The 263,528-nt window shown below is 43.7% G+C and overlaps 3 protein-coding genes across 7 annotated transcripts; 1 reads left to right on the forward strand and 2 right to left on the reverse strand.

Moving 5' to 3' along the window:
* Positions 1 to 23,934: 23,934 nt before the first annotated feature.
* ZNF365 (zinc finger protein 365) lies at positions 23,935 to 44,482 on the reverse strand. Of its 3 annotated transcripts, none has more exons than XM_087767816.1 (5): positions 44,352 to 44,482; positions 43,298 to 44,032; positions 32,329 to 32,509; positions 30,262 to 30,299; positions 23,935 to 26,427 (listed from the first exon to the last, which is right to left on the reverse strand). In XM_087767816.1, exons 2-5 carry the CDS (start codon positions 44,017 to 44,019, stop codon positions 26,181 to 26,183), a joined length of 1,188 nt encoding a protein of 395 aa, XP_087623942.1. In that variant the 5' UTR covers positions 44,020 to 44,032; positions 44,352 to 44,482; the 3' UTR covers positions 23,935 to 26,180. The 3 variants fall into 3 exon arrangements, with proteins under 3 accessions (XP_087623942.1, XP_087623943.1, XP_009464248.2); XM_087767817.1 differs by having other exon boundaries at positions 44,357 to 44,469; XM_009465973.2 differs by lacking the exon at positions 44,352 to 44,482 and having other exon boundaries at positions 43,298 to 44,345.
* A 15,168-nt stretch (positions 44,483 to 59,650) lies between these two features.
* Positions 59,651 to 96,920, forward strand: RTKN2 (rhotekin 2). The gene is made up of 12 exons (XM_087767814.1): positions 59,651 to 59,692; positions 63,796 to 63,995; positions 66,055 to 66,113; positions 70,278 to 70,331; positions 71,262 to 71,379; positions 73,000 to 73,200; positions 77,962 to 78,056; positions 79,624 to 79,730; positions 80,751 to 80,882; positions 87,613 to 87,778; positions 89,686 to 89,793; positions 91,297 to 96,920. Exons 1-12 carry the CDS (start codon positions 59,651 to 59,653, stop codon positions 91,848 to 91,850), a joined length of 1,836 nt encoding a protein of 611 aa, XP_087623940.1. The 3' UTR covers positions 91,851 to 96,920.
* A 21,462-nt stretch (positions 96,921 to 118,382) lies between these two features.
* On the reverse strand, positions 118,383 to 243,027 carry ARID5B (AT-rich interaction domain 5B). 3 transcript variants are annotated; one of them, XM_087766923.1, is made up of 10 exons: positions 242,895 to 243,027; positions 242,419 to 242,679; positions 228,801 to 229,023; positions 193,321 to 193,551; positions 157,786 to 157,898; positions 151,108 to 151,312; positions 148,696 to 148,748; positions 140,969 to 141,066; positions 128,219 to 128,417; positions 118,383 to 124,255 (listed from the first exon to the last, which is right to left on the reverse strand). In XM_087766923.1, exons 1-10 carry the CDS (start codon positions 242,913 to 242,915, stop codon positions 122,105 to 122,107), a joined length of 3,555 nt encoding a protein of 1,184 aa, XP_087623049.1. In that variant the 5' UTR covers positions 242,916 to 243,027; the 3' UTR covers positions 118,383 to 122,104. The 3 variants fall into 3 exon arrangements, with proteins under 3 accessions (XP_087623049.1, XP_087623048.1, XP_087623050.1); XM_087766922.1 differs by lacking the exon at positions 242,895 to 243,027 and having other exon boundaries at positions 242,419 to 242,755; XM_087766924.1 differs by lacking the exons at positions 193,321 to 193,551; positions 228,801 to 229,023; positions 242,419 to 242,679; positions 242,895 to 243,027 and adding an exon at positions 159,365 to 159,592.
* Positions 243,028 to 263,528: the final 20,501 nt, after the last annotated feature.

A 263,528-nucleotide genomic window follows, 5' to 3' on the forward strand; every position in this document is an offset into this window, starting at 1 on the left:
TATAGACTGTGAAATAAGATAATAGCTGTGTCTTTCTGTTCCCGATGGCCTTTAGCTGATTGGCACTTGAGTGTGCACGGATGGCAAGGTGCACTCTTTTACCTTTTTCTTTACATTTCATCCAACTGTGCTTTGTAGGAAGACAGTTATCAGCGTCAGTAGGAGTTGGAAGCAGCAGGGAATAACATAGTGCAGCGTGCTTCTGCTTCAAGAGGGTGCTGTTGAATCACTACCTAGCAATCCAGAGGCCTGCTGCATCACCAATATTTAACATGTCCAATTACTGCAATCTTTGTATTTTATTATAGGATATTATTCATCAGTAATGCACCTGAAATTAGAGGGACAACAAAGAAAGCAGTGAAGAGCTCTGTAGCTCTCATTTTTGCTAATGAAAGGGATTTTCTGTGCATGACAGATTGTACACCTGATAGAAATTGCAACAAGCAAAATCCAGATCTGTTGCTTGCAGTAAATCTTTGTTAATAGCATACATACACCAAGGCACAAATCTCTATGGAAAGTTTTCGGTGTTAAGAAGAAATTCCTGCAGCAATGTTTATTTTTGCCTTGTGATAGTCCCACACACCGACTTATATAGACATTCCAGACATGAAATTATCTGAAATTGGACAAATGTCTATGCAAAATGAACATTCAGAATGTACAGAAAGAGAAAAAGTTTAGGAAGTATTCAGTCTGCAGCAGTCAGCCCTGAAAATGACAGAGCAGGGGTTGGAAAACATACCTCAAGTTAATAGCTTCTGAATTGTAGGCTTCATAGCAGCGCAGGCTCTTCTTTTTGAAAGGGCTGAAGAGGAGTCAGTTCTCCTTGTGCACCCTCTTATGCAACTTATGCCGTTGCATAAGTGCCACAACAAGCTGCACTTGTTCAGCTATTTTACAAGTGGGCCATATTTGCAGAGCACATTCGCAAGAAGGTGGCAGTGAGACGGAATTTCATTCAGATGTTCCTCCTAACACAGTCGCACGCCCTGCTTTGCTGCGCCATGCAGCCCTTTTTTGGTGAATGCAGAGACCAGAATTAATCAGGGAAGTGGGCTGATTTTTTTTACTTTGCATTCATTTTGGTCACTTTACTCTTCATTCTTTGTTGTCTCTTTTCTTTTTCCTTCTCCCTGTCTTCCCCCTTGCCCTTCTCATACCTGCAGGTGAAAAAGTGCTAGAGGGAGAGCTGGGTGTGCCCTGTGCCCGCAGGCTGGAGCCAGCCCCTACAGGCAGCAGAGCCTCTCCCGTGGCTACGGCAGGCGCCCCACAGTCCTTGCTGTGCCCCTGCATGATGCCTCTTTCCGTGCCTCTCGCCGTGGGGTGGTGCACACAACATCAGGCACGCATCCTGCTCCTCTGATGCCTACCAGAGCTGGAGCCAGGAGGGTGGGCAATCATGTTCCAAGTGTGGGAATGGCTTGCTCCTTTTTCCACCCCCGTGCCCGGGAGGAGGGTGTGTGAGGAAATGGCGAGTGAAATATCGCAACTCAGAACTGAGCCGGTGAGCCCCACGCGCCGGCTGGTGTGCTGGGCTGAGGGGTACATTTGAGGCTGCTGAAACAGGTATCTGCAAAATAGGCTCCCACTTTTTACCTTTCCTAATAATTCATCTATTTCTTTATTCTTGTAGTTTTAGTTAATAATGATATATGTGAGTATAACAAAGTCATGTCAAATGCAAGCATGCAAGTGAGATGACCGCAGGTCCAGCCTGCAAGAAGGCTCTCTGTGCCTCTGGAGCAGATGTGCAGAAAGGAAATTGCTGCAGTAGCTTCTGTGAGGTACTCGGCTTTCCTTTGTCTATGAGCTGACACACAATGCGCAAAAGCAATCTCCAAAGTGCCCACGTGTGAAAATATAAACTCAGTTTGGCAGCTCTTGGGATTTGAAATTCACTTGGCCAAGTTTATCCAAGTTTCTTGGTGATTCACATGGTGCTAGTAGAGAAACAGCGAAGAGCACGAGACTGGTATGAAGCTGCTCTGTTAGCTGGTGGGTGGCCTCCACAGTGAGCAGCGTGGTGTTGTGAGACTCGAGGCATCGCTCCTCCAGGCAGAGATGGCCCTTAGTTTGATGCTAAATCCTTAGTAACAATTAAGCAAAGAGGTGATGAAATGAAATGCCTTGCAGAAGGGTTCATGTGAAAAGTTTGACCAGTGTTTTTGAGAAAGGGAATCGTGTGAATAGGAAGCGTTTGTAAGCCATTTGAGATTTTTTTTACACTGCTTAGCTTGTGGTCTCAGTGTCCTCAGTGCATGTTACTGTGAGTGCTGTGCCAGAGTAGCATGTGAGCGCTGTTAGAAAGAGAGATGCATCATACATCATGTTCAAAATTGACTTCTCGTCTTCTACTAGCTTGGCGTGAATACACAGACCTGCTAATTTTACTGTAAATACTGAGATACACCAAAACAACCAACCAAGTCAGCCACGAACCAGTTTAAAGAGCTTAGATATGAAGTATTTTATGGCATAGGCTTCAAATGCACACACCCCGTTGTCCATCAGCCTGGCTAGAGGGTCACTGAGATGTTCCACATGACTATAAAGAGTACACAATACCATGGCATAAATAAAGGCAGTCAAATAATGATACCTGGATGTCTGAGGAGAGAAAGCCTCTTAAGACTACTGGGGAGCCTTTTTGGTATACTAACCTGTATCCAGGATCCCCAGGGATGTTATATGTTTGGCAAATGTGAGCGCAGAAATTCAGTACTTTGTGTGCAGCTACGAAGCGGAAGTGCCATCTGGGCAAAAAGCAATTACATGCAATACCTGAAAGAGCAGGGAGCCAAGGACTGTTAACTGTGCGAACTGTGTTTCAGGCAGGATTTATGCCATATCATCCAGCGTCAGGAGGGATGAAAGCCGGGGAAATTCAGGAAGGCTCGTTTCAGAGGTAGGCACGGTCTCCAGCACACCGTAGTTTGAGAGAATGTGTACCATTTTTGCATAAGGCAAGAAAATACTTGAATTTGGGGATGGCATTAAGAATTGAGCTGCTTTACTAGAGACTTGAGCATGGCCAGGTAGCTGCTGTCTGAAGGGAGCTGCTGGCATGCAGAGCAGTGGCCTCTCCTGCCACTGGATGGTAGGACATGTGTGACATGGAGTGAAAATCAAAGCCACCTTTTAGTCATATTTCCTTTAGCCTTTTTTCTAACTACTAGGTGTATTATCAGTGCAGTACTGATGCATGCAAGGTTTGTGCTGTGTTGATGGTTTGGAAGTTACCCATGAAGTTATTTCTGCACACACCAGGGCACTGACTCAGCCCATTCACAGAAAAATGCTCAAAGATGAAACTAAGTATTTGTGAAATTTGGGATGAAAAAGCACCTTGCACCCCTCCCCCTCCTGGCTTTCATCTATCACTATTTTTAAACTATATAAATGAGTTGTAATGCCAGTCGTTTCAGCAACACAGATGTTTGCAATAAGCATGCAGTTGGGAAGTGTAAAGTAAAGATGAATGTATCATTATTATGCATAAGTAAACTTTTGTGGCCCATTTGTCAGATCAAGCTGAATTGCGTCCTGTCTTTCCAGATTACAAATGGCTTGCATTAAAGCAACAGCTTTTTAAGAAGGCTGGGAAAATGTCCTACTCTGATTGCTCATTGTAAATACTTTAGTGCAGAAACTTTGCCCAGCCTCTTCTCTCTCGGCTTTGGAAATAAAAGCTTAGGTAAAAGCACTATTATTTCCAGTCCGAGACCCTGTTCTGTGAGAGGATGCCAGATCCTTTCCTGTCAAGGAGAGGTCCTAGCAGCTATCAAGTACTGCATCTATGACAAGATGCTCAAGTGATATATAGATGCGTTCCTCCATTTGTTTTTAAGTTGCTCTTAAACACATTTTCTTTGGAGCAATGTTTCAGCCAAACAAGACAGGAAGGTAGATTTTTTTTTTTTTTGCCTTTAAACTAGTGAACATTTTTAAAAGTGAGCTATGCTTCAGTGTTTTTTGGCACACGGAATCCATCTTAATGTGGAGTACATGACAAAAAGTGCCATGCTTTCTATAAAGATCTTAAGGAGAATGACTGAGCCCCAGTACCACACTGTAAATTAACTATTGTCCTTTGTCAGCATCAAGTGTGCCCCGTCATGTCAAATAACCACAGTTGGCATCCTGTCTATGAGCATGGCCCCATTCATTCCATCCACTCAGCAGTGAATAATTCATATAGCAAGTTTTACCCTGGGCAAAATACACTGACATCAAGAGTCACTAAACTATAGTCATTCACGGAACAAAATAGTTATTCATGCTTTCAATGTGAACCATTAAATCTTGCCAGTTAAATTTAAGAATGAATCAAATTAATTCATTTAACATCTTCTGAGCTCACAATAACGTTGTTGCACACTTGCTGTGCTTTGCTTTACTTTCCCCCTTTTATCCAAACTGTTTGTACCTGGAAACTGAAGTGCTGTGCCAAGCAAGTTTTAATAAGCCCTGTAAAGGGAGACCTCGGGAAAGAAGATAATTCCTAAACCATTACGCAGTGCCCTCAGCTTACAGAGTTTCTTGCATTACACATCATCAGTTATTAAATGGTAACGTGATTATTGGTAGCATTTAATGCAGCTAAGTGAGCAATGATTGCTCCTAAACACCAGGACCTGCCTCCCGGTGTGCACCAGGGCAGGGTGCATTGCCGGCTGAGGGGCTGTGCCTCGGTTTCCCCTCGCTCCTCCTGCTCTGCCTTCAGCGGGACCTTGCCTTTCCCCTCCGTGGCGGCTGCTGTGTCCCTCAGGGCTGGGAGAAGAGATGGGCCTGCACTGGAGACAGGAGAGAACGGGCAGGCTGTGAGACCCTGCCTGGCACATTGCTTCTGGGTAATAAATAGATAATAGAGCTGCTCAGATGGCAGAGAAGCATATGCAAGCGAAGGGGAGCAGATGAGATAGGAGGGGATTACATGAAGAGTCTTGTTACCAGCAACTCAGGCTTCTTATTTGTTGTTTCCTTGCAAGAAAGAAAATGGCTCTTGTGTGCTGGTGGTGGCTCTTTGTGGTGGTCACCACGTAACCGCCAGTATGAGGGACGGCGTGAGCCCTTGCAGATGCTTCCTGTGCTGGCGGGCATAGGCAGGGGTCTCTCAGGGCTGTCACAAAGGCCTAGGCAGGGATTTGTGGGTGTTTTCTCAAAATGCTGTCACTTACAGGAAAAAAATGTTTTCGTTGGAGTTTTATCGCAAGATGGTAAACAGGGGAAGTGAGTTTTCATCTGCCATGACCAAAAGAGCCGGTGGATGGGTGGTGTTGGTATGGTCCCGCTTAGTCATGTGGCGAGGAGATTGCATTGTTAAACCTCCACGCGTGGTGGCTCCGTCCTTTCAAAGCCTGGTAACACCGAGAGGTGGGATGGGAGTGGCACCTAATTAGGAGGAGTTAATAATTTACTCTTTTGTGACTGTTGTGCTAACGATATTTGCACTGCAGGCTCTCTCCCCTTTCAGTGTAACCGCTTTAACCTGTTGTGTGCTGGTCATTTCAGGCGTGACAGGCATCCGTGGCCTAATAAATGGAGCATCTTCTGGTTGTGAAGGGATTGATGTGTGTTCTTCAGCTCTGTGGCTCTATGCCCACATGCATCCCCTGGCTGTTTCAGCTAGTCTTGAACAGCTATTTCGTTTATACTGTGCAAGGTCCCTCACATTTTCTGTTTAGTTGCTTTTTCTTCCCAGATGTGTTTAAGTTGCTTTGCTTGGAAAACAGCCATGGAAAGATGCAAGAAAAAAAGTAAGTGTGGTTTACCGCACGTTAGCTACAAGTGAAGCTGTAGCCCTGGTATAGGGATTCATCTGAGGCAGGTTGGATCCCTTGCTGCCACCACCCATCCTGCCCTATGATCACTGTCAAGCCTAAAATTTGGTGTAAAGTTCCGAGCGTCTTCCAAGCTGACAAGTCCTCTTTGGAGATGATTTCCTTATGGTTTGGTGAAAAATAATTAGCTGAAAAGTATTTATCACATCCTCCTGGAAAAATAGATCATATTCCAAAACACCTGCTTCCCTCTTTGAAATCACAGCTTCTCATCTGTGTAACATAACGCTGACAAATCCAGGTCACTGCTTTTATTGTGATTAGGGATGTATGTGCTGCGTTGTTTCAGCCTCTGCTCAAGGCCTGCTCCCGGTGTGCAAGCAAGTGGGGTGGAGAGAGTCAGATTTGGTGCTGGACACCATGTGGCAGGGTCATGCAGAGACAGGCCACCACTGTCGCAGGCTGTGGTGGCTTCATTGCCTCGGCACGGTACAGCAAAATTAGCCTGTATCAGCGTTTGATCCCCTGGACAGGTTGTCTCGCCTTAGTAGAAGTGTGCTTTCAGCTATATGAGCCCTCGTGCCTTGATGTGAACTACAGCCACATTTACTGCAAGAATTTGATTGTGCAGGTCTAGGTTATCTAATGAGCATGACTAATCCGTCGTGGTTTACTTTGGATCACAGTTCACCCGGAAAAGCTCCCCCAGGGGTTGGAGGGAGCAAGGGGACATGTGTGCCTGTGTCCAAGCTTCCCCATGTCCCCTCCCACCTCTCATCCCTGCTGCCAGTGCCGGTCAGCGGGAGGTGATGGTCCTTCGGTGCCGCCTCCCTGATGGGATTCAGGCAGAGGAGCTCTCTGGGGGCTTCCCCAGCGCTAGCAGAGACAGCAGCTTCTCGCTGGGCACTCACCAAATTTTAATATGCACAGCCTGTTGGCTGTCCATAAAACAGAACAGAAAACGACTCCCTCTCCTCCAGTGATCTACTTGCAAGGGGGATTATGTGCCTATATGGGAAACTCTAGGGAAAGCGCAGTTTTGTGGGGGTTATCTGAGGGCATGGGCTGTGCATAGTCTTCTTTTCAGGTACTTTTTTTCTAAGGGTGAGGGGTATACAAGATGTGGATTATTCTTATTTTAAAAAAGGAAAATTTCTACTGGGGGGTCTCATTTGCGTTTTAATAAACTGGCTTTCTGACCCTGTTTCCTTGAAATTGCTATGGTGTCCCTCCAAAAATCGTGCTGGTAGAGAGAAGAGCCCTTGCCCTCTCTGACGGCAGGCTCTGCTTCAGCCCGAGGGGCAGAGGCTGAGGGACTGCTGGGGCTGGCAAAGAAAGGGCCACCTGTGGCAGTTGTCTCTACCCAGACAAACCTCTTTGGTTTGCTCTGAATTCATTTATACCTTAATCCTCTGGCAGTTTTAGGACCAAATAATTTATTTCTGATAGTTGGTGATTTTTTTAACCTGGCAGAAGGCAGCACAAGAAAAGTGAGTGAATAAACATTAAAGCTAGACAAATTCAGGCTCAGAAGAAGGCGCGCATTTTTCACAGCAGGCATAGTTAACCATCAGAGCAACTTGTGTAGGGATTCAGTGGATTTTCCATCACTTGAAGGCTTTAATTCGAGCCTGCATGTAATATAATATGCTTTAAGCAGAACTTGCAGACTTGATTCAGAGTTGCCTGGGTGAGATTTTTTGGTCTGTTTTGTGCAGCTGGACAGAGCAGATGGTCAGAAAAGCTATGAAAATAACTCCCCCTAAGAGATCTGTGTCTAAATAAGCAAACAAACAAACCCCTTGAAAATGATATCCACACATACAAATGGATGAAAATTACAAGTCCTTAGCAATACTGGAAAAGGAAATGTTTATGCCTGCTGTAACTGACCATTTTTGGTACTCCAGACACAGGGTAATTTGCAGGAAAGCACAGTAAACTGCTCGTGCTGAGAAGGAAAGGGTTAAGATGTAGCACTTGTTGGGGGGATGACCCCCACACCCTGCAGCCCCATGGTGTTGACAGGAGCAGACCCCGCATGGTGTGTCCCTGCTCCCTGACTTTTGGCATCCCACCCATCCCTGAGTGAGGTTCTTCGGGTCTCTGAGCACCCAGCACCTGGAGGGGTGCAGAGCAAGGCTGTCCCCCAGCTGGGCAGCACACAGGGAGACTGACCTCCTCTTTAAACCCAGCTGCCCGACCTGGGTCAGTCTGTACAGCCCTCTGAGCGCTTGAAGCAGGCCCCTCTCCACTGACAGCCAGCATCGGAAGGCACCAGCACTCCCGGAGAATGTCAATGAACAGTCGGAGCTCTTCATTAGAGAGAACCTAATTAGACGTTTATTATTTATGTGATTTTACATTAATGGCCTGGCAACAAGATTTATTTCTCAACTTATTTGTTTCACAATGTGGTTTCTTCAGCAATCAATTGATATTTGGTTAGCTTAATAACTATCTTGTTAAAATTAAATTAAATGCTACCCTGGTTTAACTGTATTAAAATAAATGTTGTCATTGTTAATGAAATGCAAATAACTATTTAAATTGTGGCAGTGCTTCACTGAGTTGCCACCGTTGGGTGAAAGGATGTTGAAGAACGTGCCAGTGAGGCGAGGGATGGCAGGAGGTGCTGAGAGCTGGGACCCCCAGCCAGCACCAGCGAGGCGAACGGGAGCTTCCCTCTGTCTCCAGCAGGTCCTGGTCGATAACTGCAACAGCATATGAAAGCAAAGTTTTTCTGTTTCAGTAGGAAATCTGTTCTTTAACTTTCATTCTCTGATACACCTACTAGGCTAGAAACAAAAACCGAGTCTGGCTACAAGCATCTAAGAGCAGATGCAGGTCCTCTGTGGCCGAATAGAGGTTTTACAGACAATGAGTTAAAATGAGGGATCCTCCAGCTTTCCCTGCAGTGTGGGACAAAGCCAGACAGAAAGATGGTCCCCATGCTTATTCGTTTCCTGGCACCGTGACGTCCCACGCGCAGAGGCCTGAGCCCCTCACCTCGGCAGACATGGATGGAGGCAGCGGTAGTGAGACGACTCTTCTGTAGGTTCCTGCTATGCCTCTCCCTCCTGCCTCCCCATCACGCCCCATTCCTCATAGCCAGCACGGACACGGAAAAAGTCTTCAGTGAGTTTGGACTGGAAATAAGGATTCGCGAGCAGACAAGTAGCTCATTTGCCATAGACTTCTGCTGCTCCTTAGGTCCGAGGAGGAATTCCTGGGTGCAGGCAGTGGGTTACCAAACACCAGCAAACTCAGCTTCTTCAGCGAACCAGGCAGGGGTAAGGGAAGGCTGTGGATCTCTGCAGATCTTTCCATCTCTGCAGATGGAAAGAGCAATGTCCATACAAAAGTCAAAATGCTTTACCAAAGCTTTCCACTGATATGGATGCCTACATGAAATAGTAGAAACAGCAGCTGGAGGCATTCAGGAAAGAAGTCCTGACATGTTGCCAAAGCTTTATGCTGAAACTATGCAATCTAAAATGCGTGGCGTGTAGAGTTGATCTAGCTTCCTTTGTAGTCAGCACTGATACCACTTGTGACTGCAGCAGGAGCCGGGGCAGGGCTGCCCTTGTGGGAGAGAGAGAAGGCGAATGCAAAGCTCGATCTTTGTAACTAGAGTCAGTCGTAGGTCCCTGCATTCAGAGGTCTGCGCATTTCCCAAAACAGCTGAGGAAATGAAGACATGGTGCTGCACAAGTGACTGGTTTTGTCTTTTTTTTTTAATGTGCAGATAAATTGTTCATTTGTATCCTCAGTGGCCAAATTTGTATGCACAAGTCCTTGTTACTGAGTTACAAGCACTGCAAGGACTGTCGTGTGTACAAAGTTGGAGCAATGCCCACAGAGAAATCCTTGAAATAACTAACTGCAAAAAGGATCGGTCACAGGGTGAGTTCCCAGTCCTTCTCTCCAAAAGCATGAGCACATCCAGGCGTTTAATAGTCACACAAACTGTTAACCACCAGTGGTGCAGCAAAGAACAAACTCCTAACAGAAACCGTGCTGCAGTTTGGAACGCTTTTATTTTTACCCACGTGTATTACCAGTTATTGACAAAAGTGCAAGGAGCACACGTGCATAATATAGGGAGTTGTTGTTCAAGATGAAGTACAGTACTGGATCTGCATTCCCTCCACAGTCCAAACACAGGCATTTCATCACATATGTGTGGGGTTTTTTTTGCATTTCCGGATATAATGATGCAACAGATCTAAGCCTGGGTGATATAATAGATAGGATGAAGAATCAGAAAAAAAAAAAAAGAGTGAAGTTCAGCTCAGCATGAAATGTCCAAAGATTTAAACTTGGTGTGGTTTTTAATAAAGTTAGATGAACAACATATGATGCTTTGTGCTATATTAATGTTCCAGCGCTTGATGCTTCACGTGATTTTCCAGCAGCTTTCATTTATTGAATTTCCTGCTTAGATTTTTAGTGAAAAGCAAGGAAGATTATGAAACATCCCCTTTTTAATTCTAATTTAATTGCATACAATTAGCTAAATACATCATTTGCTACAACTCCAGTTAATACATTGTTAAATATTATTTTTACAATAGTGTGTGCCAAATGACATATTAATAATATTTGGTGTCATTAGCACTAGATTACAAAAATATTTGCATACTGCTTATTAGGATGTGATATGATGCGTTTCCGCATTGGTTGACTATGTAGGTGACTAAGGATTGTGAAATAGTTCTCAGCCCATATCCTGGATTTTAAAGCTTCCAGATTTGTTTGTTTATTTTAAAAAAGAATTAAAGTCAAGTTCCTGACACTGTTTTTGTGGCATGGTTTACTAGAATAAGCGCATTCAGCCTTATTCCTGGTCAGACTATGCTTTTGTAGTTATACTTAGCCTGCCCCAATTCCCTGAAGTTTGGTCTCTTTATTCTTCTCTATTTCTTAGTCTGCCAAGAATGATGAGGGGAAAATTGATCCTGCCTTGGGGGTGAGAGACCGGAGTAAATGACCTCTGTGGGGCCTTTCCAACCCTATTTTTCTTCAGTCCTGCGTAGTCTGGAGCTGTCATGCATCCAACCGGCTCACAGTAGAGTGGAGGCAAACTGGTGTCCATGCTTGGCTGCGGCTTCTGTACTGAGAAAAAGAGAGCAGTGCAGCTCCAGTCATCACTCGGTAGTTTTGTCACTGTTGTGCTGGTGAGACCAGGAGATGCAGGGCTCCCTCCTGGGTTGGATGTCCTCTTGTTACTGCCGCTGCCCTGAGGGATATAGTATTGGGTTGATCCCCCCGCTTCCAGGCTTCTTGTTCAGCCCTGGGATGCTGGCTGCCTCCTGGCTGGAGGGGGCTGCCGTGGTGCCTGACTGTGCCAAAGGCCCTTCGCTACAGGGCCTGGGACACATGGTATTTGACAGTAACGCATCGTGCTGCAATTGCAGAAAAACTGAAGGTGTTGCCTGATGTTGTGCAGCACAGAAAACCTGCGGCAGCTTGTGCCGAGGTGTGCCAGCCAGCGGCCTGCTGGAAACAACAGGATAATGCGAGAGGGACTTGAGGTGCCAGATTTGATCCTGTGTTTGAACTTTGTCTCTCCTAACCCTAGGGACAGCTCACTCCAGGGCTTTGGTCTGGCCCAAAAGTGTTGACAGGAAGCATTTGCAAACTTGAAATGACATTTGGCTTTCCAGGGCCACCCAGTATTTGGGCTTGCCTTTCCAGGGCTACAAGTACTTCCAGGTGTTTGGGGCAGAGCCATATGTAAAAACATCCTTTTCAAGAGCAATAGTGCTCTGCCATTTGTGCTGTCTGCAGCATGGAAGCAACAACAAACAGGAAACCTTAGGGATAAGCGTCAGACAGAAATATAGGTTCTAGCAACTAATTGGAAACATTGAAGATTAATGATTAATTTAGAAAAACAAAAGTGAGGTGCTACTTTAGTTGTCGTGCCAAGTTCTGGGCTGATCGGCCTGGAGGCTGGAGCTCCTAAGTGCCCTGAGCAGATACTGCAGCTGCAGCGAAGCAGTAGCGCTCCATATTTACGCAATCATCTGACATTTGTGATTTGGTTTGAAAAGAAATACAAGTAGCTGCAACTCAAGAAATGCACAAGCTCTACCCCAGAGCTGCCTTTACTCTTCTCAGGGGTCACCTCCGGCAAGAGGGGAGTTTAATCTAGTTTTTCCTGCAGTCCTTGGGCTGGATACCTGTATCTGTACTGGTGGTAACCCCAGGCAGGCAGCAAGGCTGCGAAGGCTATTTGACGGCTGTGGGGTGTAATGATGAGCTCACAGAGGAAGAACGATTGCTTTGGCTTTTATTGTGTCCTTCTGGATTTTTGTTCAAAAATAAAATTCCAGGATGCTGGTGGAGGGTTTATTTCTTTCCTTGTTTCTTTCTCTTAGCGTCTTGAGACAAAAGTGTTTAACAACAGACCTTAATAGAGTGGAAAGTAAGTAACAGCAAAGAACGAGCAGAGAGAGGTGAAGTGAACATGAACTAGTTTCCGCAGCCTTTGACAGCTCATCTGGTGGGAATAATGAGTAATTTATGTAGCATTCCCCACTTCAGATTATTGAGTGGCTAGACTGAAGCTGGGAAACACTCCAGGTCCAAATCAGATACAACAAAGGGGATATTTGTAGTCCTTTGTGTATTCCTTTATTGTATTCATTTTTATTAATTTCCTGATACTGAAAGTATTTGGGGTGGGGAAGACAAGGCTTCACATCCCACACTCTGTCCTTGTGGTAGTCGCTCAGGGTGCTGGGGTCAGCACATCCGCAGCAGGTCTGTGAGGCTGCGCTGTTCGGATGAGATCCCCGTGGAGGGTACTCTGCCCGGCCCTGCCGTGTAATCCTTCACGTCCCTTTTTCTGCAGTCTCAGCCCGTACAGCAGCTCCTCCTCAGCTGTGTGTCTGGTGAACAGCCTGAATTTGTGACCTAGTTGCCATACATACAGTCCCAGTCTCACTCATATAGTCAGCATCGCTATGAGTGCCTTGTCCTGCCTTAGGGAAGGATGAAGGTCAGAGAAGCGCTTGGGCAGGGGTATGGCTTCTCCCAGCTGGGCAGGGCCTGCTGAAGACAAGTTCTCACTTTGTGGCAGTTCAAGGAAAGTCAATTAAATCTCAGTAAATTCAGAAAGCAGTATTTATCTTTAAAAGCCCCAGAAAGATGCTGAGGGAGAGAGTAGTCCAGATGACTGGAGATGCTGACCCCATCAGCTGCTGCCTCTGAGCTGGTCATCCCAGCCCCATCCCTGCTCCTGGCACAGCTCCTCTGTCTAACAGAGATGCTTACGTGGGGCAAGATGATGCTCTGTGGCCTGAACGTGCCAGGGGAGCTGGGGTGACCTGCTCAGACACCCGAGTCCTGTGCCTGCCCATGTCCTGCCTGCTCTCCTCGCCTTCTGGGAGGGTTCATGCAGCTGGGTTTTGGTGGGGAGAAACTGCAAGATGGTTGGCCTCCTGGCACCGTTGACTTCTTCAGAAAGCATGTGAAGAAGGGCTCTGCTGATGGAGAGCATATGGGGGCTCAGGGGGACTCTGTGCAGCGCTTACAGCTACTGCGAGCTTTTGGGTTGTTTTTTTGGTAACATTTGTAATTACTCCATTAATTGTGAATGTCCTTTTGTGCTTTTGCCTAAAGAGAAATGATACACAGTAGACTAGGAAATGTCTCCTGTTCTATAAAAACAAACAAAAAGAACAAACAAAATCCAAATAAACCCCTTAGAGGCCTTTTTCTACTGCAACTATTCCAGTATAAGGGCTAAGGAGAGCTTTTGTTAGAGGAGGAAGAAAGGGATTTCAGCTTGCAATATATTTTGCCTGTTTTGCTGCTAATGAAATCATATGCTACCCATAACACTTAGGGGCATATTACTTTACAGATTGCAAATAACCTGTTTGGGTAACTATTAACCAAATTTAAATGTGTCCTAATTACATTTATTCACAGCAGCTAAGATTATTGGAAGTAATGTTACTTTTCCATTGGAAATCTTTATAGCCAATTTAACATTTCCATTCATTTCCAAACATACATGTCCTCGAAAAAACTGCACCAACAATTCCTCTGAGCCCGATGCTTTCCAGCTGCAATCCCTTTACACCATTGCATCCATCTTTTGTAGACAACATTCCTCACTCTGGTTTTATACCAGTGCAGCTAGAAATAGAATTAGGTTTTCTACCTCCAGTCAACATTATTCGGTGTTAATCCTCTTTGGCAGAGGCGGCAGCCAGCTCGCTGCCAGCTGTTGGCAGGTCGCTGCGAAGCACTGGAGTTTATGTCAGTTTTAGAAGTTGAAAATGCACATGGTGTTTAATGGAGAAGTATTATAAATGTCTTTAAAATGAGTGAGCGCACTTAAAATTTAAGGCAGCTGTGAGGATGGGCCCTCTGTACTCCCATGAGCATTTGGTAGCTGCTAAGGGAGGAAACTGAAAATGAATCATCTATTTTTTCCATTCTCATGCCAATTTACTGTATTAGCATCTCAATATCTCAGTTTGTCTGTAAAATGAACAAATTGCTCACCTGGACACTCTGCCACAGAGCAGTGGGGCTTACCTAATATCCTGCAATAGTAATGTTGTAATTGTAGCAACCTCCATCAAAAGGGCTGAAAGTGTTCAAAAGAGTAATCGTTATTCTCATTTTATAAGTGGGGAAAGTGAAACAGAGAACCGCGGTGACCTGTCAGAGGGGGCGAGTGGTAGGAGCTGGGCTTCTCAACACTCCTTACCTCTCCCTTGGGGTATTCAGGTATGAACTCGGGGCAAGCAGCAGGGACACTGCCGTAAGACAGGAGTCTTCGTGTACATCATGAAATACTGTGGGTCTGTACGCAGCATACAGCTTTAAGATATCGGCTTGCCTGTGTGCAGGGGTAGCTCCTGCAGAGCCTTCTTGGGGGGGTTTCAGGTGAGATCAACCCTATTCTCCTTGCAAGATCGGGGCTGGTTCTATCTGTTGTCGTAAGAAGCGAAATATCCATAGTTCTCCCCTCCAGTATATGGTATTAAGAATTTCATAATGCAGTTGCTTATGTACTCTTCCTCGCCTTGTTCTCCTTCTATCAATATAAATCTACATTTTCTCTCCTTTTAAGCAGAAGGCTAGTATTTCTTTCCATCCCACACAAACTAAACCTAGAATACCTGCAGTTAGCTTAAACACCACTCACAAAACCTCTGTGTTTTGCAAAGAGTTGGAGGCAAGATGATGTAAAGTGACTCATGGTTTATATACAAGTATATGAAAGCCAAACTAGCCTTTGGATAGCTATGGATAATTCTTTCCGTCCCATAAAAGACTGGTAGTTCATACTGTTTTTCATATTTTAGTTGCTGGGATTTCATACCGATTATGGTATTTATTTAAAATAACAACCTATGTGAGCCTGTCCAATTCCCAAGAACCCCATTGCCACTGTTCATTACGAGCTACGATTAGTGACAGGATTACATTGTTCATGTCCACAGGTATTCTGAATATTAGACCTGTCTCTTGTATGCAGTTCTCCGTTCTGGTTACCTGGGAGTTGTCTGCTTGTATTCCTTCACCTGAAATCTTTACCAACCAGAAATTATACACTTGTAAAACAGGCGTGCTGTTCTGTTACAGTGAATCAATGGCTTTGCTCTCAGTCCTCTTTTTGTGTGTTATTAAAAATAAAAGTTTTTCTACATACAGCACGAGTGCTGTTGCTGATTAAAAGTTTGTGTTAGATTTTGAATTGAATCCTCAGCACAAGGGTGAAGGTTAAGTTTGCTGATGGCTTGTGGCTCCAAGGTGAGTTTCTTTGAAGCTGGAGGTGAGAGAGGAGGACGCAGTGATGGGTCTTGGTATCCATCTAGAAAAGGATTGGGTGGTGGACTGGAGTTTGGTCTCCATTTGGTCTCTGGAAGACTGAGTTTTATTTGCTAGTGCAAGCTGGTGTTGGCTTAGACCATGTTCAGGTGCTCAGTTGCATTTTTGGCCAACTTGTGATGTAAATCTACCATTCCAATTCATCTGTAACATCCCTAGAATATAACTTAATTTTCCTATTAGCCTGTACTTTCATTAAAAAGCCTCATATATTTAAACGGGGGGTACAGCCAAAACTTATGGCTCCAGTTTCAAATTCTGCAAGGAGAAGCCGGCAATAGCCAGTTTTGCTGCGGCTCCTTGAAAGTGTAAGACAGCTCATACAACCACGCAACAGCCGCAAAGGCTTGTTAAACAGCAAGGACTTGTGGTCCCAGAGATTTGGTAGGTTAATTCAGATTAGAAACACTTCGGGGTTTTAGTTATAAGATGCGTATATCCTAGCATGGAGTGGTTACCTTTCTCCTTAATGCAATCTTCAGAAATTTGTGCACTGCCCCATACGTACCTGCACAGTGTGATGGCTAGAACGGTCTCTTAGTGGAGCCCTGTGTTACTGGTTTTGGAGTATGGTAGCAAGGAAAGCAGCACTTGCCACAGTCATAGTACAGTACTCAAAGGACAGGTTCAAGCTGTGTCTGTCACCAGAATTTACTTCCATGGGAAACCAAACTGCAGATAAGCTAAATAGAACACTCGCAGAAGATTTTAGTATATTGCTGCAAGAACAAGACAGCCTGAGTTAAAGTGGAAAGAAGCCCTCATTCCGAGTCCTGTATTAAGATGTTTTTCATTTCTTTCTTTCCAAGTTGACCACAGTGAAACCAATCTGCCTCAAATTTCATAGTCAAGATTTTGTGCCAAGATTATATATAAAGTGGGTCAGCTATTCAGAGCTGGTAATTTATGTGAATACGGGATTTGTACTGATCTGTTGTTATAATCTAAAATGACTAATGTTTCATAAAAACAAATTTCTGCTTGTGGATTGCTCTCAGAGTGGCAAATACTGCATTTGTACTAGCATGTCACTCTCTGGGGCTGCTCATGGGCGACTGGTCGCTTCAGCCAGGCAGGCCTGTCTCCGTCCTTGGACACTGGTGGTCAAGGTGCAGGAAGGTAGGGCGACTCTTGAAACACTCCAGTAAAGAGCGAGAGTCATTTCTGGAGTGAAGGAGGAGCTATGCCAGCTGGATTAAAACATTTTTAGGACACCTAATGCTGTTTGGAAAAAAACCTTAATCTTTTTAATATATATTTGCAACCGTACAGCCCCCTGAAACTTTCTCAGGACAGGAAACAGCTTGATCGTCAGGCTTGTACACATGTTGAACTCATCAGTGTAATAACGATGGGTGTAATGCGTACATTGTATTCATCGTTAATACCTCACCTAGGTGAGAGCCACCATAGCTTTGGTCATCTTGCATGGCCCCGGCATTGGGCTGAGACCTGAGCAGGAGCCTGCCAGGCACAAGACTGCAGGGAACGTCCCCCTGCCATGGTTCCCACCCATGTGTGGTCCATCCTCTCTCCCTCTCCCTTCCTTCACCCATGCCTTTCCACCCCAGCAGCAAAGCCCTTTGCTCCGGGGCAGGCTGCAGGGTGAAGGTGTCTCCCTGCAGAGGGGACGGGTCCCCTGCAGCCTCTATTTTAGAAGTACCCTTACCAGCTGGGATGATCTTCAGTACACTCCAATATGCAGGCTGTGGCAGAGCATCAAGAAGCAGATGGGTGCACACTAAAAGCAAAGGGCCATTTGGCATGTAGTCATTAGCCGTTGCCGAGTGCATTAGTCCTCTTATGTCTTTCAGAAAGTAATCATTTTATAACGGAAAATTGCTATTTTGTTCCAAGTAGACTTGATTTCTATAATAAGAATAAAACCCCTTAATTAGGGTTAGGAAGAAGCAGAATATCATGTGCTTAATAGGAAGGGCAGTAGCTGCTAAGCTCACAAAAGGGGATGGGAAGGGGCGCTGGGACCGGCTGTGGCGTGGTGCAGAATATGGCCCTGCACCAGGGTGACTGCATGGGTGCCTCACAGCCCAAGGGCTTTGTGGCCGGGCAGTTGCTGCCCGGTGCTGCTGAGACGGCTGGGGAGAGTGTGCTCAGCCTCTTCTGGCTGCAATGCTTTCACCTTCATGTGCTGAAATCCCTGCGCTTTACCCCCGTGCCTGCCCCGTGCCTCAGCCTGCAGCCGCTGTTCCAGAAAACTCTGCTTTTTGCCAGTGGACTGTGGTGGATATTGTGCAGATTTGGCTCTGTCAGAAAAAGAAATTTTGATCATTTATGTTCAGTTTGTGTGATTTTGGGATTGGCTTAGCTATTGATATTACCTTTATTGCTAGCATCCTGTTGCAAGTGACCACCAGTAGCATGTCATTTGTTGGTCTCCATTCATCATCTCTAGTTAATTAAATGACACTTTTTTGTATTTGGTAAAGTCGTCTAATGAACGTATAACTCAAGCGGAGGTCAGATGGAGTGGGCTGTCTCTGGTAACAGCAGAAGGCGTTGAAGTGGGACACACACAGCCCCCGAGGGGACGTGGACGGCGAGGAGGGTGTGAACTGCTCAGGTGCGGTGGGACAGGGGCGGAGAACGTGCTGCACCAATTCATTATCAGCCATCACCACCTAGTGGCAAAAAGCCTCCGTCTGGATTCATCTGCCAACTTACACGTCTCTTTCAAGGTTTTTTCCCCTAAAAAACAAGTTTTCAGTCGGGGTTCACATTTGCAGTGTTGATTCTGGACTCACATCAGCTTTTATGACAATGTGAAGTTTCCTTCCATGCAGGGAACCACTTCTGCTTCATGCAAACTGACATCCGAACTGACTCATACGTGTTGCCTCTTAGACACCTTGACTGCGTACATGGATAAAATGGAAATGTTTTAGCTTTTGCCCAGGAAGCGAACAGACCTTTTACACCACCCAGACTCACACGTAATATAACCCCAATCCTGAAATCCATGGAGAATGGGGATCTATGACATAGATTTTCCTCTACTTAGAACAAAAGGAATAGAAGCCCTTGGCCCTGAAATAAAAAATAATCCGGTTCTTATAAATCTTTTAATGGCATACCCTAGAAAACAGGCATAGGAATACTATATGGGATGGAGGTGGAACAGGCACCTCCACTTCCTTGTTAACAAATGCTTAACAAAACTAAGAAGTTACTGAAGCCCACTAAAAGAATAGATGGGAATAGAAACTATATTGCTGTCCTGGTCCCTTCTTTAGCACATAACCTGGTTATCTGTTTTGACTGCATCAGTTCCATCTTCCTTTTCATTCGCCCCCCCCAACGCTTCTGGAAACTTAAACTTCTGCCTTCCCCTGGCAAACGTTCGTCCTGGTTCACTTGGACCCAGGTTTTTGCCTTCTGCCTATTGCCCTCAGCTGCCCCCCTTGGAGGGGAGTCTGCAGGTGAAATCCAGATAACATCTGGTAACAGCATTTTCTTCAGACAGAGAAAGACTCTGCAGTAAAACTTATTCTCGACAGTTCAGTGGACTCACCATGGCAATTAAATTGACAAAGGAGATACGGCTCCTTCATTATAGTTGTGATTATGCTTTTAATTTCATGATTTGCTAAAGGATAAAACATTTGACGCCCTTAAGAATACATCGGCAAGGTGTTTGCTGGCAGACCGGGCTCCCTCTGTTCTTTGAGCTGGGTGGCTCTCAGTGTGGCTGAAATACCTCCTCTGCCTCTGGGGGACCAGAGAAGGGCAGGATGAGCCTGTGTGTGCTCACAGTTTGTGCCCTTTGAGGTGGTCCCTCAGTGCCTTTAAACCCTGTTTTCAAAGCTGCTGTGTGCAATAGAGTTTTTCAACATATTCCCACACTTCCCATTACCCCAAATCTTTTGTAGGGTTGGTGGAGAGCCTAGGCAGGCTGGGGAAGCGCAAAGCCATGCTGGGAGCCACAGGCACGCCGAGAGGCAAGAGAGTTGTGGCTCTTGGTGCAGAAATGGGTTCAGTTCCTATAAATCCAAATTGCTTCAGCTGCCGTCGCCAGGCTTTGAGTCATGCGTGATCCATCCCTTGGTACCTCGGGCTAATCCCCATGAAGGGCCTCTGCCTGGGGGTGGCCCCGGCATAGCTTGGCATGAACACCATGGCATACCCTGGCAGCACGCAAAACCGGTGACTTTCACGTGCTCCTCTTAAACAGGTGCTTGCACAAAGCTTCAGAGGGTGGGATAATTAAATTTTTAGGAGGTCACCTCTATGGCTTGGACCTCGGGATGGTTGGTAGGCCAAGCAGTCTGACACAGAAACAATTAAAGGCTCACTGGTGGGCTGCTGTAAGCCCCATGGATGTGGGATGATGCTGGTCCATGATAAAACATTTTCCATTTTTTTGGCTGTTTTTTCTTCCATGTAAGAAAAAATTAAAAAATATCTCCGGAGCCTACTATTTTCTGCAAGGGGGAAAAATTTCTGAAAAATTGCTTCAGATGAATATGTTCTGTGACGTTGAAAGTCATTTTCAGTGGAAGGTGTATATACAATTAATGGACTAGCATGGTAGTTTTCTTTTGAAAAGTTTGTGTTTGGGCTATATCTAATAGTGATATATAATCTCAATGAAGAATAAAATCAGAACAAACCCAACCTTCTTTCGGTCCTTGTCTTGACCCCAGTGCACACACCTGAGCTGTAGTTTGCACGTATGCGTGTTGTTCAAATGACCAACATTCAGCCTTCCCTCTCTTACAAAAAAACCCCAACAGTGCTGACTGGTGGGAGATCAGAAATCCCTTTGGGAGCAGAGGTCTGTGACACCTGCCCAATCTGTACTTCAGTGAAGGGCAATAACCATATGTATAATATTCTTGTGAAAATACATCCGAAGTGTAGGATGCTCAGCCAAGGTTACCCTCATTCTCCAGCTGAGGGGCGATGGGCTGCAGGTGTCTTCTCAGAAGCACACAGCTTCGGCCTTTCCTTGTTGGTCCACCGTCAGTTTGCAAACGGGCATGAAAAGCATGAATGGCGACAGGCAGGCTGGCCGCCTGAGCGGTGTGAAGCCAGCAGAACCAGTGGGATGCCATGCCAGGAGCAAAGGCCTGAGCAGCCATCCGGTCCAGAGAGGCGGCTGCAGTGGAGAACACCAGAGCACCAACTCTGCGCACCTGTAAAAGACAGGGCCTTATTTATCCCAGCATATCCAGCTTGTGTGTGAGGCTTCGAGTTATCATTCAGGTAGTTGAAGCCAACTGTGCTGTCCCGTAAGGTCGGGATCTCTTACACTGTGCACAGCTGTATATTTACACAATGCCTTTGTCTGTACAGCCAAAATGTGCATTTAATCTGAATACAAGACTGTTGCCTGGCCCTCTGCTCCCCAGACTGGCTTGAAAGTATGTGCAGGGGTAGTCATGGCTGGAGTAGACAGGTTGAGCTTTTCTGGGGTGTGGGTAAATGCCAATATTGTTTGTGTCCAGTGTAATACGTAATGCTTCATCTCCTCTGCCCACCTGGTGAAGGGCAAGTGAAGGAGCTGTGCTGCACACAGCTGAATAATCTGCTATCTTACTGCAGCAGTTGCCGCTGGCCCGCCAAAGAAAGCATTTTGAAAGTGTCCCCGATGCGATGCAGTGACTTATTGGCAGGCTGAGTCCAGGAAAGGTGCTTGCTGCATGAGAGAAGCTGTTGAAAATACTGAGTTGGCAGAAAGCAGAGGGAGGGAGCTTGGGAAGCAGACAGAAAAATCAGCAAAGTAATGTAAAGGAAAGCAGTGCTGTGGGAACCGGCTGACAGTCAGCCCGGTCACTGAGCGGAGATGGGAGAGAGCAAGTACCGAATGTGCACAGAAATCCCCCCTGCTGACAAGCCCCCTTAGCACAGTTACCCACTGTAAGCCAATAAACTATGGTTTGAACAAATACTGTGGGTAGAGTTTGCAGAATTTCTTGGAAGCCCTGGTCCTGAAGTCTATTACTTTGAAATTAATAATTAGGCTTCAAAACATGTGTCTAAAGCAGGATTTATGGAGTGAATGTGTCAGGCCATATATATTCTCATGTGCTGTAGGTCAAAGCCTCTAAGAAACAGCAGGCAGTAACACATCCCCCATCCTTTCATCGCTGCCTTACGCATAACTCTGGTTTTCCCTCATCTCACACCAGCACGTGGTAAATTCCTCCAACCCATCACATTTATCTTTGAAAGTGACTTCTCAGGCAAGCAGAGGATCTCTCCTCCTCTCTCTCTCACTCTCAGCTCAGAAGAGCCTCTTCCTCTTTCATAACATTATCATGAACCCGAAATCTGTTGTATCTATATTTTCCACCATTTTATGAAAAATTCGAGCCACCTTTTACCTGCCTGCAGTGTGCGATGCTAGGACAGAGACAGCGAGGGGGAAAAAGCTTGTCAAGCCAATGACTGCATTTAACTTATGTTGCTTATTTCTCCCTCTCTTGGAGAGGCGTACAAATGAAAATTCAAGAGACCAGAATAAAATACACGTGGCTAGATAGAGGGTGGCATTAGCAACAAAATGGGAAAGGACATTTTGTTCGTGTCACAACAGGATCTATTTTAAGAGCTTGTTGGATGTTTCATGTCATAAAATCACTTCTGGGGTTATTTTTTCTAAAAAAAAAAAATAATGCCCATGCCCACTGCAGAGAGCACTAAAATAGTCCACTCCAACCACTTCAGACAGGATGTATGGAAACAATCAGCAGTAGCTTGAGGTAAGAACAAATAGAGGCAACTATCCGGTGACGCAGAATAAAGAGAGAGAACAGAGGGATTTTGCTCAAGTAGATTGAAAAAGCCGGTGGCACTGGAAGGATTATTAGGGATGATAGAAGTGGTAATTTGTCTGACCTAGTAACTGCACTAATTGGTGGCCATCCCTTTGAATACGAATATCCCGTTGAATATTTCCAGTGACTCTCCTGGAAACAAAACAAACGTGTTCAGATCTCCTCTGGGCGGGAGGAGACTGCTTTTACTGCTGTGATAGAGTGGGGGATCAGATGCCATCAAGTGCTTTAAAAACACGCTCTCTCTTCAACTGGCAGGAGCATCTCGAAATGATTGTGTTGTTTCTATGTACAGCCCTAATTAAAGGTCTAGGTTTCAATTAGTCTCTTGTTTTCCTGGCCTATAGCATTACATGTTGGTCAGAACATTTTGTTTTAAGCAGAAAGCTCACCTGTAAGGGCCCAGCCAGTATACATACTGCTCTGAGATGGCTTTAGTTATAGAGATGTTATAAGAGATGTGATTTTAAAAATGTATATAGGAATGAGGCATCCAGGTCCTACTGAATTTCACTTTGATGTAAGCATAAAACCCACCTAGATGTCTTCAAAGTGTCTTGAAGGGCAAAACTCCAATTCTTCTTCAAATTCATTTTCAAAGATGAGTGGTCAACTTTGTCAGAACACTTTCAGATTTTAGGTTTAAAAATATTTTGAAATTGACATTTTCCGATTCCAGTGTTACCCCCTCCCAACGTCCCCTCAAGCTAACACCAGTTACATTCAGCCTAGTGCATGTATGGATCCTTCTTCAGTGTTCCACCTCTGTTAACGGGACATGAAGTGTAGATGTGATACACATATCCAGCAGTCAAGTTCTGCTGATGACCAGACATTAACTTTAAAAATGAGCTAGTAAGTTGTGTAAACATGATTGGGAAGGAGCCTTTTTTCCTGATGAACATTATGCAGGCTCTTGGGTGTCAGAGGGACCTTATCTCCTCGTCCAGCCGTCTACAGCATCTCTCCCATGGGCTATCATCTCGACAGGAACCTGGTTCCCCTCCATGGGAAAACTTCTCTTTCCAAGTGTAACCAGGGAGATACCTGAGGAAATGATGGCTCAGCAACTGGCAATGTGTGAGGTAGACTTCATCACCTACATTCCTCAGGAGCCCCTCTGCCCTTAATTTCCTTCACCTGACCCTTCCCTCTACTCCCCCCGCCTCTGCTTTGGGCAGGTTATCTGACCATGTGGGTTATCTCAGGAATAATTTTCAAGCATCGTTACAGTAGGAGAGGGGCAGGTGACATGAAGTGCAAGCTATGTGGGCAAGATGCTGTTAGCTGTCTTTCAGGTTAATTTTTAATGCTTTGGAAAATGACAGCCCAACTTCACTGACGTGATGTTTCATCTGAGTAATAAACAAAGTCCAAGCAGGGCTGCTGTTTCTTGTCTTTTCCTCTGCTGTTGGGTAGGCTTTTGTAAGAAACATTGTATTTTCACAGTCTTAAATGACACAGTAACTGAGAAATATATCTTTATTATTAGAATGTTTATATTCTAAAAACTTTTATCTGGGGTTACAGTACCATCCAATTTCTTTCTAATTAACTAACCTGGCATTTGTTCAGCAAGTAACTGTAACTTAGGATTTGAAAAGTTTAAGAACATGCAACTTCTTTTACTCTCTTTTTTTCTTCCTCCCCCAAAAGAACAACTTACAGTCAAGATTTTGGTGCGATAAATAATAAAATAAACATCTCATTTGAGAACTAGTAGTTGCACTTAACTTTGGTGACTAACAGACTAGATAGGCATTTAAAAATAAAAATATTCTTTCAGTGTCAAGTGGATAAAGGAACGGATGAATATATTTTACTTTATTATCTTTCTAAAGTTCACCTTTATTATCTTCAAAAAGGGTCATTTTATCAGGTTTGTAAAAGGATGTGGGAAGCAGTAGAAAAAAATAAAGGATGTTTCTATTTTGTGGCTTGCCTAAGAAAGTTGTGTTAACATACAATCTGACCCAAACCCATGCAACACAATTAACAACTCCTTTTCACCACACACAATGCCTAGCATAAGGCCAAGTGTGGCCTTGTGATGTGGTTAAATAAATATTAAAATGTCATTACAACCTAAATACCTGAATTGGTTTTACACTGTGACTTTCTACTGAAACAGTGTTGAGAAACTTTAAACATATATCTGACTGTTTCATATACACTATTTAAAATAAAAGTGAGGAATAATACTCTCTTTCTTCACTCTGCTACTTTCTGGGAGCTCTGTACACTGAAAAATGTATGACATCTGTAGTTGCCTGATCCTAGCTGACTGATCGGTCATCTTCTGCTTTAAAAATATTGCAACTCAGGTGCTTATTGCAGCAGTAATCATAGTGATACACTGTCTGTTAATACTCAGTTCTGCTTACAGTCGTAGTTATAAAAAATGAAAAACATTTTTCACAAATCTTTGTACACATACTGTAAAAATCACCTTCGACAAAAACAATTTACATCTGTTATGAGCATTTAAAAAATAAATTACACAGGCTTGTCTCACCTATCCTTTCTTTTTCTTGAGAAAACAAATCTCATCAGTAACATCAACAGGATGTTTATATCTGTAAACATGGCATGAGGATTCATGTTACCAAAAAACTGTACACACAAAAAATCATCTTGATAAATACTCTGATAAATAAGGATCCTTTTAATTGGCACAAACCAGTGTAAACATGCGCATTCCCATCCTGAAATCATCTCTAACTTCCTTGCTCTTGGGTTTTTAGTTGAAATTCAAGGATCTCTCAGCCCTGTAAAGATTTTTCAGAGATAAAAATGTGAAAGGTTTCGGTTATGATCATAGGCATTTTAGGCCTCTCGCCTAAAACCAAGCACAGGCATTGAACACGGTGCCATGCAATGTAACACGTTGCTTTAGCCTTTCGCTTGCTGCGCCACTGCTGGTAACAGCCCGCTGCTGGCACTTGGTACTGAAATTTCTCCTCTGGCTCAATGCGGGCCGTGCTTGTCAGGGCTGCGGGACCAGCTTCTGGTCTCCTCGCTGAGTGACACCAGAGGCTGGTACGTATAGCAAAACCATAAAGCTTCTGGAATTTGAAAGCTGTGCTTGAGACACCAGAGCAGCCCAAACTTCTACCAACAGACAATGTGGCTGCTGGCAGGATTGAGCAGTTTATTGTATGTAATGAAATGTGCCCAACTGGGCATATGGCAGAAAATCCAGGGTAGCAATCTACTGCTGTAAATAGCCTTCAAGCAACTCAAGCAGACCTTTTGCATCTAAGTATGTCTGTGCAGGTAACAGTTAATCATTGATCTTATACCTACCTAAGCTGAAAGATTGAGTAGTTAGGTGCCGATTAAATGGATTCTTCTGAACTTCAGCAACAGCACAGATAGAAAATAAAGTACCAGGCCACATGCTGCCACTAAAATAATTAAACATACAGCCACAGTACTGCCCAGCAAGATAAATGCAGTCATTTAAAGTCAGCTCAATGAATAAATAAATAAATAAATAAATAAATAGAAAAACCTCCAAGTAAACTGAATAAAATGTCACTTTTCTTATAGCGCCCAAAGAGGGAATGGCATTACTAAATAATATAAATCTTCCATACTGCATATATTTCTATATATTATATCTGGTATGTTTTGGCATGGCCAGATGGATAGGAAAAAGTAGGATGATTAAATTCGTTCAATATTTGTTCTGTTGAAGCCAAGCTCCTGCGTTACTATATATTGCTAACCATTCCTATAGCGGTTTGGCCTTTTTACCCATCTTGGATTTTGCGCTCACTTTCCTGGCAGAGCAGACTGGTTCACCTTTCTTTTGTGCTCTCCATATTTCTCTTGAGCAATCAACAGGTTCATAGAAGCATTTCACTGGCTGCAAGCAGGTTTTCTCATCCTTTGCTTTTTTCAACAAGATTCTTCCTTTTTGAAAGGAATGAGGCTTTGCATCAGGGATGTTATATGAAGCATGTTGACTTCCTCGGCTCCTGAAATTAATAATAGTGATTATTAATAACTATTATTCAATCTTGCGAAGTTAAAGGTCCCCAAAATGTCCCAAACCCATATATTTTTTGAAGACAGAAATAGCCTTGTTTCACAGGACCAGGCTGAAAGTTAAAAACAGAGTTGCAAGATGAATTATATTTCTCAATACTCAAAAGCATCCCTCACTATAAGAATCCCTACATGTGTTACTGGTGGACTTTTCATGCATGTTCATCTACACTTTTATTCAGACAGCATTCTGCTGATTTTGGAGTGCTGAGACTTTACTGAGGTCTATATTCTCGTAACTTGGTGATCTACAGGGATTTTAAAGATGCACATGTTCACGGCAACCTTCTGCAAAGAATGAACATCCCATGGTCTTTGGAAGACCACACAGCACCAGTAACAGTAGAAAGCAGGTGCAGGAACTGTAGGAACTTCTTGGTGGGATGTCAGTGCTGCCCTGGACTGCGGCTGCTGCTAACGGCCAATAGCTCAGGAAACTCCATGCTCTGCCTTTGTGCTGGCCACCCATCTAGGGAAACTTTAGCTTTGATTTTAGGCTTTGATTTGAAACACAAGAGGAAAGGGGAATACAGAAATTGGTGGGAAGAAGGGTACGAAAGCTTAAAGGCCAAAGTAAGCTGAATTCTTTGTTCTCTCTGTGATGGTTCAGGCCCAGCAGGATTTGCTGAAATTGGTGAGCTCAGGTGGAGTGACAGAACGGTGACTGGTGCTGCAAAGGCTGAACCATGCCCTCTGCTCCGAAATTTTACGTTGAAACTGCAGTTCCACAGTTTAGCTAAGTAAGATCATTACAGTCCCTTTTAACATAATCTTGACATGTTTTACAGCAGATACATATAGTGTAACGGCAGCACTATGATGTAAGGCACCAGCTCGTTTCTGCCCAGCTACTGTGACTGAAGTGAAGAACAGATGTGCTGATGTACAAGTCGATCTCTTAAGGGTTCCCATAAGGCTATTTTCCATAGGTCGTTATTTCTGGAAACCACGTACTGTAGTATTACCTCTTCAAGTGCGTACAGTGCAAGCCCTCTCCTGCTCTTTAAAAGACCAAAAGGGTGTTGCGAAAGCCTCTCTATCTGCTGGTGGGAGGCAGTGAGAGCCAGTCAACAGCACAGGAACTAAGCCTTACCTACAGAACAGTTTTACCTGGTTGGCAGCTTTGCCAACCAGACTTTACTATGGGAAAGTTTTTGGGGGAAAATGCCATGCAGATCCAAGCTGGAGCTTGCAGGTGCTATGCCATGCTGGCCTGGTGCAGGCCTGGGCTCTGATCACTTGCTAGGGGTTAGAAATGACTTGTGTAAATGCACAAGTGTTGGCCAATCCAGTTTACGATCACTTCTTGGGCACTGTTCTTACAGTCCATTACTTAGTTGTTGTTAAAAGATTTAGTGCTTTTTTTTTTCTCAAATGTTGTTATGGTGAAAAAGTTACATCATTTATTCCCAAAGCACATGCAGGCATTACTGCAGCTGATGTTAGTCACTCCTCTGCTGCACTGAATGATGCTATTAAAACCAGAAGGTGGTCAAGGTTAATATGATCAGAGGGGATTGCCTAAAAGATCTAAACTGTATTTAAATTGAATGAGTTTATGGTAGAGAAGATGGACGTCTGTCTGTAATTCATAGTCAGGGTAAAAAGGTATCTAAGACGAATGAAGATGCAGGTCATTGCGCGTGAAATGCAATGCTACCAGCTCCAGAGGCGGGAAGTGTTTTTTTCACTGAAAGCGGTAGCTCTTCGATACAAGTGACCATGAGAGTCTGAACTTCTACTCAAACACATTCCTAATCTGTCGCATTACGGAGAAATACTGAAATGATGTGACTAAATGCACCCCACTGCCACAGGCACTTAAGAACAATCCTGTTCTTGCTGCATTTCACAAACATCAGGTATTTTTCAAGACAGATCTCATAATTTTGAGAGACCTAATTCTTAGCTTCTTCACAATAGGAGCTGGCGTTTAAAGTTGATTTAGGCACAGATGTGCCAGCAAGTCTCAGTGCCTTTGAGAAATGGCTAGTGAGCATCAGCAAAGGTCTGCCATGCCCTCAGTGGGGCATTTCCTGAAAATAGCCAGCAGAAACTGGAGAAGGGGAACTGGGAAGCAAGGCAGAGGCCTTGGAGCAAGAGGGATTGCAAGTCCAGCCACTGATCCCAAACAATGTAAGCCATCAGCAGTCCCAGCCCCTCTCAGATTACACTGAATTTTCTGGACAGGTAATAACACTTCTCAATTTTTTTAACTGGTACATATCATTAAAACCTCATTTTATGTACTGAGCTGAGTTAGAGCTCCTAAAAAAGCTGGTGGGGTGAATGCAAATGCTCGATTCATCCACAGAACAGGCAGAGCAAAATAAAACTTTCCTACCCCTCTGAGCACCTTCTCCCCTATCCTCCCTGCTTCATAGGACAAGTTGGGATATTTTTAATCTGGTAACTCCAAATAAAGACTACGACTAAATTCTAGTTTTGACAGTGTCTTTTCAAAGGAGAAGTATACCAGTAGTTAAACAGAAACCTCCAAACAATTTCATATATGCCTTTGAACTGCCACTATTCGTCAGCAATTAATGGGTTTTACCAAACTGCGTTATATTTAGACCAAAGACTTGTCAGTGGAAGGACTCATCTCACCAAGTCATTGAATTCACTGGTTATATTTTAATTCTATTTTCCTTGATCCCAATCATATTAAGACATCTAGAAGCCTGCAAAGTCTATACACAGTCAACTCAAAGTCTACTTTGGACAATCAAGTTTTTCCAGAATCTCAAATCAGTAGGGGGAAAAAAAAGCTATAAAAGCTATGAAAATAAAAAGCAGAAAAAAACAAAGCTAAAGCCCCATGCTGTTAATTATTAATGCAAACACCGCGTATCAGCAAAAGGGTACTTGGCCAGTTGCCTGCTAGGATTAAGATATATGAAAACCGAAAACAACATGAGGAGCAAAAAGCACCCCCCCCAACCCAGTACGCTATACGTTGTATTTTTAGTTTATTTTCCAGCCCATCCATCTGTTCATGTGCCTCTCAGTCTTCCAGCAATTCTTGAACCCATTGGTCAAACACAAACAGATCTGGCAGGGACGCAGAAGTCCCAGACCTGTGGTGATGCAACAGGTTTCATGCCAATGGAAAAAAGACCCAAACTCATGTCCCCACTAAGAAAGGTTGCCCTAGGAAGGGTGCACTGCCTGATCATCGCTTGGCCACGCAGCATACGTGATGCCCCGAACCAGCCGCTGGGACTTATGACCAAGTCACAGAGACATGGGAAACCAGCCACAATTAGTTCTGCTGCTCCCAGGACAGCTGCTTGAGTAACCTGAGATGATGTTAGTGCCCGTGCTTTGTCAGTGCACTTGTTTGCTTACACGTGATTTTTAAGTCGACAGTGTTACTGTCAGTTAGGAAATGACAACTGTCTCTCTCCTACCTACAGAATGTTACAGATATTTTCAGCTGAAACTTGGCCTGTGTTTGCTGAAGAGATTCAACTACTGTCGCTTTGCAATAGGCTATTATAGTCAGCAGGAAGGAGTCATTCATTTAACAGAAAATTATTCTTTTTTTTTTTTCTTTACAGAATATCTGATTCTAGCTTTAATTTAGCAGAAATCTGTTTTTGCTCTATTACATGACATAAACATAGATCATACTCAGGTATAGAACCTGATCCAAACCCAACCTGATTCAGGCTTTTGGATAAGGTGACATGCAAAAGCAGAAATGTAAGCATCTCAAGTTAGTATCTTTAAGTAAGAGAAAAATAAAAGGATATACATACAGGCATCTGGGTTTCTTATTTAATGAAATGTCTGTAAACTGCAAAGAAAAGAGAAACAGGTTATTAATATTAATATTACATTATCAAGTAATTAAAGTACAGGGATAAAATATATGCAGTCTTCAAAATCATATTTCCATTCTCACCTGCTGTTAAAACTAGAATAATATTCATCAAAGAAACGGAAAAAAAACCCAACCCTTTTACAGATTATTACTCCTCCAATTTATTACATCTGTTTTTAAAATTCATAACGTGTGAGTTGTTAGTGGTTGGATTTTTTTCCCCATTATTTTTATCATAACTATAATCAAAGTAAATTGCTAAAGAAGTGTGGGCTGAACAGAGATCTTTCACATTAGATTAAACAGTACGGATACAATGAGAAGTAATTATTGTGTTCAAGATAATTAATAAGGGACAGTGCCTGAATAAGCTGTATTAAATTAACTTCCTCTCAGAGCCTTTAATTTTGCAGTGATGCATTTCCTTTACACAAGCGGCTAGGAAACTCCAGCTACGAGCCCTTGGCTCTGCCTGCAGCGGCACGGAAGGGTGGAGGGCGAGAATGCAAGGATTTCTCTCCCTTCCCACCCCAAATCCTGAGACCAGCTAGGGAAGCATAGCCTCAGTGCCAGCACAACTTCGCATGACTTCATTTTTTACAACAGTTTGGTTCACAGCATGGAAATGCTTTGTCTAGTCCCTGTTTTAGTGGGGGTCAGGAAAGGAGGTGTTTAATGCCAGCTCAGCCTAAATTGGTCTGGGTACTAAATCAGTTCTTTGTACTGATCTCCCCTCAGTGCTACTAGACTGAGCCTTTGAATATCATTTCATGAAGTCACTGAGCCAAGCAAGTCAGATCTGGCATCTGAAAATGATTATGTTCTCGTAAATGTTCCCTCTGTCCCTGGTATTGTCCACACTTTGCAGATGGATTTTTGCCCAGCCTAACTTTGCTTGTCATCTGTCTTGGATGGAGTCTGGAGCCATCTCATGGTGTGCTTCTCTGTAATTACCTCCTGAAGGTCAGGCTGGTCAATATTTGGATGGATGACCGTAGAGGAATGCTGAAGTCACTCAGAAAGCAGGGCAGCTGCCTCAAAAATTAGTGCCTTCCCCAAGGGACACTGCTGAGCCAGGGATCCCGGTAAACACATCAAGAGCAGGGAAGATGATTTAGTACTGAAGCCCATCTTTACAGTCCCCCTCAGTGTTCTCCCAGACACTGTTTGAGATGTCCGGCACTAGATTTCAGCACATCTACATTTATTCAGGTCTTGCCTAAAGTCCTTTGTCTTCCAAGTGGCTATGGGAACCTTTGCTTTCCACCATTACATACCTGTTCAGTGCTGTGCATGATCAAATCCCTTTCCTCTCACCTCCCAGGATGAGCAGTTACTTAGCACAGGCAGCATGGGGTATTCATTTAAACTGAAATGTTCTTTGGAAGTCGTGGATAAAACTTGCCATATAAATGTAATGCTGAAAATACTGAGTTTACGTATTAATGATGAGGGCTCTTAAAGAAATCATGTATTTTAAAAAACAATGTTCAGACAGCTTTGGTTTCTAATCTGTGGGGGATAGGCCTGCGGGAATCCATTCACCATTTCTAAGAGTCCTAGGACAGGTAACTACACAAAGCAAGCTGATTTGCCAGCAGGCTGACATGTCTTCTGTAGGGATCCACAACTTTCCTGAAAATCTTTAGACATCTCCAAAAAACTGCCAAGTCACTAAGTGACACAAAGGAAGTGTTTGTTGCAAAGGTAACAGCAGCAATAGCCAAAGCTGGAAAAAAAAATTCAGTATCTGGCAAAGATTTCATTATTCCCTGCTCTCCCTTTGCCATCTTTGGCTATTGCTGCTCTTACACTCTGCTCCTTCACTCATGTGAACTGGCAGTTTAAAATATAAATAAACCACATCTAAATAAACATTTTACAAATCCAGATCTGCTGGGAGTAGCAATTAGCCTGACCCACTGATCCCACCTGTATTTAAACTCAAGTACTTTCTCTCCGGTGGTGGGTGACAATGAAGGGAAGGACTTTGCTGGCTTACCATGTGCTCACTGATGTCGGTGTGGTTGCACACCATCTGCTGATTTTGGTAATACTCTAGCTGCCTTTCTGCCAGATCCACGCGCTGCAACAGGTTCTCAATGAAGTGCTGGAGCCTGGCTTTTCCCCGCACTTCTTTTTCCGCTGCTTCTTCCAGGAAGTGGTTGAAGGTAACAACTTCTCTGCAAGACAGAAATATTGCAAAGAGGCCACGTTTAAATAATGCGAAGGGCCCTGATCTCGCTGCTGTCAAAAAATTACTGATGCTTCTCCTGTTTTTCATGGCGATAGCCTATGGTGGCTGATTACTGTCCTTCATCTCTATTAACAGATTTCAACCTTTTTGTGGACACTTAGTGAAGATCTGGAACCCTGAATGCTGAATTTAAGTTTATGGGCAGTGGGTTTGGGCTTTTTAGTCACATCATTAGGTCTCTTGGAAATAGTCCTTAGTGGTCCACAGGGTAGAAATGTATTAAGCATCACCTCTCGAGCCATCTGGAGATAGCTACAGCCTCCTTATCTTTTTTTTACTTACCCATGTGAATATCAGCCCTGAAACATGAAGAGAAGTTGATGAACCCCCAAATTCATCATCCCAGTTTACTGTGATCTTACAGTGGTAGTTAAATGTTGCTACTGGGGTGGTTCCTAACTTAAAACAGCTACTGTGGCCATAAAACTTCATTTTGGCTGCAATCCTGCAAATACATCAAAGTGCAGTGTTACGATCTGGACCTAGTGGGAGCACGGAAGATTAACAGATAATCTACACATTATAGACCAAGGAGTACGTGCGTGGGAAGAGCAAGTTTTAGGTCAGGACTTTAGAAATGTTTCTTGTCTGGTAAGATCATTGGAAGAAACAAGTAGCAACGCTGACTGTCAAAGGTCCCAGCTCTGTACTGAGACATGGCTCATTTTAAGTGCTCTGCATACTATCAGTTTACTATCAGTAATCAGGCCACCACTTGGACCTCTGATATCAGGAGTTTCTGGGTGGGAGAACTTTGGTTACAGAGTGAAGCACGTATTACAAAAAATGGCAAATCTGAGCATGTAGGACTTCCCCAGTTAAAGAACGCCTGGATAAACAGTTCTTGCGCTGCCAATTAAACCATGTTAATTTTTGCTTTGTACAAAACTGAAGGGGTGGGAGTTGGGGGAACCAGTGCTTGCCAAATGAAAAAGGCATGATTACTTGGTAGAAATACATCACCTGAGGAAAAAGCATTTTAAGCAGAAACTAGGAAACAGTTTGTAGCAATAAGAGCCTTTCAAAGCTTAGCTTATTTATAAAAAACCCAAAGTTTCTCTGCATTTCATTGTTTTAACTCAGTATAGTTGTAGATAATTGGTTTAACCCAGTATAGTTGTTTTAACAGCGAGCTCATTTGTGCTAAGAAGAGTGAGGCACAAGCGGTCAGCTATGGAAATTCACCATCTAGGATTCAGGCTGGGTCTGCCTGCTGTTAACCACAGTAGAGTGCAGCAAGAGGCTGTTTGCCCAGCTGATCTAATGGTAGGAATGAGGTATAAACAAGCATGTACTGTTTGGACGAAGAACATCAATGAATATTAGTTCATACTAACTTACGCACAAAATCTGGCCTAAGAAACAGAGAGGTACCTTGTTTGTTAAGCTCAGCTAATCCATTCCATTTCAAGGCTCTGCACAGTTTCTGTGATTATTAGCTTGCCCACAGCAACCTGGTAGGGAAGAAGCCAATCTAAACTCATTAAGGACAATTTTAGGGCTTTATTCTCACTGCCCTTACAGCATTGTAACTTTGATTTCATGAAACCACTCTGTATTTGTGTTGGCGTAGGAGCAACCTGAAGCCCTTGGCACTCTGGCAGGTTCTTCTTTTACAGTGGACAGGAAGCTCAAAAGGACAGAAACCGAGCAGGTCAGCTCCAAATCCCTTACTCTTTGGGTAAGGAAGGAGAACTGCGCGTGGCCCGCCAGGCCACTGGCCCTCCTGCAGGAAGGCTAGGGCAGAGCGGGGAGCCGCCAGCCTGGGACACCAGGAGGATGATACCTTCCAGGGCCACCGTTGGCTTGTGCATTTCGCTGCAGTGGGAGGCCACAAGCATCAAGGACTTGCCATTTATTTTTAAAATGGTGATAGTTTCATGAATGCTAACTTTTGTAATTGTGTCACCAAAGGTAATTCAAAAGCATTCATTAATCACCTGCTCCATGGCACGAATAAATCGCCCAATTTTCCTTTCCTACAAATATCTCTTTAGTGAGCTGTGCTATAGGGAGGGCAAGGGGAAGCAGCGTATTTTCTGGAAGACTTCAATCACTATCAGGAGGAGAACAGACACATAGTGCCAATAAGTTCCCTACTATTTTCCTTGCTTTCTAGACTACTTAAGATAACTTGGCATCCTACGTGCAATTATTTGTAGGAACTAGCAGCAGTAGTAGCACTTCCATTATTTTTTTCTGTTTGTTTAGCTGCCTCTATAGAGGCTATGAACCTGCCTTTAGTAACTTTTATCTAGAAATTTTCCTTTCAGCTGAAATGGTACCAGCACTCTGTAAATTCCCTTTATAAAGACAGGAGCCAGAATATACCCACCCACTAGGTCTTGGTCACATGCCTTGTCCTGATAAGCAGCAGTTCAGCTACTTTCTTTGTTTCCACTTCATTCTCATCTCTCAGAAGAACATTAAGCCCCAAGGAGTGACTGCTAATAAGTGTCTCTACTTGCTCCAACACCTCTTCCTCAGAGAGCTCGCTCCATGCCACGGCTGTGCCTTGGTTACCTGAAGGGAGTTCCCAGAAGAATTTTTACCCTCCTCCCACCATGAACAATAGGGAAACAGTTCAAAGAACTCATGTAGCTTCCTGCAGCCACTGTTTATCTGTTTAATGCCTTTCTTGTCTCTTGTAGTTTGCTCAGACTTTTTCTTAGCCATACTGGTGACCTTCTCCCTTCAATTCTATTTCTAGATAGCTATGATGATTTTTTGCTTATGTTCTTTATTTTATGTTCAATTTATTTCTCCAGGCCTCTGCCAATTTTTTGGGGATTATGTGATACGATTTCTGTCTTTTACTCTCTGCTCTTATGCTTGTGGAAAGATGGATGTTCACAGAGGTCAGATGCTGCTCCTCATGAAGTCGGGGGAAGCTGAGCCCGTGAATATGGTGGGACCCAGTTGGTAGGCACAACAAGAGCACAGCAACACAGGCCTGCTGGGCTCTGTGTCTTGACAGAACAGCCTTGTCAGCAGCGCTCACCTGAAACAGGAATCATTTGTTAAAGCCTGGCTCAGACCTGAAGCGTTGCCCTTTCTAATGAGAGGTCTCTGCTACCCTGCGCAGACTATTCTACATCTGGAGCACCGCTGCTATATTAAGAAAAGGTTATGTAGAGTTATTAGCTCCCCTTGAACTCCTCTGCTCTCAACATCATCTCTTTCCCACTCTGCTCTGCTCCTCCATTTGCTCTCTGCCCCTCAGCCTGCAGACTCCTGCCCCTTTCTGCTCAGCTGCACCCTGGCACTTGCTGTAGCACCGTAAGCTCTGGATCCTGCCACTAAATTTTCTGAGTAGAGCAGATGATGCTCAGTGCAGCTCTGTAAATTTCTGTAATGGACAGCAGAGTGATCTCATCTGTTTGCTCACAGTTTACTATACTAATATTAAGGTATGTTATATAGCAAAATGTTTTGTTAAAGGGCTGTGACTGGGCAACAGGGAGAAAGGTGGGTTTCTTGCTTTGTCTTGGGTGCTTTTGTCAGACAAAGCCTTTCAGGAGGCAGTATCGCTGCTGCTGCCTAAAGAGCAGAGGGCACATAGAACTGCCAGCGGCTTGTGGCAACAGGGTGAGGCAAGCAAGAGGGAAAGACAAAGCAGAGAAGGGTGATGCAACCTGAGCACCCAAGAGGAGCAGGAGGTGCCTGTACTGCCAGAGGAGAGCTCTTCCCAGCGCCAGAGGAGTCTGGGAGGAATTTATTGCAGTGCAGCAGGCAACTCAGAGGTGCTCAGCTGAAAGAACAAGTGCAGAGGGAAGAACTCACTGTAGGCAAGAAAGACTTGCTGCCAAAGCTTTTATTTTAAAATGACTCTGCCAGGGAGTTAACCTGTTACAGTTAATAGGACTTAACTAGTTTGGCAGTTTGCATTCCAACTGCAGCCTAGCTGCCCTCACGGAAAAACTGCAGATAGCCTGCCTTGAAACTTTTCCTGAAACCTTCTTTATGGAGGCTGTTGTCATGAAACAGCATGAACTGTGGTAAATAGTTATAGATCATAGACTGACTAGGTGACATTTATTAGTGGCCTTTACCACTAGATTACACAGTGCTCCTTGGAGGACTAGCGAGCTGCAGTTCTTGTTTACCGGAGCAGCTGCTGGCATGTGGACCCTGCAGCTACCCTTAGTATTTGTATGGCTTTCAGCAGTTAAGCATATGATACACAGAGTAGATTCAGAGGTTGGGACAGCTCCAGCTCCCTAACAACTGACAAGAAGGGCTAATGATTTCTCACATTGCGACCAAGCCCTCCTACAGACGCATAATACTGGTCTCAGGACTATTTACAGCAACTTCAACACCTGCAACTGCTCTGTAGGTGGAGACAAGCATGAGGCTCTATGCAGATTCTGCATCCAAGTATCAAATCCCTTTAGAGAATTGTGTTTGGAATAACTCTGCCTAAAATCAACAGAAAACCAAACACTTATTTTACCTGAAGATGGGAAAATTTCACAACTTATTTACTTGTGAAAATATTTAAAATATGTACATTCATTAAGTATTAATGCCACTAACCTCATCCATAATCCCATTGGTGTTATTGCCTGAAGGCTGTTATCTGTTGTTCATTAGGTTGTGGTTTCACATTCCTGCATCACTATCTGCACATTTGATTTAAGAGGTTCACACCTCCTCCCCTCAGAAAGTTACTGTCCTACCAGTTGCACCCATTCAGTGGGCTGTGCTCTAGATCTGAGCCCTGAACTTACTGGGGTGACACTGTGAAGATTAAAATGCTTTATTTCACAGAGCCATTCTGTGGGATAGTCATGCTACATGTGAACCAATGCAGCTGGGGGGGGGGGGGGGGGGCGAGTAATCTCTCTAGTGGGAAGATAAAAGGAAATGGGGAAGAGGGAGTGGGACCACCTGAAACTGAGGGTGGAAGAACACGGTGTAGTTGTGGTCGTATTCTACTTAGAGCAAAATCAAAACTGTTTTGTTCTACAACTGAAATTTGTATTTTAAGGAAAGCTGTTGTTTTAAAGCATATGTTGCAGTGATCTCTAAGAGTCAACTCTTAATCCCATTGTAGAGATGTTACTTGCACAGATAGTTTCATTAATTGCAAATTTCAGGTGAAGCCACTGGCAAGAACTACTACTCCCCACCACAGCTATTCTGCAATAGCCCTTGCATTCCAGGCTATACCAGTGCAGAGGCATGACCAGACAGTCTTGAAACAAATGTATTCAACTGATTAAAGAAATGACTGTCAGAGATATGGCAACATACTACATTAATGCTTTTACCTTATAATTAGGAGACAAAGTGAAATTGTTTAAGTCACCATTGAAGGTAGCTTCCATTTGAGGATGATAACTTCAAATGCTTACCCTGTTCAGACTTACTGAAAATCAAACTCTACCAGTTTCATTTTCTTACATAACTTCCAGAAACAAGCCTCTCAGTGTCCTCTAGAAGTTCAGTTCATAGCTGGCTTTAGTTTCAGTGGTTTTCTTGATATCTTATTCAACACAGTCTCATTCCCTTTGGGCAGGCTTCTGTGTTATCTTTAAGATCACAGTTCTCACTCCGAGTTGCATTCTCCTTCATCAAACATTGAATAATCCCTTTCAGGGCACATTTTCTAATTAAACCATTCCTTTGCTCAGCAGCTCTGCTGCAAGCTTGACCCTGTAGCCATCATTCATCAAAACTGTCCAGGACCCAACTGAGGCAGGTTGGTGATCTGGGACCTGTCTTTGGTAGCTGTTCCTGCTTCTCTAGAACATCCAGTTTTCTTTTTTTTTTTTTTTCCCCAAATAATAATAAAAAAAAGCTTTGGCCTTTTGACTTTCTAAATAGGAGAATAAGTGACTGCTGTAAGACTTCTCTGTGCTTAGAGTAATACTACTTCAACTACATATTAGTATAGTCAGCGTGGTACCTCCCGCTGTCCTACCCCTCAACACAGTTCATCTCCATGAGGGCACTAGTATAACAGCATGTACCCGTGTGCGTATTAGCACAGCCATTTTTGTAAGGGAACAGAAATAAAATTTAACTAAAAAGATATCTTCACTTTATCATTGCCGTTGGACTGCTATAGGCTTTATTTAAACCAAACAAAGAATAATTAACTGACAAGTCTGAAGAAATAACCTTACCGATCCTACAAACTCTTCAAATGGGCAGCCCTGTGCCTGCTGGTGGCCTAAACCAACACTCCTCCCTCTCATCGGAATGAGAGGTCAACAGTAAAACCTCATAGTGCTGTCATTTGAAATGAGTGCTTTGATTAGCAACAACAACATAACTCTGAGAAGAATTTACTCCCTATAGAGTTATGAAGTTTACAGACTTGCTGCTTGCTTTGGGGAACACATCAGAAAAAACAGCTTCTGACGATGCAGCCACTTGGTAGATCACAGTTTTTATATATCTGTCTCACATGCTTGGTCCAGGCAAAGGCTCAGGACATATGGGCTTCTACAGGTAGAACAGAGAGGTAGAAACAAAACTCCATCAAGTCAAAGTGACCTCAGGTCTACTGCCTCTGCTGAGGACTGCCACAGTCACAGCAGTGCAATGTCTGCCTTCGCTAGGCTGGGCAAAAAGGAAAGATGCGAGGCCTAGAAGAGCTCCATCTCCTTATTCAGGAAACCCAGATGATTAAACAAAGAATTTAGATCTCTCCTCCCTAAGCCTTCTTGGGGGCTTCATAATCAAATTATGCTTGCTAACGCGCATTTTTCCTTTCCCTTAGCTTTCCTATTTGACTTCACAATTAGATCCAAAAATCAGAGCCACTACCCAAAGTGCAATTGTACTGTTATTTTATGTCATCTTGTATACCCTTCTAAAGAGGAAGTTTTTTAAATCCCAACTTCCCCCCCCCGCCCCCCCCAGCCAATTTATAGATCAGGAGTGATTGTTAAACCTGGAAATACATCCTATTCTACCTTCCATATCTGGTTAATTCTTTCATTCTTACATGTAGGAGCAGGTCTAGTCTAACAGCCCAGATAGGTCCCTGGCTTACTAGGCACATTTTATAAAGATGAAAATATACTGGATTGTTAAATTCAGTATTATGGAGTAATCTGATCACTGATAGCATTTGTCCATTCATATAAGATACTGACAGAGCAGGTGGACATGGAGGAATACTCAAATATAGGCCCAGTATAAACATCTATTAACTTCTTTATCAGAACATTGTTATTTTTCAAGAGTTACTTGAAGGGATCCTCATAAAAGTTTCCAGCTTCTTCTCTAGAAAAAGAGTTCTCCAAAGACGACTTTTAGTGACCTTATCTAAGATTTGGACTAGAATTTTTTTTTCCTCTTTTGGATAATTTGTGGGGGGAGGTCGGTTTTTTTGGTTGTTACCCTCAGACTGATGTAGAGTAGCCATACCTCAGTCTCTTTGAGACCTAGAAGTGCATATTGATTATACACCCTTTCTCGCCTTCACATGCACCATATTCCATGATCTCTGGTAGTAGGGACAGCCATTCAGAGACCAAGGGAAGACTGGTTTCCTTTAGTCCCTTAGAAATGAGATAAGGAGGTGTTTCAGGGAAGAAGGTATTTTCTTTTTTCCTCCTACAAAGAAGAAACACGAACAAATTTTCAGCTACCATGGCTCAATATCAATGCTAGTTTTGGGAAAAGTTACCCATATTCACAAGATTGCTTATGGAAAAAAAAAAATCCCAAGAAACTGATGAAAGCATTCATTTCTGAAGGTCAGCAAGTATCAAAGCAGTCCCTAAGGGCTGCCTTTGACTTTCCACAATCTGCAGTGAGAACTCCTGCTTCTGCAATTTCCATTAAGCAGTTTTGTTTGGCTTTCTAATCATCTGGACTTCTTCCAGAAATCAAAGCCAAAGTTGAGATCCTCCTTCTTTTGAAGGAGAAAGTCATTTCAGCACACCAAATAAGTAAGTTTTTGAACACACAAAGAAACGAACGTGTAGACAGGTCTCAGAATTTACCAACAGTCCATAAGAAAACCAGACAAGTGACACTTGTTACCAGAGTCACAAACACCCTTTCTTCTCCCTTCTACCAGAGCATACCATCCAGTGCCTCCTGGTTACTGGTGCAAAGCTAGATGTCCCAGATGTTTTTAGAGGTTCAGGTCTGAAAAGCTGTTCCTATAAGTACTAGTCCTGCTTTTACAAAGCATTATTTATAGCTACCTTCCTTCTCAATTTGCTAAATATACAACGGTGTTTTAATTGGGAAGCCATACTGTGCATTCTTCTATGGCACTCTCTCTTGTTATCCTCCAAGATGGGAAATGCAGGAACCATTTGAACAAGAAAAAAAAAAAACAAAACACCCAACAACATATTTTCAGTTTTTCCTAGGTGAACTCTACCTATTCTTATACCCTGCCTACCTTCCCAGCCTCCTCAGCATACCTTCATAGTGACTTCTAAGAGGCAACACTATGGGGCTAGGCACGGGCACATGCAAGAACATACTACTACTCCCCTCTTTCCCCCTCAGTACTCTGGGCTGATATGCTTTCATCCTATCCACTAGCAAGCATTAGGCTCATTTACCTTTAGAAATTAACACGACACTGTGTAATAGCTATTCACTCATTCCTATTGATGCTTTTGCTTCCAAGTTTTTTATCTTCTTTATTTAAAGCTGAAGCAAGCTAGCGGTAATCCTAGAAGAGCAATACCCTGGGTACTCAGGTGATGTCTCTTGTGCAACTGCCTCTTTTGGTTAGTGTTTCTTGCTAGTCAAATAACCTTCAGTCTTCCCTGTAACACCAACTTAGGAGCCACCTCCTCATCTGCTTATGCATTCACCCTCCTCCTTTAGAGATGGCTAGAATTATAACAGCAAGCATCTGAGCTCCTGACCCTTTCCCAAGCCCGGCAATGTCCTAGTTTGAAGGACGGTGTTTCCCCACTTCTCTCATTCCGTGTTCAGTCTTTTCTGACTGCAGAACCACAGCCTGCCACTGCTGCTAGCAAGCAGTCTGCCAAGGGGGCAAGCGGCCTCTTCCTCATGCCTTTTCCTAATATAGTTAGGAATCACAACTTTTGCTGCCTTGTTCTTTTCACAGATCAGTGTCCTTTGCCATCCTCCCCCTATCATACCCATTCTTTCTACCCAGATAACTCTACTCCCCCCTTCCTCTTTTTCCATGAGCTCTTTTCTTCTGCAGCACTGCAGAACTCTGGTTTTGCTCCACTGAATGGTTTCTGCTTTCTCCTGACAGTCACGTGTTTCCTGTGGATTTCAAGCCTTGAATTTTAAAACCGCATCCTGTGTTTAGTTTGGGGTAAGATTCATACCACTTAACTTTAGATATCTGAAGTTCAGCATCTAGCCTAAGACGGCTGCTTACCTGAGGTCCCCCTCTCATCTGTAGAGGGAGGGAGGGAGGACCTCCGCAGGGCAATCCCTCCCCCTCTAAGATACTTTTCTAGAACAAGTAGGATGAATCACGCTGTGAAAGAGCCCATAAGGGGAGCGTGGCTAGATGGGAATACCAAAACTGCTTCAAACTGCAAGTTATCTTCATGGCCTCCTTCCAGCACACTTTCAAATCTGTCTCAGTTCCACTATTATCTTTAGCTTCATCTTGAGTCCTTCAGTCTTCTCTTCCATGAGGATCACCTGATATTTCAAAAATCAGGAGGTGCTGTTGAATATCCCTTCAAGGAAAAATACACACCCCAGAGGCTCAATTCCCACCACCTTTGCTGTTCCCTCTTCTGGGAAATCTACAGCACTGCCTCAAGAACCTGTCCTACTGATAGAGGAGCCATCATCATCTTTTCTTTCTAGTCCTTAGACTACAGGAAGGAACGATGAAAGCTCTCCAGACTTCCTACACTGAACTCCTACACCACCTTCCTTAGTTCTCAGATCAGCGTCATGGCAACTAGCACTTCTCATCTTCCTTTTGTAAGATGATGAATTGGTTTAGAAGCACTTCATTACCAAGGCTCTTTATCTGCATTTCTCTAAAATAAGTTGAGTTGCTCCGAATAGCCTGAAAGGTTTCAGCAAGTGCTGAATAAATTAAGTAGTTCACGTATAAATAATATATCAGCTATCACTACATTTTTAATGGGTGCATCATGAACATATTTTTAGATGGCCTAGGTTAGTCAGAACAACTCTGGCACCTGTTTCCCGTTCCCATATAAGCGATTCCAGTCTCACAGTTCTGCGTCCACCTAAAACACCTAGCTGGATGTGGCCTTTTCGGCACTGTCTCCTGTACAGCTTCGCTGCTGCACGGGAGCCCATCCCACTCCACAGGCAGCCTACTGACCATGGTGGGATGACTTCAGGGAAAAGGTGCTATTCGGTGTTCTTACATACTTCCTCCAGCACTTATCCACCCATCTCTTCTTAAAAAGGTATCAGATCAGAGGTGTCAGTGTAAATCAGATTACATGCTGATGATAGCTGCTACTTGTCCCTACCCCCATGAAACCAGGGACACACCACAGGCATTAGAGTGTGTAAGAGTTAGTCACTGGGGAGTCAAGCATGAAAGCCACCTGCTTGGGGACCTGTCCCCTGCCTTGCAGGGGACACGATCACATGGGCTACAGCTCTAGAAATACAGTGATCAGAAGCTGGTGAGCACCAGGCCCGTTCATAATCAGCAAGCATCCCCTCTCTTCTCCCCCAAAGGCTTTCACCGGCACAGGTGCTGGCCAGCCCGCGCAAAGCCATCAGCTCTCGCCTCCCCACTTACTCCTCTTTCCGGTGAAGCTCCTCCTCGGACTCGGTGAGGCGCTGCTTCAAGGCAGCGATCATCTCCACCGCCACATCCACCTGCCTGCTCAGGGCCCGCTCCCGGCGCTGCACCTCCTGCTTCTTCTGGGACAGCTGCACAAAAGCCGCCCGCACCTCCAGCAGCTCCGCCGTCTTCTGGGCCAGCTCTTTGGTAAGCTTGTCGATCCGCTTCTCAATCGTTTTGTCCACGGCCTCCACCATCCTGTTAAACTTTTCTCTGACGTGTGCCTCGAAGGAGGCTTTGGAGTCAGCGGCCGGGAGGCCGGGTTTAGAAATCTGCTCGCTGGGAGAGTCAGCCGACACATAGTTTGCAACGTAGGAGACGGGCCGCTCAGCTTCCACCTCCAGCGGCTGCCCGCGCTTTGCGCTCTCGCAGGACGCATCGCAAAAATTCAGGTAGGACCCTTTTTGCTGGACCGGGCTCCCCAGGCTGCCCGGGGTGGCGGACTCCGGCGGGGAGAGCAGCTCCGCCTCCTTCAGGGGCGCGAAGAGGCTGCTCTTGGTCAGCAGGCTTCTCTCCTCGTAGCTGTGGCTGTACTCCAGGTGCGCCCGCAGGGAGGAGAGGCTCCGGAACCTGCTGTGGTCGCCGCATCGCGGGCAGCGGAAGGGGAGGCAGACGCTGACGCTCCCGAGCGGCTCCTGCCAGGGCTGCCTGCCTTCATCCCGGGCCGTCTGTTGCATTCCTCGCCGGGCCCTGGGTGGGAAAGAAGAGCCCGCGTTCACGCCCGCCCGGGGCCGGGGCAGGGGCCGGGGCGGCCCGGCGGGCCCGCCAGGAAACTTGGGAAACTTTCCCGGTGATTTCTCAGGGGCGTCGCGCCATCTCCGCCCGGCGCCCGGGAAGGCACCCGCCCGGCACGGCCAGCCGCAGGGCCCCGGCGCCGCGACGCGGCTCCGCTCGCCTCGGCCGCCGCCGCCGCCGCCCGGGCCTTGCCGGGACGGAGCGGGGCCGGGCCCCGGCTCGACGCGGGCCTCAGCCGGCCGCAAGGTCGCCGCCCCCGCGCCGCCGCACTCACCCGACCTGTTGCTGGTGGCGGTGCCGCTGGCGGTGCGGCGGCGGGGCAGCCGTTTTCAGCAGAGCCGTAAATCAGGCCGAGCGCGGCGCCGGCGCCACACGCTGTCGCCGCCCGGCCGCCGCCGCGGGGCGGGGCGGGGCGGGGCGGGGCGGGGCCGGGAGCGGAGCGGAGCGGCGTGGCGCGGAGCGGAGCGGGCGGGCTGACAGCGGGGCTCTGGCCACCGGCTGCGAGTGGGTGCTGGGGTGGGCAGCAGGACCGGGCCGGGAGGCACCACAGGCTCAGGCCCGGCCGAGGCCAAACGGGGCTGGGAGCCGGAGCCGTTCCCCCCCCGGGGAGCCGTCTGCGGCCCCCGGCTTGGCCTTGGGCACCTGGTAGTTGGGATTTGCGGGGTTTTGCGGGGGTCCTGTTAGCGGTCGTAAAAAAGCAGTGAGCTGTGGGGGGTGCGCTGGGGAGGTGCTGGAGGATAAGACAATTAAAATTGTTTAACCAGCAGTGCAAGACTGACACGTGCAAATAGGTATAACCTGCCCTTGGCTTTCTGGGAATATAATTGTGAGTGGTTTTTTAAAGCTATACTTAGTAGCCAGAAAGATTTTTTTTTTTTTTTTTTAAATCTGACCCTAATTTAGCCTCAGGATTTAGGGAGGGGGAGTCAGGTAGTAATGGGATTTCTATTTTGAGTATGAGGAGCGGATGTTATTGGTGTTAGAGCATGCTGCCAATGGGTCCCCTCAATAGGGGAATATGATTCTAAGGTTTTTTTTTTTATACTGCAGATGTGTGGCTATTTTTACAAATTTTTGGAAACACAAACAAGGCTGACGGTAGAGTAGCAGCCTTTTTGAGGTAATAGTGAAATACTGCTCTTCTAAAATCTAGTGCTTGAGGCCATAGTGGTAATATGCTGCAGATTTTTTTTATTACAGTGGGAGAAAGCACTGCGGCAAAGTTTAATTCTGTACAAATATATCTGTTCCTTGAATGCAATATACAGGCAGAGTCCTAAACACTGAGAAAATCCGTGTGCATTGACAGATGCCTTTGATGTGAATCAGACATTCCCAGTAAGTGATTCGCCAGATGGCACATCAAAGGAAGTTACTCAAATTGCATTTCAGGGCTTCAGCTAATCTCTAAAGCGTGTGGGCTACCATCCAGGCTGTAACATTTTGCATGAGTTAGTTGTCCTGTATTACCTTGTCTAAATGTGGTTATTTTCTCTTCCTTTGTCATCAAGCAGTACCAAAAAACAGGATGGAGGTCAGGAGGGAATAGTTTTGAACTGTGCTTGCCTCCAAATTTGGGGGTCCTGACTATTTCTTTGAAGAAGGCCAATGTTGGCAGGACCAGATGTATGGGCGTGACCCTGTTTTGGTCCCCATTTTCTTTGCTGTTGTCCTCTGTTGTCCATTATCTCTCTCTGTTGTGCCCATTGCCTTCCTACCTTCTTCACAGCAGGGGAAGGTACTCGGTGCTGATGCTCAAAGATGCAGATGAATGCTATACAAGTGAGGTAAACTTAACCTGGTGCGATGATGCTACCTGAGGCTCCATCCACATTTAGAAAAGCTGACACCCACCCGCTCCCTCCAGTTGATGGTAATGAGAGCCTTCATGGTCTTGGGAGCAGAAAATGTTGATGGCTTTGAAGGAGCCCGTTCATCTGCAGCCTAAGCTACATGGTTTTGGTCAGTTAGATCTGAAATCCAGCATCTATCTAGTCCCAACAATTCTTCTTTCAAGATTTCTCAGGGTTTACTTGCACTCTAAATATTTGTTTTGCTGGATTGGGATCCAGCTCCTCATTTCTTCAGTTATCTATTCCTGATGCTCCCATTTGGATGTGCAGTTCAGTCATTCTCTCAGCATTCGGAGAAGAATAGTCTCCCTTTGGTATATCAGTAAGTGCATTTTATAGTGGAGGACGTACATTAGCCATTACATGTCTGAGCTTCATCTCCTGTGATTTAAACCTGGAGTGGGTAGAATCTAACATTATCACTTACACGAAGCCCAAATTTACACAGCCATAATGTATGACTAATCTCTGAAATTTTGCCAAGTGCTGGGGAGGCATTATCCAGTTTATTTGTATGCACCTCTCTCTTTCAAGATCTCTTTAAACACTTCACAATAAGATTTCCAGAAGGATAAAAGTTACTTAAATGAAACCAGCATGTACCAACCTGCCTGTTGCTGCAAGGAAGGTGGAATATTCAGAATATTCAGCTTTTTTTCAGGTAGTGATCTGTATCTGCTGTACTGGGTCCCATAGTTGCTGATTTTGGGTGGAGACTGATTATCTGATCTCTTCCTATTTTGAGGGGTCCTACAAGCTTAAAAATCATATTTCAAAAGTGAAGTACATTTTGTTTGGCTGATAATTCTGCTTTACGGAAGGTGGATAGAAAAGGGAGTTTTATAAAATCAGTTTGCTTTTCAAGAGTTACCCTAGTTGTTTATCTTCTGATTTTTTTTTTTCCTCATCCTAGACAAGGAAAATAGCTGAGCCAGTTTTGTTTTTACTTGCAGCCACTTTCCCCTTCAGGCTTGCGATGCTGGCATGTTTGTGGGGGCCTTTTTCATGTGGCGTAGAACTGAATTTACTACAATCACTTTGGCTGCATTCAGCAGCCTCTGATTTCCCTTGTTTGTTTACTGGTTTGCTTTGAAAAGGGGCATCAGAAATTTTTGTCTCTCCCCTTCATGCCCGCACTCCCCACCCAGGTCTTCATTGTGTGATCTAGCTGGTTTATAGGAGACATGAATCTGCACAGTTTCTGTTGGGGAAGTTTTACTAAACTATATATGGGTATATAAAGATAGATGCACAAAACTGCACATCCGTTACCACTGCATACAGATGGGATTGTGAGTTTGGCTCTGGCAAGTAGCACAGTGTCGTCCCCCCCCCTTCTTCTGTGCCTGAAATAGGTATGCCTATTCAGCTCAGTTAATTTGTATGCTGGGAAGTGCCGTGTTTTTCTTGGTGTTTGAGCGTGAACCACAAATGCACATGATAATTTGAGTTCCTGAAACTTACCTGCATTTAATACTTAACCATCTCCTCTCTCTGTTTATTGAGAGGAAGTAACAAGCAAGTAGTAAAATCTAAGGAGGCCTTAGAAACTTGAAAGAAGTATTTTAGTGACTCACACTGGTGGCCTCTTGAAATCTTCCACAGTGTAGCAGCACCTCTGGCAACAGCACTGGGACCTTGAGGTCTGGCACTCACGGCCAAGTAACAGCAGCTGAACATCACTGTTGGCAGCGAGGGACAAACCTAGCATGGCTGTCCAACTGGGACGGGATGTTTTATATGGTTGCAAAAAACTAGCCTGGCGTAAGCCGGCCCTGCGCAGCACGTGAGTTCCCGTTCAGGTATTAATGGTGGGATTAGCTACCAGATTTATGCACTGAAAGAAGACAGAACAGAGCAGAAAGGTGTACAGCAACTCCTGTTCCTAGAGCTCTTCCGAAATGGGACGCAATCTGCAGCAGAAAGGGGGTCATTTGTTTTTGGGAGAAGCTGCCCCACTCAAAAAAAGAGACTGAAAGACAGCAAAAAACATGTCAGAATATCTTTAAAGAAAGATTTCTCCCTACAGCAAAGCCTTTTCCTCATTGGGACTTATTAAAATATAGACATTTTCTCCAAAGGAAAGAAAAGTACAAAGCACACCATCAAAGCAGAATTTCAAGCTATTTCATTCTGATAACATTCTTTTTGGAACGGACACCGGATGGTAAGGAACATTGCTTTTAAAAGTTCATACTACATGCCTCCCATGTTTGAGGAATTACGTGTGAAATAAATCACACTGATTTCCCAACTGAAAAAAGTGCCCAAAAAGGCCATAAACGGACTGAGAATTGCCGTCTATAACTAATTAGCTGCTTTGGTGCCTAATCCTATGTGCTAGGGTTTTAAAAGTTTTTAATTTACATAAGCAGAGACATAAAAAGAACAGTGTTAAGCTGTGGTGGCAAATTCAGTCCTCTGCCATATCCAAGCATGTGGGAGAGCAGTCCCAAGCCCTGCGGGAAGCAGTGGGGCTGTGCTTCCCCTTCCCCTCTTCTGCCACATCCGTGACGTCTGTGCCGGGGGCAGAGGGGACTCTGCTTTTGGCAGTAATATCTTTTGTCAAGGAGGTGAGAGCCGGTTGCCTTTAAAGCAAAGGTATTCCCTTCTCCTGGAGTTTGCACTTGGCTTTGAATAGATGTTATCAGCGTCATAGGGAATGCACAGCAAGTGGCCATGTTCAGGGGTGGATCACTTTTCACCCCTGTTTAAAGATCCCTTGTGTGATGGAAAACAATGTCAGGGTGTATTTATCTGCTTGCAAATACCAAGTAGAGAATTTTCCTCTCGGGTGGGAATGTTATGCTGGTGCTTCTGTATCAAAGATGTACCCTTGTTATAAGGAACATGCTGAGGAAGAGAGAATTGCATTTCTACAGAAGGGATAAAGCATGGCAGAAGTATGTTTCACCTCTTTTATGGGCAAAATATCCACTAAAGGCCATGTGATAGCAGCTCACATGAGAGTTGTCAGGAATCTGCCTTTAAAGTATAGCCTAACTCAACAAAACGTGAAAACAAAGCAGAACGAACCAAACAGGCAAAGCCTCCACCGGTTCCTGCTAGGGCAGACACCAGATATCACACAAGAACACAGAAGACAGTGCAGACCTATGTCTTTAATGGCATCTGAAAGTATATTGATTTTATTGGATGTTTAGGGACAATTTGCTTCTATTCCTTCATGCTCTCTCCTCTTTCCTCCTCTTTTCTGATATTCACACGAGCAGTTAATTTTCTAGTTTGCATTACGTGTAAAGGTCTGGAGGATCAGCTATTGCTGTCCTGGGAGAATGACTGGTAGGCTGGAGGTTCCTGCAACTCGGCAGGACACTGAATGGGAGGAATTAATGGGGCTTTCAGAGTAACTGGAGAGGGGTTTACTTAAACCAACAGGCTTCCTGTATGATGAAGAGAAGGAGGACGTGGTCTACACTAAAGGGATGGACTTAGAAGGAAAGTACAGAGCACTTATTAGTTCCTAAGCGCTAGTGAGATGAAAGAGCCTGGTTCTCTCCTGGTGTTTTTAGCTTTGCTGGCAATGTTCAGTATTCACGTCGAGCAACAGCTCAAACTGGGCAAGAAAAGCAACATGGCTGCACAGCCGTTCTGAAGTCCTGTGCCTCTTCCACAACAGGTTGTATGTGTCAAGGACAGCAATTTTTTAGACGCAGAGGGTGAAATTCACCTGAGCACATGGGGCCAGCATGAAGGCAAGGCATCGTTTGTCCCTTGTTGCAGCCCTACTCTTGTCTAAATGGTACTTATTGTGAGAGTGTTAGGGGCTAGCTTGCTGCAGAAATAGGCCTTTATTTACACCTGGTGCAAAATGGCCTATGTTATAACAATGTCTTCTGTAGTGCTAAATGAGGCATGAGTACATTGTCCTGCAAAGGCCAATTTTATTTTTGTTGTTATAATGAATTTGCAGTTGCTAAATCTGCAGTGCTCAGAGCAAGGTGATGGATCATCTTTACTATTTACCACTTTGAAGGCACTGAGTGTGAGCACGTGAGCAGATTCAGCTAATGGTTTTACGCACAAAGCAGATTCTTTTCAAAAGAAGGCTCTGACGTCAATGACATGTTCTCATTCGCAGGGGCTAAAAAGTGCAATGAACTAAAGATATATATGCAGGTAGCAAACAAATAGACAACACCATGATCCAGCTAATTTTAACAAATATCTATCCTTGGAAAAATTAAATAAGAGGCGCAGTCCTTGGGAAATATCGTGCTCCTGCCACTGCCACATCTGCAAAGAAAGCATAGGAACACTTACAATTTGAAAGATAAGTAACAGCTGATATGTAAAAAGATTCTCAAAACAGATGTTTTCACATACACGTCTGTCTTTGAGGCAGTAGGTCTTGAAGGCTGTGTGAGTAGACACGTCCAGCTCCGTATGAGGCTGGAAACTGGAAGAACGTGTCTTCACCAAAGTAAAAAGAAGTATTGTGGCATAGTGCTTTCTATCTTTTCCTCAAATTTCTTGCCCTCAGATGGCTGTTAACTTTATATAATTTGCAGCCAAGGATCCTCCCACAGGGAGCAGGAACAGAGCCCAAACTGATCCCATTGAAATGGGGTTTGCTTCCATCTCCAGACTGACTGATTCCTATGTTAAACTCAGGTGAGCCTTCCCGGTATGTGAAATTTCCTCTGCAGTTTCTCCCCAAAGCTTACATGAAAGCTCCCGTGCTACCTGAGATTCGAGTTAGGGCACGTTGTCAGCTTCCCATTCTCTGTTGAAACATTTTATCCTAAACTAAAGCTATTTGGTTAGATCAGTAAATTTAGTTGAGAAATGTCTGGAGGTGAAACCATTAGCAACAAGAGAATGATTCATCCCTTACAAAAATGTGAGCCCTCAGAGACGTAGCCTGGAGAAGCCTGTTTTCTATGGATGACTTTCTAGCCAACTATCGAGATGACTGCCAGTAAAATTCAGTTGGTGGCACGTAAACCAATATGGTGCCAGTTATGTATGAAAGTTATTACCCCTAAAATGGTTAAAGATGTAGTTGTTCTTCACCAACTTAGCGATGCCACGTAGTAAGGTAACTTAGAAGGAATGCCTAAAAATTTGTGTGACTGGGGTGATGATGAGAAAAACCTGTTCAGATTAGTAATGTGTGTACTGCCTGCATGAAAGCTGCCAACGAAGTTCTGGGTGCTTCAGTGCCTGTGGGTGCCAATCGCCTGTTTAAATCAATTCAGCAAGAGCGCGTACTTGTCTGTGTAGCAGGCAGATGTAACAACACACATATGTGTGTGAAAGAACATGTTCCTAACTAAAAGTGTGGAGAGAGATGTATGTTTGGGGAGAGACTTTGAGCGAGACAAAGGGCAGCTGAGGAGTGACAACTCACTCGTGCCTTTCAAAGCTCCCTCCTGGGCTGGTATTTTAAAGATGGAAGTTGATACAGGTCTGGAAGAGACTGTATGACAGAGCAGGGGTATTTTTAAAAAATTAAGACTGCAGTGTGAGTGTCCATACAATGAAACAAATGAAGTAAAAATGGCCTTCATGTTAGGTAGTGGCTTGCTTTTGCTTGCATTTTCCCTCACAAAATCTAATGCCTATATATGCAAATAGGATGACTCAGTGTTGCAGAGATTGTTGATGGACAGGGTCAGGCAAGACATTCCCGAATAGGGAAAAAATAAGAGAAAGCAGGATTTTAACTTGTTGGTTAAAACTGCCTATTGCGGGCCTTAGTGCACAGACACCGTTTGCACAAAGTTATTTGGGAATTATCATAAAAACGTGAGCCTCTGTGTCCCAGATCAGACTTGGGTAACTTCCCCTCTGGGTCCGAGTTAGCTGCTTAAAGAACCTGTTATGAAAAATTTACTTGCTGTTTCTTGCATTTTCTTTAAACAGCCTCATTACATTTTGATGGCACTGTACAAACATGCGGTTAGAATCAAGTGCTAGAAATAGCTTCCTAGAACTCAAATTGGTTTTTAAAATAATCGAGTAAATATGTGCATGTGTGTCAGTCATGCATGCATCCAGGCAGAACTAGTTATTTTTATTCTTCCAGATGAAATTGTCTGTAAAAACATGAGTTGTTATTTATTGTTACCATTATTTATAATTTAAAATGCTAACAGTAACATGAAGTGTTGTCTCAGCTCATTTAACAGGCCGTGAAATGGTCAGAGGGATGATAGAAATCTCTGACAAACCAACCTCAGGTAAGATGTAGTTACTCATATTTGTTACTCAACCCCTGCTTTTTCATAATGGTAAGTAAAAATGGGTCGTCTTATTAGGCAAAAAATACTATCATTATCATGAAATGTTTCTATCTCACATTGAGGAGAAAATAGATATAGCCCAATGTCATCCCTTCCCCATGGTTTGACTTCAAGGGGAACTGGAGTAACAGGAAAAAACAGCTGGACTGGCTTCCCACAGTGAAACCATGGTGAGCTTGAAGAAGGTACGCTGCCTGTTGCCTCGGCTGTGGGGCGTTCACAGGGCATAGTGTCCTTTGTAGCACGTTTCTCTCCTTACATCCTTCTACCTTAGGAAAGAGATATTTTAGTCCCTCTTACATGTGAATGGACAATTTTGATCCAACACTGGAGTGATTCAGCAAAAAATGATCACCTGTATAAAAGACATAGTCTCTGACACTGGGCTTATGCCCAGGAACAGCCTTACGTCCCTGAGTGGGGCCCCAGAATCAGCCGTGCCATGGCAAATACTTTTTGTTGCGTTATGGCTCTTTTGAAGTTTCGTGGAGGCAAGTTATTTCACAGTGCTGTTGCAATCTGAGGGGGAGAGGGAAGGGCACTGCCTTGCCTCTGGTCACTGCTGGCAGGAGAAAACCACAGCTGAGTTTGGATTTACGGGGAAGTTTCTTGGAGACACAGGTACTAGGGATGCTCGGAATCGAAAATTAACTGGCAGTTCTAAAAATTTAAATCCTTTTATCCCTATGGATGTATTTCTTTAATCTAAGCACTTGAGCATATGAACTGCTCAATAGTTTTTTGGTATCTGTTTCTGTGAGAAACAGGACATAATTGCAAGCCAGGTTTTCCCTCAGGACCGGAGGCTTAAAACCTCCGATAGAGATTTCCAACCACATATGGTTATTATGTTGCTTTTAAAAAGCATATTGATAGTAATGAGATATTCTTTGGTTTTTACTGTGTTATTTTCATGAAATAACATTTGCCTTAATCCTTCTTGTTTTAGCGCTCTCTCTTTCTTGGCCTGATCTGTATGACAAATGCCTGTTTATGCAGCTGGTACCCAACTCAGGACTTAGAAAAATGCAGAAAAAACATATCTTTGTGACAAGGCAGGAGGAACTACAGAGCTATAGATGGTTACAGCCCTAAGTGTAACTGGGAAAACTATTGGGACAAGCCAATTGCTTACTGATGAGAAACATTTCTTAGGGCAAAGCGAGAGTTTGCAGTGAACTATAGAGTCCTATCCATGCCCCTTTGAATATCCTCCCTGGGACAGGATCAAAACAATCCAAAAAGTGTGTGAAATGCAAATAAATACTGTTTGATTCACTAGCCCTACCAGACATGGGCTATTGTGCCTCAGTTATTTGGGACAACAGCTGTCACCTCAAAATGTGCCTTAGTAAGGGACAGTCGCTATTTACTTCCTTAGCAATGCTGCAGTGCAGGGGGAACTTGAACGCCTGTGGCTGCCCAGAGGGCGGCTTAATTTGCTTGACTTTGAGACCACATTGCTGTGCCTTTTTTCTCTCTCCCTAGATGCCTACACTCCAGTACTTGGAAAAAAACAGCCCAGGCTATAAACTCACTTCAGGCAGAGACCATTTGCCAAGTATTGTATTCTGCAGAGATATTCTAAATCACAGGGGAAAAAAAGGAGACCATCTGCAAATACTCAGCCTGTATCCACCTTCAGACAAAAAATCTGATGCTGATCCCAAGAGCTAACTGGAGAATCTCTCCTTTTTCCTGGGACATTGCTGTCAGAAGTGGGCTTACATCTGCTTTCCCAGCAATAGATGGTAGTCCTCTGGCTGTCAAAAGAAAGGTGATTTTCTGTCATTATTTTCTCATATAGGAGTTTATCTTTGGATTTGTGATATTCTCAGTGCACTTACTCCCTGTTTCAAAGTTAAAATGACAATCCATTTAAATAATCCAGTGACTTTTCACTTGCCTGTGCAAGATCAGTTAGGAAAAATCATAAGAGATCTGACCCTAAAACCGGAACATATAGTGCCCAGTTAGATTCTCCCATGACACAAAATGGTGACTTCAACCAGCAGGCTGCCCAGCAAACATTTGGATGCAACTGTCTCAGATGGATATTTTATACACCAAACGCCACCTGCAGTAAATGCACAGGAAATCAAAGCAGGACTGTATAGGAATTGAAAAGAATTAAAGATCATTTCGTTCCCTCAACTGCTGTGGAGATAGGAAGTCACATAGAAAAGAGAGACTATATACATTTCTAAACTTAAGGAAAGCCTGCAAAACTTATGCTTTGTTAGACGCTGTGTGTCCACATTAAGTGTCTTGTCAGCTGAAGGAAGGCTTCTAGTGAAGCTGTCAATCACCTGTGAGGATCCTTGTCCAACAGGATACTTCTGATGGGGTTGACTCTGTACTTATGTGGGGACCACATGTGAATTGGCTTCAAAACCAATGCCCTTGGTCTCCCAAGCAGAAACAGAGGAATACATGTGACTGGTCTACCTCAGTTAACCACACTTCATAACTTGTCTTGTGCATGAGCAACTTTAAGACATATAGGATCATCAAACTTCAGTTTAAAGTCATGCAGTGTTTAATTTCATTTTTAAGGTTTTCAGGTTTGATCTCAGAAATGGTTTTCCAAATTTAACATGGGGATGGATTTTTTGTAACTTATTTCTGTTATGAAATGTATTTTGAGTGCATTTATCTCATATATGGTGATTTGAAGAGGCTACAGTAATTTAATCTGGAGGCACTTCAAGATGGGATTGACATCAGGAATACTGGGAGGAGCCAGTTTCTGGACTCTTACCTGGAAAAAGGAAAAACAATTCCTTGTGCTTTTTCAGCCTTTTACAGTTTCTTTTAGAAATCCTACAGGAATACAAAATGATCAACAAAATAGTTCATTGAAGCACCTGGTATCAATGTTTTGTTGATGGCATCACAGAGAGACATGGCCCCAGTGCCATTTGGAGCACTAGAGCAGTTGAAGGAGGACTGCAGAATATTAAAAAACCTTGAAGAAGGTTGGAGGAGTTGAAGGAGGACTGCAGAAGATGAGCAAGCTCTCAGGGTAAAATTAATCTGAGAACACCTGGAATTTAAAAAAAAAAAAAGAAAAAAAAAAGTTAAAGCTATTCTGGCCTCTGTGTCTAATTATCAGAGAAAGGTAAGGATGATGCATCCTAGCTAATTTAGGCACCTGTATGTTTTAGGATGACATCTTCAATGACTGACTCCATGACTACCTTAAAGAAGATACCTACTTCACACTGCTCAGTTAGATAAAACAGAGCCTACAAACTTTTCTCTTACATTGCTTTCACCTTGATAGGGTTAGGCTTTAGCTCATTGTCGTTGGCCAGATGATTAATTTTCACCTTATCCAATCAAAACTGAAGCAGAAGTGCATGACAGGAAGGTAGTTACCCATATTTAATTTGTTTTGTAGGACTACATGTTGACCTTCTGCCCAGCTAAGCAAATGGAAAGACTTCAACTGATCTCAGCAGGCTGAAATGAAGAAATGAGTTACCGAGGCTAATAATTTTGACTTTTAACTTAGCCCTGGCTTCAGTAAGCATTCAGGTAAACACGCTAAATTCCACAGTCTCTGCCCATTTAACCAATCTATAATGGTCATATGTCATGGTAATCAAAGCCAGTGACAATCAATAGCAACAGTTTGCTTTTCAGTTTAAAATTAAGTAGAAGTCAGTTATAAAAAGCCTTGCAAATTCTTTTCCAAGCGTCCAGTACACATCTTCATATATTTCCATTTAGGATAAATCTGAATAGGCATTGAATAGATTTCTACTGGCACACTCTGATGATATTCAAGGAGTAGGTGTAGCAAGCTGTGGGAACTAAGAAATTAAGAAAAATATTGCAGTGCTGTCAAGAGTAGGTGTAGACATTTTGTACCTGCTAAACCAAAATGATGGGCCTAACATTTAAAATAATATGCTGATGTAACACTCGAGCAGAAGAGTGATTTAGATAGACAATGATCTTTCCTCTGCTATCCAGTTTCCCTAATACTAGAAGGAAGCCAAATGCTTTGCAATGCAAATAGGGTGGCAAATAAAAGGATGGTGTGAAGGTGTGATTCATCTGAAAAAATGTTTCACTTAAGAAACCCCAGAAGGCAGGATATAGATCCCTTATTTAATTCACCCTACCCCCTTCTGGCTTCCCTGCACTAGTGCAGCAGTGACCGCGCAGGACTGTCCTTGTTTTGTAGGTTGTGCCTTGGATTTCTTTGCCCTTCAGTGGAGGCTTGTCTGGAGAAGAAAACATGGTTACAAGTGTTGCTGTCTGCTGGGATTACTCTTAAATTAGGGAGCAGAATAGTTGCTAGCTGAATCCCAAATCTCTGGATAATATAGATGGCATAAAGCCTTCTTCATTTCAAGTTAATATGTGTGCTGCAACAGCAGGACAGCGTAGCTGGAGGTAGGCTTGGAGTACGGAGAGAACACCTCGCCTCGTACAACACCTGCAGAAATGCTGTTTAAAGCCTCAGTCTCATGTTCCCTTAAGAGAAAGGACTAGAAGTTCGGTGAAATGTTTCATTTTTTAATTAAGCATCTGACAGATCAACTGAATTATGAAGCTTGATTTTATGAAGAAAAAAACAAACGTAAGGAAAAAACGAATGCAAAGGAGGACCAAAGCAGAAGCAGGTGCGAGAGCATGAAAAGCCAGACTTTGCAGCAACATGTTTCTAATGTAGTGGAAAACTGGGTGTTTGAACCAGCTCAAGAGCAGATATGCACTGAGCTTGAGAAGATACTATTCATGTTAATTAGGGCTGAGTCCTACACATTTAACTCCCACTGATTTCTTAAGGGTTCCAATTCAAGTCAATGTCAGTAGGAACGTGTAAGGGCTGCAGGCACGGGCTCTTTACACTATTAGTAGTCACATTCTGGGACTTATTAAGACTAGGATTTGCTGAACAGACTGTACTGCAAAACCATGCTAATTAGCATCTAAAATTCTTGGAAAGCTGCCACAGATTCCTGGGAGCTGTCTACACCACCAGCAAAAGTGGCTCTAGAGACGCTGATTGCCTGAAATAGGTGGGGCATAACTTGTCCTTTTGCAGTGATTTTTAATGCATCCATGTAGCCACCCTGGCTTTTGACGAAACCCTTTTTGGTGCACACCTGAGACAGCTGTTCTTGGGAGTCTCGCAGGGAGCATTTCCGGAAAACTTGAACCAGTGGGTTTGTTCTAGAGTCTAACCTGGAGTGCTGAACTGCTTGGGACGATGCTGGGTGGAAAGTGTTTCAGTGTGTCTTTTTTACGTCGTATTAGTTTTCTGTGGTAGCGCACTATCGTGTGAGTTGGTGAAATGAATTTTGGTAAGGCAGAATTACAGTGATTCTTTCCTTATTTGTTTATCTCTACGGTAAGGCTATCATTTCCAGCTGCTCCCATAGTTTACATAAAACTCATCAAAGGGTTTCAGCCACTGATATCTGTTGAGACTGGAGCTCCTCCGCACTTACTTTGGGCAAGCATCGATTCAACAATAATGCAGTTAAGTTAACTTGAGAGACTTTCACTTGTTTGGTTTCAGTTCCAGGAATGGTCTCTCCATGACGTGTTCCTGTTATAGTTTTCCTCTGTAGCCCAGAAAATTACTTGGAGATTTTTGAGGCTCAAATCCAATCCCTGACTGATTCAGGAGAGGCCAGACCACACCTTAAGAGATATGCTTACTGTGAGGCAAAAGGGCACTCTGATTTGGCATCTCGTGTTCTCCCCTCTTTTGATGGGTCTCTCGTGATGTGTCTGAAATCCTGAACTCTGTAGCAGAGACGGGAACGCGAGGCTCCTGCTGGGATGCATGAAGACCCAGGATTACATGGAGACTTTCCTTTTGATCTCCCTCAAGCCCACTCAAGTATCTTGGCTGTCTGTACGCAGCTTGTAAGGATCATACCTTGATTAAGCAAAAGCCTTTTGGCTGCCTGATGGGATTTCTCCACTGGATGTAGTGGAGAAAGACTTCTTTTGAGAAAGTCTCAGTAGCTAAAGAACAGGGGGGAGTATCTAAAAATGGGAAAAAACCTAGTGTCTATAAATACATAACGTAGGGTAGGGCTTCCCAGTTGTGGCATGCGTGCTGCCAATGGTAGCAGAAGACTTCAGGATGATATGAAGGTATTTCATGAATATCAGAGTGCCTCCTTACCCTCAGGAACGTGGCCCAAGATGGAGACGGGAACTGCTGAACAGCTGCCGCTGCCGTCTCTGCCTCGAGGTGACACTCGAACACTTCGGAGGGAAGCAGAGCTCCCTGTCCTCTGCCTTCCACCAAGGAATACATACCTTTCGTCCAGAAGTTCATGAGTTTCCTTGAAGGCTTAGCCCCCTGCATTTGTGCCCTGGTTCTACGTGGCAGGGGGCAAACAGAGCCACCAAGCACCTATGTGAAATCCTGATGAAGCAACGAGGCTTTTCAAATTTTCCCTTCTAACTGCATTTTCTTATATTTTAAATAAGCATATGTTAGCCAGGAGACTTCTGTCTTCGGTAGAAAGCTGTTACCAACACTGTATATCTCACTCATTCCAGCACATTTTACTTCTCGCAAATGTTGACAAGCATGTGCGAAGCAATGAGGATCCGTGCTTGTGACCATCACCCGCCGAGGAGGAATTCGGAGAGGAAAGCCAAGAAATCGGGGACGAGGGATGGATGGGAGACACTATTTTGGCTCGTTTGTGGCATCTGCTGAAGAAAACCAGAGCTGCAAAACTGGCGGCAGAAGAGAGAGATGGCTCCCATTCCTCTCCAGTCAATCCAATGAATAATTAATGCACTTTTAATATATAATACTGTAGTATACTTTTCACAATGCACGCTACTGGTACAGCTATTGAAGTACCATCATATTAAAGATGCATAATTAAATGAACTGCAGAAAACCAAGAACGCGGTTAAAAATTCACGGCTCGCCTCAGCGCGGCGGTGGCTGCGCACCGAGCGGCCGCGGGGGAAGCGGCCGTCAGCCTCTCCTTCCCGCTCGTTTAAAGAGCGTTAACCAGAAAGAAGCGGCATCGACCTCTTTCAGAAAAGTGAACGAGGGAGGAAGGAAGACACGGGGAGCCACGAAAGGCATCTCCTCTTGAGCGCGGTTACTCAGCGCTCGCTACGCTGGCTCAGTAACGTGGGGGCTGCTACCGCCGTCAGTAACCGTGAAGAGCGCGCCGCTGCAAGTTTATCTGCAGGGGCAAAGGGACGACGTTAGCGCCGCTGGCCGCGGCGTGGCTAACGGCCCGGCGCCACAGCTGGGCCAGGGGCCGCGCTGTCGCCGTATCGCGCTGCTGTCGCCGTGTCGCGCTGCTGTCGCGCGTGGGCGGCCGCGGCCCGCGGGCGCCGCAAAACGCGGACGTCCCCGCGCAGCCGGAGGGGCGGGCGGTGGGCGGGGCCGCGGCGGCCGTTGCGGGGGGCGGGAGTTTTGAACGGCGGCGCTCTTGAGGAAGATGAGGCGGCGGTGGCTGCCGGGCGCCGGTGGCGAGGAGGCGGTGAGCCGCGGGCGGGCAGGCAGGCAGGCAGGCGGCCTGGGACGGGGGTTGCGGCGATCCGCAGCTGCTCGGGGAGGGCGGTGTGCCGGGGGCCGCCCGGGAGCCTGCGCTGTCCCCCGGCTCGGTGCGTCCGTTCCGGCTGTGGGCTGCCCGTGGGGCTGGAGGACGGCCCCCGCCGCAGCCTGCTTTACGTGACCGAGCCGGGCCCCGCTGGGGCCGGGTAGCGGCCCGGGTGGACGCGGCGAAGCAGCCCTGCGGCGGGGGTGCGCTGGGGCCGGGGGGCAGGCGGTTTAGCTGCCCGGGCGAGGGTGGCCCTGCTCCGGTGGGCTGAGCGCCCCGCTCGCCCTCTTCAGGGTCGCGGATCGTGGAGCTGATCCTTTCTAGCTCTTTAATCTTTTACCCTCTGGTTTTCCTATTAACGAGTTGTTTTTTTTTTTTAAACCTCGAATCGCGTAAATACCTGAATTAGTTGAACTCGGCTGTGTCTGTAAAGCTATTGCTGTCAATTGCAACAAATGGTTGTCCCTGTATCTAGCTGTAAAAGTCCCCAAGCTAGTGTCTTGACTTCACAGCCTCTGTTTTAGAAGATTACTCGCTACCTGACTACTTGCTGATTTTAAATAAATAGAGCAGACCTATGGGGTTTAGATTTAAGCCTTTGTGGTAATAAATCAAAAGTGTACCTTGGAATAAGACTCTGAAAGCCTCCGTTTAAGAAATCAATTAAATAAAACTTCAATTTGTCCTGCCTGCAGCAGTATCCCTATCACTTTTCTTGCTGTTGTTGGATTTGTTTGTTTGTTTGTTTTGTGACCTATGTAAAACTAGAAATCCTTTAAAATTTCTTATATTCTAGGTATACTTAGGTGGGGAATACTCTCTCTGAAAGTATTGCTTAGGCAGTTCCTGAGTATGGGGCTGAAAACCTCAACAGCTGTTAGTAATCTCGTCTGGGTTATACTGCCACTGGTGGGGGAAGGATGGAGACCACAAGGGAAACAGTGCATTAGTAGACAGCATATGGCAAAACAGTGCTGTGTCATTCCTCCAAGTCCAGATGGTGTGCTTGTATTTTTAGAAGGAACTGAAGGAAAAAAAAAAAGCTGACCAATTTTTTTTTTGGTAGACACGAAGAACTTCATACATTCCAAATCAGGCTGCTAAGTCATTCCTTCACGTGAGATTTATCTGGTACCATTATTTAAACTATGGTACAACAACCATTTAATGTTAGTCCAGAATACTTTATTTGAGCCTGGCTGAGATGTAGCATGGACTAAATCCTTTGTGTAGTTCTGAAAGTCTCGGTGCTGGTACATGCAGGTGCCCCAAACTAGGAGTTTATTTGATCACCATAGTTACGCACCAGGTGATAGACCTGGAGAGGAGCTGCGGTCTGTGTTGTGACAGTGCAGAGGCCTGTTACCCTGGGAAATGTTAGATGGAAGTACTATTTCACTCTTCTGAGATCAAATTCAGCTTTGTAACAGCTGATGTATTAGTTTAGGCTCCAAGAACGAATAATTATTTCTTAGGGGCAGCTGTGGGCCTTGCTTAGCTTTTCATAGCTGTGTAAAATTTGACTCAAAATAAAAGAAGATTGATGAAAGCTGTTTGCTTCTCCCTTCCTTCTGGGATGAGAGCTGAGAAATAGCGTGGATAGGGAAGGAGGTGCTGGGGACGCGGAGGTGTTGGTACACTGCTTTATCCTGTGCTGGCTGGGGTTGAGAATTTGGATAGCAAATCCATGAGGGGGGAAACTGGGGTAGTCTATTGGTGCCATACTGGGTCCCAGGCCTTTCTATATTGACTGTAGGGAATACCAGCAGAACTTCTGTGGAAAACATCTCTGATGTGAGCTTTGGGAGCTAGTCACCATGGAACAACTCGGTGCCAGAGGGCTGGTGTCATAGTAACCTGTGTATGCCCTAGATGTTTCTCATGAGGTCTCGGACTGAGAGGTCTTAGTTTCTGGAGAGTCCTCTGTACTTTATTAGTGTCCTCCTTCATGGTGGTGTCTAGTCATCATCTGTGTTCTTACCATGTGACTTAATTGTTTTAAACACTGACAAATTCAGTAGAACATGTATTTGTCCTGCTTTGCCTGATTACACAAGCCTGGGGTCTTTATCATCTTGGGGGGGAACCCACCTCCTTTGTTACCTGAGGAAATGAGAAACTGTGTACGTGGATTTAGTGACCTGCTGGCTCTTGACTTAGGGCAGAAGAAGCTTCTGTATGGCTCTAGGTCCCATTTCAACAAGAATGAAGTTGCTGTCTGTAACTGAAGAGGTGGGAAACAGAACGAGAGGCTTATAGCACTGAAGGGATCTGATAGCCTCTGGGTTTTTATAACAGTGTTCTGAGGTGGCTGGGGATCAGCTGTCTTTCAGATGCCGTGTAGTCAAAAATTACAACTTGAGCATGTTGCTGTGCTGGTGCTATGTGTGGCTTATGTATCGGAGCTACTTTTCCTTTAGGGTAACAAAGGGGGGTGGTTTGGAAGGAGAAACGCTCTGTGAGCAGATGGAACAGCAGCTGAAACGTTATGTATCTTTACATTATGGCATCAGGCCTCCAAAAACAGTAAAACCCACTCCTGCAAAGCTGGGAGGGAATGGGTGGTGACTGTGTAGTGAGCTTCCACCTGCCTCTTGTGACTGCTATAAAGGGTCACCTTCTCATGTCAAAGGTAGCTAATGACAGAGTGAGTCCCAAGTAAAGAAGAATATTGTCCCCATTACCCCTTTCACGGGTTCTGGATTTCTCAGGTACTTGAGTTGTGGGGAAATTAGCTCCCTCTTATTTCTGTCCTGATTAGGAGCTTGAGGCAGAGCAGTTGCCGGTACTTTTCTGCTAGCTGAAATACTGAATTTGTAAATTCATATTATCGTACCATGAGTTGCAGTCAATTGCTTATAGCTCCATCCCCAAAGCACTTGTTTTGAGTTCAGATGCACTATAAAACTGAAAACTGACACAGTGCTTTTAATTCCAGAGGTAGTTGGGACACTCTCGCTCAGCATTGAAAAAGCTTCGCTCATCACTGACTTAGGATGTGTTTGCAATGCAACCCTGCAATACAGTGAAAACACTGGTTTTTATTTGTCAGAACTATTTGGTTTGGCCAGGGATCGTCACATAACAAGAAAATGTGTATCAGTGTCATCAGCAGCATGTAGCGCACCTTTGGGAGACAGCAAAATGTCTGTGGTCCTTCACCTTAGTTATCTGCTGGCTTGGCGTGGATTGATGTCTTTGAAGTGGCAAGCGAGGAATAATGCGCATTTATGAATGTTTGTTTTCTCTAAAAGTAGGTAGGAAAAAGTTGACTTCCCAGAAGTTTTTATAACACTTTATAACACCCCACTCCTTTAAAAAAACAGTGATGCAAAATTCTAGTGACTTGCCCGACAAGTCTATCTTATTTCATACTTCTGAGTGAAAAGTGTGCATGGCTGTGCCATCAGGCAAGGCATGGTCCTTGTGTAGCGTTGAAGCTATCACAGCTGTCTGACTTTCAGTTCACAGCCTGGAGCAGTCAAGTATTGGGATATTGTCCTTTTTTCGCTTGTGATGTTACCTGAATTTTATGTCAACCCTAAGTGAAAAAAACACATTTGTTAACCCTTTTCAAGATGGCCAAAGAAGTAATGAGATTGAATTTCTGATTTAAAATATTTCAGATATTTTCCTGAGTTTAGAGTTTGTTTTAGTAGGGATCACTGTAAAAAGTGGAATGTTAATTTATAAGCTTTATTCAGTTAGGCCTCTCAATGACCATATGTTACTGTCTTATGAATGACACATTGAGGCACATACGTTTTTAGTAACTTTCAGATGCTACAGTGAGTTCATGTTACTACCTGCTTTGGACTTTGCGTGTATAATGGGTGTAGTGAATCTGTTACATCCTGTGTTTTACTCTTTTGCTCCTGAAGAGAGAACCATCGTTTTACATTTAGTAACCATCGTAATGGCTGCGTATAATTAAAACCTACTGTTTTCTATCCCAACTGTGAAATAAGTAGAGTTTGTTAAAAATTCAGGATATTGTTAGTTGGATTTTTGTTTAGTTCTTTGTTTGTTTTTTGCGTATCTAGGAATACGACATCCAAGAGAAGATTAACTTTGAAATCCGCATGCGAGAAGGCATCTGTAAGCTACTCGCAGTGAGCACACAAAAAGACCAACTCTTGCAGGCGGTTAAAAACCTGATGGTTTGCAATGCTCGTATACTTGCATACAGGACAGAGCTACAGCACCAAAAAGAAGAGCCGGTCTTGTGCAGAACTGAAGAACGGTGAGTAGCAGCTCAAATTCAAATGGAGCATTGTGAAGCAGGCTTTTGCTTACGGGAATTCTTAGCAGCCTGTCTAGAAAAGTGGATTTAAACCCTTCCTTCTGTTTTCCCTCATACAAACGTACATTACTGCTCCTTAAAACATTACTTTATAAGACCATTCCAGTAGCTTCTTTTTACTTTAAGAAATTAAATACAAGTCTCATTTTTCTGGGTAGATTTTATTATTGACATTAAACTAGAATTCAGCATCTGAATATGAGGTAACATAATAGATATATTTTCTGGATTACCTTTAGCATATGAAAAGGTACCTCATCAAGTCTGAAGGAACCAGTAGTATCCAAGTTAGAATACACCTATTTCTACTTTTCATTCTCTCTGTTGTTATTAAGGTCCCTTTAATGATGGAATCATCATGGTTAATTGATACCCTCTGCTGGCCACTTTTGTTAACTACAGCAAAGTAAAAAAAAACCCCAACAATAAATGTGAAGAAAAATCAGTTTAGTTGAAAATATTCTCAAATTATAACTCTTGAATGAGCTAAAGTATATGTGGTTTATTTGAATAATGTTATAATTTTTTGCCTAATGGAATATATTTTGGGTGCAATCTTGAGAATTGTGGTGTAGAGACACGATTGCTCTCAGGTTATTACTTTAATGAAATACTATATTTCAATTTAGCATAGAAACTCTTTGAGTACATGCTTAGCTCCAGTTACTTTTTGCTTTCAGAAATGTGGTCTTATAGGAGAAATTTATTGAAGGAAAGAATTGCATTTTCTGACTACATCAACTAGTATCAAGAAAGCTGATTTTGAAAGCTAGCACTTATAACTTGTGCTATTCTGTAATTATTGCAGTTGTATTGCTTTTTCCTACTGAGATGAAGACTTCTATAGTGATTCATTTTATTTTTATTTATGTTTTTAATGATGGAATAATGCCAAGTATGTATATGTGCTGATGTTCTCAGCTCCTGGTCTTTGATGTCAGTGACCACAGAATGGTGATGGCACGTGTCCAGACCAGGGCAGAGATACTTGGAGATATATCTGAACATCTGTATTGTTTTCTTACAGTCATAGTCAGCTGTTTACTCGATTCGTGTCTGTCATGCATTGCTTAGAGTTCCGTCTAACTCCTCAAGGGGTCCTTTGAATTGTCAGTGGAGGTCATTAGAAGAGATGCATGCTATAGAGTTATTTCTCTACCATTTTGATAATGTCTTTGGTAGTTGTTATAGTGCATTTGTAGTTTTTTCAGTATTTGCTCAAGACTGGAATTTGGTTAAAGCGTAATCCACGTAAGATGATGATGGCTGAGAGAGAAAATTCTAGTGTTTTCAAGTGAATTTTGTCCCTGTTTCTTGTTATGTGGATCTGTAATCTGTGAGTTCTGAAGATGATATAACTGCCTCTGGAAGTCAGGATGTTGGTAGCAGCTAGAAATTTTCATTTCACCGCATTTGGTGAGGAGTTAGGAACAGTGGCAGATATAAGGAGAACACTCTATTGTTACTCATTATCTACAGATTGTTTTGATTCAATTTAAGTTTGACCTTGAGATCTATACTCTGGCTACTTAGCAAGCTGTCTGCCTGCATGTAAAATCGCAATATTAACAATGCAACATTTTGTAATTGGTCTCTATTAATAGAGGAGGAGGCAATTCTCTAACCAATAATAGAGCTGATAAATTAAGTTGCTTATTCGTTAATGTGTACAGAAGGGGAACGCATTTGGTTCTGTTGGAGCTGGAAAAGACAAGGAAGATGAATCTACTTCTCTTTTAATATGCAGGTTAAATAAGCTTTGGAGTAAAATCTTCTAAGGAATTAAGAAAATTGATGGTGTACCTTCCTTCCAGATTATCCTCAGGAATCTAATGACTCATGTCTTAAACCAGAGATACCAAATTTAACTTTAAAGAAAAGCATTTGAAATGAGCGATAATATGAAAACCCTGACACTTTTTAATGTTCAAAGGGTTGAGTTTTAGAAGTCTAAATGCACACATCTCAAACCTCATTTTTCTTTTCTTCTTTTTGGCAGGTCTTCAGAAAATGGGACGAAAGACCGAGTGGCGTGCAGAGCAAAGGTTGCTATATCAGGTAAGTGGCTGGGCGGTCACTTAATTACAGGAGTAATTGGCTGGGCAGTAACTTGTAATACAAATTATACAAACAAGATGGTATTTTTCAAGTGTGTATGTCGTTCATAAATCCTCTTGTGCTTCAAGGGGACTTGTGCTTTTAAGTTGCACACGTGCTTTTGAAGATCCTACCTAGTATTTTCATTTTACTTTCAGGGACTTTCACAGTGCGAAATACTTTTTTTTTTTTTTTTTTTTTTTTTTTGTCACTAATCACTGAATACATTTCAAAGCTAAATAAGCGTAAATGTGCTGATAACTTTTCTCCCCGCAAAGACAAACTTTGATGTGATTATATGGGGTACGTCTAACAAATTGAGGGCAGAATTATAACTAGTATGCAAATGTTATTTAGTTAACACAGGTTACGTTACTACAGTGAAGGTATAGTGGTATGGCTTCAGTGCAACCTAGTAACAAGAATATTTAACAGTGATTTCCTGTAGACTGGTACACTGTTTCCTAGCCTGTTCTCAAACTTCAGTACTATGACTTTATCGGTTTTTTGTTTGCCTATGCCAATAGTGGATGTTACTATGTTCAGCATTCCTTTAGTTGTTCATTGTGGCTGTTCTGCTAGCTTTGCTAACAGATAGGTTTGTACTCCCTGACCTGTTTCATTAAAAATAAAATAGTGTAGAAGGGCTCACTACTTAAGCTGTTTAAGTTAATTCTGCATATTTTGACATATCTTTAAATGAGGTAACTTCTAGTAGAAGAAGAGTGATGAGCACATGGTTCAATAATGTTTTCTGCCAGCACAGCTGTTTGCAGAATGTGTATCTGTCTTTCCTCCTTATGGTAGTTGGATGAAAGCATCTGTTTGCCTGTCTGTGCTGTGGTTGCACCTTTCATCGGATTTATAGTTATCTGTAGTGAAGACTTTAGGATCATATAATACACTTTTGTTATCTTTAGAAAATCAGAATTGTGTAAGGACTCTATTTTTAGTATGAAAAATTTGTTTAGAATATGAAACTTTTAGCTAGTTTCTTTTGATGGGACAAGAGAATAGAAGGGTGAAATATACCACTTCCTATTATGTGTCATCTCCTTAATGATTTTGCCCTGTTACTAGCATAGTGGTTCTCAAACTGGACATTGTGATCCTCAGAGGTATGGCATAGATCGAGGCGAAGAAGAGAAAGAGGCATCGACTACCTCTTTGTGAACTCAAAGTCTGTGAGTGCTGGGATGCTGCCGTGCCTCACCTCTCTTCAGACACTTGTGTCAGGAAGCCTAGCCAGGTCCAGCTTACAGCAGGAAAGCCTAAATGTTCTTCTTGGCCTCTGCTGAGAGATTTATGCTTTCTATAGATCATCCGTTATTAACTCCTTATTTTCGACTGTGTGTGCTTGAGAAGTAGAGAACTGGGGTACATGAGAAGTAATTGTGGGGACAGGCTTGTTTATGCTTGGCAAGGGCAGAAGCCTCTGGGCAAGATACATGATTGGGAGATCCTGAGATGACATTAATACATGCCTCCCTGGTTCCTCCTTGTGTTGTCCTCTGACCCATTACCCTGTGTCCATTTAGCATGCCAAATCAGGTCCTGTCTGCTTCCACAGCTGCAGTATGTTCACATCTGTAATGTCCCATTATTCTTTCCCTGTCTTTCCCAGTCCTTGTGTAGCACATTGTAGCACTTCTCTCTTGTATGCCGACCTTCAGTGGATTTGCAACTAGAGTTGCCCTGCACGTTTGGAAGGCGCACGTGCATGTGCCTGCCTTGTTGAGAATGCGGTTGTGCATACAAGCAGCGTGAACCAGGATATGTCGTGCTTGAATTGTCTGGGAGAGGCTGGGAAAGAGGAGTGGATATAGAATGGATTTTTTAGGGGAAAGTAATCCAACCGCTTATAAATATATTAGCGTATCATATGGTTAGTACATGCCAGAAGCTTAGACTATTACCAAAAAAAAATGCGATCATGTGGCCAACACCAAAAGTTCAGGAACAGCTATGCAGGAGTACTGAGGAGTGTACTCCTACAGAAAGCAACTGTATGTCAGATACTGTGTGGGGAGTGCATTCCCTAATCCACACATTTTCACACTTCTATTATTTTTACTTATTTATCCCCCACGTGTGTGAATAAATTATCTAATTTATGTTATCTTACTAATCAATTATTTTGTCAGAAGACAATACATTAAATGTTGATCAAAAAGCACAATCGTAATTTAAAGTAATTTTATAAAGGAATCATTGGCTTTAAATCTGATTAATTGTAGTGCTTGAATGTATCCAATTTGAATCCACATGGATTTACAGCTAATGGTAACTGAAATTAAGGTGTGTGAAAATTGATCTTTGTTTTTGATAAATGACGGCTCTTTCAATCCAAGAATGAATTGAAAACTGATTTACAAGTATCATGTTAAACTTGTTCAAGCCATTGACTGTCTATATCTTGATGATTTTCTGACTAAGGTGTAAATTTTTCAGCTAGCATGATATTGAAAGTGGCATACAGAAGTAATCTTTAATCTAATACTCTAATTGTTAACAAGACCTATTGAGCGCATTAAAATTGTCATTTAGAGTTTGCTATGATTAAAGATGAAAAAAGGCTTTTATTGTAACTCTATTTTCACATATTTATGTAAATCTAAGACCTTTGTCTTTTAGGAAAGAAACATTCTGTGCTTTATCTCTGACAGATTTATTTTTTTTTTAAGTTTGAGACAGACTTCTGTAACTGTTTTAATGAAACTATTTCTGTTTCCTTACTTTAAAAAACTAACTATTTTTAGAAATGCTTACTATGCAAATGCATCTTCAGTAGTGAAAGGCAGTTTCAGAACGTGGTGACGTATTGATTTTTAGGAAGTTGTGGCAGTCTAAAGCTGTACACTGGCAGTTCACTGCTGAAAATTCATTAGTTTTCATGAACACTTAAAAATAGATGAATTTGCAAGTTTCAAAATTGAAATAGCATGTATAATAAGAAGTCCCATAATATAATCATAGTTAAATTTAAATTTTTCATTTAATATAACTTCTGAAACAGAGTGACTATATGCAGTTTCACTTAAACCAAGAAGTTTTGTGGGTAAAACCCTGTAGGAATACATGACAATCTGTTGCCAAAATACCACTACTATTTTGCATCTTAGCATACTATATGTGTTTTTTCCCATCAGCCTCATATGAAGATCAACACTGGAGCCAGCAATGCTCCTTTATAACAATATTGAAGATTTTTATCAAGACGATTGAGCTAGTGCTGTTCACTGCTGCCATCATGTGTCACTTAATATATTGCATATACTTTTAAACAACACTGTGTTGTACTTAAGAAACCGACTTTGGATTTACAAAGGCCCCGCTGCATTTGTCTTTTAACAAGGGACTGATAAGAAACATTACGTCTAAACATGAGTCCTCGAAACTGGAGGAGAATGTCACTCAGTACGGTGTTGGATTGAGTAGATAAATTGGAAAATTTGTTGAAGAAAATACTCTCCTAATATTAAAATGTCAGGCATGACTTAAAATAATGGTTCTGTAATTGCCTCTCTACTATGGTTCTGATGTAGAAGGATATTTTTGAGTTTAAAAAAAAAAAAAAAAAGATTTCTAAACTCTTTTTAAGCCAACTAAGACAATTCTAAGTGGGAATGTGATTACAAGTGATATTTTCTCTGTGGTTAGCAAAACAAGACTTGAGTGTTTGCAGTATAAGTATCCCAGTCATTTCCATTAAAACAGGAAGTTTTTCTTCTTGCAGTTGGATGAGTGGTTTCCAGCACAAGGCAAGCAGAGTTTCAGTTTACTTCTGTGCATAATAATGGGCTCAGAACCTCTGAGTTCTGAGAATACCTCTCAGAACTATGTTACACAGCCACTCTGAAATGTTATTTCAGGTACTTGCAAATGAGATTTAAAATATGTTTTATCCTAGTATAGTTTATAAAAGAAAATGGCACTTCAAATTGAACTAATTGCTGAATTTTCTTTTCACATGGATAATAAAATTGAAATAGTTATGCTGTTGGGTAGAAGGTCCCGTTACCTCCAGAACATCAGGAAAAGAAATAATCTTTTTGTAATTTGTTTTGGTCACAGATCTACAGTATTGATTGTAACTTATTTTCCTTACTTTTTTCTTCCCTTTAGATATTCGAATACCATTAATGTGGAAAGGCTCTGATCACTTCAGCAATAAAGAAAGTATGTAAGATGTAATGAACTACTGTGATAAGCAATTGCTTATGCCTGTAAATTTAAACTGGATGGGGAAGTCCATACTCATTTCAACCCCTTCTTTGACCTTTCAGTCGATCCATATTTTACTCTTTCTTGCGTAGTTGCTTTTAACTTGAAGTTGTTGGTTGTAGGAAGCTGAGTTAGTTCAAAGTACCCTAGTTCTGTATGTTTAAACCCTAGTCTCTAAGAAGTCCTTCTGAGGAGAAATTCCAGAGGTAGTAACAGAAAAGTGTTGTTATTAAATGGATAGCTGAGAAACTTCTGATTAAACATGTTGTACTATGTCTTGTCTACACTTGTGTGAGAGTATATTGGAGGCTGTTTCCAGTGAGAAATTTAAATGAAAGTTGTCTGTTGGTGTTGAGTGGATTATTGGATAGTCTTCAAGTACATGCATTTTGCTGTGTCATGGAGATTAACCCTAAATCTATTCCAGCTGTCACCTGGCATTTATTTCACTTTGATTTTCAATAGGGTCAGAGGGGCTAAGCGTGGCAAAATAGTCTAATCCTATATAGTACATTCATAAAGTGAGACAGGCTTTGGATCAAATATTTGGGGTTTTTGCTTAAAATCAGTTTTATTAAACAAAATTGCATTTCTACTAACATTTCTGAAGTTGTTAGCACAAACTACCCCTGATTATCAGAAGAAAAAAAAAAAGTTGAGCAGAGGTAGGCATTTTTCCTTCTGTGGATGTTGTTCTACCTATACACAGCACCTTTGATAGTTCAATTATCATAAAATCCTATGATATAAAATTTATGGTGGGAAGAGTTTGAGGGCAATTCCTTAGAGGTCCGAATTACCATTTCTTCTACTTTTGTTTACTGGAAGCATTTAGTATTGTGATGTGTAATATGGCTAATAAAACATTTCTTTGGCTCTCTCCAGAATCACAGCGCTATGCAGTTTTTTGTTTGTTCAGAATGGGAGCTGAGGTTTTTGATACAGAGGTGGCTATTGTGGATAAAGCGATAACGGATATCTGTTTTGAAAATGTAACCGTATTGTGAGTATCATTTATTTCTGTTGAATGAAGTACAAATACTGCTGCTTTCTTTTGAAAGTTTATGATTATCAATAAGATTGGCTGAGATCCACTAAGTTTTCTGTGGGCAACGGAATTGGTCGTTAATTTCAGTGGATGGTGGATCCTCACCTCTGGAAGGTTGTTTTTTATGTACAAAATGATGCTGGTTGTAGATGTGCTATTTGAACTGTACTTCTTTTCATTTTTGCCATGCTGAAGCATTTTTCTTTTTATACAAACAAACTTGTCCCTCAAGGACAGAATGAACTGAAATACTAAAACCTGAAAGTATAGGCATGAATGTTGCACCCAGTGTTTTAAATATTATTCTGTACAGCAGGCTACGGTCTCTTTTGATGTTCCTCTAAGTCACAGCTCTCTTAAAACCAGACCTTCTTTTCCACACCTCATGTTCTGTTACACCTATATGAGCACATGCTATAGCCACAGTCCTAATAGTTGAAGAATACTACACAGGAAATTATTCACTTATCTTTAAAAGTAACCTGGAAAAGAGTAGAAAGGTGTTCTCCTCTACTTTTTTTGTTGCTTTATAATTTTTAAGAGAGTCCTGAGAGACACCTTTTTTTTTTTTTTTTTTTTTTTTTTTTTTCCTCTCTCCCCTCCCCTGCTTTATTTTTTGTATTAGCAATTTAGATTCAGTCTCCTGAGGAAGACTGACTGGAAAGCTAGAACTACTAAAAACTTTAGATCAAGCTCCTGAAAACTGAGTGGTTGAGAGAGAATGGATCTTTAAATCAGATTTTAAACTCACTTAAACACCTGTTCAAATTAAAAGTGGGGACAAAGATTTAAATCTGCTTCTTCAAAGATATGAGACTTGACCATTATAATTTTCTGTGAAATACTGCAGCAAAAGCAGAAAAGGCACTCTAATTTGCCTTGTGTCCCCCAAGATAAAGAAAGACTTTTTATAAAAGCCTTTGGGACGATTTCATTATGGACATGTGTGTAATGACATGATTTGCACCTGAAAGATGAGGTTAGGCTTCTGGTTTGATGACTAAGCTTGAGAACATGAAAAACAGTAGAACTGAAAACAGAGAAAGCATAGGCTGCGGACAGAACGCAGCAGTAGGTAGTTAAGCTATGAATGGCAAATTTTGTTGGTTGTAAGTGACAGAGGTTTTTTTCAGTAATGTGAAGGAGATGGGGTGCGACTAGGATATCTTTAATACAGTTCCATCTGATTTAGGACCATAGGCATGGATAGGTTTTCAATCATGTGATTTTTTGCGTAACAGTAGAGGGCAGATTTAAGTGTGTTTGAATGTCCTGCCTGTGTATTTCCATAACGTGTTTTTTTTTTTTTCAGTTTTTAACCTAAACGTTGAATTTCCTGTTTGCAATTGTTTATGGTTAATTATAACATCCATCCCATGACTTCAACACTAAGTTACTGCTGTGTACTCTAGTCTTTAATTCCATAGTAATGTGTGTCTTCACCTGAATCTGATGGCATTCCTTCCCTTGATTAGAAAGATATGTTATTTAATATATATAGTAGCAGCAGCATTCCTTGGCTGCATACTCAGTTCATTAACAAATGCTCCAAAATTTTCTCCTCCTCCCCTTCAGTGATGAAGCAAGACCAGATTTCCAGGTGAAGGTTGAAGTGTATAGTTGCTGTACAGAGGAGTCTTTATGTGTAACAAACACTCCTAAGAAACTAGCAAAGAAGCTTAAAACATCCCTCAGCAAAGCTACAGGGAAGAAACTCAAAGCTGCACTGGAAGAAGACAGCACTGAATCCCTTTTGCCCACTGACCCAGTCATCCAGTAAGCTATATGTATTGATAATCTGGTTTTATCATTTTGAAAATAGAAATAAGCCAAATATATTGTAAACTTTTGGAAAATTGCCAAGAAAGTGATTATTTCTGTACTTACCCGAGTGAAAAAAAATTTACATTTTAAATAGGAAATGAGAAAGTAGGTGTGAATTCCAACCATGTCACTCAGCCGTGGGGCCTGGTTCTGATCTTGAAACACATGAGTAGGCTTTATCTTTCTGCTGTACAGCTAGCTAGTAAATCCACTGCTATTTGCAAACTCTGTAATATTTTTAGTTTGATCTCTGGAGGAAATCAAGCTCGGGTGATCAGTCTGTCTGTCCTTCTGTCCATCTACCTCTTCTTCTCCCCTTTCCCATTTACTCCCTCCCCCATATTATTTTTGCACCTAGCCAGTTTTGCTCATACTTGCCAGACAGGTAGACGTGTCTAAAATTTACAAGTTGTGTGAAATAAAGAAGTGTGGTATATAGACAGGAGAAACCTCTCTTGTACCTGCTCCCCGATGAAGCTGACCGAGGTGTTCGTTATGCCTGGGGTACATGCTGTGCACATGGGGGCCGTTCCGCTTGCTGGTTTTTCAGTAAAACTGTGGACTGTCAAAGGCACTTTACAGTTTCAAGCTGCTTAACAGGAGTTCTCTTAATTGACTTTAGCACAGAACATTTTAAAATGACTTACTGTTTTTTAGTGTTCATAGAAATAAGTGCTGTTCCCAGTAATTTACCTGTTTCCTTTTAAAAACGATCTTAAGTCTTTCATGCATTTTTTTAATGAAGTTAACAGCCTACTAATATTTCCCAGCTACTTTAATTTCATTGATATTTAAAGCAGGACAAGTACCTAAATTGTAAATACTATTTTTTTTTTTTTAGAAAGCAATTTTTTCAAGGAATTACTTTTTTTTTTTTTTGGTGGCTGAACAGTAAAGAATCAAGGCCTAAATCTTGCCAGGTGTTGAGTGTAGTTTAAGTCTAGCTTCATATATTTATTTGCCTGGATTTTAACAGGAAATTCTATCTTTGTCAAATTGATATTGCCGTATACTGATATTACTGTTTCAATCAAAAATACACAACCAAGAGATCTTACCCACAGAGCAAAGCAAATTTTATCACTAACTTTCCAGTGTGTTCCACCTAATGACAATGTTCTTTCAATCTGCATCATCTCAGGTGGCTGGGCTTTCCACAAGCTCCAGTTGGAAAACACACACTGTCATTAGATACAGTTTGCTTCAGATATAACCACTAGCTTGCTGGCCATACTCGCTTGAATATAGATTGCCTGTCTTTTAAGGAAGAAGCTTTGGTAGACAATCTAAACAACTGCCTCCTCCCTTGGGTTTTGCTTTTGGTTTCTCAATTGTATTTAGCTTTCGTCCATCTTAGTTTGTTGTTTCTACTCTAAATAATCATCTCACAGTGACTGTTACTTTCTTAACAGGGTTAAATGAACAATAATGTGTTTAATGATGGCTTTGCTAGGTGACTAAAAAAATTCTTGGAGAGAAATCGGTTATTATAGGCATAAAACAAGTTGTCAAGTTTTTTTTTTATAGGCTTCCCTTAGGATTTATATTAGTAAGACCTGGATATATTACTCTTTAGATTAGTAAGACCCCCCCCCCCCCCTTATGGAGGGGAAGAGATTGCAAGATTATAAGAGATCTTTCAAGTATTCCCAGATAATTTTACCAGTCCAGCAGGTGAAATTAAACTGCAACAAAAAAGGGAACTTTCTGTATTATATGAACACTTTTTCTCTGTAGATTTCATTTGTACAGGCCTTTTTCTTTTCAGAGCACACATGGGACAAAGCTCTCCATTTTCCAAAAACTCTGTGATCCCTCTGTGTCAAACTTCTTGGCTTAGAAATCTCCCTGGTTAGTGAGGAAACTGTCAGCCTTGTAACTTCTTGCAAAAGCTTAGTGACAAAGTGCTTTGAATGGTTGCTTGGGTTCAGTTATACTATCAGTATAACTTCAGTTATACTGATATTCTATCTACTCTTAATTCTCTCTCTTTTCATTTCTATAAAGTCTTTTGCCTTCTTAATTTTTCTATTCTAGCTTTTTTTTTTTTGCATTTTACATTTGTCATGGAAGGAAAATGTTTAGTGCAGTTATACTATTGAATTCCAGAGTAACTAGGTTGCTTTTTGAATAAATCATTGGAGAGACCCCCTGAAGTGCATGTTTATTCACTTGAAGAACTGGCCTACACATGGACTTGTTATTGCCTTTTATGTATTGTCCTCCACTGGGCTGGAGGAACAGCTTCGGTGTCCTGTGTTTGAACTGGCAAATTCATGGTGGTATTTTGCTGGAAGTACATAGTCTAATCTCACTTTTGCGGTTGGATTCTTTTTAGTACCTGAAGGTTATATTTGTTTTTACCTTCTATTATTTAAGATCTGTTTGAAAGATGAGCATATTCGATTTCTATTTTTTTTTTTTAAATTCACAAATCCTCCACTCTATATAATCTGGATGAGTGAACTAAGATTGGGATTAATATTCAAGAACAGATTCTGGAATCTGAGATGTATTCATTAGTATGCATTGATAGAAAGGACGATATAGTTGCACCTTCCCACGCCAGTGTCTGTGTGGCAACTTTGGTGTCTCTGTCTCTTGATCAGTAAACAGATTTAACAACCAGGCTTTGCCACAGGCATGTTGTGGAGATGAGCTGATTTTTTTTTTTTTTTTTAATAAAGTTATTACATGGAAAAATACTATAGATATGCAAAGTACTGAATGAGATGCAGCAGGCAGATTATTCTTTGTTACACAAAGAAACTGCCATTTAAGGCTATTAGCTAATGCTGTGAAATGTAGAGGCAAAACGTAGTCAACAATCCTGATTGGCCAGTTAAATTTGAAAAATATTTGCAGATAAAACTTTTCTAAATTATATTGCAGCTGGCTGAAAGGAATGACTGTTATATTTTAGAACGAAAATGTTGCTGTGAAGCATATTTTAAAAGTGAAGTAGCTATTTTTTTTGGCAAGGTTGTTGTGGTAATTAGTCATGCTTTAGAAAAAAGTAACTTTAAAATCAGCACGGAAGTTTTATCTGTGAGAAGAAACTGAACTTTTTGGTGCAGTTTAAATAGAATCATAATGTATTGCTCAACTGCATGGCAAAACATAATCAGTGGAGAATCTTGTGTTAAGGAACAGTCTAGCAGGGAATATATACAAATGCTGATGAGTTTGTTTTTTGTTTTTTGGGTTTTTTTTTTGTTCAGATTGCCCTCTTGAAATGTTACACAGCAGTGGTTCTTTGCCCAGAATGTTATATCGTATTTAATTTTCTCTTTTTTCCCTTGAGATAGATACGTAACAGACCTCCCTGCTAACAAACTTGCTACCTTTCCTCTTTCATTAGGGTTAGGGCTAGGTAGGCATCTGCCTTGTTCCTCTGCAGAACCAAAGATTTTAAAACTGTATGTTCCCACTGTGTTATTAGGAAAAACAACATTTGAGAAATATTATGATAGAAGACTATTTTTAGTGGTGTTAGTTCAGTAGTGTCTTCTTACCTTTTACACCACTAAGCTATCTTATACTGTACTGAAGATATTTTAAGGATCTTATGCTAGATCCTGTTAGGGAGAGTAGTTAGTGATTTTGAAGGGTTTGTTTTCTTGTGAACTTTGTTTAAACTGCCATTAGCTAGGTGGAATTCTTACTGCATTGCTGGACTGTAAATCTGTTACTCGGTCTGAAGAGTATTTGGGGGAAAAGGTTAAACATGTACCAAATTTATACTAGTTTATTCCAAGAATTGCATTCCACATGCACTGTGCTGAATTGTAAATGTGATTTTTTTTTTTCCCTAGGCAAAATCTAAAACAAAGATATAACATTCTGAAACCTGTAAGCACAATGAGTGAAAGAGTCCTTTATGCTACAAAACTGACTGTAGTATTTCTGCCCAGATTTCTACATGTGAAGAATCAAGCTATTGGATACTACTAAAAAATGCATATATAAACAACTGTGTTATAAAGTGTAGTCTACACAGGCAAAGCAAAAGAATAGAGCAACATGGAGGAGCAGTATAAAGCCTTTTATTTTTTAACCTGTATTTTCAGATAAAGTTTATGTCATCAGTTGTTCTATTAACTATAGCAATTTTTGAACATATTACCAAATCTAATTGATTTAGGCCTAGGAATAAAAGCTGTAAAACTATTAAAAGTTACTTGGTGTCTGACTAGAGGAGAGAGATGCTTTTAGCATCCTCAGGGTGGAGAGAGGTTGGAAAGCACAGCCTTTACACCTGGGCTTGGCAGCTGCTGGCTCAGGAGTAAGCTTGAGCCCAGCTCGTAGGCAGTGGCCGCACGAGGTCTCCTGGCTGGCAGGTCCAAGAGAGGTGGCTATGGTAAAGACCACCTGATGGGGCCTCGTGGTGTTGGCCTGGACAGCAGGGCCTGGAAGTTGTGGGGTGGGAGGGAACTGGAGGTACTGCAATGGGTCAAGGCAGGAGGTAAGGATATAGGAAGCAGATGAAGAGACTGCGGGACCGTGCTGGTTTACACGGAAAACCAGAGATATGGGAATTCTGTGGGAGGAGGTTGGGGGGTGGCAGTCTGGTCATGGACAGGTGCTGCTTTGCACCTTGGTGTTCTCTTGTACCCAAATGTGGTATCTCAGGCATGTCTAGACTCCCTTTAATTACTGCCTGAGCAACGTGAAGCAGAAATGTCTGAAACATGCCTTTTCTTTCACATTTAGTGGAGCAAAGTACAGTTTGCTAGCATATACCACTTTGGGGCTGGAGAGTGCTGAGGACAATTTCAGGACCCACAACCTTACCATTACAGGAAATGGTAAGTACATATGGTACCAATTTAAGGAAATAAAAAACCAGTAACATTTTGCATTTCTCTCTCTTGTAAACTAAAGAGCTTAAAGAGATTATTTTTCTTGATACTTAATATGGAACAACTTTAATAAAATATTTAACGGCTCTAAAACAGGCATCTGTACACAGCTGAATAGACTATAAGTTGAGTAAAATTTCAAGTCCAGATGAAAATTTAATTCTTTTGGGAGTTTCTTCTGTCATTTGCATCTCAGTCTTATGTGAGTTGTAGCTATATACAAATTACTTCCCCTTCCTCACAACCAAGGAAAGGTATCAGAATGAAGAACAGCTTTTTCCTCTGTAGTCAGAAGGAAAGTAGAAAAATAGCTTCAGTTCAGCTAGGTTGTTTCAGGCCCAGATTTAACACAGGACGTAAGCATGCGTGCTTGCAATTTACGTTGGTCGCTGTACTTCAGCTTTGGGACAGCACAAGTTGGCAGCAGTCAGCCTAGATGCTAACACAGGGACTATGATTATGTTGCAACTGAAGGGAATGTTTTAAGTAGCAGGAGTACGGTTTTTGATACTTCATCCATTATTTTCTGAAAAGATAACCCCTCCCATAAGCCACCCTCTAATTGTTAACTTAAGACATGGGACTTTCACTGTATTTCACTGTAGCTTCTGGGAACTTTATCTTTTACTTAGGTAAACTTGACCTCAAAGAGAATTTCACTCTTTACACTTCATTAATCCTGAATAAGTACAGATTTGAAGATTTATGGGGCATTTGTTTCTTGAGGGTTGGATGAATAATTCTGAGTATCTTTGATATTTGTAAGCCTTTCTTTATTAGTACTTTATACTCTTTCTTCTTCAAATTCCTTTTTCTGTCATTAATTTACATAACTTAGTCTGGTGAGAAATGACCTACCTGGATATTTTGTTCATTACAAGCATTTCTAAAACATGACCAAAGAGAGAGTCATGTCAATGGAACGTTGTATTACCTGCTTCTAATTACAGAACAGAGAGCCTATTACATAGCAGAGCTGAGTGAGGAGGGATGTTGCAATTCATTAGAAAGTCCTTGGAATCCTAAAATGCTCTTCTAATGCTGAAGACAGAAGTAGATACAAATCCTAAGCCTTAATAAAACAATCTGAAGCAAAGTGCTCATGTGTAAATGTAGCTGTGCGCCACAATGGGATGGGCTCAGGCATCCCACTTAGATGAGATGGCCAGTGTACTTATCTTTCAAAATGTTTCTAGCTGTGAAATGAGATTTAGTGCTATATTTTATGTAAGAACAACTTGTTCTTACAGAACAATATCTCCATTTTTACTTGAAATTCTTTTGAAAAATCTTTTTTTTCTTTCTTTTTTTTTTGTTAATTAAAAAAACTTACTGAAGACTAAAAATCTGTTTTAGTTTAATCCTACAGGATGAGATCTCTTTCTTAAAATATGAAAAATGCCTATTTACATTCACGATCATAATGTAAAAATGGACGTAGAAAGTTAAGCTATATATTTAAGGCAAATATTGGGAACTAAGCGTCTTTATTTTGCTTGGTCTTTTCCCCCAGAGGAATCCTCTTTTTGGCTTCCCCTGTATGGAAACATGTGTTGCCGTTTAGTTGCTCAGCCTTCCTGCATGTCTAGGGATATGATGGCAGGATTTCTTAATCAGCAGGTAAGAAGATCTTGCTTGTGTTTACATCCTCTTCTGTTAATAGCTGTCACTAAGAGTCAATTGTTAAAACATTTGTTTTTTTCCTGAAGTGATTTCTTGAGGACTGTTATTTTTTTACCTGTTCTACCTAGAGCAAGGGGGAAAATTCTATCTCACAGCTGCATTTACAAACAGTGTCTTCAGTTGCTAAGTGTCAAGCAATAAATGTTTCCTTGGCATGCTTAGCAATAAAATTATTTAGGCTGTTACATAAAGATCAAGTATAGTTGTTGTTTCAGAATCGGTTTAGGCTGGTACTCGATGGCAGCAGTCCTAATAATGCTGTGGCTCTCATCCTTGTACATACCTCTCGTTGTGCTAGCACAAGAGTTCATATCACAGCATGGTGAACTGAGCCATATTTAAACTCATCCCTTCGAAAATGATTCATGTGAACTCAGTTTACTTCTCTATTTTGGTTCATTGCACAACCAAATGAGGAGGTGATGGTGGAGGGCCAGAGGGGCTGGGTCATTTGTCATGAGTGCTGAATTACAGGCTTTAAACTCATTGTGAAACTATAATGCATTTATGAAAGCTGTTCAGAAAATTTGTTTGAGAAAGTGGAAATTCTAAACAAATGTCTTTGCTTGACATTTTTTGAATGTACCATGTATTTCCAAAGTGAGATACTCTATATTTCTCTTATTGTGTAATTACTGTAGCAATAAAGGTGGTTTCTTTCTTACAGTGGACACCAGTTCTAGATTTCCTTCTGTTTGTGCGAACCAGCAGATTCTGTATTGCGAGTGTCACAAGACAATAAATCCGAAAAAACTATAAAACACCAAAAGACATTTAAAGCATTGCTAACATTTCAAAAATCAGTGACTCTGAAATGTTCTGCCGCAGAAAGTCTTTGTTTTAGGAAAGAATTCAGTGTGGCTAAGTTTTAATCGCGCAGGGCTGATCTGTGTATACCTTGTAATATGCTCTTAATTTGTAGTTTGTTTGCAATTTCTGACTGTTTCTTCCCTTTAGCAAATGATAGGAAGTCTAACTAGCTGGAGAAGGCTGTATTGCATACTAAGAGGTGGCAAACTCTTTTGTTATTACTCTCCAGAAGAAATTGAGGCTAAACTGGAGCCAGCATTGACAGTTTCCATCAACAAGGTAAAATTGGTTGTAGGGATTTTTTTTTTGTTTGAGTTTTTTGTTTATTCTGGGGGAGGTTGTTTTTGTTTTCAGACATACCTACAGTCATTTGGGCTCTAAGCTGCTGGTATGCAGAATGCTTTATAGGTAGCATGTGGGTGGGATATGCTTCAGTGAAATTTGCAGTCACTGAATTTCTTAGCAAGGACATTACATTTCTTAGCTGTGGACGTACGTTCCTTCTATTGCATTAGACTGGTTAACATAGAGGTAAAAAGGAGGATGTTTTTCTTTAGGAAAAGTGATAACTTGTTATATGACAGTTCCATAAGACAGCCCTTGGAAATGTATTGCTTACAGTCCCTTAGCAATGCTCTGGTAGACTTTTGTCCTCAGCAAGGTGAAATTTTAACAAAAGCTTTTTTGTTGGTGTGTGTTATTTGGCCACAGTCCTAATTAGAAGGAGAGCTGGGCAATTGTTCAAAATATTTTAGTGCCTTAAAATAAGCTGCTTTTCTTAAAACTGGTTTTGTACAGGGCACAATACCTTTGGAAGTTCTGTTTTCTAGGATGACATTATTGCTGCTTTTCATACCCTGATTCGAAAGGCTGGGTTTAAAACTTAAAATTAAAATGTTGCTTGCTACTTGGCTAAAGAAACATTAAATATTTAATTTGAAGTAAGTATCTAAGTGTTTAATTTAGGAATGTTATTGGAAGGACCTTCTAGAATGGCGAGCATTGGAGTGAAGAGATGCTTTCAAAAACTGTTTTTGGTGCAGTCATCAAGAGTTAATATCATGTAAGGCTGAGCAGAGGAATTTAATGTTATTTGCAATTGACGTAGCTAGATTCACCTTACATAAGTAAATAGTAAACTGTGTTAAGCACAGGTCAATCTGGATTCTGCTGCTGTACTACTTGAATGCTTGATGCCAACACTAATTCTGAAAGAAGCATTCCTCCTGTCCAGTTGCTTGTTCTGGCTGCTGTGCTGCTTTATGCCAGGGCAGGCATTAGGGCAGCTGACTGATGAATTGGACAAGGGAACTGATGTGGGTTAAAATTAGCTCATTTTGGGGGAAGGAGGAGGTTTGGCTTCAACTGTGGTTCCCTTTAATAAATTTTCTTATCCAGTTCACTACATGGCTACACAAATGCTTGTGTGGTACAAGGAAAGGGCTGGGCTATGATTGGGAATGTGTAGGGACATGGAGTAATAAAGAACTGCTGCTTACAACAGCAATATCAGCTTTTGGTGGCTTTAAAGTTTCTGGAAAACGTGACTGCATTCTTACCCAGAGTGTGACTTGTATATAAACAAGCATTTAAACGAGGGATAACAATGTGACCTCTTCTTTTTTAATGTGCTAAGATTTAAATTGATTCCTTAATTAAAAACACCTTTCTGCTAGTGCCGTAGCTTTTAACAAAGCCATTTTTTCTTCCAATTGTTCAAGCATTTACATTAAATAAATGTTTCAACTGTGATATATATTTAAGCAGGTTTACTTGCTTACCTCTTCAGTCCCTTTTAATTGCACTAGTCAGCCTTTGCCATAATTCTGCTTTCCAGCTGTTCACAATGTCAGTTAAGAAATGGTCAACTTTAGTAAATTATAGAATGACTAAATCCGTATTCTAAAATGTGACAGTAATATTTTTGAAAATTATCTGTCAGGCTATCTCAAATCTTTCCTTGGAGGTCTCTGTTTGTGTCTGTATCCTAGTTTTCCGTTTCCTTTTAAAATAACAATACTTAGGTATTTTGCTCCTCCAAGTTACCAATACACTTAGAACCTAAAATCCAACTTAATAAGCCTTTGCTGGAAGACTGTCCGTACGTTTGCAGAGTATCCTTAAAGCTAACATGTATTTATTCAATTTAAATTAAAACAAGAAAAAAATTACAATTTAAAATTTTAAAACGTATTTGGATACTTTGCTACTTAAACAGTTTCTCTTCAAAATAACTTAACGCCTGCAGATATTTTTTGATTCCTTTGATATTAAATTTCTCTTACAGTTTAAATGAAATCAAACTAATCATATGGGCTTGTCTGCTACATGTTGTTATAGAAACAGCAATTTCAAAATGAAAGTTGAGATTGAACATCAACTCTAGATGTTCTAACTAAAATGTCTTCTGGTTGCATATGTGGCATTTTCATTTGTAATGTGAAGCGGATCCTTTACATGTAATTGAAAGATACTTTCTGAAAAGTAATGAAAGCATCTGGATTTATGAGAAACTCTCTGGCAAATATTCACACTGATAGCCTTATTTCTCATTCCCTCTGAATCGAGACTTGAAGAAGCCATTAAGACCAGCAAAGTCATTACTTCAACTTCAGATGACTTCACTGCTACTGCTGTTGAGCAAGAATGGTTCTGCAGTTCCTATTATGCAAGTGCTACTATTATTGTTCCAGCTAAATGTGATTATAACATATTATACTGCACAACTAACTAAGTAGGAAAAGAGGAATTATGTTTTCTGTAGCAAAGTAAATTTGCCGGAATCCAATTTGAACAAGAAATATTCGTTATGGGCCAGTTCCTGAAATTTTTTCAAGTTTTCTTTAGTTTGAAATGAATAATAAAGGCCTTGCCTACACCTGATAGCTTAGCAAATCGGTGCATGTGCCAGCAGTTCACGTTAGTTGCTCAGCATTTGGAATACGTATCCTGTTGTGTCCTGGTCATAGATTATAAAACTTGTTTTGTGCCACGTGTGCCTGAAGATTGAGGAATCCTGGGATGTCTCTTTGAATTAACATAGGCCCGTGATTTCCCTCCTGGCATATTTTGCCAGTGCAATCTTTGATCTGGTGCCATGCACTCGTGCTTATCGTTGAGGTGAACAGGATGAGGAACAACAAGTGTTTGCAGCCATGGGCTCAGGCTTCGTAGATTGGTTGCTGAACAGTGTAGCAGGAGAGAAAGGACAAAATCAAGCTGGCATTTCTGCAAACTGTTACCTTGAACGACAGTTCTTGTTGGAACATCTGTTCTGGGCTAGGTCAGGTAGAGAAATTCGTTGGAAGATGTAGTGATGGCTGTAGCAGCATGACTTCAGGGGAACCATGCAGTATTTCTAGGGAACCAGGGAGTTCACCCTTGGACTGGATGTCAGTACGAGTTCTTGACAATGTGAACATTCAGGGAGCCAGCAATATGAGCAATATTCTCTGCATCAGGGAACTCCAGCAGTGGTGAAACAAGAGCAGCCCTGAAAACATCTATGTTCTCTGTAGTAAGGTCTTTGTCCCGCTGGTTGGCTTAGACAAGCCCTTGTACATGTGAAAATATTTTGGAAAAGCACAGACTAGTTAAATGCTTCCAAATATCTGGTATCTCATGTCGCGCTGCTCAGTTTAGTCCTGCAATTGCTTGAAAGAGATTGTGGATGTGGGCTGGAGAAGCAGATATAATTCCCAGATCCCACACGGTGGACCTTATAACACACATGTTCAAATTGAGTGGTTTGGAAACTATGCTTTATGGCTCCCTGGTGCTCCACAGAATGCTGGCTGGTCATATAATGCCATCTCCGTCTCCTGGTTTTTAGCTGCTGCATTGCACTGAAGGTAGCTAAAATGGCATAGAAATCCTAATATTGCTCTTCCATATTATGCTTGCACATTATACTTACCATCCAGTGGCCACATGGATGTTATGTTAATACAAGTTCACAAAACAATGAAGATGAAAGGAGAAAATATTTGTAGCTGATCTGGTGAGTTCGGTCTTGTGCATTAATGTGTTTGAAAGCCATAATTTTAAATTTAACCATATTTCCCTGCTTGCCTAAAACAAACCCCATAGAAATTGTTAACATTACAGCAGAAACCAGCACATGAACAGATTACATTTTGTTTCCAGGTTGTTGTTATTTCTTGGTTTATTTTTTTGTTACTAAAAACATGAAGGAAGTTTGTTATATGTGATTTGGTTTGTTTAATCTCAAAATAGACACACAGAACTGGATCTTAGGCTATTCAATATTTTTCTCAAGAACTGTAATTTGTTTTGATGTCTTGAAATGATCTTTATAACCAGTGCTCCTCAGTGTGTCGGGATTGGCTTAGCAGGAAAGTATTGCACCTCAGCAATAAAAAAAGTTCTCTCTCTCTCTCTTCTTTTTGTTGCTTGTTTTTTGTTTGCTTGCCTTTTTTTTTTTTTTTTTTTAAACTTAAAAGATGAGCTTTCCACAGAAGTATTATCAGGCAAAGAGATCTTTTGATTTGGGGGGGAGAAGTATAGAGGAAGGTTTGTATTTACATTGTATTTAAAAAAAAAAAAACCCAACCAACCAAACAAAACCCCAAAAAGCCAAAAACAAACAAACAAAAAACAAACAACAACAAAAAAACCAAAACCAAACCCAACCCCCTATCATTTTCTGCTTTAGTCTTTCCCCACCTTCAAAAAAATAATCTTTTGCATATAGAATGTAAGACTGGCTTCAGCTTCCCCAAAAGGATTATTTGAGTTCAAGATTCAACTCAGGCTTTTCCTAATCTGATCCACTGATTGTTTTGGTCTTTACAATACCTGTAGCAGAGTTGGTTCAGTTGTCTATAAAACCGCAAAAGGTTGAGCATTACTATAACTTGGTACCTTAGACACTTTCTTGTTGTTGTTTTTTTGGGGTTTTTTTATTATTTTTTTGTTAAGTGGAACTGGGCTTGTAGCGTAATTCACCCAAGCTTGGTAAATTCATCAGCCCATTACTGTATGGCATGTTGTATCGCTCCTTAAATATTCAAGCATCAGATATAGATTGTTGCTTGAGGATTTATCTCCTTTGAATAATACCATAGTTGTGGGATAAAACCTGCAGCAAACATTATTAAATAAACTTGTGTGTATGGTATGCTTGAAGTTCTTACCTGTCAAATGTTAATCTGTTTGATTTAATTTTTTTGCTGGTATCTATGGTTACCTGAGTTAATGGGATATAGAGCGCTTATGGATGAATTACTTCATCTCCTATTTTTAGACAGAAGAATTTAAATGAGCATATCCATCAGATATGCTACAAGCAGCTGTTGGTATTTCAAATGGTTACTTCAGTAATGCATTTAAAATCTGGGGAATGTTCTGGAGAATACTTTTTGTTTTTCTGAGTATCAGAACTAGGCTTATCCTCATGGGATCCCATGTGTAAACTTAATTTCTGTAGGTGTATATTTGACATATTTAGCAGATGTTTGACATTTGTTTGAATTGCGTAAAAAGGAACACGGTTGATCTGCCCCCACTGTATTTTGAGGAATGCTCTGAGCCCACCTTTGTGGTCAGATTCACTGTCCATCCAGAGAGGAGATGTTCAAACACAAGTCTGGCTGCGGTTGTTGGCTTCCTTCAAAACCTGGGGCGTTCCCCATGCCAGGGGACAGCCTTGTTAGGCAGGAGGGCACTGCATGGTCTTAATGTGTGTTAGGCAGCCTCGTGTCCTGCCAGGCTCCGCGGCCAGCCACCAGCTGGTTCCCTGGTGCCAAAACTCGTCATTTGGGATTATGCTGCTCTCCTGGATGTGCCGGAAATCCTTTTAAGAGCAGTATTTTAACAGGCCATTGCTTGTTCAGTCAGGTTGAATTGTATATGCAAAGATATTTCTGGGGTTTCTGCTTTTAATTCTGTAAATAAAGTAATGTTAATTATTTTAATTTGCTCATCATGTTGTGATGAGCAGCAATGTTGACTGGTTGAGTTCTGGAAATTTTTTCAGTTGTGTTTTATCAGACTTTAACTAAAATCTTTCAGTGTTTTACACATGAATTTTTTTTTTCCACTCAGTTAGGGGTAAGTGCTTTTTTTTTTTATTGTAGTAATGCCATAACAAAGAAACTAGATACTATGAAAATACCACCGCATCTAGCCTAGATAAAAAAAAAAATCAATTGAACTACGTCCCCGAACAGAAGGGGAAACCTTGGCTCTAACAGTGCTGCTGCTGTGTAATCCAAGAGCCTTTCTAACATTAGCTGAAGAAATTTGATAGACTTGTGATATTCTTCTCATATATATTTTTAATTGTTTCTATGCAGCTCTCCCTAACTAAGACAAAACTAAAATGTCTATTTAGAAATGACAAATCGGATTTTTTATATTAGAGTGAAATGTTTTATCATGTTGGAAATTTGTTCTAGCAGAACTGTATGAGTAACTGCTACAAATGCTGCTTTAAATGTGGACTAGATAAGTTTCCTGTCACTGTAGTATTAGCGCTGAATGTCCTGGTTCACTAAGATGGACATAAAATAGATACAAGTTTAGAATATGTCGCATAAACAATGACCCACACGAGTACTGTAGGAGACCTAAATAGTAGCTGTAACAATGTGGTTGTCCAGCTGAAGAGCTCAGAGAAAAGGAGCTGCTTGCTGTTATTGTAGATTATTCACTAAACTACTGTGGAGAAGGATGAGCTGTGTGAGAAGAGCTGGTGAAGGCACAGGGAGGGGAACCATAGAATGTACGTTCTATAATTCAGAATTAAACTGCAGTAATTCTGCTCCATTCCCTTATTTTTCATAGTTTATGCTATTTTAATAGTTTTATGAGAAAATATTTTTATAAGCGGTTCTTGACATTAGTTCCTTTTTTTTTTTTTATTGGAAATTAATCTGGATTAGATAAAAAAAGCCAAATGATACCACCCTCACACTGTCATTGGCCATAAGCTGATGCCAGTGTGGAGCTGAAGCAATAACTCATTACTATAGTTTGTCGTTCCTAGGAAACCAGAATTCGAGCTGTGGATAAGGACTCCAAGAGAAGAACTAATAACTTCTCTGTTATCAACCCCGTGTCTGGAGAGGCTGTGATGCAACTTTTTGCTACTGACAGTAGGGAAGAACTTCATAAGTGGATGGAGGCTTTCTGGCAGCACTTTTATGATCTGAGTAAGTAAGCAGGCAGTGCTGGCAGCATGCCCGCCAAGCGGGGTGTTATGTAACATCAAAGGGATCTTTGAACAATTTGAATTGGAATTGCCTCAGAAGCCTTTGTTTGCAACGATGAGAAGAAAAATGTTCTTTGGGATAATGTTGGGTGGCGGTCTAAACCGTTGGAAGGCAAATATTTGACTAAACCAAAGTCCACGTGTTCAGTCTGGGTTTTTGCAGGAAACCAGAAGCGGAATATGTCCATCAATCTCAAAAGAACTTCGTCTCTTTTAGCAGTGTTCTAGATAATTTTTTTAAGGACTGCTATTCTCACCATCTCGTCCTCCACTGTAGCAGGAAGAGTCCACCTCTGCCTAGGCATCCTACCAGTGGTGTGTTGGTTTTGTGAGATTCTGCAAGTATGAAACCTTTGGGTGTGGAAGCCTTAGTGGGAAGTGGTGAGGATGCTGGATTCATCTGGGCCCTTGACTAGGATGCAGATTCAGCCAGCCCTTGCAAGTAGGCACATGTATGTGGGATTTCCTTGCTTAGCAGTATTATGGATGAATTAAATTGCAATTTATTGCAATAGGGATTCTGTTGGTAATTCTAAGGTTTTGCTACTCCTTGTCACGTGGGAGTATGCTCACCTAGCCACACTCCAATCCAGTCACGCAAATACACGCTGCTTACTTGAACCTGATAAAAGCTGTACCTGAGACTTTGTAACGCATGATACAAATGAGATGATAAATTGATGCCCTGATCCTTTGGCTAACCACTGGAACAACGCTGTTCTTACATGAGAGAAGAAACTCATTTATTGGTGTAAAACAGTGAAGCGGTATTGAACTAGTATACTATGTTACTTGTTTAACACCAAATATTTATTTTAAGAACTATATAGATTAATTTGTCTTTTTCCTCTGCTTTAGTGGTTTGACTCACGGGTTTATTAAGAGTAGAGAAAAACTGTCAGTTATTATGCTGTCATTGACAAGGTATAGTTGGTTCCTGATAGTCATTTTTATCAGGTCAGAAAATTTAGTCAGAGGGCACACCAATAAATCAGTGAATTGAGGTTGTGGAAACTCGGTATTGTAGTTTGTATTTCTAGTCCTTTCTAACTCTGATTTACAATGAGAAAAGGGTCTATCAATTAAAGAAACACACCAAGTAAAAACTAGGGCATCCTCTTTAAATTAGCCATAGAGTGGGGTAAAAGAACTACTTCTTATTCATTATAGATAGAATACCCATGGATTTTTGAGACATTTTCCTTAGGTTCGGAAAAAATGGGTCACTTGGCATTTAAATGCCTTTTTTCGTCCCTGGTTCTAAAATTCTCTTAAAATTAATGTGCTCAGAAAACTTGGAATGATTGGTATGAACAGAGTAATTTTACTGTGTCTTGTTTTCCTTAAGGTCAAAGTCTATTAATAGAAAAAGAGTTTTCCTTGTCCCCTAACGGATAAAAGGCAAGTTATCCTCTATTAAAGACAGAACATTCCTTTACTGTAACATTGTAACATAGTTGTATAACATCCAGCTTGCAATATATTGGAGGATGTCCCCTATAACTTCATGAAGCTTCCCTAACCTTAAATTATTATTTTTTAGTTTTTTTTTTTTCTCATTAATTTATACTGTGTTTGGGGATTTGAAGGCAAATTACGATATTTAACCTTTCTAGTATAACTGTACTGCTGGGATCCTTAAAGGTAGTAGCTTATGACCTTTTGTACTAAGAGTACGAGTACAGAGTTGAAAATACAAATGCACCCTGAGCATTCCTGTTTAAACAACAGTAAATGCTTACTGTTTAGCATTGCTTTGGAGATAGTTTCCTAACACAACCTAATAACTTCAATTTTTTTCAAGCAGAAGTGTTTAAGTTCCAGTCATTGTTCTCTTTTCTCTCTCAGGCCAGTGGAAACATTGTTGTGAAGAACTTATGAAAATTGAGATTATGTCACCACGGAAACCACCTTTGTTCTTGACAAAAGAAGCGACCTCCGTCTACCATGATATGAGTAAGTGGGATTTGTCTTTTCAAGTTGCAGGGTAACAGAAACAACGTTGTCTGTACTCAGATGGCTTCTGGTGTTGCTGTTGAAATGCTGAGTTCTTCAAGGACAATTCAGACAATGAAAGAGCAACATAATTGCATACCAAGGAGTTCATATTAAATCTGAATTTGTAATAGCACAAATAATGAATACATTTTTATACTTTGAGACAAAAAATCTGCAATCTGAACTGTAACTAGGGAGCCCTGAACACATCCAAAAAAGCTGTCACTAGAAATAAACACTCATAGTAAGAGTAGTATAAAGCTCAGGGAAAAAAAAGTCCAGTCTGCAAACCGATAATGTCTTTAACTAGTTGCATGAAATTAATTTGCTGTTCTTAAAGCTATTTAAAGACTTACCTGACATAACTTACCTAATTGTTTGGTCTTTGGTAATGATGTTGAAAAATATGCTTGGAAAATCTAGCTAGCATGTATTTGAGACTTGTATTTTTACAGAGCAAAATGGTATGCGGCAGGATTATTTTAATAGTTTCATTACAGAAATAATATTTACAGACTAGAAAAAGTAGGTCACTTCGTTTTAATGGATCCGATGCAGTATTGGCTGAGAAACACTGTACAACTATAAATGCCTGACTGCTTGCTGCTCGAGATTGGAACTGTGAAGATGCTCAGAATGCCATGTGGGTCATTGAGTTACCGTGCATCAGAGCACTGAACAGTCAAGAGAGTCCCAACTAAGCTATGAATGCAGAGCAGAAAGGCAGTAAATCAACTATATAGAAGTTTTACGAAGGTAACACGGTAGCGTAATTCTACTGATAGGCAAACACATCAGTGAGGAGCAGAACACAAACTCTGTTTCACTCTTAATATACCAGTTTTTTTTCCTGCTTATTTATAGTATTCATAGGTAAAATCCTGTGTTGAAAATCATTAACGTGTGGCTTGCAATAGAAAAGATATTGCTGCTGTTTGAGGCTAGTATTACTGCAGTATACATAGAAAACTCAATATGAGGGATAAGAAATGGGGCAAGACAGTCTGAAAGCGCATAAAGAAAAATGATACATGTAAAGATGTCCCATTTCCTGCAGCCTGGAAGCACAAGAATATTTAGTCATAGACTTTTTCATGGGCCTTCTGTGAAACAAAATTTTCAAAGCACTATACAACAAAATATGTTTAATATCTAATACATATAGGTTTCCTAGTAGTACATTATTTTTTCTACTTTTATGTGGAAAGAAATATCAATGCCTGCTCTGTTGCCTCAATGCCAGCTGTCACGAAAACAGTTCCCTCCTGTCACCTCAGTTCTCTCTTTGAAAGCACATGTAATCTTTTCCATTTCATCCATTCATACTCTTAATAGTAGTCCAGACTTCATGAGACACAGTTAATACAGTTTTGTATTCTGAATAGTAATAACAAAATAGGTAGCAGTAAAATCATTGGTAGTGTTTTAATACGAGTTAATTACTGTCCCTTAAAATTACAGGCATTGATTCTCCAGTGAAACATGAGGGCTTAGCTGATATCATACAAAGAAAAATCGAAGAGAGTGATGGTGAGTTCCTGCTTGGCCAGCAAAAAGAGTCTGCATCTTCCGTATGGGCTTCACTCTTTGATGGATCGCATGAGATGGTTGTTCAGAAAAACACGCATCTGGGCCCAAGAAGAGATACTACAAGTCCTAATGATAGCAGAGGAAAGAAAAGAAGAGCTCCACCTCCACCCTCCGACAAGGCACCGTACAGTGCAAAAGCACAGATGAACACAGAGCAATTGGACAAGGAAAACCGGGAGAAGTCTGACCACACATCTGCTGGCAGTTCTTCATTTGATTCAAAGTTATCTACAAAAATGCAGCAGTTGCAGACACCCATTGCTGCTCCTCGCAAAATTGGTCCTTGCAGAAAAAGCAGCTTAGCTGACCATGGGAATCCTATTTCATTGGTTAACAAGACCAAGTCTGAAACCAAACCAGTACCAACCCCTAGACAGAAATGCATCACAGAAATGCTAGACCCTAGATCATGGTTGCAGCCATAAACATTATGATTAGCTTAGAAATGTCCCTGGAATTTTAAGTTTCTCAGCCTTCTACTATAACTATTGAGTCAAAATAGATTTTAGCATATAGCTTATAAGTATTGAGGCTAAAGTTGTTTTTTCTAGCCGGGTCATTACTACTAGCTGCAGTCTCAGCTGTACTTGTTATCGCTAACATCTAAATAATTGCACTAGTAACAGGGGGAGTTATCTCTATCTGAAATAACGGTGCTACTTCTCAGAAAAGTGGTTCAGCACTTTCCCCTTGAAAAACCGGCAGTGTTCAGGGTAACTCAGTGTCCCTGCAGCAGGGATGCTACCATTGCCTTCTACCAGTCCCTCAACTTAGCCCAACTGCAGCTCTTCCAACTAGTTCAAGCGGGAATTTCACACACATTCAGCACAGATCTTGCAAAGCTGATTTTCTTGGGTTCCATGCTTGGCTTCATCCAAAATAGTCTTATCTCTCTCTCACTGTTTGGGAACCACTGCTTATAAGATAACGTACTATGAAAAGTTATTGTGCTCTTCTTGAACGGCTCTGTAACTCCGTATGAATTTCTGAAGCGGTTCTATCAATTTAGTGTGGGATCTCCTAAGTTCTTGCTGGTACATGTACTGTCCGAATGGATCAGGATTATCTGTGTATGAGCAAGAATGCGATCCATCACTGCTGCTTATTTCGGACTAACATGAATGGTTAAAAGCAGTACTGTGTATGAACACCTATTCAGGAATTCATTTTTCTGGTTGTTTTTTCTGATGAATGGGGCTCTGCAGCATAGCTTCTCCTTTGTGGAGCCTCTCAGCTGTTCCTGGTAGGTAGCTGGTTTGTAAACACAGCAGTGTTACTCGTAAACAAATAGGGGGTTTTCACCACTCATTCTTTCTGAAATAGCAGAGAATAAGTACTTCAGGTGAAAATACTGAACTTTGATATTCTTCTGTCAGACTGTTCAGCATTTTCGTAAGAAGCCTGGGTTATTAGGGTTCCTGTGGCACCTGCAAAACATCTGTTGCATATGGGAAAGATTCTGTTTTCCTGGGTCCACACCTTAAATATCCAGCCCTTTCTTTGGTTGATGCATTTATCTCAGATGATGGAACTTATCGAAGAGCAAAGGTCTGCTTGCAGATCTCCCTCTAGAGCCTTGGTATTCAGATCTGTGTTGAGACAGTCATAGCAGCAACTGTATACATACAGTTCTTTTTTTTTTTTTTCTTTTTTTTTTTTCTGAAGCGCGGATGGCTTTGGGAGCTCTACCATTTCTTCAGAAGATATTGTGTGCATGGTTGGTTTGTTTTATCTATTTTTTGTTCTTCTGCTAAGCTCTTCGCTGCACAGCTGTAAAGGTATCTGAATGCCCTCAGTAGTTCATTGGGTATTTGGGATGGGGCTTGAGAGGCAGGTTTCATTTACAAATCGTTTCGCAGGATTAGAGCCCTTCGTTTCTAGAATGTCCTTGTTCATTCTTCATTTAATCACATTCCATTTTCCCTCTGAAACAACCATAATCATTCTTACAATAAATCATGCTGTTACTTAAGTAGATGGTTTGTGAATGGTTTATAAATAGGAACAGAAAAACTGAAGAATAACTACATGATTATGTAAATCAGACACAGTCGACTAAGTGGACTGCGCAACTCTGAACAAGAAATAGGAAAAATAAACAGGGGGAAAAAAAGTGTATTTTCCAAAATGCAGCTGCAGTTTATTTAGCTTTAAATCTAGCTTTAAATGTACCATGCTCTGGAAAGAAAGAATACCTTTTTCTTGGTAACCCCCTTCCATTTAGTTGTTATATTTCAAAATAAATCTCTTAAATACATAAGGCAAGAAGGCACCATAATGAGGATTTATTTTTGAATTCAACAGGCCATTGAATTTCAACGAGCAGTTTCTCTATTAAATTCAGTGGCTTTGTTTTGAACTGAACATACATATTTTAGGAAGGCATTTAATATTAATTTAAAGTCTTCAAGTGATGAGAATTCACTCATACCTCCTGTTGCAATAGTTAATTACCCAGGTACATTTTTCACTTGATTTTCTATTTGCATTTCTAGCTCCACCTTAAGTTATTTTGGTCTTTTTATGCATTTGATTGCTTATATTGATCTCTGTAGTATCAGCTTTTCTAATTGCTTGTGTGTAGTTATAAATCATGATTATGTCCCTTTTAACCTTTTCTCTGATGAGATGTACTGAATTCCTTAACTTTCTTATGGCAATGAATGTTATCCAAGACTAATTAATCTTCACATTCTTCTCTGTACTTCTTATGTATTGAAATATTTCAAAGTGTGATATCTGAATTAGATGCCACATGTCAATAGTGATCCATCAGGACTATATAGAGACGTAATGTGATCCTCTTACTCTGATTAATATCTCCCTCCCCTCTCTCCTCAAAAATCATATTGCCCTTTTTTTGTGGAAGCATTGCCTTGGATGCTGTCTTTTATGGCTCAAGTCCTCTTCAGAGTCTTTTTCAAGAATGCGGTACATCATCATCTTATTATCCTACCTTATTTTTTCTTAGAAACATACACCGTATTTTACCAGCGTTAAAATACGGCTCATGAAGTGATCCAGATTCCTCTGTATAAGTGACCTGTCCTCATTCTTTACTACTCCAGCAGTCTGCATGTCCTTTGCAAATTTATTGCAAGTGATTTTTACAGTTTCTTCCAGATCATTGATTTTTAAAATTGAATGCAAGGCAAGGTTTGTAGAGAGAGGTGATAAGTTTTTATTACATCAGTGACATGGGTAGGGGGGTGGGGAAAAGCAAACAGACAGGCCATTGAGTTCGTGTACCCTTTTTCCTCAGAGACTTTAAAAAATTTAATAAGATGGAAAACAACTATACTTCTTGCTGATTCCCTATTAATACTGCATTTTGAAATTAGTTTTCTGTCTTCAACATAACATTCTATATTGATTTGATCTAGTACTGGTATTTTAAAGAAAATGACATGTTCCTCTGGTTTTCAGGAGGTGACTTAGGCTTCTTACGGGTAACACCTCAGTGCAGGTGTCTTTGCAAGCCGAGCTTACTGTGTCAAAGAGTAAAATGCAACCTGTTGTTCAAGAACTATCCTCCATGAAGCTGTGTTGATTGACATTTTATATCTATCCTTAAATTAGACTCGTGAGAGCCAGTTCACTATATTGCCCTGATCACCCCTAAGCAAACTAGGCCGTTAATTACCCTGATCATCCTGCTTCAGAACAAGTGTTGTTCTTACAGTCCTGTGAAATGTCATGGCAGTGTTGAGACTTGTTTAACTAATTGCACATTTAGGCTGCTGCAGCTGGAAAGGCTTCTGCTACTGAATGTAGTTTCTGTTATTTTAAACAATCGCTTTATAATCCCTATTATGAAGCATCAGTCGACTTCAGGTTTTAGTATTTATTGTTACTGATTTAGCCATTTAGTCTTTTTTTTTTTTCCTTTCTGTATCGCCATTTATTATTGCCTTTCCATCTTCTGTTAAGCTAGTTTGGTTTAACTGATAAAAACTGCAGGCTGCCAGCAAACGTTGATCTTAACTATACAGTAAAGTCGCTTGTAGGAAATACATTGGTACTCAGCTTTTGTCTACACAAGAGAACATAAATATTAGTAATAAAAACAGAGCACAATTTTAGGAGTATAATTAGAAGATATATCTGTGAGGAAATTTGACATTTTTTGGCTTTCCTATATAGTGACAAATTGTAATGCTTTATTACTGATACTGGTCCCTTAGCATTGCATAGGCTTGTTCAGAAATTAGAACTCTTCCTTTTTTTTTTTTCTTCCTCAAGTTTTCCTGACTATAATGAGGATGAATATTCAAAACAGGAATTAAGACCAATAAATTGCTTGTACCCAAGCACTCCAATAGGAGGAAGCCAGCTATGTCGCAGTGTGGTACAGTGATGTTTTAGACTTTGCGCTGATTCACTTCCCAGGCTGTGTGGTTTTAAGGACGTGGCCAAAGGCGGTTGCTGAAGCCCGTCTATTGGTAGTGCATGGGGCTGGGGAGCTGTTAGCTTTCATCCTTCAAAGTGGAGGTGATGGGGAGTCTAGAGGCAGAGAGGTAGAAGGCAGCCTGTTCCTTATGGAACATGGTGGAAACGGTTTGACTGCTGCTTCTGGGCACTAAAAGAGAATGTATCCATTAAGCCATCTTACCAGTTGCATTCAATCATGAGGGGGCTTTAATTGCATGACTCAAAATATCAGTGACCAAAAACCAGAAGTCATTTGATTAGCATCTATAAACAATGCCGAGGTAGGAAATATTTCACAAAGGCACAAGTGACATTAGCCAGCCTCCTGCTGGGACAAGGCTTGGAAGACAGCAGGAGGCCTGTGGCTTCTCCCACCCCTTGCATCCCATTGCCCCACGTTCACATTTGTGCAGGCAAGTCGGTGTGCTGCTGCCTGGCAGTGGAGTCCATGGAAAAACGGTATTTGTTCAGAGACGCTGCACCCAGAATGAACGGCTCAAACTACCGAGTGTGGCACCGTGAAGACATGGCTGGCATCTGCTACTGCTGAACTACACGTAATTAGGTACTTTTCTGAGGAATATGTCAGGCCTGCTCTGAAAATTGTACCTGCTTGTTTGCTGCTGGAATGAATTAATTGCTGCTTAAAAGCAGAATTAAGAAGCGGGATTGCCGTCTTGAAGTCGGGCAGAGACAATAGTCAACCTGAACTCTTCCTTTAAGAATTACAACTTGAAAGAAATTGCTAGTCCAAACTTGAATATAAATTTCACAGAACATGAACAACTTTTGAAATGGTGACTGAACAAAGACTTAATTTAGTAACTTTTTATATTATACCTAATGTCTTCAGCTGTTCACTTGGTCTTGGAATGGTAGACGGTACCTTTTGCGATTTTAAAGACATTAGCTTAAAATGTTTACATTTTTACTAATATTGTGATTTCATTTTTTTTTTCTACGGTAATTATATTAATAGTTATTTTTACGGTACTTTGTACATATTTGTCCTATATTCAGAGTTGATTTGCAATTAACGTAGATTGCCTTAATGGAAAAACGCAGATTTGGACACTAATGTATTGTGAAATGTTAGAACAGAAATCTTTTTTTGCTGCTAACATATTGCATTTCTGTTAAAATATGCAAGTGAAATTAAAAATGTTTCTAGAGTAAAAGGGTTTCGGTGTAATTTTCTTCAGTCTAGAACTACATTAAGCTTTAGTCCAGTTTATAAACCATGGGTGATGGCTGCTGTAAAATTGGAGAACTTATGGGTAGCCACTTTTTTACTGGGCCTGCTGACTGTACCCCTCTAGGCTCGTACTGACAATAGCAAACAGTATTGGCCTCAGTTTTCTAAACTGGAGGAAGGGAGAAAAAAACCCATTTGGCAGCTAGCACTGATTACTCAACTAGTTGTCCAAGGTATCCAATAGCTCTCTGTGAATATGTAAAGTTAGAAACGTTATCCGAGATGCACCTTGTTTCCACAACATGCCTAAACGTTTTGTTTTATGTGCTATCTTACTTCTCTCATAGTCTTGCAAGAAAACGTGTCCTGAAGCAGATTTACATCATTCCGTCTGCTTTGTAAGGCGATTTCATAAATGAGCCACTGACACTACTAATACCATCCATTGATTTTTTTTTTTTTTTTTTAATTTATTTTCTCCCCCTCTTCTTTCTGAGGCAGCCTTGTGCTGAAGGGGAGCTCCCGTTCGCCTCACCGGCTAGAGCTCGGTGTAGCGCTGCTAATTTAAAGTTAACTGTGCCACTCAAGTAAAGGGTTCTTTTGGCCCAATTATCGTAAAAGAACTGTAATAAATGTGGAGGGAATTGTTAGACACTTTAATTTTAGAATATTTGACTTATTTAAGAGTCCATGAAAAAAACAAAGTGGGATTGATAATTGCGAGGCAAGCCAATGCAGCTGAGTGATTTAACGAAAAGCACGCTGCAGCTAAAGTTGCTGCAGTTTGCTTTAAGGGATCATAGTAAAGTAAGATATGATGATGTCTTCGTATAACCATTACCAAATGGTTATACTGTATTCTTTCCATATATGTATTATATATTCACAGAAAAATCTGTTTGTGAGACATCAAAATAAATTGCTTTTCATGGGGAAAACCACAATCTTTCGAGATTTTTATATCAAGATAGCTTTCTAAACGTTCTTTATGTACATCCCCAAAGGGAGAAAAATTATAGTAACTAGTGAAGTGCCTTTTATTCTGTTAAGGCTTTTCTTCACATTTCTACAACTTTCTTCCAAAATAGTTCTAAAAGAATATAATTTATACTATACATTGTCTCACCTGAGGGTTTGGTTTTTTTTTTTGGATATTGCCCCGTGTCACCTGTGTCAGAAGGCTCTACAGGAATACCTGCCGAAGGAAGTTGTGGAGCTGCGTTTCATACGCGGGCAGCTTCTTCCTAGCCCTTAGTAATTACAGCCTCTTTTCTACGCAGACGTGGGAAGCCTTTCATCGTATCAAAGTTTCACTGCATGGCTGTGTCTGGACATGAACTCATAGCGGCAGTTAAAAGTAAAAAATGCTATTTTTAAATTTACTTCAATTTTGGCGTCACTGTTGCCTCGTAGAACATGCAGTTTGATGACATGCCACAAGAGTTCTCTTTCCAAACTTCGAAATTTGCATATTTTCTTTTGCTAAGAGGGAAAAAGTCAGTAACTGTCCATCACCTTCCTCTTTTTTTTTTTTTTTTATCACTGGCTATAAAGGTGGTACCAAAACACAAATATCTTTGCTTAAGTTTTTTCACCCTGAAGGCAAACGGTCCCAGTCTTTTCCATCTTTCTTTGGATTATATTTTCCATTTTCTAATTAGTGTCTATTTCAAAATCCCACGTGTAGTTTGACGATATCTTTCTTGAGCTGAACACACGCTTCTAGCTCAGGGGTACTCTTGATTTCAAAGAACAGTATAGGTTCATTAGTATTGCCTTCATTTTAGCTGCTCATTCTGCATTAGCGAAAAACAAACAAAAATGTTTCCATTTTCCATTTCCATTTCTCTCTGGCTGGAATGGTCTGTGCTTAAATAAAGACGGACCTTAGGAAAGAGAAGAAGATCCTAGCGCTGTTATGGTGAGCTTAACATCTGACTTACAAATTTCTCAATAGCAGGAATAATGTTACAGATGCGTAGCTGGCACAAGTAAGCTGCTTTGTCCACACAACATTTGTTTCTCAGATGGCAGCAGCTGCTTTACTTCCTTTGGTTTTGAGTGATCATTACTCTTCAGTCCCTCACGCCTGTACGCAAGGGTTGAGAGCTTTTAAAATAAACCCAGAGCAATTTAACCGCCCTTCTCGTGATGTGGATGTATCAGCTGGAGTCACAACTGTCGGAGCACTGAGCTGCCAGACTCTTAGCCCGCGTATTTGCCTTGTGGGAAAATCAAGGGCCCATGGCAACTTTGCCTTTCTTTCTCCTGAATCCAGACTCACTGACTGAACGCAGAGGACAAGGCTGCTCTTCGCACCAACGCAGCTGTATCTCGCGGCATGGGCTGTTTGAAACGACGTGGGGCAGACGAGCTCTTCAAACGCGGAAGAAACTTTGCTCAAAGTTAGGAGAGTCTCACTTGAATTTTCTAATTTTTTAAATGGAAAGCTTTTTATTAAGAACAAATCCCAATAATGGTGTTCCACACACAGCTCCTGGTCAAATTGGTTTTACTATACCATGCTGTTAATATATCCAAATTTTTTATTATTTTAAGAAGAGTTCATTTGTGTGTCTAATAATACATCACATTTTACTCATGAGCTCATTAGAAAGTTTCTTAAATATTTGCTTGATCATTATCCTTCAGTGCAGAATGGTCTGCTGCCTTGGGACTAACTCGGGTTTATCCCAGCTCATGCAATAGCCAGTTAAGCCTACAGACCAATGCACGCTTTTCCATTTAAAATAATTGTATAATTCCTTGGCAAGTAAAGTGAGTGATTTCCAAGCCTTAATGCATAATCCGCTATTTACATTTTTCATAAGGGTAAACCAGAATATATCAGTCTTCTGCTACTCTACAGCTTGCTAGAGTGATTAATACAAACTTCAGCAACAATTTGTTTACTTGCCTTTTTCTACATATTTCCTTCGGCAGGGCAAATTCTGTCAACCATACCTGCAAAAAAAAAAGGAAAAGATAGAGCCAATTATTTAGTTCAGCTCCATCTGTCTCTTACTGAAGCATTAAAGAGAGCCAAGGGGTTACTGCAGAAACAATTATTTGAATCAGGGTACATAGTTACGAGCGTATAAATTCAATTCAGGCTCTCGCCTATATTAAACAAGAGCCAACGCAAGGGCCGCGGCTTCACGGCTCCTCACCTATAAATATGGACAGTAGGGACAGTAGTTTCCGTCACACTTTTTGAGGCATTAATCCTTAGTGGTGCTGGATTTGGCAAAACAGTGCAACGTGTCATGACTGTGACCTAAATACCACCGTCCTCACAGACTTCTGAACTGGGGGCATGCAGGAAAGGGAAAAGAATTCAAGTTCCCATTTCTAGAGAGATGATACTAACAAAGACTTTCTTCATGTAAGACCAGGGCAGTTCTGAAAAGCTGTGTGAGGAGTTTCTTGTGACCCACAGAAGCTCAATCAGGGTGTCATCTGCAAAGGCGCCTGACGTTATCGCTACCTTTCAGCTTACCGGGCAACTTTTTCAGCTTTTTATAGTGACATAATATTCAGAGATTACATTGTTTAGTCCTCATATTTAACTTTTGAAGCCCCTTACAACAGAGGGTTTTGAACCTTTAAGCTCTCCTTCCCTTTCAGTGTCACTGTCGGAATTAGTCTTATCTGGCAGGAACATATTTCATCTCAGCTGGCTTGCCAAGCGCGTGAGGTACAGCAGCTGAAAGAAGGAAGCGTGGCCTTGCGTGTGGCCAGTGCGTTGCAGGCTGTGACTTGTCCGTGGAGCAGCGTTTGGGTGAATGCCCCACGGACAAAGGACCTGAAGAGAAGTCAGAAACTCCTTTCTGATCGTTGTCTTCAGTACCTGCATCAAGCTTCAGCAGCGATCCCACTATTTTCCACAACGCTCTAGTGCCAGCCAAGCGCTGGCTTGCGCTCGAGATGCAAACGCTCCTGACGCCGCCCTGGACCCGTGGCAGAGCGGGAACGGCGCCGGCACCGCTGCCTTTCCCCAGCGCCCGGCTCCCAGCACCCAGCGCACCGAGACGCTTCTGCCCAACCAGGCCCAGGGCCGAGACTCCCGCGTGCCTTGCTCTGCTTTTTATCCCACCCCAGTGCCATTGCAGCAGCTCCCTCTGGGAAAAAGTCTTAAAGTGCTTTATAATCATTAAGCTTCATAATACCCTCTGAGTTAATTATTGGTATGGCAGGAGAAGTCAGCCACAGAGGTTACATGTATGAAATACCCCTGTGTCAGCCTTTATAGACCTGATCGTGCTCAGGTTTGTTTGCCCTTTTAGCAGCATCCTGATCCTATAATCAAGTTCTGTGTATAAGTTCTGGTTTTGATAAACTAAAACTTAAAAGAACAAACAAGCAAATGAGCTTTTCCACGGCCGCCGCCTCTGTTGCAGTCCGGCGTTTCAAGGTGCGGTCCTCATCGAGGGCTCCCTGGAGCAGGGCTGCAGCTTACCGAGCCGGCGTCCCTTCTGCTGCTCTCATTCGTGCATTCCGTCAAACAACATTTTCTTTGATTTTTATCAAGACCTTCTCGACTGAGATCTTCAAAGCAATTAATTCAGTGCTCCATGATTGCAGCTGCTGAATAATTGTTTGTTGGAGTATTTTCTTTCCCAGGCAAGAGATGTAAAATAGTTGCTCCCCTCAATAAACAAGTTGTCAAATGTGATTAGTTAATGGACCTGTAATCATGCAATAGCATAAAGGTAAGGATTTGGTAAGTGCGATGTGAAAATGCGTACTTAAATTAAAGCTATAGGGGAAGATTTTCCCACAGGAAATCTTGCTATCAATGCTGAAATAGACTATTTACAATTCGTAATGATTAACTGTAGATCATTAATTAAAGAAACAAGAGATTAGTCATCAAGCACTTCAAATTAAAGATCCATTGATTGTTCGAGTTACTTTTAGGTCTGGCTGGGAGATCAGGTTTGTGCCCGGGTCCCCGTGCCTGAGCCAGCCTTCCCGTGTAAACTGATATGCAGAAGTAAAAGCCTGTTAAAATTAAGGTTAAAAAATTTCCTGGCCAATATTAAGCTCCAAGAGCCTGAAATGTGATCCTGTGCTCCTAGTCACCAGCCCTGTAATTCTCCGTACTGTTCTTGGTCAGACGCGTGCTAAGGAGCAGAAAGGGAGCGCTCAGGCGCGTCGGTTCGTGGGGCAAAGGGAAGGTCTCGGTTTTGGCAAGTGAATGCTGAACTCCAAGCTAAATGCAGTTACAGCGAACATGTATTATGGCTCAAAAAGCTAATTAGCTTGTTCTCATCTCTAAATAATAAATCTACCTTTCTGCCTGCTCTTTAGAAGAAACCTCAGACAACCCTGCAGTGGCATCTGTGGAAAACTGGACCCCTGTGCAAAGGAACCTTGCAAGGCTGGGTTTTTTTTTTTTTCCCCCTCTCGCTTGGGAAATGTACATTTGACGGTACGAGTTCCTAAAAGAGTTTTCCTTGCCAGAAAAAGAAAATACTTTTTTTTGTTGTTGTTAAAATTGTATCTATTATAGAAATTTAATTCTCCATTTGGGAATTACAAGCAGTCATACAATAATAATAGTTGTTGGTTACCACATGCTAATTTCAAACTATTCCAGGCAGCTGCCTTCTGCTTTCTATGCAATCTCTCAGCATTAGGCTCCAATATAAAATCAAATTACCCTAAACTGTCTGTCAAATTTGACTATTCTTTTAAAATCATGTAGCTGTTACTTACATTATGTAATAGCAACTGGGGTAATTTAATTACTAAGTCATGTATGAAAAATAAGACTTCAGCTTGCAACTTTCAGGTAATTAACCACCTCACTACTATTAAAAATAAAATAATCAGGGCACATAATGCTGGGCAACGGACATGTCAAAGCCACTTCACCGGTGACGCACTGCGCGGTCAGAGGCTGCAGGGTCGTTGCTGCTTACAGCCCCAAACCTGCTCTTCTTTTTGTTTTTCTTTTTGGAGAGCAGGGGGGGGCAAAGCTTTCATGAGCTCGGCGGGGACCATCTCCCCTGACGCTGCCAGGATGAGACCCCTTCCCGCTCCCAGTCCTCACATCCCTGAGGCACACGTACCCTGAAGGCAGTCGTTCAGGAGCGGGCTGACACGCTCCTGGCCTCGAAAGCCATGGTGGACGGGGGGTACCAGGGTCCTTGCCCTGGTGGCCAGGACCCAAGGCTGGCCACTGGGTGTGGGGTCCCTTGCAGCCCTGCTCCCACCCTTGGGGGTGCCCTGCTGGCGCAAGGGACGACGGCGCTGGTTTTTGGCAGAACTCAAGTTTGATGCGCCGTTTTTCACGACACGAGCGTTTGACCAGGACTACAGGCTACCAGGTATGCGCTAGTAAAATAGATTTATAAGTACAACTCTTTGCTAAGAATATTCTTCTTTGCGAACCCCGGATCCTAACATGGAGGCAGTTGGCTTTAAAAAAGTCACGGAATATTATTTGTATTGATATTTTGGCTATTCAGCCTAGTAGGTCACACTGCAGGGGCTTTTCTCCTCCAAGGCTATTTTATAATGAAACTTGGGATTCATGACTATGGTGTTTTTAGACACAACCCCACAAATTACCTGTTTGTTTAAAGCAAAAGCACTGGCACACTTACAGCTTTACTTCACGGTTTTGCTCCAGTGTCCCTCCAGCCCCATCTCCTCTGTAGCTTACTTCAGGGCCTCTCCCACCCATCATCTCCCTCCTGGCCGGCTCCCAGTGTCCCAACGGGATACTCCGATTCCCCTTTCCTCCCACCCCCACCTCTGCTTTTCCTGGTGCGGTATCTAAGAACAGTGGTTACCTAAGAGAGTGTTTCAAGGTACTGGACCTTTTAAAAGGGAGCAGGTCAGCCAAAGGGTAGATCATACACATAAAAATACAGTTAATTGCAGGACTCCAGCAGCTGGAGCATGATGTAGAGGGACAAATGTCATGATGCTTGCAATGGTATCCCCCAAGCTGGTGAGACTGAGGTTAGCACCAGGTTACTCCTTTGGATAGCAGCACTGCTCACAAAGAGCATCCAGGTTTTCCTTGGAGGCTACGTGCTGGATCGAGTGGCTGCATCCCTTCTTTGCCCACACGTTGCTCGAGAGCCGTCCTTGTGCTCGTTAGTATGCAGCTGGTGCGGTTCGCCGACTCTGCCAAGCAGAGCTTTTTAATTCTCCCTTGCTGGAGAGAGGAAACTTCTGAACAAGAGAATGATTAATGGGAGGGAAAAAAAAAGCGCAAACAAAATTAAAAAAGGAATAATAAAAACCCTCAATGAAAGTGAAACGATCAAGATTTATGAGGATTCTATGAATTCCTCACGCTTGTTCAAAGCAGGATTGCGTAAGTTGCAGCACACCGCACATCTATTAATGAGAATAGCCGTGTTTATGCTTTCATTTACACCGCCTTCATGCCCGGAGGCTCTGTGCGCGAGGCCTGTTCACACACGTAAGGAAAAAACAGAAAGCCAGGCCTGAGCCGCTCAGGGCCAGCTGGAAGGGTTTTGGCTGCGAAGGGTGGGTGCCGCCTGCAGCGCGGCTTGGAGGGGCCGTGCAGGACAGCAGCTCCCGGCGCGGGGACAGCCGGGGAGGGGGGCTCACGTCGCGGGGCACTACAGTGAAATTTGTTTTTTCACGGCTTCACGAAGCATGGTATTTGGCTAAATCCAAGTTTCCCTGGGAAGGCTCGCCAGCTCCATTCAGCAGTGTTCACCAGAGCCCTGGAGAGGTTTGTCAGGTGCTTGTTTTCCTTCCATCCCCTTCACAGGTTTGATGGAAGTAAATGAAATGTTGCCGGTCAGTTTTCTCACCATGGCTGTGGACACGCAGTCTTCCCATGCTCCTACACAAGCCAAACTGCATTAAGGGTGCCTCCAAGCTGCTTGAAATTAGAAATCCTTGGAGCACATATACTTAAGCAGGTCGTCTTTTCTGGTGAGAGTCCAGCAGAGGAGAAGTGCCCGGCTCAGCTGTGAGACATTTGCAATGAATTGTCTTGATACGAAATACTGAACTTGAATAATATCCCTCCACTTCCCATGACAGTAGTAGGTGGTGTTTGAGCATTTTTCGTCTAATAGCTTGGCTTTGTTCTTCACCCCTCACGCTTCCCTCCGCCATCAAACTCCCTCTATGACTGTGGGTGGCTAGGGGTGTTAAGAGCAGGCTAACCTGGCTAGTACAAGCCAGCAGAAGTCAGGTCGTTACAAAGCACGACTCTTGCATGATTATCTTTGCAGGCAGCACACGCTCACGTTTGTTCAGGGTGGGTCACAGCAGCTCTCCCTTGAGACGTTGCAGGACGACTGATAGAAGCACCGGGGATGGTAGATAGAGATGGGCAGATATGATACCTGAGCACAGAGACACATCAGCCCTTGCAGACAGAGGTCACACCTGAAACTCCTCTGAAGAGCTGAGGTTTGCAGCATGGTCGCTCCTCAGTGCAGTGATCCAAAGCCCAGACTGCAAACATTTCTGGACAGGTTTGAAAGCCAGATCAAAATGTTGCAGATTAGTACGACCTACACCAGAGTGGTTAAGAAGTGGCCACTCCAGAATGTAATTCAGGGGCTGTGAAGAGGAGGGACGGAGGACCAGAGACTGCATCCCTATGTATTCCAGATAAAAATCGTACCATTAACTTGAGGTTGAAATTTTAAAGTCTTTGTGCTAGCAGTTGTGTGCACACATGTGTGTGCATGTGTAAGTTCTAGCGCTGTCCGCAGCCGGTTAAGATGGGCACCCTGGGAGCCCGGACAGCCAGGGCTCGTGGGGTGCAGGCTGCCCTGCAGCACAGTCCCAGCGCTTGTAAAATGTGACACCCAACTTCTGCATCTGCCTGTTGTTTCTCAGCTAGGTGGATCCAAGAAGTGATGTGTCAATTCTTTCCCCTTTTCCCATTTTCTCAATTGGATAAGGAGAATTAAATAAAACAAAATAAAATGGCATGAGCAGAATTTTTCCAATTCTTATGATCAATGTCAAAACTCAGGGCTGCTCACCTGGTGAAGAGCCACGTCGATGAAGCAATTCTCACTTGGCCGTAGGCCATTGTTGCTGGTTTGCTGGTGGCATTTTCTGTGCTGGCCGAGGTGAGGCTACATCCACGCGCTGCGGCAGGGTGCCGTGCAGCGGCGCCCAGTTCAGCTCTGGATGTTCTGGCACACAGCGATGGGTACGGCCCTGCAGAGCAACCAGCCTGGGCAGGAGAAGCAGCGTAGCCATCACAGCATCGTATATTACGTCGCTCCAGCAAATATAGCTTGCTTTCAGAAGGCCTAACAGGCCAAGCAGGAGCTCCACTGCCTAGTTAATGCAGTTGATCCAGAGTTATGCTGTGCAGCTCGGTTACCCAAGGGGATCTTACAGAAAGGGCTCAGTGCTGGACCCCAGGGAAGGGGCCTGGGTGTGGGTGCACCCCTGCCCTGCAGAGCGAGCAGCACACAGCCCTTGGCCCTGGCTGCGCCCGCTGGGCAAAGCTGCTCCGGGCACTCTCAGAGCAACAGGTACTGGTCTGTCTGCTCCGAGGAGAGATGTTCGTCTGCAAAAACTGACAAACCTTCCTTTGATGGGAAATAAGAAGTGAGATTAAAACAAAAAGTGATACGGCACGCAAGAAAAAAAAAATAGAGAGAAAAAGGAAGCCCTCAGAAAGGGGAAGACTGGAGAGTATGTATTTTTTGGTGGACATGAAGATCAGCCTCTGGTCCCTCCAAAAAAGACCAGGGGAAGAGTGGCTCCAGCTACAAAACTGCTAGGCAGTGCCCATTTCTACTGGGCATTAAAGCTGGGGGTGTGCATGTCTGCCGGGGGTGGCGCGGAGCGTACAAGGAAAGCATCGCTGCTGATGGCGCCTGGCCAAGTTATTTTCCATTGCTGAAGTATTTCACCACAATTTATTATTTTGACCTTGCTGCCTGTACTCTCGGTTCCCCGCCTTTTTGCCAACATCTAGAGGCTACTGGTGGTTCATTATGCCTGCTTAGGACATGGGTATCTCTGGGGAAGCTTTTGGTCATCCTACCCGCCTCTGGAGCTCACGCACGGCCGTACCACCCTGCCTAACACACAGTCGCTGTGTAGTGAGGCAGCAAAGCAACTGCGCATACAGCAATGCAGCGGAATTTTTAAAAAAAAGTTGTTTTTTGGAAAGAATAATAAGAATGAAAATTAATAACGTATACCAACCCTCCTTCTCCAGAGGGACGAGCGGCACTGAAGAGCGGGGCTGGCACCGCGGCGGGGGCTGGTGCTGGGAGGGCGCAGCAGGAGTGCACAGCCCCCAGCCAGCCCACCGGAGATGGAGGGGCCGCAGGATTTCTCGTCCAAGTAGCCTTGTTGCTTTGTTTGAAGTATCCAGTGTGCAGCTGTAACTCCTTTGCGTCTGATCCATATGGAGATGTAGCCTAATTCTAATAGCGTGCAGCTCCTTTGCCCTTTCTGGACTTTTCATTACATAACCTTGTAAGGGCCCATCCAAAAAGCTGAAGCCAGACAGATTTGGGAACCACAGTTCCCTGCCATGCTGATTTCAATTCCTTGATCCATTTATTTCCTCTGAACGGAGGAGGACCGATAAGAGACAGGTGCTACAGGCAAGCTGTTTAGTGGGACTCCCTCTGAACTTGGATAAATCAGTTGACCTTCTGCCTCCATCAATCCTGTCGCAAAAGTAGCTTAACATTGGCTCTAAATGAAGAACAGATGCTCCTTCTGAGCAGAGCTATCATGCACCGGTGGGGAGAGAGGAGGATAAACAAACACACACACTCTCCAACTGCAGCCAGTGGAGAATATAACCGGTGGCTCCGCTCTGGGAGTTGCTCCTCCACCTCCATTAGCAGCTGAAAGCAGAAGATGCAGGGGGCGATGGAGGGACTGTCGGGGTAATGGCTGCTTTCTCAGAGCTCCCTGGCAGCCTTGGAGATCCTGCAGCTGAAGGCGTGGTGGATGGAGAGTAAGGGGGTTCAGGGTCTGCCCCTGCAAGGGGCGGCGGTACTCTGCCGGGTGAAACCTGAAGGCATTTCACGCCACATTTTAAGCTACCGGAAGAAAAGTCCCCTTCCCATTGACATACGTAACACCTTAATGAATTAACACCCCTACCTTCCCATTCCTGCTTCAGAGGCCGGTCCCTTCACCGCAGCAGTTCAGACCCTTCTCATCTGCCTTTTACAGATATTTTTGTACAAGTTTGGAAAAGAGTCACATCAGCAGCAGCCTTATAGGAGCTCTGGTTCGGGTTGGCAACCTGTCCACACCTCTCATAATGGTGGCGGGTTGTTGTCAGGCTTTATTTATTTCAAGTTTATGTTCTGTCAGTTATTGGGTAGTGTTTGGTTGGGCTGCAACATAGCTCCAGGTGGGAAAATGTAATCCACTCTCCTCCATCCCTTGATGGAGTAGTGCCGGCTTCTCGCTTTCATTTCAGACAAAATTGCAGCTGAATTAATGATCTGCTTTGCCTAATTCAAAAGCTACCGTAAACGAAAAAAGACCCGTACAGCAGTTTTTACCATACACCCCCATCCTGCTCTTCAGCAGGGGACAGAATTTTATTGTGCAATTATCACATCCCGAGACAAAGACGTCCATGATGGCAAAGCAGATGGATGCTCAGCCGCAGCACGCTTCGGCAGCCTTTTCTGGTTTTGCTGATGGGGGATGCTTTTTGTAAATATTAAAAGATGAAGTGTTCGACAAAACATTTCACAAAGTCTTTCTCCAAAGGGCCTCTCACGCTTGTTGAAGGCAGGCTGCTGGATGGTCTACGAGGCCACCTGGCTCCCAGGTCACCCTCAGGCCAGGGCGAGGGCTCCAGGTGCTCCCGCGGGAGGGTCCGCGCAGCCTGCCGGGGAACCCACTTGCTTTGGCAGCTGCTGGAGGGCACTGCCCGCGCTTCGTGTCCTCCCGGGACTGGCGGCTGTCACCTGCTGCTCTGCGCACAAGTTGCCTTGGCCCACTGCTGCTTCAGGCGCATGTTGCACCCGAGTGTTATCTGCTCCTTTGCGGGCACCTTACTCAGCTCAAAAGCCTGTGTAGGGTTTTTTTCTCTATTTAAGCTTCATTCGGAGTATTAAATGCTGTAAGATAAAAGAGCAATACACAAGCACAGGAGGTGATCTAAACCAAACTGGGCTCCTAGGAATGGAGATGATACCCAACATTTACTTATGAAAATGAACATCTCCAATCTAGCTGAGGCAGAAGCTCAGGAACCATCTAGCAAGCTTTGGCAAGGCTCGGGGACCCACTGGAAAGCTTCAGCCAGGACGGCTGGCTGCAGCAGAGTGCCTGGCTGCTTACTGCCCTTAGACCAAGGCCTTCACAGACAATGCTAAAACAACTTTTTAGAACAACTGTGGAAAGAGGAACACACTTTTAATGTGAGGCAATCAAGCCCAGCCTTCTAGGAGCCCATCTAGGCATTAGAAATATTTGGGAGATTCTGATGAAAATCTGGGCATGATGGGATTTAGGAAATTCTGATGAAAACAAACACTAACGGTACGTGAAATGCCTTACTCACCACAAAGCAGATACTAATGGTACAGAAAAACAGGCTAGAGTTGGAAAGCTGGAGTCATTGTATATTAGTTAATAACCTAAAGTTAAAGCCCAAATGCTCTGCATTCTACAGAGAAGCGGGTATAAAACCACCCACCCCTCGCACTCTTGCAAGCCCCCCCTAACCCCAGCTATGGAGGGGTTATATGGGCAGGATTGGTGCCGCCAAAGACCAAGCACCAGAGTGAGATATCAGCTTCAAGCACGTCCCTGATGGGACAAAGGTGTTTGGTTTGCAGCAACAGAGCAGGACTGCCGCCGCTCACAGGTGGGTGTGCGCCTCCGAAGCATCGGTGTCCGATCCCACAGCCCTGCAAACGCAGGAGCTGGGCTCTGCCGACTGCTGCCCCACACGGGAACCCACCTCTCCCCAGCCCTCCTCCTCCCCACTTGCTTTTTCCCAACCCTCGCCCTGCTAAAATTGTACTGAAAGATCAGGAAAAATAGAGCTGAATTCTTAATTTCTCGATAATATCACCGCAAGAAACCATCACTAGCTCCTCATGGAAAGCCACTCCGGTGCAAAAATACCAGTGGTCCTCTTAACCTCATTGCCCTCGTGGCACATGCTGAGTCCTCAGTGTTTTAGAGGTTAACAGAAATCCTCTTTTCGGCATTATTTTGTATTGGTCTCACTTCTTTGCTTATGAGACATTCAGAAAATGATTTGTCCCTCACATCCAGCTGGTGTGAGCCAAGGACGGCAGCCCCTGCCACCCCGGCAGGGACTCGGTCTCGGAGACATGCGGTAGCCACACTGAGCACACATGCACTCTCTCTGTATACGTTAGCATTGTATATAAATCAATATTTTCCACTGCTTATTGACTGTTTTCTCCATCAGAAATTCAGGTCCCATCTAGCCACAGTTCCTGAAACGCCGCAGGCGGCAGGGGGGGAAATCCAGACGGGATGGTGGCAGTGCCCCGACAGCCAAGCCCAGCGGCTGCAGGAAAAGGCAAATACATTGCAGCGCTTGGGCATCCTCACTTTGTAAGCTTGAGCGCCTACAGCCACGCTGCTTATGCAGTCGTGGTGTGTTTCTGTGTGTGCCGGTGTACTTCGATTTTTCTGTCAGTTTCTTCCAAATAAATTTTGAAACTAACAGCAACCAAATAACCTGTTAAACAATCCTGACCACCAGGGACAGAGGAGCAGCAGTTTCGGCGGTAATTATATATTTAATGATATATTTATATAATGAAAGCTTATGTATTTTTATCTAGATAAATATATATTTAATATATTTCATTATATATTTTTGTAATTATATGTTTCATAATTCCCACAGGCATTATGGAATCCCACAGGTGGCTGGAGGGGCGAGACAGCTGGGACCCCCACCCCAGGGCGAGCTGAAGCGCAGGACCAGCCCTCACGGGCGCTGGGGACGCCCGAGGGGAAGAACCACCGTCAGGGAGCCGCAGAAGCAGCCCTCCATGAGGAGCCACCATCACAGGCCACCTCCCCAGTCCTGCTGCAGCCTGCGCTGCCTGTTGCTGCCTTTGCTCACGTGGTCAAACCTCTGGTGCCCAGTCAAGTGAAGAGGAAAAAAAAAATCTCTCCCCGCTAAAAATTCACTGTCTTACTGTTTCAGGTGAGCACTGAGAAAACCGTCCACATTATGCCCTCCAAGGAAGCCACCCAGCTAAACCAGAGAACATCAGCCTGGATATTTGCAGTCCCAGCAGAAATCAATCCTCTGCTCTCCTTCATTCATTTTTGGGGGAGAGGATGGGGAGGGGAAGCAGACAGGGATGATGACAGTGGGACTAGGTGGCACTTGGGCTGGAGCCATTTCGCATTCACTTTCTCCTGCATCACAAGGAATCAGAAGTGGCACAGATTATTTTTGTCCCTTTTTTTTGTAGGTCACCTTTAATAGAAATGTTAATAATGCTTGCTATCTGTATATCTGAAATTTTATATGGTAGCTCTGTAATTCACTGTCTTTATCAGCCTTCTTTAATGTATAATTTAATGCTTGTATAACTATTTTGTTTGGGTATGACTCTCAGAATTACGACTAAGAAAAAATCTTTATGCTAGTTAACTACTTTTTATGGAAAGTATTTCTTTCATGTTATTTTAAAACCATGGAGCCGGGGGAAGTATTTTATGGACCACAGAACCTCGCAGGGTAGTTAATTTCTGTTTGAGCTGGTTTCTCTGCTATTTTAAAGAGTGCCATCAAGATCCTTGCTATTTCTCTTGGTCGGGAGCCAGCTGACTCTTCTGCAGTTGCGACATATCCTTGCGCTGTTATTAAAGCTGGGGAAAATAGTAAACATGGGAGCTGGATGCTGCGTCATCCCGTGCCGATGGGAGGGAGGAAGGAAGGAGGGTCTGCCTCGCTGTCCCGGGCACCCCAGGGCAGCCACTGCTTGAAATTAAGCACCGAGGATGCTGCATCCGTCTTCTGATGGACAGAAACTATTGCAGCCTGGGAATATGGGGAAAAAATAAAAAGATGATGACAACTCACGTACCCCCTGCCACCGGGCCCCGTCCCAGCCGCCTGGGTGCTGGGGCCAGGCGAGCCGGTGCGGTCCCATGAAAGGCGCTTTCTTCCCACAGGCAGCAAACGGGCCTGGGTCACGTGCGTGCCGTGGGCTCGATGGAGCACGTGGGCCTTCGCCGCGCGCGTGTTAGCTCGGCGTAAGCGCTCTCCGCTTTAAAAGCAGTAATTGGGTGGTTAGCTGAGCCCTAGGCAAGCTGGAGTTATGCACTAAATATTCTGCCTTTTGTTTCATAATGAATTATTTTGTGTATCTAAGCAAAGGGGTTTTTTTTGGTCTTTTCTCTGCAGTTTGTTCCTAGCCTACTTGTGGGTGTGTTGAAATCTTTGCCTTTTGCTTACGAGGTCAAGTGCTTTAATCAGGAGCAAAAAAATTTGCGTGCTTTAGTCCTAAATTCTCTGAGCCGCTGCCAAATATAATTAGAAACAAATGGCTTTGTTCCTCATTTGAGAGCTCTACAGACATTGGGGGGGCAGCGGGGCGACAGTTTGCTTTGCCCAGCTGTTTTTTGGGGAGCTTGCAAACAAAAACACTGCCAGGAAAACCTGAGGAAACCCCGCGCGAGGAGGAGAGTGCCTTGCGCTCTCTGCAGAGGACAGGGGGTTTGAGCAGCGGCGCAGGGAGCTGTGCGTGGGGGGACGTGGCACCCCCTGTGCACCTGCTTTGCGAGCGGCTCAATATTTTCCCCCCATTGCTACCGGAGAGCAGAGGGGGCCAGAGCAGGGCACCGGTCCAGGAAAGCTGCACAGCCATCGCCCACCCATCCAACCACAGACGCCGCTCATGCCGAGGTCCCAGACTTCTCAGCAGGAGCCAGGGTGGGGTTTAGACCCCCATGTGAAGGACAGTCGAGGGGTTTAGGACTCCCCTCCCCAGATCACCAGTAGGCAAACCCCAACCAGATGCACACATAATGTATAAATTACAAGAGCTGAAGTCTGCTCCAAGCAATATCAGTCAGCGCCACTCATTGCAGATACCCACTTCATCTCTGCTTAAACACATCTGGACAGACTGTAAATTCAATTAAATTGTATTTAGGTGTATCCACAAACCATCCGCAGTCTGAGAGTGACACAGTAGTTTCATCCTCCTGACGCGGGATCCCACTGTGTCCATTACGCCTACCTTAGTACTTTGGGTATGTGCTGAGAGCGCAGCAAGGCTGCCCTCCGCCTTTGCCCCCCGCTCCCCCCCCCGCCAGGCAAACCGCTCCCCTCCCCGGGGTACTTACACAGCTCAGCCCCGCCATGGCGCCTGGCTCGTGGCGTCCTCATGTGAAGGACAGAACATCCAGCCTGGGGGACACGGTGTTGCCCGCTGGCACCGCAGCTCCCAAGCCCTGGTACGGTGGGCCCTAAACAAACAGGGGCCGTTGCTTATCCCTCTGGTGTCTCCCAGCATGAAGGGGCGTTTGCTGCGTGTACAAGCGCTTGGAGGTCACAAACCGCCTGTTTCAACAAACAGTTTTGGCGCCAAAATGGCTAAAGAGCTTACTGGCTTGTACAAGATGTGAAGTTTTGCAGTGTTGCATCACGGCCTGGCATTGCTTCATGGCATGGCGTTGCCTCACAGCATCACCTCACAGCATGGCATCACCTCACGGTATCACCTCATGGCATGGCATCTCCTAACAGCGTGGCACCGCCTCACAGCATTGTCTCATGGCATCATCTTACGGCATCACCTCACGGCATGGCATTGCCTCACGGCATGGCATCACCTCATGGCATCACGTCACCTCTCAGCGTCACCTCACGGCACGGTGTTGCCTTGTGGCATGGCCTGCGGCAGAGGAGGGGCGCTGAGGGGAGATGGGGAGCCCACCACCACCGCCCCATGGCCACACATATGCTCCAGAGGATGGGACTGCCTCAGACGTTGGTGGGGGACTTTTTTTCCTTTCCTCAGTAAATTTCAGAGCAAACTGAATAAAATCTGCCAAGTTCTGTGTTTTTTGCCTCCCTTTCTTCCTTTCTTGATGAAGACCTCCACACGCTGGGCACCCTCAGCTGCCTCCTTTCCCGGGAGAGCCGCCCCCCAGGGTGGGCTCGGGGGGCACCCAGGATGTGGGCGGGCGAGGTTGGCACCCTGGCTGCGGGGCAGCGTGGCCAGGCGCTGGTGCCCCCAGCACCCCATGGGACCAGGCGCAGGGCTGGGAGTCACGGTGATTGCCGTGAGGCAACGAATTGGCTCATCAGCAATTTGTTAAATGTTTTTATGCTCATCACCAAAAAAAAGCAGCTGTTGAGCAGCTCTGTCTCCAGGAGCAGCAGGAGGAGGGGGGACCTACCAGGATTTTTGTGCCCCTGTGTTATGGTGGGGGAGATGAGGTGCAGGGTGCAGCACCCAAGGACAAGGCGCACATGCCGGCCCCACGGTGAGCACGGGGAGGCCCTCGCAGCTGTCACCGCTCAGGACTTTCGGGTCTCCTGGCTGCAGCACTCGTACCTGAGCTGTCGGTTTTCAGCAGCCACAAAAATCTTCATGAATTTGTCTAATCCAGTTTTGAACATATTTGTCCCCAGCGCCCCAGCCTGCCGTCCCTCATGGTACTGGCGCTGCAGGGAAGAAGGGTCCAGTCCCCGAAGCAGTGACCCCAGGACAGGGGACACCCCATCCCAGGCTTCACCGTGACACTGGGGGCTCATTCCCCAGGTGAGACACTAGATGGAGCATCTCACATCAGAAATACTTTTTTTTTTTTTTTTTAATCCCATAAAGGATAAATCGAAAAGCTAAATGAAAACACAGATTAAGTTGTATGCAGCAGCCCTCGCGTCCCTGTCTGCTCGCTGGACATGCGCTGCCTCAGAAGCAGGCGCCTGTGCGGAGGGAGGCATTGCCTGCACCCCAGCCACAGCCACAGCTTTCTCCTGCAGAAATGCAAACCTCAAGTGGTCACGGGTCCAGGTGCACAGGAGGGAGACAGGGGATGCTTTGGTGGCCACTCCTTTTGCTTTCCTTGAGGCCATCCAGCCCTCCCAGGTTCCTCTTCAGCTGGGGAGGCAATATGCTCTGATAGCACCTCAGTTGTGAGCCTACCCAGACTGGGGAAGGCAAAGATACGGGCTCCAGTTTTCTTGCTCTGGGAAGAGCCGAAGGTGTCTGATATTCCTGGAAAGCCTGTGGGCGAGCGCTGCATTTCCCAGAGCAATTACGGTGCCAGTGAGGATTACCGGTGATGTCTGTGCGTGAGCTGCTCCTCTCAGCAGCAGAAACTTTCCTAAAAACGTTCCTGAAAACTTCTGCAAGGAGCAGAGACACTGCTGGTGCGGCAGAGGCAGGAGAGGAAGGGCCCTGTTCCTAACAGGTTGGCGTCACCCGGGGTTAGGGTCAGCCCTGAGAGGCTGTCGGGAAATGCAGCTGCTGGCCGAGCATCTGCAACCAGCCACACGCCCTGGGATCCATCCAGGGCAGGGAGAACCTGCCCCAGGACCTCCATCTGCTTCCAGCCTCCCGTGCCCTGGCTGCTGGCGAAAGGCTTGCGAAGGTCCTGCGAGGTATCAGGAGGAGGCGTGCGCAGCAGGCGTGCAGGCTGCCGTGGCCCAGAAACCAGGGGAAACCAGGAGCACTGCCCCCGGTCCTTCTCGCGCTTTGGTCACGACTGCAAGGAGCACGGCACGGGGCATTGCTGTGTGATTGCAGAGAGGCAAGACAGCAAAAGACAGAACCAAGAGCCTTCAGCCAGGAGAACTAAACAGCATTCAGCATCACCACCTTTTGCATCTCTGCTTTGCTTCAGACCCCCAAAACCGTTCATTTCCCGCTGCTGGCAGCTGAATTAAAAAAATGGTGTGACAAGGTGACAAACCCTTTGGCCGCAGCAAGCCAGTGGCACAGCATCCCTCACCTCTGCTCAGACCAACAGGAGATTTTGGTTTCAAAACCAGAAGTGGTTGTGAGTCACTATACGGTAACAAACTTTTCCCAGGTGCAGCTCTGACCTCCTGCAGACCTCACCACCCCATGGCGGGGTCCGCTGAGCCCTGAGGAGGTGCCCGTGTTCCTCTGCAAGCCCTGCAAGCCCTTTGGGTGATGTTAGCACAGACTCCTCCGCTCCATCGCTTCCACGTGCGTGGGGGTGCGCCGACACCCAAGCGACCCCGACAAACCCACTGGGATGTGCCCAGCCCAGCCAAGGGAGGAGGCTGCGACCCCTCGGTGCCACTCACAGCCCAGGCTGGCCTGGGTGCAAAAAGCTCCAGCGTGCTGCTCTCCGGGGTCTTCCTCCTGGCCGTGCTCTGTGGCGTGGGTAGGGCAGCCCAACACACACCCCAGCACAGCAGGAACATGCAGCGTTGGCTTATGTTAATCCACAAACTAGGAAAGGCTAAAAAAAAAGGAAGGACGCAAGCATGGTGCTGGAAACCAAGTTGCGTTGGCCACCTCTGCAGCTACTGCAAAGGCCAGCATCCCTTCACGTCCGCGTTTCCCCCACCTCCTTCATGTGTTCACCGGTGGGCAATATTTTCAATATAAGAATAAAATGCCTCAGCTTGGCAAAGACCGAAGTGGATGGGGGAAGAGGTTTGCTAAAGGGTCCCATCTTCTCCCATAGCTTCACAGCTGGTGTGGGGATGGCACATATGGCGTGATTATTTACCGTTTCTCACAATACAAGAACGAACAAACACCAAAGGAAATTATCAGGAAGCAGACTAAACTAGAGGAAGGTTTATTCTGTCCGCTCATACACAGTGCATACTGAAACCATGGAAAACCTTGCACAGCCCACTCTGAAGAGCAAATGATTGAAGGAGGACTCAGACGTCAAAAGAGAAGAGAGCTTGTTGAGGGCAATTAAGTGCAGCGGTGACCCCCTCGCTGGCTCAGGCAGCGCCTCGCTGGGCGCCGCGCCGGTGGGCCACACCACGAGTGCCTGTCCTGCCCTCACGCCTGCTCCCGCACCGTCCCCACTGGCGAGGCGGCACAGGGCTGCACGGAGCCGCTCAGCTCAGCCATGTGCGGGGACTGGGCAGGCGTCACCCTGCCGTCCCCCGGCGCGCCCAGCCTGTGCATCGACGCAGCCCCACGGCGCTCAGCGGCACTGCCCCGCTTCACATCTGCCCAACGGCCGCCTCTTCGCCCGAGCTGGTGTTTCCCCTCATCTCCCAGCACACACAAGAAATACTTTTTTTTGAGACTTTCCCTGAATGGCAGCGTGTATCTGGAAGCCTCATCTAACAGTGACATCGGCCTGGCCTGCGCTCACCCAGCTGCAGCGCGGGTAGGGGAGCAGCTTCCCCGCTGCATGCCGTGCTCCCGTACTTCCCCGCCAGCCAGGGGTTACGTCGCCGGACCGTAACTGCACCCCAGCCTCGGCCCGTGGCTTGCGCTGCCCTCGGAGCCACAGAGCAGGAGAGAGCTCCCTGGGCGCTGGGGAACGCTAGCGCTGCAACCAGCCTCAGCCACGCGTGGTGCAGGGCAGGTGCATGAAGCAGCAGCCGCCTTGCACTGGCGCGGGCTCACGGCTTCAGCTCCTGGACTCCCACGGATGGGGAAGGTTCCCCCCTGCACGCTCCCCCCAGGACCATGTTGTCAAGCCACGATCCGGGACTGCAGCGCGGTCCCAGCCCCCGGGGCACGCCTGCCCCGCGGCCGAGATGTGCCAGGCGAGGCCGCTACCCAGTCCTGACCTACAGCACGTAAATGGTTTTTCTCAGCTACCGAGACCAGGAGCACAACAGCGCCCTGACAGCGCTTGCTGTGGGAACAGCTTCTCCAAGGGCCGCCCTGCTTAGGGGGGCTTTTTGGACCCACGAAGGAAGAGAGTACAAATTAATTTTACTTGGTGGTTGTTTACTGTCGTCAGTAAAATTACTAGTTAGCATCCGACTCCAAAATCTTACTCGTGGTCGTGCTGGGAAGAACAGGGGGCAATTTTCAGATCCCAGCTCAGTCCTGCAGTACTGGCGGACAAAAATCCTGCTCTGGAGCAAATTCGCTACTGGAGCCACTGGCTATGCATGGATGTTATCCCTCAAAAGCTATTCCTACAGTCAGCCTGACCACAGCCAGACTTTAATGCGAGCACACTGCAAGATGCGAGAGGGGCACTGACTGAAGATCTTGTCTCTTCCTCCTTTAGGAAATTGCAAACTTCCATTTCTTTAATCTAATCATTTGCAGGAGGAGATATTTTCTCTAGAAAAGCCAATATAAGAGGGCTGAAAGGTCGGATGGGATAATATGTAATCCATTGCGATAAGGGCTGTTTACAGAATTATTAATCAAACACAAAAGGGAACAGATAGTAACATTTTTTATTAAATATTACAGTGGATCAAAAAGTACAAAATATCTTTTGCCTGCTATGTGATTGGGAAACTATTGGCACATAATACAGTATCAAAAGCATTAATAAGTACAATTTGGAAAACATACAAAAATTGAGTGTTTATAGTTGGCTCAGCTTTATTTCTGGTAGTGTTTAAACTAACGCAAAGGTTACTCAATAACCTTTTAAATGGGAAACTATATAATATTACTGGGCCATTTTTATATATACAAATCATCACCTTACAGAGCATATAGGCTACATAACTTGAATCACAAAAAGTATACAATATTTACAACAAAAGAAAGTTAAAAAAGTATAAACAGCTAGTAGATTATGCTGCCATTATTAGAACATATTTAAAACTGCGGGGCTGGGGGGAGAGGGGAGGAGGAGGAGGAAGAGAACGAGTGAAATATCAACCACGCGTACAGCAAACACCGCAGGAAGCGCCGGCGGCCGCGCTGCCAATGCCGCCCGCCTCACACCAGCCCAACAAGTCCCATTGCTCATTAAAATCACGACAATTGCAACACCGGGCCAGATGTGACCTTGCCGAGCACCGCCAGGGAAGGGACCAGGCAGGGGAGCGGCGAGGAGACCCCAGCGGTGGTCTCCGGAGGCGGCAGCCCCCTGAACGGGGCAGAGGTGCTGAGGGAGGCAGGCGCAGTGCTCGCCTCCTGCCCCAGCACCGGGGGCTGCCAAGCCAGCTTCTCTGCAGCTGGGACAAACTATTTCCTAGGCACCGACGCACCGGGCAAAGTCTCGCATCAGGGCAGCACGCAGCCAAGACAGACCTGCGGCAAAACACCGGCTTGCTCCTGTCCAGCCCTGCTAGGGGTACGGATTTTACTGGGAGTCAGACCCTACTTCCCACGCGTTTCGCGAAGTCCGGCTCAGCGTGCGGCCAGAAGCTACACGCGAGCTGTTTGCTGCCGGGCCTTTTCCTTTGAACCTCGCAACCTTTAGCATCCCTAATGAATCCTGGACATAGTGCGTTTGAATTGCAACATTTCTTGGAACTGGCTCCTGGTAAATAGATTTATGACTCTATTGCCAATTAGATTCCACAGTTTCCTTTACAAACCTACCAATAACAATGGTTTGATTGCACAAAGAAAGGCTTGTGCAATTTCATTCAATAATAAGGCCCCTCGAACTCAAACAATGCAAACAAAGCCCCATTTAAGACATTAAAAACAAAAAAGACTTCAGCCAATGGAGAATTCAATAGCCTTTTGAAAGATGTCCAAGATTTCTGTTAAGAGTTTTTAAACAAATAATGCACCGCTTCTGTTGGGGGTTTATGCTACCACTTCTTTTCCTTCGCCCTGACGTTTTGCCCAGTATATTACGAGCTTCCCCAGCCAGCAGCGGCCCGTCTCCTCGCGGGGCAAGCAAGGAGCCTTCCTCCCCTCTCCCCGTCCCCCAGCCCTGTGCTGCCTCAGCGCGGCCCCGAAAAGGCTACCATCAGACTCCAACGGGACGTAACCGAAAGGGAAATCGGACACTTCGCGTAAACAAATGCACGACTCCAGGACACACAACTTAACCGAAACAAGAAAGAGAAGCGCTTGCTTCACCAAACACGCGACAAGCTTCTGTTTGCGTTTGCGGCAGATTTGTATGTTCTCTCCCCTTGCCCCCCGCCCTCCTCCCCCCCATCCCCAAGCCCCTGATTCTCACGTGATTCAGATCTAGTGCAACTTTGCTAGAGGTGTCCTCCACACTGCGGCCTCTGCCCGGCTGAGCCTGCCGTTCCGTTTCCTGCACGATTTGTGGAGCAGCAGGATGCTCTGCACTGGCACATCCATGTTCTATGTTCTACTAGTCTGTTTATCGATCAATTAAATATAGTTTTACCACAGGAATATAAAGTATTTAATTGAAGAAGCTGGATCTTTAACAGTAGACGAGTATATTATTCTGGTTTCCACCTTTGGATATTAAGTATGATACATTATATATTGTATTTGGCTTCATATCACGGGAAAATTTAATGACATGCCTAGCATGCAAAGTGTTTCTTAGTAGTTTCCATTTTTCTTTTCGTATCGATTACGCTGTCTTTGAACAGTAACTGAGATGGTTTGAATCACAACCAATTTTCACATTGTAAAAAGCCTCCAAGTCACACTTCGCTTTATTGATGTCTATGCTCAGCTGCGTGGTGGTGACGTCCTTCAAAGTGAATATACATCCACAGGGAAGCTCTTTCATCAGGAAAACCCAGCCCCTCCACACCCGGGCTTTCCCCCTGCGAAAGGATGCCCAGGGAGAGGCCGAGATCCCCACAGGGGCGGAAGGACCGTCCCGACCACCGCGCGCAACCCCCTGCCCGTCCGACCGAGCCCGGCCGCTTGTGTGGCACGGGCCCCGTAAGCCTCTGATCCAAATCAGCATTGGCGCCTGTCCTAATTTCTGAAATTCTCGACGTTCTCGCAAACCACAAATGTGTTTTCTGGACTCCTTTGCCATCCAGCAGCTTGCGCCAGGGAGGTTATGTTTTCTAGACCGTTTCTCTGGTAGGCAGGAAGGTTTCACAGCCTAAGTAAGCTTAAATACAACGCTCGACAAATCCACGGACCACGATACGGGAAAGCAAAGCTCGGTGGGAGGGGAGAAGCGGCGTAGGAGCCATCCCAACAACAGGAGGAGGGCGAGAGGTGCTCAGCACCTCGCAGGGGCGGACCGTGGGGAAAGGAACCTTGTTTGCATCCTTGCACCATAACATCACCTACAGTATGTTTATAACTGTTAAGATTAATCTGAACCAGTTGCTTCAGTTTGTAAACAGTAAACGTTACCACAAAAACGAAACAAAAATGCTGCTCAAAAGTATAAAGAAACTGGAAAAATTACAAACACATAAAAAAAAAAATTAGGACAGCCACAGCCTTTAAAAAAAGTTGCAGATAAAATGATATTGTTTAATTTAAAAAAAAAGAAACCCAAAACAAAAAAACAAACATAAAGAGCACAGAATATACTGGACAAACAAAACTATATAAATTATTGTGACCAAATGTGACACTGGTAGTTTACGAAGTGGATATGTACAGTCAAATTAAACAGTGTTTACGCTTCTCTTCTAATAGTGTTAAAATGAAAAATCTATTGCCGTTTTACTATACATTGCATTGATTGAATCTTTAGAAGTCAGGAAAAGTTACCCAAAAAAGCACATCCACTGATTGTACGGATTCTCGGCCCGCTTCTCCTTTCCAGGTTCATCTCGAGTCCTTGACTCATTTGCAACAACGCATGGCCTCTGGTCCTTGGCTCAGTGAAAGGCAAATGCAGCCCTCACCTGGGATTTCAGTGAGCTCCGGACTGGGCCTGCATTTCCATGGCTCCCTTTGAACATCTGCTCTTACCATATGCAAGTCCCTTCAGAAAACACATATGTAAAATCCAATGATTTTTTTTCTTTCTTTTTTTTTTGTTTTTTTTTTTTTGTTTGTTTCTTTTTTGCAGGGGCAGGGATAAGGGGCGAGGGGGCTGATGTGGGACCCAGAATTAAAGAAGCAGTCCTGTCTCCAAACTCTGAAGCGCTCCGCTGGGCGGGATACGACTGCGTCCTGGTTGACAACGATACAGATCGCTAAATCTGCGAGACATCGTCGCAGGTGGAGGAATGTTGCTAACTTAACTTTTCTCCTCAGACCTTTTTTTTGTGAGCGAGGGGGTTTACAGTTTTGTGCTGGGATGTACAGAGGACAGCTGGGAAGGTGGGAATGTGGCTTGAGGGTTTATAGCAGCTAAAGGATAAATGCTGTTATGCAAAAGGTCACCGTAGGAACTTCCTACAGGTGTTGCTGCAGCTAAGTGTCTGTACAGTTGCTGAGAGTTTGCAGGGGACGTGAGGAATTGTCTCTGCACCATGAAGGAGTGAAGAGCCAAAGGCTGCATTAGTGGGGAGAGCACGGTCTGATTTTTCAAGTACTGCAGGGGATGAGAATACCCAGGTGGGAGGCGATTGTTCAGCCCTGTACACAGGCTTCCCGGATACAAGCCTGGGAAGATGGGGGCTGAGAGGGGAAATTTGTGGCTTTCCAGCATGCTGCCAGAGTGGAGGCCGTGCACCGGCTTGCTGCCTTCCCCCTCTGGGTCGGGAACCTTGTCTTTCACCGGGGTCTCCTTTGGTAAGTGCAGAGGAGAGACAGCTCGGATTTTTTTTTCAGAAATGACTTTGTCCAAATCCTCCAGGCTCCGTTTCAAAGGCCGGGCAGCCCCTACGTTTTGAGGGCTCGTTCTGCGGCTGATGATAGGATGCACCATCCCCTCCATCTTCCTCAGATTCTCCAGCCTCTGGGCCTGCTGCTTCCCAGACCTGTGGAGCAACTCGCTGTGTTTTTTTGGGGCTGTCATGGCCATGGGGGACACGCGGCAAGCTTTGGGGTTACAGTCTAGGCTCACCGCCTGGCTGCTCGCAGCCTGGAACGGGGAGATACCTTTGCCTTCTTGTTGGGCCATGGATGAATGAGGGAGGCTGGAGCCCGGAGCCTTTGCAGTCTGTTTGTGTATGCTCTTTGGAAGACTCAAATCTGTTGGCTGATCATCTGAAGAGGCCTCCACTGATGCCTTTTTTTCTTGCTGATGCAAAGATGGGCGATAATTTAAATTTAGTTTTTCTTGGTGTTTGTGTTGAGTAAAAGTAGAAATATTTTCAGACTCTCTGAACATGTCCCGGGGGAGGTACTTTGATGTCTGTTCATTATTAAGGTGGTGTTCTGTGTGCCTATAAAGGCTGTGCAGATGAGGTGATGAATAAAAATCTGCCAAGAAAGTGGGCACATGGGAGTGCTGCAGTGCCCTTTTCTCACTCATTTTATCTTTACAGTCCTGGATATCTGTCTTCGGTACGTACGACTCGGCAAGAGAACTGAGGTGATGTTTTGAAAAATCACAGCGCTGAGGATCCGGTTTACTTAGCATGTCATGTTTAAAAACGTCATTGATGGATTTCCTTTCTTCCTTGGTTTTAAAACTCTGTACGTGTTGTATGACTGAGGGCCTATTAATTGCTACAGGATCAGAATTAGGGGCGTGGGGACCTTGTGATATGCTTGAGGACAGCTCATCTCTGCCGTTCAGTTTCTTTTTGCTGATCAAAGGTGGAGGAGAACCATAAGGATAGCTACACGACAGGGCTGCCCCACTGACCTGCGACAGCAGCTTCTTCTTTGCCAGGGGTGACATGATGCCTGGATTACCCTTTGAGTAGAGCAGCGGCGTGTAACCAAAAGTGGAGTCATCGTTCATGGACCCGGGCAGCTCCTTTTCCTTGAACATGTCGAAGTTCTGGACCACCAGCACTTTGGGCGTTTGCTTTAGTGCATTGTGGATATCTTCGTTTCCCAGCTGGTCCACTTTCACTGTGCAGTTTGCAATGTAATCGGCCATCTCTGGCAATTTGTCATCTTCCATGTCGCTCTGAGTGGGCAACTGGACAGGGAAAGCCGTGAAGGGCATTTCTGAAGGTTCGCTTTCTAAGCTGTCAGTAAAAGCTTTGTGTAGTCTTTGTTCAGGCTTTGTGTCTTCCAGGGCATCTGCTGGGGGATGTAATCGTTTTGTGACCGTGGCATCCAGCATGGTGTCTTCTTCTGGGGGCACAGATATACTTGAGAAAGAGGATGACTGCTGAACCTCCTCCTTGGCTTTCTCACTGTTCGTGCTGTTTTCTGTCAGGTCTGTCTTTTCCAGAGGCAGTGGCCGAGCTGTCTCTGGTAAAAGAGATGGAGGGCCTTGCACGGGTTGTTTCATCTCTCCCGCTGTAGGATGTTCAGGGAAATTTTTCTGGTCTGCTGATTCTTGATCCTTCTCTTGTTCGGATGAAATCTAATAAAATGATTCAACAGACAGTAATAAGAACACGGTGCATTTCGGCAGACTGTTCATCAGATCATACACAGTACCCCGTTGGCTACTTTTAGAGAAGTACTTGTCAATCACCGCGCTGGAACGTGAAGGCTCTAACGCCAGGTATCGGACTCAAACAAAGAAAAATACCTCCTGGAAATATTAAGAAATACACCATCCCTGCCAGGGTCACAACAACGCATTTCAAAACAGCAGATGTTTGTAACCTGACAAGAGACACCAGTAGCTTGACCAGATAGCTAAACGCTGAGGTTACACTCTTTTAAAATTAATTAGGCAAATGCAGGAGAGCAGATTTCATAACACAAATGATAAGGCTATAGAAATTTCTCCTGCTAGACAACTTTACCTACGAAAACGACACGATGATTCCCATGTTTTTTCTTACATAAAGTCTCTCCAGCATAGCTATCTTAAAATTCAGTGATCACAGAGGAGATCATTCACATCCAGTTCTGCATTAAAGTGTGAAAATGACAGAAATGGCATACTAGGAATCCCTATTGTAGGCAGCAAATCACTGCCACAGCTTAACTAGGACACACATTTTTTTATTAACGGATTAAAATGAAGTTGTCAACATTCAGTAAGTGTGTGTGCCTGCTATTACAAACATGGCTTTTATACGTTATCGTCAATGGGACCGCAGCTCTTTCTGCTCCCCCATTAATAAAGCTTGTGTGCACAATTCACACTATTCATCCCATTATGTAGCCGGCTGAACTGTGACCCGCAGAGGTCACCAGAGCGTCCCATCTGCGATCCAGCTGACTGACAGCCCTTTTCAAAACTGCTGTCACTCTCCTCTGACATGTCGTGGTAGAAGACAGTCATAAAACAGCAGCATTGTGTGAGCCCTTTATTATTATTGTTTTCTTTCTTTCTTCATTGTAAAGATAAGACGCATCGAGAAAGTTATTATCTAAATGCGCTTTATGGTCTGTCGTAGGAGCAGGGGATTGGAGAAGGGTCCTAACGAATCTAACCCTCTCAGAGATTTATTTCTTCACAGCTGCTTTTAAATATTCCTGTCTGTTTGGTTGGCCTATTAGTTACAGTGTCTGTTAGTCATCCTAACTTCTTTTTAAACTCATAGCTGCCTTTTGCAGCCAAATACCATCATTAGGTCCTTTACAAAGTACCATCGCTAGTCTCTTGAGCTTATAAAATTACAGGAAAATACCAGACAGATGAGCAAAGCAAGGAGGGGAAAAAAAGAGAGAAATCATATTTAATAACTGTACATTCTGCTCTTTGTTTCTGTTAAGCAACATTTTGATTGAAGTTTCAGCTATTGTGAGGAAATGTGCAGTCTAAGGCTAATAGCATTTTGTCTGGTATCTTGTTACATCGACAATGTCATTGCGATGGCAGAAAAACAGCGAAGAGTACAAAAGCAAATGCAACCCTAATAAATTAAAGTTATATTCTCTCCCTGCATACTTCTTATGGTGTATGAGTTGAACATGCAATTGAGAGGACCGCACATTTGTAACTTGATTAAGCTTTTACAGCTCGCAGCTACGGCCAGCTTCCAGGCCACATGCAGAAATGGCTGAAGTGGTGGCTTGGTTGGGGCCATGCCTACACATCTACGTGTGTGGCTGTAGAGGCTCCCTGGGAGCAGCACACCACCACTGCTGTGCCTGGATGAGGACTGCACCCAAATGTGGAGCCTGGCACGTGGCTCCACTGCTGGGGGATAGCTGGAGAGAGAGGGACATGCAACCTTCGCCTGGCTCCAGCAGACTTGGATTTCGCTCCACCCAAAGGAGCTGGATACCTCCTTTCTGGTGGCCCCGTAAGGGCCACATCCTCAGCACAGGGCCCTCCCTATGGCAGAGCATGGCTGAGCTCTGCAGCTCTGCACCCACCCAGGGTGGAAGCGTCCACCCCTGCAGGCCCCTTCCCTGCTTGGGCTTCGTGTGACCACCTGCCCGTACGGTGACCTGCATGAAGGCTGAGGTCCTTAATCGCCCACCCTGATCAAACGGGGGCAGGACACATCTTCCATCCCAGTCAGGGAGGAGACATTAATTCTGCTATAAAAGGTACCATTTTACAATGGGAAACTGCCGTAATTGTACATTTTTATTGTCTCGTCTAGGCTCCCTACATTTCCGATAAGTGCAGCTTAAGAACTCTTCCTGCAAACCACACAAAAATAACTGCAGTTTAAGTAGCAGGAAGTTTGAGACAGGGAACAACAAAAGCAAGGAAATTCAAAGTGAAGGCTGACGCTCTGTTGCTGAAGTGTGTTGTGCTTAGTGGTGGCGGTATGGCTAGTGTGTAACGTATCTTGCTGATCCAAGACCCCCTCAATAAATAACCAGGCACAAAGGAATGACGGGAAGGGAGCACAAGCCTTCACTTTGCATCTCCTTGCTTTACGCAATTTGTGTTGCAGCCTCCCAGTGACTGAAACAGGTTTGCGCGCACTCTCCTCTCTACGTATTTTTCATCAGAAACGGAGGGGTTTTCCCCCAACAGGGTTCCCTGCTTTAAAATTACAGTGTTAGAGAAAACAAAAAAACCTCCCCTCTCTATGGAATGATCTTACATTAGATATTAAAGGTACTGTCGATCAAGGCAATTTAAAAGACAAATTCTGGTTTGGATGGGAGATGAAATTGTCTTTGTAAGCACAACTTAAAGAGGTAGTGGGACATGAAAATCAAAATTTTCTGTTCTCAAAACTGGGTACACAAAGTCTCAGAGGCATCCATGTTTACTGCTCCTGCATTGTTTTTTTTAAGCAGTGAGGAGGAGGATTGTTGGTACCTGACTCAATATCAATTTCCAAGCTGGTTTAGAAACAGGACTTATGTACCTTATGTACCTGCCAGACGGCAATGAAGTCAAAGGAGCAGTCGTAGTCTGCCGGACATATCATGTGTTTCGACATTCTTTAAATACTTACTTTCACTGCAATGCCTTGAAGGCTGCTGTGATCTGGCAGACCGAGACAGGAAAAGCAATGTCTTGTGTAGGGGTTGTGTGTGAGGAGCTTCACCGCCTCGTTCATACAGGGTGCAAGCAGGGCACAGGAGAGAGTGGGCAGGATGTGCAAAAGAAAGTGCTTAAGTGACACCGGAGCAAAAACCCCATTGATTTTATATTACCTAACAACACGTGAAACTTACTCTTATTTGCAGACAAATATGAATTCTACTGATCTATCTTACCCCAGGCTGTGAACATAAAATCTGTTCCACAAGGGCTGTCCTATGACTGCAGGTAACGCAGCTCTATGTGGAAACGGGGCCTGCCCATGTGAAGCAGGTGACAGAATAGGAATCTATCTCAGCTGAAAACCATCTGTGGCATGTGAGAGGGAAGTCAGTCTCAGTCAGGGCTTGGAAGGTGTTTCCCTCAAAATCTGATCTTTTAATCCAAAGAGAAATTGAGTATAACACGATAAAAATCCTGAGGAGTGATCTGTTTTTTGACAGACGTTGCATACATCTGTGAGCATGGAAGGGCTGATCCAGAAGTTACCATTATAAAAATCAGCTGTGTCCAAGAGTTACCACAGTATTATCAACAGTATTAGAGGTTCCCGCACCCTATACTTAGATTAGGAAATAACTGTGGTAGCTGTGTGGTTTCCTTTTGGCAGCTGCTGATCTTTTAGTGGTGACCACTGTATAATACAATGAGCAGAAATGGTACTTGTTACATCCAGCGCTTGGTCTTCTGCCACCAGCGCTATGCAATATGGAGCTAACTGGTTGCGGCTTGTAGCCTAGCAAAATCCCAACACAGACAGTACCACAACAACTGAATTTCCATTGCCGAGCAAATGCAAAGGCCAACTGGTTGGAATTCTCCAGTTTAAATTATGTATTTTATCACTGGATTTCACATGATTAAAGCTGTACATTTTTAATTGAAAAGTTGAAAAGCAGGAAAGCAACCAACCTCAGATGCATCTTGGGGTTTCTGTGCATTATCTTTTTCCTTCTTGCTCTTTTGGTTTTCATTTTTGATGCGTTTTGTTCCAGACACTTTTGTTTTTGCTTCACCCTCCTGGGAACTGTTATCCTGTTTTCGAGGTTTCACTGGAGGCAGTGGCTTATCTTCCTCTCCTTTAATAAATCTTTCATACGGCAGGATTAATCTGGGGGATTAAGGAACAAATAATTGATCAGATTTTGCCATTCTAGCAAAGAACAAAATGTATCTACTACGAGCAGTTTACTACTTAAATCCATTTTCTTCCATGCCATAAAAGCAACAGTGTAAACTCTACATCTACAAATCCAAGTATGATATATCAATTTATTTAGCAAGATTAAAGTGTGGCATAAATTCAGAGGAGTTGGTATGGATCAGTTGTCAGTAATGCTGCAGTGGTTTGTGTGGCTACACCAATTTGTACCAGATGAGGATATGAGCCGCTACGTTTTAGACTGATTTAAAAAAAAAAAAAAAAATCCACCATTTGTTTTTGTTTTCTCTCCCTACCCTTAAAAGCATGCAGCAAACCCCAGGAAAACACCTACGACGCCACAGCCAACTTGACAACAGCTACACAATTTCCAGGCTGGTGGCTCCCTGGTGTGCAAGGGTGGGCTCCAGGAACCCGGCAGACGACGAGAGAGCAAGGCTGCAGGAAACCTACAGCGGCGGGCACAGCACCCGGCACGCTGCCCTCGGCACCAGCCCACCGCCACCCTTGCAACGCACCCGTACGGCGAGAGCCACCACGCTCCCTGCCTTCGCCAGTGAGGCTTGTCTTTTTTAGGAAAGAAGGAGAGAGGAAAAGAGTTAAAAGCAAAGGAATTTTTCACTGTGGAACTGTGCTCCACAAAGTGCACGAAATTGCTTTAAAAAAGCAAGGAAGAAAGACAAACAAAAAATACCCTCCCCCGAAAGCATCAAACACACTGAGTTTTAATCTATCTGTTTTCCCTTTGCAATTCTTGATCTGAAAGGAAAAATAACTGATATAATTAAAAGGGATGGATTGCATTACAATCTCAGTTTCAACTTCAGTGATTAAAGTTTTTATAATGCATTTGGTATGATTAATGACTCACTGTGGGATTAATACAAGACTCAGACTTTAAAAATATGAACTTTAATACAGCAAACATAATTTGTTTTAAAAAAAAAAAGACAAGTTGACTCTATGAAGAAAATGTACTTTGCTTATAAACAACATAAATCTGTTCAAATACCAGGAATCCTTAATTATCTTTAATCTAAGACTCCAAGGCAGAAACCTCTTTGGTTCAGATATTCGTTTGTTATCCTAGAATCAGTTTCTAAGCATGCAATTTTGATTTACATACTTAGATGTTCAAACACAGTTTGGGCTTAAGAGAGCAGAAATTAGATTGCTCGTGATCATAATATTTTACATTTTAATAAAATACAACATAAATTATGTTAAAATATAAACCTAATTTATGCTATATTAGAAACAAAATTCATTAACTGAGCATGCTCTGACATGGTATGTGCAAAGAGGCGTGAATAATACTTTCTAGCCCTGAATTTGGCAGGGCTCCAGTAATGAAGCTAAGCAGAGCCCACAGGGAATATTCATCTTCAGATCCCATTACAAACTGAGTTTAAACATGTTACAGCTGCTAAAACTGGAAACTGCTCCCTCTATGCAAACTTAGCAAAATAATACATAGTTGCCAAATACCTGCTTCCCACTGTAATATTACAGTTAATGTTTATATAATAAAAAGCATAACTAAGCAGAATAAGAAAAAAATAATCTTGTTCATACTTGAGGCTGCTACATCTCATTCGCAAAGCGCAAATATTGGTGAAAACACCGAATTCCTCCCTGTGCTGCACAAAGGGCTTTGGACTTCACTAGGGGCAAGGTTGGGTTTCACACAGGGCAACGTCGAGGCCGCTCCGCCATGTGTTAAATATTTAAAATCGCTTTTAATAAAAACACATTTTATTACAATAATTGTTAGCACTGCGAGGGGAGTGTTTGACTTTGTTTTGTTTCCATGGGAACGCGTCGCCCATTAAAAACCTACATATTCCAACTGTAAAGGTTTCCGACGCTGTCCCGCGCCCCACAGGAGAGGGAGACGCTCCCGGCCCCCGAGCACCTTTCCGTGAAAGATGCCACGCGATTAACCCCGTGGCTACGGCCGAGATGGGAGCAAGGCCCGGGCCGAGACGATTAATCACCGCTCGCGTGCTCTCCACCGAGCCTTGTAGGGTAACGCGGGACGCAAACTCCTCCTCCTCCTGCTGCACCTCACCAGAACTCATTAGCTTTGGCGCTAATTAGTAACCGTGGCTTAAATTTCCTTTTCTCATCTTAAGGGTTCATGTGGGAGTACAAGGTTTTCATTTTAGTTATTTTTCACTGAGCTCAGCAGTTGGCAGGCCGACAGCAGTAAAAATACATTTCACATAGCCGGTCAAAGGCCCGGAGCCAGCGGCAGGAAATCTGGAATTAAATGTTTCGTGTATCGGGGAGGCGGCATGACTAAGGTAAAACGGAATCAAAACACAAGGATGGCTTGTTCTAGGATTTTCCCCTCCTCATTTGAAACGAAGGCCGGCAGGCTGCTGTTCCCTGCCGCCGCCGAGATGGGTTTTGGGGGCCATGGGGGGCAGCTGGAGAGGAGCCGGGCAGGAACGCGGGCTGCGAGACCCTGGGGAGCAGCACCGAGCCGAGCAACGCCAACAATTGCCGCTTCACGTAGAGATTTCCGTCGGTTGCAATTTTCACTGAATGTTTTTTCAGTTATCCTGTCATGGTACAACACAATTACCCACAGGATATGATCTTATCATTTGATTATTAGAAGTTTTTATGGCGCAGGAGTAATAAAGCTAATACAGCTCTCAGAACATGTAAGCAGCCGGCTCACACGCCATGAAAGCAGCCGGCTTAGCCAATTTAAGGTCAATATTGCCCAACACAGGAAGAATGCGATCTGCTGTTAGCCAAATAGTTTAGCAGAATGTGACATGTCTGAAACCAACACAACAGAATTTTTTTTTTTTGGTCAAATATTTGCAGCGCAGGTAAGATTTAATCAATCTTTGCGCAAGGAGAGGTAAAGACGATGTCCAAAAAAACCAGAGCCGGATACCTCGAATGTATCGCACTTTGGAAACAACCACCACGTTTTCAGCCACTTTGACCTGTGGCTGTATTTCGGGGGGGGGGGGGGGGGGGGGGGAGTATCAAAGTATTCATAAAAAAGGAAAAGGGGGGGAATATTTTGTGGTCTAAAGAATATTTACTTGTAAAGCCTGCAAGGAGACCAAATAAAAGGGTCTTTATCATGATCAAGATTCCAATATTAAGATTAATAAAATGTATTATTTATAAGTCAATTAACATAAATAGAATATGTAAGCACTAGTGTATTAAAAAATCTTTCCACAGGCAGCAGATTTTTAGCAGCATGAGCGTTTTTTGGTTTTTTTTGTTTTTTTTTTTTTCTTTCCTGGAATAATACAAGAATAACATTTTCCAGCCAAGAGCAGAAACAGTAGGGGAGTCTTTGCTATCACAGGGCTTCTTATTAAATTCAGTCACTGTGAAAAGCCAGTCCTTTTTTTTTTTTTCTTTTTAAATAAAGACAACTTAAAATCAATACAAGTTAGATTAACAAATCAGTACTATACTAATCCTGATTTATTACAATCGGCAATATTAAGTTTAATCACATATAAACTGCTACTCAAAAAAAGATTTTGCTTTACTAAGTCCTGAATTAAATAATGGTGCAGAGTGTACTGAGTTTTTAGATCTGCATCATCTGATATTATGAAAAATTCAATGTACTTCTCTGCAGCAGATGTCAGAGGTCAGCAAATCTATTACAGTAATGTAAGTAATCTGGCTTTCTGCCAACATTTTTTTAAAAAACACTGAAGCAGATAATTTTATATTTACAAATTCTAAAATCCTCCAGGGACTGAATCTCTTTCCCAACAAAAAGCAGAAACTTCACATTAGAGAAATGTATTTCACAGTATATCAAACATGTCTTCATCATTAGCATTTCATAAAAAGAAAAAAAAAAGCCCTTAATCTTTATTAGTCAACATTTTTTTCCCAGCTACAGAACTAACAATACAAGATCTCATCTGAGCCAGTAACCACTACATTTTCATGTATTGATTATGCGGAATGAATGACTTTTTTGGCCCGACTCTGCTTCACGGGACACATGAGAGCGCATCTATTTATAGACATGATAAAAAAAGTAGCTACAATAATGCAAAGGATCTGACCAGCCCAGAAAGAGGAAGGAAATTAAATGTTAAGGCTGCCAGTTTCCTCTTTAATTCTCCCCACTGTGTCTGGATATGACGGGGCTCTCGGGCCGGGGAGGAACCATATGCCCAGGACACACAGGGTGAAGGAGGGAAGGAGGCAGTTCAGCACAACCCCTACAATATTTTTTTATATCACTGGTTTCAATGTTTATTTTTGTTTTCTTTCTGGCAGAATAAAATATTCCAGCACGTCTCCCATTGACATCATCTTGCTTTCTCAAGGGCTCCAAGCCCAACACAAAACAGTGCGCAATGGAGCCTCTCAGCCACAACAATAATCGTGGAAGGACTTAAAATACCGAAGCCCATTCCTTGGGAGATGCTGCCCCTTTCCCATGCTTGGCCAGAAGGTTAAGGAGGTTGATCGCAACGGGAATGGAAAAAGATTTAAATCTGCTCCACCAAATGAATACAGCAACCGGTTAACCCATGGAACTCACTGCCAATGGATATCTTGGGGCCAAGGGATTAGTGAGATTATGCAAGGATTAGATGCTAATGTAAATCATGAGAACATTAAGCTCTTAGAGTTTCAAAAACACTGAAAAGGGACAGGCAATAAATCTCTTTACTGGTAGGAGTTTGGAAAACACTTCCCTCCTGGGCACATTATGCTATAGTGGCTGTTGCTCCTTCCCCTGAAGGTAGTGCCAGAGCTGGGGGACGAGATGGCCGGTCTGCCTGGTTCAACAGGGCAACCATCCCTCAGGTCCTCACAGCAGCCCCCACGCCCTGCAGGCAGAGGGTCTGAGCGCAGGGCTGGGACAAGCAGCCGCTGAGCTGGGGCAGCTCGGGGCGGCACCGTCAACAGCCCCCGCAGTGCAAAGGGGCCCCTATCGATAACCTTAGTGAGAAAAACCCGGTTCTTGTTCCCTAGAAACTCAGTGGCAAAACATTCCGTTGTTTTAAGGGACCAGCAGGAATGCCCAAGCTCTGATCCCAAGAGAAGTCTTGTCTTTTTTACCCTGATGCTCTTTAAAAGGGATAAATTTTGGAGCAATGCTGTCAGTGTAAGCAGGGGAAACAAGCCACTTTCAACAGCAATGAGCTGGTGAGGACGGCCAGGAGCAGGAGGCAGCTCTCCTGGGCACCAACGACAAATTCCCAGCAGAGGACAGGGGAGAGGAAGAACCCAGACTCTAAGGTCTCAGTCTGGTTTCTGAAATGGGAATATAAAATACATTGAGGAAATCCAGCAGAGTGCTCCTCAAGCCTGATTTCCCTGGACCGCATTGTACAATGCGGGGGTTACAAAAGCAAGCCTCGCCTGCTTTTGTGCAGAACACAATAGCAATAGCATTATTTGCATTTGTCTGAAGTACAAAACTGGCATGTATTTTATCAGCAAAGACAAAATATGTTTGAGTTCAATTTTCTTCCCAAAGAACTTTCTTTCCTTAAAGAAATGGCTCTTTCATCCTTTCATCAACAACTTTCCTCACAGCCCACTGGGAGTGCTGGTGGGTAATGAGAATGGCTCACTGCTGAAAGGTGGGAACTGCACTGCTGTAAGAGAATTCAAAGACACTTTGTTTTAAGTAAACTGGAAATTAGTGACATTACAAACACAGCTGTTGATTTAGCTGCACAGCCAGGCGAGGGAAGCTCAGGCACTCTCCATCCTATGGCTCAGCAGGGGGAGATGAACAACCCGTCTTTGCCTTCAGTGCAGATTTACTGCACGGGAAAGATTCAAAGGAAGGGGGACAGGCACAGAGAAGCTTCCTCAGGCCACTCTACCAAAACTGCTACAAGCCTCTGTTTTGGCTGCAGTCAGCATTTCTGCATCTAAAGGCAGTCATGCCTTTTGCCCGATAGGTCCATACAGTCTCTGCGATGCTCAGCTCCTATGCCCAAGATAAGCTTACAGACGCCATTTTGCATTGCCTATGGGGTGCAGGTCTCCTGGAGGGACTCCAAAATCCTGCTGACCCTGCCTGGGAGCTCTGAGCCACATCTCCACTGCACAAAGTTGAACAAAGTAGGGGCAACCCCTGCCATGTTAGCAAAGTGCTGCAGTAAAGGACAAGATGGAGATTCCCAGCGGACCTGGGGAACCTGAGGGTAAAGATCCCTAGTACCTGGTGCATTCCTGGCATGTGTCCCATCGTGCAGCACCCTCCTGGGGCAACTCAGCTCTCAGCAAGGAAAAGGGGCTTGTCCTCGTGTGTAGAGTCTGTTCCTACTCCTGGTTGTCAAGAAATGGGGTCACCATGCGAGAGACACGCTGCCTAATGTTGACCAAGCACGAGCAACCAGCTCAGCTGCTAGCAGTGCCAGAACCCCAAGAGCACTGGGCACGCTGCACAGCCTCAGCACCCGGCAGGCGTCCACACACATGTGTACTGCGGGCATGCCTGGGAAGTTCCCCTCTGCTTGGGCGACAACCCAACCAGGAGCACTGGGTAGCACACGGCATTCCCCAATTCTGCTGGGACAAGCTCCTGGCTGGAAAGAAGGACGTGGCTGGGAAAACAATTCCCCACGAGGAGAGAGATCATCTGTTTCCAGGCGCTGGAAAGCAGTGCCTGACTGTCCAGCACTCTTGCACCCAAGGACTTCTGCTGACTCCAGTGCTGGCCAGTAAGTCTCCGAGGCTGAAAACCCAGAAATTTTGAAAAAAACTGTGTGTTCTCAGATGTTTTGAATGGACAGCTAAGGATCTGTTTTAATGGTAAACAATTACATTCCTCTGTCATCTGATACTTTTTAAATTTTGGGGAGGGGGGAAGCTTTCTGAATTTTCAATAGTTCCTTTGTTAAAGCATCTGTTACTCACATAATTGAAAAGATGTTTGTTCAGTGGTATGCTTGAGAGTACAGTTATTTAATCTTAATGATAAAGCCCTGAGGGCAGAAAATCATAAGTAGAAACCTCTTGTTATTTATCAAAAAGAAAAAACACCAAACCAAAAAACTAGGAAAAGAAAGAGAGGACTCAGACACCTCATCTATCTTCAGGCTTAAATTCGTGCTTGATGGAAAACTATTGAGACAATTTGCCACTTGCGAAGTTTTCTGGGAGTCTGGGACTAGCTGAAGTGGGAGGGGGGCAGGAAAGTGGGGTGAAGACAAAAATAAAACAACTAAGTTAGTACGACAAGAAAAAACTGCTGCTTGGCAAGTTTTTTTTGGGTCAAACAAAGAGCTAGCTGTAGTTTACAGCATGACATAACACTTGATTAATTTTTGCCTGAGGATGTTTTCACATCACAGTGTAAATCAAAACCTTCTATTAATTACAATGTGAATTAAAAGATAACCATAAGCATTTTCATGTAGATGCTATACTAGCCTCCTATTTTTTTGTTCCCTCTAAAAGATTGGCTGCTCTTTCCTACAAAACTCCACTGAAATGCTTGCACGTTACCAAAGTTATCCAAATGCTTTAACAAAACCAAACAGCATTTGCACGGAACGCGGGGCTCTCTTGCATATTGAATTACTGCACAATATCCTTAGGGTAGAGAGACTTTACGGCTGTTAAAGGGAAACCATGTAAGGGACTTATTTTGACCCGCCTTGTGTTTCTGATAATATATAATATTTATGTGAGCGATTTAGACAGAAAAATGGCAGAACAGGCTCTGAACTGTACAAAACACTCTATCTCCTGGGGTTTAGTCCCCTGGAAAGGGACAGATGTGCAGGGTCCTCTGCTGGTGCCCAGGGGCCACACTCACAATCAGAATAAAACCCTCCATGGGTCTGTGTCCAAAGCGCGGGCACAGCCACTCTGCTGGATTGTGAAGAACCGCTCCCCGCTGCAGGGACCCATCTCACCTATCTGCTCCTCATCAAGTCCCAGGTGGCTGTGGCTCTGCAGAACACTTTCCCACTCAGCTGCCTGAATTTGATGAGACCATGAAGCCTAATAAATCCCCCTCCAGCAGGGTTTGACCAGGACAGTCTGGTTTTCAAGGCACTAGTGACTCCTGAGGGTCAGGGTACAAGTTACACTGTTGAAGAGCCAGGGCATGGCCCGTGGGAGGCTCTGGGTCCATCCCTGCTGGAGACCCCAGTGGAACCAGGCTCCCCGCAGCACCTGAAGAGGCCAGGAGGGCTACTGCTCTACAGGACCATCCAGCTGCCTGCCACGACACCTTCGAACACCGACATGTCTGTCCGGCAAAGCAGCCGAGGAGTGTTACACACGCAGTTGCACACCACAATTCCCCGGCCCGTGCGTGTTTGTGCGCAGCTTGTGCACAAGGCTTGCTTTGGAGGAAACCAAGATGAATCACAGCCAGACTTGGAGGCAGAAAAAGGCCCCAACAGGCAATTGCTCGTATTTTTGTTTTGTTCAATGCATTTTACTGGGAACTTTATATACCTATATTTATATATAGCAGGTTGGGGTTTTTGGGGTTTTTGTTTTGCTTTGTTTTGTTTTTTTTTTAAGGGGGCTGTGGTGGTGTAATATTTATGAAAAGTCCCTACCAACAACGTCACCAGCACTGCAGAAACACAGCCCATCATTCACGCCGGAAAATTAAAGCTGCCGATCATGTGTTTTGTGTAAAAGCGAAAGAAACCTCAAACCCTGCATGTGAAAACCACATCTGCATTATTAGGGGAAGGCAGCATGGAGAAGAGTGCTTCGCAGAAAAGTAGCCGTTTCTGAGGGTTTCTTGATAAGAGAGAGAGAGAGATGTAGGGTGCTGACAAGGGCTGTTAAGAGTTTCACAGGAAAGGTTCAGGCTGAATCAGCTAATACCAAGCACACATGCCTCTAGCTTTCTGTGATCATGCAAGGTAAATGCATTAGAGGAGCACAAATGAAGAAAGTAACAACCAAAACAACAACAACTCCTAAGCCCTGTACGGTCAGAGTCGTGCACAGAGCAACAGCCCCACGATAGGAAAACATTAATGCTTTTTATATTGGTAATCATCTGTAACATGAGCAATTAAGTACAGTACTAATGGACTATAGCCAAGAGCCTGGTACTAATATTAAAAACTGACAGAGATGAATAGGTTTGGAAGGAAAACTAGGCTGACAAAGACATTTTTATGAAGTGCTTGGGCCTATTTGGAATAATCCAATCAGAGGCAGGTTCAGACCAGCCATGCCTACAGTGACAATAACGCATTCATTGGCATTATACGATGCCTGCTATGCTTTAAATAAAAACACCCATTGCTTCTACTCAGCAACCTGCACTTTCATTATTATACTCATTAATAAAACAAAAGTTCTCTAACTAATATACAAATAACACTTACTGAAACACTGGCAGCCTCGCCTTGTTTTAAAATGAAACCAGTTACTGGAAACACAAACCGTACTACATGAAAAATGAATCAGTTGATAATGCACACGAAATCTTTCTTTCCCTTTTACCAGGGAAACAAAGCAAACTCCGCACTGACCGAAGCACTCTGCCTACCTATAGCACAGTGGCAGCAACCACCACAACCCCCTGCTCCAAACAGGGGCGGGCGTGGAGAGGGGAGCAAAGCATTCCCTACAGTCTTCAAATCTGGCTTTGTTTCAGCTTTTGCCATCCTCGGTACCATGGGTCTGCAGCAACATGCTGGCTGTTTAGAGGTTATAAGCACCTTTTGAGAAAAGCAGCGTTTCTTCATGGGATCTGCTAGACACAGAGGCAATTCTGCCCTCTCCATTTCCTGGCTTTTTGTTGGTTTTTATTTCTTTTTTTTTTTTCCTTTTTGCCCTTTGAAGGACTGTGTGAAACTCCACCTTGCAGAGGGAACCTGGAGAGGGCAGGAAGGTGAGATGCAGTACCTGAATGGGACATACGCGCCGTTCCACTCCTCAGCATCCTAAGGATGTCACTGAAAGGTTGCTGCCACCTAAGCAGCCTTGATAGGCTAAAGCCGGTGCAAACAGCTAGTAGCTTCTCTGTCATCTTGGAAGAAAGCTAGTTAACACAACACGGATGCCCTTGAGATCTAGTTGTAGAGATGAATGGCAAGACTAAGTCAAACAGCAGCAGGATCAGTGAAGTGAGGGAACTACCTGTTCTGCCTCCAGTAAGCAAAGAAAGGCCAGTGGGATTCAGAAAGGAAAAATCATGAGGTTTATTCAGCATTTACTTCCCAGCTTAATTCAATTTCCAGTTTAGCTTTACAGCTCAGCTTCAAGTTAGAAAATGTATGTGTGTCCTGAATCATGAATGTGGATTCCTGCACTGCAGTTCTAGTTTTAGATTAAATGTCATCTGAGCACTTTGGCTATAAATGAGCATTACATTTACAGGTGCTGTAGTTAGAATTACTAGCTGAAACAAACCATGACAATTTCATTTACTTTTTTTCCAAGTCTGAGGCTTAATACAGCTTTCCTGTGGTAGAAAAAAAAGTGTCTAACACTACAAATCCAGAGATTGGACCAGGCACTGAGGGTTTTTGTATATGTGTTTCGGTTTTTCAGACCAGATTTGGTAAAGCATATTTTAGGTAAGCTTAGGGCTAACCTAAAAATCCTTAAAGATTTTTTCTCCAAATGCCATCTTTTGACAGCCTGCCACAGAAACCTGGATAATAGGTTCTGCCTCGTATCAGACCTAACCAAGAACTACACAATGGACTCTGGCAACCAAGAACTCAGGTAGGAGCTCTTCAGTGTGTTAAGATCCATCTTAAGTATAAACTAAAAGACGACTCCTTCCTCAGACTGGCTCAAGGCAAGCAGAACCACTCTGGGTAGCCTGGAGAAGCTTCTGAATCTTGAAGGCATCATGGGTCTGCTCATGTTTTCTAGGGAGCACAATGCGCTTTGGGGCACTTTGTAGCATACCCCTGAGTAACTGCTGAGTAAGTCACATGGACGAGTCTGTATGCATTGGAGGAGTGCAATTCAAGGGTTTTGCATGTAAAAAAATAAACCACTAGCATGAAAGCAGAAGAGAGAGACAGGAGTTCACGAAGTATTTTTGAATGGCTCATTTATTTTTCCACAACTACAAGAGACATACTCTCGGTGACTCTAGGATTTCAACACAGAGCCCAGCAACGCTTGCTCCCTGTGCAACCTAAACCCTCAGAGACCTAACTCTCACGCGTGCCTGGGCTTCCTCTGCCAAATAAACAACATCCTACAAAGCACATCTGGCAAGGGAAGACCCGGACTGTCAGTCTGAAACCCATCAGCTGGCTTGGGTGCAAGAGGAAGCACTGAGCCTCTCAGGGCTGTAATGATGGAGGGGAAGAGCCGAATACCCACAATCTGACAAGTCAGTTACAACAATCTATAACATTTGTCTGCAACGCAACGGCAGGGAGAAGCCCCATCTGACGTGCACAGCAACTCACTCAATTTGCTCTGCTGCTTGGCTCAATCTCCAGTAAGCTTGTAACTCTAACTTTTATAGAGGCATTACATGCAACTTCTTTGTGCACCCAAGTCCTTCTGTTGGAGACGTCCCCTGTAAATAAGGGTCATCAACCTTCCCCTCCATGAGGAGGGCAGCATCTCCCTGGGAGTCGCCAACATGTAAGGCACTAAAAGAAGGTGGAACACTGCCCACTGAGCACAGCGCTGCTGTGCTGCCTTGTGCACAGGCAAGCACAATCTCTTCCTGACCCCAGCAAAATAACTTGTTTATGCCCGGGAACAACAGATTGGACTTTCCTTATCTGAGGCTGAAATTGCAGAGCTTTTATTAACATTTGCTTGTCTAAGGAAAAAAAAAGAAAAAAAAAAAAGGAAAAAAAAAGGAAAAAAAAGGAAAAAAAAAGGAAAAAAAAGAAAAAAAAAGGAAAAAAAAGGGAAAAAAAAAGAGTTGTTTCTAAAAACCATACCAAACCGAAACAACATTCCAGCTCTAGTATTTTATTCAATGCATGCTGGCTTCACAAGCCCTGGAAGTTATTATCTACATGGGAAGAATAAGAAATCAACAGTTCTGACCAGCAACAATGGCTGCAGAGAAAGAGCGTTTGGCAGCAGCTCGCAGGCAGGGAGGAGGGAAGGAATGCAATGCTCTGCATGACCTACAACATTAACAGCACCCTGCATTGTGGGCCACCCCATTATTTTGATCACAACCACAATTTGCTTAATTGGTATTCCTAAAAAACGACAGAAGACAAGTGTTTGCATCAATTAGCTGTCATTTCTTATTTTTCCTTGAGTATGTTTTGCTCAATTTTTCAGCTTCTTTAACCGGAAAGCTGTTGTAAAAATTAAGATATGTACCAAAGAAAAATCACATGCCTGTTTTATTTATTTAGTCACTGAAGACACACACTCTGGTTTAAATTACAATGGATTATCTGACTAAACTGTTGGGGGAATATTTACTATATCTTTAAGAAGCCTCTCGCTCTCTCTTTCTCTAATTCTTTATAAAATGCTTTGAAGGCTCTCCAAATTAATTTTTTCATTATTAAACAAGCATTTCAGATTTGTTATCTTACCTTTCATAATGTCTGCGAGTACATGTAGCAGCACTTGTGCTTCCAGGGTTACCACCTAATTCATCATAAATATGTTTCCATTGTCGACGGGCTGTTATCTGTAAAAATGGCAATGGAAAATTTAATCTTGCATCTTTACAGATTCTACAGCGTTTGAGTTCACAACAAATGCATGTGTGACACTTTCAGAACAGCATGTACTACAAGGACTATAAAAGCCCCTACAGAATATATAGAGTGAACAGAGCTTTAGGTGTCTTTTTTTTTTTATAAGTTAACACTATATCTATTTTCTTTCTCTCTAAAATGGAGCGATCTGACTGATTCATTATCAAGTCACAAGCAATACAGCCTCACAAAAGAGAATCTCAATCAATATAGGGTCATTAACCATCAGAAGTTATGCAGACAAATCCCACGGTGAATTATGAAAATGAAGCTCAAACCATACTCAGCACAAATAATGATTACATAGTTATTTTAACTGAATTAGAGAAAATAAATCTGCTGCAAAACCCAAATCCACCACAGAATTCTGTAAATCCACAAAAGCATAGTCCGTAACTCTATATGTTACAAGCTGTTTATTTTTATCCATTTATGTCAGTAAAATATATAGATCAAATAGTAATGAAATCTTAACATACTCCAATGTTAATATTTGAGCTATGTACTTTATTGGACCACGCTGATGAAAATAAACATCTTGTAACATATTGAGTTGCATACCATAGTTCTGTTTTTTTGTACAGAAATTAGGATTATACAGAATAACAGATGGAAGACCTGGCAAAAGAATTGTTTCTGAATACCACTTCATTATTTTATATATTCCGCTATATTTAAAACAGGAAGAAAAACAGGAATAGGACAAGCACAACAGATCACCCTCTTTGGCCTGCAGCTCATAAAGAAGGCCAGTGGAAAATTGTGGGGGCAATTTGGGGAGAATTTTGTCATTTTCTGTGGAATGCTGTGGATTTTAATATATTCAGCCCCAGAGGCTTCTTCGGAGTTACCCACAGAGCAGTCAATGGCATTTACTGAGGAGCTAAAAGCAGCAATCAGAAGAAAACAAATATTACAGCTTGCAATCTGAGGCCTGCAATTTTAATCTAAACAGAGGAGATAGCTACCGTCATTAAATACTACAGGGTAAGAGGTGTTTCTTTTTCGCTCAATATAAAAGAAAAATCCTTCCTTTGCAGAAATTATTCTCCGAAGCCAAAAGCATGGCTGGAGACTTATCATTTGATAATGTTACAATTTCTTCAAGTTTATTGTTTGTACAGTTCTCCTTAGAAAACATCAGCACCGCCAACTCACTTTTAATACCTGTACATAGTTTGCACCAATAGATACTTAAAAAAAAAAGGGGGTGTGTGTGGAATATCTTATCTTAAAACTCATTTAAAGCAAAATGGACTGACTGCATTCACTGATTTTATTTTCTGTCTTCTGTAACCAACCCAAAGACCACAGGCACAAGAGAGAGACTGCAATTCAAGGATAAATTCTGCACAGACTGATTTTTTAAATAAAAATCAAACACTCATCTGAAGAAAGGTTCATATCAAGTCTATTTTGTTTCAGTTCTTATGCTGGCTCCTCCCCAGGCTACCCACACTTTTACCTATTATTATTACTAAAGGTGTTGAAGAACTGGAGTCCTAATGAGACATAAAGAACATCACCTCCTGAGAATATGAACGGATGCTCCTTCTGCAACCTGAAAGGTCAAAAAAGAGCTGGAACAAGTACCCTGCTCTGGAGGAATGCCTGGATGGGAAGCTACCTCTGGTCCTGCCTCCCACACCTATCCCACCAGTCCTTGGGACAGGCAAAGGACAGAGGCATGGCCAGATGGCCCTTGCCTTCTGGTAGCTCCCAAAAATCACAGATCCCCTGAGGACTGCTGCAAATGGCTTTATATTAAATCATGTCTCTGGTAGCCTCACAAACTGGGGGTCTGCGCTCTGGCCCTCTGGCAAGCACAGCCTGGCTGGCTTGCAAGGCGGTGGGCCAGGACCTGATGCTTTGGCTAAGTACAATGAAGCTATAAACGAAAGCAAAGGATTAGTCAGCAAGAGGACTACTGCAAGTCCCCTTTTTAAACATCCTGATGTGACTAAGAAGCATGGTCTCCATTTTTAAAAGGAAAATGGTAACCTCAGAGCTCAAGTCCCGTTAACTATGAGCTGACTCAAGAGTCGATATGCAGGCTGGAACATCAGTAAACACAACCATTTTTAAGCGGAAAAGGGAATCCCTTTGAAATAATTTTTGGTGTCTCTCTCTTCTTGGCTGTTTAGGATAATAGTATTTACACAAACATTTGCCCAGCTTTATCCAATTCTGCCTCTGCAACGGACCAGAACTCCTTGGCAATTAGCAGGGTTGTGCCCTCCCACGTACAGAGCAAAGTTTAAATTTGACATTCCCTGAAACGACTGTTATTCTAACAAAGCCTGGGGCTGAGTTTTCCCCTGCTCTGGGAAGTTTAGTTTTTATGCTTAATAAACTTCAAAGGACTAAAGTAACTGATAAATTACATCCTTAAACAATCTGAACAAAATGCTGCACTGTGGAAACTTCACAGTTGTCATGCAAGGCAGCACTGCTCAAGCTGGATGCTCATGCTGGCCACATCCACATCGAGGACTGCTTTCTTCTCTCACGCAAGTCCCCCCCAGGCACCTCAATGGCTGCCGACTTCCTGAGGAGCCAGGAAAGGACAGTGCTTGGCAATGCTTTGCTTGTAGTTGCTGTTCCTACCAAAAATGCCTGCCTTGGCTGCTTTTATACAGCGGTTTTAACTCTGACAGGGCTCATATGTACTCCTGGTTAGTAACATGACCATGACTGGGGCACATGAGGAACAGAAAGGCAGACAACAAAAGGTATGAAAATGGTATTTTAGCTGCCTGGGAATTTCACATAAACATTCAGGAGCAAAGTGATGGGGTTTTTTAAGGGCATGGAGCTATAATGGCATAAGACAACTAAGATCCTGCAAAAGCTTTAACAAATGTCCTGAGCACTTTCATTTCACACTTTTGATTAATTCAGCTTCAGTTTCCTGACGTAAGCTGACCTGCTCCAGTAGAAAACATACAGAAGACAAAGAACCTTTGCTGCTTTAGGTCTCCAATTTGTTTTTCCCTCTTCCTCCCAGTATATACATCCCTCCCAGTGCCTGCCGCATTTCTAAAAGTGCAGGATGCTCCAGGCTTACCATTAATCAAGGCAATTGCATAGGCCAGTCTCATCTCTGACAGCTTCCCATTCCAACGCTGGCTTTAGTTTTAAAGTAGTCTTCTGGTTTGCAGACCCCTCCCACAATTTTGCTCCAACCTAGAGCTTCACAATCCTAGAGCTGGGCCCACTGGAAGTCAGGAGCTTTGAAAACCTCTGTGAAATCTTTCCCAATTAGCAGAATTTGGAGTTAAGCAAGAGACTGGTCTGCCCAGGGACCTGAGAGCAGATCTGAACTGGTTCCTATAAGCACAGTATTAGGCAGTGACTGCTACTCAGGAACAACCAAATAAAAGCAATGATCTTATCTATTAAAGTAGAGGACTGTTTATACACATGCTTTTAACAGTGTCTTCTGCTTTGAGAAATCTTAAGGTCTTCTGCACTGCAATCCCAGCTCCCTTCCTCATGAAAAGGCTTCTTCCTTATTTCCTGCTGCAAATCTAATGGGGGATTTTCTGGTATTGGTATGTGATGTTCACAACGGTCTTCAAAACAGAGCTCTGGGTATTAGCTCTGTATGAAACAAAGCCAGGTAGCTTTGCATTCCACTGATACATCAGTTTCTTCGGGCCTGCCCAGACACAGGACTGCTGTATGTGTCAATCATTGATTTTTAAAAACTAAAGCACTTTACTGCTGCTTCCAGGAGGCAGCAGCTAAAGGGGATCCCACCGACCTTCAGCAAAATTTAAGCTGCTACACACCGAAGGTTAAGCTTCACCTAATTTTCTTTTTACCCTTTGTCTTTCTAAGACATCTCCAGGTAGAGTCCATTCAGCACCACAGCCTTCTGCAAACATGCCGAGGCACTCCTTTTGTGTTGGCTCAAAAGAAAAATGCCACTTCATGACATGCCGAAGACTCTTTAGATAAGTCCTGGAAGTTTCCCATCTATGAACTTTTACTCCCTTGACTTGGGGTAATTAAGAAAATTCCAGGCAATGGCTGTTAAATGCCACTGCAGCTGAGCCCCCTAGAACATGACATTGTTTTGTATTTCATCCATGGATTTGGGGACATTTTAGATCATTCATACTGTGAAGGTCTGCTATAGAGTACTTTCCAGCGCACGCTCCTATTATTAGTAACAAAGATGCTCATTTCATGTATCTTTGTTTAAGAGAAACGTGATCCCGCCAATTCCAAAGAGACAGCTTCATCTGTTAAGGACTTAAACCAATTTGTACAGGTGGCTATTTTTATTAAGCCTGTATTATGTCCAACAAGAAGTACATGTGGTATTACAGTTATAGACAACAACTAAGAATTAGTAGTCAAACAGATAATGGACAGATGAGAAATGACCCTCACAAGTACTCTAACTGGAAAGCCCTTAAATATGATGTATGACACACAATCATGACTTGACACCACTAAATATCCCGTATGTATATGCTGTATGTACAGGTAATACTCTCTGTCAAGCCTCACTGGATCCATTCCAGCTGCTGATACATGACAATTAAGGAAAGTCAGACAGATGGCTAAGAAAGTTGTTCTCTGCACCTCAAATCCAATCCCTGGCTGTTTTCATTCACTTTTAGATCCTTAACCAACAGGACTGGACTCAGAGGTCTTGCACTGTTCTGTGAATCTGGGCAGAAGCTGGAAAACACCGTACATAATCTCTGCTTGTTTCTCAAAGATGTTTTTACAGCCCCATCGAAGCATCTGTACAAGGACAAGGTGGACAGGGCAGGGGATGAAACTGAAAATGGGCTGACCATCGTTGTTCTGCCAAACACAAGGATGTAAAGTTTGCAACTGCTTTAACTGGGAAGTTTCTATGCTTACTAGTAAAAAACTAGTCCCCTGACCACTCTGAGTTCCCATATGTGATTTTGACCAATCTTTTATTTGTTTCCTGTTCATAAAATGGCTGTCACATGCTGAAGCCAAGTATCTACTTTTAAATATTCTTTTATTTACAATACTTCCAAGAGAAAAGACCCATCTCTATCTCAATGCACAAACCAGAAACTTGCAAAATTTTAAAACAAGTTAAAGATGGTGAAGCCCTTATAATGGACAAATGACTTGTTCAAGTCAGATTGGAAGGGCCCCTATAGATAAACGTGTATTAATCAGGGTAGGTTCGAGAAAGCCTTTGTTCTGCACATGACTTCTTGTCATCAATAGATATTGGTGCTGTGCGTCAGTGGTGAATTCTGGTTGTTAACTGAACTACAGCACTCACTCAAAATTTCTACATCTAAGCAGACCTGCCTAAGGTTCTGGAACTGATACTGAGGTCCATGTCACCCCAGTCATCCACGGCCTTGCTAAAAAATGAAACATGAATCAAACACAAAAGCCTCTCAGCAATGCTTGCCATGATAAAATATATACAAGCAAATGCAGCTTGGCAAACTCAATGAATATCAACTGGCCATAAAATAATAAAAACTAGGGTGTGGACAGGTCAAAGTATTGCAACAGCTATTGGTTTAACATTCAGGGAATGTAAAGCAAAGACAGATCCATATTGAGGATGAGACTGTTAACAGAAGAGAATGAGGTCAGGAACCCTCATGCTCCATGTACAACTTAAATTGCATCACAACGGTCCTCCCAACTTCAGCTCTTCTGCGGAGAGTATAGACACCACTCACATCATAAAAACAGGATCAGGCCCATCACTTCAGCCAGAGTCACTCTCAGACCAAAGCTGGGCTCCCATGTATGTCAGAGGGCGTGAGCTATGCTTGCCTTGCCATTTACTGACCAGCAAGCAACTGCTTAGTTTCTTCTCTATGAAGAATAAGCACCACTGGTACATTTTCACCAAAGGTGACAAATGCCCCTAAACAACAGAGAACATCTGTCACTGAGAAAAGGACAGGAGCTTTGAGACAAGGGTGGACTGATGCTACTCTGGATGACATTCTCACGTATGTGATCCTTCCCCTCTGATCCTCTCACGTTTCTGCTACATTGGTAGACCTGGCTCTCTGGCCTTGTGTTCACAAACTCACCATCTTATTCCTGCTCTGCCCCAGGCACAGAGGTTCACCTTCTCCAGCATCTCTAAATCCATCCCTCTCCCTCTCATGCTGGCACTAAACCTCAGCTCTCTCCAGCAAGCCACCACTTTGGCACCCCTGCTTCTATCGTTGGTCACTTCAAGCAGTTCTCAAACGTTGCTGTGAAAGTCGCCTGCCTCCCTGAGCACTCTGAACACGCCACTCTCCTTTCGATCTCCCTCTCCGCCTTCCCTCGTGCTCTGGATCAAGTTCAAGATTTTAGCCCTCATTTTCATTGCACTTTACAATTCATGGCAATTACTGCTGGCTCATAATTGCTGTAACGATCTATCTATGGTAGCTATTCATTCATATATACCCATGAGCACACCAACGCACACCCCTGTACATAAGCATGGTATGTGCTGATTAACGAAAGATACAGGAACAATAAAAGCCAAATTAAGCATATATTTTTGTTGAGGATGTTGATTTCATGTTTCACAAAATCCCAGCCACACCCATGCTCATCAACCCGGGCTGCTGATTTACAGAACAATATGCTTTATTGTATGGAAGGAAAACAGTGAGTTTTATATTTTGGTTCAAATGACTTTCAGTTTCTTGATAGTACATTTCTTCTTGTCATTTCTCTACAGCACAGATATGTCCCAGATTACTTCGTAAACAAAGCAAAAATAATTTCTTTCATCCAACTGTGGCAGGAACTGAACAACTTAATCTGATCATTGTGTGCAAAGAAAATATTTCCAATGACGACATCTTCCTATGTCAATTGGTTTTTATTACAGATGTCATCTCGATGTGCCATATTAATGCAGCTCTTTCTTCTCATTTCAAGATTTTAATCTGAGTTTGTTGCTCTAATATTTTATTGGTTCAAAATACATGCTGTAAAATCCATGGCCATCAAATTTTCCTGTGAGCTAAAAATAAACCGCTCTTGTCAGATATGGTTAGCTGATAAAAAGTGTCAGAGACTTTTCTGAATTACTTTGATAACTTCCTGTTTATGTGGTACTGACCCTTGTCTAATAAAGATCTTTTACACTTGGAATAAGAGAAGATACTGCAGCATACTATTCCTTAATGGACAATGCTGATTACTTTTGAAAGCCTTTAATACATTTCCCATATTAGACATGAACAGATGTCAGGGATGCTGCCAAGTGAAATTTCTTTTATGCAGTCTTGGCTTGTTGTACAATAATAGCCCTTTCTCAACATGGGAAAAAATTACAGACCCAACTAATTTCCTTGACAGGGAAGAGTTACATATGTTTTCCACTTGTAGTTTTTACGACAAGTTTACAATTTTGCCAAACCTGGAACTAATTGGGACTGCTTCCAAAAATGGTCCAATAAACCCATAATGTGTACAGCTAGCCTAAAATGCAGCAAATGATTGTTTGCTTTTACATTTTTTTTCTAACAGGGAAAAGTTAGATTGCACAATTATTTCATTTAAGTTACTTAAACACTTACTGTTTCATATCCTCCCAGTTTTTGAGCAGCTTGAAACATAGTCCAAAGGTTAACTGTTAGAGGGACAATAAGTATTTAGATAAGCATTGCATTAACCAACATATTTCAAAGAAATGTAAATTAAACAGTTTTTTAAAAGAAAAATAGAGAAAAAAACTCACAGCCCCTGAAAAAGCTCTTGTGAAACATTTTCCAAAGAGGTATTTACATAATCTGAAGAGTAAATATTAGCCCATACTATATATATTTTTAATTACATATAAGAGAACACACTTAGATTCCTTAACAGGACTGGAAAAATACACTGAGACAAAGGTAATAGGCTCATTTGACTTTGCTGATAAGAGGCATGGTATAATGACTGTAGCATGTTTCCATAACTTCGATAATAAAAATTACTCATTGGGAAGAATGTTGCTTTTAATTATTTGTTTAATACTGATTTCATTAGCAGGCAAGCATGAGCCACACACTGGTTCACAGAGAAAGCCTATTGATTAAACAACAATATCCAATATTTACTGCAGCTCAGATAATGGCCTCCATAATCAATAAACAATAGGCTGCATTCTAACGGGTCCTGTGCAAATGAACCCGGGGGGAGCACAAGTGAAAATTACCATAATAATTATGGCAGGAGTGGTTGTGCCTTGTCCATGGCTGTGGGGTGGGAAGAACAGAGGCAACTCAATTCAAAAGATGTGTTGGGAGATGCTTGTTACTTCCTGCAGAACTCCTTCCCTCTCACTTGCTTTTCATCCTGGTCCACTGTCCCATGGGGTCACTGCTTGCTGCTGGTGTCTCATTTTTTTATTTTATTTTATTTTATTTTATTTTATTTTATTTTATTTTAATTGCTAGAAGAAAAATGGATGTCTTAGCTCTATGAAAGGTATATGCACTATTCCACCAACAAACAGTGACTCCCCATAGGCATACTACAAATACTTCAGGCCAGATTCAGCAATAATGCTGTGGACCACAGAGGGCGGGATCTCTTCCTCTGCAAGGAGATGCTCTGTTGTAGTGTACATACTGCTTCTTCCCACTAACCTATTTATATTGGCAATGTTTGCACAAGTCTTGCTCGACAAATAGAGAGCCCCGTCCTGCAAACATTTCTGCTCTTCTCAGCATACTTACTCTTGGCATTTAAGTATTTGTGGGATCAGGCCCCTAATTTATAATGAATGTCAGGCAACTTTCAGTGTATTTCAGCTAAATGTTAGCGGAGGGCCCTACCCCCAGTGGGGAATTTTAGAAATAATACTTCAGCTTGTCTTTCAAGCCCCCCCTGTCCCCATGCTTGAGGGAGTGCCGAATAAAACGGGGGGGGGGAAAAAATCCTCTCTTCAACACAAAACGTTCTGAAAGCCTCATTGAACCTTGTACTGTTTCAAAGCTATCACGAGCTTTGCTTAGGCCTTGATTTAATCTGAATCAATGCATAATGCAACGAAGCTGTTCATAGTACATTAATTTTACTTCCATTTCAAGCAGCCAGTTTTCAGACAAACACTGTAATCATTCGGAGTTATATAAGTTTATAATGGCTGCTGGAGGCCTGTTGCAATCAGTGCCAATTGCTATTAGGTATGTAAATTGTTATGTAAAACATACAGGTTTGACATTCTTCATCAAAATAACACATGGTTTTAATCTGGGAGATAAATTAGAGTAAATAATACTTCAATCCATGGAGTGCTCCCTTTAAGGAAATAAAGTATCATTCAATCTATAGATAAGGAGGAAAAATACCCCCATTTACAGCTTTTGTTGGAAACTCTGAAAGATCTACATTGTGCTGCAATATTTATGTAAAATTTAGTTACAACTGTATCTTCTCCACCTACAACTGCTTTACAGATTGTGGCACTACAAACTGTACATGCCAAAGCAATTCTAAACATTGCATTCTGTATTAAACAGATACAGTCTGGTTTTATATTCTCCAAAGTCAGTGATTTATTAACTATAAACACATTTTGGGGCTTAAAAATGTGATCCCTTTTGTGCCTTTCTTGACCACCTTTAAATGTCTTCCTTTAATATTTGTCCTTTCATAAAGAACATCTGGGCACAATAAAGATACGTCATATTATTAACTCAGAAGAAAGGCATTACAGACGCTGCAGATTTACAAAACAGAAAACTAGAGAGTTTTCAACATGCCTATTTCTAGTCATAATCAGCGGATTTAAACCTATAAATATCCGGCAGCAACTACCCCAGAAGGAAGAGATGCAAATCTAGGCATAAGACAGTGAAATGCCTGGACTGGAAAATGTTCAGATATAAACATGGTCCCCCCATCCATAAGGCTTTAAAATAGGCTTCATGTGCAAATGTTTTCTCCAGAGAAGCCAAACCATTCTAAAATGTCAACAAGAAAGTGAGAAAAAGGATACTTACTCTGCTTAAAACCTAAATAGGGTATTCGTTCAATTGGTGTTTTCCTTTCTTTCATATATTTATAAAGAGCCACAAGGAAAGCCTGCTCATCAGCTCTGCATTCTTCACCTACGGCAATCTTTGATTTATCCTCACTTGAGCCTTTTTTACAGTTGCTGTTGTTACTCTTGGGTTTGGGCAAAGCTGACTTAGCCTCACATTTTACCTGGGAAAAGAAAAGATGTCATATCAGATCTGGGTAACCTTTAATTTTCACTTAAAGAATAAATACCCTCTCCTAGCAGAATGGATTGTTGAAAAAATGAAGGCCAAACCATGCAACTGTGTTTGAGGGGAAACAAAGGAAGCTATTTATAGAGCTAAATGTCTTGTTCTGAATCTTAGTCACAATATTTTTAAATAGCCACATCTTTAAATCATTATAACCCATTGGTAATGCTCTCCAGATCTGCATTTTTATGACTATACATTGCTATGTCACAGACAGCTCCCATCTCTCACATACACTTGCCATTAGCAAGTCTAATAATAACCTTCGTTCCACGATCGACACTGAGCATTGTCAACTCCCGTAGACAACCCTTGGAGCTGAGGGTGCTCAGCCCCTTCCAGGAATGCTCAGCAGCCAGCTCTGAAATGACACATTTTTCTCTCCTTTGGCCCACCAAAATAGATGAAAACCGTAGCAAGCATTACGCAGGCAGAGCTCTCGGCACACACGAGTGGAGGTTCTGCTGTAGCATGGACTTAAGTCGTTTGAGCATCTGCTTAAACTTAAGCACAGCCCTAAGTATTTAGCAGAAGGAAGAGGCTGGTAGCCGGAGCCTTTCCAGGTAGACACCGGCAGCCCCAATGCATGCCAGTCCCAGAGCTCCAGGCATCCCACTGGCCTCCCTGGCAGACATGTGCCAGTCAGGAAATCAACAAATTGGAACGACTTTACCTCTCATCAGTATTCAAACGTGGGAAAAAATATCCAGTGAGACCAGCTTAATCCTGCAGTCCTCCTGAAGATAATCCTCTCATTGAATCAAGCAAATTACAACTCGAGCATTCCCATAATTTATGTATACAAAAAGCAAAAGAGCAGAACCTTGCAAACTGATGTTTAAAAGCTTTCCCTGACCAAGACGGGATTGGTACATTTCCAGTGAAATACTGGAAGTCCTCTAATACAAAGTAGTGGAGATGGTTACATGTATTTTGGATTTGCGCTGTCCCTTCAATGCTTTTGAGTGCTGTGAGAAGCCTTCTTGGAAGCTCAACACCCCATCCAAGAGACGTCCTTTGTGCTCCCAGAGGGAGCAGGGAGACTGTAAGAGCCAGTATTTGGTATTTTAGGAGGACAGCAGAGGAGAGCAGGGTATCTTGTACAAGAAGGCAGGAGCTTGGTCAAGTAAGCCGTTGACTCTCCTTCACTCTCCCCACTTCTAAACCAGGTGCTTCCTGGGTACTTGTTGACATTTTGGAAGTAAGTGCTATGAAGAGCATTACGTAAGTGCTTGTAAACAAACAACAAACATCTCATTGGGAAGACTATGATATGCTTATTTTATTCTCAATAAAGCTACCTTCTGTCCAGGCTCAGGGAAAGCAAAATCTTTTCTTTTATACTCCTCCAGGAGTGCAGAAAGCATTGACTTAAGATTAGCTGCCTCCATAGTCTTCCACAGATGTTGGACAAAACAATGCTAGCTCCTAACCAGGGGGGAGAAGTGGCCACAATTTTCCAAGGTAATCGATGCTCCTGAAAAATCTCCCTGTTGGACACTGCAGGGTACAGGCTTGCTCCTCCCAGGCAACGCAGCAGGGACTGGGAAATGGACTTCCTATGGGATTTTTCTTGATGAGTTACTGCTGAAGTATGTGCGCTGTACTGTTTGATATTCTCTGGTTGCAAGGTTCAAAGAGATACTGTCTTCTTATGGCACAAGACATCGCGCTTTGCCTTTTAGTAATAGATACGCTCATTGATTAAACTTCCGTAAAGATCCTGGGTTTCATCCAAAACTCAATGGAGCTAATGGATTTTTTTTCCTGTTAAATGAACTTCGGATTTCCTCATCCACTTTTCAGTTCAGAGCTGTAATCCCTTCACTTTTTTACTTTGGCTCCTCGCAAAATTATTTAACGGCTTCCCCTTACAAAGTTTAGATTACATTGTCATAGTTTTCAATGCTAAACCAAAGACTGGGTTAGCACTCCTGATATGAACCCATGATTTCAATAAATTTAGGATTTTCAATTTGATCTGCAAATTTGTTGCAAGCTAAAACTTGGAAAAAATTCATTGGACCTGGGAGCAATTTCTTAGTTTTGTCACCCACTTGCTATGTAAAGTCAATCAATCAATCAATCAATCTTTTTAACGGATTTTCTTTTTCAAACTGGACAATTCAGAACTATGTTTGCAAAGACAGCCTGGGCACGAATGCTAAATGAAATCAAAGCTCACTGCTACGCAAGCAAGCTAATGGCAAGGGATGTCACTCCCAAGGAGACAAAAGGAAACAAAGAAAATAACATTAAAAATGCCATCGGGAGTGAGAAAACCCCGTGTAACACACAACCTCCAGTGTCCAGCCAAGTGAGGCCAAAGCACCCATGGAACTCAAAGGTGCCAAAACACAACGGACAGACTCCAAGCAGTGTCAGGTTCAACGAAGCTTTGACAAAGGCTGCAATGCTTCATCCACTCAGCGTTTGAGGCACAAGCCTCACTTCTGGAACCTCCCCACCGTCTGACAGGAGATATAGATGAGTGCCATGACCAATAATTAATGAGAACCAAAAAGGCCTAATGCCATTCTGGGTAACACTGGTGTAAATCCACCGAAGGCAGTGAGAGCTATGCCAGATTTGCACCAGGCACCACAAAACGACCTCTCTCAAAACACAATTTTGAATCTTCCTAGAGGGCAAAGATCTGGAGGAAGGTCCTGAACACAGAATTTTGCTTGGCTCTGCTCTCTTTTCTGGTCTGCTCAGAAAGCCCAAACGACTCTGTTATTAAGGGAGAGTTCAATTTCCGCAGGAGGAGTTAAAGCTCTTTCATTGTAGCCTCAGTGTGAGTAACACCTCCAAAATGAAACTGAAGGCTAAGGCCCAGATAGGCAACCCAGCGCCGCAGCATGGATAAGCTGGGGGTGTACTGAGATGGGCTCTGGGAGCATCTGACCACCTCCTGCTCTGTGTTCCATCAGAGGCATGCGGTCCATTACAAAATGGCCAGGGAACACTCATGGGTACACCCGTCTGTTTGTCTTCTCCTGCCAGAGGTCATACACAACACAGACCGCTACAGACCTGCATTTAGAGTTTCAATCAGATAATGGCTGAGGCGCTCAGAATAAATCTCCAGGTCTGAGAGCATGCCAGGCCACCTGTGGCCACAGGAAAAGCATATCCTGGCAACTTTTAAACTAATTTCCCAGATCTTGCTGTACAAATGAAGTGAGAGATTTACTTTAGCATTTGCACTAGGAGATGTAATGAGTAGATTCATTTGGGGACAATTTCCGTGTTTAACAAGTTAATCCTTTCAGCTCTTCGAAATGGTCAGATGAGCCAGTTTTTAAAAGTCTTACAGTGCATTTCTGCACACTTTGAATGGGAACACTCTTCGGGAGCACGAAGCAGGTACGATGAGCATCACGCTGGAGCCTGCAAGTCCCAAAAGCTTGTCCAGCACTGATGACACGTGAAGTATGAAAGCCTCCAGAGTCCTAGGAGTGTTTCGAGAGAAGAGCTTGATACACATCTTTCCAGGAGGGCTGATCGTGCCTCAGTAGATGGCCTCGTATTCTTGCGATTTTTACATGTCTAGGCTGGGAGGGAACTCCCTTGGGATCTTCCCCAGGAGGTACTAACATGGATGCAGTGACCAGCAAGGAGACCAAAACCAAGAAGTGGTACACGAAAGACCCACTTCCCCTGGCAGCACCCGCAGGTCCAGGATCACATTGTCTGTCCTGCCATTGCTCTACTTTTAACAAGCCACCTACACTGGAATTTACTCAGAGCTGCTCCTACCCAACCAAACGCTCTTCTGTGTCAGTTAACAGTAAAACCCTACAAAAGGATCTGCTGATGGTTCAAGGTAAACGTGCCTAATGAGAGCTAAGTTATAAGAAGATACAAAGCTTTCTAGTCATTGGCAGCTGAGAACATGAAATTCAGCAAGTCATTACAACCACGTGGCTTGTGTTAGTCTTGACAGGCTCAAAAGCACAGTCTTCAGAATGCCACTTCTGCCACTTCCTGACCCAAACCGTACAGCCACTGCATCTCCGTCAGTCATCGCCCCGCCACCCGATAAATGAGGCTGCTGTCAGACACTGGGTGCCATGATCTGAGGATGAAAGCAGCACAACTTCTGGTCAAAAGGGATTTTAGCTGGAACAGGAATACGGCCAGGACCGCTGCCAAAATGTTTCAGCATCTGACACAAGTGGATTTGTCCCGTTTACACTAGCAGTGTTCAGCTCTGCTCTCCATGGACCCATTGTCAGCGTTAGTCGGAGATGGAACACGGACAGAGGAGGAAAACTGATGGTGAAGCCCAACGTGGAGCCTAAGATGATGACTTAGCCTCCCAACTGTTCCCAACAATGAGAAGACAGTAGGTGGATCTCCATTCCCCCTTCCTCCCCAAATATACTTCCCCTCCTTCCCCAGAAACGCATAGGCAGGATCTGTATAAAGTGCAATACATCTGTGGTAGAGGGCTTCTGATTCACTGTCCCTCTTATTAAAGTATATCCACAGCCCTGAGACACAGATTGATGTGAAGAGCCACAGTGAAGTCAGTGTGACTACATGCAAGGACATTATATCATGAGCATGTCTATTATTTATAATGAAATTAAGCTGGCCAAGATAATTAATGCTATTAATATCTGCACAATGATGAGCACAGTATGACTAGACAAATAGGCGGAATTACTTCTTATCTGAAATATCCTCCCATTTGACTAGTAGGGTGAACCCAGATATAAACACAGAGGATAAACAATTTGGTATGAAGTGTTACTGTTGTTTTTAATTATCTAATACCTATATATCAGGTGCTGAAGAGGCAGAACTACTCGTGCTACAGTCCGGGGTGCTTTGACAACATGGTCCGTGTTGCAGTTTGCTGGTAATATTTTAACATGAAAAACAGCTTGGGGAAATTGAGGCAAATGGAGATATTTTCACACCGCGGATTTTGCACATTCTTCCACAGAGCAAAAACATTCAGGCAAACTCTATAGTATCTGGCAGGACCCCGCAACTCGACACACCAGGCTCCATCGCTTTTACCATGCCTGTCTAATACGATAGTACAGACTCCAGCTGAGCACAATAGGGCACAAAAAGAAGAGAAACAGTGACTTAAGGGCAGAGCTTCATCATGAACTTCAGCCTCTTTTACCGTCATCAACAGAAGGCACAATTTTAACTGAACTCCTAGGGAGGAGGAGGAGGAGGTGGAATTTAATTTGCCTTCCTATGAGAAACTGAGAGCAGAACACTTCCACTTGACCTCTTTAACCTCCTAATCTCCCAGGACATTCACTGCATACAACAATACCAACGTAAATGGATCTATAGATTCACTGTATTTCCTAAAGAGATGGTCACAACAATGGAAGCATTTTTCAGATACATATCCATCTAATTTATTGAAACAATGGATTCGGGAGGAGTTGGCCTAAAAACTCAGTCTATGCAAACCTGTTTAGCTGTTTAGCTCAGAAGTATCACAGTGACGAAGTTCTGCCTCAGATAAAAATCTACAAGTATTGCTCTAAGTAATTTTCCATCTTTGCATCTTACAGTTTCAAATTAAATCATCTTGAAAGGAGCCATTTGTGCTGCTTTTTTTTTAAAGAGAAAACCAAATTCCTATTTAAAACCACACAGACAACATAGAAAATAGGATGTAAATTCCTCTACAGAAACTCCATTTTAAAATATTTTAAGGAGAAGACACAAACCCATAAATATCTAAAAGATTAAGTCTATAAACACAAATCAACGATCCAATTTTTACTTGCAGTATGGGCTAAGCACTGCAGCACGTAGAGAAGACTCTGTAAAAGCATGCACTATTCAATAAACCCTGGAACACGCAGCTCAGCACTAAGTATTAAAGACACAGCCCAGATTTTTTTTTTTAAGCTTTCGTACTGAATTTCTGCCTTTATCTTTTTTTTTTTCTAATTTAAAAAAAAGTCGAGATCTTAACATCAGGGTAATGTCATTTGTGTGTGCTTCTTAGAAACCATTACTGAAGCGGCTCTTGTTTCATCGTCTGTTTATCTTCAAACTTATATTTAGAAGTACATTGTAACAGGGTGAGCTGCTCCCTGGTTTATTTTTAATTCGAAGATACTGTCACAAACTATGTTTGTGTGTCACAGAATGTGAAAACTAACACTAGATGCCAAGAAAGCTTAAGCACTACCAGTTACCAACAAGCTGATAGCATTAGGTTGTTAGGTGATTATAGTTGCTGGTAACTTTGAACACAAATATGAATTAAAGTGAAGAATAAAACTATTGAAAAAAATTACATTTATCTCCCCAAGAAAATAAGTTACATTCTAAATTTGAAACAGCATGCTTGGAAACAAAGGCAGGGCTGTACCTAAAAAGAGAGTGTACTGAAAAGAGCATTATTAAGTGATTTACCTTGGCAACAGCTTTGCTTTCAGAATTATTGTTGGAATCCTTAATGCCATTTAATGAATCTCTTCTCTGTGGGCAAGGCTTCTTTTTGCGCGGTCTGCCTTTAAGATTTGGCGCTGAAAATTAATGGAGAACAATTTGAGCACATTGTCTTATACTGGATTCTTAACAGCTGAAAGCATAATAAATAATTCCACTACAATCAGTCACAGAAACGTACACATCTGTCTACAGTAAATGCTTATTATGAGATTCCCATCCTCCATGGGTTACATCTTGACACACTATACGTTTCTATAGAATATCCCCCAAGGCTAATCTATTCTACTTTCACATAACTAATTAATATAAAGTCAAACACTGGTCCCCAAATGACTCGAAGAGAAAGCACAAATATTTCTCCATGGTACAAAAAAGAAAAAAATAGAATATTAATTGGTAACTGCATTAATCAGCCCGCTGCATTTATTATTTCTAATCTTCAAGTAAAAGTACTAACTACTATTTCCAACTTTGGGAAACATCTGGTTTTGGAAATGTTCTGAAATATTGAAATTCCTTACAGCTTCAAGAAATGTTTATATATCCTGTCATTCTTGTCAAAGTTCTTCTAAAAAAGTTAAAAAAAAAATTAAAAAATTACCCCCGAGTCCTGAAATGGATCAAAAAAACCCTTAACAACTAGTTCTGGAAGTTGACAAGTACTGAAATAAGCGATTGTTTCATAAGGGTTACATACCACACATATAAATTAGCATGAATCACTTTCAGTTTTGTCCAATTCTTAAGATAAAACAGCTCTGAAATAACACAGTGACTAAATCCTAACCATGCTGAGCCATATGTAGAATGGGATATGGATCATCATAAAAAATATCAGACTCATCTTTCAATAGTGGTATTACAATATAAATTATGATCACATACAGAAATAATAGATGAAGCAGATGTTTGCTCATTATTACATGTCCTGCCTGCTTTCAAATTTAAAAATCAGCCTCCGACTACTATGGCAACATTTAAAATGATAAACAATCATTAACTAATGACTGTACCGAAGAAGATAATTTCCTTTAAACCTTTAATTTCTAGGTAACCATTGTTTTCATTACTTAAAGGGATGATTAGAACAATGTCAGAAATCTAAACACCACAAACCTCTTGAGTGCCTTCTAATTGTTTCTAATCTTACATTTGTCACACAGTAAGCCAGTGGTTTCAGGACATTTTACATTTTAATTAGTTTGCAAACACAATAAAGGGTGCTAATTTGATTTTATAGTTTGAGTAACAGTGTCATATTTGGTCTGTTCAGAGAAAAAGTAAAGCCGTGGGTTTAAAACCGAAAGTCCAAAAGACACATCCTTTTTCTTCCCCCAGCACTGGCACACAGGGGGTGTGTGTGTGTGTAAGTCCCTATTTGTGTCTACATAAAAATATGTTTATTTCCCTATAGAAATATCTCCATCTATCTCCAGTGAAGCACATTCTGCTTATTGAAAAGTACTGCAGAAAGCAATTCTGAAATTGTCATCTGAGGCTAACATGCAAAAATCAAACAAAGAGAGAAAGAAATTATTACCCATTCCAGTCGACAAACATCTGCCTGATTTATATCTGTACTCATGAATGCTACAGCATGTGACTGCACACTACGTCGCTGGAAGTCTCGACTTGGTGTGGATGTCAGTCTTACACAAAATGAACACTAAGAGTATTTGCTCCGTGCTTACAAATCCCCTCCCCCAGCCGCTCCATTACTCATATAAACAGAGATGAGCGACTCGGCGGGAGCGTGGGATGAGCTCCGAGGACTCCAGTGCCGGCTGCCAGACTGACTGCCAGCCCCGGCCACGCCACCCTGCCTTATTTATAAACCCCGCTCCTCCCTCCGCCTTTGATGTCTTCCTGATGCCCACTTTTTTTTTTGCACATGACCTGGATGGGATAGACAGATCCTTGACCATGGTTAGCCCCAGCAGTCGCACCTTCTTTAAAAAGGTACCGAAGAAAATAGAAATGTTCTCTCAATTTACTGCACCCTGGCACACGCGTTAAAACGTTCACCTTCGAATGAATGGATCCCCAATTCGGTCCAACCACCGGCTGGAGAGAGATGTGGTTCAGCTAGGATCAAATACACTTGCATGTGAACTGCTTTTTCTTTCTTTCTTTCTTTCTTTCTCTTTTTTAATAAATAAAGAAACTAGTTCAAGGCTCAATGTTTTCCAAACATACTTGTTATCCTGAGTTTTGGCACTGTACTTTGTATCACACTATAAAGCGCTCCTAATGTTTTGCTAAAAGCTTTAAAAGCAAGAAGGCATTTGCTCCTAAACTCCAGGTATATTGAGCTTGCATATAAACACTGTTTGAATTGGAGCCTTCTGCGGCAGAATTGGCACGAGCCCACTCCGAAACGGGGTATTTGCATTCTCCCCGTGGCTCAGGAGCTGCAGCCGGGAAGGCCTGTCTGCAGCGCACACGAGGACCGTCCCACGCGTGGCACCGTACGACTTTAAATCACTTTAAGCCATTCCAGATCAGATGCACAATTAACAAGAAAGCAGCAATAGGAATTAGTACCAGAAGAGAAGGCCCTTGCCTCCAGTATCTACTCCATAAGAGAAAACATTTGAAATAGTTTTAGTCACACTTGAAACAAAGCCATTAACATTTGCTCCCTAGATGATTATAAATAAATGCATTATTGGAAGATTATATTTCAGCTACATCTATTTTGTTCTCTTGAATATGAGTAGGACTGAAGGAATAATTTACAAGTCACATACTTGTTTTAATTTTTTTCATTTTTTGTTTCATTTATGACATATTCATGAGCACACTGAAGATTTCTTGAATTTGTTATTCAGAATTATTTTAAACCAATTTTACAAACACGTTGTGACTTAATTCCAGTCAGTTTTCCTGATGACATTGGATGTTCAGTATGTACTGGACAGCTAAGTGAACATCCCATTTTTTTTCTGCTATCTGATGGAGAAGGACTTCTGGCATGCCTACCTGAGGATATCTTAAACAATTAAATTCCTTCACGTTTGTGCATATGGCTTTCAAATTCATTTTCTGAAAGCATTTGTGCCAGTGAGACCTGATAACTTGTACATTCCCAGAAGGTGAGCACATAAGCAAAGCAAATTAAAGTAAAAAATGGAATAAATAAGTACCGAAAAAAGTTTGCATTTACTTGCCACCTCTTTAGTTCAAGTGCCTGAAACAGGAGTAGGAGATATGAGATACTATCAATTTAAATACTTTCTTTCCTGTGCACTTGACAACATGTTTGCTTTTGCCAATTTGTCTTTTTTTCCCCATCCGTCCTTTCTTTTTGCTTCCTGATGTATCTGAAAGAGGGGAAAACTCAGCTACTGAAATGTCTACTGGGACCCTTGGTGGTCTGCTGGGAACTTTTTTTGCCTCTACTTCGGTGTGATTCAAAGGATCAATATTAGCACAGCACAGGTGCCCTGCACGCTCGAGGTTTGGGATGCAAACCTGAATGTCCCCATGCCTGCAATCAGCAGGTGACAACGTCGCAGGAGAGGAGAGCTGCTGCTGGTCAAGGCAGGCAGGCATGGAAGGGCTGTCAGCAGAGACGTACACCCGGTGCAATACAAACGGCCCAAACCTCTGAGTTCAGATCTCCAGAAGCGAAAGGGCGTTCATCCACTTGAAGCCTACACACGCCTGTGCCTTGCTGACTCAAGGAGCCTCTTCTCGAGATTACAGTAATGGTCACCCCGAGTTTGCAAGTCATCACAAAGGGCAAGTTCATTTAGACAATGGTAATGCACAAGAAATTATCTTCCCTGCAAAATCTGTAGGTGCAATAGCAATCTAGAGCCCAGCAGGGAAAGTCCCTTCACCAGCTGAGTCCTGGCAAACATTTCAGGTATGACCAGGTAAAACACGGCCAGCTGCAAAACGCACACAGTACGAGCTAACGCTCCTTGTGTTAGGGGACCTGGGGAGCATGAGGGCACGCTTCCCACCTTGGGCTGGTTATCTTCCCCATACACATCACCATTGTGTCTGCTACCTTCACCCATCAACAGGAGTTCAAAGGGACCGTTTCAGCACTCCTTGGATGCCAGTTTTATATCGGCATGCTGGTTCCCTGAGCAGCAGATCCAGCTGGTGTCACTTAAACAAACCTTGTCTCTCAGAGCCCACCAACCCGGCTGGCCCCGCAATGCAACCACCACTGCTTGCAACGCTGTCTACTGCTGCAGAGGATGCTGAGGCTGTAACGTGGGGTTTCACATGGAATCAAGCAAGAATCCAAGATGAACAAAGATCTAATGCAAGTGCAAGTATTTGTAACCATAAAGAACAAAAGGTGTGATTATTAACTAGTATGCATGTGGTGTGGACTTTGTTTTCCAGCTGAATACTTCTTGGTGGTAGAAGTCTTGTGCTCCCGATCAAGTGAAAGGGTGTGAAATGGATATGTCATGAATATCAACAGTTACACAAGCCATGATGATAACCTATCTTAACAACTCTTCCCATTCTGGAATACATCTTATTGCCATCTCGGTTGTGAATTGTCAGAGAAAAGAAAATTATTTATAGGAATCTGCCCAGACACAGGAATGTTTTCTTTCCCTCCATGTTTGAAAGCGTCCCTGGGTGTTGTCTGGAAACAGGTAGTCACTGCGAATCACACAGAGATTGCTGCTTGCTGTTGGACATGAGGGATCAGTATTTCTCGGAAGACCACGAAAAGTTAACTTGTGACTGAGTGGGACACAAGGAGACTGGGCAGGAGAAAAGAGAGAAGAACTTGTGCCTGTGCCAGTGGAGTGAGGGAGGGAGACATGGAGCCAGAGAGAGGAGAGGCGGGAGGCGCGACCCCAGCCTGCTCCTCCTGCGCTGCCTGTCAGGAGAGGTCTCGTTTCGCATCACACATTTCCCACGCCTGCCTGGGCCACGGCCGGCCGCCCCACGCTGTGCCAGCCTCTGGCACGCTAAGGCAGAAGGGTGCAGGAGGAGGCAGCCACAATCCTCTTGCCGAGCTGTTCCTTACCTTGCTTTCTGGGGTGAGAGGGAGGGGAGGGGTAACGCCCTCGGCTTCTTCAGTTTGGGTAGGAGAAACAACTTTTACTGTCCAGAGCCATGCTGAGCTCCTTCCCAACACCCCTTTGGCTGTCTAGAAACTCCTTGTCTACCTGCAGGCGAGCAAAAGGAGGAGCACACAGCCATTTGTGGGGAGTGAAAGGGAAGGTGAGGTGCAGAAGCTGCCACTGCCACCTTCTCTGTGCAAATCCTCACTCACATGCACACCTGCCTTCAAAAAAACCAAAAGCATTTAGTCCCTGATGTAATTTAACTGCCCTCAGTAATCTGAAATTAAGATTTAATCACTCTTTTTCCTAGATGGAAACTTGTACCTTGCCTCCTCCTCCCCAAACTGTGGCTAAGCTCTGCAGTGCCAAAACACCAACAATGCCCTACATGTCTTTATCACAAATCGACATACCTGAGAGGTTAAATGCAAACCCTGTGGTATGCATGCCACAGGGAGTTAGATTATCTGTAGATTGGCCAGTCTTTGCTGACCAAAATGTACCCCAAGAAGATGCTGACCTAGTGATCCCGAAGCCCAAAGCCTGTTCTCATGAGCTGCCTACAGACTACCATAATTGAACAAGGCCAACGCAGAGGCACCTGCAGCAGAGAATTAAAGACCAGGTGTCAGAGACAAGCTCAGTAGCAGGCTCTGACCCACAAAGCAAGAACGCCACACAGAAAAGAGAGGAGCTCATGAAGCCACAAAACAGCATCACTGCTGAAAAATTACATCCTCCCCTCCAGCACTCTCATCAGCCTGTACAAGCATCAGTATATCACAGGTAACTGGGAGAGGGCCAGAAGGTGAGGAAGGAGACAGCTACACTGCCCACCCACTCAGAAAATTCACAGGGTTGTGGCCACTGCTCTCCTGCCACTACCACCCTCCGCTGCTCAACTTTCAAGGACGCTGTCTGCTCAGCAGGACATGGGAGCATTTCCAAGCCCCCCTGCCTAATACAACTCCCAGCTCTGGGTTAAACCCGAGGATGGCAAGTTCTACGCAGGGGAAAGAGAAGTACCCAAGCTGCTGCTGAAGGAGCTGCCGAGGTCAGCCATGATTAAACACTACATATGGTGGAAAAACATAGACTGCCACAAGAAGACAGCACCTCCACCAGCCCCCTTCTTTACCTGCATCCCCAGGAAGGGGAAGTGATCACTGGACTTACCATCTCCTTGTTACCCAGTCAGCCTCGCTTGAGCCATGCCCGTGCCGAGAATGCAATGTCCTATGTACACACTGCCACCCCTAGATGCACCAATAAGTCAAGAGGCAATGGCTGTGGTTTTGGGGTACCTGACGTTAGCAGGTTAGTTACAGTAAAATTATCTCTTTTTTAGGAGTCTGATTATCCTTGGAAGTCAAATGAGTTCAGCCCTCCCCATAACACTGTTCTCTAGATGAGAGAATTTGGCTGATGTAAAAGATGTGTTGTTATAGGGAGGGCGTTAAAAAAAATAGTGGCCTTCACACAGCTGAGGTCAAGCTATGTTGGCACTTTGTCAAAATCAGTGGTGTAGCCAAGAGTTTTTAATGAGCCTGGAATGCATTACCTCATTTGTCATACCTGGATCACTTACTCATGCTGAGTCCAAAATAACCTTGGACCTTGTTGGCTGCTCAACAAACCATGTAAGTAAACAGTACTGTACTCATGCCTAAAACATGTACTTTTTTCTTGCTTGCTCCACGTTACTTTAGAGAACATCTAAGCAATTGTAATGCCCATGATCAAAGTTCTTGCATTTTCCAGGCCTCTCTGATCTGCATAACTACTTCCTGATATGACTTCTGATTCTGGCTTGCTGGCACTCCCATTTCTCAGGAACACTTCAAAAGTGGGAGAAAAAAGAAAAAAGGAAAAGAAAAGGGAAGGACAGCCGTTGCCATATTTTGCTAAGAAATGTACTGGGATAGCTGCTCAGCATTGCTAATACACTTACAACTTACACTGCCTACCAGATTCTGGCTGCCCGTTGTTTTTGTGACCGTGTTTCTGTCCTGTGGGAAGATGAAGGAAAAGGAAGCAACAACAGCATTTTTGCCAACTGCAAGAGTATGACAACACAAAAAACCCAACTGAGCTTGTAAAGATGTCCAGGACCATGAGCAAAGAAGGGCCAGTGGAAGACCTGGGTCTACATTTAGGGCGGGCTTACACAGTCAGGTGAGCCCCAAACATGAGAGGTGGGAGTGCACCAGAGGGACGTAATCACAAAGCCAGGATGAAGGTGGAGCACTGGAAGGTGCAAGAAGTTAACAAACAGGGATGTACCGTGGTGCTGGGTTCAGAAGAGAAGTGTGCTCGCACACAGTCTCTCCTCTCTGTAGCACACCTCGCAGAATGTCTCCTCACAGAACCCTTTTGCACTGTGCCAGTCCTTCATACGTCTTCCAGTTTTCACACACACGCACAAAAGCTGCAATACCAGAGTGCTTGGCCCTAAGCTGCAAAACCGTCAGTAGATACAGAACAGACTAGGAGACCTTCCCTCTTAGGCAGGTGGAAACAGCAGGATGCGTCAGATCACAGAGCTATTCATGATTCAGGTGCCAAACAGAAGCTGGAGGTGGCATACGGAGGTGCCTGGCCATCAAAGTCAAGGTGAGAAGAATGGTCCCAGATCTCTAGAAAGTCCATGAACCGACCATGCCTGCTGGCAGGTGGCAAATACCTGGTTGCTGAGGACACCCCTAAAGCAGCCTGGCAAAAGTTAGCTCTTGGCTGAAAAACATGCTTACATGTTGCACCTTTTAAAATGTAATGAATAGAAAGTTAACAGTTTTAATGGTTTTAACACTTACCCCTCTAGGGGGCTTCTGGCATTCTGCAATATCTGAAAGTTAAGAAAAGCATATTGCTATATTTAAGCACGGTCTCAGAAACTGTTCAAAGGTTAGTTAATATCACATAATGTTCTGGAGTCCCAGCTGCTTCCTTGATTTCCTCGTCACCTCCATCTCTTTGTTTTCTCTCCTTCACCTCATTCCTTTTTCTGCATCCTGAGTTCAGGATCTTACATTCCATTTATTTTCCTTTCACCCCTCAAAGTTTATTTAAAAGCTTCTGCCTCCCGGAAACAGGGTCCAAGAAGGAGGGCCCGGGGCATTTATTGCCCAGGCACACTGAGCGGAGCTGGTGAAGAGAAGCAAGTTGCAACCAACCCAGTATTGCATCAAAGAGTCAGAAATTAAAGTGGCTGGAAAATAAAGCAAAAGATCAGACTACGCTCAAAACCCCAGACCTTTGTTTAGGAAACAACAGTATCAACTGAATTTGGAGAACCTCTCTACAAGATCCTAAGTACACCTATGGAAGTCAGTGATGAGCACTGACCAACAACTAAAGCTCCCACTGAGCTCTGGAGGTCACACAGCTTCTCCACAAACACACACCTCTCGCCTACTCCAGCAGCACATAAAACAATTTGAATATTAGAACTATTTTTACTAGACTTTTTTTCTAAATGCAAACACTTGTTTACTCCTTTCTTTATAACTGAACATGCCGGACCTGACCTGGAAACTCCCGAGTACAGCAGCGAACAACCTTGCAAGGAACACTAAGGATCCACGCTGCTTTCTAACCCACATGGAGAAAGAGCGGACTTGTGTAGCCATTTCTGAAAGTTTTGTTTTGGAAATGAGATATCCCATGCTCCATGTGGGGAAAATCAATTTGCTACCTCTCTAAAGAAAACATTCCTCATTTGGAAATAAGTGAAACAGACACTTCCTTGTGCGGATTAATGTGGAGACATATGACTTGCTGCAGACTGTTGTTTTGACCCCCCTCCTGACCAGACAAATCTCTGAAAAAAGCAAAAAGGTGGTATTTTTCATGGATTACAGTTCAGACTAGCATTGCTTTTAATAGAAAAGTTAGAGGCATTGCAAATAGCAGGTTGGCCAATTATGCCAAAAACTGAATGTTTTTCGTTTCCATGGAACATGGGGACAAGATTCAGGATGAGGCTTGGAGTCTTGTTTTCTTCATTTCAGCATGGTTGGAAGTTAAAAGTTTCGCTTGATCCGGGCTTCTTTATGTCCTGCTGACTAATTTGGGTTTAAGAAAACATGGAAAAGGTTTTTTTTTTCGGACAAAATCTATACATGTGTAAGAAATTATGAAGTGCGGTGAATTGAAAAGGGAAGCTGAAGACTTCAGAGAAAAATTTATGCCTAACAAATATGTGACATTCAAGTAGACCTTAGAGCAAATTAAAATAACAATAATAATAAAATCCAGTGTAGGCCTATTACTGGCTACAGATGACAGGATTGTTATTAATGATTCAAAAAGAGGCAGAGGTGTTTGGTAAATATTTGTTCCATATTTGCAAAGAAACCAGATGATATGCTTGCAAAAGAATATAATTAAAGCCAGTCAATTGACTTGGTTTTACAGAAACCAGATCTTAAAAAAACAAAAAAGAAAAACAAACAAAGCACCTTATTTTATACTTTGAAACTACAAGCTTGGTTAGAGAAACTAGCTGCACACATGGAACTTACCTGCATTTCAGTAAGACAGCTGATTTAATACTAGATAACACCTTGATTAAAAACTAGCACTACATAATTTTATTCAAGCGTATATTAAATGGATTAAGAACTGGCTAAATGATAGAGCTAAAAGCAGGCATCCGTGGGGAATTTCTAACAAATGAAAATACTTCTGGTGGGATTCCACAGGGGTTGCTCTTAGTCTTGCTAATATTCAACATTTTTGTCAGTGAAATAAATATAAGGTCCCTGACAGCAACATTCACAGTGACACAAGGACTGGCACAATGCTAACTCTGAGTCATACAAACGAGTAATCAGAAGGAAAAATGGACCACGCAAGCTCTTCACTACAGCTCCAGCATGAAACCTGTGAGCAAGGATTACAGGTCCCACTGACCAAGCCAAGGGTGGCATGTCACAGGCCACCCCCCACTGGAAATTCAACATACCCCTGGTAGAAAGATGCTGTGGCCAAAGAGAGGTCTGCCTTCAAGGGGGAGGTCTGAATAACTCAAGCTGTGCTGGGTTTGAGCAAAAATGACTGAGAAGTGACTCCACCAGGTAATACGAGTGCCTCAAAGGTGAGAAAAAGCTGGTACTCAGAAGCGAGGAGGCATAACGAGGCATGCCTCGGCACTACAGCCCACATGTATGATCTAATGTCAGTATATGGAGGCACGCATACGACCAGCTTTCAGAAGACCTTTCAGGAACAGCCTGAGCCAGACACAAGCCAGTGTGCACTGTGCAGGGAGAAATGCATGCAGTTTGAGGGTCTTTGTCAAGATATCAGACTGGAGCTGGGTGTCCCACCTCAGCCACGGTGAGGGCCGGGTCCAGGCTACTGCTGGGAGAGCCTCGCCGCTGCGGGTGGCTGCAGCAGCCTGGCTGGCTGCACAGAGGAGGCGTCCAGCTGTCTGGCTGTGGTCCTTGTTCAAACAGCTGTTTCCCTTCTCCTTCAGAAAAAAGGTGGTGTACTGGATGAAAGCATTTGCCGGTAATTTTGGCCGATGAGCCACTACTTGGGGTTCATACCAGATTAGATGACTCAGTGGTTCTTCTGGTGAGAAACTGCATGAGTACAGGATCAAATACAGTAAAGTACTGTGCTATGCAGGACAAGGAACATGAAGAGCTATAGCCTTGATTCAGCAAAGTACATGCCTAACTTGTAAAGACCTGGAGCATACGAAGACCTCTGATGACCTCACTGGAGCTATTCACGTTTTGAGGCTGAGCCTGTCTAAAGCATCGAACACGACCAAGCCAGCATGACTCTCTGTCACTACTGGGAAAGAAGCATTCAAGCCCTGAACAAAGAAATCGTCGTATCTCATCATGAAACACCACGCACTTGGGCAGCATCATAGGATCAGACATAGGTTCATCAAGTTTCCCTTTCGCTCAGAAATCTGCAGTCAGTCTCCAGCCTCCAAGCCCTCCACACCCAAAGGTCACCTCCTGGGAAGCAGCACCCAGTGGGGACAGGGGCTTCACTTTCTGTAGGAGGATCACAGCAGCAGTCAAGAAGTGCACGTCCTTAGAATAGTCTGAGTCAAAAAAAAAGAAAAAAGAAAAAAAAAGCAAAGGAGGAAAGAGTAAGCAGGCACAAACGGATTATGTAATAGCCAAGACAAAAGCAGTGCAAACACGGCAGCGAGAAGTGAAAATGCACAGCAAACCCATGCAAGTCAGCCTATCTCATCAAAACTCAGCAGAATACCCAAAGTAGACTTCCTATTAGAGGGCTTCAGAAAATAAAAGGCAAATAAGAACGCACAGCAAATCTTAAGGTGGCTTTCCTAGCAATATTTCCTTTTCTTTCCAGTAAAAGCCAGCGTTTATGGAATTGCTGTCTAGCAGAGTCAGCAGTACCCAATGGAGATGTGACCTACATACCTCGGAAATACAATAGCCAGTCATATCCATGTAGATAGGTAGATGAGACAGGCTAATTGACTGGTAAAGGATGGACACTGTGTATGAATCTCAACAGGCAGAAATTCATACAAGAAGCATAAAATAGACAGTTTCCTGAGACTTTGCTTTTGGGAATGACAACAGCAGGTAGGAACCTATGATCATCCAGTCGTGCACAACGTGAAAATGACAAATATATTATTTAAATCTCTTGCATTTCTGATTTGTACCTGATTATATAAGAAAGGAAAAACTTATTTATTTTTTTTTAGTGTAAGAATATTATAATTTTCTTTCCTTTTTTTTTTCTTTGCACTTGATCACTGCACTGCAAAGCAATCAAAATCTGCTAGGCATAATCAACCTGCATGAAGATATTAGTAAAGTGACATGCAGAAACTAGAGAGCAAGCTCCTATCTTGATGCCTACATTCAGCTTCCACCACCACAAGGACTACACAACGCGTTAGGTGGAGGCAGGAGCAGCAGCCGTAGCCTAAGCCGTGCTCCCAATTCCCATCTCCGGGTCGTCACCAACTTCACCGGCAGCAGCTGGCAAGGGCCTTGCCAGGGACCCCGTCACAGCGCACACAGCCGTAAAGAGGTTCGGGAATAACAGTGCTTCCGCAGAGAGCATGGGACAAAGCCCTCGCACCCCTGGGGACCTGCATACACCTGACACAGTGCTTTAACACCGGGGTGCAGAGGTGACGCTGCTCTGCACTGCTGAGCAGAGGAGGAATCTGCACTTTTGCACCGGTAAAACGCAGCAGTGGTAACTCCGGTAACTTTGTCAGCCCGTGTACGAGTAGAAAGGGAATCTGTATAACCACCAAAACACCCGAAAAATGGTGGTTTTGAAGTCCCAATGGTAAGATCGTGTGCCTAGGTTTAAACGAGCGCAAACCCCGTAAACTCGGTGTAACCGTCCCAAACATCAACACAAACAGCATTGAGCCCATCTCTGCATTACAGCCCCGGTAAATCTCTAGCACGCCGAAAAATCCAAATAAAACCGAGCTGTATTCATTAATTTATCTGAGCGGCGCAGGGTTTAAACTAAATATGAAGTCGATTGTGCAATATTTTTTCGTAGTCAATACCAGTTCTTAGGAAATTATCTGAGTGAATTAAGTGGAGGGACTATTAAACAATTTACACACTTCCTTGTGTTTCAGATGTCTAATTATAGCTGTGTTTGTCTCTCCCCGCAGAACTGTTGTATACCACATGGTATGCATATTTCAGCATCCAGCATTATTAACTCATGACCGACTGTCAGTTGATCATTATCTAACACATGGGGTCTGCAAAAAAAGCCTTATTTGGGCAAAAGCAGGCTTCTGACCCGCTCCCGCTGTATTTTCGCCCCGAAGAACTTCAGTTGGATTATTATTTGCTGTCAATGGAAACTCAGAGGTTACATATGTGAAATCTGCAGACAGGAAAATAAATCCTTACCGAGTCTTAAACACTTAGTTGATATTAAAACCATCTCCAGCTCGGTTAAAGAAAACTCTCAGTTGCCCTCTAGTGTCACCCAGCTGCCATGCCAGGCAGCCCGTTCGCCGCAGCCAAGGTCACAAAATTTAACCTGATTTCGTGCGATGAGATTTACTATATGTGTAGTATTTCGTATAAGAGGGCGAGGGGGGATGCTTTTCCCTCCTGGAAATTTCAGGGCTTGGGCCCCTGGCAGCTGAGAGCTTGCATAATGTTTACCGCTGTAATTGCGGCGCATGACACACGGGTTTTATGAGTGAGAATCTCTGAAATCACTCTGCGCGCTGCACTCCATAAAGTTCATTCATAACTAAAAATAGACTAATGTACAAACTGATTTAGCATTATACTGAAGCTAAGGAACATAGGGAGTCTGCAGAATTCCCTAATATGGAAGAGAAGCTGAGTTTTCAAAAGCAGCAGTTTATTTGTTTCTGAAAATGGACAACATATGTAAAAGATTTAATATACAGAACCAGGTGTATATATAGCATAGATCTTCATATGTGCCCATTTTCATTCTATATAAAGACTTTGTACAGCCTGAAACTATAAATTTAATAATAGATTACTAAATTAAGTCTGCACAATCACTTCATAAAAAAAATCATTTCAATTTAAAATACAGCTGTAGGGGTTTGGACAATTTCCTGCATAATAGAGGCCCATCCCTGAAATGTAAATAACACCAGTATTAAAACAAGTCAATCAGGCACATCAGGAAAAAAAAAAAAAAAGGTACATGAAAACATAAATGCATTTTCCAGCCTATCCTAAGTAAGGATGCCAAACCTTTATTTTATTCGAATGCTGCTTTGATAAATCACTACTGCTTCAGACGGCTTTTTTTTTTTTTCCAAATGTCCTGTTTTTCCTAAGAGAAATCCAGGGCTGATTAAGTCTTAACATTTTGAATACACCAAACCATCAGGGTTTTGCAATAAGAATTATTCACTTCTTTCCTGTGTACCGTCAGCATTCTTAAAATACTGTTACTATAAAATTAAACAGCGTGCTCTTCAGAAACGCATGACGTTGCCTGCTCTGGTTTTTTCAACTGCAATTGTGCAATTTTAAAATGCTCGTCTTTCTCAATGCCTTTTCCCCAAAATATACCTTTGATAGTTAAAAGATTACAAAAACAAGTTAGACTTTTTTTTTTTTTTTGGAAACTTACAGGCCACCTGTAATATTATTGACAGATTACAAAGTAAAAATGACAAACATTACTTTATTTGGTATATATCCGAAGGTAATTACAAGGCTTTCTCTTCTTAATTTGACAAGACTGAAATATCACAAGAAGTACATATGGCAATTCAGAAAATATAATCAGGGAAAAGGCGAAATGCACATTTGAAAAGACAAATGATTTGATTTGCATAAGCAGATATTTGTAAGGCACCGCCTTTCTCCACCGCCTGAATAGCTCTTTCCAGTTACTCTCGCTCTCACAGCGTAGCTCACAAGCACAGTAATTGCCCTTTCTACCCCAAAGTGTTGCCCCTGTTGGCGACAGAAGGCTTTTGCTGGCAGCACCCAGCGGTGCTGCGGGGCACTGTGAAGAGGAGACACGGCACAGCCAGGCAAGGAAGCAGCACGGGAGGTGCCAGGACCCCCTGTCCAGGGCCCCTTCCCAGTGGCTCCAGCCACACGTGCCATGCCGCCCCAGCATCCCCACTTTTCAGGGGCAGGCTGACTCTCAGCTTCAACCTAAGCCAGGGCCCCGAAATACTGAAATTGCTACTGAAATAATAATAAAGGGGGTATTACAGTCCTGTTTGACAGGGCTTGGTCAGGGCTATGCTATTTGCTCTATGCTCCTAGTGACCGAACCCTGGCTCTCAAGTCATGGGAAGCTTGCGGGGTTTCCAAGCCCGGCTCCTAAGCCAGGGGGATGTAACAAGCCCAGCAGTGGGGAGCAGGGGCTGGGGAGTAACTTTAATACTGACCTGTGAAAGGTCATTGCAATAGGGATGCAACTGGGCCGCTGAGCCCAGCATCATCCGGCTGTGTAGGGGCCCACCTGCTCCCAGATCCACATCTCAGGGGAAGGGTGGGACCCCTGGCAAAGCCACGGTACCCCTTGCCTGCAGACTGGTCTCTCGGGCTGTGCCTTTCTTCAGTTCTGCACAATACCTGATGTTGTGCTCTGCGGGATTAGGCTGCTGGAAGACTGTGGGAGGTTCAGAAAGCTCAAAAACTTCTTTTCTCTGCCTCATGAAACACACAGCAAGAATTTTATTGACTAATCCCGGTCAGTCCCCTCCTCCTGATAGCATCTGCAAGGGCTTTCAGATTGCACGGGAATCCTCATTTCCAATAAAGGGATTGCTCCACTCCCAAATTCACCCGCTCTGCCTGCTGCCAGATCTAGTTTTTTCCTAGAAGCCTCCCCACCAGCCATGACCTGACACTGCTTTGTTTAGGAAACCTGACAAAGTGACACGAGTGGACAAACCTTCTGTACATCTCATTTTAAACAGAAAAGTAGCACCAAGACAAATTAGCACCTCTCCTGGATTTCCAAGTACACTGTTAAGTAGACTTGGACTTCAACTAAGGTGAATATGAAGATTCATTGTCCCAAGAGATAAACATTGACTGAGGAAAAGCAAAGGTCAAATTGGTCAATATTTACTCAAGAAACTCTAAATCTTGATGCTGTGTAATGTACACTCTGAACGTCTTCATCAGCTACCTCTGGAGATCTTTTCATTATGACTAAGGATTTCAAAAGTATAATCTTCTCCCCTCTAAAATTCATATTTTAAAAAAAAAGCTCACACACACCTACAGCAAATAGGAAGCTTTCCGTGCCTATGCCCTCAGCAAAAGCAGATGTGTTGATTTGCAAATGCTTTCTGCCCAGCCTGCATGCCAAACCTCAGTAGCCCTGACCTCTGAAGACGTGAACAATAAAGACTTTCTGACTCATCACATGACAGTATTTCAGACTACCATGAACAGGATTTCTTCTTTGGTACGGATTAATACACTCCCTTCTCCCTCCGTCTCAAGTATCTGTAAATTAAGGCTGAAATTTTATCTCAGGCTTCTATTTCACATAAGGAATTACTTTGAGACAATGTCAATCAAGAGCTTTGGGGGAGTTATAGTCCTATTATTTACTGTGGCAAGCATATTAGTCTTATTATTTATCTAAGGTTTCAAGCTTACTGCCTGATTTCTGAAGGTCTTCTACTATGCTATTTTTGTCTGAAGCCACAGCGCTACGGACTCTTCTTTCCACAGAACAGCACTGTTGAAAACAAAAATTCCAGGAAATTTATAAAGGCTGATTTTTCTGAGGATGCATGAGGAATGAAGACACATGAATCCTCTGGAGTTTCAATGAGGTTATTCCCCAAATTCCCCTTGACACCTTCACACTCAATGACCGGGAAGGTACCAACCCTCCTACTCTTCTGTTCATTCAAATGGTCTAGCATGGTGGGTGAACTCCTATTTCTAACCTTTTTCTTCACTAAACAGTCAAACATAGCACAGATTTGTTGCAATCACCATGGAGATCAGTTGGTTTCAAATTAGGTACAAACTGTTTGTTTCCTTTGCTATTTTTATTGTGTTTTGAGCCTATTATGCTCCTCCCACCCTGCCCTTTCTTTATCTTTACTGGTAAATGAGAAAATCGTACTTTAGTGAGAAGTCAAATCCCAGCCACAGCCGCTCCTGAACTCAGTGGGGGATGGCGGTGGTCCCCCCTTCTCAGTTGCCTTCCCTTGCTGGCTGGCAACCAAAAAGTCTGCACGAGGTCAGACTCCACAGATGAGATGACACAAAACATGCAAATGAAGTTCCTGTTAGCTGTAAGAAGGTGAGCCTTGCTCTACGCAATTTCGTAGTTAGGCCTACTAGGGATGGAAGAATTGATTTATTCTCCACAAGAGAGAATAGGAGGTGGGCTTCAGTCTCATGTCTGCAATGGCATGAACGAACCACCAAGGGCTGCCATGAGAGAAATGGCATTATCCTGGTGTAACAAAAAGGGACCAGGATGGGGATGGGACCATATAGTGAAGGGGGGCGAAAGGCGAGCACCTGGCACGAGGAACTGAGGAACAGGAGGACTGAAGCAACGGGGCGTGGGGGACGCCAGACTTCTGGGCTGTTTGGATTATACACAGAAAGCAAATAAATCCAGCACCATGAAGCCAGGTGTAAGTGTCATTCTTCCACCGAGTGACACCTGGGCTACTCCAGCCAGAGGCTACCGAGTACCCTCTCGCCGTGGAAAGGCTGTCCTGCACCACCAAAAGCATGGAGAAGTTGCTATTTTACTCCCAAAGATGCGAAGTCTCTAACAGAAGTTCCTTTGGAGGCACAGAAAAAGACACAAGGACCGATAGTGCTGAATGTAGGTTTCCCACAGCCCAAGTCAATGGGCTCCCTGTGCCAAAAATGCAGCAGGCTGGGATCTGACAGTCCCAAAGATGCATATGCCAAACACAAGTCTTTCCCACAGTTCTGTGACAGGTACATCACTTCCTTTAAGACAGCATCAAGTCTCCAGTAACACATCCCTCTGCTTCTGGAATCATATGCAATCCATAATGTGGAACTTAAGTTTAAATTCAAAGACCAATTAAAAAAAAAAAAAAAATCAATGAAATGCTTTTATGAAACAGGAGATTGATCTGCAGCTTAAAACTTCCAGTAATGTAATATTTTAGAACTTTAATAAATAATGCTTTTATCTTGATTGCAAAATAATACCCTGCCATGAAAACACAGAGCAGAGGTAGGAAACTGTTCAACAAGAATTAAAATGTCACACTTTGCACAGAACGGAGCATTACAATTATTGGTGAAACACATTTTTCAAACTTGTTAACACAAAATTAACAATTACATACATCACTTAATTCTATAAGTGCATATCTCTCGAAATACCCATTAGCTAACCAGGCCTAGTTCGGTTTTAATATACATGCAGGCTTTGCAGCACAGAGGGGATGTAACTATGCGAGCGCTGGCACAGTAAACCCTGAAATGGCAAGTGCTATTAAATTGAGATGCAATCACGTTGAAAGGGAAACATTAACAAACAGCAGACAATTGAGAAGAAAATACAGGGCGCTTGTGTTCTAATACATGTGCTTCAAAACCTTATATAACTATTCATTGTCTAGTTCATCTGGCCAGGGGCCCAGTTTGCTCTATGCTATGCTATACTAATTTTATAATAATAAACTGTTACACAAGCTTTATGCAGTCATGCATATGAAGAGGTTGTGGAAGACATTACATTTGATTATCTTTCTAGCAAAGACACCATCTTGAAATTAAACATAGCCTTGTAGAAGTATATGAGTTTAAAAAAAAAAATAAAACAAATGCTAGTATATCACTAAAAACAAAACAAAAAAATCCTTTCAAAAAGGCTCTTTTCCCCCCTCTGAATATCACCTTCACATTATGCATAACAGATAAATACCACTAATCCCATAATACAATGCAAGAATCCGCATGTTCCTGGACTATATTCGTTTGAAGACAATAAGCGATTTTTGGAAATGAATGCGCTTTTTTTTTTTTTTTTAAATACACCTTCGTTTCGTAAAAACAAGGCAAAATGGTTTACAAAGCCAAAAGGAATGCGTGAAATAGCTGGGGTTTAAAAACTCTTCATGTCATTTGTTGCTTTAGCATGAACCAACATGAACCACTGAGATGCTCCAGCTAAGATTTATCCGTACCACAAAACATTTTGTAAGATAGCAGTTGGAAAACATGAGGATGAGAGAGACAGGGCACAAAAGCATATACAGTGCGAACCAGATGCAATCCAGAAAAGTCATTTCATATTCCACATTTGTCTGTGGAATTGTCTGAGAATTTTCTGCTGAACATTATTTCCAGGTTTATCTCAGCGGTTCAAAACCGGCTATATTTAGTCACTGACCAGTGCCAGAAAGCACTACCAGACTATAGGATCATGGCATATTTTAAGTTTGATATCTCATCAACCATCAAGGCCAGAAATAAATGCCTTTTATAATCAGAAAGAGTGAAAGCCTCAGACCTCCAAGATACAGAAGGGATTTTTTTCAGCTCTAAGTCACCAGATACCAACCTCAAAAATCACATTATTATGATTACCATTGTGCGTCTGCTACTTCCCGATCACCTCCTACATATTTTGATTTCAACATTTTAACATCTAATATAAAAAACCCCACTAAAGCTAGTGAACCAATGTTTTATGTGGGGCCCCTGAGGCACTTCCACATACAAACACCACCACCACATACTAAAAGCAAAGAGTCAGCAGTCAAGTGGCACCGAAGTCAATGGGTGTAGGAGCAAACCCCAAGAACCTTTAATGCCAGATTCTGATCTAAATCACATCACTGTCAATCCCAAGTAATTGACTCCTGTGGATTTACATGAGTGGAAAGGAGATCATAATCTTGCTCTTAACCTTTACCTTTGAAGTACAGATGGTCATAAATCCGATTTTTCTATCCAACAGGAAAACATCAGAATTTCACCATTTTCTTCAACTAGGGGCAGGCAGTCAAAAGAGTTCTGAGCAACACTAACGGGCAACTATCAGGTTCTTTAATTTTAACACATCTAATGAAAAGAAACCAACTGAAAATACTTCTACAGATCAAAACTCTTTTGTCTCAAATGATTTTAACATTAAACTGCATCCCACTGAACCATGAGTCCCAGGGCCCTGTGCTCCTGCGCTCCACCATGTCGAGCACTGAGTGCTGAGTGCTCTGAGCCGCTACAATGGTACAACCACTGGGGAGACCGTGGAGCAGCACCAGACCTTGTCTGAGAAAGGGATGGGCACAGGACATGGCCACACTAGCATCGCTGTGGCAGAGTTGTCCCCAAGAGTATGTCAGCCCAGCACGATGAAGTACAGTCCTTCCAACCCTAGGCCAAACGTTTCATTTCAACCTTTCTGATGAAAAAAAGAAAAAAAAAAAAAAGACAAAAAACCAAAATCCAGACAGACATGTAGTGGCTGTGGGCCGTTACTGCGGAAAAGATTTCCATTTCATTCAAATGGCATCTTCCAATGACAAAAAAAGCATCAAGGACTTGACTCAGAAGAGTGAGAAAACCTCCTGTGAGGTAAAAGTTATGCCAGAATTAAAATGCAAAATGAGAAGAAGCGGGAACCAGGTGGCAACGCAAGAGAAGGGCTGGAGCCAAGCCCCCACGCAAGGGGTTTATCTGGCGCTTAGACCCATGCCTGAAAATCTCCACCGAAGGAAGTGGGAACTTTACCTATTCTCTAGCTGCAGGTGGAAGACAACACAAGGTGGCAAAACTTTCCTCAGCCATTAAGGAGTGTTTGTTGACTTTCTATAATTTATTTTAACCATTGTTACATTGTTTTGGTCTAGGCTCCCAAAACTAAGAAAGCCCAACCAACTGCAACCTCCTGCAACTGCTTCTGATTGAGTGACTTGTCTCATCTCTGCATCTGACTGACGCGCAAGTTGGAGCTCATATTTGCTACTTTGGGATTGTCCGATTTTCATGGATATTCATGCTTAGATCCAGTCAGCACAGCCCTGACGCCTTCTCCAGCTCACCTGAAATGGGAGCTGATGTTTCTGCTCATTCATCTCTGCTTCCTTTGCTCTCCCGAATATTTCTGATGGTTGCTAGGCAACTATTGTTGAATACATGCATGAGGCATTAATTGTCTGAGCACTTTAAAAGAGGAAAATTCTTTAAAACTGAGGACATTGCCATACCAAAAATAGGATATTTCCTTTATGAAGGGCAACACTCGTGGCTGGGAATGTTGATGGCTGCAGCATGTCAGAGGCTAGATGAGTCACCGAGATTACTCACATGCAGCGCAGCACAAAAGAAGTGTCTTAGGAGACCTGACTTTATATAATAAAGTTTTATTTTAAATGAAGTGCTTCAGATCTAGTTTTATCTTGACTGCTGTCATTGGGATATCACAGTCATTTTCATGAAATTAATGGCATTGGCTCCAGCCGCTGTTACAGGCAGTGTTAGAACTTACTGAGTGTATCAATTCACTACCTTCTAAACTCAAAATGGCACCAGCAAGTACTCCTCTTTGCTACGCTTCAAAGAGATACTGTAGTCTCACTGCTGATCCTCAGTGCTCTGTGCTCCTTACCCGTAAATGTGGATTTCATTTTATAGGGTCTTTTTTTCCAAAATACATTCCAATGTCATGATCAAGCTCTAAAGACAGTAAACACAGACTTCCATAAATTGACTTAAACTTCTAAACTAAACAACTGCAAGGATTTGCAGCTAGGTAATTTTTGGTTGTGTGTGTTTTTTTTTTTTGTTGTTGTTTTATAACAAACCCATCTCTACCGTAACTAAACATTCACAATGTACATGTATTCATCTTAATTACAGGCTGCCTTTCAAAACAACCAACACAAAAAAACCCCTGAAGGACCATCACTTTTTTGGCAAATCAGTCAAATGATTATGGTTCGTTGCAAAATCGGATGCTATAAAAGAATGAGGGCAACTATACTGCTAAGTTTGAACATGATATTCTGAGCTAAGAGCTGCTAAAGACCCTGGGAATAATCTTTTCCCTGTTTTTCAAACTTGTGCTCTACCTCTGTGAAAGTATGTAATGGGACATCAGCTCATCTCAGCAAAGTTCAGCTGAGGTTTGTAAGATGAAGTGACTTATTTAATCAACTAAGTGAGAAGTAGAATCATCAACACCTACTTAAGTAAACATGCCACCCCACAGCAAAGAGCTGTTTTCACTGGGAGTTTAACAACTTCTACTACAGTTGCAAATCCAGAGTGAAACAGAGGAGCGTGATGACAGAGCTGGAAGGTTGCACAGTACCTCTCTGTTGAAGAAGCAGCGTCTGCGAATGTCACCCATGTTAGCAGGATGATCACCATTAGCCTTTTCACGTATTCTCTTACCCTTTCTGTGGGATGAAACTGCTGATTTCAAACAAATTCCTCCTCCTCTATTACTCACTTGTTGCTAACACCTGCTTTTTAATTAACATGCTCTTTAAAGCTATTACGCAAAAAGGTAAGGTGACTGGAGACGTCTGTGAAGGACTCATCAGGGAAGATTCATGAAGTCGGTACAGTAAGTCTGTAGATGATCTCGCAGTGTGCTGCTGCACATTCAAATGAGGTGCCACTGAGTTACATTTTCCATACTTCAACTGAGGAGACAGGCCTTTGTATAAGTTACTGAAGTGGCCTAACATGGACCAGATCCAATTCTCCCTGAGCTGATCTCCCCAGCAGAGAAGAGGCAAGGAACTGATGAGTGACCAGAGCAGAGGAGCACGCTGCCCGGTCAGTGCTCCGAGACAGGCAACTGCTCATGGTGGATGGAGACTGGTAAGGAGAACAAAGAGAACACAGGGTATCAACAGCCACCACGCTGGACCAGTGAAGACACTGGCGTTTAGCTCCTAATGCACCAGCTCCCTGTGTAGCCCTGCTCCTCAGCCTTCGGTCCACAGAGCAGATGCAAAGCTCTGCCTTGTCTACTTAAGAGTGTAAGCAAATTTTAGGAAAGTTTGTTTTATTATATAACGGACACGAGATCCAGCACAATCTAGCCTTTATTGGCCCAGATGCTACAAATTACATATATTAATACAGTAACAGTTTTTAAGGCCAGAACGAATTAGTAGGATATTAGCACCTTGTTTATTTTCTGCAAACACTGCCTATACAATGTCAGAGTGACCACTGGATGAAGACGGTATCTCTTCCTTAAGTAAGGATCATGTCTTTCGGAAAGTAGTCTTGATTTAAAAGATTCAGGTAATAAAGAATCTATGTTACTCCTAGCTAAGTTGTTCCCATGGTTAATTACCCCTCACTGCTAGATAATTGTGCCTTAGTTTCAGCATTAATTTATCTGCTTCCACCTTGAAGCACGAGGTCCTGCTATGTGTCTGTTTGCCAAATTAGAGAGGTCTCTGCCGTCACAGGTCTTCTCCTCATGGATGTACTAACAGACTGCAATCGGGTCCCTTCTTAGTCTTCTCCTCCATGCACTAAATGGATTGACATTCTTTAGTCTTTCACTTGAAGGCAAGTTTTCTGTGCCATGAATTGTATTTTGGGTCCTTCCTTAACCTTGTCCAGTATTTCAACAGCATGTGCAAAGCATGGGTGTCAGAATCGGGCACAAAGCTGAAAGTGGGGAAAATCTCTCTAATAAAGACTTCCTGCTCTGCCATGTTCCTCTGCAGCCCATAGTTCAGAATAATACATTTGAGCATTAGTAGCGCAGTTATCCCATGAAATTGTATCACCCTTTTTGCAGAAAGCCATCATCATTTGACTGACTTACCAAAAATGTTAGCTCTGAGGGGGTTTGATAATGATTTCATCTACTGTCAGACGCAGCACAAGTAACACCTCTCTATTTCTTCTCGGTATTCCCCTGCTTGTTCATCCAAGAACCAGGTTTGCTCTCCTACTCTAGTCAATTGGTTATCTATCATTACCCTCAAGTAAATTATAACATTAAGACTAACACAGCAGCCCTGAGGCACAAGGAAATGCTTGTCTGATCACTAAAAGACCAAGACACACCTATATATAATACCAAGGCCCAAACCTGGGGCTGAAACGTAAACTCGCACTGCTTCACTGGCCTTTGGCCCATAATGGACAATAAATCAATTAAAAAACATTACAAAGTCCTAATTGCCAATGATAAACCTACAAAAAAAGCAACACTTTTTTTTTTTTTTTAATTTGCCTTCATATTCAGTACTTATGCATAAAAACAAGGTCCTATGAAGAAACTACCAGCATCCACTGGCTATCATTGGGAAGATCATAGAATCGTTAAGGTTGGAAAAGACCCTTAAGATCATCGAGTCCAACCGTCAACCTATCACTGCCAAGTCTACCACTAAACCATGTCCTCGAGCACCACGTCTACTCTTCTTATAAATACCTCCAGGGATGGATGCTTACACCAGAATGCATTGATACCTTCTCCAGTGGACACAAGCAAGAGGTCTCTTTATCTCGTTTGCGTAAATGATGAACTAATTCACATACTGTCCGTGATCTGTCTGATCAGGTTTACGAAGATGCTGACAGGTAATGAGAACTTACTCAAACAGGACCAGTGTCAATAGACGGGAAAAAAACCCTCTGGATCACCCTTAATGCCCTCACTTGATTTCAGAGAGAGAAAACTATAGCAAGAATTTTAATGCCCTATTTTGCCTCTTTTGCAATTTGATTTAAAAATAAATTCACAAAAGACCCAGCCACGTGGAATTTAAATTCTGCAGAAGTCTAACCCACCAGTAATTACTACTGCAGTGTTTAAAATTTTAAAACAAAACAAACCCAAACCCGAACAAAACACTATTTTTCAATTAATTTTCTTCCTCTGATTTCTCTCCACATTGCATCATCTCCCAATTACTGTGATTTTGCTGAGTGTGCCAGTTTCTTAAAGACACAGCTATAAAATGTATGGACTAATTGTTGAGCAGAACTGAAGAGCTATTAAAACTGCAATAGTACAGCACTTCCAATGGTAGTCTATTATTTCTACATGATTGGTTTTGTACAGTCCAACTCATGCAGTGAAACTCTTAGATAAATTAACTCCTTCGTTTTGACATAAACATCAAAGGGAGAATTAAAGGAGAAAGAACACTATTTTCTGCTGCTATTTTAGACATACTGTTCATAACACCCATGCATGTTCCTGGAAAGTTACAAATGATTTGAATTGAGAAAGCCATTTGCTGTTTTATCAAGTCTGTAATACATAAAATTTGGCTCCAGAATTATCTCATTTTTCCCATTTCATGTTTCCCTGTCATCTACATGGTAGAGCATGTTTACAGAACTTTATAACTATAATATACAATTCAGTCATTTCTAAACAGCTCTATAATAGTAAGTCTGAAATGTACACATTTTAAAGATTACTTAGTGAACACCAAACCCTTTCCCAGCTGTTTTAAATTTTGAATTTCCCAATAAATGAATAACATACTAAAAAAGCAAACAAGATCTGACATTATTTAGTCTAAGTTTCTAAAATGGCATAACATCTGTAGCTAAAAACAATTTTGAATAACTATATTTAACTAGAGCAGTATTCTATTATTCATAGCTCATTTTCCTTACAGACTAGGGGACTTAATGTGGTGTTCAAACATTTCAAACATTTCTTTTAATTGTTTAGTCCTTCCAACAGCCAAACTGCAGCAAAAAGAGGGGGGGGGGAAATCTTCACTCATATCTTTTATATATATTCATGTGACCAACCCATGATCTCAGTTAAGTGCCACAACTGTTCATTAACACACATCACAGCCCCCGAGTCAGCACTGCGAGCTTTGAAACCATGCCAGAAGCAGGGGCTCAACAAATGGCACTTTGACCTTTTCACTACTAACTTCAATCTTTATTAAAATCTCTAAGATGTCAGCTCTGTCTCCCTCTTTTACCATCTTTTATCTGCTCCCGAAATACCTAATATTCATTCATTAAACGGAAAAGTTTGCTACATTCTTACGTAATGATAGATTCCCCTTTCACTTGAAATCAGCTTGTGAAATGCCTTTGATTAAAAAAGAGAACGAAACGCCCCCTCCCCCCGCCAAACAACTCTAAATTCAGATTGCTCACTCATTTCCAGGGAAATCAAGCATGCTGCCTAATATTAAAAAAATCTCATGGCATCCAGGCAAGTTTAGCTCCATTTTATGTTCCTCTTATTAAATTCCAACTTAGCAACACACAAAAACGCTCACCCTGCTCTTCGCTTGCTTTTTTAATTTCACGTTTGCGTCTTCACATCTTCAGCCTGAGCATTTGTAGGGGGATAGAGACTGATTTTTTGCCCAGCAGGGTTTCCGTTCCCTACAATAGAGTCACCAAACCCAGCAGTCCCATGGAGTAAAATGTAACTAGAGACAAATAGAGGCTTTGATCATTTTTATGGTGCTCAAACATCGATTGTGGGGGGGAGAGAAATCATGCCTTCTCCCACCCCCACCCTAGCCGTAATTAACTAATTACACATTAAGAAAAAAAAAAATCAGAAAAAGTTCACGTGAGTCATTTATGTGTTTTCATTCTTTGTAAACTTTCTGGCACACCCTATATGCTTCATTTCTTGCTTTAAATAAGTAAGTACTGGAAAATATGCATAGTATTTGGAACCAAGGGGAATGACATATTAATTCAAAGTTTGCTTTGTGTAAGTTTGCGTTTTCCAGATTTGAAATGAAACTTCACGGAAACCTAAAACTCGCCTGCAACCTTTAATTTATAACCCCCTTCACCCACGGATTATCTAGAAGGTATAAACTATTCATTTAAGCGGCACAGTGAAGTATCATCATTAGGTGGCTTAGTTGCCTGGGTTACTACTATCAGCCTGACCAGTAGGGAACCTGGGAAGCATGAGCTCCAAAGGGGGGGAAAAGTAAACAAAGTAATGAGTAACAGTTACAGCTCCTTAAAATGTGTACATTAACCTCAGTATTGGGAAACTATTTGCTTTTTAGAGGCAGCACCCTCTGATTGAAATAATGACAAATATTTTGGAAATTCCATCCCAAGCCGAAATGAAATTACTCAAGTGCACTCTGGGAGAACAAAGCTTTTTAGTATACCTTCAAATGAACTCAGGTAAGTTTACAAATGGCCTATACCTAAAAGACCATTAACTAAAATTACATTTGTTTTTATTGAAAGACAGCCTCAAGTGCTGACATGTAATATATGACATGTGATACATAATAATACTCTTAAACCAGTTCTGACATAATATCTCCCAAGGCATAATAACCACAAATGACTGCTTTAGTTAAGAACTAGCCAGGAGCAAAATAGATCCATGTAAAAGTAGCTTTAACCATAAATACCTCAACAATATTTTATGTCACTTTGTAAAAAAGTTAAAGGAGTCCCATAATAATTAACAACAAAAACTTTATGTTCTTTACTATTGTATGGTGGTTGTGAAAGGTTATTTCATAGTCCCGCAGCTGCCAATGCTGTAAATTATGCAGGCACCAAGAAGCATTAAGGAGAAATAATAGCAATTTAAACTAAGGCTGACGTAATTCATGATAAACAGTCATTGGAAAATATTACAATGTTGTCTTTTTTGAGCGGGTTTAATCAGAAGAATGTGACCATATTCTGACATAAACCACTTCTCTTTTCCATTGTACAGGCGCGGGAACAGGGGCCCTTTCCTGGCCACAAAGGTCTCCCCTGCTCCCGGCCACCGCTGCGCCCCGGCACCTCGGGGACACTGCTCGCGAGGCTTGGGACGCTGGTGGACAGAAAGCTCTCCCGAGACAAAGCTCAAGAGCCTGGGCAGGCCCGGTGGTCCAAGGCAGGCACTGAAACCAGGGGAACAGTCAAACGAGGATGCTCTAATGAAGGCATACTGCAAATAAAAAAAAAGATGGCTCCAGAAATGAAAAAATGTATGATGGACATGGCTCACACTCATGATGAACGCAGCTTGCCTTACTGTTCACTATAATGACAAAAAGTGATTTTGATAGCTGAATCATAAAACTAGCCATCGAGTGGAAATCTTATACAGGAGGAATTAGTCATTTATATCTACAATCGTTTAGTGAACGGACACCAATAGAACAGACGTGAGTGTAATAGCTGACAAAACCCATGTGATAAGTTACATTTATCAGGCACAGAAGAACAGCTCACTTGCTAACCCTTCATTTGCTGGAACTACACATTAATTCTCTGCCAAACTCTGGCTAAGAAAACATGTAAACCCCACAATACCATCAGGTATTCGCTATTTGATTCAAAATTAAACAGGAGAAGTTGAAAGCGCCAGACTGGAAATGGTACACCCAGGCTCTCGGCTCTGCCACTGGCGCTTGCAGGAGGGAGGCTCTCTCACCTTCAATCCCATGGCAGCCCCAAGGCCCGGGCTGTCCCAGCAGAGAGGCCGTACTGGCCACCCCGTGGTTCACAGCCCTGATGCTTTCTTGAGCAGCCGGGTCACGGCCACGCGCGGCCCAGGAGCACCACGGGCCCACAGCGCCGCACGTTCACGGTGTAAGCCCCTCTCTCTCCCGGGCTGCTACCCAAGGGCACCCAAAGAAGTAAGGAGCCATACCAATTTCCCAAGCGCCCTCGCCACAGGAGCCGGGCTCTCGCAGAGGCACCGGCCGGCCATTGCGAGCTTCTTGGGCTGCTACCCTGCTACTCCACGCAGGACAGACAGCTGCCACCAGCCTGGCTGAGAAGCTATACCAAGCGGCTGGAGGAAACAGGCAGGAGCAGCTTTTCAGGCAGCACCTGCCCCTCCACTCAGCATCTGCTGCCTTCCTGAGGGCAGCGGGAACATGCAACCTGAATAAAATCAGCAGTTCTGTAGATGTTCTCCATAAAGGAGTTTTGATTACAAAGGGAAAAATAATCTATCTTAATATTTATCCTGGTTACAGCTATGGTTGCTAGTGAAAATGTACCAAAAAAAAAAAAAGTAGAAGCTAACAGCATTTGTTTCTATTGAAGTTCTTGCACACAGGAAGGTATTTTATCTTACTTTACCACACATTACTTATGTTCACTTAGCAGCTTGCTGTTAACATTGGGTGAGATTCTGCCCTTGGTTAACTGGTGAAAATCTTGAGTAACAGCCACTGAAGTGGATTGAGTTATTTTGGATTTACGCCACTAAGTGAGACAGAATGTGACCCCTTATCAGTGCCTTTTTGCTTTGAGTATACAAATATTTTATGCGTTTCAATGAGTGACAGAATGCAAAACTTGCAAATATTTATTTTTAGATGTATGGGGAAAAAGCAATTAGAGCTAAAAATGTTAAGAATGAAGAAATCACTTAACAGAAGCAATTATGTTGGGCATATAAACAGCTCTGCCTTCAGACATTTTATTCAAATGCTGCAGAGCACACTAGAAAATATCAATTGTTTAAAAAAACTGCAAGTATTTTTTCACAACCGAAAAATCAATCATTATAAACAACATCTGGGGATCATTAATATCTTACTCTGCAGTTGAATTAACAAAATAAGAAAGAGGTCTGACCAGAATCCAGAACATTTCCAGATTTGCTTTTTCAAGCTAAAAGCTTATGTTTGCTGAGGTGGGGTGGGAGGGAAGAGGAAATGTACATTTATCTATATTGTATATAGCACTATTATGCATTAATCATTACTTCCCCTCCAGCTATGTCCTGTTTGTGTTTTGAGAGAGTTAAAATTTGAAATATTTAGCTAAGCCACCCTGCCCAGGCACTTGGAAAAGAGTTGCATATTTTTCAGACTGTTGGAGATGCCACCGTAAAGCTCCATCTAAGGAGGTCCCAGTATCCACGCTAATAAAAAGCCTCCATACTCTTCCTATCGCATTTCTAAATGCTTAAACATTCTAGTCTTAGCAGAGAAGCACTAACACCAATCCCACTCTAACATCACATTTGTGTTAAAACAAAGTAGCCCAAAGCATCTGTCTGGGAACTTCAGGGTTTGCTGAATTTCACTGATATAAATTATCCTGCAGGTAGCCAAAATAGTCAATAGCAATAATGCTGATACTTTACATCAGCGGAAAAATATTAAAAAACCAGGCTTTCAGGCCTAAGTACAATTTTTGTACTAGAGCTGGTTTAAAAAGAAAAGCCAACTTTGACTCACACAAATAAAGAAAGTCACTAACAGGAAAACTGTATTTCATTTAGACTGCAAACAGTCTTTCTTCTTTTTTTTTTTTTTTTTTTTTTGGGTCTCATTCCCTGCCAAGGTTTTGTTTTGTTATGTTTTTCCCCTAAACAACTGATTTTATCTATGAGTCACAAACTTCTGTAAACTGAGATGTATAACAAAAGCAAAGACCAAATTTCAGCTGTACCAGGAGTAATGGTGTCATCCTATACCCTGAAGTCATCAGCTTTCATACTACGCATTTTTTCTGCACATGACCTATCCCTAAAAAGTCCCTTTTTCTTCATAGCGCTGTCCTGCCACAGCTTCCCTGGTCAATGACAAGAAGGAAGGTAAGTCCTTCTGAAATTGCTGGCTCAGAAACCCCAGCAGCTTGGAGGACGGGTAAGTCATCCCTCACTCCTAACCACTCCCTGCCAGCCCTGAAGTGAGAGGATCTGCTTTCTGCATTGTTTTACAGGGAGAGCCGACTTGTTGAAGGTTTCGGGGTTTGTTTTGGTTTTAATGTAGATGATTTTTCCCCAACACAAGCAATATATCATTAAGTTTTTTGGGGGAGGCAAGGGGAGAGAAGGGAAGTGGGGACTGCAATGCCCTTTACACATCACTTTTTTCAATGAGCAGTTTCCCCTCTGTATTGCTCGTTACGGTAGAATGAAGAAGTTTCATTTTTCAGAGAAAAAATTACATTAATACCACAGCAGGATGTAGTTCTGTCACTTTTTGGTATGAAATGTTTTATAAAAAATTGGCCTTTACACACAAAAATACAACTTCTAACCTTCTTTCGGGGGTGAACAAGTGTTTACACTACCCCAGGGACCAGCTTGTTTAATGGCATATTGGACCCAGCATGCTATAAAAATAATGAAGAATGATTTAAAATTTACCAAATAGATTTTAAAAATCGAGAAGAAATAGGATATTCAGTTTTCTCTCACACTCCTGTTTACAGAAAAAGCAACCTCATGCTCACAAAATGAAAGTGAGCCTTCTGGTTCATCTTTAGCAGGCAGGACTTATAATATTTATCCAGCAAAGCACCGTGACAAATCTTTCTGTGCGAGATTTTCACCTGGCGAAGCCGATGGAGCTGTAGAAATCCACCGTCACCCAAGCACCTGACCCTCCTGCTTCGAAGCTGTGTGCCTCTTCTCGCCGCCCTGCGAGTCCCCAAGCCTGGAGAAGGCAGAGGTCACGCTGATAGACACATCTGTATGCTACCTTGCTGTAGGGGCCCACATGCATTTGCAGTGCAGCCCACGACTGGGTCACGAAAGGATCCGTGCTCATCCATGCGCCCTGGAAGTTACTCCATGTGGCGGAGCAGGCAGGAGTCTGGTAGAAGGCCAAGTCACCTCCTTTGGACAAGAAAACGCAGAGGACGTGCGCTGCTCTAGCAACAACTGCACACTGATTTCTGCCCAGTGACCCTCAAATCCATCTTCTGGCCACTGCACAGGCAGCTTTGCCTCCAACTAGATCTCTTTGGTCTATAATGAAAACTATTAGGACCCCTATTTTTTCATTCCTTCTCTCTTGCAGCATATATGACCACACAGCAAATGACAGTAAATTATATGCATTTACAAAAGTTATTCAATAACAGTAACCCCAGAGGCTGATAAATGAAAAGGATTTTGAAAAATGTCTTTACCAATGATCTTGAGTTGAAGAGAAATGAATTGTTCAGCTGGTACATATTATTTTTACTTTAAGGGAGCAAGAGAATGAGGAAATAGGGTTTTGGTTTTTTCCACATGCCAATTTATAGGAGCAGTTAGATAAAGGAATGCGTAGGTGAACTCTAGTCTGCACAGAGAAATAAAACGAGGCCATGAAGAGAACTGATCCCGTTTGCTCACCTTGCTGCGTCCAACCGGCCCCTCCCTCGGGCAGGCAGACACAGCCCACAGGGCCACGGCAGGGACTACGCTGCCACTGCAGCCCAGGGCCAGCCCGAGGTCTCCCCGTGGCCCTAGCTCAGTGCCACTTGCAAACCTGCACAGGCTGGCAGCACCGCCAGTCAGGGCTCAAGCCTTTGTGCTTCAGTTTGACCGTGGATAACTCCATTCTAGCCTCCTGTGCAGGTTCAAAACCTCAGATTTCTTGTTCCTAGCCAGCAACACCAGCATTTCATTATCCACCTGGACTGTTTCGTGCTGGTGAGGACCTCCGATTACTCTTACTTCAGGAGGGGAAGAGGTACAGTCTGACTGTGGTCATATCCATGAACTTTGGCTATCAAGACATCCAAGTACAGCTTACGTCTTCTGCTTTCTGAACAGAAGCAAGCTTTCGAGCCTGTTTGCATTCTGGAGGGGAACCCTCCAAGGCAGTTAGATTAACTAATCAGTAGTTATATCAACAAGAATGGGAGCGGGAGGCTTTCCACTCACAGCAGTCTTTCCTCTGTAAATGGAGAGCTAGTCCTTCCCTGGCAGGCTGCAAAGAAATAGATGCAAATGTTTGAGCCTTCCAGCTGCCGAGCCGATTCCTCAGCAGCCCGCCTCTCCAGGGCCTCCTCGGTGGGACGCTGTGGCACACTGAACCAAGTTAGAGGAGAAGCAGAAAAGGACTTTGCGAGAAAATCAGTCCTGAATATTCCTGCCCAAACCACTTGGGCATGTGCCGTACAGCAGCGCACAGGGAGGATGGACGCAGACACAGGTGGCCGCGGTGTCGGCAGCAGGTACTGGCTGCGGTAGCCCACGCTGAGGCCGGAGGGGAAGCTCATCACGGCCTAACCCTTACAGAAGCTCTATGGAAATACAGAGGCCATCCACATGGGACTGCCTGAAGCATCAAAGCATCTCTATCAGCCACATCTGCCGGAGCTGACAGACAGCATCTACATATCTTTCCTACTTAAAAAAGAAAAAAATCCCACACCAAAAAAACATTATTTATTGTCAACAAAACTTAATTTTTCTTCCTCATTTCCTGCTTTATTTATTTTTTGTTAACCCCTCCAGAATGGCAAAGAAAATGGGGAGGATCAGAAGGAGCCAGAGCTGAACAAAATGTTTTTGTTAAAAACGTATAATAAAAGTAGAGAGAATACTTCCTGGAAAAAACATTTTTCTCTGTTAAAACTGCCTAACAAGGACAGCAGCTTACACGCTGTGGTGAATGGGGCTCTTTGTAAAGGTGTTTCTGGTGTCTCACTTGTGACATGCTGTATCTGTTGCACAGTACTCCAACGCTCAGAGAACGTGTAACACCTTCCCCAACAGCAACGTTTCTGAAGAAGACCTGGCATCCGTATCAGAAGCCAGCACTTCTCACATAAAGACATCAGTAGACCGTATTTCCCAAATTTTGTACTCACTTTAGAGTTTGGAGAATTTCAGGTGATGCGGAAATATACGTGTTCCTATCTTGTTCCTTCCGCACACTTCTTTCATTTGCAAGGTAAGAAATAGCCAATTCCTTCAAATTAAATGTGCCTGGATCTTCTTATAGACACCTTTTAAGAATTTTAGTCACATTTCTGTAATCTGGTCTCCCCTCAGATTTGACTGATAAATACCAGTGCCTTAGAGTAATCCATTTATCTACTGTACCACCCTGCCTCTGTTTAGCTTTAGCAGTCATCACTTTCCACATGTGACATCAATCTACATGATACCAATGTAAACTGTTTGTATAACGAAGTGTTGTACATTTTATTGTCCTGCCAGCAAAGAAAAGGATAAAATAGCACTTTGCCTGTTGCCTTCAACAACGGTAATATAATTGACATCATACATTTTGCAACACAGAAACGGAACCGTACATTGGCCATGTTTTTCTTCCCAACAGAGCAGGGCTTGCAAATTTTACCACATCATTATTTATTTTCATAAGAAATACTTTTAGAGAGTAGTATTTTTTTTGTTTTTATAGGCATTTTAAAAATCTGCTTCATAAGCCAAACTATATTTTAAATACACATTATTAATTTATATGGCTAAGATTTCTGTGGCTCTGGTTTGATAATGAGATAATTGCCTCGGAAAGGTCAAGAGAATGGCATAGTTAGCTTTCAGAGACTGAACAAAGCACTTGCTATGGTTCACTAAGCGTAGTTTCTGCATCACTCCACATCTCTTTGATTCATCTATTACTAATATTCCATGATACACTTACATTATGGATCCAACTATTTCAACAAACCTGTAATCAAGGAATGACCCTGAATAAAATACTCCACAGTAAGCAGATGGTATGCTCATCAAACGCCTTCAAGCCTAAAATAACCTTTCCCATACAAGAAGGATAGTCAATTAAAACTGAACTTTATATTCTGAGCCGGAGCTCAGAGTAAATAAAAATCAACATGATACTATTGTGTTATTGGACCAAGCTTCCAGGGCATTTCATTCATTTTTTCACCACCTCCACCCCCTAAGAGTAACCAACACTTTTATTCATAGTTCATTCAAAGCCTGTAATGTTTTGTGTGAGTGTGAGCGGACTTGACAGTTTGGGCCCGATCCTGCAAAAGCTTGACATCACAAAATTAAAACTATTCACAGCAGTAATGAGCTGCAGTGACGACACCGCATGAGGAAGGATCTCTCCTGCCTGTCAGGAGCTGATCGGTGCAGCAGCAGAGGAGCAGTCCTGCACTACCTCCCAAAATGCCCCAATGTCACCAGCTGGGTTGGCATTTCTCTGCCAGCATAACAAGGCCTGGACTGGACACCAAGCTCAAAGCCAGCATGCTAGAGTTAGGAAAAAGGGAGAAATGATTCTCCCATGACAGGCATTGTTGACTCCCTTCCCTCTCACTCCCTTTATTATATATTAAATACATAATCAGAATTTCTCTCTCTAAGCGCTTCCTTGCAGAGATGTAGGGATCTCACACAGCAAAGGTGTACCCACCGCTATGCAAACAGACTTTGCTAGCATTAGTCGCAGTGCTCATCCATCTGGTGATTTGGGTAATAAAACTTAATTCTCTCAGCATAGGTACACTGCTAAAGAAATTACACTGGACACATTACTGGAGTTACCCTGGGTGTGTACACAACGTACATTCTGCCACACATTCATCAGCACATCCGCTGCCCTTGGGTTGATCTGACACAAAAAAAAAAAGGTGTGAAATCACTTGGCAGCTATCAGGAATCTAATCTTGCAGCCCTCTCTCCCAGCTGTAAGGGGCTGCATACTCCTCTGGAGCTGCAGAGTATTCTCTACACCCTTTGAATTAAGAGGTCACCTCCCAGAAGTGCCTCTGCACTTGTAAAATCAAGCTCCTAGCACTGGCAAAGCCCCCGTTCCAGGAAGGCCAGAAACACACTAGCTATAGCTGACATTTGTTCAGGGCCCTGGGAGCACACGCGCAGCTGATGAGTGCTCTGCAACAGCAATGGGACACAGAGGGAGCCTCTACTATTTTGCATTTGTTAGCATATTGCACCAACAATGACTTTTAAAAAAAACAACATGCTTTGTAAACCTTCTGGAAAGACATAGGCTATAGGCAAATGGTTAAGGCAGATAAATTTCAAATCCAGACAAGGGATCCTTTCACTCATACTGAGTAACTGTGCTACGCACTCTACTCGTGTAACATTATCTTTGATTGTGATAAACTCAAGTTGCAATACCGAGATCACTAGTGGCTAGAAGCCTTCAGTCTCACACAGGAAAGAGCACACTTGGTACTTAACATTTAAAACAAATAGCATTGGTTCACTTCAAAGGAATCACATCTTCCCCTTGGAAATCAGTAGACACTTAAAAAGAAAAAAAAGTCTTTACTCGTGAGAAAAAGAAAATAGCTGTAACGTGACTTACCAAACTCATCACATATACTTTCATTTTCTATTAGAGTAGGATGATCAAATGTATCCCGACAGTAGAAGATTTGGGGGTTCTTGCTTGTTACTGCAATGCCTCCCAGGGCTAAAACAAACTGGTCTGTTAATATTGAAGAAGGCTTGTCCTGAATGCGCTTTAACATGGAACGATATCGACAGTACTGTGGGTAGCTGAGAATTAGCAGGTTTGAATCTTCATCATCCTCACCTGGAAGAAGAAAAGAAAACAAAAATACTCTTAGTGTGTCAGAAAAATACAAAACAAGGGCTGTAACTCAAGCATCTCAGAAAACCCACGGCCCACTGGTTCAGTCTTTTCTCAAGACCTATCTTTTATAGCACAGTGGTTTTCAAAAGAAAGGTTAAAAATAGAAATTTAAAAAAAGTTTATTGAAACAGCTTCTTTTCTGGCTTTCTGTTCAGTTCTCCCATGCTTACCCACAAGAACTCTACCTGGATGAGTAAGAAGACAGCACTCTGCAGAAGTTGGCCTGAATCAAAGTGCTCTCCATACTTTGCCAACTTGGCTGCTTTGATAGAAATGTTATGTGTCATTTTTACTCAGCTCCCTATACAGTCTTACTGAACTCATGTTTACACCAGCTAACATCTTTTAAAAATAATAATATACAAGCCCCAGAGCATACAGCTATTAATTCTCCTTTGAAGTATCTGATACTGGCAACTACCAAAGGGCCCCTGGGCCAGGGAGGTGGGCTGATTTGACCTAGTCATTGATGCTAAGCTACCCCAACAGGTGGAAATAACTTTCCTCACATTAACTGCAAATGCAGCAGGACTCAATAAAACACCTACAGAGCACAACGAGCAAATGAATTTCCAAACAGCTCATACTGTCGAGATGTGGGCTCAAAATACAAAGCAATTTAGAGCTCAGACCTTTCCATCCCCCCAGATTTTAGTTGATATTAGGCACAAAAGCGACAGATTTTGAAATATCACAATCAAGTTTCATCATACGATAACCAGCAGGAAATCTAACAGAAAAAAAACCCAACCAGAGATGTAAACATGAGAAATTATTCATTTGCAGGTATGCAGCCAGCACTTAACAGCACTTCTTTTTATGATCATTTATGTCCTCAGGTGGGGTAACTGAACATGGCTTTTTATGCATGCCAATGAAGACAAAGCAAGAGCATGCAGTTTACGTTTTCTGCTGTACTGATTACTGAATAGCTCAGTTATTTCTTCTGTTAGAGACGAAAGGTCTACTATTTAATTCCATTACCAATACAGAAGTCATCTTTCTTACCCTTAAAGTAAAAATCACTTCAGATATTGAAAGAAATGTCAGATCAGTTCTCCCCAACTAAATACGATGGCACAACTCATCTTGATTCACGTGAGGCAATGGAAATGTTGACACATAAAAGGCTAAATTTTAAGTCGTCTCTGGAAGCAAATATATCACCTAGAATGTCATCACTGCAGACAAATGCAATGCTGCAAAAAAAATCAACACAGCGGATGGACTTGGGAAGTACTGTTTTTACAAGCACAGCTCCTAAAAGCCATCACTTTTAAAAACTCAGAACTTTCCCCACTACCCTGATATAGGTGGGGAGATCAAACAATTTGTGTAAAAAAGTAAGAGTAATACATTCTGGCAAACAGCATTTACATTACTTTTCTAAGAAAATAAAATTTATGGCCCGAAAACCTCTTTTGGTCAATCAGGATGCGGCCATGCTTTTCTTTGTTTTCAACAAGTAGGTATGCCATAAGCCTACACAACAGCACGACTGAACCAATTGCTCCTGGGAAAAAGGCACTCTCTTCTTTATTAGGAAACTCTAACAATCAGATCAGGAAAACTGTTCTAGGAATTAACAAGCACATGATCCATCCTTTAGCTCCTTCGAGAGTTTCATATACGCTTGCCTGACAGTTATTACTACTTTATACCTTTGTGTAGATAGTGGTGAGCTGAATCTGTTGATCTGACAGCACTTTTCTTATGCCAGGATGTGGTCAGCTTTTTAAACAGGGTGTATATAAATGTATGTCCCATGTGCCTTTGTAGTAAACCATTAGTTTCTAGACAAATGTGCTGTAAGTCCCAGCGCAGAATTACACAAACTTTCTAACCCTGACAACTGACGACTCAACTCAAACCCCTGGCATAAATTAAAATCAAGTCATTTTTACAGGATCACTTTTACACATGCTTGTGCAACTCCAGTGAGTACTTTATGATGCATTTGTTTCCTTTCTTTATTCACTCCAGGTTCAATAGATAAATCTAAGAATGAACAAAGGCTGAATAAACTGAAGATTTGTTTAGTGAAAGACAAACAGAGTGTTCCTGGAACAAAGACTTTTTTCTCAACCACGCCCACATGAGAAAAGAGAAATCAAAGTAGACCAATCCCTAATAAAATGCAAGCCCAAAGAAGAAGTATTTTTCTTCAAGCAAAATCTAACATGCACCATTTAATGGTGGGCTTAGTGTATATTGCTGAATATTTTTTATAAATATGATTAGAAAGAGTTTACTCTCGGGAGGAGGAGAGATCAAAACGCGGATCACATTCCATTAAAATCAAGAAAAACAACGTAATTTCTAAGAACATTTAACTGAGATCTTAGAAAACCGAGATGCTGTATTTCTGAATCTCATTTTAGCTTCAACAGAGAGAACATGGTAAAAGATAATACCTACAGTATGCTGTTTGTAAGGCTCAACTGAAATTACTCTAATCCCATGCTTATATCGTAATTACGTGTTTTAATAACCCCCTCCAATGTCAATTTTTCATTTATTTGTATATTTCAGGGCTGAAAACAGAGAAACTGTAATTAGGAGGCAAGGTTCCACCCCTGCCTTCCGAGCGCTGCCTATATCTGCATAGATGTAATCCAACAGTTCCCTTTGTGAGGGGTAAAGAGAGCTGGGATTTGGCACAGCCTGGCATTTATGTTGGATTACATGTTCTTCAAGTTGTCTTTGTAAGTAAGAGATGCATGAAATGCCAAACACAATGAATCTATGCAAGAACTGACTTTTCAAATCAGCACAACCATTTTTAATATGTAACGCAAAACAATTAAAAGCCCCAAAAGAAAAAAAAAATAAAGCCGGCTAAAAGCACGAATTCCTAACAAATCCATCTAGAGCCAGAACTATTTACAGAGAGAACAGAGAAATACAAAACTGTAACTCGCTTTTTGTTTGCTTGTTTCGGAAACATCAGCCTATAATGTTATTGCTAACCGCCATAATCTACTCTCAACATCAGTAAGCATTTTTTTCTTCAAAAAGACCTTCACACCAGGATTTTATAGAGCTTGATGGAAAAACTATGCATGTTCCTTCCTGTACCTAATTACCTCAACTGCAAAAGCTGCCAAGTATTTTGCCCTTTAGTTCTTTTAATCGTATTAGTGCAAATGCATTTGGATGCCAACAGAAACAAACATTTAAAGATTTTTGCTTAAAAGATTCCAAATATGTATGAGGCTGGTGGTAGGAAAGCACACTCCACTTCTTCCCAGAAAGCACAGAGTTATTTCTGCGGAAGAAATATGAATTTGTGCCTCTTGTAAGACTAAATGTCTAGTTTCGACCCAATTTAAGTAAAATAATGTCAATATGAACTGCTCTCACAATGATTTATGCTACCTTCTGTTACTTTATTACATTAGACATTCCTTTCTCTAAGCTTTATACTTTTCGCCGTGCTCCTAGCAACCACATAAAGGCTGAGCACCAACTTTACGCGCCTGGCACCCTTCCAGGCTCGACTGTTATTGATAATTATATTGAAGTTACAATTTAATTGCTACTCTGTTGTGACACAGAATATTTTTTGTAATTAGGCATTTCCCATTTTCTGTCCATTCATTTTTTGTATTACTGAAAATGATTTTTTTCCCCCAGAAAACATAAGCAGAACAATGCTACAGATAAGGGTGCATACATCTGTTACTATCATTACCAACACGGTAATGTGAAGGGAAGAAAAAAAAAAAACTTAAAGGAAAAAAAAAAAATTGTGAATATAATTTCTCGGAAGGTAATTTTCTTTTCAGTTTAAGTGCTCTTATTCTTCTTACAGTTACTCAATGATTTCCTGTTCTAATTACAAGACATTATACAGACAGTCATTTTTAAAAAGGAAATGTACTAGAGCAGGAGGCTAAATAGCGTCACTCGCTTGCTATGGTTTGAAATTCCAAACTTTTGCATCTCTTTTATCAATTCTCTGCTCTACCTTTGTACAATATATTCTACCACAAATCTACCATCTCTTCCGAGGCAGTTAACACAAATGTATACATCAAAGAGGAAACCACACTTGCAGTTAAACTGCAGGCGAAAGAAAAAAAAGAAAAAAAAACCCATTTTTTTCCTCCTCACTGTAGCTGGTAAATTGGAGGCAAGCCAAGCCTAGGAGTGGAAAATATTAAAAAGTAAAAAAAAAAAAAAAAAAAAAAAGGCGAAAGAAGAAAGCTTGATTAAAAAGCGAGAGAAGAGATATTCAGTTCTAAATCTAAATGAATAAACCACAAACTATTTCATAAAAACATACTGTGACGTAAATTACACATCAGTATTGCACTGTTGTGGTTATTTTGAGAAATGGCTTGTACTGTAAGTCAGCTGGTAAAACCCCACCCTTAATGATTTTGTAATTCTCCATACAGCAATCAACTGGAGCAGTCATGAAATTGCCAAGAAGGAAAACAGACAGAGCTGTAGAGAGTTTGTAATAAAAAGATAATGTACTTTTAACATAACAGAAGTAGAAGATTGGTTTTATTAACTAAAAAAACTACTTAAAAGGTCCCAGGCTTGCCCTTTGTTTTGATAAATGTTAACACAGATCTTCATAAGATAAGCAATGTAAGTATCAGGGGAACCAGATAAAATGGGACAATACTTTGGTGTGTGGGTAGCAAATTGAGCAAGGGAGTTATTTGGAATATAGAGTGAAAATGAAGGAAGTTGCAGGGCTCTGTCTGTCAGGCTCTTCTCCCACACTGCGCCCTCGCTACTCTGCCTTCTTTCATTACCCTCTGTCACCAAGGGGGTCTCCCAGAGGATGCACATATCATAATTAGCTTATCATTGCTGGTATGCGTGGCTTTGACCATATCATCAATATGTAGCAGATACAGAGGTAATGGAGGATGCATCTGGACGTCCGGAGGGACTGGGAACAGCGAGGGTTAGCCGTGCTGAATGAACATGGCTGTAACTCCCAAGACGGCTTGCAGGGCAGTGTTCAGGTGTCACCGCCTTCCCAAGTCCGGTCCTCAGCAACCCACTAGAGCACACACTCGTTTCATCTAATAATGCAGTTTCAGTCTATGACAGTTGTGCAGATCCCTGGTACTCAGAGAGATCTCCTTCTAACCTGCTGTTCTGTAAAACATGGATCAACTCACTCTCTGGAGTTACTACTCCTTAATCAATGACAACTAGCTTAGTCTACAGGCTTAACTTCCAGATCTAATTAAGTGAGTGAAATGAATTCCACCTAAGTGACAACACAGTGTGCCCTATGCTGAAGCAATCGTCCAAATGCATGCTAAAAAATCCCCTCCCAGCAGATACACTCGCCATCAAGATAAAAAAGGTCCATCTCATCTGTGACAATGGACTTTGGCTCTTCCAGCTCTTAAGATAGGATCCAGTTCTCCCTCCTCTGTTCCACTCCTTTGGCAAGGACTTCCTGCAGTACGGACTTGAGAACAGAGGTGTAGGTGAGACGAAGATGTGCGTAGCTGACCCTTCAAAACCAACGACTGCAGGTCAGACAGGCTCTGCACATCTCGAAGCTGCCTGTTCTAATAACATCCCAAGGGGACATAGCACAGCTTCCCAGCAAACAGAAACGAACTTATTACACAATTACCTAAAAAACCTGAATCCCTCAAAAAGCCGAAGAGCAACAGAAACAGCAGAACAATGAAAGAGTAACCAGGAGGAAGAAGAAACTGGGTCTGTATGACCTAAAAACCTTTAAGAGGAATCTAGCAATGAAAGCACCTTCCCATATCACCATCCAGTCATAACCTGCCAAATACCCCCAAATCATTGCCCAGACAGATGCAGCTGGCCAAGAAGCAATGCCAATCATCACCCACATCTCTGGGTGCTCCTATGAGAGAAAGGATGGCTCTCCCAATGAAATAACCTTCATGGGAGAATTATGGCTGGTTCCTTAATCGACCTCTTCACACATCGAACCCCCTGCACAGACACAAGGCTAAGAACCCCAGTGGGAATCCACGTCCCTTTGCACCAGGCTGCTGTGAGCTAGAAGCAACAGCGGAGAAGTTCAGGTAGCTGCATAATCATCAAGAAACTACTTTTGCACGCTCTAGCACACCAACTCACTCTCTCTCCAGTGATTAGGAAAGACTTATCAAGCACAGCTCTTCCAATCCACCCTGCCTTTGGATTCCCATGGTCTTTGTTCACTCTAGGAACACCACTTGGTGTGTCCTGGCTGGCTAATTAATAACAAGACCTAAAAATATTAATTTAAGAATCATATTTCTCTCACAGATAAATGCAAATACGGTAATGATTTAAACCTCACGAGATGGGACAGGAAATCTCTGGGTTTGGGTTTAAATAAATTTGGGTGAATTATTGACACAACAGGGATACCACTTTGTTGGCAGGACCCATGCTACTCATCCTTGCTTTGAGAACCCCCCTCTATTTGAATGCTAATGCAATCAAGACCACAGGCAACGTGTTGCAGGATACGGAACACAGTGATTACATTTATGTTTACCAGATAATGATGACGTTAACAAGTCGTCTGTAATTCTTACCTGGACATTTGCCTGCCTGATTTTGCTTTTAAATTGATCAAAAGGCAAAAGCCATTTCTGCCAATATACAGAATAAAATACACAGCCTTTCTGCATGTATCAGATATTTCTTCCCTTGTAAGAAGGAGACAGATACAACTCATAATTTTGTGCCACTTCCCCAGCCCTCTGTTTTCTGTCACAACGCCAGCAGAGCATCAGCCGTTCAGAGAATTCCCAAGATCAGTTTAACATTTGAAAGAAAGAGAATACTCACAAATCTACTGGAGATCGAAACTACTGTTCAACCCAACAGCAATACAGTCATTAAAAAAAAAAAAGAAAAAATCTAATGAGTACCTAAAGCACATGGTTGAAGAACATTTTACAGTTGGTGATTTGGATCCAAGTTGTTCTAGTCCTACTTAACGGGGACGAAACCGAGTATTTTGATCGATGACTGAGAGTAGGTCCATATAATCAAATCTTCCATAATATTTATCTCGTTAAATCACTCTGAATTCGAATCATAAATCCAATTTTTGAAGAAGATGAAAGAAATTTAATACTGAAAAAGTTTCCAACCAGGCATTCAACATCCTTTTTCATACCCTAATCTAATATTCAGCTCCTCATAACTGCAGCTCCTACCCTGGGCTCCCAGAATCCTCCTGTGCCTTAGGAAGCGGGTTTATGAGGTGTCTCTAGACTCAAAAGAAGAGTGACTGACAATCATCATTTCCAGCTTTTATATAACCCTTCCATCCACAGGCCTCAAACTGCTTTATGGAGATGAGTAAAAATTATTATCCCCATTACACAGAGAGAGAAACTGAGACAGAGAGCGCTTAAAGGATTTATTCTACAGCATCAAGCAACTTAAGAGAGCAAGAGAGAGAGCAAACAGCCCAGGCAGAAATCCTTGTCAGTGGGGATTTCTGGGTAAGTCAGAGTTTCCTAAGTTTCCTCAAAAGGGAAGCGGCCGTCTCCGGCCACCCCAGCCAGCCTGCCTGCCTGCCTCCACCAGAGAGAGGAGATGGACCAGGTGGGGGCTCTGTGTTGAGGCTTCTCTCCTACCACAGCTGTTTTCCCTGTCCCACACAATCCCAGTCACTCCTTCATTTTATTTAAAAGCTGCCCGGCTGGGATTATCTTCCCCCTCCATGGAGGGTTTGCAAAGCAGCGGTTCGCCCTCCTGCCGAACAGCGGGTGACTGCCATGATGACAGCTGGAGGAGCACGAGAAAAGTGAGCCGATGCTGGGGATGCAGCCAAGCTCAGAGCTGGGCTGTGAAATCATCTCCGTGCCTCCCAAAATTTCCTTCTCTCCTTACTCCTCGGGTCACAGGCATGGGCCAGCCCATGTCCAAACAGCCACGGATGGCTACAGGAAACTACTCTGATAGAAAAGGTTTTTAAGCTGCCCTATTAGCTTTCTAAAGCAGATGGAGACAGGGGGAAGGGGGAGATTGATTGTAGAAGGGAGCACATGCTGCCTGTCCTCTTGAATGTTCTGGGTCATGTGGACCATTCAGGTTGAATGTGCATCAGCTTTAAAACAAGTATTTATCCTGGTTGTCGTGGTTACTGATAAGCAGCTTCAATTCTGCTGATAACAAAATGAAGAAAGAATTAAAAAGGGAAGGGCGGCTGAAAACATAATTTGGTAATATGATGAAGCCAAGAAGAGGAATTAAATCACATTAAACAAGCCAATTGTACTGTAAATGGCTCTGCCTCTGTATTTGCTTTTAAATCATCTAAGGCTCTAACATGGCAGCTGCTTCAGTTTTAACAAACAAATAGTAAAAATCCCTTTTAATAACGAAAGGAAATAATGATATACTTTGCTTTAGCTGAATTCAAACATAATTTAATTTTTCCTGAGGTGAGATTTGCACAGGGAACAATCAGATAATAAGTGTTATCATTCTCATAGACAAAACTGAACCAGCACTTTGCAATTCAAAGTGCTATTTAATGCACCGTTTTCAGCAATCTCTGAACACCATCCAACATACCACTGAACTACGCTTCAGTACTTACACATAAAGCCTGATCCTGCAAATACTTGAGCATGGGAGTTATGCTACAAACACAAGTACTTCCACTGCTGCTGTGGCTGAAGTTACACATTCCCTAAAGCGCCTTCCTGAGGTGGGGTCACATCCAGTAACTTTTCCTACAATATCTTCTCATTATCTTTATTGTTATTACTATTACTAGGATTATGTGTCTTGGTGTCCTTTTCTTCTGAAGTGTAGCACTGCACAGAGAAAATACTGGAGAATGAAAAAGTCTGCTCTCACAGAGAAACATGCGACTAGAGCCACTGGCAAGAGAGGGGCACACTTTTTTACAGCAATGACAATTAATCACTGGAACAATGAGCTCAAGGATGTAACAGGTTCCCCAATCCAGTACTCAAGTCTGAATCTTTTTCTCCTGAAGATATTCTCCGGTCCGATGAGTTTTAAACTCGTGGTCTGTTATTTGCCCTCTGTGCTGAAGAGGTCCATGACAAATCCATACTTGCTTGGGAAAATTTTAAGGCATGAAAAACTGAAAAAAAAAAAAAAAAATGGAAAGCCACCGAGAGTTAAACTGAGTTACTGGGCTTAATATCAGAGCAACCGGGTCTCCTCTCGTCTCCTCTCTCTTTCACCTCCGCACAGCATTCAAACACAAATGAGAGAGAAGCATACGCAGCCTTATTTCAAGGGACTGTTACACCACCTCTTCCACACGGCAGAATCAACCGCCTTCATTTTCCATTGCCCCCAAAAGTATGAGTCAAAAGCCTTATCTTGGTGTTTCACACGGGGCCCTTTCACTATCATTCTGAAAATTCGGAGGAACTGCGCCCTCCTCGAAATAGCAACGGCAGAAGCTGCCGGTCCCAGAGCTGTGACACGAGGGGTGGAGGGTGGAAATGGTCCAGTGATTTAAACAGTCGAGCTCCGCTTTTGACATTTATGCCCTCTTTGAAACCCTTAATGAAGTAACAACCCCGTTAATTCTTGCAGGGTATTTAGTACACATAAAAACTGCATTATCTACTATTTACAATTTACTACACACAAGCAGTATCTGGCTCCATATAAAAATAGCAAGCTCACTGTAACCCTCCGCTCCCTTAACCATACTGCTGATTTCTTTTGACACATGGAGAAGTGAGAATAATTACATTTTACTGAGTGCGTCTCATTACACTGATTTAAGTAAGATTTCCAAAGCTGCAAAAATATGCTTTTCGATTTCATTTGTTTCTAGCAATTCACTCTGAAGACGGTTAGTAAAACCTTCAGAAATCATCATCAATATGGACAAAAATTGTATCCTTCTCATGTGGACATTTGACAGAGGGATAATAGGGTCTAGAAACACCACAGTCAGACGTTTCTTTTCTATTTAATGTTTCCTTCTGTGCCAAACATAATATAACAGACAAGTGTTAGAGAGACGTGCAGGGGGGAGCCTGAATAGAGAGCTTTAAAAGAGGTCCTTAATAGAGAAGCTGTATGCTTAGTCTTCAACAACATTCAATGGCAATTTATTTGCAGCCATTTTCTCATGTAACCTTTCACACGGGAGCAGGTAAGACAGAGCGCAAGACAATTTGTCAACTGCCAGATATGAACAAAAGAAACCATTTTTAATAAGCTTCAGCGGCCCCTTGTATTTGTTTTGCAACATGTTAATAACTTTTTTGGAAGCCAATCAAAGGCAAGAAGAGAAAAAGAAGTCAAGCTGGGAAACAAAAACCACAGTTAAAGAATTTTACAGATAAACTTGTGTTATCATCTGCAGTGTAATAATGCTTAAATCCAGGAGTGGCACAGAATTAGAATTAGCATGATGCCATTTCTTTAAAAAAAAAATAATTGCAATTACAAAGATGCTGGCGCCATATATTTTTTTCCAAAAATTTGCTGTCCTTTATCTGATCACAATGTAGCACATACCTGTGCCCCAATACAACCTTACTCTGGTCCCCTCCTTCCCAGTGACGAGGTGAAACTCAACATGAGGACTACCGTGAGGAAAGGCCAGCTGCGAGTTGCCAAACTCCAGGCCACCGACCCAACTCCTCCGCACCACGCTGCCCTGGCTACTCGGGGAGTCTCACCTCCTAACTGAACTTCCCATGTTGCACCAAATAGCCCCCAAACTGTTGCTCTGAAAAACAAACCAAATGTAGCTTCAATAGCTGTTACAGGTATATGAGTAAGTCTGTGGTTGCTTACTTAATCCAATTATGCATCACAACAAAGTAGACTCAAGCTGAAGAGGAGTAATAGGAAGAAGGTGTAAAGAAAAAGGGAGCTAATGTACTCCCTTGTCTAGGACACGAGGACCAAAAACTGAGCGATATGCAGGACAAGACGTACAAACCAACTGTGCTTAAGTTCAGCAATGCCAGAGCCTTCCTGTGTGACCAAGGTCATATCACTAGGTCTTTCTGTGGCACGGCCTCATTTCCGTGGAAAAGGAGTTAGTCACAGGCATGTGAGAGCTTGTGGGCCAGTTGCTCCTGATCCCTTCCCAGTCCTGCAGGCACAAGTGAAGGTGCAGAGAGCCTCCTCAAAATGGTATCTACCGATACCTGTGCCAAAAAGGTTTCTGTAGGGCTAAGGTTCAATCATTGGACCAAATGCTCATCCAAGCCCTCAGTCCCAATTCTAAGGGAAGCATCTTCTGGTACTGAAAAAAAGTCAGAGTGCCCAAACAGGGAGGCATCAAAATCCCAGCAACATATGCTGAAAAATCTGATGAAGTGTTAAGCAGCTTCATTAACATTATTAAAACGTAGAAAATTCCCTTGGAAAATTTCACACAGGCTTTCCCGTCTTGTTGCACATTACTCATGGCCTGAGAGATGTGTGAGGAGCAAATGGAGAGAAATAAAGCTTCTCTCCAGTCAATTTGGACTGAGTCCTAGTATCACTGGTAGAAAGACCAAGCTTGTGGGCTTCAGTGAGAACAGGGCTGGGTCCTTTGAACTAGATTATTATGGCATTTGTAAGAGAGGTACAAAAGTATACGGTGAGAGAAGATGCGCCAGAGAACAAAAGGAGCTGCTGGTCAGATGACAACCCTCCTCGTTACAATGATGAAAAGACTCCCACACTTCAGCAGACAAACACCTGCAGAGTTTACTATCCTATCCCCAAAATTAGATTTTGCCTTCTAAGGACTTTGCAGAGGAGTCTGTTATCCGGAGAAAGGAAAGAATATAAGCGTTTGCTCTTCAAGCAAGAGGAATGGCCTTTTTAATAAAAAAGGGCTCCCTGCGATGGGAACCTACGAGCCCGGCCCCACGCTCCTCCTGAGAACTAATACAGGATTTCTCTTCCTCTTCTGCAGGACCAGGAAACAATTCCTGGAGAAGGGGGAAAGCCGTGCTACCTGAATTATCTGAAAAGGCCTCAGGTGGAGGCAGGGTGAGAAAGGATTTCAGGACAAGTTATGCCTATGAGCTGAGCAGAACCAGCAAGTATCCTCCCACTCTTTTCTCTAGGCAAACTCTCCTTCCAAGTTTTCAGCGAGAGCATCAGTCTCCAATGAATCTGCCTAGGAAGGGCCCGGCAAAGCGCTGCCAATCTTCCAGCAAACACCAGGCGGCTTGTGCTCTACTCCTGATGGGCTTCGGTCCGACACCCAGCAGAGAGGAAGGCTCCCAAGTAGAAAACAATCCTAAAGTACTGCTAGTCTGGAGTGTGCTCTAATAATAGATAGCACTGTCTATTTCAAAGCACTTAATGGACGCTAATTAGTCCGCAGGGCATTCTATGAGGCAGGTAGATAGATAAGTATTATTTCCCCTGTTTTACATATGAAATAACCTCCTCAGAGATGTTCTGGCTTGCTTAAGGCCACCTGAGTCACAGGGCTCTGCTCTCAGCAGGTCCTGGCTCCCAGACCTATGCTCAGACCTCTCAGCCATACCTCTTTCACAGTGCAAAATCTTCATTTCAAACACGGAGGGAGAAAGGAAGAAAGATTAAGGAAGGGCGAAAACACTGGGAAAAAATACTCTCTGGGAAAGGAGCTTCCAGAAGAATGACAAAACAGAGCCTTGTATCTACTGAATGCTAGATACCAAATCTAGGACAAGGAGAGAGATGAAACACACACTCTGATATAAAATTGTAAGAGTTTTTGCTATATATTCTGTTCGAGGAGTCACAGCTATTTATTTTGATTTGTAACCACCGCTAATATCAGTTAAATACTTTTAGATTCCTAATTTCTAGCATGGCCACTGGTGTTAAAGTACGCGCGAGGGCAGCAGGCAGCAGTCCTGAATGCACAGAATATATATGCTTAGTGAATATGTGTAATTTACGTGCCCACACCCACAAAGTTACATTGAGGTGGTGTTCCATGCTAGAGACCTTTGTTCCTCATAGGCAGGAAGACATAAACGATGGATTTTATATCTCTTTGGGAAAGAGCAGCAAACGGTTTCAGGCACCATTCATAAACAGCCAGAACTCGCAAGACATCAGATACTAAATGGCACACGCTTCCTCGAACCAACGACATGCTGTATCTCCCATTATTCCTCCTCTTGACCAGTGCAGAACGAGCTGAACTTTTAAGGCTCCAAATCTAATACACGTTTTTCACACTCCTGAATGTGCCTCTCGGTGACACCTCCCCTTTCAGCTTGCACCCCCCATACCACAGACTCCCTGCGACCACGTCGCGTTCCCAGGCCTCCTGGCTTCTTCTTTCCAGCCATGGCTGCCGGGGATCACCAGGATCAGGCGGTTGCAGCCCGGTGCTCACTCCCCAGCAATGCCTGCCTCTCAGGAACCTGGATCGACTACCACCGGTCACAGGCTCTAGAGCTTAATCTCACCTGCGCAAGGGAGTGGGACTACCTTACCCTCATTTCTGCCAGGGGAACGGCTACGCTGGCGTGTGCCCACGGTTCATACGGGCAGGCCAGCGACATTTCCTGCATGGTAACAGCCCAGCACTGGCCAGGACGGAGGACCCTGCAGTGCAGGGTGCTGCACGGACCACTCCTATGCCAGAGAGGTGCTGAGAGCACCAACACACACAGGATCCACGTGGAGGCGAGAAAATAACAACACTGGCCGTACAAGTCCCATGCTTCTTATTCCAGACACCCCTGTCAGTGCATTTCTGACTCTCAACTACACAATTAAGTGAACAAGGGTCCTTGAAAAAGTGAACACAATGTGCCGGTCCCCCAGAACATTCACTAATTGCTTGTGCTAAAAATAGTCTTAATTTTTGCTTCTACGGGATTCAAGGACCAATCTCCAGCAACTACAGGCTATGCAAAACATTACTTATTTTTCAGAGGGAAAAAATTATTTATGCAGTGCATTATCAATCTCAAATGGTGATGTTTAAGCACAAATTTGATGAACTATATGCAGCATAATACAGCTGCTTTGCATTTTGATTCCTTTATTTATAGACCACGGCAAATTAATAACTCAAAAATGTTGTTTCAGGCAAAGTAATGGACACACAATAAAACTATTCATTTCCTCAAAGGTCACTCTAGGAGAAGCATACATTGTTTAGAAGCCTACCAACAATGCTATTGTTCCAAAGAAAAGTGAAAATATATAATGAGCAGTTAGTGCCTATATCTGCATCGCAGACCCTAGGCTAATTTAAAGTGCAGTCTTAAGGCAATCAATCATACTCTAAAATTACTTCATTTTCCAAACTGTTTACACTTTTTAAGTTACAAATCCACTTTCTGCTATTTCAACTCACGATTTACAGCTACAGATTTAGCCTGCCTTGGCTTGCTGCCAAACTCTAGTCATGAGGGAGCTAATGATCTGAACAGATCAGTGTTTTATAATGGAGAAAAGCGCATGTAAATTTCCAGCATGTCTGCAAGTAATCAAGGCATGCTGACTATAAATGAGGCGGCCTCACATTTATTTTAGGAGAAATATCTTAAAGCCTCACTTTTTATCCGGGCCAACAACAACAAAAAAATTAAAAAAAAAAATAAATCCTTTTAAAAAGGTAGTCCAAGATTATTCCAAATGATTCTAAATGAAACTGCTAGGCAAACAATATGTTAAAGAATAGTACAATAGCTAATTTCCTTTAGTGTTTCTATCTCAACCAGATCATATCCTTATCACGGCATGCTGGAACATTAAACTCTCTAGTTCATGGAATCAAAACACAAGAGTGCTTCATATTACATTATAGAAAAATGAGCCATTCCCTACAAACAAGGTCAGATTTCTGGAATGCCAAAGGTCTACATTTAAACAGGGCTGGGAGGAGGGGAGGCTTTGCCCACTCCGCTCTCTAAAAAGCAGGGGGAAACTAGACCAGCAATTTAAATTTGTTTTAATAGCCAAAATGGTAGAAGGAGAGCAAGAAGTCTCTCGGGAGATGATACTTAAATTAACTATGATCTTTATTGTTTCATTACAGTGGTATAGGAAAATAATGACTTTGTGTTACTGTACAAATAATGCTGGATCCTCATTTTCTAGCGGAAATAATTACTCTATTCTATCATTTTCTGCTTACCATCAACCTACACCCCCCTCCCCGTGTAGGCACTGGGTTGTGGCAAGTTTGGGGCTGGACCGAGAAAAGTTTCAGATTTTCTCCCGTCTTTAAAGGCCATACCAAGAAGGCATACTCTGACCCAAAAGTGGCTTTAAGAATGGAGCTATAAATATTCTTGTATCGTACTTCATGAAATTCAATCCATCATGATGGATATTTCTGTTATAACATTATTACATGCCTAAACTCAATTGTATAATTGGATAGGGCCAGAAACAATAAGCTGGCACTGCTTTGTTACAGCATACTACAGCTTTAAAATACCTGTAATCATAAATCAACATAATTATTTGAAGTTCTGTCATGAAGCAGAACAGGAACAGAAAAATTAAAATAAACTAGCTGGTAAAGAATCTCATTTTACCTTCTAGAGACTGAAAGTTTTTACCGGCTTTGAGTCTCACCGCCACTACAACTGTGAAAGTCTTTCTCCTTTCTAGGGTGCCTTGAAAGGCACCTCCTCCAGAAAGATTTTACTTCCTTACAGCTTTCCAACACAACCGTCAGAGCTGCACTGAGGAATCCCACAACTCTGTAGTACGACGGATGCGTCTGCATTGCAGCCATTGAGACCAGGGTAACGGGGAGCCGGAGCTGGGAAGAGACAAAGCGATCCAAGCCCCCCGCAGCCAGCCGAATGCCTGGTGGGCCACGGGTTCAGGGGCTGAGTATCGGCCATTGCTGCTGGCACAGTTGGTCATGCTGGAAGTCCTGGAGGGAGACAGCTGAATTCCCTCCTTGCTGTGGAAGCTGTTGACTGAGCATTTTTTACCCCAGCTTGTGAAATATTTTCCTACTCATCCGGACAAAATAATTTACTAACTCCTCCCTGACCCCTCTGCACTTCTTACCTCACCACAGTCAGGATCAAAAGTAACCGACCCTTTCTTGCTATTTTTCTACCCCCAGGACCTATAAGCGAGAGCCGGGGGGGCAGCTTTGACAGACAGCCCCTAGATTTGAGGAAAGTTTGCTGCCCATTGGTTTATTTTTAATTATTGCTAAGCAACTGCCATTGGAAGCTGGCCCTTGGGAGACCATCGCCCACCTGAGGCAGAAGACCGAGCAGAGGTGAGCACACGTGCCCTCCATTCCCCCCCCTGCAGTGTTATGAAAACATCATGCCGTGCTTTGGGACGGACTGTTTCGTGTTACTGTAAGAGGCAAAATCACTGATGGTGGCTGAGGTATTTCTTCCCCCCCCCCTCACCTACAGTTATGCAACAGTTCTCCAAATCTCATCTCCACCTACCTTCCAGCCATGCAGAGCTTCGTGCTCACTGGAGGCACTGGGCTACAGCATGACTGAAGTTAATATTAAAACATGGATTCCTCCTACAGCTTCACTGAAAAAAACCATTGCACTCACAGGGACGGAGATCTCCAAGAACCTTCTTGTTCTGTTTTTCTTGCTGCTATCACAGTTTTTTAAAAAATCTCTTTTTTTCCCTACTTTTTCTTTTGATCTTTGTAGGTCTCAAACAATATATTTTATTATTTCTGATACTTATGTGAAGAATGTTAAGTCTTTCATAAAGATACTCTTTTGGCCAAGTGCTTTATGGGTATCAGAGCTCAGCAACACATACAGTTGTGTATAAACACACACAGACAGATATATATATACTCACAGTTTCTTCATAGATAACTACATGAATATACATACACAATAAAGGATACAATTACTGTAACATGATTAAAAACCTTACTTTCTCAAATTCTCAACTTTTACTTTCGCACACTGTGACATCATAAATTGGAGAAGTAGCTGAGAAGAGGCAAGACTTGAATTTCTTTGGTCAAAGAATAAGAGGAAGAAACCCCCCTTCTCTTTCAATATAGCTAAATAAGCAAAAAAGGGGGAACAAACAGATTTGGGGCAGAACAGGCAAGTCAACTCAAGCTCAGCAAAAATTTCTAAAAGATAAAAACAAGTATAAATAAAAAGAGGAGATATAAATAGGTGATGTGAACAATTCTTGAGAACAAAAAAGCATTTGATATCATCAGAGTTGGTGTCACAGGGTGGCTATTAACCAGCATAAACATTCATTTTCAGTCCCACTGAGTCACCCAGAAAAGCTGGCTCTCAAATAATGAGGCTGATGGAGCCTGAGATCCAGTTCTACTTTTCTTTACTCCAACTTGGAACTGTTGCACAATTACGATACAGAACGTCAGGATACGATAAACAGAACTGAAAAAGGGAAAGAAAATAATTTTTTCCCCTACAAGTCAGGTTCAGTGCTTTTGCCTATTAAAGTAACCAAATATGTTTCTCTCTGAAATCAAAGCCAAAAGGCAGCATGCCAGGCACAGTTAACAGATAAATCAATGTTCCTGAAGGGCGGGCTTTTTTGTTTTGGGGGGTTTCTGCCTGACAACAATCTTGCTGCAAGCAAACAGAACACCCACCGTACATCTTGTCAACCTACTCTCATGAAATGGGAAAGGAAACGTGAATACTTTTGAAGATCTAGGCACTGTTTGGAAAAACTGCATGTTCTAACCTCCCCGTCAAAGGTCATGGTTTTCATAACTACGAAGTCTGCAGCTATTGTAAAGCCCACTACATATAATGTGTAATTGCAGTTAATTTATCACTAAGGTCACTGTATACTAGCTCGGAGTTTGTAAACAAGAATGAATCACAGGTTTCATTTTTGTGTCCCTTTCAAACTGGAAGACCTAACAGTTTCCTGTTCCAACATACAAAATAGTATTGCTTCTATAAACCTACTCGGGTCTCCTTGCCAGCAGTTTCCATTTAATTAAACTGACAGCAAAACAGGGCCCTTGCTAATGTGATCCAGACCAGTTTGCCTTCAATGTAAATTCTCAGGCATGAAATTACATCTGAAACAGACACAATAATCCCTCTATATCTTAGTCAGAAGTTTAATCTATACTAAAATAACATTTTCTTTGTCTATATTGAAGTCTGTTTTAGAATTCAGTGATCTTTTCTTTTCCCAGTTGAAGTTCAGGGAATTATTCAACTTCCATTCACCTTACAGTCAATTCAGAATTTTCTTCTTGCCTGTAATTTATACATTCATTGTTGGTTTCTAGGTCATGGGTAGCAAAATGATCTCGCATGTGAGAAACCAGATTCGGGACCTACTTCAAACTTTCACTTTCTGTAAACGAAATAGGCTGGTAGCACTATAAAACTAGTTCACAGCTGCTTAAAGCAATCTAACTTGCCTATGCTAACAGCCTGATCTTTCACACAGATCCTCGGGTCAACTAGCTGTAAAGAAGAAAACTGATGAGATTTATAGGTACCTTCAATAAAATGAAGGTGGGGTTGTTTGTTTGTTTGAAGACACATAACATTTCACTCTCGTCTAGTCATTCTCATCAGTACTCAACTGATGCACGAATTCCTACAATGCCCAGGAAGAAGAGAATATGCAAAAGAATCATCACTTATTGCACAGTAACCACAGTGTTCATGATGAGCAGCTCAATAAATTACAGGGTGCATTTATGCCAGATGCAAGTGAGATGGGAGTTTCTGAGACACAAAGGATTTCGTTCCTGGCCCACGGGCTGCCTCCTCCAGCACCAGGACAAGCCCGGGGACACTACAGGCCCCCTGCAATTCAAGCCTGTGATATTAAGTGGTTGAGTCTCCATCCCTAGAGGTATTTAAAGAACGGATAGATGTGGTGCTCGAGAACATGGTATAGATGGACTGGGCAGTGATAGGTTAACGGTTGGACTCGATGATCTTAAGGGTCTTTTCCAACCTTGACAATTCTATGATTCTATGATCAGAGGGCTTTGAAGAACAAGGAGGGACGGTATCTAGAGAGAAAAGTCACAATTAGTAGGGGAAGGGCAAATAACCGATCTTTTCTTACTCAAGCCAGTGTGCGCCACAGCAGGGTCCTCACTGTCACTGCCAAGCCACACCTTTGCACTTGACAGGACGAAGAAGCTCTATCTCTGTCAGTTAAACAGTGATTGAAAAAACACTCTCCCAAACTCCCGACCTCGCAGACAAGTTCAGGAACGATACTGAAGAAGCTGCTGCTCTTTGCTGCTCTGCAGATTCCTGATACTGGAAGAGTACATCACCCAAGATCTGCTGCAGCAGGTCTCCAAGCTCAATGGGAATTACACAACACTTGGCCAGCAACACGTAATGATACATCAGGACATTCGTTTTGAGACACTGTGGCAGGATGGCCTGAGCTTCAGAGTGCCTAGCAGTGATTGTCACCTCAGCATTTTGATCCTGGAAAGAAAAATCACGTCTACTATGTGCAATTACATTTCTTCTGATGTCAGCCATGTAGGTAAACTAATTGTTTTAAAAGGAAAGCTTGAAGCCATTCTGAAGACAGATTTTGTGTGAAGTTTTAGCACCACCAAGCCTTCACAAAAAGCTGTATAGATGAGTTCAGATATAGGTATCTGAAGCTCTTGTCTTCTGGCAAAAGTGACAGATGAGGTGGCATAAGAGCTGCAAAGGAACCCGTAAAAAAAAAAGGAACAAACTCCAAGAGCATGGCATCTTTGTTATCCTCACTAGACCTGGCCACCTCTCACTGCCAATGTCAAAACCTGCTTCCATTTAGATGAGTAATTATTGTTTCTTGTTTATGTTCTTGTGCTTAACACCTGCATTTTCTGACCACGGAGGGAGCTGTCAACAGCTGTCAGGACAGTACCCATAAGGTACCCATTATCCCTGCAAGTTTGCAAATAGGGGAAGCAATGGCAGGGATTTACTATAGCTCTGTTGCTGGTACCATGACGCCTCTGCGTCTTAGGCAGAGATATCAAAACGGTTCCTGCACCAAATGACGCTGAGGATTCACTCTGGTATAGATCTGGTCTCTGTGTTCAGGCTGTCACACACGAAAGGGCTTCTTGGCTTTACCGTCAGCAGTCACTGGCCTGGAACTGGTGTCACTTCATCGGGTGAAAGGGAATGCACAGGACAAAGAAAGTTGTTGCTGTAGCTACTCCTCCAAGGAGCCTTGTGTCCTATCTTGGTTTGGGTGATCTGGCTAGTGAACTGACTGGGAGATGGAGATGGTAGGAAATTCTTTTGGATAGTTGGGGCAAAGACCTCAATGAGGCACACACAAAACTCCAGTCCTACATGCAATCCACACAGACTTGCTCTGAAGGAGCAAAAAAAAAAAATGGAAACTGCAGTCCCATTTTTTTGATGAACACCATCCCATTCTGTCATGTCTTGATAACCTTCAGTGATGAAGATGAAGTGCCCTGTCAGTCACATCAAGCTCACAGCATTCCTTACACCACCTGTGACACTCAATACGTTGTGGGACCGGGCCCAAGGACTTTTACTTCCTGAAAGCTTGTGCTTCAGCTGGAGGTGCTATGCCCGTAAGAAGCAAAAGTGACAAAACCACTGCAAAAACAAGAGAAAACTGAAACACAGTGTATTTTCCAAGTTTCTACTTGCCCAACCAAACATTTGCAAAACCTTAGTCATATGTCCAACTACAAATACCTGCTGCCCAAGAAACGTTACATGACTTTAGGTAAGAAATTTGCCACATGCCCAGCGAGGTATAAATACGCTTTTAGACAAATGCACTCAAAATCTTTTCAGAGCCTGGACAACAAAATTTCCCAGCACTCTTGTCACAACCTCTCTCTTCAAATAAGAACTTTAACTGCATTGTTTTCCTAAAAAGTAGAAAGTTAAGTGCTTATTTAAGAAAACCAGCCATACACTAAGTAGTCTGACATTAAGACAATGGTCAGTCATTAGCATGATCAGAAATCATTACAAGTCCTGCTGGCAACTGCTGTTCTGCTGCACTGCTCATGAGGGTCTCTTGTTTTAGAAGCAACACTCAACAAGCATTCTCCTGGTAAGAAGTATGTAAACCTTTTCTTACTGTTATATTGACTTTGTCTACAAGGTGACAAGGGAAAAATGGCCCAATACAGAATAGCAGCCTTTCTTCATCTCTGCCCGTTAAGAATCAGCTCCCTGTGCTTCCCCAAGCCGACAGAGGTGGCAAAGAGGTACTGCTTTGTGCAAACACTGTACACGACTGGCCAGAAATGAGGGAATGACTTTCCGTATTAACTTATATGGATTTGCTGATATGTCTGATCAGTTAAAAGTCTCTCAACAAGGCAGAGAAACTACCAATAGAGTCTCTGCTGCAGAGGGTGAAAAATGCTCCTATTCCATTTGTGCAAATATGCTGGGCTCATGTTATCAAACACATGAATTCCTGTCCACACTCTCTCCGTCTCTCCTGCACACTCTGCCATCAAAATTGCAGGGACAAAATTGGCCTCATTTCCTGTATATTTCATATAGACCTAAACGTTCTTAAGTATGTTGTCAGGGAATGTATTTTAAGGCTGCTACGCTCACATCTGATCTCCTGCTCTATGCTTTTAAGATATTAAATAGGCTTTACCCAATAAATCACATGTTTTGTGCCTTGGAATCACATGGTATCTGAAATCACCAAAGGCTAAATCCTGGGCCATGCGCATTCATTATATGCAAGTCAGAGGGCCCAGGTTTAAAAAACAAAGTAAAAACTGAGCACACAACCTTCCCCTGCAGGAAAGGCTAACAAAACACCCCAAACCACACACACCAAAAAACCCAAGTGGCAAGGCAGAGAAGCAGCCTTTACTGCTATCTCCAGCAATCCTCATCCCTGCTTCCATTCCAGCGTTGTACCACCACTCTCTCACTCCACCACAGGAGCATCAAAGCTGGAGGTCATGGCAGAGTATGGCCTTGGCACTGACTTTCTCACACGTCCCAGGCTAGTCTGAAGCCTACGGAAAATGGCACTGACCACCTAAAACCCAAGGGGGATGATTATCCCAGAGGCTCTTTTCCTGTTGAGGGATATAATAGCTGAGTAGGAAAAACAAAACAACTCTCTTGAAATTTTTCACGAGGGCACGCAGGACGCGATTTTCCTGCCGCTCACATTGCTGCAAGGTTTGCTACTGAGCATCACAGCAGCAAGCCTAAGCCCATGGTACAACACTGAATAATCACCAGAAGAAAAAGAAATGGTCCTTCAAGCTTTCCCTACCTGGGCTGGAAGGACACCCTAGGGGAGGAGCGGAGCAGGCAGCTGACGGGGCTGAACATCTCTCAAGGGAGCAAGCCCCCTACGCTCGTTCAAGCTGACCAGTTCACTGAAATACCAGGAGCTTCCCACACACAAAAACTACAGGATCTAATCTTTGATGTTTTACAATAGCACAAAGACAACATATAAAACACATTCAAGAAACACTGTGGGAAATGCGCCAGCAGTTTAAAGAACGTTCCCTTTGGACATGAAGCCTTTTTTAGCCAAACCACTACGATTTTGTTTTAGTGACTCATACGAATGGATTCTGGATTAAGGTTTAAAAATGGGATATTTTCTCTTCTGCTCCTAGGTTCACCTCAAGACATGTGAATGAAAAAATAGCAGTAAGAATATTAGGCTGGATTTACATTCACCAACAGACACTAAATAGGGATCTACTAAATTTATAAAGCTTAGCTGAAGTTTCAAATATATAATTCTGAAAATGCAATTCCTCCTAAAGTCAGGCTGGGCAAGGATCATAAAACTATAAAAAGATACTTTGTCCCTAAAGATTGCAAGAAGCTAATCATTAGCCACCCGTTTATAGTGTTTACCTTTTTATTACATTATTCTGATATTTTTCCTTCACAGGGACCTACTCCTTATTTCTACCATATGGGTAACAAAAAAGATCCACTGCCTCTAGGCAAAGTGTTTTTAAAGACAAAGACATTTGCCGGATTAAAAACAAACATACAAACAAAGTGTACATAAATTTGTGTTTGACTGCAGTTGGTCATCTGGAATGGCACACATTTTCTTTGGAAAATTTTTCTTCCAGTTTTTTATACAAATGACAGTAAAATATGTACCCAGCAGCAAACTGAGAGAACTAAATTTAAAACGCACTTTCAGACCACTCTTTCATTTTTTTCTTTTTAACTTCTCTTTTGCAAGGGGAGAGGGGAGGAGGGAGCTTGTACCGATGTTTTGAAGTACTGTAAGTTCTTTTGCCTTTTAACAGAAATATGTAAACAAGGTGTATGACTGTAGGGTAATGTTCTAGTCACAAAGCATTCAAGAGCCAGAGTGAAGCTATTTAAAGAATGGAGTATTCAATTCCTGAGGCCAGATGCTAGTATAAATATGAAACTATGTTCACACTGCAGATTAAATTATTTTTAGTTTCTGCATTTGAACTGCCAAAATTATTTGGGTTGGTGTTTTGTTTTTTTTTTTACTGTACAACAGAATTTATGGGGCCACATTTTTATGTATCTGAACAGAGGATTAAAAACACAAGCATAAAAGGACTTTTTCAGCTGTTTTCTCTGTGCAACAAAACCAGAAGTGTGCAGTGACAAACACTGTCACAAGTAAGGGTCATTCAGGACGTAAGAAAAGTAAAAATAAAGATGGAAACATTCAAGATTCTTGAAACAGATTTTTATAGTACCTTATCATTTAATTTTCATCCCACAAAGCTTTTAATCTGGAAACACTCAGTGTGAAAGAAAAGCGGAGACTGTGGTTTTAAAATAATTAAAGAGAAAAACATGCATTAAGATTGCATTACACCCTGTCTACTGGGTTTGCCATGAGAGCTCACACAGATATTGCTAAGAATATCAAGTTAAAGTCACCAGTAATTAACTAAAACAAATAATCAATAATCCCATGACCTTGCCATAACAAAAACATGCATGAATTCAAGAGAGAAAGACAATGAAATAAACTGGCAGTGATCGAAGCAAATCCAGGCTCAGTGACTAGCTGGGTGAGGACCTATCACTGACACATGCTAAAGCCTACAAGTCACCTACAAGGCTGCCAAGTACCCCCCCTCTTGCTGATGACCACTTCACTGTTGTTATTTTTTTGGTCCTGTAATTATCTTCTCTTTGCGTCATCACCTGACAAGGATGGAAGGTGCAGGATGTATCTCAAGTACATGATTCATCTGCTGATATCAGGGGGTTAGGCTACCAAGACACAAAAAGTAAAACAGGAACCACGTGGAGGGACGTCAACCAAGCCATAGATCCTTCCCACTGTGAATACCACAAATGCCCTGGAAGGCCTGGATGTACAGCCAGGAGCGTAAACCTGTGAGAAGGATGAGCAGAAAGACTGCAGCTTGGTCAGTCAAGAGACCTCCTGCAACACTAAGGAATGTGGAATTACTGAGCAGACTTGCTCTGCACCACGCTGAACATGCATATTTTGCCGATGACTTATAAGAAGGATGAGGCCGGTAACACTGTACAGCTGGCTGGGGGAAGACGCTAGGAGGGGAAGGGGTCCTGCAGCGCTAGGGCTGTAACCCATCTAATATTGAGATGTGTGAACCGACACTAAGTGCCTGCGGAGACTCTGTCACCGCCCCAATTCAGGAAGGCAGGGGACACCAGGCTTAATTACAAACAGGTGACGTGGGACATGCTGAAAGCTGAACACGCTCTTGAATATCACGTCAGGTTCAGCCCCAGTTCCTAATTAACCGGTCTTATCAGGCACGGATCTGGTACCAAAACAGCGAAGCCTCCTTTCGGTGGACAGGCTGACAATCCCAGCCTTCCCTGGGTATTTACAACACACTTTTAAAATGTGTTAGCCTGCGCTTTAAAGAAACCCGGGACCAGAACATCTGGGCTTTGGTTGTTTTGCTTCTCAGTAATAAAAAGTGAAAAAAAATGATGCAGCTGTGGATAAGCAGCTACCTTATTGTCCTTTACATATTTTCCCTTCGGTAGCCTTGTTCACAGGAGCAGAACAGGACATGGGGGAACTTGGAGAAGGACGAGAGGGAACGTTTCCCACTTTTTTCTTAAATCAGATTTTCGATTTGTTATAGGATCCTCGAATTGTACAACACGTGGGGATCTATTCCACTCATGACACACATGCATAACTCCCCTTGGCACTAATGGGAATGACAAACGTGTTGTGAGAGGAGAATTGCCCCCTAAAACTGCAGGAGTGTGAACAAGGTTGTAAATATATCTCAAGGTTCTGGTAACATTAGAAACCAGTCTAGCATCTTTCTCATGGTTTATTATGATATCACCAAATCCCCTCTATGTATTTATAGCCTTGTAATTCACAATTATTCTGGGTCCATAAATGTTTTTGGCATCTGAATGTAGAACTGATACTATTATTTCACATATTATGGTACTGTCCGTGAATGCTAAATTTATTGCAGCAGAGACTCCTGGAGTTCATTCATCAGATATTTTATGCTACTGTTCTTTTAATGATTCATTTATCCTTAGTAATATTTGTATTCTGAAGTGTGGCGTCTCCAGCCGACAGCACAATGCTCTGCTGAATTATCTTTTTCTTTCACAGCATAACAAAGTAGAGCACAGTCAAATTGAAGATGGCCTTTAGTACACTGTCAGAACAATACTGCTTACCAAGCATATCCAGACACATTTCTCAAACCACATGTAATGCTCTGGCTGCCAACATGCTCATAAAGTCATTAACCAGCATCTTAAAATGAGGGCGTGATACATATATTTAAATGTTTAGGAAAATCAAATGTGTGCTCTTCTAGAAGCTTATTTTGAATTTCAGCTTCTACGTATATCAATTATGCAGCAGTGTGCAGATGTAAAAATTCACCTTGATTTTTCAGAAGCTGCTAAAACATACTCCTGCTAAAATAATACACATTATCTATCAGTAACAAAAGCTTCTTTATGGTGTTAACTATTTGTCCTTCACAATGTAACAGAGCAAGAGAGACCCAAGCTGAAGGTTTACAGTGCTGAGGACTCATTTTTACAAGCAAATTATTATTAGCTGTAAAATAAGGAGGAACTTATTTTACATGGTACAGAGTTTACTAAATGAAGTAAATAAAGGTTATGTCACAATGGTCTCCAATACAAAACCTACCTGGTAAGTTACAATTCATGCTGTTACATTTTTTAAATATACGCTTTCTCTATCACCCACTCCCACAAACTGCACTCCAATTTATATATGTACTAGGTTTAACCCTTCCCTTCCCAAACATCCTCACCTATCAATGGTCTCATCATGCAAGGATCACCAATCCAGGAAAGACAAGCACGAACCGAATTAACCAAAAGAGATTAAGCAGTCAGAATATTGGTACCGCAAGTCTTAAAACACAGTTTAACAAGGGCAAGGATGCCAGAAGCACAGTCTTCTCCTGTGTACCCATACAGCCCCTCTTGGTGCTCACAAAGGTGACACACAATGCGGTGGGAAATCCCTGGGCTGCCCACATCGGGAAGGCATGTTTGCTGCTGCCCACTCAGCCACCAGAGCCCAGCCCCTTCCCACACTCTTGTCCAACACCTTCCTTTTCCTTCTAGTCAGCCCATCTCCCACCTTCCCTTGCCCGCCCAAGCAAAGCTCCACCTTGGCAAGCTAAGGGCCCATCACCTCCTGTTGCCGAGGTCCCCATAAATGCTAACATGGCCATTCACTGGCATTACAGCCCCACACAGCTTGAGGGGTAGCCCGGCTTTTGCTCCTGTGTGCTTCTGTCCTAGCAAATGATTTTGTGAAAAGAGGAGAAGGGGGAGAAAAAGCAAGTCTCCTTCAATTTCAGATGCACAAAGGATGGTTTCTCTGACAAACTCCCATAGCATGAGATGGGTCATCCATAAGAAGTTGAATATTGTATCTCAGAGAACAAGCCCTAGCCTTTCTGCAACAGGGTAGTCAGAACCGGACCAAGATATTTAGGAAGACAGACGATGACAAGCCAGGCACATTGCAGTGTGCCTGTAAACAAAAGGCAAGTCATCTTTCTGGGCACGAGAGTAATGAAGAGCAACTTGGAAGGGAGCTGGTGAATAAGTTAGGTCTGGCTTTTCTCCTTCCCCCGGGAAGGGAACTGACACCCAGATCTGGCCATGGTGTCAACAGCACCCACAGAAGAGTCAGAGCATCTCAGCATGGCAGCACAGGTCGCAAGCCAGAATGATTCATGAGCTGATACGAAGACAGATTCGACTTGATTAACAGAGCACTTGGAGTCAAAGATGACTGCAGGACTCCAAGTCCTGGGCTCCGGCAGCGCAGAATTACAGCACAGGAAAGCAGCCAGGCAGGAAAAAGAGGACGTCCTCAGGGCCCACCCAACCATACCACAATGTTATATAGGTGCTCGGTTTACAGGTCTTGGTACTCAGCCAGTTTTTGGCTGGCTGCGTGGAAAGGACACAATGCCGGAAAAAGGCATCAGTGACCTGTGGGGGACCAACAGCTCTAACCAGCAACTGTGGCACACAGAGGAGCGCGCTTGATCACCTCCCTCCACGGTGCTGGGCGAGGGAAGCGCAGGGACAGAAAACAATAGATGTCCCAAACTGGGTCCCCCTGGGACCCAGAAACAATATGGGCAGGGACGGAAACTAGAGGGAAGGCTGGGGAGGAAAACAGCACCCTCTAAACCCAGAAGTTAAAAAAGAAAAAAAAGAAAAAAAAGGCAGACATTGAGATAAAGTCGGATTCAGAGCACAGCAGCGCTGCACCAGGAGGCACACGTTTCCAGTTACTGTAACAAAACCTCATGGTCAGTAAGAATTAAACGCAAGATCCAACAGTGACTAGAAGGGAAAAAATCCTGGAGAGCAGACACATGTGGGTTATTACACAGCCTGGCAAGGTCAATCTCGGTGCTAAAAACAGACAAAAATAAAAAAAGCCGTCAAACATTTTTAAAGGGACACTGTCCCACACTGGCCGCTTTGACACCGTCTGTGAATGGTCCTTATTTTTTATCTACTGATTTTGTAATTATGTAGGCTACTCCTGTTCCAACCAGAGGCTGCAACAAGACTCTTATTGATGGTGCAAACTGCTGCAACTTCGGCTTTTGGAGAACGTGGGGCAGTTCCCTCTAGCTTCACAAGGCAGTAAAATTTAACTCTTCCTCCTCTCTTGGTTTGCAGCAGTGATTCCTTCTCTGATGTTTCTGAATAGACCAGAACTGCAATTGCAAATGGTTGTGCTCTACACCAACGACAAAGTGCCCTGTCATACCAATACATAATTGAAAACGCTGACACAGTGACAACTGCTATCAGCACAATTCTGATAATCATGTTAGCTTGCTCCTGCTGCAGGAACCGGTGGGGGTGGGGAACAGGCACTGTGATTTAGGGGCTACCTAGAGAGAAGTTACGTGGGATTTTGTTTACATTTCTTGGCAGATATTCTGCATTTCAAAGAACAAAATACCCACCTCCTCAATTCCCAGGGGCAATGCTACCACCCCCTTTTATAAGAGCTCAAAGGCGGGTCAAAGTTTGAGAAGAAATCCAAATTTTATCTCTTTGATAAGGCACGCTTGAAGTTTGAGATGTGTGGTGTTAAAACTCCTTTCAAGAGCCACAAATAGATGAGGCTCAACACAATCCAGTGGCGAATGAAAGGCTTCCATAGCCAGTGCTGCATATTAAAATGTTTTCGTCACCCTCATATGCTTCCTCTGTAATGAAGTAGGCTGTCCCCAGAGAAAGGAAGAAATTAACAGCACTTAAATCATCCCAGCGGTGCTTGGGCAAACACGTGGCCTTGGGAAGGACCAGGTGGCTACACACAACCTCCCGAGGACCTCGCCAACCTCCTCCCAAGGGAAGCTGGGGAGGGTGCAGAGGAGGGCATCCGTGGCTCAAGAGAGAGGGGCAAGTGAGGACGGGGAGCCCCAAAGCACTACTGGAGCTAGGGTCACCTCCAGGAGAAAATACGTCAGTATCACAGGAGTACCAGGGGTACACCGCACCTAACAGCAGCATCACCTTTCAGCATTTAAAAGGCAGGCAGCAACTGAAGCCAACAAGCCAACAAGTATTAGTTATCTTAAACCAACTGGATGACAAACAATAAACATTTGTCTTGTCCACTTCACCCAAGACCAGACAAAATTGTCTGTCTGCTCAGCACCTCAGGTTATCTCCAATGCCAAATATGTTAACACTAAAGGTAAGCAGTAATTAAACTGAAAGAAGATGTACAACCAAAGAAAGTCTTCCTGCTCCACGGCCTCTCTGAACCGCAACCCCACCAGCGCTGCTCCACAGCCTGCCGGTGCTTTCGTTCAGCTGCAGCAGTGCCGGCGCGTGCTAGGAGCTGTACAAACACAGAAGAAAACGCCAGGCCACAGTCCTTTTCCCCAAGGGAGCCGTCCTCCTCCATTCAGGCTCCATGGAGCACAACAGACAAGTCATGTAATAGCCTCATCTATGGCAAAAGAGCTGTATCAATTGGGCTGGTTAAAATGAGTTAGAGAGGTCACTCTGTCCCACGAGACAAAAAACAACATACGGTGCACAAGGGCAGAGAGGGGAAAATGGGATAATGGGACACTTACAGGAGCTCTATCAAGATCAAAATGGCATTCAGCTAAGGCAATGGGGACAGGAAGGCACAAGGAAGAGGAAAAAAGTGCAAACAGGGAAGGAGGGGAGGGGAAGAAAATTAGAGGCATGACTTAGGCACAAAATATCCAAAGTAGCTGTACTCTGAATAGCCAACAATTAGTTGGTCAGAAAATTACTGCATCCAGTTAAGCCAGGCGAGCCCGAACTCAGCAGCACGCGACAAACAATGAAAAAGGAGAGTCGGCGTCAGTTCAGAAGTCACCACAAGTGTCTGAGCATGCTACAGCTGCAGATTATCAGTTTCGATAATATGATAGCTTGACTACATTACAACTTGATAATCTTCATCTGGAGAAGTCATGCCTGTTGCAAGGCCACCGGTAAGTGAAATCAGAAGGGCTGTGCCGCAGCCCAGTGCCTGCTGGGGCCGGGCACCGTGGCTGCCTGGGCACTGAGGGGTCAGCACCTTCCTGCAAGATAGCTCATCCCTGCTCTGCTTCTGCTTCCAAACTCACTGCAATCTGCTGCAGATCTGCCAATTAATACAGCAACACAAGACTGGATGAGGAGCTGGGATCTCTCAGATGAAGCTATGCAAATTATGAGACTGGTAAAGAAGAGAAGGAAATGAGAGGGTGAGCCAGTCCTGCCACATCCAGCCCCTGCCTGGCAAGCTCTGCTGGAGGGTTTGAAAGATCGAAGTAGGGAACAACTGCTGGAAAACCATGTATGGACTAGAAAAGGGTGACTGCGAAAATATAAACCTCAGCTAGAACTAGTACTTGATTTTCCTGGATTTCACAGAGACAAAAGATCCAGATTCTACACTCCCAAATGCATGACTGCGGGGAATAAAAGACAGGATAGGACTGATTGCTAATTTTCTTTGGGTTCCCCCTCACTGGACCCAAACAAACAAGCAATAACTGCAGCAAAAACCCCTTCAGTAAGCACCAGAACTTGCTCATCCCCACTGCTAACGCTGCCAGTGCAGGAACGGGAGTGCCCACAATGCGGCAACCTCAACCATCCATTTTGGCGTGATAAAGACTCCTAAAGGATGGATAAAAAGAGCGGCAACGACAGTTTGGGGACCAAGCCCAGAGCTGTGTCATGACAGACTCATGAGCTGGAGGGATGCAGATTGCCCGGCCGGGGCAGCAGCAGCTCCCACCTCCCCGGCCCGGCACAGGGGCCATTTGTTCTTCAGCTAAACCCAGGCAGTGCTGCAGCCCAGCCTAAACCAAACCAACATAGCCGGCGAGCACTAAATTCAGTCATTTTCCCCTCAGTCTCTTCTCTCAATTTCAGCTCTGACTCCTCTATCTTTTATTTCTTTTTCTAAAGACATATTTAGAGATGAAACCATTCATAACTGCCTATCCACAGACAGTTTGTGGCAGCATAATTGACAATGAGTCTGCTGCAAAAATGAAAATGCTGTTTTAATAACCTTGGCCTAAAATACATTCTGTTGTATGCCTCAAAGGGTTTCAATAAAAAGTCAACCTGTAGAGACATATTTTCTTGGCTTAAACAACAATCCAAAGCATATAAATGTAGTCCAACTATAATGACATATTTATAGGCCAATAAAGCTTACACTGCAGCTTTCATACTTCACTTAAAGGAAGTCTGTAAGAAGCAGTGTTATATAAAATAATCTGAATTTTTTTTCGAACTATAGCCGAAGGAATACAAATATGCAACTTTGCCATATTTAACCAATAGTGTTTACATTGCTTAGTTGCTAAAAATTTTGTAAAATGAAATAATTCCTCATTTGGTGACTTCCCACTGGTTTACCAAATATGGGTATACAAGTCCATTTATTACAAAGAAAAATCCCCTAAATAATTCTAAAGACAAAAATAAATAACGAGCGGCCTTAGTAGTGAATGATTTAATCAGACCAATTCTTCTGGAAAAACAGGTTCTCATGTTCATTATGAATAATGCATTCCTGAGCAACTCTATTTTTATATGCTGCATTGTTGTTATTCTTTATTTTTTTCAACATTTGAAACAAATACTCAGAAAGTTATAAATAGTCTTAAGACATAAACTGCTAGCATTCAATATTGACATATTTGTAGTAAAGGAAAGAATGTATAACATAAATACCTCAATAGGCAGAAAGAAATAAGTCTTAAAATTCATTTTTCAGGCTGAAATCTTGAAGCTCACATGAAAAAATGCCATTGCTAGATCTTTTATTTAATACAGTCCTAAGGAAAAGTTCTGCATAATTCACTAGTGATAAAAACAATGGCATTTTACAGAAAAAAACCCAGTTTCTGCAGAAAAGAAAGGCAAAGAAAAAAGAAAAAGAGAAAAGAAGAAAAAAGAGACAAGAGGAAAAAGAGAAGGGGGGGGGGGGAGAGAAGAGAAAAAAGAGAGAACAAAAAAGGAGACAGAATTACCAAATCTGAATTAGGGTCAGCTTTCAATTATAGGTGTATGGCTTCTCTGGGTTGTGGATTAACCAGGTGTCGCCTTAGTTTTGGCTAAGCAAGTGCCACAGAGTGTATGGCACAGGGTATACGCTGCTCACACGAGGCCCCACTTTGCCTGGTTATTGTTTAAAGCTGCCCTGCTCCCAGCAGCAACGTGTTTAATTAAGTATGTTTGCCCAGTGCCACTTCTGTGGTTCTGTATCAGCCATGTTTTCATTTCACCCGGGTTATTTCACCCTTCACCACTCCTGGATAGCGTGTGAAACTGATTTTGTTTCTTCCATAAAGCTTTTTTGAGCTCTTTGGTAGGGATATAATTTCCTATTGCCTTCTACAAGCTTGGTTCAAAAACATCTAGTAGGAAAAATTTCAGAATCTACTCACTTTTACGGGATTTTTCTGTAATGGAAACATGCCATTTCATAGGAAAAAAGGGGTCGAGGAGATCACCTTGTTTATCTAGGCCTTTTCAACACCTGGTTTGGCAACTTCCTCATCTACAGCTGGGGTTAAACATAGGCATCACTACAGACTCATGCATGGCCTGCCAGACTAGCACAAGAAGGGGTTTGTTCCCTTTGGGTCCAAGATCTGCACAAAGCAGCCTGCCCCTTCACAGCCACCCCACTCTGCCCCGTGGGGAAGCCCTCCGTGAAACATCCCCATGGGCGCAGCACTGATGTACCTGATTAGGAGGGGAACCGTGCTGCAGCAGTGGGAAATGGTGGATGTGCAGGAGATCACCTCTCCATTTGGGCTGATTAGCCTTGCTAACATAGCTGTGCTGATGCTCTCACCTGAGGGACCTTTGCATGACAGCGCACTGCACTCCCTCACAGTTTACAATCCTATTTTAAGACAAAAATCACCCCATCTCATTGTGCTGGAGACCTACCACAGAAGTTATTGCTAGTAAATCATTGATCACTGCGGCTGAGCATTACTCTGTTGGCAAGATGCTGAATATTGGAAAAGGTCTGTGGGCACACGTCATTAACAGGCACTAAAACTGCCATTTTGACAGCAGAGGAGATACAACACCGGCAGCTCAAATCTCTATGCCCTGGACACTGCACGTTATGCTAGTGCCTTTGCCTACAGCTCAGGAGACAGCAATTCCCAGAGCGCAATGTCAACCTTGACCAATCACTCAGAATGAGAGAAGTAAATCTTCTTCAACTGGTGGGTGTTAAACCTCCATCCCATAGTTAAGCCAAACACCAGAGCGCATGGTTTGCCTACAGGACACAACCAAATAGGGCTGCTTCACAAGCCATGAAGATCACTGTTCTTCTCAGATACAGGAAGCAAAATATGCTTAAATTCTTTGGTCCTTCAAATAGTAAAAAAATCATCTTAGTACTAGATTTAAGAAATTTCTTTGATTGCCTTCCATAGGCTAGATCAGTTCTCTGTATCAACGTGCCTCATCAGCTATCGGTCTTCTTGACCCTTTGGTTTCACTCCCGCCAACCAGTCATGATGAAGAAAAAGGCAATCATAATCAAACATTAGTCAAAATACCCTTTTCTCCTGAAAAAAAAAAAAATCCAACAATCAAGCCAGAGCCACCAACCGAAAATGAGCAACATCAGAATGTGGGTTATCAAAACTATACCATATAGTTTGCATTCCATAAGCGCTTTCAGTATAACCCCTACTTTCAAAGGCTTAACATGCAACCATAAGCTTTAGGCTTAAAGACAATTTTCTTTGGCTCCTAGGGTAGATAACAGCAATTTCATAACTTACCACAAGGGGTTTTTTTGTTTGTTAAAAACAAAAACAAGAAAACATTAACACACAAAAGTTCCGTCTGAAAAACATTAAGATTCTTCTGACACAACAAACAAATGCAAATAAATGTAGTGCGTAAAGACGACGCCAGGGCAATAGCAGAGACAATTACTGCATGTAATTACGAACCAGAAGAAACCACACAGAAAAGCAAAGGAAAAGAGAAAGAATTGCACAGGTTATTTTTTTTCCTGGAGATGTAATGAAAAATAATATCAACTTCCAATTGTACTTTAATCTTCCAACCTACATATCTAATGGTGAAATGCAAGATTGACAAAATCACTTCACCATTTGATAAGATCAGAAAAACGAGATGCAGAAGATAAATCCGTCAAGGCGGATCTTCAGCTTAGTGTAACTTGGCTTCGATGCCAACAGTCGTGCCATTATAAAACCGAACTTGGCCCCGCGTCTCCTGTTCACGTAGGTACAAAAGCATTTCCTCACATGCATCAGCCGTAGCTTTTAATTTCTTACCTTTTCATGCACTGTGGCCTAAATTTGATGCTCTTCAACTTGGAACGTTTATTAAAAGCTTGGTACAACAGAGAAACGTCCCTGGGATGCACTTCAACGTGCCGTCTCTGACAGCTATTACGCATCCAAGGTCCTAATACCACAAACAGGCACGTTTATCAAGAGGAGACCCATCTCCCTCAGACCCCCACCATGGATTTTAGAGGTGGGAGTCCCTGTCCACCAAAGCAGCCCCAGAACTGCAAGCCTGTCTGCAACCATCTGAAGTAGCAGAGCTACTGTTTCACTCCCTAAAAACGGACAGGTCTATCTGGAGAGAAAAGCAGGGCCCCCACAGGTGGCCTACGCTGTATAGTAACATAAAGCTCACAGGGAAACACTACAGAAAGCTATGGAAGAGACATCTCCCTACTGAACGGACACGAAGCTGACCATACGGAGACAGGACAAGCACCAGGAGCAGGTGACAATCCTGCGCTTCCGGAAGGTGGGACGTGAGAAGCAAAAAGGCCTTTACTCTCCCTGGCCTGTTGGAGGAGGCCTTGGGAAGATGTGCCAGGCTCCTCTCCCCACAATGCACGCTCTGACCTGATCCCCCGGCCTGCAGAGCCCCAGGGAGATCCCTTGACAATTACTTGTGCGCGCATCTTCAGTGTTTGAGCCTCAGTGCTCAGGGACATGTCTACGGAGCAGACAGGTATCACAGAATTACCCCACGCTAATCTCGAAGGAGCGGCAATGAGCTCACCACCACCACCACCCATCCCGCTCAGGTACCTCATTGCCACGCCTCCGCCTGAAGCACAGACATACCTTGGGAATCGTCGACGGCTTGGCAGGATCAGGCTCATCCGCCTTCGAAAGACGCTCACCCACGGGCCCCTCCCCACAGGAGAAAGTAAGGGATACTCACCAAGGTCAGCCTTTTCCTTCAGGATGTCTTTGAAGTTCAAGCCGCTGTTGAGCGTGGATTGTCTGTATCTCGTCAAGGCCTCCTGCCCATTCTTCCCCACATCCATCGGCTTGACCGGCTCAGCCCGGAAACCACACTTCCACTTGGAGAAATCGGACTGTGCCCATTTTGCCAAGTCCTCAAGCTTCACAGTAACTTTCTCTGAAACAGCAATAACTTCATCCTGCAAGAAGTGGTCAAATGAGAATACAACACGTCACGCAGGACTCCATGATGACTGATAAACCCATAACGTCACCCCCCCTATAGGGTACCGGAAAAACCTATCTTGCTGTTGGCAGATTAATTATTCTGTAATACAGAATAGCTAGTACTTAATTTATTCTTCCTGCCACCTAAGTGGAAATATTAGTTGTTTACTTGAAGCAAATACACATGATCTAAAGACAATTTCTAGGACCGGGGCAATGATCCTAAAAGGCATTTGAAATGCAGGTTGCCAAATCACATTCTGTGTAACCCAAAGCCTTGAGGGAAAGTTTGTTTTTTAGGTGCAATTAGCTGCAAATGTAAAAATTCATGGCTGGATGACTAATGGTTATAGCTAGTCCTGAAATAAATGGACTAAGTAAATCTCAGATTCTTGGAACTCTGACTCACCAGAAAATTCCTGTGTTTATGGTACATTTTCCCTTGGCTTATATACAAATATTGAATTTAACTTTTGTCCTAAAAATTAAATAAAACTGTGATGTAATCCCAAAAGAAATACTACATAAATGTTATGTGCTTCCCACCAAAAGAAACTTGCACATTCTCATGTTTCTTAAAACCTTTTTCAAGATCAGAACTGTAATTTTTTTTCCCTTCTTAAACATACATTCTAAGAAAAGCACTTAAACTTAGTTTAGCCGCCAGAACATATACCCGAACTAAACAGCTCTAATTGCTGAATTTTATCCTTCCAGGAAACAATCAACTCCTCTCAGTCATGATGAATAAGCAGAATGTTTTATAGCTGACTCCAGTGAGCAAGGGCTCAAGAAAGCCTCAAAAAATAAACAAACAAACATACACACGCACATATCCAGCAAGATACACTCCAGATTTTTTTAGTTAAAACAACAGAAATAATTTATGCTGTAATGAGAGCTGGCTGCACACCACACCTTGCGCACCCCACATTTCTAGCACTAAATAAGGTCACAGGTTCTTGAAATAAATAAACCGGAATCCAATTTTTCTCTCAAATAAACACAAGTATTTGCAAAGGGGAGAGAAATTCTTTGAGTTATTAAACAAAGAGAAAAGCAGAATTGATTCTCTCTGTGTGTTTTTTTTTTTTCCACTGAACACATTCCTCAGGAAATAAAATACTGCTCAATAGGAAAAAAAAAAAAAAAGCTTTATTGTGATAAGTTACACACAATACAAAACCTGAAGTATCTCTAGTAAAAAAGCAGATCTGATATTCCAGTCTCCCTTATACAATACAAAATCATTTTATAAGCAGGCACCTTCATTACATTTAGTGCAATAACAAATATTTGGTCAGAAACTAACGGCATGCTTATATGCTAAGCAAGCTTGTAATAAAATCTTTTCCTTTATCATTGCACAGCGTTAAGAGCTTCCACCGAACAACAAACAATAACGGTGATGTTTTAAATCTCTGTTTATGACAAACGTCAATACTTTGTAAACAAGCGTTGGGTACTACAAAGTACAATTTCAATGGATGGTTTCACCCAATTTCATTACACCATCCACTTGAAATAAAAAAGCTGTAGTTGCTATGCATTTTATAGCTATTACACAGTGATTATTAAATGTCAGGATGGAAAAAAAAAATACATATATATAAATATCAGCCTGCCTGCAGACAGTCTCAGCAATTTCTGGATGAAGTCCTCTTTTAGGATATTGGATACCATCACCAGCTACTACACAATTTCTAATATTCAACACTAGAGAAATCTATTTAGCAGCAGTTTTAAAAAAAACTGACTTGGAGATCAGACGTGTTTTTGGTTAAAATATTATTTTCCAAATAGCTCTCATGATCAAATTATTATGATTTCAATTACTAGTTTCTTCATATCCTTTCCAAGAACTGGTATGACTAATTTTGGCTGGCATACAAAGTAAGCTGAGCAGACAATTTATTAACCAAAAGAAAAGTACAATCACTATTACATCATCAATGAATAAACTTGTTTTCGAGAATACAACCTTCACACACACGCACATGATGTGTACACAGGAAAGGAAAAAAAAAAAAAAAAAAAAGAGAGAAGCTCTACTGTAACAAGGGCGAAGCGATGCCGGCACACTCGCCAGCTCTGCTCAGGCTGCCATGGAGGGGGAACTGGAGAGGCAGGAGCAGGGGGAGAGGTGGTTTTTGAGGGGCAGGGGAGAGCACACCCCAGCCATATGCTTTCTGTGGCAGCGGCACGGCCATGGCCATGAAAACATGTGGTGTTTAGCATCCCCACAGTGATGTGAGGGGCCAGGAAAGACCCCGCAAAACCACCGTTGTGCACTTGCCTCAGCCCTTCACAAAATGGCACTGGGACTCTAAGTACAGCTGCCATGGTGCAAAGGGGTGCCCAGAATGGCACCACAGAGCAGCTGAGCACACAAGTGGAGTGCATGAATATAAAATACAAAAGAAATTCAGGCTGTCACTGCCTGACAGAGGTTGTCTGCCATGACAGAGGTTGTGGGCCGAAACCCCGCCATGCAGGTCGTACTAGGCGATGGCTCCTTGTCAGGGCCGCCCCGTCACCCCTGCGGCAGCTGTGTCCCCAAGGGCACCCAGTCCTCGTCACCCCTGCAGCAGCCATGTCCCTAAGAATGCCAGGCTGGCCCCCAAATCATGTGGGATCACCTGAGGAGGGTGGTTGACTGCAGATCACACACTCATGGCTGCTAGGCTGGGCCTTGTGCCACTGCTGGCAGCACCCGCCTCATGGCTGTCAGGCCAAGAGGGCCCGTCTCGCACCTGCTGTAACTGCAGCTCCACTGCCATCAACCCCGCCAAAGGCCAGGGCTGTTCCTAACATTAAAGTCACCGCTGTGGGGTTTCAGGGTCGCCCCCGATGGACTCGGGGCTGAGGCCGGGCCTGGCCTGCAGAGGCGATGGCCCCAGGACAAGCCCCTTCTGAGGGAGGCCGGGCAGTGCTGCCTCTCCAGCACCCGGGAGCGCCCAGCCATCCTCCACACCAGCACTGGCCTCATCTCCTCCCCTTGTACCGCCAGTGACCACCATGGCTGCACCAGGGAAACACGGCCAAGTTCGATTTTAGCCAGAAAACAGAAAAATTACCCTATATATTTTAGGGCCTGCCTTGGGTCACCCTGCCCTACATGCAGTGGGACTGGGTAGACCTGATCTCTCTCGCCGTTCATTTTTTGAGCTGTTGCTCCTTTTCGGCCCAATTCAGAGTCAACTGGCCACGTCCTCCCCGACTCCCACATACCACAGCGGTCATGTGTTGGACCATGGTCCCCCTCCGAGGGCCGCTGCCTACGCCGATCCCGCCACCGAGGGACCGCACCTCCAGAGACGTTTTCACCCCGGCACCTCATCATACAAACACCGTCACCCAGCAAAACATGGCAGGTAGCTTCAGTCCCTTCTTTCTGAGGAGCCCGAGCCACGGGCAGCTTCCAGAGAGGCTGCCTTCCCCAAATCTTGGCAGTTTTCTAACACAAGAGGTCATCTGCCCCAACGCCACCCAGACAGAGGTTACCCAACTATTTCATCAGCTCTGGGATTTCGACGCACCTTGCCAAGCTTTCACACATCCTTAAGCAACCTTTCCAAGTGCTCAGACCCAAACCATGAGTCATGGGGGGTTTTTATTGTTTTTTTGGAGCAGCAGGTGACAAAACAGTCCCTTCTCCTTTTTTGTTAAGCAAAAATATCTCACAGCCCTGTGTCACAACAAAAGTTGCTTCAGGACCTGCAGGGCTCTGCCAGCCAGTTGAGCTCCCATAGCCATTCGGTGTCAACTGCTGCGCACCTACTGCCACGGCCCTTCTAGAGAAACCTTTTCTAATGAGATGACAAAGGAATACAGATGTTGAATAAATAAAAACCAGGTACACGGTGACACATGACTAACAAACCTTTAGAAGATTAAAGAAATCTGCTGTATAACCTTCATGTCATTCATAATTATATCTCCGTGTAAACATGAAAAACCACCCACGTTGCATACAGTATTCATATATATATATCTATACAAAAATCAACTCGTCGTGTATTAGCTATGCTCTGAAGCGATATGTTTATGAGGTCTCCATTGCGTGGTTAAGTCTTTAATTGCAGTCTTTTCCTGCTACAGCAAGGTGAGCTTTGCAGGAGGAAACAGCCAGCGCCGATTTCAGCTCTGCTCAGGAATGAGATTTATCTGGGATGCGCCTTTTCGGACGTTGACCAACCAATGACAACGCTTTTCCCAGCCACAAAGTTGTCTACATCTTGAAATAAGTACTGACTATAAAAAGAGGCACTTTTTCTTCTGTTTCTATAAAAGCGGGTATCTAGTCAGCCTATAATTTTAGCCCATCTTACAAGACTCCTGAGCAAAGTACGATACTTTCACCTATCAAGTGGGAAATGGGGAGATGGGTTTGTATCACCATCTTTCTTAACTTTCTCATCCCTCTCTTGTTTTTTAAGAGCTTATTGGATTTGCATTTTCAGAGAAATCGTCCAGGGAGAAGGGGACAGTATCTTCTCGAGAGCCGTTATGCTTAAATATTATGTCACTGTTGTCTGAGCAACCATCACAGCCTCCTAAAAGCACAGAATGCTATATTGCCTGACTCAGCAGATGGTTGAAATACTTACATTCAGGGAAAGAGGTCAGGTAGTTAGAATAGTTTAAAGCAGATGATTATTTTTTAGAAGAAATATTAACTCTTACAAGGCAGGGAGTCACAGGGTAGCACAGGGAGGTCGTACATCTTGATTGCACACTCGCATACGGTACGTCACAACTCCTCACTCATTGCCAATAACGAGGAAAGATTTACATTTTAGAGACGCCGAGGCAGCCCTAAAAGAATTACGGCGGCCGAGATATCTCAAAATTTTGACGTGCTGAGACTGTTTTCACTCCAGTGCTTCCAGAGGTCATTTAAGGAATTCTGGAGGGCACGAGCGAGTCAAACACCTGCTTGGCTGTCTCCTAACATCAAATACATGGCCTAGACAGAAACAGGAGATGTACTGCAAAAACTCTTGCCGATAATTACAGAAGACACTGTGTGTCATTTATCTGATCAGTACAATTTGCATCAGAAAACATCTTCAAGCCTTTTTACTGAAACCTTTAGCATGGTAGATAGCTCGGGATGCATATTTACAACCCAGTACATTGCCGATGAAAACACATTCATCCACGGGAGCAAAAAATACAGTGTGACTCTTACGGACTGCATTCACTGAGGATAATAGAACTGCATATTACATTTGGGCATAAAGGCCTCTATTATTCTGGGATTTTTAACATCCCATGTATTTTTTAGGTTTTTGTGATTTAGGTGAAAAGGACCTTCCTGTACCTTGCACGACAACACTGTTCTCACCCTGGGAATCTGGTTCCTTGCTCTAGATCCCTTTGAGGAGAGGAAGGTCAGCGTTGCAGAGGTGAAGAAAGGAAGGAGTGGGCTTATTGGAAACAAGCCCCTCTCCTGTAGCAATGCATTTACCTGGGTGTTTGAGGAAAGTACCATCACCCTTACTTGACACGATAGTCAAACCAAAAGGTCCTGTTAGCAGACAGTCTATAGTCCAGAGCTCTTCTCTGCCATACAGACGCTACCGGGGCTCTAGGACAGTGGTGGTAACCAGGTCATCTCAATTCAGTCCTAATCCACTTGCCAAAAGTCACTCAGGTTCACCTGGACCCAGGTCTCCAGAGTCATCTCCTACAAGCAGCACTTCACCCAAGCTTTCCTCCACGGACCATATTCAGCCCTAAAGGGGCAGAGAACATTTGTACAAGCCTGCTTTGCTCTCAGAAACTTCCTCCAGAGTAAGAAGGTCCCGTCTGCCTGCTGCCTGCTGAGGACTGGGCGTATACATGGCGTTGTTTAAGACCGCAGGATCACAGACTAGCTAAAAAATCGTGGCTGCGTCATAGAAAAGGTCTGGCTCTGGGAAGTACCCAGTTCAACCTCCCTACAAGGCACACGAAGGACTCTCCTGCCATCCACTCCCTTATTACATATTGCTCTTCCAGTACAACCTTTCTAAGCAGGCTGGAGACCTGGGGAGCCGGGGCACAGCTCCGCCAGGCTGCTCCCGTTCTGCAGGTGGGATCACTGAGTGACAGGGAAGCCTCACAAGAGGCTCCAGCGCTTGGCACGGGCAGGGGCAGCTTTCTTTCCCTCTTTCCCTGCCCCAAGTGCCTCATTTGGTGCTGTCTCCTCATGCATCCCCAAGCCCAGGGTAGACAGAGGTGTCCCGAAGGATGCGCGGAGCAGAACTGACCGCTGGGGTCTCGGCCTGCAATGCTCCCCGGAGATGCCAGTGTGCAGGGACCTACAGAGACCACTGCTCTCCACCCATGAACCTATGGGGAGAGCCTTGAGAATGGAAACATGCACAGCCCAGGAATTTACCTGGCACACAGGAGAATTTTAAAGAGGCCAAGGCAGAACCTTTTGTCTGTTAATCCTTCGCTAATTACTTTAAAGGGCTATAATGATCTCGTTAAATTCAGGTGACAGGTATTTCCCCAGCCTACTGCGCTATTTCCCCAGCCTAAGCCACACAGAGCTGTCCGAAACTCACGCCGACGGAGAACGCTACATCCAGACGTGTTCACCCCGTCTGCCAGGGTCCAAAACCCAAAAGAAGAGACCAAGATAAAGAACACAAGTGAAGCACGTGATGTCCTATGACATTCGCTTTCCCTTGAATTAGCAAGCAGCTTGTTTTGTGTGGCTCAGTGTTTCCAAAGCGAGACACGCAAAATGTCCTGGGGCAGGGCAGCGCCACGTTTTTGTAGGATGCTTTGTGGGATACTGGTACACCTGGGCCAGAAGTGGGATGGAGACAGAGCACACAGAGGGATGGCTGTGAGCAGCTAGACTTGACATTTCTACTGCAAGCCTCCTCCTTCATTTCTGGGGTGTTTTTTTCTCCCTCCTCCCGCTCCCGAGCAGAGGTTCAAATTGAATTTATATCTGTCATTGCAGATAGAAGTTCTGACCAAAGAGAAAATAGGCTTCAGTCAAAATGTTTTCCCGTCAGATAGCTCGCAGATCCCGAAGAGTTGTTTTAGTTTAGGCAAGCTGACAAGCAATTCATTCCTAATTTTGCCTACTACAGTTACAGTTCGAAAAGCTTTCCTCGTAGATTACATAATTACATTTTTCTTAACAAGGAGTACATTGCATTAGCAGGTTTAAATTATGCAAGCTTATTCTTTTGTCTTTTGTTATATTGTGTTCTATTGTGCTGGTGAAACAATATGTGCTTTAATTAGCAAATATCTGTAAATAATTTACTTGCTTTTCATACAGCAGAACAATGGAGCCAATTTTCACATACATCCACTGAGCATGTCTAGGGGGTTTCTTGCCAGAACCTTCCATTGTTCAGTATCTGTATCAATCTGCCCATCATTAGCAGCTAACGTTCAACAGCCCAGGAAGAAATTAAAGTTTTGGCCCCTGGGAGCAGCCCCAAGCCCCCCAAACCCGAGGCTACGCTTTGCAAAGAAAGATTAAAATATCCAGAAAATGAAAACAAACTCTTTTATTATCTATAACCCTGGCACCTCCGCATAGAAACATGGATGCCTGCCAAGCATTAAGGTCATTGGATTAATGCCATAAAATGCCGATGTTCATCTGACCTTCTGACTGCATTTTAGCTACAAAATAAAAAGCTCAACTTGATACGACACTATGAATCACGCGAGACGTCTAGTCTCTGCAGGGTTAATGCTGGGTGTGAACCCACAGTGCACACGCACAAACACACACACACACACACAAAGAAAAAAGCTCTTAAATCAAGAGTGGATGACTGTTCGGAGACTTAAGGCATTGTTATTTTGAATGCGAATGAAAGGGCCAGAACAAGCATTGCAAGAATATTTCAATTATGTATTTCCCAGAACTACATCTCTGAGCAACTAATGCAAATATTGCTCCCACAGCAGTAGAACTTCTTCCCGAATAAAAGCATATAAGAGCTTGAATCAGAACATACTTTCTGTATCGTTCGCATATTGTTTGAATATTATTAAAAATGCAAAATCTATGTATGCGTTACTCTCCTGAGCAATACAGTAATTATGATTAAGGGACAAGCAGCACAAAAAGAGCCAATTTATCTTACTTGTGCTTAGGAATACTATTGTGTAACTAAGCAACTAAAGACAAAATATAGTCTAATTAATTCACTCCTATGCTTATTTAAAAGACACAATTAGAACATTTTTATTTTCCAGCCTGCACAGTATCTCAACATGCTTGAGGGTGTACCATGTGAGGCCTATTATTCTCCAAAGACAAGAGTTTAATGTTTAGTGCCACTGATCAGACTGGGAACAGCAACTCTGGAGAGCAGTGGGTGTATTTTACAGTCTGAGTGCACTGGGAAGCAGAGGGAAAGGGGAAAAAAGTTAAAAAATAATGAAAAAAAAAAAAAAAAAGGAATCTGCCTTAAGTGACCAGATCTGCCAGATTGCTGGCTAATGGCTAGCAACATGTGGCTTCTCTGAGTAATATCATTGCCCTCTCCCTCCCTTGCCAGCATATGCTACTGGTGGCGAGAGAGATAAAAATATACAGAGTGGATATGCAATTACCAAAACCATGATATTTTATGACAAATGCCATTTCTCTAACACTGCTATTACAGTGCGCCTGATTTCCAAAGCTGAATTAATTTGAGCAAGTGTACATTGGAGATTGATGCTATTAGCATGATTTTTAAAGCACCCTTTAATAATCATAATCTGCATGTTTGAAACGTGTTGTCATTACCAGTGTTGACAGATACGAGCATGAGGCACACACCGTGGAGACTAAAACGGGGCGGTTCGCATTTCAAATAAGAGTGTACAGATTCCTACGTCTCTCAAAAAAAAAAATCTATTTCTGTGCAAAGGGAGTAGCACATTTTTCAAGGAGGGGTGGCGATACACCACCAGCAGTGTAAGCGCCCGCGCTCGGGCCAGCCTGTGCTACCTTTACACGCTGGGGTAGGACCTCAGAGAGTCCCTTGGAAATGAATCAGGCTTTCGAGGGATGCTGTGAGCATCTGTCCCGAAATGAAGAGAGAACAAACCCACTGCCTCCCTTAACTTTCTTGAAGAATCTCTTCTGCAGTTATAAATGACATACATTTATGGAGTGACTTTTTTTTTTTTTCCTTTCCCTCAATTAGTCTGAAAATGCAAAATACTGCTAGGGAAATAATTACAGGAAACTAGCTCTCTCCTCTCCTCTGTATGAGCAACGCTTACTCATGTAAATTACTTGCATGAGTAAGGGTTATTTGCAAGGGGAAAAGCATTGCATCAGATCCCCAGTTTGGGAGAAGAGATGAAATCAACATGAGTTCGTAGTAAACTTAGCTCCTGATGAATGAACCAAAGGCAGATCCCCACCGACTGTCCAGCCTCAGCAGAAGCAGCATTCATGACAACGCAGGGCAACGCAGGAAACGTCATACCAGGCAAAATAAATTAGCTGTTTGTTTGGGGTTTTTTAGGAATTGTACACATCACATCAAATACCATCCCTGGATTTAATGAGCATCGGCTTTGATATATATTTTTAAGCCCAGTCTAATTAATGCCAACACCTTTAAAAACATGAAAATAGAAGGCACTAACAAGCATTTTGCTCTAGAACTGCTTCTACAAAGGTCAGTTGTTCCACAGCCCCACGCCACCCCTTGGAGCAGAGAGGAGTAAATGAGGCTGGAGGAGGATTCGGCCAGGACCCCGTGGGCTGCAGGACTCGGGGGCTGAGCCCACCTCACGCCCTGAGGCTGAGCCCACCTCGTGCCCCCTGAGCACCGTGGGTCCAGGGCGCTGGGGACCGGGCAGGGGCTTCCTACTTCTCACAGTTGGGCGCCGGAAAATCTGGGGGTCTGCTTTCCGCATGCACCCCATGAAACTGTTTCAAGCGTGACAGTGTGCTCTTACAGCCGCTCCCCCCCAGCCTTCACAGCCCCCCGAGCATCCTCCTCTGAGCCCCGCGCGAGGCGCCTGCCGTCGCAGAGGTCTTCCCTTCCCACGCTGGGGGTGACACGGGGGACTGCGCTGGCCCAGGAGTGGCCGAGAAAACCAGGGCAAGGCGGTGATTTCCTCCGACAAAACAGATACTTTCCCCATTTAGATGGTGGCCCTCTCGGGAACAGAGGACAGCCACTTTTTCCCTGCTGGAGGGAAGGGGGAGAAGGCTGCTCCCACTCTCCGACCAGCGCTGCACCTGCTGCAGATTTTGGGTTTGATGGCGAGGTCAGAGGCACCACGCCTGGGCCCCTGTGTTTTAAAAGCAGCAACAAAGTTTTCAGTGTAGTAGAGCAAAACTCTTCTAGCTCACCTAACCACATCCCCAAAGGCACCATCGCCCTCACAAAAATGTCTCCGCTGCTCCTGCATAGCAAGACCACTGGTCTGAACCTGATGCCAGAGCTGGTCCTAGCCTCTCCACACGTGTTGCTCTGGGATGTGATGAGCATCGGGGGCCAGGAGCGCTCGTACTGGCCCCATCCCACATTTGCCATCCACTGAGTGTCCCCAGGAAGCAACCTCTGGCTGGCTTCTGGGGCCGAAGAAGAGTTCCTCGGCCGTGCTTACAGGTGTGCTCAGCCTTCGGCGGAGGGAGGGGTACCTCGGCAGAAGCACACCTGGGCTTGAACCCTTCGCTGGGTCTGGGCCCCAGCGTATGGAAACATTGGCTTCTAGCAGCAGTCAGGGTTATATTTAAGTCTGGATGATGAATTCAGCTAGCTATAAAAAGACTTATATTTACACTTATCACTGATTAGCTCAAACATTTGGCAATCAGATAAAATACGCCATCAGAAATTTCTGAGTAACAGAAGCATTACATACCTCCTCGCTTCTCCTCCCTCCCCGCAGCCACTGGCTGAATATTGTCACAGTGTCAATGCTGCTATTATAGAAAACAGCCAGCGAGCTGCTTCTATTAATCATGCCGCTAGCGCAGGTAGCTGCTAGTGACTATGCCTAAATCTCTGGTGGGCTCGATCGCAAGCCTGTGATTTCACCACCGGCTCCCCTCACCAACAATTTTATTGACAGCGAGCGCCCCTGTCGCCCTTTGCCTCGGACACCGCAGATCTGCAACACCCACTGAAGCGCCTGTTTCTTCACCCCCGCTCCCTGAATGCAAAGCAAGGTGTTTTACCCCCTCGGCAGTCCCATGCCGCGAATAAGGTCCACCCTGACGGCTATAAGCCACCTCTCACTCAAGAGCTGCGCCTCCTCCCGCAGAAGGAGCCCAGCCCGGAGTTCGGAAGCCTTGTGACCCCCGAGGCGGCCCTGCTGCCCCTTTGGGGACAGATACAGTCGTCATTTACGTAAGGAACCGCCACCGCGGGGTGGTGAGGTGAAAGAGCCGCCCTGTGCGCCGATGCAGCCGGTTACCCCCAGACAGCGCTTCGCAAAGCGCCAGCCAGCGCCCGGCCTTTTGTCTCTCGGCTGCTTGTGCGTCCCTGAGCAGAATTCGGATCGTTCCAAACTATTAAAAATCGATAATAAAAAAAAAATCATTCCCATGTCTATAAACAAGTTAATGGAGTAAGTGAAAACAAAGTACATTTCTTAATGGGAGTGTTATGTTGCCCTCTCTAGGCCCTGGCTCTCAGTGCCGGTTTCTGTAGGCTCCCTGCCAGAGAAGTATCACTCAGAGCTGTTGCTGTTGCTGCTGCTGCTGCTACTCTGCTAATGAATGACTAACTTAGGCCAGAGGGGAAATGACATCACCGGGGTGTAAAACACAACTGCATTAGGAAACTTTTTACCTGCTTTACATTTGTCATAATTATTCTACACAATACAACCGGCATTTGCATAATTTCAAGGCGTGCCATTATCTTAATTGAAAATTGTTTTCATATGGTTGAATAATGCAGAATGACATCAGTTAAAGCCCCAATGAAATGCACAAGTATAATCACACGGCTAATTACTAGCGGTGTTTGCATGTAAAAATAAATAAAATTGTGCATATTATTAGGAAGGTACATGCAGCTGAGAACTCTCGTACCGGAGCAGCGTTTTACTCGTAATGGTAGGATTAATTTTCTCTGATGTTCCTACCACAGTAACATGAGCTGATCATTAAGGCATATTAAAATGATTTGTGTCTCTTTCCCTACCCCCCACCCCCCTTCCCAAATATCTTCCATTTTACACACACACACACACACACGCATGCGAGGCACACACAGGCACAGTTTTAAATAGTCACCACGGGCAATTTCAGAGCATCCATTGCTCACTGTCATCTCCCTGATTCTTAGGAAAAGGCCCCCTTATCTCAGCGGCACGCACAAAAAATTAAAGTGAAGAGGTGGCAGCGAGCGAAGGTGCCTCTGAAACGCGTTTCGACTGCGTACGCGTGTGTACGGGTACGCGGCACGTCGGCACCTATAGCCACGCGTGACTCCGAAAGCAGCCCCGGCGGACAGCCGCCCCTCCTTGTCCCCACACACCCCCCGCCCCGGCATCTCCAACAGAAGTTACCTCAAAACACCTCGCCCCCCCCCGCTCGGTTTCCAGCCCCTCTCGGGGACCCTCCCCATCCCCGCAGCCCTTTCTGGGTACCTCGTCCTTCCCCCTCCCCAAACCACGCACCGTGCCCAGGCAATACATTTGAGAAGCAAATAACGGGAGGGAGCGGGGGGGGAGGGGGGGGGGAGCGGGGCGGGAAGGGCGGGGGGGGCGCAACCCGCGCGGCTTCGCGGCCCCATCCCGGGCGGCGCGGGGCGGGCGCGGGGCCGCGGCGGGGCCGCGCGGGCGCCGGCGGTGGGTGCCGGCGCGCAGCGCGTTTGCGCCGGCCGCACGGCGGCTCCGAAATACGCCCAGGCATATCTGCAAGTTATTTGAATGTATTATTCCCGTACCTGTCATTTATCACTTTATTCAACACGTCCCTGCCAGCTCAATAGCTTTTGATCTCCCTCAGCCTCCATTTCGTAATTTCCGCCCTCTTAAACATATCGAATACTAAAAAAAAAGCCCCGAACAATATCGAAATCCCCCCCCCCCCCGTTTTTATTTTCCTCTTTTCTGTGTGTTTTGGGGTTTTGTTTTTTTCCTTAACGAAGCAGGCGGAGGGCAGGGCGAGCCCCGCACGCACTCCGCTGCCCGCCGGGCCGGGGCCGCCCCGCAACCCCGACCTCCCCCCCCCCCCCCCGCCCGCACAAGTTCCCGGGCAGCGCGCACCGGAGCGCCCCGACGGCGCGGCCCCTCCGCGCTGCCCCGCCACGCATAGGGGGGAGGGGGACGCGGGGGGGGGGGGGGGGGTAGCCGAGCCCGGGCATGCAGGGGGGGACGGGCGCGGGGAAGGGGGTGAGGGGGGGGGCCGGCGCTGCGTTTACCACCTCGCCATGGTCACTGGTCCTGCCCTGGGGGGTGTCCTCGGGGAGAAAATAAAGTTTGGCGCTGGAGAGAAGTTGCCGGCTGGTGCGCTCCTCCCAGAGCAGCTGCAGCTCCGCGATGCAGGCGGGCTCCTCCGCGCGGCACCGCACGAAGAAGAAGTCGCCGAGGGAGAGGACCCGCGCCCGGCCGCCGCCGCGGCGCTGGAAGCGGAACGCCCTGTAGAAGACGTAGGGGCCGTGCGAGCCGCACGGGGCGCCGACCCACTGCGGGGAACAACAACACGGCAGCGGCATCAGCGCCGGCTCCGCGCCGCGCCGCGCAGCGCCGCGCAGGAGGAGGGCGGAGGGCGGGCGGGGAGGGAGGGAGGGAGGGAGGAGGGGAGGGGAGGGGGCGCGCAGCGGCGCGGAGGCTCCGCGGCGGCGGGGGCGGGGCGCGCGGGGCGGCGGGGCGCGCGGGGCGGCGCGGGGCGGCGCGGTACCTGCAGTGCGCTGCGCTCCATCGCGGCTCCGGCGTGATTGAACTCAACATTCTCCCAAACTTGTTGGCGTGAATGGAGCCCGGCAGGTCCTGGCAGGGCGAAGCCGGCCCCGCCGCCCGCCGCCCCCCGCCGCCGCCGCCCCCGCGCCGCCCCGCCGCCGCCGCCGCCCCCCGCCCCGCCGCGCGCGGCGACGCCCCCCCCGGCGCCCGCCCCCCGCCCCGACGCCCCGCCGGCGCCCCGCCGCGCCCCGCCGACGCCGACGCCCGACGCCGGCCGGGCCCCCGACGCCCGCCCCGGCCCGGCAAAAATGCCGCGGGGCGGCGGCGGGCCCCGGGGGGGAGGCGCGGGGCCGGCGGGGCGGCGGCGGGGCCCCCCGCGGCGCCCGGCGATTTTTGGGGGGCCGAAAGGGCGGGCGGGCGCGCTGCGGATCTGACAGGACCTGCCCGTATATGTCTAATATAAAGACCATTTCCTGCGGCGCGAGGGGCGCTGCTCGTCCCCGCGCGCGCCCGGCGGGGCCGCCGCGCTCCCACCGCCGGGCCCTGCGGAGCGGCGCGGAGGGCGGGGAGCGGGGGCCGCCCGCCCGCCGGTGCCCCCCGCGGGCCCGGCCGGCCGCCGCGGCGGCCCGCGGAGGGCGGGCGGCTCGCCCGTGATTTATCTATCGGTTTTCCCCGGGAAAGGGGGAAAGTGGGTTATCGATTATATAAACACATCAATATTCATGCGCCGCCGCCGCCGCGCTGCGCGGAGGGACGCGGCGCGGCGAGGAGGAAAGGACGAAACCGCGGGGGGGCGCGGGCACGGGCGCGCTCCCTCCGCGGCCGCGGAGCGCGCAGCGGGACGTGCCGGCACTGCTGGTCCCGCTGGAGCCGCCGCCGCAGGGGCGGGATGGCTCCGCGGGCGCGGAGGGGCGCGGACCGGCGGGCAGGGCGGCTACGCGCCCCGCGGAGGGGGGCGGCCTCTCACCTGCGCGCCCCCTCCCCGCCGGCGGCGCCGCACGTCGGGGACAGCCGCGGGCTCTGCGCATCCCGCGGAGCCGCAGCCGCGGGCAGCCCCGGCGAGGGAGGGGAGGGGATGGGGGGGCAGAGCCGGCTCCGCGGGCGCAAGCGGCACCGCACCCGCGCAGGGTCCGCCCGCAGCGCCGGGCACGGAAAGTTTCCATCGGGGGGCCCGAGAGCTGCAGTCCCGCAGGTAGATGCCGCTGCAGCCGGCGGCGGTGCGCGGCCCTCCGCGCCCGCGGAGCCCCCACCCGCCCTGGTCAGTGCCGGGCGGGTCAGTTTGCGGGGGGTTCTGCTCTTTCCACCCGTTTCCGCGCCAGCGCAGCCAACCGCGGCTTCGCGGGGCGGGGGGGAGCGGTGCAAAGCGGCTCCGCGGGGACCTGCCTTCCCTCCCGCCCCCCCCCCTCCGCTTCCCAATGCTGGCACTTTCTCCCCTTTTTTGGGCTTTTTTCCCCCGAGCCCCCTCCGCCGACCCTGCTCCCAGCGGGGAGGCGGGCACGCTCGAAGCCGCCCCAGCGGGGCAGGTCCGGCCCTGCCGCCGCCAAACGGCGGGGGCGGAAATAAATAAATAAACAAGCGAACAAATAAATAAATAAATAAAATCCTTAATAATGACGACAGCGGTGACGTCAGCGCTGCGTGCACCGCCACCGAGCGCGGCGCGGGGGACAGCAACAAGTGCGGGCGGCGGCGGCGGCGCGGCCGGGGCGACCTCTGGCGCCCGCCCGCCGTACCGCGGGGCCGCCGCCCGGCTATAGCGCGGGCACCGCCGCCCCAACGCACCGTGCTTTTGATTGCATCGCGCGTAGAAACGCGCTTTCCAGGGCACAAAAACCCCCAGATTCGTGCGTTGTGCCGATGGCCAAAATGGCTCTGACGAAGCAGAGCCAACAGCCGGGGCTGCCTCAGCGCTGCGGGCGCGGCCGGGCACCTCACTGGGTGTGAGGGGCCACCCCGCTGTGAGCCGCGGGGGATGATTTTTGGGGACTGGGAATAAGGAGCAAGCCCTGTGCGAGGCGCGGGCGAAGGCTCGCTTGGCCCTGGGCAGAAGGCACGGAGCAGGTACGGGAATTTGGGCAGCGCTCGCAATGGTGCCGTGCGGGTGGGGGCTTCACCCCGACATCCTCGGCGCTCGCATCCAGCTGGGCGGCCACTCCGGGCTCCCCTGGGATGTTGGGTGCTTCTCCAGGGGGAGGCTGCATTTCTTCTGGAGGAAATACCAAATTCTTCATTCCAGTTTTTTAGAAGGTTTCATCTTTCCTGCTCTATGTCCTCCTAAGACGCCTCACCAGCAGTAGGCTGGGACACTGGATGGGGCAGGCGGGAAGCCGGCAGGTACCAGTGCTCGGGCTCTCACCCAGCACCAGCGGCTCATGTGTGTCTTGGATGGGCAAAACCAGCAGAACAGCTCAGGAGAGTTGCGGATAGCAGCTCTTTTGGCCGCTCGAGTCCGACACTTTGTGCTCGGGAGCTCAGTCACCCAGGGGAGGATGTTTTGCAGGGGCTGGGTAGGTATGGGAGGTAACGCAAGGGAGACCCACACCTTGGCACATCCCCGCAGAACGGGGAGCGGTGCTCCATTTCACCCCCAGTGAACTCCCAGCCGGAATAACTCGCATTTCTTCAGCAATTCACCTTTGTTTTCACTGACCTTGGCATGTTTAATCAGGGTTACATTCTCACACAGATAAAAATGTCCTCAAACGATTGTTACAATATATTGGGCACAAACAGGTTTTTATTTGTTTATTCATTTTCTTTATCTCAGGCAGGTAGGGCTGTTCCTTTCCCACAATATATAGTCAAGTAGCAAAGAGCACTTCCCATCTCTGTTTGTGCCTGAATCCCTCTGCTTCTGCCCCAGCAGCCAGGGCCCAGGCACTGTCAGCAGCCTTGGTGCTGGCCCTGAGCACCTGCCCGCCGCACAGAGCCCCATCCTTCCCTCCAAGCCACGGCACTATAGCTGCTATTGGTTATATATAAGGTGGTGAGGCTGGATAGCCACTCAAGGGCACGTTTTGGTCCTCTCAGCAGAGACTGCCTGTCTGTGCAGCACGCTGGGAGGTTATGCATGATGTCCCAAGCCACAACTCCATGCATTGAGCTCCTGGAGCACTCCATCTCAACTCCAGATTCTGGGGGAGCTCAACTCCAAAATCCATACTTGAGCTTATGTCCATAAGGGTTACATCAAAAGCCAGAACTCAGATGGTGGGGTGATCTGATGTTCACTTCAAGACCCAGATCTCTGATGTCTAAAAGGTCCCCTGAGCAGGTAAGTTTCTTCTCGCTGAACTTTGATTATCTGAAGGTTTGGTGTCCAGCATGAGCTGGTGGCCCACCTTCATGCCTTAGACACCAGCAAAGGCAATTCCAAAGGGCCAGTTGCCACTCGCGGGGGACACCTCATCTCCCACAGGTACGGTTTTGCTTCACTCGAAGCAAAGGTGCACAGAGCTGTCAGAAGAGGACGAGGTGTGGGGGGACCATTTACTCATCGCCCCGCAGGTCCCTTCCCTGCCACCTCCACCGCGTCCGTGGGTCAAAAGGAGGTGTTCACCCTCCATCCCCACGGCTCCAGCCCCCAGCCCACGGTGTCTCTTCAGCCAGTGCTGCTGGCTGGGAGGACCGTCGGCACCCTGCCTAAGTTTCTAGTGTTGGTAGCATTTTGAATGGGATAGCAACAGAGGCTGTGGCAGTGCAGAAGAGTACAGATTCCCAGCAGCAAGGGGATGCGTGTTCATCATCGCTCTGACATCACTTGTATAGGAGCCTTCTTCCCCCAAAAAACTCTTTATACTTCAAAATAATAGTAAAAAAAAAAAAAATAAAATGTGCAGCTTGTTTATAGCCGAAATTGAAATTCCACATATAATCAAAAGTTGGATTTTGTCCTGCAGGCACTGGATAAGTTTCGTCGTATGAATATTTTGTATCTTTCTCTGGCCAAAAGAAATGTGCAAAATGTTGTAATGTTTCTGTGCTTTCTTTTGGACATTCCAGGCTTTTGCTTAAGCTTCTCATAAAAGGCTATTTTCAGTGGAGGGAGGAAAAATAAAAAAAAAGCAGCCTACAGTATGCCGAGTCAATAAAGTAATGGAAAACCATAAAACACAGCAATGATAACAGCAGAAGATCTGTAGATTACAAAGGAAATATGATGGGGATCAGACAGAGCGGTAGCTGGAAATGAATGCCTAACAGCCAAAATAAGACTGGTCCTAAGAAACAGCCAAAGTTGAACCAAAAAGCATTTAAAGCGTTAATTTATTAAATAACTTCATTTTCATGCCTTACAATTAAAAATAGTTGTGGTCAGGCATGTTGGGAGACAGGAAGCAATTGGAGTCTTCAAGCCCGGTTTTACGCTTGGAAGGAAACCCAGGCTGACCCACTCCGCGAGCTGGGCTGTGCCTGCGCGGGGGCAGGCGAGCCAGCATTCGTTTGGGGTGCTTTAGTTCTCTTGCTGGTTTTCTACTCGGGGCTTTTCTCTTCCAGGCTTTTAAGACACGGAGGAGTTTTACGGGAAGGACTCTGGGTGGGAGTCACGGCGGAGCTGCGAGGGCAATGCCAGCCCCTGCTCCCGCCTGGCGTGTGGGGCGGGATGCAAAGCCCTTTGAAGTCACCGGGAGGCCCCGTGTTCACTTCAGCAGGTTTTGGGATCGGTCTCTTGATTCGGGAGCCCTTTAGATCAGATGTTCAAACCACCAGCTTGAAGCATTAAAAATACCAGGAGGCAGAGCGTTTATCTTCCCTCTAAAAAATCCACCAGCCCCAATCAGGGACCTAACGGAGCATAAAACCCCACGTGAGATCCTCTTTCAAATCCCAGCCTTTAATTCATGTATGCATTTGGAGTTATTTTTATTTACCTTGCATTTCTTTTTGTCGCCCTGGCGTCACGTTTTTAAGCTCCCCTCTTGGACTGCTAGGAGCTCGCCTGGAACAAGCACCCCACTGCCCCAGGGCTCCCGGACGGGGCTGATTAAGAAAAATAATGATCACTGAGTATCGAGAGATTTAACAGTAAAAAACTCATCGCAGTGGGATGGATCCCGTGAGAATGTGGAAACTAGGAGGGTGCCTGGATGGCCAGAGTGTTACGAGCCCTGTAACAAGGGGTGCAGCTGTGGGATGGAAAGAGCCAGCAGTTCGGCAGCCCCAAAAATACTCCCTGGACCCTCCTGGTAACAGTAAGCTGAAGTGGCTGCTACCTGCTGCCTGGAAAGCTGGTTTCGTTAGTGGCACAGGGTGATGGGTCAGCTAAAACAGAGCCCACGCAATTTCTGCCTGATCGGTTGCTAACCAAGATACACTTTTCAGATGCTGTTAATTGAGTCTGATGAATTTTGCTCCAGTGGGACCTATTACGGGCAAAAATACAAGTGACATCAGAGCCATAACTCATAAAAATCAAGTCCCTGAATTACATCTGAGAGCAATATGAAAATGCAAGTGGGATTTCAAATGGTATCAAATAACTTTCTGTCATACCTTATTAATACCACAGAGCTAATAGAAACAGCTATATTATCATCCTAATGTCATTATACATATATAATACACACACGCGCATACACACAAACAGTGTGTGTAATTATAACAACATTATTTTGTTCATACAGCCTGAAAAATGTGATTAGATGGTGGCTCCGAAATGGCAATATTCAATCAGGTATGACTTGTATATTGGCTCAGAGCACAATCTTCTACTTATGTAAAATTCTGCCTTGTTATGTGTGGTGGTAGCACGGACGGCTGCGAAAGAAAGAGGGAGCCGAGGAGACAGAGATCATTTCATCTCGAGTCGGAAGGGCTGAATTGTCATTTCAAAGCTGAAACACCGTCACTGTCCAGCGAGCTATCCCCAGCTATCCTTTCTTGCCTATATCACTTCAGAAAACATGCTATTTTATCTGCTAAAAATAGCTGCCATCTCACAAAATCCCAAATAAAATGTCTCCACTGGAAATGGCCCTAAATGCGACCAAACTATTTCTTTTTTAATCATAAAGCTCAGAAGGGGATATTGCCTGGTAGGGCTGAAGATGGCTTCAGTTTCCAAATGGTGCGCAGGAAACACGCACACCAGCCATTTCACATCCAGCTCCTGTCAAATAATTTACCTCAACTGTTTTTAGTGAAAATATACATATGTATATATATCCCTGTGTGATGGGGATAGCTGGAGCTGGAAATATCATCGTAAGAATGCCAGGCCATATTTACCCAAGTCAGTGGTCAAAGCAAGTTGCTATTCTTGGTGTGCCAGATTTAAATTGGTTTAAGTAAACAAGCTGACCTCTTTCCACTTAACAGATCTTAGCCGTCATGGCTTTTTTTCTGAGAAAATATTTTTTTTGTATAAATTTGGCGGGCCCCAGAGAAGAGTAAGCAGCTATCTTGGAGGGAGCAGCCGGTGCTGCCGGGGAGCAAGCCAGGGAGGGCAAGGTGGGTTTCCCAGGCAAGGGATGCACCAGCCAAACTCAGAATTTGCCTTTTTCTGCCCTGTCCTCAATTGCAGGCAGGGGACTTCACCTCCTCATTGACTTTGAATACCTTGCCCACGTCTAACTGCTTATGGCAACTCTTGCTCTTCTGTTTTGGGATTGAGTTTTTCTGTTTGTCCCAGTTTGGTTTGTGCAAGGACATTTGACCTCTTGGTTATCGAGATCTTTTTTAACAGCGCTAAGATGAGATGCAGCGACCCACAGAAAGGGCTCCCAAAGTTTCCCAAGTACCGGCATGGCTGCTGGCCAGTCCTACGCTGGCAGCTGGAGGATGCAGGGCTGATGTGTCCACCATCGTGACCTTGCTTTTCCTTTCGCATGCAGATTTTTTCCCTGTCAGCTCTAGCAGTCACTTCTACACATTTATTCCCATGTCTTCATCCTTTATCTGAGTTACAAACACAACAAAACTGATGAGTCAATCATCTAGCACAGTTTAGCAATGTTTAACCTTTGGCTAAGCTGTCTTCAAGCCGTTCCTACCTAAGTACATACTTGAGGCAGCTCAGCAAACAATCCGCTGGGGACTGCCCTGCAACTCGCCTCCTCCCAAATTTTGCCTGAAAAAGGCTTTTGGCATCTGGAGCCAAGTGGTAGTAGAGGAGAAGCAAAGCAAAATAGCTCCTGGTACCTCAACTCTACGGCCCGAAGGCTGCTTCTTGCCTAGGAGGACAGCCGGCCCAAGGAGCCGGGTCCACAGTCCAAGAGCTCCGCTGTCCCGGGTCACTGTGGTCCCCAGCGCTGGCCTCGGGGGGCGGGGGGGGGGGGGGGGGGAGGCCATTTCGGCACCTCCTGCTGAACCGGCCTTACAGTCGGGCTGAAATAACTACAGATTATAAACACAAGACTTGTCTGGTAAACACTGGAGATGATGCAGAAATCATTCCTCCTCCCCTCAATTCAGGTACACACATCAAAATAAATACCAGAAGGGAAAAGGAATTGATCCGTAAGTCCAGCTCTGCCAAACACACGGGGTTATCCAGCTTCTGTTTCCAGGGAGCATGGATATCTGCCATACCAGAGAGTCTTTCTTCTCCTCCTTTCTAACCCCTTTCCTTACCCAAGTGAGCGTTGGACATGTTTCCGAAATACAAGAATCTCTGAGGTCTAACCACGATGGTTCCAAGCCTCTGGGGATGATAGAGTTGGGTTTGTTTTTTTTTAAATCCTCTTGAGAAACAGATGCTTTGGCTCATCTTCATTATACCTAGCCTGATTTATTTTTATTGCTCTGGGTATCCGGAATACTACGATTGCATAATCTCATGCACATGCCTTTAAAAGGAAGCCTTGGCTGCAACGCCGGGAAGGCAATGTTAAATACGGAAAAAGTACTATGCAAAGTCTCATTTATTTTGGAAATCACTGGAAAGAGTTCTACTGAAAATTCGCAGCAAAACATATGCCACATTTGAATAATGATTTTGAGAGGTGCTTTACCTAGCTTTGCAATAAAAGGGGCTGTGAAAATTGCAGTCCTTCAAAAATGTCTCACTTCCAACCCCGAATTTCTGTGAATCAGAGGACAGTTAGGTCCACGGTGGCAACCCCAGGGTCAGGCACCGAGGGCGAGGCAAGAGCTGGCTGTGGGGCATCGCGCGCCTGGGGGGGATTGCTTCCACCCTGTACGAAAATAACCAGAACACAGAAACCTAAGAGAAAACCCGTTTCGAGCAGAGTCGATGGGAACCGCAGGCTCAGAACAGCGAGAAAGGAGGCGGCCTGCTGAGATCTGCCCTTCCCGAGTTTAGAAATACAGGACTCCATCTCAATAAAACAAAGCAGGAATAACAGGACTGCGGAGAAATACCTGAATGTCATCCCCTTGTCTTATCAGATGCAATTCACAAGATGTCAAATGTTGTCTGCTTGGGAAAAAAGGTCTGCAGAAACATTCTTCCAGTTAAGAAAAAATATATTATTTAAAATACTTTATGACTGGACCTAGAAAAAGGATTTATTTTGAAGTCATGTCAATGTATATTATCTGTTATTAAGACGCTTTTCTGAAGAGAGAGAGACCCATATCTTACCAAAAGCTTTCTCTTTCTCTGTATTTTTTAAAATTTATCTCACTGAACAAATTAATACCTGCCATAAATACTGTCCCTGAAGCCAGTGGGGATACTCTGTGGAAGAATTTGACCAAGAACTCAAAAAAACCTTGCAATATCCTTCTCCCAAATGAGAATTTAATTATTGTCTGTGCACCCAAAGGAAAGTCTTCTAGCGAAAGGAAAAGCCATGAATTTTATAGGTTACCTACACTGTATTAATTATTTAAAAACACGCAACTGACATTTTGTTTTGCAGGAAATATATTCGATTTATCCTCACCAGCCTTAGCATGCACACAGAGAAATGCATGTGTGCAACCCATGCCTTTGGATGCACAACAGGTACCGTGGGGGATGATTAATCAAATGGGCTTTGCACAGCGCTGGGGTAAGCAAGCCCAATAAACTTCACAGAAGACCCATAATCATATCTTCTGATCTTGAAGAGGAACCATGAGCGCTTTTCACTTGATTTCACGTGGTATTGTTTATCTGGGACTGAACTGGATTCATGTAGATTTGGCAATACCTATTTGCCATGCCAGACACCAGGAGTGCGGCCAGCACTACCGTACCTGGCTGGCAGGTGCTTTGAAAATGGGTCGTATAAAGGTCTGTGAACAGGCCGCAATGCCACAATTTACAGGCTATACCTTTAAACGCCCACAAATTTACTTTGGGTTCGCAGACAATAATGAGATTCACATTTGGGAGACGGAGCCCACAGAGACTATCAGGAATATTAATGTTATCACAGAAGTTTATTAGTGCCTGTGTGTCAGGAAGCGGGTAAGGAAACCCTCTGGGGTTTGTTGCGCTATCAGCAATTATCATGCAAGAAGATTTCTGTTCCTGGTCCTCCCTCTGATAGGGTTTGGGAAAAAAGGCTCCAAGATTGATCTTTGGGAAGTGTTTGGGTTTTCAAACAGAGCGGCTGTTTCCTCCATTGCCTTCTGCGTACCTCCATTTCTCAAACAAGAGTTGAAGGCTTTCCCTGTCCTTCCTTCTCCAAACCGTTGCCATTTCTAGCTCAACAAACCCGTGTGCCTCACACTTGTGAAATTTGTAGGTGCATCTGCCAATGCACAGAATTAAAATAACCCTTCAGATGTGGGTTCACACGTCTGTTTTGTTCATGTCTTTCGAGCCAAGCTGCAGCCCTTCGCTTCGCCTCTTGCTTTCTCCTTGTGCTCCCGTCTCGGTTGGTGGAGAGGTATCACCAGGGTTGGATTTACGGTGCAAGCAATGTGGTGCTGTGGTTTATTCAGACACCAAGAAGTCAGCGATTGGCTTCATGAGGAACAAGCCATCAAGACGTGAGCACAGGTCCTGGAATCCTGTCCCCACCACACCAGAAACCCTTCCTGTCCCTTCTCCTTTTTCTCTTTTAATGGGTCAAGGGCTATAAAACCTTGTGCCTGTTATCTAGACTGGGATCTAGTGTCGTGATCGGTCTTTCTGAAAGGTTTGCATTCTTTTAAGCTCCTTATACGTTAAAGAAGGAAAAAAGTAAAAAGGAAAGGAAGAAGCCCGCCGTCCGGCTGACCGATCAGGCTGGAACCTCTCGGCACAATTCAGGGCTGCTGCCCGAGGAGGCGGCGGCCCTGCAGAAATCAGTGGGCTGGTGGCAGGAGCGCTCGGGAAGAGGGATGTGCTCAGGGGGCGATCCATTTCTCCTGAAAGCTTTGTTAAGGCTCCTCCATCCAGGAGGTACGGTTAAAGATGAACCAGACCTCTCCGACTTTGGCACGAACCCACCCACACTGGGCTCCAGAGGAGCCACAGCACGTGTGCGAAATTTCAACCGTATTTACATTTTGAAACAAAATATGGAACAGGCACTCGCTCCGATAGCTGCCCGGACTGGGATAAGGCCCTGCAGCCACCAGCTGCGGGCTGGCCAGGCGTGCCCTGCTGCTGCCTTTCCAGAGGCAGAGCCAAAAAGCGCTGGCTCGTTTTCCCAGGTGGCACAAGCCAGGCACCGCCAGCCCCTTGCGGGGAGGTTCATCAAGCCCCGCCGAAGCGCCCTCAGCCAAACAGCGCCTTGGCTGATGGACGTGGTACCCGTTAGCATCCCCCCGACACAGACGTATTGGCAAACCCCATGAACTACAGACGAGGTCTTACATTGGTCTTGGTTAAACTCCTGCTGCTCGGTGGGCTTCGAAAAGTGGGGCATTTGCTGGCGGAGGGGCTCCTGGTTGTTACATTTCATTACGGATTCTGCTGAAAGTTCTGCTTAAAATAACAAAGCTTGCTGCTTAGAAAAGCGTAGGTGATTCCCCTAGAGGCCTGGCCAGCATTCCTGCTCCTATTGTACAACATTATTGATTAATCAAAACTAATGCTCACAGCTGTTGCCTGATGGATAATGTCTTTGGTGTTTGCCTGCATATAATTATTTACTACTTTATTGATGTTATTTATTTCTTCATTAAGTATTGTTGGCTGTTTAATTACGTGAAACACAACTGTAAGTGTCGCTGCTAAAAGCCACAGGAAGGACTGCCCAGAGCTGAAATCTTTCAACCATAAACTCTAAAAATAAATCTCAAGATAAAAATATTTTAGCCAACATTTTGAGTGAAGACCGTCAAACCACAAACGCGCTACATGTCATTTGGAGGCTGGTGCCGGAGCACCACGTTCAGATAGATTTGCAATGCTGATTTGGTTGTGCACAGCAAAGGACTTTTGCAGACTTGTATGCTTTATTAGATCTCCAAAACATGTAAGAAAGGTCCCTATCTTATTTTTGATAGCTGAATGTTTGAAATAAATCAAAGGGAAACTCCAGTTTCCCAAAGCTTACGGGCAGGAGTGCCTAACCAAGCTCCTTTCAAAACCCAGTTCCTGTGCTGAGATCCGAGGACCTCCCAGGCCAGATGCTGGCTCTGTCCAGCGCCCCAGTGGGAGACTGGGGAGCCTCTCCAAGAGCTCCCTCCAGGCTCTCCCTTCTGCCCTCCCAGCTCTCCATGAGTGATGCAGACCCAAGGGCCCCTGCGCCCTCCCTGCCCCAGAACCCCACTGCCCTTGCCCACCTCAGAAGCACCAGGCACAGCTGCTGCAGCAGGTCTATGCCCGACCTCGCTGGATTAGGGAGCCGACATCTAATCCTTGGATCCCCATGGGACGAGAAGGGATGAGCTGAGGCTTACTTCGCTCGTGATATAAGGCGAACCTTAACAGAACCACTTTTCCTTGCCAAGACCAAGCCATGAGGGTTTGGGGGCAAAATCAACATCTTAAATTCTGTCTGGAAACCAAGAGGCAGTAAGGACAAACTAGATTTAAGACACGTTGTGGCTCTCAGCAGTCTCTAGGTACTTACCATTTCAAAAAAACAGCCAGGTACGTGGCTACAAATAAGGTATTAGAGAACTTGGAAGGATCTTCTCAGTCTGCAAACAAACCAGGGGACCCACAAACCCTGCTGTAGCTCACAAATCATTAATGCACCTATAACAGATCAGAAATAGCCTTTGTATCTCCTTACTCATAAAATAAAAATTCCTTCTCTGACATCCTTTCCAAACAGCCCTCATCAGGCCCTTTCCCCAGGGCAGGAGAACAAATAGCTCTGGCAGTCCTTGCTTGGCCATCAGTGCATTCGTTATTCCGTAGCTACTCGCCTGAACGTTTCGACACAGCTCCCTATAGATCTCTTGCTTACTTCTGAGGTAGTGCATTAAAATTAGTGAGGTCTTAGCTACTGCTTTATGAAAAGCACATAAGATGGCCGGTTGCCAAACGGCTAACTTCCCTGTGGCCGCTGTCCTAGGGCAGCAGCCTCTGCTTTTTCTTTAGGGGCCCAGAGGAGGACCAGACTAACGCCTGGCACCGTCAGGTCACCTGCATCTGTTCCAACGCGTCTCGAGCCCGGAGGACAAGCAGAAGTTGACTGTGGGGCCCAAGTTCCGCCCATGCTCTCGATACGCAGCGTACGCTCACCTCTTTTTTAACTAAGACACGCTGGGGAAAACCTGAGAGAAATAGTAAACAGAGAGGAAGGATAAAACCAGAAAGATGATGGGTCTAGGGAATTTGGTCTCCATTTCCCTTTGTTTCCTCCCCAACCTCTGCATTTTCATGCATTTCCTCTCTCTAGAGCCAGTTCTTCCTCCGCCTGTTTTTTGAAATGTCGCAATCTTTCCTGTATCCCTTGTGCCCACATTGTGAGGGCACCACGGGCACCTTTCCAGCAGGGATGCGCAGAGCAATGGGGAGCACAGCTAGGATTTTCAAAGGAAGCTAAGGAAACCTTTATGGAGAACTTGGTGAGAATTTGGCACTTGGCACTCTTCTGCTCTTTTGAAAGTCCCACCCTGCAGGAACAATCTAAACAAATGTATGCCCCAATGCGGATAAATCCATTTGGAAGGATATCAAAGGAAAACTTGCCGGGTTTGGAGACCTTTGAAGAAAGGGAAATATCCTGCCAACCTGACGCTGAGATCTATCTTGTTCCACCATGTGGTCTGAATCATCAGAGTCCTCCACGGCTCCCCTTCCTCCTCGGGGCGTGGAGGGCAGCACTGGCTCGCTGAAGAAAGGAATTTGGGGGCCAAGAGGACAGCCTAATTTGAGGAAAATTCAAATGAAAAATTACTTCACAATGGAAGTTGTTACTGTGTCTAAAAATATCTTAGTGAGTCAGATTACTGAAAACGGCAAAGCTATGGAGCAAAACCATAGCCTCTTCTCAGCAGTCAGCTGGCTTCATTCACTAGCCTGGCATCTCTTTCCCCTTATGTTTTTAATATTTTAACAGTGGGGTTTTTTCAAGTCTACAATAAGTAAATGTTTAATGGATTGCCCTGTACAGTTCTTGGTGTTTACATGTTCTCCAACTAACGAAATTTGTAGAGCAAATTAAAAGTCTATAAGACCAGGACAAGTGAAATACAGATATTTGTTGCTCAGAAACCAGTGCTTCGTTCAGTCCCACATGGTCCCCAAATAAACGGTTTCAATTCTGCTTTCACCTTCCCCAGCAATATTAACATCTCTCGCCGTTGCTGGCCGGGGCTATCGCTCCTTAGTCTGCAACAGTTACGGCTTTGTGCACACATGCTTCCTGTGAATGTGCAACCTTGCACAGTGCCGCAGTCCCAGCGTTTGCAGGGTAACCTATTAAACCAGGCTGGCTCAGGACCAGGCGCGCTAGAGAAGCATGGGAGAAGGAAAGGTGGAGACTACAGTGCTGTCGATGCTTTTTTTTATACTAATGAGATGGGAGGGTGTGGCCCCTTTCTTTCACCAACCAAAATATAAATAGCCAGCGAGAGTTTTCTACTCCCTGACGGGCAAATGGCCACCGAGTGAGCCATTCCCCACACCACGCCTTAGGGGACTCACCTGGTTTCTCCCGTTGTCACACATGGGTGACTTTGCCCAGTCGGTCTAAAGGTCCTGGGACCCCTCCCTGCTTCAGCCCTGGCCCAGGTGGGACCCTGGGCTCTGCTCCTGCACCTGTCCCAGAACCGTCCCGCAGCCAGCTGTGAGGGAAGCCACGAAATTCGTCAACCCCCCCCAACACTGATCGATGGGAGAGTAAGGCAGTCCAGAGACACCACCTTACCCCCACACACGCTGTAAATCTGAGTATTACCCACTCTGTGTGATGTTTTATGTTCATTTTCCGTGTTGCCGAGGTCTCCCTGGCGATGCCACTCAAGGAGGCCGATGTCCCCATGGGGGGCTGGGGGCACACGGTGGCAGTGAGCCCGCTGTGCCGCTGTGGGAAGGGGCGAGTGAATCCCCCCGTCCCACCCTGCGCGGGATGGCTGGAAAGCCAGTGGCCATAGTAACTTGGCACAGTGGGACCTAAGGACACAAAATGAATTTTTTAAGTTTGAAATCAACTGAAAAAGGAAATAGGGCTTGTGTCATCAACGGTAAAACTCCCAGTGGTGCTGGTGGGATCAGGATCGGGCACAGGCTGCACCCCTGCGCTTTCCCAGGCTCACAAGGATTTAAAATTCTGGATTTCAAATGATGGTTTATTTCTGGCTGACCTGTTTGACTTGAGCTGTTATGCGTTTTCGACTGTCAGACTTATTTTTAATCTACTGTATTAGTACCTAAACTCAATCAAGAACAAAACGTTACCAACGCGGAGCGTTGTTCCAACCCGCTCCATCAGCTGAGTGGTTTGAAGCCCCCCAAACCTATCGTGATCCGCCCGCGACATCCAGCTCCTCTCCGACCATTGGCACCTTCTTCGTGCTGTAAATGCACCGAGCAGAGGGAAGGGGCGACGGCGAGGGCGTGCGGGCGCAACGCGCTCCCTCCCGAGCCACGGCCCCGTGCAGATCTAACAACGAACACCCCCGCCACGGGGGCGGCTAGGGATGGACTGCCGATGGCGCGGGGTGGTTTGCTCAAAGAAACTTCTCTCACATTTGGGTTGGTTTTTGTCATTTGATGTCAATGGCGGGCTGTGACATTCCTCTGTGTTATTTTTTTCCCTCCCTGCTATTTGAAGAACGAGATTTTATCTTCCCTTCCCACTCCCCCCCCCCTTCACCCCATGACTGTTTCACTAAAACCTGCCTTTCGGGTCAGCACACTGGTAAGAGATTAATTTTACACTGCAAGAAACACCGGGCAGAGTATTTCAGCTTTGACATATGAGATGTCTGTTATAATATTGCAGTTTTTCTAAATTAAATATTAGGAAAAATTAAACCCAATTGTGGTTCGTATTCCTATGGAAAATATTTCTGTTCAAAACAGTCCCTCCACACTAAATGACTTAAGTAACTGAAAACACAATAAATATGCAGCAAGTTAAAAACCCAGATTATTCAGGTTTTAAGGCTTATAACTAAAAGTGGTTTAATGTTTCATGCCTAATAATAGATTACTCCTATCACATTTCTAACCTTTATTTCTACCAGCTTTGAAGTCCAGCCATATAAAGGCTGTTTGTAGAACCACACGAAAGTTAAAGCAAATATTACTCAGAGTGATTCATATGAACAAGAATTTGCAATGAAGGCAGAGGGTTTTTTGTGTCTGTATCAAAGGAAATGAAATGTTTGCAATATTTTCCAGTTGATAAATGCATTAAAACATTTTAGTTGTGTAGTACGAACATTGCTGACATAAACAGACTTTGACCTGAAACAGATTGTATTAAGCTCTGTGGGGGAGGCAGCATTAAAAGAAATAAAAATAAAATGAAAAATAGAAATTCCTAGATTTCAAAATCTACCACAAGGTCACTGCAGTCCTTAATTAGCTGAATACATTAAGAGAAGGCTAGAACACAGATTCTGTAAAGAGAGCAAATGTATGTTTAATCCTCTGTTCTTTGCTTACAGATTACCCTTTCAGAACAAGTAACCTTATTTTCTTTTTAAATATCTATTTACCTTTTTGAGCTTTGTATAGCAAAGCAGGGTTTTCTTTTTTTTTTTCCCCTACTGTTGCAAAAGAAATTAATTTGTTGCTAGTTGCTATGCATTGGCAGGATTTCTGCATAAAGAATGTAAGCCATCTATCTTTGTATTCAAGATATAGTTAATCTGGCAGTTAAAATACTTTGGAAACATTTTGATGACTTATCTGGAAAAGTAGCTTTGCATTTTCAAAGAAAACTCAGAACTGTATTGCGAGGGGAAGATAAAAGATATATGAAGTGTTTGTTCCAAGCGATACTATTCATTTAAAGATCAGAATGTAACCCCACCCAAGCAATTATTGTGGAAAAACAAGACAAAAATCCTTATACAGCTTTCTGACACAGTCTTTATTTGGGAAACAAAATAACTATATTACAGTTATAGCCTAATGGATTGCAAGCTGTTTTATTAGAGTCAGCTGAATCCTGTTTAGCATAAAAAAAGAGCTCTGTTTGCTATCAAGAACACATTTACATTAATATGACTTTGACAAAGTAAAATAAAATCGCATTAAGATGATGTAAGTAGATAAGACAATGAAATCTCTGTGAGATAGTTTTGGCACACCAATTAGAGTCAAGTCCCTACAGGAAAGAAACATATTTTTACACCAAGTATCCATGTGTTTTTAAGTCATAGAGTGGCCAAAATTAATTCCATGCTTATAATATTTCCAGCAAGGGAAAAGAGACACTTTATTATTATTATTATTATTTTTATTTTTCCCTTGAAAAGGTAAAATTTCTGATAAACTCCGTCTTTATTTGCAATAACACAAACAAGTTTTGTTCTCCACACTAGCCTGTAATCATCCTGATTATTGCAAGGGACTTTCCAATATAGAGCAGCTGAAAACAAGGTTTTAGATTACATGGTAATTTAGGAATGCATGAAAAGCCAAGCAGTCACCATAATAGAGCACTGCATAAACTTCATGGCTTTTACAGCAAAACATAACATATGTTTTGTGATTCATTCAAATGATTTTTCAATTTTTTTGGTCAAAAAATATGTCGAGCTCTAGTATTCGTCCTATATTTAGAGAACCTTACTCTCGAAAAATGACGACGACACCACCACCCCAACTTTGATGTCTCTCTTTTTAGTTTGGTCATTAAAAGAACGGCAGTGATGGATGGTGATAATGCTGTGGATTTTATGAGTAATCAGGCCTTGGCAGCCACGATATTTCTTTTGTAGTGAAACTTTAATATTCCTTTGGCCGTGTGTAAGCTTTTTCTGCTTTTGGAACTACGTTACACAAGCTACTCACTAAGCATTACGAAACAGCTATTACCCCAAATTTAGCGCTTTAATTTAACACCTGACAGGGTGAAGCTTCCAACCCCCCAAATGCGCAGCTCATGTGTAACAGCCCTTCTGCGTTCGGGCACTGCTATATTGGAGGAGGATGAGGGGAGGAAGGCAGGAGGCTGGTGGCAGACCCTTGCAAGGGGGATGAATTTTGCCCCCGCATGGCCAAGCCCGGCGCACCGGACAGGGCACCCCGGGCACCCCTGCTCTCCCCCTTTCACATGGTTTTAGTGAATTTACTGCAACAAACACCAGGTGTCTCCACTTAGCTGGGCTACAGCTTAAAAAAGGGGCCTGCTACCAAAAAAAAAAAAAAAAATTAAGGTTCTTTCCATTGCTTCTAATCTGCCCGTTGCAAGGCTGTGTGCGCAAGGAAGAGAATGTACGTACGCACCGATACTCTCGTACCGGGCTCGTATTTTATTTTGTCACTTGATATGCCTCTGTCAGGCAAGGCAGGACTTTCCAGAGTTTGAAATAATCCAAATTCAATCACTTTAAAGCTGCTACAATATGCAAGTCCTGGCAGCCGTTTTAAATTAATGGAACATCAGATGTGCTCTGATCCTCTCAATTTCCTTGGGCAAGGGAAATTCTGCTGCGGTGGTAGCGGGAGGGGAAATATAAGGCTATCAGTAAAATAAATGTCAGCTTTTGTCTGCTGATAAAAAAATGCATACAGCAAAAAAAAGACACAATATTTATTGCTCCGTAATTAAAATGTATTTCTATAGGCAGTAAGGATTATCTTAGTGGTTTGGACAAGTGAACGCTGTGCAGTCTGATCCATGTGAATGAGCATTAAATTAAACCGAAATACAAAATTCTTTTCATTTGGGGTTTTACAAATACAGATGAATATTTTGTTTGGGTGTAGATATTTATTTTTTCTGCCTGCTGGTGTGTTTATCAATAAAAATATTAGAATGCCAGCCTTGAAAGCCCAGTCCCAGGGCATGGACGGGATTTTGGCAAGAACTGGGGGAAAAAAAAAAAAAAAAAAAATCAAAAATCTCCATAGCAAGATGCCAGCCCATGCAAATGCATTTGGTTTGGGGTTTACTTTGAAAGTGTAAACATTCGTCGGGTTTGTCAAAAGGTTTGCAGACTTGAGAACCTTTTGATCAAACCTGGGCTGTGTTTTAAGGAAACCTGCACTGGAATACAGTTTTTAAGATGCAATTCAGTGGCTTTGCTTTTGAAATACAAACAAGCCCAAAAATTCAAATCAAGGCTCTGAACCTTTGCACAAGCTTTTATGGTGCATGGTTTTTGCTGATCTGTAGGGCTCATCACCCTAGGCTATGTCCTGGCTACAAAGGCCCACGTTTCATAAAGTCTTTTTCCTGAAACAAAAGTACAATACAAGTTGTCAGAGTTAAATTGAGGACAAGGTATTTCTTTAATTCGGATTTTTCAGTTATTTGCTTTATATGAGGAGAGCCTGGCTGCTTCTGCGCTAACTGTGACTCGCATTGCCAGCCAGTATGTTTTAAGTTATTTTTAAAAATGCTGGGTTTTGAAGGCTCTTAAATCCTTTGATGTAAATGAAAATAAAATCATAGTTTGGAACCTAACAGAGACTTTTAATCTTGATCTTAAAAGCATGAATCATACTACAGCATAAAGTAAAACTATTTTCTGTCCTCTGCACTCACCTTCTCTACACGTACTGATATTTGGTATTTTTGGGTGGCAATTAGAGGTCTCAGGTAGTCCCAGTGCCTCATGCCAAGCTCTATACACAGTTGCTGCCTCACAGTCTATGGCTGAGATTTCTACAGCCTTGCTGTTTTTCTCATTTAAATATGACATTTCAAGCAAGCCTGATTAAAACAAAGCAAAGCAGAAGCAAAATGTCTCAAATTCCACATGTGTAACGTTATGGCAACAAAACTTAGACCTCTCAGAGGAGGAAAACTAGCGGCAAGGTAGGGGCATTGCAATGAAATTACAGAAAAACTTCTCCCATAACCACCCTGGAAAACCCAGCCATCATTTTCTGCCAGAGCTGAGGCAGAGCCCAAGCCCAGGCCCAGCCCAGAGAAAAAGCCCAACTGACCAGCTGCTCCCCTGGGTCTCAGGAGTGCAGCCAGTGCACGGATGCCACGTTTCAAATACTGGATGAAGAACAACCAGCTGAAATACATTTTTTTAATCAGATTTTCTTACTGTAAAATTCTGACTTGATGCTAAAAGGAGAGCATCCCCTCCCAAATCTGCCGGCAGAGTCATCCCATCCCTTTGCCTGCCTGGAGCCGGGGTTAGCAGCTGCCAGGATGCTCCTTCGGGATGCTCACTTGGCAGGGCAACAGGTACCAAAACCCATTGCCTCTTTCAGCGGTCCCCAAACAAAGGTAACAGTGAACTCAACTGAGGATGCTGTCCTCAGCCCAAAGTGCTCCCCTGAGATCCTCTGCCGAGCCGACTGCCTGGCAGCGGCAAGGGTGCAGCGTGGCTGATGGCAGCCAGATGTTGGGCCTTTCATCCCAATGGTCATCCCAGGAGCTGTCGGGAAGCTGTTCACAGCCTGTGAGTGCCCCTGTGTGTGGGCAGGTGCGTGCTGTGGTGGGAAGGGGTACTGGGCCCTTGAGGTTGTGCCATGGATACTGACAGATTGCTTTTATTCTCCAGGATCCTGCCATGGTTTTTGTCTCAGAAGAAGAGGCTGTGATCAGCAAGAAATGAATTCCAGTATTTGTTTACAAGTTGTGCAGTCTGCTCCCAGCGAGTCCAAAGATGACTCCGGATGCTTTCCACCGTTACGCCCGCCACCAAACTGCAACAGAAGAAACAATCAAGATGGAAGTTCATCCTACCTATATGAACCAGGCGTTGAATCCCCATGTCTGAATCCTTCTGGATTTAAAACTCTCCATTACCTCCACTGGAGTTTTAAGGTGAAGAATTTCAAGATTTGTCCCTAAATAAAAAGTGCCAAATTAATATAACAGCATGGTGGATTTTCCATTTACTGCACACAACAGTCAAGATATTCAGACTTATGGCTCCCACTGCAATTGTAATTCAGTTTCCTTGCTCATACATAATGTTTTTATCTAGTCTGAATGGGGTTATCTTTAGTTCCTTAACAACCCCACATAATTCAGCTGTCACAGTTTCCATAAGAACAATACCTTGGAATTTCCTCCCTTTAATTTGGACTAGCTCCTGTCTATAGCATCACATTAACGATGTTTCCAACGTGTGTGGTGACTATGAAATTAAAGTACACGTTACATATATATTTATAATGTTCAAGTACTATTTGTAGAGGTAACGTCTCAAAGTAATGTAAGGATCTCATCTTGATAAATCTAACAGCCCCAGCTGGGCTGCCTCC

This window comes from Nipponia nippon, unplaced genomic scaffold (genome assembly GCF_047370975.1).
Source record: "Nipponia nippon isolate SJK-2023a ecotype South Korea unplaced genomic scaffold, ASM4737097v1 scaffold_3, whole genome shotgun sequence".
NCBI classification, from domain to species: Eukaryota; Metazoa; Chordata; class Aves; order Pelecaniformes; family Threskiornithidae; genus Nipponia; species Nipponia nippon.

What these genes read in the sequence shown, in the direction of transcription:
- ARID5B (XM_087766922.1), bottom strand. Translation starts at nt 242,709, where the DNA reads ATGCCGCTGCCGTGTTGTTGTTCCCCGCAGTGGGTCGGCGCCCCGTGC. An exon ending in GAAGGAAAAGGCTGACCTTG is followed by an intron (nt 193,552 to 228,800) that starts GTGAGTATCCCT and finishes TTCTTCTTCCAG; the next exon opens with GTGAGGATGATGAAGATTCA. An exon ending in CTATTTAGGTTTTAAGCAGA is followed by an intron (nt 148,749 to 151,107) that starts GTAAGTATCCTT and finishes TCCCTCTAACAG; the next exon opens with TTAACCTTTGGACTATGTTT.
- RTKN2 (XM_087767814.1), top strand. Translation starts at nt 59,651, where the DNA reads ATGAGGCGGCGGTGGCTGCCGGGCGCCGGTGGCGAGGAGGCG. An exon ending in TTGTGCAGAACTGAAGAACG is followed by an intron (nt 63,996 to 66,054) that starts GTGAGTAGCAGC and finishes TCTTTTTGGCAG; the next exon opens with GTCTTCAGAAAATGGGACGA. An exon ending in TTTGAAAATGTAACCGTATT is followed by an intron (nt 71,380 to 72,999) that starts GTGAGTATCATT and finishes CCTCCCCTTCAG; the next exon opens with TGATGAAGCAAGACCAGATT.
- ZNF365 (XM_087767816.1), bottom strand. Translation starts at nt 44,019, where the DNA reads ATGCAACAGACGGCCCGGGATGAAGGCAGGCAGCCCTGGCAGGAGCCG. An exon ending in GAGCTTCACCGGAAAGAGGA is followed by an intron (nt 32,510 to 43,297) that starts GTAAGTGGGGAG and finishes TCTGTCTTGCAG; the next exon opens with AGAAGTTGTTACCTTCAACC. An exon ending in CCGACATCAGTGAGCACATG is followed by an intron (nt 30,300 to 32,328) that starts GTAAGCCAGCAA and finishes TTTTCTTTGCAG; the next exon opens with TTTACAGACATTTCATTAAA.